The 288,358-nt window shown below is 42.9% G+C and overlaps 4 protein-coding genes and 3 pseudogenes across 4 annotated transcripts in view; 5 read left to right on the forward strand and 2 right to left on the reverse strand.

Annotated features, from left to right (window-relative positions):
- Positions 1 to 318: 318 nt before the first annotated feature.
- Positions 319 to 154,596, reverse strand: LOC123723758 (C-Jun-amino-terminal kinase-interacting protein 2). Its single transcript, XM_045700352.1, has 15 exons — positions 154,139 to 154,596; positions 70,526 to 70,631; positions 29,906 to 30,136; positions 29,704 to 29,782; positions 16,248 to 16,334; positions 15,523 to 15,688; positions 13,364 to 15,463; positions 13,047 to 13,255; positions 7,655 to 7,730; positions 3,662 to 3,834; positions 3,266 to 3,375; positions 3,014 to 3,136; positions 2,048 to 2,118; positions 1,842 to 1,940; positions 319 to 984 (listed from the first exon to the last, which is right to left on the reverse strand). The coding sequence occupies exons 1-15, from the start codon at positions 154,201 to 154,203 to the stop codon at positions 912 to 914; spliced, it is 3,768 nt and encodes a 1,255-aa protein (XP_045556308.1). The 5' UTR covers positions 154,204 to 154,596; the 3' UTR covers positions 319 to 911.
- Positions 79,888 to 86,712, forward strand: LOC123728129 (gastricsin-like; annotated as a pseudogene).
- Positions 100,639 to 106,513, forward strand: LOC123723760 (gastricsin-like; annotated as a pseudogene).
- LOC123728131 (gastricsin-like) lies at positions 119,109 to 124,813 on the forward strand. Its single transcript, XM_045698716.1, is given in 10 exon segments — positions 119,109 to 119,216; positions 119,408 to 119,549; positions 119,848 to 119,965; positions 120,232 to 120,350; positions 120,523 to 120,627; positions 120,629 to 120,723; positions 123,148 to 123,264; positions 123,448 to 123,595; positions 123,757 to 123,855; positions 124,052 to 124,813. Coding segments are annotated over 10 exon segments (1,152 nt in total). The 5' UTR covers positions 119,109 to 119,160; the 3' UTR covers positions 124,205 to 124,813.
- A 1,019-nt stretch (positions 154,597 to 155,615) lies between the features above and the next one.
- On the reverse strand, positions 155,616 to 161,392 carry LOC123728128 (zona pellucida sperm-binding protein 3). Its single transcript, XM_045698715.1, has 8 exons — positions 160,851 to 161,392; positions 160,138 to 160,256; positions 159,567 to 159,670; positions 159,170 to 159,347; positions 156,582 to 156,768; positions 156,316 to 156,398; positions 156,041 to 156,141; positions 155,616 to 155,728 (listed from the first exon to the last, which is right to left on the reverse strand). Exons 1-8 carry the CDS (start codon positions 161,331 to 161,333, stop codon positions 155,670 to 155,672), a joined length of 1,314 nt encoding a protein of 437 aa, XP_045554671.1. The 5' UTR covers positions 161,334 to 161,392; the 3' UTR covers positions 155,616 to 155,669.
- A 30,406-nt stretch (positions 161,393 to 191,798) lies between these two features.
- LOC106561263 (extensin-2-like) lies at positions 191,799 to 252,149 on the forward strand (annotated as a pseudogene).
- A 25,091-nt stretch (positions 252,150 to 277,240) lies between these two features.
- The window catches only part of LOC123728132 (choline/ethanolamine kinase), a 23,663-nt gene continuing 12,545 nt past the window's right edge, over positions 277,241 to 288,358 (forward strand). Inside the window, exons 1-5 of the mRNA XM_045698717.1 lie at positions 277,241 to 278,034; positions 278,254 to 278,362; positions 286,006 to 286,119; positions 287,681 to 287,814; positions 287,962 to 288,066. Coding sequence (XP_045554673.1) covers positions 277,685 to 278,034; positions 278,254 to 278,362; positions 286,006 to 286,119; positions 287,681 to 287,814; positions 287,962 to 288,066 — 812 coding nt within the window. The 5' untranslated portion in view covers positions 277,241 to 277,684. The remainder of the gene's footprint in view (positions 278,035 to 278,253; positions 278,363 to 286,005; positions 286,120 to 287,680; positions 287,815 to 287,961; positions 288,067 to 288,358) is intronic.

Here is a 288,358-nt window from a genome sequence, read left to right on the forward strand (position 1 = left end):
ACCTCACAAGTCCTCAACTGGCAGCTTCATTAAATAGTACCCGCAAAACACCAGTCTCAATGTCAACAGTGAAGAGGTGACTCCGGCATGATGGCCTTCTAGGCAGTTTTCAGCTGGAAACGGCTGTGCTAACATAATTGCAAAAGGGTTTTCTAATCATCAATTAGCCTTATGAAATGCTAAACTTGGATTAGCTAACACAACGTGCCATTGGAACACAGTAGTGATGGTTGCTGATAATGGGCCTCTGTACGCCTATGTAGATTCCATAAAAAATCTGCCGGTTCCAGCTACAATAGTCATTTACAACATTAACAATGTCTATACTGTATTTCTGATCAATTTGATGTTATTTTAATGGACAAAAAATGTGCTTTTCTTTCAAAAACAAGTGACCCCAAACTTTGGAACGGTAGTGTATATTTACACCAAACCATATCTGACCAAATAATATGATCCAGGTACTATGCAATGTTGAGCTGGTTTTGTGTCCTAATAGCTCTGTGTGTACATTACCCTCCTAACCATGCATTTGAACATGTGAAATAGCAGTAGTAGGAATATAATTGTTGTACTTGTTTTTTTAATCGAGGAGGATACGTCATATCTAAAATAACAGGTGCCAAGCCTCTTATTCCTATAACTGTATCTTAGGGAAAAAAAGTTAAATAAACAGGCAATCCATCTAGAAGAGGGAAAATAAACAAATTAATCAATAAATAAAACACGTAGCATACTGTAGAACTGAAATTAACATTTCAGTTTTAGAGAGAGATATAGGGGGTATTTTTGCAATGGAGAGAAGACCCACCAGCGTCCTCTGGTGATTGAGATTGATAAACATACAAGCAGCAGCAGGAAGAAGAAGAGAATACTGTTGTCATGGCAACATTTCCTGCTTCCTGCCTGCTCTACTCCAGGTAGATGTCTTCAGTGGGGCAGGCGTACTCCAGGTGCTCCTGGTAATACTCCTGGAAAGCCCGCCTAGAGAGGGAGACAGACAACAGAGGGATTAGTTTAGCAAACAGATGTCCAACTAAATCACCCAGCAATAATGTCTCAGCCAGACTAACATCATGGTTCTAGTCCAAGATGAGCCTCAGCTTAGTAAACATTTCTCCATACCATCATTCCCCATTTTAGGCTCCTGAGTGGCACAGCGGTCTTAGGCACTGCACCTCAGTGCTAGAGGTGTCACTACAGACCCTGGTTCGATTCACATCCGGCTGTAATTGGGAGTCCCATAGGGAGGCACACAATTGGCCCAGCGTCGTCCGGGTTTGGCCGGGGTAGGCCGTCAATGTAAATAAGAATTTGTTCTTAACTGACTTGCCTAGTTAAATAAAAGTACACTGACTCACTCACCAGCCCATCCCTGCTCTGCCCTCTGCTCGGCTGTGTCGACCTTGAACAATGGCCATCTTTAATAATTCAAACCTGATATGCCTGATTCATACAAGATTAACAGGACAGGAACTGCGGTCATTATAAACCCCAGCTCATTCTCTCTCTACTTTTTAATGTACTTTCTTCTCCTCTCCATTGTGCCAACTGAACTAAATGGCTTAATAGGTAGGCTATGGTTTCCACCATTATTATTCCTACCACAGTATGCCACTTTTTTCACATCAGCAGTAATGACAGAGATTGGGAGATGTGTGAAAGCATTGTTAGACTACTGGAGAACAGCCAATGCTACAACTTCAATAAAACAAATAATGCTGTGGAGAGGCAGAGTACCAGAGAGTGCTTTCCTTATCACTCATCCCTAGGTTTACAAGCAGAGCTTAAAAAGGAATGAGAATCATGAGGGAGACACTGAGGTACTGTGTGTGACTCACCCAACACTCTCGGCCACACGCCGCATTGACTCCTGGGAGACAAAGACGTGGCAGGCAAACCTGTTCAGCATGGGGTGCTTAGTGATGAAGCCAAAGTAGCTGAGGAGAGAGCGAGAGGGGGAATTAGGTGAAGTGTAAATAAAGCAGGTTGATATTCTTGTTGTTTATCGTCTAATGAAATGTATTCTCAACATGTATTTTCATACCAATTGTTTTTTGGATGGCATCCACAGAAAGAGATGTTCTTCATCTGGAAGAAGTGACTACATCTGTCAAACTGGAGAGAGAGGACAGCAACACAATTAGACCCAACCAAATCATGAGAAAATAAAAAAACAGAGCAAACTAGAATGCTATTTGCACCTAAACAGAGAGTACACAGTGGCAGAATACCTGAACACTGTGACTGACCAAAAATTAAAGAAATCTTTGGCTATGTACAGACTCCTTGAGCATAGCCTTGCTATTGAGAAAGGCCGCCAAAGGCAAACCTGGCTCTCAAGAGAAGCCAGGCTATGTGCACACCGCCCACAAAATGAGGTGGAAACTGAGCTGCACTTCCTAACCTCCTGCCAAATGTATGAACATATTAGAGACACATATTTCCCTCAGATTATACAGACCCACAAAGAATTTGAAAACAAATCCAATTTTGATAAACTCCCTATACCACAGCATGCCATCACAGCAGCAAGATGTGTGACCTGTTGCCACAAGATAAAGGCAACCAGTGAAGAACAAACACCATTGTAAATACAACCCATATTTATGTTTACTTATTTCCCCTTTGTGCTTTATCTATTTGCACATCATTACAACACTGTATATAGACATAATATGACATTTGAAATGTCTTTATTATTTTGGAACTTTTGTGAGTGTAATGTTTACTAATCGTTTTTTACTGTTTATTTCACTTTTGTTTATCTATTTCACTTGCTTTGGCAATGTAAACATATGTTTCTGATGCCAATAAAGTCCCTTAAATTGAAATTGAGAGAGAGATATGCTCATACTACGTGGTCGTTTCAGCCTCCTTTTGAATGCACTACAGTCGCTCAAGAGTGTCTGCCATTTTTATAACATTTGTTGCACTCATCCCTTAACCTCCCGCCCTTCCCCTGCACCCCTTACTTGCACTCCTCCCCATCTCTCATCCCTTCATCTCTCACCTCATCCATAGTGTCGTATTCATCCTCCAGGCTCATCACCAGTTTAACCCCTTGTAGACTGATCTCCAGCTCACACAGAGAGGGGGGCCGCAAATGGACCGTCCGCTTCCTCGCTATCGCAATCTGACAGAGAAGTAAGAGAGAGTTCAATACAGATCAACTTTTATTATTTAAAGACTGTCTCATTCAGACTATTGAGGACCCTATGACCTGTAGGTTCACCCAACCCAGAGTGATGCATTTCCTGTTTACCTTTTGCATGGCAGCACAGAGGATGCCATTGCCTTGGTGATAGGGCACCTCCACAGAACCCAGGAACTGAACACTGAAACTGTCCATCCAGGCTGGGTTCCTCTTCATTCCTACAGGAAGTGCACACGCAGGAAGTGACATCAGATGGGAAGCATGTTATCTTATTGACATTCAGGTTATGTGTCTCCAGTGATGAAACACTGTCAACACTTGACATACTCCGTATAGAAAGGGAATTTTCCAGTAGAACTGTTCTTCTACCAGACATGAATAGAAAATATTGTAACATACACGGGATAGGTGAAGTGAAATGTGTTGTTTTGCAGGGTCAGCCTTCCAGTTACTAGCCCAATGCTCTAACTGCTAGGCTACCTGCCCCCCTAATATTTTACTCACCCATTATCTCCTTGGACTGCCCTATGACCTCATGGGCGTAGAAGGCTGGGAATATCCCCCTCTCTCCCGTCCGCATGTTGTAGCCTCTGTACCAGTAGTCATCCTCCTCTTCCTCGACATATAGAGGGTCGTCCACATCCAGCTCCAACTCATCCACATGTCTGGGGATAAACCTGTAGGGGGCAGGAGACAGAGGGTAGAGACACACACACACACACACACACACACACACACATGATTGGGTTTTAGTGAGGAGGAAGCATCTGTCTGTGTATCAGGTGTCTCCCTGAGGAGAGGCTGTTAGCTGAAGAAACAGCAGAGACACACTTAGGGAGAGAGAGAAGGGGGAGGAGAAGTGCTGGATGATGGGAGATAAAAATGATTCAGTTACTGAGGAGTGGAACAGGGGGCACAAACACACACAGAGTGATACCCAGGTGGTGACAGGCTGGTGTGAGTATAAATCAAATCAAAGTTTATTGGTTGCGTACACCAAGAAACAAGTGGCGAGTGGAGCAGCGGTCTAAGCCACTTCATCTCAGTGCAAGAGCTGTCACTACAGTCCCTGGTTCGAATCCAGGCTCTATCACATCCGGCCGTAATTGGGAGTCCCATAGGGAGGCACACAATTGGCCCAGCGTCGTCCGGGTTTGGCCGGGGTAGGCCGTCATTGTAAATAAGAGTTTGTTCTTAACTGACTTGCCTAGTTAAATAAAGGTTCAATCAAAATAAAACACAGATTTGTGGGTGCAGTGAAATGCTTATGTTTCTAGCTCAAACAGTGAAGTAATATCTAACAATAACAATACACAAAATTAAAAAACATCAAAAAAATTTAATCAAGAAATATCAGAGTGAGCAATAACAGAACGAGCATGTCAGAGTTTGGAATATAAATATGTATTCATATAAATGGTGTGTATAGACAGATATGAATAGGTGTTTACAGGTGTAGTTATATAGGATGAGCCATAACTAGAATACAGTATATAAACATAATGTGGGTAAAACAGTATGTAAACATTATTAAAGTGACCAGTGTTCAATGGCTCTATGTATATAGGGCAGCAGTCTCTAAGGTTCAGGTGCAGGGTAGAGTACTGGATGTTAGCTAGCTAGTGACAGTGCCTAAGGTTCAGGGCAGGGTACCGGGCGGAAGCTGTCTAGTGATGATTGTTTAACAGTCAGACGGCCTGGAGATGTTTATCGGTTTCTCGGTCCCAGCTTTGATGCACCTGTACTGTCACCGCCTCCTACATGGTAGCGGGGTGAACAGGCTGTGGCTTGGGTGGCTGATGTCCTTAAAAATCTTTTGGCCTTCCCGTCAAAACCGTGTGCTGTAGATGTCCTGGGGGGCAGGCAGTGTGCCACCGATTATGTGTTTGGCTGACTTCACCCCCCTCTGGAAAGCCCTGCTGTGGTGCAGTTGCCGTACCAGGTGGTGATACAGCCTGACAGAATACTCTCGATGGTGCATCTGTAGAAGTTAGTGAGGGTTTTAGGGGCCAATCCGAATTTCTTCATCCTCCTGAGGTTGAAGCTTCACCACACTGTCGGTGTCGAGGCACCATTTCAGATCCTCAGGAAGGTGCACGCGAAGCTTTTGACCATCTCCACTGCTGCCCCGTCGATGTGGATGGGGCTTGCTTTCTCTGTTATCCCCTGTAGTCCACGATCAGCTTCTTAATTTTGTTGACATTGAAGAAGAGGTTATTTTCCTGGTACCACTCCGCCAGGGCTCTCAACTCCTCCCTGTAGGCTGTCTCATCGTTGTTGGTAATCAGGCCTACCATTGTTGTGTTGTCAGCAAACTTGATGATTGAGTTGGATACGTGTGTAGCTATTCAGTCATGGTTGAACAGAGAGTACAGGAGGGGGCTCAGCACGCACCCCTGTGGGGCTCTCATGTTAAAGATCAGCATGGCGAAGGTGTTGTTGCCAACCTTCACCATCGGGGTCGGCCCATCAGTTGCACAGGGTGGGGGTCCCGTGTGGCTCAGTTGGTAGAGCATGGTGTTTGCAACGCCAGGGTTGTGGGTTCGATTCCCACGGGGGACCAGTACGGGGAAAAAATGTATGAAATGTATGCATTCACTACTGTAAGTCGCTCTGGATAAGAGCATCTGCTAAATGACTAAAATGTAAATGTAAAATGTTCAGACCCAGGGCACTGAGCTTAGTGATGAGCTTGTATGGCACTATGGTGTTGAAGGCTGAGCTAAAGTAGATGAACAGCATTCTCACATAGGCATTCCTCTTATCCAGGTCGGATAGGGCAGTGTGCAGTGCAATGACACTTGTTTTGTACCTGCCACATACGTCTCATGTCTGAGCCATTGAATTGCAACTCCACTTTCTCCCTGTACTGTCATTTTACCTCTGTTAATTGCCTTACAGAGGTTATAGTTGGTCTGTTTGTACACGTCCATGTTCACAGTCACCTTGCCATGGTTAAATGCGGTGGTTCAGGCTTTCAGTTTTGTGCGAATGCTGCCATCAATCCATGGGGATGGGTTTGGATAAGTTCTAATCGTCACAGTAGGAACAATATCCTCTATACACTTCCTGATGAACACAGTCACGAGTCAATGTATACGTTGATACTATTCCCAGAGGAAACCCGGAACATTTCCCAATCTGCATGATCAAAACAGTCTTCAAGCATAGATTCCGATTGGCCAGACCAACGTTGAACAGTCCTTACCAAGGAGGCTTTCTATTTAACTTTCTGCCTATAGGCAAGGAGGAGCAGGATGGAGGAATGATCTGATTTAGCGAAGGGAGGACGGGGGAGGACCTTATAACTATCCCGGAAGGGAGAGTAATAATAGTAAAGAGTGTTCTCTCCATGTGTAGCACATGAGATGTGTTGATAGCATTTCAGGAGCGTTTTACTCAGATTTCCCTTATTAATGTCCCCAGCTACAAAAAAAATGCAGCCTCAGAATAGGCGGTTTCCAGTTTGCACAAAGTCCAGTGTAGTTTCTTGAGCACTGTCACAGTGTCGGCTTGGGGGGAATATACACGGCAGTGCCAAAAAGCGAAGAGATTTATCTCAGGAGGTATTGCAGTCTGCATTTGATGGTGAGTTATTCCAGATCGGGAGAAAGAAAGGATTTGAGTTCCTGTACGTTACCACAATCATGAGACAAACCCCTCCGCCTTTGTTTTTCCCTGAGAGTTCTTTCTTCCTGTGTGCACGATGAATGGAGAACCCCCGCTGACTGGACAGAGCTATGATTCCGTAAAACAGAGTATGTTACAGTCCCTTATGTCTCACTGAAAGAAGATCCTCACCCTGAGCTCATTTACTTTATTGACCAGGGACTGAACGTTAGCGAATAATATACTTGGAAGCAGTGGATGGTTTGCTCGCTGTCTGAGTCTGACTAGCAGCCCACCCCCTCCTTTGGCGTCAACGTTTTGGTGTAGTGCAGGGACTGCCTCGGGAAGGCAAAAGTTATTTTGGGCAGTAGGAAATAATACTAGAAACGTTCTGAGCAAATTATTAAAGAAATAACACAAAAACGAACTGCTGAGTTGGCTAGGAGCTAGAAACAGGGCGACCGTGTCTGTCGGCGCCATCTTTTCTATATAGCTATATAGCTGTTACTCCTGCGGTGTCACTAGGGCCACAGCTGTAACCATGACAACTTCCCTCCTCTCACTCCCCATTCCTCTCTTCCTCCCTCCATGTCTTCTTCCCAACCTCCCTCCCTCCAGACCACTGGTGATTCACCAGATTCACATTCTCCTACTGCACACACCCATCCTTTGTCCCATATCACCTACGGTCCATATTACGTGTGGGACTAAGAACAAAGAGTCAAACAGATAAGAGATTATAATACTGTATGTTCTCTTACAATGATAACATTACAATAACCACAGGTTTTTGTCTGATCAGGATTTCAGATTGCTTGTTGTGTTGCTCTCTGTTTATATAACACAGTACGTATGTCTGTAAATGATGTTCTGAATGCTATGACTCACCTGTAGACAGCCCTGTGTGTCTGGTCCCTCTCTTCTCCATTGATGGTACAGGAGAACAGCCCAAACGACTCTGTACCTGCACAGGTAAACACACACCCTAGTGAGAACACCGATACACTTGTTGGGCGGTACATTAATGTAACCTATAGGACCTCTCTGAATAAAATCTAAATAAATGATAACTGCATCTGTCAAAATAACTTATGTTGATGAAATTCTTGTTCTTCCCATTTGTAATAGACCTTTAATTATGTATATGATCATTCATTAATGAAGTGAATGGAGAGGTTAATGATGGTTCAGTGATCTTTTATCACGCTACAGCTTGGGAGAGCTAACATGGACACTCATTTATCATATGATTTATCAAATGAGAGTCAAAATGGTATGAAACCTCAAATATAAGCTGCATTCACCACTTTTTTCATCACAACAATAATATGTTTGACTACAGCCCCTATCCTCCTTGCTAGTACCTAAAATTGTTTAGGTGCTCATGGTTAGTTTGTAGTTAGTTAGTTGGTCTGTAGCCTACTTACTGGAGGATTGTGAGATGCAGGACATTAGCTAGTTAATTAATTAGTTTGTTAGTTTGTGTGTAGCCTACTTACTGGAGGATTGTGAGAACCAGAAAGTTAGTTAGTTACTGGAGGATTGTGAGAGCCAGAAAGTTAGTTAGTTACTGGAGGATTGTGAGATGCAGTAAGATAGTTAGTTAGTTAGTTAGTTAGTTAGTTAGTTAGTTAGTTAGTTAGTTAGTTAGTTAGTTAGTTAGTTAGTTAGTTAGTTAGTTAGTTAGTTACTGGAGGATTGTGAGATGCAGTAAGTTAGTTACTGGAGGATTGTGAGATGCAGTAAGTTAAACTGAACAAAAATATAAAAACAACATGCAACAATTTCAACGATTTTACTGAGTTACAGTTCATATAAAGAAATCAGTCAATTGAAATAATATCATTTGGCCCTAATCTATGGATTTTACATAACTGGGCAGGAGTGCAACCATGGGTGGGCCTGGGACTGGGGAGTCAGGCCCAGCAAATCAGAATTAGTTTTTCCCCACAAAAGGGCTTTTTTAAAGACAGAAATAATCCTCAGTTTCATCAGCTGTCCGGGTGGCTGGTGTATGGATTTCCCACAGGTGTAGAAGCCGGATGTGGAGGTCTTGGGCTGGCGTAGTTACACGTGGTTTGTGGTCGTGAGTCCGGTTGGACGTATAGCCAAATTCTCTAAAATGACGTTAGAGGCAGCTCATGGTAGAGAAATGAACAATAAATTCTCTGGCAACAGCTCTGGCAGACATTCCTGCAGTCAGCATGCCAATTGCACGCTCCCTTAAAATTTGAGACATCTGTGGCATTGTGTTGTGTGACAAAACTGCACATTTAGAGTTTCCTTTTATTGTCCCCAGCAGAAGGTGCACCTGTGTAATGATCATGCTGTTTAATCACCTTCTTGATATGCCGCACCTGTCAGGTGGATGGATTATCTTGGCAAATGAGAAATGTTCACTAACAGGAATGTAAACAAATTTGTGCACAACGTTTTAAAGAACTAAGCTTTTTGTGCGCATGGAAAAATTATGGGATCATGATGGGACCAACACTTTACATGTTGCGTTCATATTTTTGTTCAGTATTAGTTACTGGAGGATTGTGAGATACAGTGAGTTAGCTAGTTAAGGAATTAGTTAGCTAGTTAGTTTGTAGCCTGCTTACAGAAGATTGGGAGGTGCAGTAACATTGTTAGTTACAGTACCTTCAGAAAGTATTCACACCCCTTGACCTTCTCCACATTTTGTTGTGTTAAAGCCTCAATTTAAAATGGATAAAATTTAGATTTTGTGTCATTGGCCTACACACAATACCCCATAATGTCAAAGTGGAATTATGTTTAAGGAGTCAATAAGTATTCAACCCCTTTATTATGGCAAGCCTAAATAAGTTCAGGAGCAACAAGTCACATACCAAGTTGCATGGACTCACTCTGTGTGCAATAATAGCATTTACATTTTTTTTATGACCACCTCATCTCTGTACTCGACACATACAACTATCTGTAAGGTCCCTCAGTCGAGCAGTGAAATTCAAACAAAGATTCAACCAAAATGACCATGGAGGTTTTCCAACGCCTCACAAAGGGCACCTATTGGTAGATGGATAAAAATACAAAAAGTAGAAATTGAATATCCCTTTGAGCATGGCGAAGTTATTAATTACACTTTTGATGGTGTATCAATATACCCAGTCACTACAAAGATACAGGCATCCTTCCTAACTCAGTTGCCGGAGAGGAAGGAAACTGCTTTGGAATTTTACAATGAGGCAATGTCACGCTCGTCGTATCGAACTGGAAGCATACTCGGACCAACGTGATCTGGGTTCCACATATTTTATTTAAGTGAAACGCACAAAACAACAAAGAATAGACGATACGTGAAGCTCAATCAGTGCTCATAGGCAACTACACAGAAACAAGATCCCACAAAACACAGTGGGGAAATGGCTGCCTAAATATAATCCCCAATCAGAGACAACTATACACAGCTGCCTCTGATTGGGAACCATACCAGGCCAACATAAAAACAGAACAACCTAGATACCCACCGTAGTCACAACCCGACCTAACCAACATAGAGAAAAAACAGGCTCTCTATGGTCAGGACGTGACAGTACCCCCCCCAAAGGTGCGGACTCTGGCCGCAAAACCTGACTCTATAGGGGAGGGTCCGGGTTGGCATCTAGCGTCGGTGGTGGCTCCGGTGTGGGGCAAAGTACCCACTCCGCTCGTGGATCTGCCAGCATCGGTGGCGGCTCTGGTGCGGGACTTTGCCCCCACCCAGACCACGGGTCCGGCCATGGAGCCAAGTAGAACGCCGTGCCCGGACTGGGCCTCGGCACAGAGGAAGGCTCCGGCCATGGAGCTGAGTTGGCCGCCATGCCTGGACTGGGCACCGGTGCAGAGGAAGGCTCCGGCCTTGGAGCTGGACTGGACGCCGTGCCTGGACCGGACATCGGCGCAGAAGAAGACTCTGGCCTTGGAGCTGGACTGGACGCCGTGCTTGGACTGGGAATCGGCGCAGGGGAAGGCTCCGGCCATGGAGCTGAGTTGGCCGCCGTGCCTGGACTGGGCACCGGCGCAGAGGAGGGCTCCGGCCTGTGGACCGTCGTAGGAGGTTCCGGACTGTGGACCGTCGTAGGAGGTTCCAGACTGTGGACCGTCGTAGGAGGTTCCAGACTGTGGACCGTCGTAGGAGGTTCCAGACTGTGGACCGTTGTAGGAGGTTCCGGACTGTGAACCGTCGCCAGAAGCTCTGGACTGTGAACCGTCGCCGGAAGCTCTGGACTGTGAACTGTCGCCGGAGGCTCTGGACTGGGGACCGTCGCCGGAGGCTCTGGACGGTGAACCGTCGCCGAACTGGGGAGCCGCACTGGAGGCCTGATGCGTGGGGCCAGCACAGGTTGCACCGGACTGGTGACACGCACTTCAGGGCGAGTGCAAGGAGCAGGCACAGGACGTACCGGACTGTGGAGGCGTACTGGAGGTCTGGTGCATAGAGCCGGCACAAATTGTCCCGGACAGATGACACACTTCGCACGGCAAGTGCGGGGAGCTGGCGCAGGACGTACTGGGCTGTGGAGGCGCACTGGAGACCTGGTGCATAGAACCGGCACAAATTGTACCGGAACGGTGACACACACCTCAGGGCAAGTGCGTGGAGGAGACACAGGACGTACCGGACTGGGGAGGCGCACTGGAGGCCCAGATGCGTGAAACCGGTGCAGATGACACCGGACTGGTGTCACGCTCCTCAGCACGCCCACGCTGCAGCACTCTCATCGCCACCACCTCTCTCCGGAATCTTTCATCGAGTTCCTCCTTCGACTTCCTGACGGTCTCGGGCTCATTCCTCGACTCCGCTGACAACCCCGTGTGCCCCCCCAAAAAATATTTTTGGGCTGTCTTTTGGGCTGTCCTTGTGGCCGCGAACACTGGCGTCGTCTCTGTCCTCCCTTCTCTCCCTGCGTCTGCTTCCACGGAAGGCTTTTGTGTCCTGACATGATCTCCTCCTTAAATAAAATATGTGGAACCCAGATCACGCTGCACGTTGTTCCAAGTATGCTTCCAGTTCGTATGACGAGCGTGACAGAAGATCCCACCACAACAGGACCAAGCAGCGTGCCCAGGAGGAGATGGCATCCTGGACTTACGAGGAGATCGAGGAGAAAATATCCTGGACTTGGGAGGAGATCATGTCAGGACACGAAAGCCTTCCGTGGAAGCAGACGCAGGGAGAGAAGGGAGGACAGAGACGACGCCTTGGAGCGGGACTGGACGCCATGCTTGGACTGGACATCGGCCAACATAGAAACAGAACAACCTAGATACCCACCCTAGTCACACCCCGACCTAACCAACATATAGAAAAAACAGGCTCTCTATGGTCAGGACATGACATGCAAACGGTTTAATGGCTGTGATAGGTGAAAACTGAGGATGGATCAACAACATTGTAATTACTCTACAATACTAACCTAAATGACAGAGTGAAAAGGAGGAAGCCTGTACATAAAAAATATTCCAAAACATGCATCCTGTTTGCAATAAGGCATAAAGTATAACTGCAAACAATGTGCGAAAGAACTGAAAGCATTATTTTTGTGGTAAATCCAACAAAACACATCACTGAGTACCACTCTTCATATTTTTTAGCATGGTGGTGGCTGCATCATGTTATGGGATACTTGTGATTGGTAAGGACTAGGGAGTTTTTTTACGATGAAAAAAGAAACGGAATAGAGCTAAGTACAGGCAAAATCCTAGAGGAAAATCTGCTTCAAATTCACCTTTCAGCAGAATTCCCCTTTCAGCACAATAAACTAAAACACAAGGTCAAATATACAATGGAGTTGCTCACCAAGATGTCATTGAATGTCCCTGAGTTGCCTAGTTAAAGTTTTGACTTAAATAGGCTTGGAAATCTATGGCAAGACTTGAAATGTCTGTCTAGCAATGATCAACAACCAACTGGACAGAGCTTGAAGAATTTAAAAAATAATATGGTGCAAATATTGTACAATCCAGTCGCGCAAAATACTTAGAGACTTACCCATAAAGACTCACAACTGAAATCGCTGCCAAAGGTGATTCTAACACGTATTGACTTATGAGTGTGAATACTTATGTAAGTGAGATATTTCTGTATTTCATTTTCAATACATTTGCAAAAAATTCTAAAAACATGTTATTGTGTGTAGATGGGTGAGAATGAAACACCTATTTAATCCATTTTGAATTCAGGCTGCAACACAAAAACATGTGGAATGAAGTGGTATGAATACTTTCTAAAGGCACTGTAGTTAATTAGTCTGTTAGTGTGCTTCCTACTTACTGGAGGATCGTGAGGTGCTGTTGACAAACACGTTGAGGAACTTCTTGGAGAAATGCATGTCAGCCTCGGGGGAGGAGTCTTCTGACGAGCTGAGGAGTTCAGTCTGCACCCCTCCGTTCCCCAGGCCGTTCTCCACCTCCCCTGTCCCAAGAGGGTCATCATCACACAGTGTAGACAGCTCACTGTCATCACTCAGCACTGAGGTACATCTGGGAGGGACACGGTTCACACAGGTTAGTAATTAAACAACTACATGTACTTTAAATGAAGTCCACATAAACCCTTAATGAAGGTGGGCCCTTTCCGTAGGTACGTACCGCCTGAGGCTGACCAGCTCCAGTGTAGTGTTCTCATCCACCACCAGAGTGTACTTCATGGAGTCGTACGCCAGACCATCATCATCTGGCCTGGACCGCAGGGCCTGCAGGGGGAGGTCCCTCACACACAGGGGGGGGTCCTGCTTTGACAGGGGGAGGTCCCGGACGCTCTCATCGATAGGCGGGGAGCTGTCCAGGTATTGATTGCTGCCACGATAGGATGACTGCTTCCTCAGGCAGCTCAGGAACGGGGAGCAGTCTCCTTCCTCTTCCTCCTCCTCTTCCTCATCGTTGTCGGTGGAGTAGGTGAGGCTGAAGCATCGGTTGGTCTGGGCCGTGGGGATGTCCAGGGTCATGCTGTGTTTGACTGTGGTGATGCGTTCCAGGGAGGCCGTAGAGCGTCCGTTGGGCTTGGCCTCTATCTCGCGGCCCTCGTCCTTGTCACTCGCTACGCTCTCACTCAGACTGGGAGAGTCCAGCTCCTTCCTCCCCTCCAGCATCATCAGATCATTATCAGGTTCCACAATATCATCCCTTTCTTCATCCTTCCTCTTGGTGTTTTTGCCTGATTTAGGGCTGGTGAAGTCTTTCTCAGAGTCCTGAGTGTGGTTGTTGTCTGTGGATACCCTGTTGCCATAGCGCTCCACGATCACCGGTCTGATGGTGTCAGCTGTAGGATTGTTCATGTACAGACAGGAGCCAAATCTTTCGTTTGCTTTCCCTGCATTCCCTTTGGGTGGCTCTGCACTCTTCTCCCTCTTATCTCTCTCCTTCCCTTCCTTCCTCAGGCCCCTCCCTTCTTTATCCTCCTCCTCCGATCTCTTCGTCCCAGATTTCTGCATTTGTTCATCCGTGGCTTCGGTGAACGCGTCTGGCTCGATATCCGAGGAGGGTGAGATGGTGTCCGAGATGGACACTGACCTCTTGAAACAGTCCTCAGGACAGCTGATTGGATAAGACCCCTCCGAGATCATCTTGTTCACCAGGTTGCTTAGCAACCAGGGTGAGTCTGAATTCTCGCTCAGCTCATCCTCGCTCTCCGACTCGGACCCTCCCTCACTGTTCCCATCGTAGTCATCAGCATGGGTGGGTATGAGTCTTGGTCCTACTGGCAGGTAGAAGGAGCGTTTGAAGCTCTCCAGGCTGTGGTCTGGTTCTATCTGGAGGACCATCTGTCTGGACATGCTGTCCTCACTGCGCTGGGCTGGGGGCAGGGTCTCATCTGGGTCGGCCTGGTGCTCATAGGGCAAGTCATTATCATCATCATCATCTACACTTTGTAGGCCCATCAGAGCCTGGCCGTCATCATAGGGCTCTGGGGGTAGGACGAGGGAGTCAGCAGGGGAGGGGGTGGCCAGGGTGGAGGAGAAAAGTTGTGGTGAGGGTAAGGGTGAGTCCTCTTTGATGGGGTCTGGCTGGCCAAGGAGGAGTGATACCTTCATTCCCACAATTCCACTGTCCTGTTCTAACTCGGTGTCCGGGTCCAGTTCCTGGTCGGAGGTGGGTGAACTGGCCTCCTCAATGGAGTTGGTGAGGTGGGAGGAGCGTCCACTACTACTGTCATCACTGGTCAGGTCCAGCTCTGTCTCTGAGATGGAGGAGATCATGTTGGAGACCAGGGGTCCTCCGCAGGCGAATGCTGCCTCAAGCTCCCCTTCGATGTCTGAGTCTGACCCGGGAGAGCTCAGTTCCTGGTCTTGGTCTGAGGTGGTGTAGCACCGCTTGGCGTTCATGTCAGCAATGCCCGGGTCTGAGGATGGAGAGTTGGAGTCATTGCCCACCTCATTGGCTGCACCTGGACGCTGGCTCTGATCAGTGCTTCGGGATTGGTCGAGAACATCAGAGCGGCTTGATGACATGTAGCTGGAGAAGGAAGCCAGCTCAGAGGGCTCGATGGAGGGGAACTCAACGTAGACTGAGCTCTGGTTCTCCTTACACACCATGTCATAGGTCTCCTTACACATAAACTCTACGTCAAAATCTTTCTCCAGCTCCTCATCTGACAGAGGGGTGTCAGCTCCATCGTTCCCCCGATGGGAGCAGTGGAGGACAGGCATCGGCTGGTCCCGTCTGGGTCGTTCTCCAGTTCCGGGTCTAGGCCTGACTCAGTGGTGACCGTGTAGGTGTCGGTGGCACGTCGCTGGGTGGACGTGCAGGACCGTGAAAATTTGTGGTTGTGGTCAGCGCTGTTGAGGTCATGGTCAACCTCAGTGTCAGAGCATTGGGATTGGTCATCCAGGGATGGAACTCTGAAGATCAGAGGGTCAGCTGAGGAATTAATGACCTCATCAGAGCCCGGGTGAGACTTGTGTTGACCGAAGGAGCCTGTTGGGGAGAGGGGAGAGAAGGGAAGAGAAAGAGTGAAGATAAATAAAGAGAGATGGTAGAGGGTGAGGGAGATGAGAAGGAAAGAGAAATGAGAATTGATCATGTAAGCATTATACAATAGCAGATTTGAACCAGAAGTCACCAAAGTGGGGATGGCAGTGAGGGGAGCAGGAGATAAACCGACCTATGCAAACTATCCTTGTGTTGCGTCCAAACACTCAATAACAAATGAATTCTCACAAATTGGACTAGGAACTTTTGGTGTCAAAATGGAGCCCATTCTTTAGAGAATCCCAAACGGAGTTTGCCAAAGTCTTTATCTATAGCTCTGGCCAGTGAGGACAGGAGGACAGGACGACTACACTTTCACATCACGTCACTTCATGTTTATGGGGGATGATGACCTCTGAACTCTGACAGGCAGCCATTTTGTTTGTTACCGTATTCAGGCCTCTCCCGTCTGTTGCCTTCCATGTCGCAAAGGAGGGGCCTGCGAGGGGACTGGGGGTAGGTGCCCTCCCCTGCCTGTTTGGGGGGAGTACCTTTGCTCTGGGACCCTGGGGCCTGGGGGCTGGTTGGGAGGGGCACTGGCCCGTCACGTGACTCCCATCCTCCAGACAAGAGTGGGTTGGAGACAGACGGCCTGCAAGCAGAGGACAACAGCTTTCTGTAACATTTAAAGACACAGCATCTAAAGACAATACTAAGAGGTAGATAAATGATCATACAAACATTTGTAGAAAAACGTTTCCTTAGAAAGCTAGGGCATTCCTTCATAAGCAATCTTTTCTATGAACTGTTCTGGCAGGAAAGGTGGGTCCCATGCCGCTGATTAACATTGCGCACCACATGGGTCAACTCCGCAACAGCTCGCTGTATGATTGCACCGATCCACAGCTTTGAAGTAAGCAGCAATTTGTTGACCTTGCAGCGGAATCCAGGGATCTGACCCAATGCAGGGAAGAGGATCAGCATCTACCCAGACCTGAGTAACCGAACTGCTAAAACAGGTGAGATCCCAGCTACGCAAGCTAAATTAACTGAATTCCAACTTGTTATTGGGACAGACATGAACACCATTCTGGACATGCGGGACAAATCTAAAAGACCAACTACAATCCAAACGCAATCAAGGTTCTCCAACATATACTCTCTGATTATCACGTAAGAATATTACGAAGATAAATACACAACGCAGAGGACAAGAGGTCAAAAGCACTAAAAGTCAATAGAGTACTAACGGTCAATAGGGAATTATCAATGGAAATAGTTGGTTTTCAGTTCAACATCTGTTAGGAATGTCAGTCCTGAACGTGTGGCACGTTCTCATTGGTCCAACCTGAAATAGGATATTTGTTATTTGGCCATTGGCCCAGTTTTATTGCAAGGAATTCTAATTGGTCAACCCCAGGCTAGGGCTGAGTTATAAAACTACATCCTGTCCCTTTGTTCTGTGGAGAGAACCACAGGAGAGAATCACAGGAGAGAATCACTGGAGAGAATCACTGGAGAGAATCACTGAGGACAGGAGAGCATGAACATCTACCATCTACCTCCCCGCATGATTCATCCTCTTTGAATAAGAATAAAACAGGCAGAAAACATCTCGAATCGATTTCATACTATTATCGAGTTTTCTATTTTCTTGATATGTTGGAGAGCCTTGGTTGCTTGTGGAATGGTGTCAAAGCTTGAGCGGTCTTCTCCCAAAAATGGTCTTCTCACAAAAATCGTTCTTCTCCCAAAAACATCTATAGCGTCCAAACGTTTTGGCCTACACAAGAATAGCAACCCTCTGTGGACAGCTGAGACTCTCACAAACATGATGATGTTCTCCAGGATGCCCACAAGCCTCACGAGACTCGTCTGAAGATCCACGGTACCAGTTTAAAAAAATGATGTAAGTACAGTACAGTAGTTTAGTGCCTAAAATAAGGGAATAAATACATGAAAAGAAAGTTTCCTGATCTTTCAAATATCTCTCAGATTTTTTTTTTTACTATCTGTTGTTCCAAGTAGTGAATCTGTTATTCAATGCGTTTCTATTGGTTAATAGCAGTAATGCAAAATTCAATGTTTCATCCAATAATTGTTTTACATCATTTTTTGATACCTTTAGGCACTGGTTCCCAAACCTTTTATAGTCCCGTACCCCTTTAAACATTCAACCTCCAGCTGCTTACCCCCTCTAGCACCAGGGTCAGCACACTCTCAAATGTTGTTTTTGCCATCATTGTAAGCCTGCCACACACACACTACACGATACATTTATTAAACATAAGAATGAGTGTGTGTTTTTGTCACAACCCGACTCATGGGATGTGTCAAAGACCTCTTGTAGGACTAAGGCACAAATAATAATATAATAATAATCAATAATTTTGCTCTTTATTAGCCATCATACATAAAAAAACGTATTTGTTCATCAAAAATGTTAAATAACTCACCACAGGTTAATGAGAAGGGTGTGCTTGAAAGGATGCACATAACTCTGCAATGCTGGATTGTATTGGAGAGAGTCTCAGTCTTAAATCATTTTCCACACACAGTCTGTGCCTGTACTTAGCTTCATTCTAGTGAGGGTCGAGAATCCACTCTCACATACAGTTGAAGTCGGAAGTTTACATACACTTAGGTTGGAGTCATTAAAACTCGTTTTTCAACCACTCCACAAATGTCTTGTTAACAAACTATAGTTTTGGCAAGTCGGTTATGACATCTACTTTGTGCATGACACAAGTAATTTTTCCAACAATTGTTTACAGACAGATTATTTCACTTATAAATCACTGTATCACAATTCCAGTGGGTCAGAAGTTTACATACAATAACTTGACTGTGCCTTTGAACAGCTTGAAAAATTCCAGAAAATTATGTCATGGCTTTAGAAGCTTCTGATATTGACATCATTTGAGTCAATTGGAGGTGTAACTGTGGATGTAATTCAAGGCCTACCTTCAAATGCAGTGCCTCTTTGCTTGACATCATGGGAAAATCAAAAGAAATCAGCCAAGACCTCAGAAAAAAGATTGTAGACCTCCACAAGTCTGGTTCATCCTTGGGAGCAATTTCCAAATGCATGAAGGTACCACGTTCATCTGTACAAACAATAGTACACAAGTATAAACACCATGGGACCACGCAGCCGTCATACCGCTCAGGAAGGAGACGTGTTGTCTCCTAGAGATGAATGTATTTTGTTGCGAAAAGTGCAAATCAATCCCATAACAACAGCAAAGGACCTTGTGACGATGCTAGAGGAAACAGGTACAAAAGTATCTATATCCACAGTAAAACGAGTCCTATATCGACATAACCTGAAAGGCCGCTCAGCAAGGAAGAAGCCACTGCTCCAAAACCGCTATAGAAAAGCCAGACTGCGGTTTGCAACTGCACATGCACATGGACATGCACATGGGGACAAAGATTGTACTTTTTGGAGAAATGTCCTCTGGTGTGATGAAAAAAAAATAGAACTGTTCGCCATAATGACCATCGTTATGTTTGGAGGAAAAAGGCGGAGGCTTGTAAGCCGAAGAACACCATCCCAATCGTGAAGCACGGTGGTGGCAGCATCATGTTGTGGGAGTGCTTTGCTGCAGGAGGGACTGGTGCACTTCACAAAATAGATGGCATCATGAGGATGGAAAATTAGGTGGATATATTGAAGCAAAATCTCAAGACATCAGTCAGGAAGTTAAAGCTTGGTCGCAAATGGGTCTTCCAAATGGACAATGACCCCAAGCATACTTCCAAAGTTGTGGCAAAATGACTGAAGAGCAACAAAGTCAAGGTATTGGAATGGCCATCACAAAGCCCTGACCTCAATCTTATAGAACATTTGTGGGCAGAACTGAAAAAGTGTGTGCGAGCAAGGAGGCCTACAAACCTGACTCAGTTACACCAGCTCTGTCAGGAGGAATGGGCCAAAATTCACCCAACTTATTGTGGGAAGCTTGTGGAAGGCTACCCGAAACGTTTGACCCAAGTTAAACAATTTAAAGGCAATGCTACCAAATACTATGTGTATGTAAACTTCTGACCCACTGGGAATATGATGAAAGAAATAAAAGCTGAAATAAATCATTCTCTCTACTATTATTCTGACATTTCATATTCTTAAAATAAAGTGGTGATCCTAACTGACCTAAGAGAGGGAATTTTTACTAGGATTAAATGTCAGGAATTGTGAAAAACGGAGTTTATATGTATTTGGCAAAGGTGTATGTAAACTTCCGACTTCAACTGTACTGTAACGCCCTGGCCATAGAGAGGGGTTTTTTGTTCTTTATTTTGGTTAGGCCAGGGTGTTACATTGGGTGGGTGTTCTATGTTCCTTTTTTCTATGTTTTGGTATTTCTTTGTTTTGGGCCGTGTGTGGCTCCCAATCAGGCACAGCTGAAGATCGTTGCTGCTGATTGGGAGTCACACATAAGGAGCATGTTTTTCCTTTGGGTTTTGTGGGTAATTGTTTCTGTTTAGTTTTGTACCTAGCAGAACTGTAGGCTGTCGTTCATTTTCGTGTTTTGTTTAAAGTGTTTCTATTAATTAAATATTGAATATGAACACTCACTCCGCTGCGTATTGGTCCACCTTTTCGGACGATGACTTATCTGTTTCATCTGACGACGAAGACAGCCGTTACAGAATTACCCACCAACAACGGACCAAGCAGCAGAGGAAGGAGCAGCACAAGGAGAGGCACCAGGAGAAAAGCTATCTGGAGTCATGGACTTGGGAGGAAATCCTGGACGGGAAAGGACCATGGACTCAAGCTGGGGATTATCGCCGCCTGCAGTGGGAGATCGAGGCGGCGAGAGCTGAGAGGCGCTGGTATGAGGAGAGGGAGCGCAACGGACACGGGAGGCAGCCCCACAATTTTTTGGGGGGGGGCACACGGGGAGATTGGCGGAGTCAGGTGGTAGACCTAAGCCAACTCCCCGTGCTTACCGGAAGCAGCGTGGTACTGGTAAGACACCATGTTATGCTGTGGAGCGCACGGTGTCCCCAGTGCGCGTTCAAAGCCCGGTGCGCTACATACCAGCCCCCCGCAAGTGCCATGCGAGTGCAGGCATCGAGCCAGGGCGGATGGTGCCAGCTCAGCGCATCTGGTCTCCAGTGCGCCTCCTCGGTCCAGGTTATCCTGCGCTGGCGTTGCGCACTGTGTCTCCAGAGCGCTGGGAGGGTCCAGTTCGCCCAATGCCTGCTCTCCGCCCGTGCCAGGCCAAAGTGGGCATTCAGCCTGGAGTGTGGGTAAAGAGTGTCCGTACCAGAACTCCAGTGCTCCCCCACAGCCCGGTTTATCCTGTGCCTCCTCCTCGGACCAGGCCTCCAGTGGGTCTCCCCATCCTGGTCCATCCTGTGCCACCTCCCAGGACCAGGCCTCCAGTGGGTCTCCCCATCCTGGTCCATCCTGTGCCACCTCCCAGGACCAGGCCTCCAGTGGGTCTCCCCATCCTGGTCCATCCTGTGCCACCTCCCAGGACTAGGCCTCCAGTGGGTCTCACCAGTCAACAGTCGCCAGAGCTGCCCGCCAGTCAACAGTCGTCAGAGCTGCCCGCCAGTCAACAGTCGTCAGAGCTGCCCGCCAGTCAACAGTCGTCAGAGCTGCCCGCCAGTCAACAGTCGTCAGAGCTGCCCGCCAGTCAACAGTCGTCAGAGCTGCCCACCAGTCAACAGTCGCCAGAGAGGCCAGACTGCGCTGAACTGCCGGAGTGGCCAGACTGCGCTGAACTGCCGGAGTGGCCAGACTGTGCTGAACTGCCGGAGTGGCCAGGCTGCGCTGAACTGCCAGAGTGGCCAGACTGCCCTGAACTGCCAGAGTGGCCAGGGACGCCCGCCAGCCCGGTGAGGCCTGTGCCCAGGGCCAGGCATCCCTCATGTCTCCCCAGCCTGGTGAATCCTGGGTCAGTGCCGTCGGAGCCGCCAGGGACGCCCGCCAGCCGGGCGCTGCCAGGACGCCCGCCAGCCGGGCGCAGCCAGGGGTCGCCCGCCAGCCGGGCGCAACCATCGCCGCCCGCCAGCCGGGCGCAGCCAGGGACGCCCGCCAGCCGGGCGCAGCCAGGGGACGCCCGCTAGCCGGGCGCAGCCAGGGTCGCCCGCCAGCCGGGCGCAACCATCGCCGGTCGCCAGCCGGGCGCAACCAGGGTCGCCCGCCAGCCGGGCGCAACCATCGCCCGGTCGCCAGCCGGGTGCAGTCAGCGTCGCCCACCAGACCTTCGGCGCGGCCAGGTGCGCCACCTAAGAGGGCGACGTCAAGGGTGGAGCAGACTCCACGTCCCGCACCTGAGCCGCCGCCGTAAGAAGGCCCACCCGGACCCTCCCCTTCAGAGTCAGGTTTTGCGGCCGGAGTCCGCACCTTTGGGGGGGGGGGTACTGTAACGCCCTGGCCATAGAGAGGGGTTTTTGTTCTTTATTTTGGTTAGGCCAGGGTGTTACATTGGGTGGGTGTTCTATGTTCCTTTTTCTATGTTTTGGTATTTCTTTGTTTTGGGCCGTGTGTGGCTCCCAATCAGGCACAGCTGAAGCTCGTTGCTGCTGATTGGGAGTCACACATAAGGAGCATGTTTTTCCTTTGGGTTTTGTGGGTAATTGTTTCTATTTAGTTTTGTACCTAGCATTACTGTAGGCTGTCGTTCATTTTCGTGTTTTGTTTAAAGTGTTTCTATTAATTAAATATTGAATATGAACACTCACTCCGCTGCGTATTGGTCCACCTTTTCGGACGATGACTTATCTGTTTCATCTGACGACGAAGACAGCCGTTACATGTAGGTACGTGGTTGCAAAGGGCATCAGTGTCTTAACAGCACAATTTGCCACGGCAAGAAAATCTGAGCACAGCCCTATCCAGAAATCTGGCAGTGGCTTCTGATTAAATTACATTTTCACAGAACCGCTTGTTGCAATTTCGATGAGGCTCTCTTGTTCAGATATCGGTAAGTGGACAGGAGGCAGAGCATGAAAGGGATAACGAATCCGGTTGTTTGTGTCTTCCGTTTCGGGAAAGTACCTGCGTAATTGCGCACCCAGCTCACTCAGGTGCTTCGCTATATCACATTTGACATTGTCCGTACGCTTGAGTTCATTTGCACACAAAAAAATCATACAATGATGGAAAGACCTGTGTGGTGTCCTTGTTAACGCAGACTGAAAAAGAGCTCTAACTTCTTATTCATAGCCTCAATTTTGTCCCGCACATTAAACATAGTTGCGGAGAGTCCCTGTAATCCTAGATTCAGATCATTCAGATGAGAAAAAACATCACCCAGATAGGCCAGTTGTGTGAGAAACTCATCATCATGCAAGCGGTCAGACAAGTGAAAATTACGGTCATTAAAGTAAACTTTAAGCTCGTCTCTCAATTTAAAAAAACATGTCGATACCTTGCCCCTTGATAACCAGCGCACTTCTGTATGTTGTAAAAGCATCACATGGTCACTGCCCATAATGCAGAAAATACACAAGAGTTCAGGGGCCTTGCTTTAACAAAGTTAAACATTTTCACTGTAGTGTCCAAATCGTCTTTCAAGCTGTCAGGCATTCCCTTGGCAGCAAGAGCCTCTCGGTGGATTCTGAAGTGAACCCAAGTGGCGTCGGGAACAACTGCTTGCACGTGCGTTACCACTCCACTATGTCTCCCTGTCATGACTTTTGCGCCATCAGTACAGATACCAACACATCTTGACCACCAAAGTCCGTTTGATGTCACAAAGCTGTCCGGTACTTAAAAAATATCCTCTAATTTTGTCCTGGTTTCCAGTGCTTGGCAGAAGAGGAGGTCTTCCTTAATTGACCCCCATAAACGTAACGGACATATACCAGGAGCTGTGCCAGGCCCGCCATGTCAGTTGATTCATCCAGCTGTAACGCATAGAATTCACTGGCTTGTATGCGAAGCAGTAATTGTTTCAAAACATCTCCTGCCATGTCACTGATGCGTCATGAAACAATGTAGAAAATAGTAAAAATAAAGAAAAACGTTGAATGAGTAGGTGTGTCCAAACATTTGACTGGTACTGTATATATGTAGCTATTTTAGGCCCATGGGGTACCGGTGGGGTTAGGGTGACCACATTTAAAATACCCAAATGCGGGACAACAAGTGGGACAGTGTCAACCTTCTTTTCAAAGTGGTTGATAGTCGTCTGCAGAGAGGGAGGAGGAAGGATGGAGGATTAAGAAGGGAGGAAAAGTTGGAAAAAACTTTCCTAGAGTCAGAGCCTGAAGCTTTAAATGTAGTGATATTTTCTTTTTTTTATTTCACCTTTATTTAACCAGGTAGGCAAGTTCTCAATTATAACTGTGACCTGGCCAAGATAAAGCAAAGCAGTTCGACACATACAACAACACAGAGTTACACATGGAATAAACAAACATACAGTCAATAATACAGTAGAAAAAGTCTATATACAGCATGTCCAAATGAAGTAGGATAAGGGAGGTAAGGCAATAAATAGGCCATGGTGGCGAAGTAATTACAATATAGCAATTAAACACTGGAATGGTAGATGTGCAGAAGTTGAATGTGCAAGTAGAGATACTGGGGTGCAAAGGAGCAAGATAAATAAATAAATACAGTATGGGGATGAGGTAGTTGGATGGGCTATTTACAGATGGGCTATGTACATGTGCAGTGATCTGTGAGCTGCTCTGACAGCTGGTGCTTAAAGCTAGTGAGGGAGATATGAGTCACCTGCTTCAGTGATTTTTGAAGTTCGTTCCAGTCATTGGCAGCAGAGAACTGGAAGGAAATGCGGCCAAAGGAAGAATTGGCTTTGGGGTTGACTAGTGAGATATACCTGCTGGAGCGCATGCTACGGGTGGGTGCTGCTATGGTGACCAGTGACCTAGGTATTTGTAGTTGTCCACATAGTCTAAGTCAGAACCGTCCAGAGTAGTGATGCTGGACGGGCGGACAGGTGCGGGCAGCGATCGAAGAGCATGCATTTAGATTTACTTGCATTTAAGAGCAGTTGGAGGCCACAGAAGGGGAGTTGTATGGCATTGAAGCTCGTCTGGAGGTTAGTTAACCTGTTATGGCTAGGGGGCAGTATTTTCACGGCCGGATAAAAAACGTACCCGATTTAATCTGATTATTACTCCTGCCCAGAAACTAGAATATGCATATAATTATTGCCTTTGGATAGAAAACACCCTAACATTTCTAAAACTGTTTGAATGGTGTCTGTGAGTATAACAGAACTCATATGGCAGGCAAAAACCTGAGAAGATTCCATACAGGAAGTGACCTGTCTGACAAGTTCTTGTTCATCTTGGCTCTTTTTATTGAAGACTGAGGATCTTTGCTGTAACGTGACACTTCCTACGGCTCCCATAGGCTCTCAGAACCCGGGAAAAAGCTGAATGATATCGAGGCAGCCTCTGGCTGAAACACATTATCGCCTTTGGTAAGTGGCCGATCAGAGGACAATGGGCTTAGGCGCGTGCACGAGTCGACCCCATGCTTTATTTTCTTTCGTCTTTTTACCTAAACGCAGATTCCCGGTCGGAATATTATCGCTTTTTTACGAGAAAATGGCATAAAAATTGATTTTAAACAGCGGTTGACATGCTTCGAAGTACGGTAATGGAATATTTAGACATTTTTGGTCACGAAATGCGTCATGCTCGTCACCCTTCTTTACCATTCGGATAGTGTCTTGAACGCACGAACAAAACGCCGCTATTTGGATATAACAATGGATTATTTGGGACCAAACCAACATTTGTTATTGAAGTAGAAGTCCTGGGAGTGCATTCTGACGAAGAACACCAAAGGTAATAAAAATGTTCTTATAGTAAATCTGACTTTGGTGAGTGCTAAACTTGCTGGGATTCTAAATAGCTAGCCCTGTGATGCCGGGCTATCTACTGAGAATATTGCAAAATGTGCTTTCACCGAAAAGCTATTTTAAAATCGGACATAGCGAGTGCATAGAGGAGTTCTGTATCTATAATTCTTAAAATAATTGTTGTGTTTTTTGTGAACGTTTATCGTGAGTAATTTAGTAAATTCACCGGAAGTATGCTAGTTCTGAACGTCACATGCTAATGTAAAAAGCTGTTTTTTGATATAAATATGAACTTGATTGAACAAAACATGCATGTATTGTATAACATAATGTCCTAGGGGTGTCATCTGATGAAGATCATCAAAGGTTAGTGCTGCATTTAGCTGTGGTTTGGATTTATGTGACATTATATGCTAGCTTGAAAAATGGGTGTCTGATTATTTCTGGCTGGGTAATCTAATGTTTTGCTTTCGTTGTAAAGCCTTTTTGAAATCGGACAATGTGGTTAGATAAAGGAGAGTCTTGTCTTTAAAATGGTGTAAAATAGTCATATGTTTGAAAAATTGAAGTTTTTGTATTTTTGAGGAATTTGTAATTCGCGCCACGCCCATCATTGGCTATTGGAGCAGGTGTTCCGCTAGCGGAACGTCTAGATGTAAGAGGCTAACCCCTTCCAGGTCTCTGATCACTACTTTGTTTACTTTTCTGTCTCCCTCTCCTCCAACCCTAGCCACTCAGCCCCTACCCAGATGGTCATGCGCCGTCGCAATCATCTCCTCTCTCTTTCTCCTCTTATATCCTATCATTCTCTCCCCCTACTTGCTCCTCTTCTAACCTTTCCTCTCTTCCTTCTGCTAAATCTTTCTCCCTCCTGTCTCCTGATTCAACCTCTTCGACCTTACTCTCCTCCCTTTCCCCATACTATGACTCGCCCTGTACTCTTTTCTCCTGGCCGGCTCGGCCCTTCCCTCTCTGCTCCGTGGCTGAGTGACTCATTGCGAGCTTAAAGAACAGGGCTGCGGGCAGCTGAGCAAAATAAACCTTCCTCTTCTTTACCTTCTCTTCTGTATCCACTGCTAAAGCCACTTTTTATCCCACCGTACCTTCTCCGCTATGCAATCTGGTTTCAGAGCTGGTCATGGGTGCACCTCAGCCACGGTCAAGGTCCAAAACGATATCATAACCGCCATCGATAAGAGACATTACTGTGCAGCCGTATTCATCGACCTGGCCAAGGCTTTCGACTCTGTCAATCACCACATTCTTATCGGCAGACTCAACAGCCTTGGTTTCTCAAATGATTGCCTCGCCTGGTTCACCAACTACTTCTCTGATAGAGTTCAGTGTGTCAAATCAGAGGGCCTGTTCTCTGGACCTCTGGCAGTCTCTATGGGGGTGCCACAGGGTTCAATTCTCGGGCCGACTCTCTTCTCTGTATACAACAATGATGTCGCTCTTGCTGCTGGTGATTCTCTGATCCACCTCTACGCAGACGACACCATTCTGTATAACTCTGGTCCTTCTTTGGACACTGTGTTAGTAGGCAAACAGCCTCTAGTAAAGATGAGGTCAAGCGTACTGCCTGACTTGTGAGTTGGATTGGGAAAGGGTGAGAAAGGAGGGGAAAGAAATTGTTGGAAAGTAATTAATCAAAGGCAGATGTCGGGAGGTTGAAGTCGTTCAGTACGAAGAGTGGTGAGCCATCGTCAGGAAATGAGCTTATCAAGGTGTCAAGCTCATTGAGGAACTATCTAAGGGCACCTGGTGGGCGATAGATGACAACAATGTTAAGTTTGAGTGGACAAGTGACAGTGACAGCATGGCATTCAAATTAGGTGATGGACAGGTGAGTGAGGGAGAAAATAGAAAATCTCTAGTTAGGAGAAATGAGTAGCCCTGTGCCACCACCGCAACGACGAGATGCCCTCGAACTATGATAGAAGAGCAAGTAGAGTAGCAGTGTTGTCTGGGTTGATCCATCTCCGTCAGGGCCAAAAAGTCAAGGGAGTGAAGGGCAGGATAGACTGAGATGAACTCTGCGTTGCCAAACGCTGCCAGAGACTAGGAATTCCACATATATATCATAATAAACTGGGAAGTTTGACCCCTGAATGCTGATTGGCTGACAGTCGTGGTATACCTTGGGTATGACAAAATATAAATTTTTACTGCTCTAATTACGTTTGGTAACCAGTTTATAATAGCAATAAGGCACCTCAGGAGTTTGTGGTATATGGACAATATACCATGGCTAAGGGATGTGTCCAGGCACTCTGCGATGCGTCGTGCGTAAGAACAGCCCTAAGCCGTGGTATATTGGCCATATACCACACCCCTCGTGCCTTCTTGTTTAATTATAGAATATGCATACAGTGCACCCACACAATGTCTGTGACGTCCTGACCAGTACAGAGGATTATTTGTATTATTTGGTCAGGGTGTGGCAGAGGTATGTTTGTTTTGTATGGTGGGGGGGGGGTTGTGTATAGCTTAGAGGGGTGTGTTATTTATGTGTTCCGGGGTTTTGTGGTGTATGTTTTAGTATGAGTAGGTTCTAGATTACGTTTTCTATGTGCAGGTTTGGTTGCTGGACTCTCAATTGGAGGCAGGTGTTTCTAGTTGCCTCTGATTGGGAGTCCTATAAGTAGGTGTGTGTTTTGTTTGTCACTTGTGGGTAGTTGTATGTTAGCACTGCTTTTGTTTAGCCTGCTACACTGTTCCTGTCGTGAGTTTTGTTTATTGTTTTTTCCCTGGTGTTCTCATTTAAAATAAAAGATGATGAGCACGCAATCCGCTGCATATTGGTCCACTTTGTCCAACAGCGATTTCAACATATCTTCTGACGAAGAGGAATGTGACAATGTCTCAATTTTTTAAAATCTTTTTAATACCCTTAAACACCAAGTATAACTCATTTCATAATAGGCCATCATCACTGTCAATTGTGAATTGTAATTCTTCACGTTTTACCGGTGATACGTCCAAACTGCATCTGCATGCCAATAATTTGATCTCAATCAGTTTCATAGGAATATGCATTTAAATCTTCTTCAATTACTTTTTCGTAAGCAAATTAGAGCAGATGGTGTTAACAAACTATATAGCCTTCCTGTATTTTGTTTCAATCTAAGTAAATTCTGCCTAGTAGAGAACGCTGCTGAGTTTTGCTTGCATGATAAAAAACCTTGGACCATTCAGCTAACCATCCTAAAATGTCATAAGAAATGACTAAGGTGGAGTTTTTGGTGTAACAGTAACATTATACTAAGCTATTATATTTGGTTCTGTTATGTAGAATACTAATGAATAATTATGTGATCTTCCAAGACATTGATTCAGCTTTGATCTAATTTTACTAAAGGAGCACCATTATGAGAAGTGTCAGAGCAATGCACCCGCTGCACCGAACAAGCTCATTGAAGCACACTTAGCCTACTCTTTTGCCTCGCACAAAATTTGGTGATGCATAAACGAGAGACCACATGTTTTATGAAAATCTGGGAATATTTGGCCAAGGAACATTTCTGGTTGGTCTCAGGAAATTTAAAACAGTTAGGAAGGGAGGCTTTTAAAATGGGTTTGAGTAAAGTAGAAGCAAATATAGCCATGTATAGCCTCACAAGTTTGACGAAATGACCTTGTCAGAAACACACTTTTTTAAAAGTAGTTAAGGCTAACTGTCCTCTCTAAGTTTAGCTGGAATGTAGCCCGAAAGGATTTGAGAAATGTGATTGATTGACGATAGGCTTATGACATTGGCCTAAGTCTCATCTTGCGCTGCGCAGAATATCAGATCTCAACAACAATTGGAGTGTTTAACATCACCAGTACCACATCCTTATGATATATATATTTCATAAGCGCAACGTGACTGTAAGAGACAGGTCGGAATGTCTGACTGAAAAATACAACAAATCAAACTTTTTTATTTTTTATTACTGGTGTTTAAATATATTGATAAAATGCGGGCATGATTGTTTGGTTGCAGGACGCGGGACAAAGGGCCCAAAAAAAACAATTAAATTATATGAATTTGTGTATTGTGCATGTAGCCTCCAAAACAAGAAAATTAAAAAAAAGTATACATTTATTTTTTTAAATACTTGGACATTTGGAGGACATTTAGAGGAAATAAGCTGCTAGGTGTTGGCAGTGGATTAGTATTGGATAAGTAATGAGTAGGGGGTAGTGGTAACAGTATGACAACATAGTACTCACCCTGTGAGGTAGGGTTGCGTAGAGAGTCCTGCCAGCTGCCCTTCTTTGGAGAAAGACTGCTGTTGTTGTTCAGTGAGTCCTGAGAGAGAGAGAGAAAAGAGAGAGAGGTCAGCATAATTTCCCAAATCAGAGGAGAGCAGAAAGCAAAGTCTGGTTTTAAATGTGATAAGGTTGGAGGTTGAGTGTGTGCATGCATGTGTACCTGTGAGACAGTGGTGGTGAGGTTGAGGGTGGTGGGCCGGCTCTTCAGCGTGCCAAGGGTGGGGGAAGAAGGAGGGGAAGCGGTGGGGGAGGGAGGAGCATCAGGGTCCACCTCGTCTTCATCTTCCTCATCCTCCTCATCCTCGTCATCGATCATCTCAAACTCCTGGAAGTCGTCCTGGAAGGAGCAGACCGGGTGGTGCATATCGCTCTTCTCCAGAATCAGACAGTCCTGAAAGAGAGGTAGACAGATAGAGAGAGAGCGAGAGAGAGAGAGAAAGAGAGAGAGAGAGAGAGAGGGAGAGAATAAAAAGGGGAGGGGGAGAGACATTGAATGACTAAGGAAGAGATTGCTTTAATAATATTTTTACACTGTCAGCCGCTGAAATGTGATTCTATCAGCAATTTTCAAATGCTAGTATGAACAAAAGCAACAACCCCAGAGTCACCTTGCAATCATTTTCAGAGAAAGGTGTGGGACAGTTAAACCCATAGCAGCCTACAAGAAGAATATAACAAAACATTCTGTAATCATGCACTGCAGTATACGTATCAGCGTTCAAACACACATCAAAACAATGCAATCAACAGTGAAGAGGCGACTCCGGGATGCTGGTCTTCTAGGCAGAGTTGCAAATAAAAAGCCATATCTCAGACTGGCCAATAAAAAGAAAAGATTAAGATGGGCAAAAGAACACAGATACTGGACAGAGATATGGCTTTTTCTTTGCAACTCGCCTCTTCACTGTTGACGTTGAGACTGGTGTTTTGCGCGTACTATTTATTAAAGCCGCACATTTGTAAATCTCAAACTCTAAAAGTAATTGGAAAGGTAGATACAAATCATGTGTGATATTGTGGTTACAATAAAGATTGTAGCCCATCATGCAAATGTTTCCTATTAGCAGGACAATATACTTTTTATAGCCCAGCTACTGTTGTGAAAAATCCCTCAACTTGCAATGTATTCGATGCTTAAGTACTCTAAAGTGTTACATTTATAACTCAAAACAGCATTTCTGCATCAACATCTTTATGTTTTCGTTTATCTTCTTGAACTTCTTCCTTTTTTTCTATAGCAATTTTGATGAAATTGCTCAAGGGCCACGGTTGATTTGTCTGTGAAAATGACGTTATTGAATGTCTTGCCAGCTTTGATCCATGCCTGGGGGACGCAAAGTTTGATCCATGCCTGCAGGACGCAAAGTTCTTTGTTTGTCAGACGAATCATTGGAATCATTGACTCACTCACGCGATGAAAAGGGCGAGGATTGAGATGGAGTCACAATCCATGCCAGGCACACCTGTAAGCTCTGGAACTTCAACTCCGACATACAGAGTCAACATATGTGGCGGGTTCGTCAGGTCTTATGTTCACCCTGACATTTCCGTTCCTCTTTTGACAACAGAAGAGTGTGAAGAGGTATTAGGCAGGGGTGTTCTTTGTCAGGAATGTTATAAGCCATCGCTATAGAGCCACTACTAAATAGCATTAGAAATCGCAATGAAGGGGTGTACCTTTCAGAGGATATTCCTCTTATTCGTCTCTCAGCCTATGCTGTTATTTTAGTGAAAAATCAAGCAGAGGTGGATAGTTTGAGTCTCATTGGGAAAAAAAGTTATGATTTACAGATTGGAAAATGGTCCGGAGGGATCATGGCTTTGCCAGGGGGGGCTGGAATGGTGTAGGGGGGGGGTGTTAAGTATCTTGGAGTGTACCTATGGGATGAGGGGAGAATGGAAAAAAATTGGAATGTGGTGCTTGAAATGGTGTAAGGGAGGATGAGGAGATGGCGTTGGTTGTTATCTCGTATGTCATACAGGGGGCATACCATTATTGTTAACAATATGGTTGACTCTGCACTGTGGCATCGGTTGTCATGTTTAGAGCCACCATCTGGCCTTCTGGCTAAGATACAGGCGATTATTATAGATTTATTTTTGGAGAAATATCATTGGGATCCACAAAGTGTTTTGTATTTGTCAAAAGAGGAGGGGGAACAAGGTCTTGTACATCTTGCTAGAAGGGCTGCTGCTTTCCGGTTTCAGTTTATTCAAAGGTTGCTTCATGGACCGGAAAATGTGGTTTGGAGAGGGGTGGCAGGTCTGGTATTACAGCAGGTCAGGGGATTAAGTATAAAGAAGGCTTTAATCTTGGTTGATAGTAGACAGATTTCTAGGGAAGGAGTACCTCCGTTTTACTGTGTCCTTCTTAGGGTGTGGAGCATAATGGAGGTGTCCAGACACACTCCAACGGAGTCATTGTATTGGCTGCTGGAGGAACCTCTGGTGTATGGGGCAAGACTGGATTGTACAACTGCAGCTGTTCCACATTTTTCCAAGATTCTGGTGAAGGGCAAAATCATCACCCTAAAACAGTGAATGGCCATGACTGGGCCCACCTTAATGGATGGAGGACGAGTGGCTGAACATTTGGGGGTGAGGTCATAAAGGATTGTCGGAGTTTATGCTTAATAGAAGAAGGTACCAGATGAAAAAGTCCCATTTCCAAGACTAGGGATTACATCCAATATCCCAGAGTCAGAAAGAAAGGCGTTATTAATGGATTTGAGAGGGTTAGAAGAGATGGGGTTGGATGAGGTGAATGGGAAAGACTTATATAGGGGGGGTGTCAAGGTTTTGAATAAAGATACATTGAAGACTAGAAAATACACTCCTTGGAGGGTAAAACTGGGCATTGGTGACAAGGTAAAGCCAGCATGGAGAGCACTGTACAAGCCACCGTTACAAAAGGCCACTGCTGACATGCAATGGAGGGTTTTGCATGGCATCATTGCAGTTAATGCTTTTGTATCTGTTATTAACTCAGATGTTGGAGATGGATGTCCTTTTTGTAACATAAGATAAACAATTTTTCACTGTTTTATGGAGTGTGAGAGGATAAAGCCTATCTTTGAAATACTGGAGTCTTTGTTTACAGCTGTATGGGAGATTTTCAATAACATTGTTTTTACTTTGGGGTTTCAACATAGTAAGAACAGAAAATAAAATGTAAACTGTTAAATGTTATTTTGGGACAAGCTTCTGTAAGATGTAACATATTTCTGAGTAGGAAACAAAATAGACACAGGATATGGGCAGGATGTAAGACGTGTTTTTAAAGGATTAGTCAAAGCGAGAATAAAAGTGTATTTTGAGTTCTTCTCCTCTGTAAAAGATAATTTTATTGATTGTAATTTTTATTTAGGAATGACATATTTGTTGTTTAATTTCTTAACCTCTTGACGGTCGCCTAGGATAGGGGGCGCCACAGCGCATTTTGAAAAGAATTTGTGCCCATTTTAAACGGCCTACTACTCAAACTCAGAAGCTAGGATATGCATATAATTAATACTTGTGGATAGAAAACACCCTAAAGTTTCTAAAACTGTTTGAATGGTGTCTGTGAGTATAACAGAACTCATATGGCAGTCAAAACCCCGAGACAGATCGAAACAGGAAGTGGAATTCTGAATTGCGAACTCAACTTCATCACGTTGCCTATTAATCACACCGTGAGCTATGGTTAATTGAGCACTTCCTATTGCTTCCACTAGATGTCCCCAGTCTTTACAAAGTAATTTGAGTCTCCTACTGTGAAAACTGACAGAATGACACGCTGTGGAACGTGGTCACACGGAGAGGGCCATCACCATTATGACGCCGGCGCCCCTGGTTACCCTCCCCTTTCGAAAGGTTTTGAAACACAATGCAATCGTCCTCCTCGAATCTTATTGGAGCTCTGGTTGAAAAAGGCCATAAATATTTATGTTATACAACGTTTGACATGTTTGAACGAACCTAAATAAGAAAAAAATGCATTTTGTTGAAAGAGTAGCCCCGCGCACGTTGGTACTTTTGGTGCAGCCTTCAGAACGCGCTAACAACAACAAGCTAATGGAACATAAAGGATGAACTTTTTCGAACGAAAATACATTTGTTGTGGACCTGGGATTCCTGGAAGTGCCTAAGGATGAAGATAATCAAAGGTAAGGGATTATTGACAATAGTATACAAGACTAGATTTGATATGCGAATGTTCCAAGATGGCTAGCCTATTGCTATTGCTAGCCTATTGTTCTGAGTATTGCATCCCCTTTTATCGCAAAGTGTGATTACCCAGTAAAGTTATTTTTAAATCTGGCATTACAGGTGCTTTCAAGAGATATTCATCTATAAATCTTAGAATGACAATATTACATTTAAAAAAATGTTTTCGAATAGTAATTTAGTAAATTGTAGCGCTGTTTCATCGGATGCATTTGAGGGAAAATAGTTAGTCAACGTTACGCACCGATGTAAAATGCTGTTTTTATATATAAATATGAACTTTATCGAACAAAAGAATGCATGTATTGTGTAACATGATGTCCTAGGTGTGTCATCTGATGAAGATTGTCAAAGGTTAGTGCTGCATTTAGCTGTTTTTTGGTTATTTGTGATGCATGTGGTTGGTCGGAAAATGGCTATGTGGCTACTTTTACGATATACTCCTCTAACATAATCTAATGTTTTGCTTTTGCTGTAAAGCCTTTTTGAAATCGGACAACGTGGTTCGATTCAGGAGAGGTGTATCTATAAAACGATATAATTTGAAAAAAGAATTGAAAAAATTAAATTATTACATTTTGTTATGCTAATGGAGATTTTTCGCTGGATGTCCGTCCCGTATCCGCACAGGGGTTAAACGGCCCTTATTTGTGTTAATAATTAAGTATAAAATAAAGGTTTTTATAAAAACTCAAAACTCTCTCTCTCTCCCTCTCCCTCTCTCTCTCTCAGAACTAGGGTTTTAATGGAATCATATAACCCAGAAGAAACAGTCAATCTATAACCCAGAGGAAATATAGCAGCTACATGTGACAGATACAGTACATTTTATGAGGAAGTCAATGACATAGCTACTGTACAATAGATATTTCACATCTTTATGGGCGATTGCTTTTTATTAGTAGAAAATAATATATGTGATCTACATTTTTATATTATCTAGTAATATTTTAGTTGTATTGATAGTGTTGTGTATTTATGATATCATAATGTACTCATAACAGTATTACTCCATTGAGGACATCTAAACATTGACATGTGACATCATTTATCTACAGTAAAACATCACCAGATCAATAAGAAGAGGTCATAATAACCCAAATAAATTGAACGACTACAATCTGATCCTTGATGACAGTGGAGAGAGTGGACATCTATAAATATGACTGTGTGTGTCTGTGTGTGTGTCTCTTTGAGGAGCGATCCCCAGTTCTCAGGTTTCCAAGGACATCCCTCCTAGTGGGTACAGACAGAGCTGACATTCCCTCCTGTTACAAGCCATGCAGGCAGCCTGGCGGAAGCAGAACCCTTCTGCTGACTGGAGAAAACCAGAGCGATGTTATGAATGAGTTTTCACCTCTCTTTCTGTCTCAAGGATAGGAGACAACATCATTACATCCAGAGAAATTAAATGAGTCTGCAGTGTCGGTCACAAGTATTCTGCTAATGGGCATGCACATAGATTGGACATTCAGTTCAGGGTTGTTTCTGCTCTGAATACTAGCTATATTGCTTACTGAAAAGTTCAGTGACCCTGAATGTAACCTGGTTTAACAGGGTTGGGTTTTCTGATAGAGAGAGAGGGAGAGTGAGAAAGAGAGAGAGAGAGAGCAGCCTTCTCTAATGAACATGGCTAAAACAGAGGCTGTTAGCCATAACACAACAGCACAGCTACAGCAAGAAGCCCATCACAGCTCATATGGGCCGAGTTAAGCTTCTGTAAATGGAACGTCATTCTCTTTTGATGCGCTTTCCTCTCTATGCGTATTCTGACCTTGAACTTCATCATGAGAATAGCATGCTATTCACCTGGTATTTGTTCAGAGTGGAGATCTAAGAAATGAAGGTGTGTCGGAGGTGTTTCCACGGATACACAGTATTCTGACCTTGTATCATTTTAAATATTAGCCACTATCGGGAGCCACCGTCAGTAATACCACATACATTTATAACTGTCACTTTAGTGTTAGTTTCTTCAATTTGTAGCTGATATTTTGCATCATTCCATTTCATTCCGATTATCTTTCTTTCCTCTCAGGTCTGTGTAGTTGTTCCTGAGGGTCGCTAGCATTAGTGGACCATATTAGGCAACAGTGTGCAATAATATGGGACATGTAGCTTATTTTAACCATTATGGATGTCACGCCCCGACCATAGAGAGCCCTTGGTTCTCTATGGTGTTGTAGGTCAGGGCGTGACTAGGGGGTGTTCTAGTCGATATATTTCTATGTTTGGGTTTGAGTGTGGTTCCCAATTAGAGGCAGCTGATTATCGTTGTCTCTGATTGGGAATCATACTTAACCTCTCTTGGGTAGGGGGCAGTATTTTGACGTCTGGATGAAAAGTGTGCCTGTAGTAAACTGCCTGCTACTCAGGCCCAGAAGGTAGGATATGCATATTATTAGTAGATTTGGATAGAAAACACTCTGAAGTTTCTAAAACTGCTTGAATGATGTCTGTGAGTATAACAGAACTCATATGGCAGGCAAAAACGTGAAAAAGAATCCAACCAGGAAGTGTGGAAATCTGAGTTTTGTAGTTTTTCAAGTGATTCCCTATCAAATATACAGTGTCTGTGGGGTCATTTTGCACTTCCTAAGGCTTCCACTAGATGTCAACAGTCTTTAGAATGTAGTTTCATGCTTCTACTGTGAATGGGGAGAGAATAAGAGGTCTTGGAATCAGATGACTGAGAAAATGACATGAGCTCAGTGGCGCGCGCTCCCATGAGAGTTAGCTGTGTTCCTTTTCCTTTTTGAAGACAAAGGAATCGTCCGTTTGGAATATTATGGAAGATTTATGATAAAAACATCCTAAAGATTGATTCTATACATCGTTTGACATGTTTCTACGAACTGTAATATAAACCTTTTTGACTTTTCGTCTGAACTCTCTGCGTGAGCACAGTGCATTTTGGTTACTCGACTGAACGCGTGAACAAAAAGGAGGTATTTGGACATAAATATGGACTTTATCGAAACAAATGAACATTTATTGTGGAACTGGGATTCCTGGGAGTGCATTCTGATGAAGATCATCAAAGGTAAGTGAATATTTATAATGCTATTTCTGAGTTTTGTTGACTCCACAAAATGGCGGGTTTGGTTTTGTGACTGAGCGCTGTACTCAGATTATTGCAAAGTGTGCTTTCGCTGTAAAGCTTTTTTGAAATCTGACACAGCGGTTGCATTAAGGAGTAGTGTATATATAATTCTATTAATAACAGTTGTATATTTTATCAACGTTTATGATGAGTATTTCTGTGCTCATTCACCGGAGGTTTGGGAGGCAAAACATTTCTGAACATTACACGCCAATGTAAAATGGGGTTTTTGGATATAAATATGAACTTTATCGAGCAAAACATACATGTATTGTGTAACATGAAGTCCTATGAGCGCCATCTGATGAAGATCATCAAAAGTTAGTGATTCATTTTAGCTGTGTTTCTGTTTTTGTGACGCCTCTCCTTGCTTGGAAAATGGCTGTGTGGTTTTTCTTGTCTAGGTGCTGTCCTAACATAATCTAATGCTATGCTTTCACCGTAAGGCCTTTTGAAATCGGACAGTGTGGTTGGATTAACGAGAAGATTATCTTTAAAATGGTGTATAATACTTGTATGTGTGAGAAATTTGAATTATGAGATTTTTGTTGTTTTGAATTTGGCGCTCTGCTATTTCACTGGCTGTTGGAGACGTGGGACGCTACCATCCCACATACCCTAGAGAAGTTAAGGTGTCCCTATTCCCACCTGCATTTGTGGGATATTGTTTTGTGTGAGTGCATTGTTTTGTGTGAGTGCATACACCACGTAGTTCACGTTCGTTGTATGTTTATTGTTTTTTGTTTAAGTTTTCACTGCAAATAAAGATGTGGAACTCAACACAGGCTGCGCCTTGGTCCGTCCATTATCACGACCGTGACAGAATATCCCACCAATGCAGGACCAAGCAGTGTGTTATGGAGGTTAAGAAGTTTTGGACATGGGAGGAAATCATGGGAGGTTGTGAGACCCTTCCTTGGAAGGAGACACCAAGGAAGGTGGAAGGACAGCGATGACGCCGGGGTCGGCGGCCACAGAAAGCCCAAGATTTTTTGGGGGGGGGGGGGGGACACATGGAGCTGTCGACTGAGCAGCGGAGAGTGCCAGAGCCCGTTTGGGAGTCGGTGGAGGAATTCAAGGAAAGATACCGGAAAGAGGTGGTAGCGAGGAGTATGCTGCAGCGCAGGCGTGCTGAAGAGCGTGACACCAGTCTGGTGCCATCGGCGCCGGCTCCACGCACCAGGCCTCCAGTGAGCCTTCTCAGCCCGGTACGTGCTGTGCTGGTTCCTCGCACTCGCCCTGAAGAGCCAAAGACCGTCAGGGAGGTGATGGAGAAGTTGGGAGAGAGAGGAGAGAGATGTTGTGCAGGTGTGTTCTGCACAACATTCGACATGAAGAGCCTGTCAGCAGTCTGGTGAGTCCTGTGCCAGCTCCCCGCACTCGCCCTGAAGTGCGTGTCACCAGTCCGGTGCCACCTGTCCCAGCTCCACGCACCAGGCCTCCAGTGCGCCTCCCCAGTCTGGTACGTCCTGTGCCAGATCCTCGCACTCGCCCTGAAGTGCGTGTCACCAGTCCGGTGCCACCTGTGCCGGCTCCACGCACAGGCTTCCAGTGCCTCCCCAGCTTCCCCGGTCACGTCCTGTGCCAGCTCCCCGCACTCGCCCTGAAGTGCGTGTCAACAGTCCGGTGCCACCTGTACCGGCTCCACTCACCAGACCTCCAGTGCGCCTCTCCAGTCCGGTACGTCCGTTGCCAGCTCCCTGAACCCTCCCTGAAGTGCGTGTCAACAGTCCGGTGCCACCTGTGCCGGCTCCACGCACCAGGCCGCCAGTGCGCCTCCCCAGTCCGGTACGTCCTGTGCCAGCTCCCCGCACTCGCCCTGAAGTGCGTGTCAACAGTCCGGTGCCACCTGTACCGGCTCCACTCACTAGGCCTCCAGTGCGCCTCTCCAGCCCGGAGCGTCCTGTGCTGGCTCCATGCACTCGACCTGAGGAGCGTGTCATCAGTCCGGTGCAACCTGCGCCGATGCCCAGTCCAGGCACGGTGACCAGTCCCGCTCCAAGGCAGGAGCCTTCCTCTGCACCAATGCCCAGTCCAGGCAGATTCCCTGCTGATTTTGTACGTTTGCCCACTGACAAAGAAATGATCAGTCTATCATTTTAATGGTAGGTTTATTTGAACAGTGGGAGACAGAATAACAACAAAAAAATCCTGAAAAACGCGTGTAAAAATGTTATAAATTTATTTGCATTTTAATGAGGGAAATAAGTATTTGACCCCCTCTCAATCAGAAAGATTTCTGGCTCCCAGGTGTCTTTTATGCATACAGGTAACGAGCTGAGATTAGGAGCACACTCTTAAAGTGCTCCTAATCTCAGCTTGTTACCTGTATAAAAGACACCTGTCCACAGAAGCAATCAATCAATCAGATTCCAAACTCTCCACAATGGCCAAGACCAAAGAGCTCTCCAAGGATGTCAGGGACAAGATTGTAGACCTACACAAGGCTGGAATGGGCTACAAAACCATCGCCAAGCAGCTTGGTGAGAAGGTGACAACAGTTGGTGTGATTATTCGCAAATGGAAGAAACACAAAAGAACTGTCAATCTCCCTCGGCCTGGGGCTCCATGCAAGATCTCACCTCGTGGAGTTGCAATGATCATGAGAACAATGATGAATCAGCCCAGAACTACACGGGAGGATCATGTCAATGATCTCAAGGCAGCTGGGACCATAGTCACCAAGAAAACAATTGGTAACACACTAAGCCGTGAAGGACTGAAATCCTGCAGCGCCCGCAAGGTCCCCCCTGCTCAAGAAAGCACATATACATGCCCGTCTGAAGTTTGCCAATGAACATCTGAATGATTCAGAGGACAACTGGCTGAAAATGTTGTGGTCAGATGAGACCAAAATGGAGCTCTTTGGCATCAACTCAACTCGCCGTGTTTGGAGGAGGAGGAATGCTGCCTATGACCCCAAGAACACCATCCCCACCGTCAAACATGGAGGTGGAAACATTATGCTTTGGGGGTGTTTTTCTGCTAAGGAGACAGGACAACTTCACCGCATCAAAGGGACGATGGACGGGGCAATGTACCGTCAAATGTTGGGTGAGAACCTCCTTCCCTCTACCAGGGCATTGAAAATGGGTCGTGGATGGGTATTCCAGCATGACAATGACCCAAAACACACAGCCAAGGCAACAAAGGAGTGGCTCAAGAAGAAGCACATTAAGGTCCTGGAGTGGCCTAGCCAGTCTCCAGACCTTAATCCCATAGAAAATCTGTGGAGGGAGCTGAAGGTTCGAGTTGCAAAACATCAGCCTCGAAACCTTAATGACTTGGAGAAGATCTGCAAAGAGGAGTGGGACAAAATCCCTCCTGAGATGTGTGCAAACCTGGTGGCCAACTACAAGAAATGTCTAACCTCTGTGATTGCCAACAAGGGTTTTGCCACCAAGTATTAACCTCTATGGGCTAGGTGGGACGCAAGCGTCCCACCTGTGGTGCACTCCATCAACAGCAGGTGCATTTCAAGAGCGGCAAATTTGAATCCAAATAAATGTCAAAATTCACATTTTTCAAACATACAACTATTTTACACCCTTTGAAAGATAAACATCTCCTTAATCTAACCACGTTTTACGATTTCAAAAAGGTTTTACGGCGAAAGCATAAATTTAGAGTATGTTAGGACAGTACATTTACAAGAGTTGTGTGTAATGTTTTGTCAATTCAAAGACAGGGTCACCAAAACCATAAAACCAGCTAAAATGATGCACTAACCTTTTACAATCTCCATCAGATGACACTCCTAGGACATTATGTTAGACAATGCATGCATTTTTAGTTCTATCAAGTTCATATTTATATCCAAAAACAGCGTTTTACTATGGCATTGATGTTGAGGAAATCGTTTCCCTCCAATAACCGGCAGTCAAGTCAGCACCACAAATTAAATAATTAAAATTAGAAAACATTGGTAAAATATTATATTGTCATTTAAAGAATTATAGATTTACATCTCTTGAACGCAATCAACTTGCCAGATTTAAAAATAACCTTACTGGGAAATCACACTTTGCAATAATCTGAGCACTGTGCCCAGAAAAATACGCGTTGCGATACAGACTAGCCGTCATGTTGGGGAGATCTAAAATCGAAAATACTATGTAAATAATCCATTACCTTTGATTCTCTTCATCAGATGTCACTTCCAGGTATCACAGGTCCATAACGAATGTAGTTTTGTTCAAAAAAGCTCATCATTTATGTCCAAAAATCTCCGTCTTGTTAGCACATGATCTAAGCCCGCCGGACTTCACTTCATGAACGAGGGGAAAAAATATATTTACGTTCGTTCAAACATGTCAAACGTTGTATAGCATAAATCATTAGGGCCTTTTTTAACCAGAACATGAATAATATTCAAGGTGGACGAATGCATTCTCTTTTATAACGTATTGGAACGAGGGTACCCAACATGAACTCGCGCGCCAGGTGTCTAATGGGCCATCATCGTTCCATGGCTCTTGTTCGGTCAGATCTCCCTCCAGAAGACTCAAAACACTTTGTAAAGGCCGGTGACATCTAGTGGAAGCAATAGGAAGTGCCAAAATATTCCTCAGCCCCTGTGTTTTTCAATGGCATAGGTTTAAAGGTAATACAACACATCAGGTATCCACTTCCTGTCAGAAAATGTCTCAGGGTTTTGCCTGCCAAATGAGTTCTGTTATACTCACAGACACCATTCAAACAGTTTTATAAACTTTAGGGTGTTTTCTATCCATATATAATAAGTATATGCATATTCTAGTTACTGGGTAGGATTAGTAACCAGATTAAATCGGGTACATTTTTTTATCCAGCCGTGCAAATACTGCCCCCTAGCCCTAACAGGCTAAGTCATGTTTTGCAGAGGGGTCAAATACTTATTTCCCTCATTAAAATGCAAATCATTTTATAACATTTTTTTACATGCATTTTTCTGGATTTTTTTGTTGTTATTCTACCTCTCACTGTTCAAATAAACCTACCATTAAAATTATAGGCTGATCATTTCTTTGTCAGTGGGCAAACGTACAAAATCAGCAGGGGATCAAATACTTTTTTCCCCTCACTGTATGTACATACTGTACTCTATACCATCTACTCCATCTTGCCTATGCCGTTCGGCCATCGCTCATTCATATATTTTTATGTACATATTCTTATTCATTCCTTTACACTTGCGTGTATAAGGTAGTTGTTGAGAAATTGTTAGGTTAGATTACTTGTTAGATATTACTGCATGGTTGGAACTAGAAGCACAAGCATTTCGCTACACTCGCATTAACATCTGCTAACCATGTGTATGTGACAAATAACATTTGATTTGATTTCATTTGTGCGTTCCTGGTGTAACTCGGGCAGTTGTTGTTGCCATCCTGTACCTGTCCCGCAGGTGTGATGTTCGGATGTACCGATCCTGTGCAGGTGTTGTTACACGTGGTCTGCCACTGCGAGGACAATCAGCTGCCCATCCTGTCTACCTGTAGCACTGTCTTAGGTGTCTCACAGTATGGACATTGTAAGTTATTGCCCTGGCCACATCTGCAGTCCTCATGCCTCCTTGCAGCATGCCTAAGGCACGTTCATGCAGTTGAGCAGGGACCTTGGGCATCTCTCTTTTGGTGTTTTTTAGAGTCAGTAGAAAGGCCTCTTTAGTGTCATAACTGTGACCTTAATTGCCTACTATCTGTAAGCTGTTAGTGTCTTAACGACCGCTCCACAGGTGCATATTCGTTAATTGTTTATGGTTCATTGAACAAGCATGGGACACAGTGTTTAAACCCTTACAATGAAGATCTGTGAAGTTATTTGGATTTTACAAATTATCTTTGAAAGACAGGGTCCTGAAAAAGGGATGTTTCTTTTAGATGGCTTTCTGACATGTATCCCTATAATCTGAACCCGTGTTCGTTGATAACCCTATTGAATAAAACTCCACAGAAATATCTGTTGGCCAGCAAGTGGAAATATTTTCAGCGGGTGAATTAAATGTATTCAGCAGATGCAAGGGAACCACGCCTGTAAAGCCTGCTACGCACCTGCATAAGGTAAGTCTGAATACCAACTACTGAGAAGACCGTATCAAAGGCGTACATTTCCTGAGTCAGAATCAGCCCATTGAGCACAGCTAATAGGGAGAATACCTCTATTGAACCTCAACAGGAACAACAGCTACAATGGAATACTTTAGCAAGCTCCCATTTACAGTTATAAAAATATGACTACAAATCACAATATAGAGTATGTTGCATTGGGTTACGACTGAGAGCAGTCTGCTGGCATGCACCTGGCTAGCTGGTAGTGTGTTTCGCTGCTGTGTTTTTGGGAGTGTGTTCTTGTTTCAGAATTAACCCTGTATCCACAGGCTAAGAGGAGCATGATTAGACTTCCAGACTCTCAGCTCTCATTTAGGGGAGGGCAGGCATGATTTGAAATGTTGGAGCTAACTGAAGCAGCTCTCTATATTTATATTGTAGGAAGGAGAAAATTGCTGTAATATTTGTTAATGTGTTAGTTTGCTTTGTGTCACATTATCGGTTCATCACATTCTACGAGTATATATCCAATAACAGGAAATCAAACTCACATATTTATATTAAATCTATGTTAATCCTAAAACAGATGGATTAATATTGATTACCTCCTGATTTATCAATATCATCTAGACACTGGTGATTGATTAATAACCCTAATGGCTTTTCTCATCGCCCTAATTATATTTCTAACACCAGCAATGATGTCATTCCTTCTCTGTAAATCAGTGCACATAGAGGAGAGATCTACCAGAGTACAGTATCTGAGAGACACAGACCCACAGACCCTATTTGTCTTCTACCGTTTTGCTAGGTCATTCTATGAATAATGCATATGAACAGGGGCATTAATCACTGTTAGAGAGAGAGATAGAGAGAGACGAAAGAACAGGGAAGAAAAGGAAAAATATAAAGTACATTCATAAAGTATTCATACTTTTTGTTGTTGTGATACAGCCTGAATTGTAAATTGATTAAACCCATCTACACACAATACCCCATGTATTGAAAACATGTATTGAAAATGATTTACAGAAATATATAATTTGCATAAGTCACAACTTTGTGGATGCTCCTTTGGCAGCAATTACAGCTGTGAGTCTTGCTGGGTAAGTCTTTATGAGCTTTCCACACCTGAATTGTTCAACATTTATCCAAAATTCTTCAAGCTCTGTCAAATTGGTTGTTGATCATTGTTTTAACATTTTTGGTATTAATTATTATACTTTTTTTATATACCCGAAACGTACAACATACAATATACTTGCAGTGAACCCACTCAACAACTACACCATACCAGTCATCCAACAGACTCCTATTCAGAGCGATACACAGAAGCATCCAGGGTCAATGCCCTGCTCAAGGGAACATTGACAGATCTCCCACCAGGCCAAAAAAATGTGAACCCGAACCCTCCAAGATCCCCCCACAGTTCCCCAATAGCTGTCCCTCAACCATCCGAGACCCCTCGCACAGTCCCCCCCAAGAATAAAAATTAAAAATACAAATAATTCCATTCCCCACCCCAAGAACCCCCCAATGCACCAACAACCAAGAGAATGAACTAAAGAGAAAAAAGACAGAAGAAAACAGCAAACAACAATGCAAAATATATATATATTTTTTTTTTAAAGCAAAGGACATCAAGGACAACTAAAATCATAACAGCAATGCCAACTGTATATGTTTGTGTGCATGTCTGGCACTATTACATGTATGTGTGTGTTCTTGTATGCATTTATTTGAATGAGAGCGTGTGCATATGCATGTGTACAAACACCTGCATGGCATCAGCCTCAGGCAAACCGGCATTAGCTGTAAAAACGCTGTTTTATTTGACTTTATTTTTTACTTTTATCTTCGACTATCATTCTATCTCCAGCACAGTAACTCCACTCACACTTGTCTCCAATTCCACATCCCAACCCTCAGCTTCCCTCAGCCCATCCCACCTATCTTTGCTGGCCACACTCTTTGGATTTTTAAGCAACATATATCTTTCAACTATGCTGTGATGTTTAATGTACAATTTCAATCTATCTAATCGAATAGAAACCAAATATTGCGAGTTGAAGATAAATACTTTTACTAAGAGTGTTAGTATATAAGTAATTGATTGACCCGGTCTCTCCAGTTCTCCGAACAGTACTATTTCTAGGGTCAATTTTAGATCAATGCTATGCATTTTCAGCCATTCCTGAACCTGAGACCAGAAACAGGCTACCTAAGGGCAATACCAAAATAAATGGTTTAGAATAATTTTAGCTGAAAAGCACGAAGTCTTGAATCTTGCGTTGTTTTATATATCAACTCATACACCCTGTACCATGGAATCGGTACATCAAAAATCTCTTCCCAACTATTTTGCAATCTGTATGGCACAGTTGTCAACATCCTGGTCCTCAAATTAAACTGGTATACTTTCCTATTTCTGCTATTTTATTCCCTCTGTGACGTTTGTCGTATGATGAAGGAGACCAAGGCGCAGCATGTGTATCGTTCCACATTTTATTTAAACTGTGAAACTATGCAAGACATACAAATAAACTAATAAACAAAACAACAAACCATGACGAAGAGGTGCAACATACACTTACTCAAAATAATCTCCCACAAAACCTAGTGGGAAAAACAACAACTTAAATATGATCCCCAATTAGAGACAACGATGACCAGCTGTCTCTAATTGGAGATCATCCCCCCAAAAACAACGTAGAAACACAGAAACTAGAACCCCACATAGAAATACATAAACTAGACAAAAAAAACAACATAGAAAAAAGAAACTAGAACCCACAAAGAAATACATAAACTAGACAAAACCCCCAACATAGAAAAAAGAAACTAGAACCAACATAGAAATAAATAAACTAGACAAAACCCCCTGTCACGCCCTGACCTACTCTACCATAGAAAATAAAAGCTTTCTATGGTAAGGACGTGACACCTCTGTCAGTTTTGATCCTTTATATTGGGCAGACAGACCAGTTCTCTACCTCCTCTCGCTGCCACCTGCCTCCTCCATTTTTGGGGTAATGCTGTAATCAAATGGTTGTACTCTTGGATTGAGCAGACATTCCCATACAATTCTGATAACTCCATGAAGGACATAATGTCACGTCCTGGCCAGTATAAGGGTTAATTGTTATGGTAGTTTGGTCAGGACGTGGCAGAGGGTATTTGTTTTATGTGGTCCGGGGTGGTGCTTTGGTAAAAGGGTGTTTGATTTAGTATTTCCGGGTTTTTGGTTTATGGTTTATGTTTATGTATTTCTATGTGTAGTCTAGTAAGTGTGTTTCTATGTGGAGTTAATTGGGGTGGACTTCCAATTGAAGGCAGCTGTGTGGTGTTGCCTTTGATTGGAAGTCCTATATTAGTTGGGTGTGTTTGTCTGTGTGTTTGTGGGAAATTGTTCTGTGTTTAGCCTTGTGCCTTGCCAGACTGTCAGTGGATCGTTCGTTCTCTTGTTTGTTGTTTTTGTGTTTCGTTTTGATTTAATAAATGTTCAAAATTAACAATCACAGTCCTGCTGCATTTTGGTCCTCCTTCACCGACGATACCCGTGACAGAATTTCCCACCAAACCAGGACCAAGCAGCAGAGGAAGGAGCAGTGGGATTTTGAGTTGGACTATGGTGAGAGATGGACTTGGGAGGAGATCTTGAAGGGAGAAGGCTCCTACACTTGGGAGGAGATCCAAGCCGGAAAAGATCGCCTTCCATGGAAGAGAGAGAGAGGAAAGGCGAAAGGCTGGTATGGACCGGGAACGTTTCCGAGGAACACGCCTGGCGTTGAAGCACGAGAGGCACCCCCAATAATTTTTTTGGGGGAGCACACGGGTAGTTTGGCTAGGCATAGGAAGAGCCGGAAGCCAGCTACCCGTAGTTATATGGAGGAGCGTATGAGGTGGAGAGCGCCATGTTTCGCTGAGGAGCGCACTATCTCACCCATACGCACGCACAGTCCGGTGCGCGTTATTCCAGCCCCTCGCAGGTGCCGTGCTAGAGCGGGCCTCCAGCCTGGTAGGAGGATGCCTGCGCAGCGTATCTGGTCGCCGCTACGCCTCCGAGGAACAGGCTATCCAACTCCCGCTCTACGCACGGCTACCATCAGGCCCCTGCACAGCCCAGTCTGCCCTGTACAAGCACCCCGCTCGTACAGGGCTACTAGTTCCATCCAGCCAAGACGGGTTGTGCAGGAGGTAAAATCAAGACCGACTGTGCGCCTCCATAGCCCTGGGTTTCCAGCTCCTGTCTCTCGTGCGGACCCGGAAGTGCGTCAAGCCAGTCCGACTCGTCCTGTTCCCGCTCCCCGCACTAGCCTGGAGGTGCGTGTTCCCAATCTGGTACGCCCAGTACCAGCACCACGCACCAGGCTTCAAGTGCGTAAACCCAGCCTCGCCAGTCAACAGTCACCAGAGCTGCCCGCCAGTCAACAGTCACCAGAGCAGCCCGCCAGTCAACAGTCGCCAGAGCTGCCCGCCAGTCAACAGTCGCCAGAGCTGCCCGCCAGTCAACAGTCGCCAGAGCTGCCCGCCAGTCAACAGTCGCCAGAGCTGCCCGCCAGTCAACAGTCGTCAGAGCTGCCCGCCAGTCAACAGTCGTCAGAGCTGCCCGCCAGTCAACAGTCGTCAGAGCTGCCCGCCAGTCAACAGTCGTCAGAGCTGCCCGCCAGTCAACAGTCGTCAGAGCTGCCCGCCAGTCAACAGTCGTCAGAGCTGCCCGCCAGTCAACAGTCGTCAGAGCTGCCCGCCAGTCAAAAGTCGCCAGAGTGGCCAGACCGCCAGTCAAAAGTCGCCAGAGTGGCCAGACCGCCAGTCAACAGTCGCCAGAGTGGCCAGACCGCCAGTCAACAGTCGCCAGAGTGGCCAGACCGCCCTGAACTGCCGGAGTGGCCAGACCGCCCTGAACTGCCGGAGTGGCCAGACCGCCCCGAACCGCCGGAGTGGCCAGACAGCCCCGAGCCGCCGGACTGCCCAGACCGTCCCGAGCCGCCGGACTGCCCAGACCGCCCCGAGCCGCCGGACTGCCCCGAGCTGCCAGAGTGGCCCGACTGCCTGGAACGGCCAGAACCGGAGCCACCTCCAGATATAGGTGGGTTGGGGAGGGGGGGTGTAGCACAGTGCCGTTGTTGACGGCAGCCACCCTCCCTTCCCTCCCTTTAGTAGGGGGGAATTGTAGTTTTGTTGTTTGGGGTTGTTTTTTTTTCTTTTTTGTTTGTTTTTTTAAGGTTCTTCCGGGGTTAGCACCTTTAAGGGGGGGGTACTGTCACGTCCTGGCCAGTATAAGGGTTAATTGTTATGGTAGTTTTGTCAGGACGTGGCAGAGGGTATTTGTTTTATGTGGTCCGGGGTGGTGCTTTGGTAAAAGGGTGTTTGATTTAGTATTTCCGGGTTTTTGGTTTATGGTCTATGTTTATGTATTTCTATGTGTAGTCTAGTAAGTGTGTTTCTATGTGGAGTTAATTGAGGTGGACTTCCAATTGAAGGCAGCTGTGTGGTGTTGCCTTTGATTGGAAGTCCTATATTAGTTGGGTGTGTTTGTCTGTGTGTTTGTGGGAAATTGTTCTGTGTTTAGCCTTGTGCGTTGCCAGACTGTCAGTGGATCGTTCGTTCTCTTGTTTGTTGTTTTTGTGTTTCGTTTTGATTTAATAAATGTTCAAAATGAACAATCACAGTCCTGCTGCATTTTGGTCCTCCTTCACCGACGATACCCGTGACACATAACTCCACCATTCCAATTTATAATATAATTTAAGAACAAAATACCCTTTTCAAACATCTTTCCCATAAATACTGGTATTTTATCAAATAGCACATTTGAGTTCAGCCATAATATTTGTTGTAACATTTGCTCGATCTTTTCAGGGGGATGAAATTGAAATTGTAGCCAGCTCTGCAATGCTTGTTTGAAAAAGAGAGATACTTTGAAAAAAGTATCATTTTTAATTCATCAAAAATGAGACATGGCAATCTGCACAAAGGCAAAAAGGCAATTTTTCAACAATGGATGAACTTTTCTTAGTAATCTACTTGAGAATCATTTAGGGTTCAAGTAAAACTTTTGAATAAGTGACGCTTTTAGAGAGAGGTATAGTGTTTTTATATTTAATAATCTCAACCCACCCAATTCCTACTCATTATATAGATAGGCACACTTTATTTTGTCTGGTTTAGCGTCCCAGATAAAGCGAAATCTTTTTTGCTCATATGATTTTAAAAACGAATCATCAGGAGTAGGCAGCACCATAAGTAAGTGAGTAAAATGAGATATGACTAAGGAGTTAATCAGGGCAATTTTTCCATAAATAGAAAGGCACAGTGCCTTGGAAAAGTATTCATCCCCCTTGGTGTTTTTCCTATTTTGTTGCATTACAACCTGTAATTTAAATTGATTTTTATTTGGATTTCATGTAACAAACATACACAAAATAGTCCAAACTGGTGAAGTGAAATGAAAAAAATAAGTTGTTTCAAAAAATTCTTAAAAATAGAAAACGTAAAAGCATATGTATTCACCCCGTTTGCTATGAAGCCCCTAAATAAGATCTGGTGCAACCAATTACCTTCAGAAGTCACATAATTAGTTAAATAAAGTCCACCTGTGTTCAATCTAAGTGTCACATGATCTGTCACATGATCTCAGTATATATACACCTGTTCTGAAAGGCCCCAGAGTCTGCAACACCACTAAGCAAGGGGCACAACCATGCAAGTGACACCATGAAGACCAAGGAGCCCTCCAAACAGGTCAGGGACAAAATTGTTAAGAAGTACAGATCAGGGTTGGGTTATAAAAAAATATCCGAAACTTTGAACATCCCACAGAGCACCATTGAATACATAATTAAAAATGGAAAGAATATGGCACCACAACAAACCTGCCAAGAGAGGGCCGGCCACCAAAACTCACAGACCAGTCAAGGAGGGCATTAATCAGAGGCAACAAAGAGACCAAAGATAACCCTGAAGGAGCTGCAAAGATCCACAGCGGAGATTGGAGTATCTATCCATAGGACCACTAAGCTGTACACTCCACAGAGCTGGGTTTTACAGAAGAGTGGCCAGAAAAAAGCCATTGCTTAAAGAAAAGAATAAGCCAAAAGGCATGTGGGAGACTCCCCAAACATATGGAAGAAGGTACTCTGGTCAGATGAGACAAAAATGTAGCTTTTTGGCCATCAAGGAAAACGCTATGTCTGGCGCAAACCCAACACCTCTCATCACTCCGAGAACACCATCCGTGTGAGGCATGGTTGTGGCAGCATCATGCTGTGGGGATGTTTTTCATCGGCAGGGCCTGGGAAACTGGTCAGAACTGAAGGAATGATGGATGCCTCTAAATACAGGGAAATTCTTGAGGGAAACCTGTTTCAGTCTTCCAGAGATCTGAGACAGAGGTTCACCTTCCAGCAGGACAATGACCCTAAGCAGGACAATGACCCTAAGCTCTGTCTCAGACCCTAAGCTAAAGCAACAATCGAGTGGTTTAAGCGGAAACATTTAAATGTCTTGGAATGGCCTAGTCAAAGCCCAGACCTTAATCCAATTGAGAATCTGTGGTATGACTTAAAGATTGCTGTACACCAGCGGAACCCATCCAACTTGAAGGAGCTGGAGCAGTTTTGCCTTGAAGAATGGGCAAAAATCCCAGTGACTAGTCGTTCCAAGCTCATAAAGACATGCCCCAAGAGACTTGCAGCTGTAATTGCTGCAAAAGATGTCTCTACAAAGTATTGGCTTTGGGGGGTGAATAGTTATGCACGCGCAAGTTTTCAGCTTTTTTGTCTTATTTCTTGTTTGTTTCACAATAAAAAATATTTTGCATCTTCAAAGAGGTTGGCATGTTGTGTAAATCAATTGATACAAACCCCCCCAAAAATCAATTTTAATCCCAGGTTGTAAGGCAACAAAATAGGAAAAATGCCAAGGGGGTGAACAATTTCGCAAGCCACTGTATTTACCTCTCCATGGTTGCAGGATCTTGTCTATTTTTACAAGTTTTCTATTGAAATTTATTGTGGAGAGCTTATTTACATATTTTGTGATATGAATACCAAGTATGTCTACTTCGCCATCAGCCCATTTCATAGGTAAACTGCAGGGTAATGTAAAAGTTGTATTTTTTAAAGATCCAATACATAATATTGTACACTTATCATAATTAGGTTTTAGTCCAGAGAGTACAGAAAAGTTATCTTCAATGAGACATTGCAGGGATCTAGCTTGCGGACTTAATATAAAACTTGAGTCATCGATATACATGGACACCTTTGTTTTTAAGCCTTGGATTTCTAATCCTCTAATGTTGTTATTGGGTCTGATTTTAATAGCTAGCATTTCGATGGCCATAATGAATAGATATGGTGACAGCGGACACCCTTGTTTAACTCCTCTTGACAATTCAAAACTCTCTGAGATGTAGCTGTTATTTACTATTTTACACCTGACGTTGCTATACATTATTTTTACCCATTTTATAAGAGAATCACCGAAATTGAAAAAATCCAGGCACTTATAAATAAAATCCAGTCTTACTTTATCTAATGCCTTTTCAAAATCTGCTATAAATACCAGGCCTGGCTTATTAGATGTTTCATGATGTTCTATTATTTCTAGTAGTTGTGGTATATTATCTCTAATGTATTGTCCATGTAAAAAACCTGTCTGATCAGGATGAACAATACCTGGTGAAAATTCTTTTAATTCTGAGTGCTATGCATTTCGCTAGTATTTTTGCATCACAACATTGAAGTGTAAGGGGCCTCCAGTTTTTTTTAGATAGACTGAGTCTTTATAGTTGCCATCTGGGTCTTGTTTTAATAATAGAGAAATCAGACCGTCCTGCTGAGTACCTGACAAACTACAATTTCTATAGGAGTAGTTAAAACAATCTAACAATGGAGTTTTTAGTATATCAAAAAAGGCTTGATTATATCTCTTCCAGTATGCCATCAAGCCCTGGGGTTTTTCCAGGCTGAAAGGATTTAATAGCCTCAAAAAGTTATTCCTCTTTAATCTTCATTCTTGAATAAGTTCCTCAAGTTCTTTTTGTTTTTCCTCTAACTTATTTTGCATCTCTGTAGTATCGTTTTTATTGCTATCTACCTGTACTATCAGTTCATGGATTTCCCTTGTTTGTCTTGTCTCTTTAGCCAGAAACTGCTTTTTAATTACTGATGAATATTGAATTAAATGACCTCTGAAGGTACATTTAAAGGTATCCCAAAATATAAGGGGTTTTGCTGAACCAATATTATACTTCAAAAATTAAGTTATAAATGATTTTGTCTTTTTTAGCTTTTAGTAAATTTCTAATATCCCCATCCACGTGGTAAATCTATAAAAGTTATGTGAATGCCAATTAGATAATGATCCGATCGCATTCTGTCTCCTAATAAAACTTTTTTAACCTTTGATGCAAGAGCGAAAGAGACAAGAAAGTAGTCAAGACGACTAGCTTGATTAAGTCTCCTCCATGTATATCTTACTAGGTCAGGGTTTTTTATTCTCCAAATATCCATTATTTCTAATGTGTCCATAATATTAGAGATTTCCTTAAGGGCACGGTGGATCATCCTGATTTGGACTATATAGATTAATGACCCAAATCTCTTTTTTGTCCACTTTCATATTCAACAAGATCCACCTTCCTTGCGAATCATTCCTGACTATTTGCACATTCAGATATACATTTTTGTTAATTAATATCATCACACCTTCTGAGTTCCTTTGTCCATGACAGAAAATTATTTCACCACCCCATTCCTTTTTCACGCAACTTCATTTAAGGGTGTAAAGTGAGTTTCCTGTAAACAGTATATGTTATATTGCTTTTCTTTTAGCCACGTAAAGACTGATCTTCTTTTTTATAATCTGCTAAACCGTTACAATTATAACTGGCTATACTTATTTCCCCCTTTACCATAACTAGATACTATTCTCAGTCTAAATTGACCATAATTAGTGCTTGTACTGCCATCAGAGGTATTATGACGGTCAAAATTAGAGCTTTCAACTGTCTGATATTTAGAATTCAAGAAATAGGTTCTAGCAATATTTGGTTTTATTTCCTTGCCTGTGAGCCAATGCCAGAGATGTTAGAACATTGAGACAAGATATTATGTGTGTAGAAAATCTGAGTAGGTTGATGTTGTTGGATTTGACATTTTGAACATTGAGATATTAAATAAATGATAGAGAAGAAGCATAGAATATTAGGAGTGAAAGAGACGACTGGGTTTTATGTCAGAAGTTAATGGTTTTCTGTAGAAAGCCAGATGGCGTTGGAATGTGTTGGGGGATGGGAGGAGAGCACCATGTTGATACAGGAAAGACAGGTGGACATATGTGGATTAGGTAAGGTCAGGAGGTGAGGTCAGATTCCCTTAAGGGAGTAATAAGGGTTTTGTATCCTGTTACCCTTTTCCTGTTGAACCATAAAATGCAAGGATTGGAAAGAAGGAGGAGTGTCTTAAGTGGGTTGTATATAACTGTGATGGAGAGAAATGTTTTGCTGTCTGAATACAGCTGTACAGAACCCTTGGGAAGAATTAAACTTGGTTAAAGCTTATCTGATGTCCGTGAGTTATTTACTCTGAAAAATAAGAACCTAACAGATGGCGTTGTCAGCAGGATTCACCACGATTTGTAGTCAAACCAAAAAGTCCAGATCAGTGGAGCAGAGCTGGCAACAAACAAGGTAGGCTACTTCCTATATCTGTTTCCACTCATTTTGACATCTTGGGGAGATGAGAATTGTTGGCTGAACTAATTATGGGATACGGACCTGGAGAGCCTAAGTTTAACTCTATAGGCCCATTGTGTGATGACCGGTCGTAGCTTTGTGGTATATGAAAGTACCATATAAGTATATAGTAAGTCCCGAGCAGGATGGATCCTGTGGAGGGTAAGTCATAGTGAGTAAGTCCCGAGCAGAATAGATCTGTGGAGGGTAAATCTCATGAGTCCCGAGCAGGATAGTTCCTGTGGAGGGTAAAATTTCAAGAGTAAGTCCCGAGCAGAAGAGATCTGTGGAGGGTAAGTCTCATAAGTCCCAAGCAGGATAGTTCCTGTGGAGGGTAGAATCTCATAGATAAAGTCCCGAGCATAAAGCCTGTGGAGGGTAAAATCTAATAGAGAGAGGGGAAGTCCTGAACAGGGTAACCCTGTGGAGGGTAAAACAATAGTGTAACAGTATATAGACCCGTAAGAAGGGCAAAAGGCCCAGTAACAGTGACCGTCAGAGCACAGGGTGTGAGTGTGTGTGAAAGAGGTTGGTTTATGCCCTATGGGGAGAGAGCACGATGAGAGATGATGTGGGTTATCAATAATAGGGATATTTGAGGAAGTACTGGAATAGGACATAAAGTCCTGTCCGTATTCTCCAGTAATAGATTCACATACGTTTATGGTATTGGTTATAATACAAGGTATTAAGTGCCATGACCAATTAATTATTATCTGGGGAAGTGTGTAGTGCTATCTTAGAAAACAGTTAATAGAAGGTGTGTATTATAGACAGGAGTGAAGAAATCTGAAATACCCTGAACACTGTCGGGAGAGTGTTTAGGGAATAATAACTATTGATATGGCAACAAACGGACCCGTTTCTCCCTGTAAAATAGAGCTACAAGAGTTTAATAAAGCCATGGAAGTGCTAAAAGAAGCACACGAGCATTCTACCAATTCGGCTGGAATATGGGAAAAATTTAGCAAATTAGATAAAAGTGGACAACATTTTCCTGCTGACGGTGAATTCAAATCAAATAAAGAATTCAGGGAGGCAATTATGACTTGGCACAAGGACATAAAACCAGAATCAAAAGCTCAATATACCAGCGTTTTGATGTCAGCATTCTATCAACAGAAAATGCATCACGATAAACCCGGAATGAATACGGGGTTGGTAGATTTAATTAAAGACGATGTTTTGAGAGTGGAATATAACTCCGCTCAACTCGCAGACGTGCGAGGGGTTAATAGGGCCGTAGAGAAAATCACTAACTATAGTTTCAATGGCCAGGATAAAACTAAGAAACGTAGTGAAAAAACATCAAAGCGTAAGGAGATGGTCCCACATCTAAAACAGGGAGCTATCGGGCATTGGAAGAATGAGTGTAAGGTGATACTGGAACCTAGTGCATTAGCAGGAAATGCAGCTATACAAGAGTTTGCATCTTTTTCAAAAGAGCAACAACTAATCGTTTTGAGATTAGCAAGAATGGAACTTTCACCTAGCGGTGTATAGTCTCTGTTCGATCAATAAGTGGTTCATAGAGATTACAGTTTCTATGTGATGAAAGACGTATGAGATCATGTTTTACCTAACTTTTAGTGTGTTCATTTTTGTTAGACATTTTATTTCGTCATTCTCTGAAATTGCTGAGACACTTACAGAGTTGACGAAATGGGGGAAGGGTCCCCATGAGAGGATAGAGTGAAATCAAGAGTGTGAGGAAGCGTTTGTCGAGTTAAAGAAGCATTTTGTCAAGTGCCAGCATTGGGATTGCCAAATCTAAAATTATCTGTTTTAAAATGTTGGTTCATGAACAGGAGGGACATGGTGACGCAATGGTTGGCCAGAGTTGTGGGGGTAGAGAGAGACCAGTAATGTACTGGAGTAAATCACTAGACTCAGTGGCAAAAGGAATGCCACCGTGCCTTAGTGCGGTACAGGCGACTGAAATGGTGTTGCATAAAACGGCTTCCATTACAATGGGTCAAAAAGTAGTTTTGTATGTTCCACACGCAGTAGCAACCATAGTGAACAGCACAAAAGCACAACATGTTACTAGTGCAAGATGGACAAAATAGGAGTTAACGTTACATGGGGAAAATCTACAATTTCATAAGATTGGTGCTTTGAAACCTGCGTCGTTAATGCTGTTGCATGGGGAGGGTGAATCGCATACATGTCACCTAGATCAGATTACTCCAAAACCTAGGCCTGATTTGCAAGAGACAGCATTGGAATTGGGAAAAGTATTGTATACAGATGGCTCTAGTCACATGAACACAGAAGAGAAGAGAGTAACGTAACGGGTTATGCTGTGTGTGGTATGCATTTGGAGTAGCTCATGATTTTGGTACATTGTGGTCACATCGGGGCATGTTAACAGTGACAGGAAAACCAATAAAAATGATCTGGAGGTAGAGGCATTATCAGAAGCATGTCAGTTACCCAGTAAATTAACAGTGGTGAAATATGAAGCTCATACTAGTCGTACAGATAAAATCGCCATAGGTAATCGTAAAGCAGACAGAATGGCTAAGGCGTCTGCCTTGGTGAAAGAAAGTGTTAGAGAACCACATGTATATATTGTGAATACCTTACGATGAGAAATTGACTAAATTTGCCACAGGAAAACATATTTTGAGTTGAATATTCTAGGCGAAATGCCAGGAGAATTGATTCTAAAAGTGACACATTTAAATTATATGGCCAAACACTCCTTGCGAACTCAGAACTCTCATAATCACTAAATGCCTAGGTTTACCTCCTCTGTACTCACATCCCACCATACCTTTGTCTGTACATTATACCATGAAGCTATTTTATCGCCCCCAGAAACCTGCTCCTTTTTCTCTCTATTCTGGACGTCACAGACGACCAATTCTTATAGCTTTTAGCCGTACCCTCATACTTATTCTTCTCTGCTCCTCTGGGGATGTAGAGGTGAATCCAGGCCCTGCAGTGCCTGGCTCCACTCCTACTCCCCAGGCGCTCTCTTTGATGACTTCTGTAACCGTAATAACCTTGGTTTCATGCATGTTAACATTAGAAGCCTCCTCTCTAAGTTTGTTTTATTCACTGCTTTAGCACACTCTGCCAACCCGGATGTCCTAGCTGTGTCTGAATCTTGGCTTAGGAAGTCCACCAAAAACTCTGAAATCTTCATCCCTAACTACAACGTTTTCAGACAAGATAGAACGACCAAAGGGGGCGGTGTTGCAATCTACTGCAGAGATAGCCTGCAGAGTTCTGTCCTGCTATCCAGGTCTGTACCCAAACAATTTGAACTTCTACTTTTAAAAATCCACCTCTCCAAAAACAAGTCTCTCACCGTTGCCGCCTGCTATAGACCCCCTCGGCCCCTAGTTGTGCTCTGGACACCATATGTGAACTGATTGCCCCCCATCTATCTTCAGAGCTCGTGCTACTAGGTGACCTAAACTGGGACATGCTTAACACCCCAGCCATCCTACAATCCAAGCTTGATGCCCTCAATCTCACACAAATTATTAATGAACCCACCAGGTACAACCCCAAAGCCGCAAACACTGGCACCCTCATAGATATCATCCTAACCAACGTGCCCTCTAAATACACCTCTGCTGTTTTCAACCAAGATCTCAGCGATCACTGCCTCATTGCATGCACCCGTAATGGGTCAGCGGTCAAACGACCTCCACTCATCACTGTCAAACGCTCCCTGAAACATTTCAACGAGCAAGCCTTTCTATTCGACCTGGCCCTGGTATCCTGGAAGGATATTGACCTCATCCCGTCAGTAGAGGATGCCTGGTTATTTTTTTAAATGCCTTCCTCTCCATCTTAAATAAGCATGCCCCTTTCAAGAAATTTAGAACCAGGAACAGATATAGCCCTTGGTTCTCCCCAGACCTGACTGCCCTTAACCAACACAAAAATATCCTGTGGCGTTCTGCATTAGCATCGAACTGCCCCCGTGATATGCAACTTTTTAGGGAAGTTAGAAACCAATACACACAGGCAGTTAGAAACGCCAAGGCTAGCTTTTTCAAACAGAAATTCGCTTCGTGCAACTCCAACTCTAAAAAGTTCTGGGACATTGTAAAGTCCATGGAGAATAAGAACACCTCCTCCCAACTGCCCACTGCACTGAGGATAGGAAACTCTGTCACCACCGATAAGCCCACTATAATTGAGAATTTCAATAAGCATTTTTCTACGGCTGGCCATGCTTTCCACCTAACTACCCCTACTGCATTCAACAGCACTGCACCCCCCACAGCTACTCGCCCAAGCCTCCCCATTTCTCCTTCTCCCAAATCCATTCAGCTGATGTTCTGAAAGAGCTGCAAAATCTGGACCCCTACAAATCAGCTGGGCTTGACAATCTGGACCCTTTCTTTCTAAAATTATCTGCCGAAATTATTGCAACCCCTATTACTAGCCTGTTCAACCTCTCTTTCGTGTCGTCTGAGATTCCCATAGATTGGAAAGCAGCTGCTGTCATCCCCCTCTTCAAAGGAGGTGACACTCTTGACCCAAATTGCTACAGACCTATATCCATCCTACCCTGCCTTTCTAAGGTCTTCGAAAGCCAAGTCAACAAACAGATTACCGACCATTTCGAATCCCACCGCACCCTCTCCGCTATGCAATCTGGTTTCAGAGCTGGTCATTGGTGCACCTCAGCCACGCTCAAGGTCCTAAATGACATCGTAACCGCCATCGATAAGAAACAATACTGTGCTGCCGTATTCATTGACCTGGCCAAAGCTTTTGACTCTGTTAATCACCACATCCTCATCGGCAGACTCAGTAGCCTTGGTTTCTCAAACGATTGCGTCGCCTGGTTCACCAACTACTTCTCTGACAGAGTTCAGTGTGTCAAATCGGAGGGCCTACTGTCTGGACCTCTGGCAGTCTCTATGGGGGTACCACAGGGTTCAATTCTTGGGCCAACTCTTTTCTCTGTATACATAAATGATGTCGCTCTTGCTGCTGGTGAATCTCTGATCCACCTCTACGCAGACGACACCATTCTGTACACTTCTGGCCCTTCTTTGGACACTGTGTTAACAACCCTCCAGACGAGCTTCAATGCCATTCAACTCTCCTTCCGTGGTCTCCAACTGCTCCTAAACACAAGTAAAACTAAATGCATGCTCTTCAACCGATCGCTGCCTGCACCTGCCCGCCTGTCCAGCATCACTTCTCTGGACGGTTCTAACTTAGAATTTGTGGACAACTACAAATACCTAGGTGTCTGGTTAGACTGTAAACTCTCCTTCCAGACTCACATCAATCATCTCCAATCCAAAGTGAAATCTCGAATTGGCTTCCTATTTCGCAACAAAGCATCCTTCACTCATGCTGCCAAACATACCCTCGTAAAACTGACCATCCTACCAATCCTCGACTTCGGCGATGTCATTTACAAAATAGCTTCCAATACCCTACTCAACAAGCTGGATGCAGTCTATCACAGTGCCATCCGTTTTGTCACCAAAGCCCCATATACTACCCACCACTGCGACCTGTACGCTCTCGTTGGCTGGCCTTCGCTTCATAATCGTCGCCAAACACATTGGCTCCAGGTCATCTACAAGACCCTGCTAGGTAAAGTCCCCCCTTATCTCCGCTCACTGGTCACCATAGCAGCACCCACCTGTAGCACGCGCTCCAGCAGGTATATCTCTCTGGTCACCCCTAAAGCCAACTCCTCCTTTGGTCGTCTCTCCTTCCAGTTCTCTGCTGCCAATGACTGGAACGAACTACAAAAATCTCTGAAACTGGAAACACTTATCTCCCTCACTAGCTTTAAGCACCAGCTGTCAGAGCAGCTCACAGATCACTGCACCTGTACATAGCCCATCTATAATTTAGCCCAAAATACTACCTCTTCCCCTACTGTATTTATTTATTTTATTTATTTTGCTCCTTTGCATCATATTATTTATATTTTATCTCTGAACTTTCTTCAAACTACAAATCTACCATTCCAGTGTTTTTCTTGCTATACTTTATTTAATTTGCCACCATGGCATTTTTTTTGCCTTTACCTCCCTTATCTCACATCATTTGCTCACATTGTATATAGTCTTATTTTGTTTTTCTACTGCATCATTGATTGTATGTTGTTTTACTCCATGTGTAACTCTGTGTTTTTGTATGTTGTCGAACTGCTTTGCTTTATCTTGGCCAGGTCGCAATTGTAAATGAGAACTTGTTCTCAACTTGCCTACCTGGTTAAATAAAGGTGAAATAAATAAATAAAAATAAATAAAAAGAAGGCTTTGGGGTTGTTTTTTAAACCATGAGAGATTTTATGTGGTTTTATTTTTAAATAAATTTACGTTTGATGTCATCTTATTCTGGAATAGGATTCTAGAATGAACGAAAGGGTGGAGGGGTCACGAGGAATTAGTATAGGGGTTACCAAACCTAAAATGACATTTTTTATGTGGTGTGGTGATTATGGAGAATCATGGGGAAAAGGAGACCAGTGAATCGCTAGACTCGGTGGAGAGACTCTGTCGCCATGTTGTGGGATTTATTGGATGGGGTCTTTTCAATTCAGTTAAATTGGGTATGCAGGAGGATGGAAATGTTTTGAAGAGGTATTTAAATGGTTTCCGAAGGACAGGGAAAGGAAGGGAGAGGAAACATTTTAATGGTGTAGAAAGCCCTGTATACAAAAAAATCCTAATGCGAAATGATCACCCTCATTAGAAATTGATGGAACAGGGGGATTTCATTATAAAATTCATGAGAAACACCATTCTCTATCCAAATTTTACCATTACTTTAGGAGATTATTATTATTTCCATAGGGAGTTATAAAACATTGTAATTCTAAGTCGATAAGTTATTCAAATGTGTTTCTTTTTTATATAACATGTTTTTGTTTTTGTTTAATCACGTGTGTGAAAGGGGAAAATGACCGGTTCCCTGAGGTCATGGCTTTTGAGTACTTATACAGTGGTACTGTGTTCAGGCTGCACATAGAAAGGAAAATATATGTTAATAAGGGATTACAGTTACTTCAAATGGATTGTGATATGTGTATTGCTGATTTCATGTTGTGTTTTTGTTTTGATACAAATGTCACCAGATTGGGATCATGGAGTGGCAATTCTGCGAGGGGTTAGGGTGCTAACTTCAGGATCTGGTAACTCTTCCTAGAGGTCGCCAGTAGAATAAGAGAGTATGGGCTAATATAGAAAAAGTTTTAGCAGTAACATTATGTTATGCTTTTTGACATTTGTCTTAGAGATGGTATTAAGAAAAGGTTAATGTCTTAATTCATCATATAGTCAATGTTTGTGTGCTTTCCTGAAACAGAAATGTAATGAACTTAACTGTTGTTATGATCTGTGGTTTTTTGAGGTTATCATGGAAGGTGACGTCAGATGGTGTCTTAATGCATGGTAGAAATAATTTGACCATAGACAGTGTGTGTGAACCCCAAAACCCTCCCTAACCGGCTGAAGAAAGAGTGACAAAGACGTGCAATGAGAGACAGTGACTTTTACCACTCCTATCTGAGTCCGAGCCATAAACCTGAACCGGGGTGCTGAGAGCGCGTGTGGAGTGAGCGTGGAGAGAGAGAACAAGCTCAGGTGAGAGAATCGTGTACATAGGAGAAACGGAAATATCTACTTGGATATTAAAATGGGGACATTATCAAGGGCCATGAAATGTGACAGGCAAAAGTTACAAGTACCGTTAGGAAAATGAACTGTAAACGATATCTGAAGAAGACACGATAGAATGCTTAGTGCCGGGTGAAGGAATGGGGGGTGGTGGTAACGCCCTGCTAACTATTTAGACTAAGAATGCATTGAGATACTGATCTTTCTTTACCAGGCCACTCAGGACAGGAAAACAGGGACAAAAGGGGGCTGTAATGAGAAGAGGTATGACCGGCAATAAAAGGTTGTTTATAAATGTATGTTCTAACAGGGATGAGTGCCAAGTTGATAAACTGGAATTTGAGCCCTAGACTCAAAGTAAGCACTGAGGTCAGTCATTCTAAATTGACGGTGGATAATTTATAAAATGTTTTAGTTGTGATTGGGATACAGCGAGAGAGAATTGCTAAAGCATGATGAGGAGAGGAGGGCGCTGCTAACATTTATGTGGCTGAGAGAGTCTCCAGAAACTTATCTCTAAGTGTCATCCTGAGGGGAGGTGGTTTGTTTGGGGGAATCACTGGATCATAGCTTGGGAGAACCATGAAAGTTTTTAGTTTTTTTTGTCTTACCCTGTATTCCAAATGTTTATGTTGCATTGCATCAATGAGAGGTGCTAAGTTATTAAACATGTACTTCGTTTCGTTTTTCTTTTCAAGTCAATATGTTTTTAGGTTTCGTGGAACATGAGGGTGTTCATTGTTCCAGAGGAGGGAATGATGTATATTGACTAACTGATTTGAGAAGGTGGTAGTATTTTTATAACTGTAGAAAATGCATTAGGAGTATAGTGTGCTATGGGTTAGATGTAATGCTAGAGGAGTATCATCCCCAGAGACTGTATATTGTTACAGGAGATAGCTCATAGAAGAGGGAGGATAGCTAACTGTACACAATATGGGGATTTAGTTGAACATTACACATACCTAGATCATGGTGAGAGTAGAAGAGATACCACTGGCATTTAAGACACTATGGTAAACTTATAGGACACCTGTGATTCAGTTTTGTTAGGTTGGATATTATTCCCAACTCATACATTTTCCCCCAACTTCTAACAGCCGTTGAACATTTGACAGATTACATGCAGGAGGTATTCTCACGGCAGGCGCTGTAGGGACAGTTACTGAAGGGCAGTACTAGTAGCGAAGGATGCTATATTGATAGCATGGAATTGGACTACTGCACAAATGAGGGGTATTGTGAGACTATAGTCATGGGCCATGTTGGAAGTAGCAATGGTTACTTTAGTAGCATTGTTGGTATATCAGTAATGACGACTCATGTCACATAGACTGGTTAGTGGTAACTGGGGGACCAATGGAAGGACAGGGGATGCTGTTATTCAAATATCACAAATGATGTTATCAGGAAATGACCCATGTGTTGCAGTGTGCATATCCTCAGGTGGAACCAAGATATAACCAAGGGCACGGGCTGAATTCTGGAGATTGAGTACATCAAGAGACACCAGGCGGGGGTATTGGGACAGCGTTGGTTGGGGACACACACTACTCTGTACAGTACCTGCAGCACTAAAGATCATCATGTCTCTCCTTGGGGTTTGCATAGTTCTCACGTGAAGTGAGGTCCAGCTGCATAATGGGTGAGTGAAGACACCATGACAGAGAGAGAGAGAGAGAGAGAGAGAGAGGGGTCATTGTACTCTGAACAAAATGTTGAAGGAATTGATGTAAAAGCAGATACAGTGCTGAGTTACCTCAAGAGGATGGAACGTGGATTAGGGATACGCACTTGCATATCAGGTGACGTGCCTATCAGGTGAAATGGAGCAGATGGGGAACAAAGTGAAAATGACATGACTTGGGAACACCTCTCGGAACCTGGGGCTGAAAGGGGAAGACTGGGTGAAAGCATGAGGAAGCTTTTTAGAGCTTTTATTTTTGTGGAACCCAGCAGGAAAGTATCCTGGAGGCATAGAGTCAGGTGAAGAGAGAGTGGGAATTGTCTGAGTCTCAGACTTTGGTTATCATGCATATATAATTATGCATAGCTTATCACCTTGTTAATACTGTTATGTTTTGTGTGTCTTTTCGTTGCTTTCCAAGTCTTGTGCTATCACTCTCTTAGGAACCAGAAGGGGGAAGTGGAGAAACTAAAAGCTGCTCCATCTGACATGTAACAAGACTGCAGATTCAGCTGGAATGGCATTTTGTTATGTGATGATAGATGGGAATAAAATTGTGTGATCATAGTACAGAGGCCATAAGTCTCTGCATTTGTACACCTCGCGGTGACTGTTTGTTCATTGTTTGTTTAGTTGTTTGTTTGTTTGTTTGTTTAATTCATGTTTTATAATCATGTTAGTTTTTTATTCATGTTTTATTATCATTGTTTATGCATTTATTAGTCATTTCCAAGTTTATATGAATTGAACATTAGGATGCTATTGTTCAAGAGGGACTGTTGGATTCGACATTTTGAACATTGAGATATTAAATAAATGATATAGAAGAAGCATAGAATATTAGGAGTGAAAGAGACGACTGGGTTTTATGTCAGAAGTTAATGGTTTTCTGTAGAAAGCCAGATGGCGTTGGAATGTGTTGGGGGATGGGAGGAGAGCACCATGTTGATACAGGAAAGACAGGTGGACATATGTGGATTAGGTAAGGTCAGGAGGTGAGGGTTGAGGTCGGGAGGTAAGGTCAGATCCCCTTAAGGGAGTAATAAGGGTTTTGTATCCTGTTACCCTTTTCCTGTTGAACCATAAGATGCAAGGATTGGAAAGAAGGAGGAGTGTCTTAAGTGGGTTGTATATAACTGTGATGGAGAGAAATGTTTTGCTGTCTGAATACAGTTGTACAGAACCCTTGGGAAGAATTAAACTTGGTTAAAGCTTATCTAGTGTCCGTGAGTTATTTACTCTGAAAAATAAGAACCTAACAATGTGTATGATATTGGATGTGATTTAGTAAGAGTGTGTACGATGTATGTATAAGAGTAAGACTATAATGTGTGCTGTCCAAATAAATAATAACTCCGCCAATTTTCATGGTTGAGTGTCTATGTGTGTAACATGTAGTGCGTATAGCCTTAATATTCATGATGATAATTGTAATCCTTATCATATCACCGTCATAGTTGCATCATAATTACCTTTAACATCATTGAAAAACACATCCCAGCATTTCCATAGCAATTGACGTTTCACATGATCATGAAAGAGACCTTGCATTACTCTAGAGACGGCTTCACTACAGTACAAATGTGTTCCGTACAATTTGTTATTATTCCCCAATGCCCCAATTCTGATATCTTCCCCTTGCTTGTTGCAAACATTTATAAACTTGTAGACAAATACATAAAAAACATAGACAAACAAGAAACATATTAAATTATAAAACAGTTCTCGACAATAGAGAGAGAGGTAGAGAAGAGAAGAGAAAAGAGAGAAAGAGAGAGTGAGAGAAGAGAGCGAGATCAGGTGTGTGTATGTATAAGTCCGTATGTGTAAGCGAGCATGTAATTGAGTACATGTGTGTTTATATCCACTTTATAGTGTTGAGATATTTTTACAGTTCCCATAATTTCTTTTTTTCGTAACCTGAAGTCCCTGTAGAATGTAGTACAGCCATGGTGTTATGGAGCTGTCTCAGAATAGCTGTCTATCTATAAAGAGTTTGTCCACAATGAGAAAGGCACGCTTACCCTTCTCCCTCTGTTGCTTCTGTACCGGATACAGTCTCTTACGACGTTCGTTTATCTCCCCTGGAAATTGGTCATTGAGACCGAATTTGGTCCGTTCAAGCTCCTTTCCCATGCTTTTGATCAGCTCCTTTTGTTGGCAGTGTTCAAATTTTGCGATGATCCTCATTTTCAGATCATGCCATAGATTTTCAAGTCGATTTATGGCAAAACTGTAACCCGGCCACTCAGGAACATTCACTGTCTTCTTGGTAATCAACTCCAGTGTAGATTTGGCCTTGTGTTTTAGGTTATTGTCCTGCTGAAAGATGAATTCATCTCCCAGTGTCTGGTGGAAAGCAGATTGAACCAGGTTTTCCTCTAGGATTTTGGCTGTGCTTAGCTCCATTCGGTTACTTTTTATCCTGAAAAACGCCCCAGTCCTTAATGATTGCAAGCATACCAATAACATGGTGCAGCCACCACTATGTGTGAAAATATGGAGAGCGGTATTATGTCGTATTGGATTTGTCCCAAACATGACACTTTGTTTCAGGACAAAAAGTGAATTGCTTTGACAATTTTTTTGCAGCATTACTTTAGTGCCTTGTTGCAAACAGGATGCATGTTTTGGAATATTTATATTCTATACAGGCTTCTTCTTTTCACTCTGTCAATTAGGTTAGTATTGAGGAGTAACTACAATGTTGTTGATCCATCCTCAGTTTTCTCCTACATTATCACAGCCATTAAACTCTGAAGCTGTTGGTGAAATCCCTGAGCGGTTTCCTTCCTCTCCGGCAGCTGAATTAGGAAGGACGCCTGTATCTTTGTCGTGACTGGGTGTATTGATACACCATCCAAGTGTAATTAATAACATCACCATGCTTAAATTAATATTCAATGTCTGCTTTTTTTTACCCATCTACCAATAGGTGCCCTTCTTTGCAAGGCATTGAGAAAACTTCCCTGGTCTTTGAATATGTGTTTGAACTGTACTGCTCAACTGAGGGACCTTACATTTAATTACATGTGTGGGGGTACAGAGATTAGGTAGTCATTCAAAAATCATGGTAAACACTGTTATTGCACACCGAGTGAGTCCATGCAACTTATTATGTGACTTGTTAAGGACATTTTTAATCCTGAACTTTAGTCTTGCCATAACGAAGGGCAATACATGACCTTTCAGCTGTTCAGTTTGTTTTCATTTGTACACATTTCTAAAAACATAATTCCACTTTGACATTATGGTGTATTGTGTGTAGGCCAGTGATAAAACATCTCTATTTAAACAATTTTAAATTCAGGTTGTGTGAATACTTTCAGAAGGTGCTGTGCGAGACAGAGACATAAGAAAGAAAGAAAGAAAGAAAGAAAGAAAGAAAGAAAGAAAGAAAGAAAGAAAGAAAGAAAGAAAGAAAGAAAGAAAGAAAGAAAGAAAGAAAGAAAGAAAGAAAGAAAGAAAGAAAGAAAGAAAGAAAGGAAGGAGTAGGGAGGTAAAGGGAGACACTCCTTTCATCTGATAGCTCAGTGATTCATGCCTGGGTCTGACTCAAAGGACTTGTAGTCTTCTGTCTGCTCCCAACAGACTGACTCCCCTCCCTCTTTCTCTCGCTCTCTTGCATTCATTCATTCTGTTTTTCTCTCTACTAATTTCTCTATTCTACTCCCAAAGATTGATAGATGCCAATGTAAGGGCTAACAGGAAAATGAGCCATCTGCTTCCACCTGACCAGGCGTTCACTGAGATTCATTATAAGGGGTAAACAGAGGAGGGAAAACAACTTGACTCATGCTCATTTCTAGCTCATCTCTTGAGCTCGTCTGTAGCTTATTTCTAACTCCCAGACACAGACAGACACAGTCAAGTCATGAGACTGCAGGGAAACATGCAGAAACTGTCAGGAGAAATCAGACTCAAACCTCCCTCTCCTCTCCACTGAAGCATTATGGGAAATATAGGCCAGTGTTCTCTACTCTCCCTTCCTCTCCTCTTTACTCAATCTGCATAAGAATCACAGTGAGAACATGTTTACCTGTGAAAGTACCAAAGTTAGTAAAAAATAATACTACTACAACATAATCATTCATGTTATTCAGAATGTCAATATTAGGGATTACAAACCACTGGATTTGCTTCTCTGTGTGTGATGGGGAAATGATCTATTATTAGGTTGATTATTTCTGTATGTATGTGCAGTATGTGTATGTGCTGGCATGTAAGTATCGCAGCTTACTACAATTCAACCAAGTGGAAAAACATCATTACACACATGAAAATATCTATGTTTTCTTCATTCTCAAAGCATTCTGTGTCATCTTCAAAAATACATTAGTAACTGCAACAGTTTCCACCAATAGGATAGAGGGAGGCATGGGCTTATGTTGTCAAAACATTACATTTTAAAGTTTTCAAATCTTCTCTCCAACTAAATGCCCTTTCTGGTATTTTAAGATATTAGATGATTGAGACTCATATCTCTGTTACTGACATAATCAGTTTAAGCCAGTTTATGATGGTGTGTGTGTGTATGTGTGTGTTTGTTTACTGTATTTGATTGGGTGATTGTCATCTACCAGTCTCAAGCCATTGTCAGTCGTTAAGCCTCTCTCACACAGTCAGTGGTTTCTGTTAGTATACACACGTGCCATCATTTATGTGTTTGTGTATGTGTATATGTATAGTGCATTCGGAAAGTATTCAGACCCCCTCCTTTTTCTACATTTTGTTACGTTACAGCCTTATTCTTAAATTGATTAAATATTTCCCCCCCCTCATCAATCTACACACAATACCCCATAATGACAAAAAAAACGTTTTTTAGATTTTTTTGCAAATGTATAAAAAATAAAAACAGAAATACCTTATTTACATAAGTATTCTGACCCTATGCTATGAGACTCGAAATTGAGCTCAGGTGCATCCTGTTTCCATTGATCATCATTGAGATGTTTCTACAACTTGACTGAGTCCACCTGTGGTAAATGTGGAAAAGCACACCCCTGTATATATAAGATCCCACAGTTTATGGTAGAGTGGCCAGACGGAAGCCACTCCTCAGTAAAAGGCACATGACAGCCCACTTGGAGTTTGCCAAAAGGCACCTAAAGGACTCTCAGACCATGAGAAACAAGATTCTCTGGTCTGATGAAACCAAAATTGAACTCTTTGGCCTAAATGCCAAGCGTCACATCTGAAAGAGACCTGGCACCATCACTACGGTGAATAATGGTGCAGGCTAAAATAATGGTGTGGGGATGTTTTTTAGCGGCAGGGACTGGGAGACTAGTCAGGATCGAGGGAAGGATGAACGGAGCAAAGTACAGAGAGATCCTTAATGAAAACCTGCTCCACAGCACTCAGGATCTCAGACTGGGGCCAAGGTTCACCTTCGAACAGGACAACAACTTGAAACGCACACACAAAACACACTTACGCACACTTACACACACACACACACACACACACACACACACACACACACACACACACACACACACACACACACACACACACACACACACACACACACACACACACACACACACACACACTGAACTCTGAAGCTCTGTGTTTAATCCAGAGTGTTGGTCTGATGTCAGCAGGATTAGTTTCTGTGGGGATGAGCAACGTGGTGGGGGTGGGGTTGATTATGTAACATAACACAGAGTAACACCATCTCTGGCATACACCCACACATTTTTGAACTGAGCAGACTGGGACTGTGTGCACCGTTGGGTTATCTGCATTTGAAATATGACATCTTAGATTGCAAGGATACAAGCGTTTCCCTCGACTTGCTTTCTGAGGTTGTATTTTTTTAGGGTCTTCTCTACACATTGACAAATTGCTTTGTAGAAAGGACTTTGCATGTCACTGAAAAAATCTAACTAGATTCCTCTGGCTTTTTGTTGCTGGATTAATGAGGCAGAAGCAAAAACATCCCATTTAGATTTGTGCCATAAGATTAACAGTAGAAACCATCTCTCTCTCTCTCTCTCTCTCTCTCTCTCTCTCTCTCTCTCTCTCTCTCTCTCTCTCTCTCTCTCTCTCTCTCTCTCTCTCTCTCTCTCTCTCTCTCTCTCTCTCTCTCTCTCTCTCTCTCTCTCTCTCTCTCTCTCTCTCTCTAATCCCTGTATCCCTACACATACAGTGGGGATTCGAGGGAGGAAAAAGGAGGGAGGGGAATAAGATAGAGAGGAGGGGGTTTCGAGGTAGGAGGAAGGGAGGTTTTCTCTGAGCGGATCTCTGCATAGCACGGAGGAAGGAATGGGCAGACAAGGGAGAGAGGGGAGGAGAGGTAGAAGGGAATGATGAGGGAGGAAGAAGGTTGTCTCTGCATAGCAGCAAACTGCACTGGATCATTCACCCTGTGCTGCAGCCATGGCTCAGAGCCACACAAATAAAACATTCACATCCCTCGGGAGAGAGAGGGGGAGACAAAGACGGAGAGAACGGGGGAGAGAGAGGGGGAAGGAAGAGAGAGAGAGGGGGAGACAAAGATGGAGAGAACGGGGCAGAGAGAGGGGGAGATATGAAAGAGAGGAAACAGACCCAGTGCTTCTCCAGTACTACAGGACTGGATTATTCCTACCAGATCTCGGTCTCTAAGAGGGGATCTGAGTTGTACATTACAGCACAGTTCCATTCATATTCTGCTCTGATGTTGGAGCTGATGTTGATAGGATGGAAATGAAAGAGCAGGGCTGTGCTTAGTGCATCTATAAGGTCACTAATGTAATGACGGCAGCACTGGTCACACAGGTATTAACAGCTAGTTACACTGTCACTTATATAAGAGATAAGCAGAGCAACACAGAAATTGGCAGTCTATCACTCTCTCTCTCTCTCTCTCTCACTCTCTCTCTCTCTCTCTCATTTTCGATCTTTCTCTAGCTCACCCTCTCTCTCTACTTGTTATTAACTACCTAAGGGGAACGGCAGACACCATTAGCAACTTTTAATAAAAGCCATGAGCACCACGTGTTGACACAGCCGCACAAAGAAACCCAAACAGTTTGACATACAAGTTGCTTAGCTTCAAATGTGTAGGAAGACATCAATCAATCAAATGTATTTATAAAGCCCTTTTTACATCAGCCGTTGTCACAAAGTGCTGTACGGAAACCCAGCCTAAAACCCCAAACAGCAAGCCATGCAGATGTATTTTTGTTTTATTCTATATGAGGATATTTTAGTAGTTTGCAGCAGTAGTTTGTAGCCATCTGCAAGTTAATCTATTTAATGATGAGTGCAGAATAGCCACCAGAAAAGTTATTTTAATTACAGACCTGCTGTTTCACTACATTACATTGGTGTGCGTGTGCCTGTGCGTTTGTCTGTGTGCATTCTTGCATGTGTATGTATGCGTGTGTGTTTGTGTCATACCTTTTCATAGGGATCAGAGTCATAGTTGAGTCCTATTCCACAGTCGTCTGTGATTTCAGACAGATCCTCATCATCAAACTCCTCAAGACTAATGTCATGGGAAGGCCTGGAAGAAAAGGAGGGAGAACGTTAAAAGTACACACAGATAGTAGACACACCACACCCACCATCATAAACTGGCTTAAACTGATTATCAGGAGCAGAGATAGCAGAGACACACACACATTTGTGACACACACACCAGTTTGGGATTTCACCCCCAGTCCTCATGTACCTGACCGCTCCTCCCTTCAAAGGGGAGCATCTCTCTGACTCATGTCCACACAGATTGCTCCGACCCTGGGGAAGCCTGCTCTGAGATATGGCCTGTCACTGTCTGTCTGTCACTGTCTGTCTGGGTCTGTGCCTCATTCACCACACAAGACACAAGAACTCACACACCCTCCATCTTTTGCTTTGCTCTCTAAGCAGACAGAGGAGTTCAGCACTATTCTCTATTTTTTCAGGTCCCCAGTTTACAGACATAACAGTGCTTAAATGACTTCATCATCCTGTTTTCTTAGTTTCTATAAAACATCTGTATATCTGTGGTCCATTAGTTCCAACAGAGGCTCAGCTCTCTACTCAGCCCTCTACTCCATTAGTAAGAGACTGTGAGGCTCAGAGGGAAATGCTGCATTGCAGGTTTTCTAGTGAGGACAGGACAGTCCAGACAGGGCCTAGTACAGATGTATACAGAGCCACTGCGAAGCAGGGTAGGTCAGAAAATACATCGGGGGTAGAAATGTGAAGCTAGATAACTGTCTAAATCAGGGCAGAACTGCATACCTTATCAAAGCTCAATCAGTAATAAAATCAGTGCTAAATCAACAATCATGACTAGTTCACACACACACACACACACACACACACACACACACACACACACACACACACACACACACACACACACACACACACACACACACACACACACACACACACACACACACACACACACACACACACACACACACAGCTCCTGACCAGCAGGACAGAATTTGGTATGTCATCAAATATGAAGTGCTGTGTGAAAATAAACTATTCAGGCCTTTGTGAGCGCTCTTTACAGGACTGTTGTTTCTGTATCAGTGTGTGTAGAAACTATCTCCAATTATGTTAATATTAAAATAGACAACTTGGTAAATATCTGGAGAAGTATTTTCCAGCACATTGTTATTCATGACCTTGGAGAGGTGTTCATATCTCAGTGTATTGTGCTTTATATCTGTATTACTGATTAACACTGTTGGAAACGGTTAAACGTTGAACATTGAGATATTAACTAAATGATAAGGAGTGGAAGAGAATGGGTTTTATGTCAGAAGTTAAGGGTTCTCTGTAGAAAGCTAGAAGGCTTTAGAATGTGATTGATGGAGGAGAGGAGAGTGACGTGTTGATTTATGGAAGACAGATGGATATCTGTGGATTAGTTGAAGGAGGGATTGAGGTCAGGAGGTGAGGGTTGAGGTCAGGAGGTGTGGACAGAGTCCCTTAAGGGAGTAATAAGGGTTTGGTATCCTGTTAACCTCTTTCTGTTGAACAATAAGATGTAAGGATTGGAGAGATGGCCTGTCTTAATTAGGATGTATATAACTGTGATGGAGAGAAATGTTTTGCTGTCTGAATACAGCTGTACAGAACCTTTGGGAAGGATTAAACTTGGTTAAAGCTTCTCTAGTGTCTGTGAGTTATTTAGATCTGTAAAATAAGAACCTAACAACACTAAGTGCTTATTATGCAGTAGCTAGGGGATTTCCAATGACACAGCCAAAACAAGGGACATCTCCACTCTTTAGGAATGTAGTGAAGTAAAAGTAAAAGTAATCAAAACTATAAAGAGTCAAGTAAAGTACAGATACCTCAAAAAACTACTTAAGTAGTACCTTAAAGTATTTTTACTTACCGTAATTTCCGGACTATTAAGGGCACCTGAATATAAGCCGCACCCACTGAATTTAAAAAAATATATTATTTTGAACATAAATAAGCCGCAGGTGCCTACCGGTACATTGAAACAAATTAACTTTACACAGGCTTTAACGAAACACGGCTTGTAACAAAAATAAATAGGCTTTAACGAAACATGGCTTGTAACAAAAAATTTAAAATTTGCAGTAAACTTTAGTTGTCTTTTTGCACTGAGTCAATTCCTCACGCTGCTGTTTCCAACGTCTTATCATCGACTCATTAAGACCAAGCTCCCGTGCAGCAGCTCTATTTCCTTATCCAACAGCCAGATCAATCGCCTTCAACTTGAAAGCTGCATCATATGCATTTCTCTGTGTCTTTGCCATGATGAGGGTGACAAAATGACTACCGTAATCAGAATGATGGGAAGTTTGAGAGTGCTCAATTTAATCTAAACAGTAAACAAAAAGTTGTTTGACCTTAACCCGTTCGGCAATTTCATTGGTCTAATGAAAGCTTCATGCCGCCAAAAAACTGAGCACGTCACAATGTGTTTTTATGGAAAAAAAATTGAAAGCAGGAAAAATCCATATATTAGCCGCGTCATTGTTTAAGCCGCGAGGTTCAAAGCCTGGGAAAAAAAGCTGCGGCTTATAGTCCGGAATTTACGGTAAGTACTTTACACCACTGCAAATACATTTACTTTTAATTGAAAGAGACAGGTATAAACTCTTTATCTCCTCTATCTTTCATCTCTCTCTTACTTCATAATTTCTCTCTCTCTACCTCTCATCTTTCACACACCAAAATGTTGCTACATCTTTTGAAATGTTTATTTAGTTGATGGCTCCTGAATTGTAGTACAATTGTGGTGTGATGTCTGCCTGAAAGTCACCTATAAAGTGTAATAAAAACCTAACAGTATACAGTATTTCACGCATGTTGACTAAACATCAGATCACATCGTATTTCTACATACCATTAGTAATAACACTGTGGACTCTATTTTTGGCAGGTGTTAAGGTGGCGCTAGTGTCAAACACACGCTCTTAGGCAATTTCGACTTGTAAAAGCCAGCGCTCTGCTGTTTTGTAACCCTGGCGCCAGTAATTTACCTGTCTTATATCAACTCGCTTGTGCTGCGTTGGGAGGGGTGGAAATATTGTAGGTGTGTCTTTAAAAATGTGTGCCAAAGTGCCCATTTCCAGCAGTGATACTGGTGATATTTAATACTCACTGGTTGCTGGTCTTGGGAATAACGCAGTTGGTTATGGCATCGATTTTGCTAGAGGAGGCGCACAGTAGCCTAATCAGTAGCCTAATCAGTAGCCTAATCAGTAGCCTATAACCAATGTCTTATTCAAATATAATGAGCAACATGTTTTTTCTTTATATTGGACATCATTTTTCTGATCGCTGCCCTTGGTAGCCTCGGCTATTGACCGGTTTGTTTACCTTTCAAATGGCAAGGTCACTAACAGGCCATATACATGGTGATGGTAGGCTAATATTACTATAATAGAGTTTAACGTTTGGGCATTGTCCAATTGTTCTTGGCTCGAATATGCAGTGCATTTAAGAAATGTGAATGCAATGTTTGTAGACAAATATTTCCATGTTAAAGTCAATAACAAAAACTAGATTGGCTACATGTTTGTTATAACTAGGCCTATTGTAGGGTTACTGTATACTATATAATAAACTGTGTTCAATGGATAGGAAAAACATCCATGCCTCAGGTCGAAGGGCCCTTAGTCCTACATGTGTACACATTGCCTTATGCTCATAGAACAAGACATTCGATTCATGATATCGTGTTTTTGACCAAATGCTATGAAGAAACATTGCTGTTTTAAAAACAGATTGATTGTTATATTATTTAATTTGATTAAAAACCAAACTTATTAGAAAGATTCACTGTCCATGAGTTTATGTTGAGAACGGACATGGCTCGAATGCAATGGAATATCTTCTGCTATTTCTGAAGAAGTGCAAATATGATGTAAACAAAATATCTGATCATTTACACATCAAAGAAAAGTGTCTCAGCTCAACAAAACCATCTTTCCTGGTTTACCACGGCAAATCTCCTGTGGCAATTTCCCGACCCTTTGTATGAATGGAAACTAATGTTTGTCATGTCCTGGCCAGTATAAGGGTTAATTGTTATTGTAGTTTGGTCAGGACGTGGCAGAGGGTATTTATTTTATGTGGTCCGGGGTGGTGTTTTGGAAAAAGGGTGTTTGATTTAATATTTCCGGGTTTTTGGTTTATGGTCTATGTTTATGTATTTCTATGTGTTGTCTAGTAAGTGTGTTTCTATGTGGAGTTAATTGGGGTGGACTTCCAATTGAAGGCAGCTGTGTGGTGTTGCCTTTGATTGGAAGTCCTATATTAGTTGGGTGTGTTTGTCTGTGTGTTTGTTGGAAATTGTTCTGTGTTTAGCCTTGTGCCTTGCCAGACTGTCAGTGGATCGTTCGTTTTGTTGTTTTTGTGTTCGTTTTTGATTTAATAAATGTTCAAAATGAACAAACACAGTCCTGCTGCATTTTGGTCCTCCTTCACCGACGATAACCGTGACAATGTTGGTGTAGCCTACTGTTATTATTTTATTTGTTTCCTATTTATAGTATCCAAAAGTGTCTCGTGTGGTCATTTATTATCAACATCAGGGGTACAATATCCTAGACTGTCCATATTTGAAATGTGTAACTAAACCAACTCAATCGTGGGGATTGAGTTACTTGTGCCAGAAGGGCGTGGGCTAGAATCAAACCAACGCCACCACAATAGACATATACAGTACCAGTCAAAAGTGTGGACACACCAACTAATTTCTTTATTTTTACTATTTTCTACAACTTAGAATAATAGTGAAGACATCAAAACTATGAAATAACACATACAGAATCATGTAGTAACCAAAAAAGTTTTCAACCAAAATATATTTTAGATTTTAAATTCTTCAAAGTAGCCCCCCTTTGCATTGATGACAGCTATGCACACTCTTGGCATTCTCTCAACCAGCTTCATGAGGAATGTTTTCCAACAGTCTTGAAGGAGTTCCCACATATACTGAGCACTTGTTGGCTGCTTTTTCTTCACATTGCGGTCCAACTCATCCCAAACCATCTCAATTGGGTTGAGGTTGGGTGATTGTGGAGGCCAGGTCATCTGATGCAGCACTCCATCACTCTCCTTGGTCAAATAGCACTTACACAGCCTGGAGGTGTAAAACCCTATGCCGGGGATGAGAAGCAGGTGCGGGGAGCTAAACATTTATTCAGGAACAGACATGAAACAAGACAGGAATAACGTCAGCACACGGGTATACAAGGACATAAGACAATCAATACAGAAGCAGTGAACAGAGCGGGGAACCAGACAGATATAGGGAAGTTAAGGACAGAGGTGATTGAGTCCAGGTGAGTCCAATAATCACTAATGCGCGTGACGGGGGGACGGCAGGTGTGCGTAATGATGATGGCAGAAGTGCGCAATGCTGGGGAGCCTGGCGCCCTCGAGTGCCAGGGGGAAGAGAGGGAGCAGGCGTGTCAGGAGGTGTGTTTTGGGTCATTGTCCTGTAGAAAAACATATGATAGTCCCACTAAGTGCAAAGCAGATGGGATGGCGTATCGCTGCAAAATACTGTGGAAGCCATGCTGTTTAAGTGTGCCTTGAATTGTAAATAAATCACTGACAGTGTCACCAGCAAAGCACCCCCATACATCACACCTCCTCCTCCATGCTTCACGGTGGGTACCACACATACAGAGATCAACCGTTCACCTACTCTGCATCTCACACAGACACGGTGGTTGGAACCAAAAATTTCAACAGACCAAAGGACACATTTCCACCTGTCTAATGTCCATTGCTCGTGTTTCTTGGCCCAAGCAAGTCTATTCCTCTTATCGGTGTCCTTTAGTAGTGGCTTCTTTGCAGCAATTCGACCATGAAGGCCTGATTCATGCAGTCTCCTCCGAACAGTTGATGTTGAGATGTTTCTGTTACTTGAACTCTGTGAAGCAATTTTTGGGGCCGCAATCTGGAGGTGCAGTTAACTCTAATGACCTTATCCTCTGCAGCAGAGGTAACTCTGGGTCTTCCTTTCCTGTGGCGGTCCTCATGAGAACCAGTTTCATCATAGCACTTTTTTGCAACTACACTTCAAGAAAATGTGAAAGTTCTTAAAATTTTGGGGATTGACTGACCTTCATGTCTTAAAGTAATGATTGACTGTCATTTCTCTTTGCTTATTTGAGCTGTTTGAGGCTGCTCCAAAACACCACCGGTGGAGAAAAAGTATTCAGAGTGGACTTCTAGTCCTACTCAGGAGGCGTGCACACCATCCAGGAATAAAGAACTCTCCGGAAAGAAGAAATGCGGGGGTGTATGTTTCATGATTAACTACTCATGGTGTTATCGTCGCCAAACACATTGGCTCCAGGTCATCTACAAGACCCTGCTAGGTAAAGCCCCCCTTATCTCCGCTCACTGGTCACCATAGCAGCACCCACCTGTAGCACGCGCTCCAGCAGGTATATCTCTCTGGTCACCCCTAAAGCCAACTCCTCCTTTGGTCGTCTCTCCTTCCAGTTCTCTGCTGCCAATGACTGGAACGAACTACAAAAATCTCTGAAACTGGAAACACTTATCTCCCTCACTAGCTTTAAGCACCAGCTATCAGAGCAGCTCCCAGATCACTGCAGCTGTACATAGCCCATCTATAATTTAGCCCAAACTACTACCTCTTCCCCTACTGTATTTATTTATTTTATTTATTATTTTGCTCCTTTGCAATATTTGAACTTTGAACTTTCTTCAAATTACAAATCTACAATTCCAGTGTTTTACTTGCTATACTTTATTTACTTTGCCACCATGGCCTTTTTTGCCTTTACCTCCCTTATCTCACATCCTTTGCTCACATTGTATATAGTCTTATTTTTGTCTACTATATCATTGATTGTATGTTGTTTTACTCCATGTGTAAAGTGTTGTCGAACTGCTTTGCTTTATCTTGGCCAGGTCGCAATTGTAAATGAGAACTTATTCTCAACTTGCCTACCTGGTTAAATAAAGGTGAAATAAAATTTAAAAAAAATAAAATTGTGATAACATACATACATACATACTCAAGTCCTTTCGTTCACCCAACCTATAATACCTCACAATCAAATGCCGATGTCACAACGTCCACAGAAGGTGGCGCCTCTCCCCGTTCGGGCGGCGGGCGCCGGCCTACTAGTTGCCACCGATCCCCTTTTCTGTTTCGTTTGGTGATGTCTGTTTAGGTTAGCACCTGTTTTGGGTTAGGTCATTAGTGGGGTTATTCAGTCTGTCTGTTTTTGGTTTGGGGTTATGCGGGATTAATTTTGTTTCGTCCTACGTAGGTTGGGGATTTGATTATGCTCCACTGTGCTGTATTTTAGGCATGAGGGTCTGCTGGGCTGCGTCCCAGCTCATTTTGGATTTTATTCCTATTTTTTTTAGTTTGGTACCCTGCCTTGGATTTTTGGACTAATTTCATTAAACGTGTGTTTCACGTAGTTCTGTCTCCTGCGCCTGACTTCACCCCTCCTACACGTTAAAGATGGTTTCTGACAGCCGACCGTATTACCTCCTAAGAGAATTCTCTTCGGTTATAGTGACAGCCATGTATATTCACCCTCAAGCCGATACCACGACGGCCCTCAAAGAACTACACTGGACCATATGCAAACTGGAAACCACATACCTGAGGCCACATTTATTGTAGCTTGGGATTTTAACAAAGTAAATCTGAGGAAAACGCTACTGAAGTTCTATCAACACATTGACTGTAGTACTCCCGCTGGGAAAACATTGGATCACTGCTACTCAACTTTTCAAAATGCCTACAAGAACCTTCCCCGCCTAACGTCAGTACAGAGACAAAGTGGAGTCCCAATTCAACGGCTCAGACATGAGAAGTATGTGGCAGGGTCAACAGACAATCAAGGACTACAAAGGGAAAACCAGCCACGTCACAGACACCGACATCTTGCATCCGGACCAGCTAAACACCTTCTTTGCCCACTTCGAGGATAACACAGTGCCACCAACGCGGCCTGCTACCAAGGACTGTGGGCTCTCCTTCCCAGTGACCAACGTTAGTAGACACTTAAGCGTTTTAACCCTCACAAGGCTGCTGGCCCAGATGGCATCCCTAGCAGTGTCCTCAGATCATGCGCAGACCAGCTGGATGGAGTGTATATGGACATATATAATCTCTCCCTATCCCAGTCCGCTGTCCACACTTGTTTCAAGATGTCCACCATTGCTCCTGTTCCCAAGAAAGCAAAGGTAACTGAATTAAATTACTATCGCCCTGTAAAACTCACTTGTCATCATGAAGTGCTTTGAGAGACCAGTTAAGGATCATATCATCTCCATCTTACCTGACACCATAGACCCACTTCAATTTGCTTACCGCCCCAATAGATCTACAGATGATGCAATCGCCATCACACTGCACACTACCCTATCCCATCTGGACAAGAGGAACCTATGTAAGAATGCTTTTCATTAACTATAGCTCAGCCTTCAACACCATAGTACCCTCCAAGCTCATCATTAAGCTCAGGGCCCTGGGTTTGAACCCCGCCCTGTGCAACTAGGTCCTGGACTTCCTGATGGGCCGCCCACAGGTGGTGAAGTTAGGAAACAACACCTCCACTTCGCTGATCCTCAACACAGGGACCCCACAAGGGTGCATTCTCAGCCCCCTCTTGTAATCCCTGTTCACCTATGACTGCGTGGCCACGCTTGCCTCCAACTCAATCATCAAGTTTGCAGATAACACAAAAGTAGTAGGCTTGATTACCAACAATGATGAGACAGCCTGCAGGGAGGAGGTGAGGGCCCTGGGAGAATGGTGCCAGGAAAATAATATATTTTTGTACATTTGAATGTTGCAGTAATAGGACCTAGGCATAGCGTTTGAGGGAGCGAAAGAGAACATAATTTTTATTGCAAGCCTTGACCCCAATGACTAAACTACCCCCTTTTGAAAGAAAGAGAACTGCTGATTTTCAGGGACTCATGAGGCTCATTTGAATATCTTGAAGCACAGCAAAAATTATTTGTGAAAAAAATCATTTTGACACCGCTGAACCCATAACGCTACCGTAAGCAAAAAGATTTACCATCACGTTTGGTTTGTTAAATTAGAGCCCTGTACCTTATCTAATCTGGTCATCTCCCTTATAAAGGTTCAGTAAACTAATAGTACTGTTTTGGTTAGCGCTGCTATCGGTACAGGGGAGTAGGGGCTTGCCTGCACACTGAATAGAGAATGTGGAGTCAGGGGAAAAAGGAGCTGATAGTCACCTACTTAAGTCTGATAAGGGATGTGTACACACACACTCACGCGTACCCATATCACACCCGCTTGCATTCATGTGTGCACATATGTATGTTTGGTACAGTATATAAGATCAGTCCTGACCCAAGCTAAGGTGTATCCACCACTGGTTGTGATTTCAGGAGTGACCATGAAGTGTCTCGTTATTGTGCTGGTATGTGCTGTGCTCGCTGAGGGAATCCACAGGTTAGTACTCACTTTATTTCTTTGTCACATTTTCACTCCAGCTGCTCTTTTTCATTAAATTCTCCCTAAAACACAATTTTCTTTTCTCATCTCTCATAGTCAATGATAACTCCTTGTCGCTCTCTCTACCCCTATTTGCATTTGCAGAGTTCGACTTCATATCTGAGTGCATCTGTGTTCTTGTTACCCTAGGATCCCTCTGGTGAAGCATAAGTCAATCCGTGAGAGAATGATGGAGAAGGGAGAACGCCTGCCCTACCAAGACCCCGCTCTCAAATACTTTCCTGACGAGTTCGCTGGCTCCACCACCATGTACATCAACAACTACGCTGACGTACGTACATGCTCTTAAACCCAAGCTTATGGTCTATCTAGAATGTTACTCAATGTCCTGTCTATATCTGTCTATGTCCACAGTAGTCTATTTTCATATTTCAGAATGAAATTCTGATGTAGGCTAATGTATAAAATGTGAATTATAGGTCTAACTAGATAACAACCATGTCACAATAACGTCTAACTCCATGAAGTAGAGTCTAAACCAAGCCAACCACTCTAGATCTGATGCGTTGTTTTCTGAATGTATTAGCAGCACCTCTATCTTTTGTCAACTGTATTATCCCTGTTGTGTTTTCCAGACCACTTACTATGGAGCCATCACCATCGGTACTCCCCCAGTCCTTCCAGGTGTTGTTTGACACTGGCTCTGCCAACCTGTGGGTTGACTCTGTACTCTGCAACACTCAGGCCTGCAGTGAGTACAGCTGGATAGCTTCATGACAATGAAAGCCACTGCTAGCTAATATTACAACAACCTACTACATGTGTCAACGAACTGCTACTTCCTCAACAATAAATTTTACTAACTGTACTACTACTATTACTACTACTACTGTACTACTACTACTACAGCACATCTACTACTACTACTACTACTACTACTACTACTACTACTACTACTACTACTACTACTACTACTACTACTATCAGAGATATTTTAGTCCATTGTCACTTCTACACACTTCCCAGATAAATCAATTGTATACAGTATATTTCCTCTTTAAGTTGTTTGTGTCCCTTCCTCCTGCAGACGCCCACACAAAGTTCAACCCCCAGCAGTCGTCCACCTACTCAGCTAATGGGCAAACTTTCTACTTGCCCTACGGAACTGGCAGTCTCAGTGGAGTCTTCGGATACGACACCGTCAACGTGAGTTCCACCATAACAACCTTACAAATACTTAACTACTTCTACCACAGTTATTCTTCACTACATGCAATAAAAAGCCACAACAGATACAGCCACAACAGTACATGTACTTCCATTCTAATAAAACCAACGTGTTTCCATGATGCTGAGTGTGTGTGTTGTTTGTCACCTCTTTAGGTCGGTGGTATTATCCTCAACAACCAGGAGATTGGTCTGAGCACTGACGAGCCAGGTCAGACCTTTGCTGTGGCCCAGTTTGATGGTATCCTTGGCCTTTCCTACCCTTCCATCTCAGCTGGACAAGAAACTCCCGTCATGGACAACATCATGTCACAGAACCTTCTGCAGGCTAACATATTTGCATTCTACCTGACCAGGTCAGTACTCCTACCATCACTTATACCACATACATACCACCACTTACCACAAATATACCACTACCACTACTTACCACACATATACCACTACCAATACTTACCACAAATATACCACTACCAGTACATACCACACATATACCACTACCACTACTTACCACACAAATACCACTACCACTACTTACCACACATATACCACTACCACTACTTACCACACATATACCACTACCACTACTTACCACACATATACCACTACCACTACTTACCACACAAATACCACTACCACTACTTACCACACATATACCACTACCACTACTTACCACACATATACCACTACCACTACTTACCACACATATACCACTAGCACTACTTACCACACATATACCACTACCACTACTTATCACACATATACCACTACCACTACTTACCACACATATACCACTACCACTACTTACCACACATATACCACTACCACTACCTACCACACATATACCACTACCACTACTTACCACACATATACCACTACTTACCACATATATACCACTACTTATCACAAATATACCACTACCACTAATTACCACATATATGCCATTATCACTACTTACCACACATATATCACTACGTACCACATATATGCCACTATCACTACTTACCACACATATATCACTACCACTATTTACCACACATATACCACTACTTACCACATGCATACCACAACTTACCACATATATGCCACTATCACTAATTACCACACTTATACCACTACCACTACTTACCACACATATACCACTACTGACCACACTTATACAACAACCACTACTTACCACAAATATATCACTTTCATTACTTACCACACATATACCAATACCACTACTGACCACACTTATACCACTACCACTACTGACCACACTTATACTACTACCACTAATTACCACAAATATACCAGTTCCACTACTTACCACACATATACCACTACCACTACTTACCACACATATACCACTACCACTACTTACCCACACATATACCACTACCACTACTTACCACACATATACCACTACCACTACTTACCACACATATACCACTACCACTACTTACCACATATATACCACTACTTACCACACATATGCCACTTCCGCTACTTACCACATATATACTACTACTTACCACACATATACCCCTACCACTACTTACCACACGCATACCACTACAGATGTCAGATCTTAATTAGACCCCTTTCACCGCAAGAGGAAAATAATCCTGCAGAAGGAGGATTTGAATATCTGAAGAATTATTTAGAATTGTACGAGTGGGCAGCTGGAAGCATATTCGTAGGGGGTAGATATATTTACGTTAGGGATAATCAGTTGTTTTAGATAAATAGTTTTAATATCAGTTGAAGATCAAGCAATATGCAGGTTTAATTATTGTTTCTTCAATTCCTGTGTGGTCCAGCGCATACAGGCACTGACCCCGGCACATATATGTCAGAGTCGGCATGGGTTCAAATTCGGCCCACTGCCCTTTGACTCATGGATCAATGTCTATTTTTGACGCATTCATTTTGTGTGGTTACATGATTAAACCAGAAACAACTCAAAGGTTAACAGTTTAGGAATTCATTCTGAGTGGTTAAGTTTAGGGCTATGGTTTGGGGAAGGCTTAAAACAAAATAATACAAAATGACACGCCTATGTATCATCAGTATACATAATATTCTTAATGCTCGCTAGAGCATTGTGATCTGCCATAGTGCAGTGGTCTAAGCAGCTCATACCGAACCTCATGAGTTTGCGCCCTGTGCTGAGCGATCTAGTGACCAGCCTGAGACTACATTAGACCCTCAAGTTAATTGCATTTATTTAAATGTTTTCAAGAAGTAAAATTAATCAACTAAATCGTCTTTGGATAGGCTCAAATGTATAAACATCTTGACAGCTTTAAGAAATGAAATATTAAAGGCACACAATACAAGCTTCCAATTCACACCAAAGACCAGAACTATATTCACAAATTATACATACCCTAACTATAAAACGCGGACAAGCATCCACACTGGAGGAAGGTTTATTGTTCCACAGCAGGCCTACATCTGTCAATCAGATGATGGCCCAAATCAGCTCATAAACTCAGCCAGGGAAACAAACAGTAGCGGTTTTCACACCTTTTCACACATACTTCAGTACCGCTCCCTAAAAGACGATATCGGCGTTACCTTAGTCCTGCTTGCAACCAAAGTGTTTCAAGATATGTTCACCCTCTGGTTGGTATTGTAATAAGAACAACAGAGTACTTTTTGAGCAGACTAAGGGTGATGTATCTATTTGACAAGCATTCCATACAATAGAAATAAAGTATCCACTGTGGGAATTGACATGACACTAATGTTGGTGTAGCCTATAGTTACAATTTTATTGGTTTCCTATTTATGTTATCCAAACGGGTCTGATATGGTCATTTCTTATCAAGATCAGGGGTAAAATATCCCTGGACTGTCCATATTTAAAATGTGTAAATAAATCTAGTAAATTGGGGGTGATTGAGTTATTTGTGCCAGAAAGGTATGGGCTGGAATGGTAGGTCTATATGTGCTCGCAGAAGGCAGAAGCCCTAACCCACTACACCCCACGACTGAACTCAATTTTGAACTTAGGATACACCTGAAACTTCTCATAGCCTAGTGGAGACCAATATCTATCTTCTGTTATTAAGCTATATCAAACGACGGTTGTTTATGTGTATGACTGCATTTCAGATACATGTTTGTACATTTGAATGTTGCAGTAATTTGACCCAGACCTAATGTTTCAGTGAGAGGATTTTGATATTTAAATAGCAAGCACTGATCGACTGCCCCAGCATGGACAGAAAGACAACTGCTCTTTTTTCAGGGACCTACAAGGCTCATTTGGATTTCCTGATACAGCAGGAAAATGAGCAGTGACAAAAAAGTGATCAAGTTAAGATCTGACATCTGTACCCCTACCACTACTTACTTACCACACATATAATGTACTACTACCGGACCTCAATATAAAATACACACAGATATCACAGAACCTTCTGCAGACCAATGTGTTTGTTTTCTAGATGACCAGGTAATATATTTTAATGATGTACTTACATATTTATGTACATAATCAATGTTATATTCATTACTCCTGCTCCAGAAACTAAATCACTGAAATAAGAATTCAGATTTTTGAGAAGAAAAGTGTCTTCTGTGAAGAGTGAACCATCTTCTTGCCAACCTCCTATCTATGTAAAACTGTTTGATGGCTTAAAACTTTTTCTGTGCAGGGACAGTCAGCAGGGCAGTGAGCTGTCGTTTGGAGAAGTGGACACCACCAAGTACCAGGGTCAGATCTACTGGACCCCCGTCACCTCCCAGACATACTGGCAGATCGGCATCCAAGGGTAAGGATCAACCACACCAACCAAACATACCTAACCATACACTGACATCAGAACCACCAGGAGCCTTCAAAAGCTGGGATGAAAAATGTCTAAGGCCGCTGTCAATGCTAGTCTGTCTGTCTGTCTGTCTGTCTGTCTGTCTGTCTGTCTGTCTGTCTGTCTGTCTGTCTGTCTGTCTGTCTGTCTGTCTGTCTGTCTGTCTGTCTGTCTGTCTGTCTGTCTGTCTGTCTGTCTGTCTGTCTGTCTGTCTGTTTGTTTGTTTGTCTGTCTGACACTAACCCTTGTAAATCTCCAGGTTCCAGATCAACGGTCAGGAGACAGGGTGGTGTGGGCAAGGCTGCCAGGCCATCGTGGATACAGGCACCTCCATGCTGACTGCACCCAGACAGATCTTGGGAACCCTGATGCAGTCCATTGGAGCCCAGCAGGACCAGTATGGACAGGTAGCAGGAAGCCATTATAAACCATTACAGACCAGTACTAACTGACACCATAAACCAGTGTAATCCAGAAAGTAGAGGATGGGGAAACCAGTGCAGACCAGAGTTAACCAGTACAGGGATGTTTTGTGTCACTCATGTCTGTGAATTGTTTGTTGATGTAGTACACAGTGAACTGTAACCAGATCAACAGCCTGCCTACTCTCACATTCACCATCAATGGAGTCAACTTCCCCCTGCCGCCATCTGCATACATCCAGCAGGTGAGTTAGTGTGTGTCTGTCCGTGTGTTACCCTCTATGACTGATGTTAGGATAATGAAGGCCATTTTAGATGGCTCAAGCTGGTCCATAAGCCATGTGCATGCCTAAGCCATGTGGCAGTAGTGCATGTGTGTTTATCTGTGTGTGTGTGTGTATTGCACTCAACATGCGTGTTCTCCTCTCTATCCAGAACAACCAGGGTGGGTACCAGTACTGCTTCGTGGGGATCATCCCCACCTACCTGCCGTCCCAGAACGGACAGCCCCTGTGGATTTTGGGAGATGTATTCCTCAGGGAGTACTACTCCGTCTACGACCGCACAGACAACCAAGTGGGCTTTGCCACCGCAGCCTAAACCTGACCAACATGACCATGACCGCAAGCCAACACAGACACCAACAGTTCTTAGAAGTCTACCACCCCAAACCTCACACAGAATCTATTCCACCTCTGGCCATTCTAGAACAACAATCACCAAAGGCATCAATTCTGAATCACCCATAGCAACCTCTCTTATTTTAGAACACATATTACCCATAACAACCACTCTGGTCATTATAATACGCATATTACCCCTGGCAACCACTGTGGGTCAGTTTGGCTTTGGTCCAGTGGGGTTAAAGCAAGCATCGACATCATTGGGTTAAAGCTGTGGTCTTTGTTAGATGCTAATATATTCAGTTCAGCTGTAAGGTTGTTTCCTTTCTACTCTGGCATTGCAATGACAACCTCCTAATTCCCAGACAACATCGGATGTGAACACAGGTTCAGCCATGTTGCTGATTGCATCATGATGCTGAGTTGCAATTCTGAGTTGAGTGAAAAAGAAAATGACATACAGAAACACAGTGAAATATGAAAATATGATTTTTGACACTTAAATGCATTTCATCTCAAGACTGGATGTATTTGGTGTTTCTTTAGCTTCCATTTAGACTCAATAAACTGTTGAAGTGCACAATAATCCTATTTGTTTTGAATCCCTGTATCTGACACATCAAGCTCATGATGCCTGTAAGACTGAAATCTCACCTCACATTCACCACTGACTGTTGCCAGAAACTGCAACAAAAAACAACAAGAGCATCTTACCCAATTGGAGCCTGTAAATATATCCAACCATCTACACATCATACATATAGAAATAACTAAATATCACAGAGTCAAATATGCCATCTGTTAAATGACATTAAGTCCGAAGTCTCCTCCCTGTGAAAGCGACTTCATTGAAAGCTTCAACATTTCACTTCTGCTAACGAGCTCTCATTATCTGTCAGGGATTTCTTCGTCGGAGGACGATATAGTGAAATTATCGTCGGAAAAAGATTACCAAAATGCAGCAGGGTTGTGATAGTTCATTTTTTGAACATTTAATAAACTCAAAAAACGAACATACAAAAATAACAAAGACGAACTCACGATTTACAGACAGTCCTGTTAGGCTTACACACGCTAAACACGAAACAATCTCCCACAAATACACAGACAAACACACCCAACTAATATAGGACTTCCAATCAAAGGCAACACCACACAGCTGCCTTCAATTGGAAGTCCACCCCAATTAACTCAACATAGAAACAGATCAACCAGACTACACATAGAAATACATCAACATAGACCATAACTCAAAACCCAGAAATAATAAATCAAACGCCCTCCTAACTAACACACCACCCTGAACCACATAAAACAAATACCCTCTGCCACGTCCTGACCAAACTAAAATGACAATTAACCCTTATACTGGCCAGGACGTGACAGTACCCCCCCCTTAAAGGTGCTAACCCCGGAAGCACCTTAAGAAAAACAACCCCAAACAACAACAACAACAAAAAATCCCCCCTACTAAAGGGAGGGAAGGGAGGGTGGCTGCCGTCAATGACGGCACTGTGCTACACCCCCCCTCCCCAACCCACCTATATCTGGAGGTGGCTCCGGTTCTGGCCGTTCCAGGCAGTCGGGCCACTCTGGCATCGCCGGGGGGCAGTCGGGGCAGTCTGGCAGTTCGGGGCAGTCTGGCAGCTCGGGGCAGTCTGGCAGCTCGGGGCAGTCTGGCAGCTCGGGGCAGTCTGGCCACTTTGGCAGCTCGGGGCAGTCTGGCCACTCTGGCAGCTCCGGGCAGTCTGGCCACTCTGACATCTCCGGGCAGTCTGGCCACTCTGACATCTCCGGGCAGTCTGGCCACTCTGACATCTCTGGGCAGTCTGGCCACTCTGACATCTCCGGGCAGTCTGGCCACTCTGACATCTCCGGGCAGTCTGGCCACTCTGACATCTCCGGGCAGTTTGGCCACTCTGGCAGCTCCTGACTAGTGGGTGGCTCTGGCGACTCTTCACTGACGGGCGGCTCTGGCGATTCCTCACTGACGGGCGGCTCTGGCGACTCTTGACTGACGGGCAGTTCTGGCGACTCTTGACTGACGGGCAGTTCTGGCGACTCTTGACTGGCAGGCAGCTCTGGTGACTGTTGACTGGCGGACAGCTCTGGCGACTTTAGACTGGCGAGGCTGGGTTTACGCACTAGATGCCTTGTGCGTGGTGCTGGTACTGGGCATACCAGACTGGGAACACGCACCTCCAGGCTAGTGCGGGGAGCGGGAACAGGACGAGTCGGACTGGGCTGACGTACTTCCGGGTCCGCACGAGAGACAGGAGCTGGAAACCTAGGGCTATGGAGGCGCACAGTCGGTCTTGATCTTACCTCCTGCACAACCCGTCCTGGCTGGATGGAACTAGTAGCCCTGTACGAGCGGGGTGCTTGTACAGGGCGGACTGGGCTGTGCAGGGGCCTGATGGTAGCCGTGCGTAGAGCGGGAGTTGGGTAGCCTGGTCCTCGGAGGCGTACCGGCGACCAGATGCGCTGCGCAGGCATCCTCCTACCAGGCTGGATGCCCGCTCTAGCACGGTACCTGCGAGGGGCTGGAATAACGCGCACCGGACTGTGCATGCGTATGGGTGAGATAGTGCGCTCCTCAGCGAAACATGGCGCTCTCCACCTCATACGCTCCTCCATATAACCACGGGTAGCTGGCTTCCGGCTCTTCCTAGGCCTAGCCAAACTACCCGTGTGCCCCCCCCAAAAAATGTATTGTGGGTGCCTCTCGTGCTTCACCGCCAGTCGTGATCCTCGGAAACGTTCCCGGTCCTTACCAGCCATTCTCCATGGGCCCTCTCCGGCCATAACTTGCTCCCATGTCCATCTCTCCCGATTGTCCAAATCAAAATTCCTCTGCTCCTTCCTCTGCTGCTTGGTCCTGGTTTGGTGGGAGATTCTGTCAGGGATTTCTTCGTCGGAGGACGATATAGCGAAATCATCGTCGGAAAAAGATTACCAAAATGCAGCAGGGTTGTGATAGTTCATTTTTTGAACATTTAATAAACTCAAAAAACAAACATACAAAAATAACAAAGACGAACTCACGATTTACAGACAGTCCTGTTAGGCTTACACACGCTAAACATGAAACAATCTCCCACAAATACACAGACAAACACACCCAACTAATATAGGACTTCCAATCAAAGGCAACACCACACAGCTGCCTTCAATTGGAAGTCCACCCCAATTAACTCAACATAGAAACAGATCAACCAGACTACACATAGAAATACATCAACATAGACCATAACTCAAAACCCGGAAATAATAAATCAAACGCCCTCCTAACTAACACACCACCCTGAACCACATAAAACAAATACCCTCTGCCACGTCCTGACCAAACTAAAATGACAATTAACCCTTATACTGGCCAGGACGTGACAGTACTCCTTAAAGGTGCTAACCCGGAAGCACCTTAAGAAAAACAACCCCAAACAACAACAAAACAAATACCCACTGTCACGTCCTGGCCAGTATGAGGGTAATTTTTATTTTAGTTTGGTCAGGACGTGGTAGAGGGTATTTGTTTTGTTGTTGTTTGGGGTTGTTTTTCTTAAGGTGCTTCCGGGGTTAGCACCTTTAAGGGGGGGGTACTGTCACGTCCTGCACTCTTTTAACACACCACACACACATCATAAACTGGCTTAAAATGTCAGGAGCAGAGATAGCAGACACACACACATACACACACATTTGTGAAACACACACACGAGTTTGGGATTTCACCCCAGTCCTAATGTACCTGACCCCTCCACCCTTCAAAGGGGAGCATCTCTTTGACTCATGTCCACACAGATTGCTCCGACCCTGGGGAAGCCTGCTCTGAGATATGGCCTGTCACTGTCTGTCTGTCACTGTCTGTCTGGGTCTGTGCCTCATTCACCAGACGCACAAGACACAAGAACTCACACAAGAACCGCTTTGCTCTCTAAACAGACAGAGGAGTTCAGCACTATTCTCTATTTTTTCAGGTCCCCAGTTTACAGACATAACAGTGCTTAAATGACTTCATCATCCTGTTTTCTTAGTTTCTATAAAACATCTGTATATCTGTGGTCCATTAGTTCCAACAGAGGCTCAGCTCTCTACTCAGCCCTCTACTCCATTAGTAAGAGACTGTGTGAGGCTCAGAGGGAAATGCTGCATTGCAGGTTTTCTAGTGAGGACAGGACAGTCCAGACAGGGCCTAGTACAGATGTATACAGAGCCACTGTGAAGCAGGGTAGGTCAGAAAATACATCGGGGGTAGAAATGTGAAGCTAGATAACTGTCTAAATCAGGGCAGAACTGCATACCTTATCAAAGCTCAATCAGTAATAAAATCAGTGCTAAATCAACAATCATGACTAGTTCACACACACACACACACACACACACACACACACACACACACACACACACACACGCACCACACACACACACCACACACACACCACACACAGCTCCTGACCAGCAGCAGCCTACAGGGTGAAACAGAGACAGAATTTGGTATGTCATCAAATATGAAGTGCTGTCTGAAATAAACTATTCAGGCCTTTGTGAGCGCTCTTTACTGTAATAAAAAAGCACTTACAGGACTGTTGTTTCTGTATCAGTGTGTGTATAAAAGATACCCAATTATGTTAATATTAAAAAAGACAACTTGGTAAATATCTGGAGAAGTATTTCCCTGCACATTGTTATTCATGACCTTGGAGAGGTGTTCATATCTCAGTGTATTGTGCTTTACATCTGTATTACTGATTAACACTAAGTGCTTATTATGCAGTAGCTAGGGGATTTCCAATGACACAGCCAAAACAATGGACATCTCCATGTTTTGAAACAAATACACAGTTGTGGAAAAAGTACTGAATTGTCATACTTGAGTAAAAGTAAAGATACCTTCATAGAAAATGGCACAGGTAAAACTGAAAGTCAACCAGTAAAATATTACTTGAGTAAAAATCTAAAAGATTTGGTTTTAAAAATACCTAAGTATCAAAAGTAAATGTAATTGCTAAAATATACTTAAATATCAAAAACAAAAGTAAAAGTATGAACAACTTAAAAATCCTTATATTAAGAAAATTAGACGGCACTATTTTCGTGTTTTTTAAATTACGGATAGCCAGTGGCTCACTCCAACACTCAGGCATCATTTACAAACGAAGCATTTAGTGAGTCCGCCAGATCAGAGGCAGTAGGGATGGCCACGGATGTTCTCTTGATAAGTGTGTAAATTGGACCATTTTCCTGTCCTGCTAAGTATTCAAAATGTACTTCTGGGTGTCAGGGTGTAGAAAGTAAATTTTCTTTAGGAATGTAGTGAAGTCAAAGCAAACGTTGTCAACAATATAGTCAAGTAAAGTACAGATACTGTACCTCAAAAAACTACTTAAGTAGTAATTTAAAGTATTTTTACTGCAAATACTGTACATTTACTTTTAATTAAAAGAGACTGTGGAAACTATTTATCTCCTCTCTCTCTTTCTTTATCATCTCTCTCTCTACCTCTCATCTTTCACACACCAAAATGTTGCTACATCTTTTCAAATGTTTCTGTAGTTGATGGCTCCAGAATTGTAGTACAATTGTGGTGTGATGTCTGCCTGAAAGTCACCTATAAAGTGTAATTAAAACCTAACAGTATACAGTATTTCACACATGTTGACTAAACATCAGATCACATCGTATTTCTACATACCATTAATAATAACACTGTGGACTATTTTTGGCAGGTGTTAAGGCGGCGCTAGTGTCAAAAACACATTCTTGGGCAATTTTGACTTTTAAAAGCCAGAGCTCTGCTGCCAGTAATTTACCTGTCTTATATCAGCTTGCTTGTGCTGAGGTGGGAGGGGTGGACATATTGTAGGTGTGTCTTTAAAAACGTGTCCCAAAGTGCCCATTTCAAGCAGAGCTACTGGTGATATTTAACACTCACTGGTCGCTGGTCTTTGCGGTAAGACAATTGGTTATGGCATCGATTTTCCCAGTGGGGGCGCACAGTAGCCTTGTAGACAGTGATCTGGCAGAGTTACTCCACCTCAAAAATTCCATTTGGCTAAAGGCTCGGCACACACATACTCAGGCTGACTGGCTCTTTTCAGGCAAATGAGAAATAAGTGCACTCAGGCTATCCGGAAGGCCAAAGGTAGTTACTTTAAAGAGCAGTTCTCTCTCTGTTGATCTAATCACAAGAATAAAACCTCCTCCTCACAGCTGCCCATGTCCCTTTATGTTGATGATGTGGTTGTTACTGACAAGGAGCGCATGGTTGAGCTCTTTAATCACCACTTCATTAAGTCAGCATTCCTATTTGACTCAGCCATGCCTCATTGCCTGTCCAACATTTCCTCATCTCCCACCCCTTCTAATGCGACTAGCCCCTATGCTCCTCCCTTTTTTCCCCTGCCCCGCTACAAAGTTTCTCCCTGCAGGCAGTCAGTGAGTCCGAGGTGCTAAAGGAGCTCCTTAACTTGACCCCAAAAAACCATTTGGGTCAGATGGTTTAGATCCATTATTCTTTAAAGTTGCAGCCCTTATCATCTCCAAGCTTATCTCTGAACTTTTTAACCTATCTCTCCTCTCTGGGGAGGTTCCAATTGCTTGGAAGGCATCCACGGTACATCCTTTATTTAAAGGGGGAGATCAAGCTGATCCTAACTGTTATAGGACAATTTCTATTTTGCCATGTTTATCTAAAGTGTTGGAAAAACTTACTGGCTTTCTTGCTGTCAATAGTATTCTCTCTGGTATTAAGTCTGGTTTCTGCTCAGGTTATGGTCGTGTTACTGCAACCTTAAAGGTCCTAAATGATGTCACCATTGCCCTTAATTCTAAGCAATGGTGTGCTGCTATTTTTATTGACTTGGCCAAAACTTTGATAAGGTAGACCATTCCATTCTTGTGGGCCGGCTAAGGAGTATTAGTGTCTCTGAGGGGTCTTTGGCCTGGTTTGCTAACTACCTCTCCCAAAGAGTGCAGTGTATAAAGTCAATATCTGCTGTCTCAGCCACTGCCTGTCAACAAGGGAGTACCCCAAGGCTCGATCCTAGGCCCCACGCTCTTCTCAATTTACATTAACAACATAGCTCAAGCAGTAAGAAGCTCTATCATCAATTTATATGCAGATGATACAGTGTTATACTCAGCTGGCCCCTCCCCGGATTTTGTGTTAAACACTCTACAACAAAGCTTTCTTAGTGTCCAACAAGCTTTCTCTGCCCTTATCCTTGTTCTGAACACCTCCAAAACAAAGGTCATGTGGTTTGGTAAGAAGAATGCCCCTCTCCCCACTGGTATGATTACTACCTCTGAGGGTTTAGAGCTTGAGGTAGTCACCTCATACAAGTACTTGGGAGTATGGCTAGACGGTACATGGTCCTTTTCTCAGCACATATCAAAGTTGCAGACTAAGGTTAAATCTAGACTTGGTTTCCTCAATCGTAATCGCTTCTCTTCCACCCCAGCTGCCAGAATAACCCTGATTCAGATGACCATCCTACCATGCTAGAATACAGAGATGTAATGTATAGATCGGCAGGTAAGAGTGCTCTCGAGCGGCTAGATGTTCTTAACCATTCGACCATCAGATTTGCCACCAATGCTCCTTATAGGACACATCACTGCACTCTCTACTCTTCTGTAAACTAGTCATCTCTGTATACCTGTTGCAAGAGCCACTGGTTGATGCTTATTTATTAAACCCTCTTAGGCCTCACTCCCACCATCTGAGATACCTACTACAGCCCTCATCCTCCACATACAACACCCGTTCTGTCCCCAAAGCTGTCACATTCGTCATATGGAGTAGACCAAAACGCAGCGGGAATGTGTATGCTCATCTTCTTATTTATTAAAGAAATGAAACAAAACACTTGAACAAAACAACAACGAAAAACAGCCCGGTAAGGACAAATCACTATACGGAGAAACAACTACCCACAAATCCCACAGAAAAACACCCCTATTAAATAGGACCTTCAATTAGAGGCAATGAGGAACAGCTGCCTCCAATTGAAGGTCAACCCAATAAACTAAGCATAGAAATAGAATAACTAGACACAGACATAGAAATAGACTAACATAGAATATTTCCCAACAAACCCCGAAACACACTAAACAAACACCCCCTGCCACGCCCTGAGCAAACTACAATAACAAACAACCCCTTTCACTGGTCAGGACGTGACAAAAGCACACACAACCTGGGTCTCTCCTCTTTTCAGTTCGCTGCAGCTAGCGACTGGAATGAGCTGTAAAAGACTCTCAAACTGGACAGTTTTATCTCTTCATTCAAAGACTCAATCATGGACACTCTTACTGACAGTTGTGGCTGCATTGCGTATTGTTGTCTCTACATTCTTGTCTTTGTGCTGTTGTCTGTGCCCAATAACGTTTGTACCATGTTTTGTGCTGCTACCATGTTGTGCTGCTGCCATGTTGTATTGCTACCATGTTGTTGTCATGTTGTGTTTCTACCATGCTGTGTTTTCCTGTGTTGCTGCCATGCTATGTTGTTGTCTTAGGTATCTCTTTATGTAGTGTTCTGGTGTCTCTCTTGTTGTGATGTGTGTTCTGTCCTATATTTATTATCCCAGCCCCCGTCCCCGCAGGGGAGGCCTTTTTCATTTTGGTAGGCCGTCATTGTAAATAAGAATTTGTACTTATTAACTGACTTGCCTAGTTAAATAAAGGTTGAATAAAATCGGTAGCCTATAACCAATGTTTCATTAAAATATAATGAGCAGCAAAACAGTCAACAGACATTCCTGTTTTTTCTTCATATACATGGTGATAGTAGGCTAATATTATTATAATAGAGTTTAACGTTTGGGCATTGTCCAATTGTTCTTGGCTCGAATATGCAGTGCATTTAAGAAATGCAAATGCAATGTGTGTAGACAAATATTTCCATGTTAAAGTCAATAACAAAAACTAGATTAGCTACATGTTTGTTATAACTAGGCCTATTGTAGGGTTACTGTATACTATATAATAAACTGTGTTCAATGGATAGGAAAAACATCCATGCCTCAGGTCGAAGGGCCCTTAGTCCTACATGTGTACACATTGCCTTATGCTCATAGAACAAGACATTCGATTCATGATATCGTGTTTTTGACCAAATGCTATGAAGAAACATTGCTGTTTTAAAAACAGATTGATTGTTTTTCATTTAATTTGATTAAAAACCAAACTTATTAGAAAGATTCACTGTCCATGAGTTTATGTTGAGAACGGACATGGCTCGAATGCAATGGAATATCTTCTGCTATTTCTGGAGAAGTGCAAATATGATGTAAAACAAATTCTCTGACAATTTACACATCAAAGAAAAGTGTCTCAGCTCAACGGAAAATCTACGGTGGCAATTTACTTGACACTTTGTATGAATGGAAACTAATGATGATGTAGCCTGTTGTTATTTTATTTGTTTGCTATTTAGGTTATCCAAAAGTCTCTGGCATGGTCATTTATTATCAAGATCAGGGGTACAATATCCTAGACTTTCCATATTTGAAATATGTACTGTAACGAAACCAACTCAATCGTGGAGATTGAGTTACTTGTGCCAGAAGGGTGTGTGCTGAAATCCAACCCACGCCAACACGGTAGACATATACAGAACCAATCAAAAGTTTGGACACACCAACTAATTTCTTTTTTTCTTCTATTTTCTACAACTTGTGTGAAGAAATCAAAACTATGAAATAACACATATGGAATCATGTAGTAACCAAAAAAGTGTTAAACAAAAATATATTTTATATTTTACGTTCCTCAAAGTGCCACCCTTTGCCTTGATGAAAGCTGTACACACTCTTGGCATTCTCTCAACCAGCTTCACCTGGAATACTTTTCCAACAGTCTTGAAGGAGTTCCCATATGCTGAACTTGTTGGCTGCTTTTCCTTCACTCTGCGGTCGAACTCATCCCAAACCATCTCAATTGGGTTGAGGTTGAGTGATTGTGGAGGCCAGGTCATTTGACGCAGCACTCCATCACTCTCCTTGGTCAAATAGCCCTTACACAGCCTGGAGGTGTGTTTTGGGTCATTGTTCTGTTGAAAAACAAATGATAGTCCCACTAAGCGCAAACCAGATGGGATGGCGTATCGTCGCAGAATCCTGTGGTAGCCATGCTGGTGAAGTGTGCCTTGAATTATAAATAAATCACTGACAATGTCACCAGCAAAGCACCCCCACACCATCACACCCCCTCCTCCATACTTCACGGTGGGAAGCACACATGCAGAGATCATTTGTTCACTTATCAAAAATCTCAAATTTGGACTCATCACACCCATGGACAAATTTCCACCAGTCTAATGTCCATTGCTTGTGTTTCTTGGCCCAAGCAAGTTTCTTCCTCTTATTGGTGTCCTTCAGTAGTGTTTTTTTTGCAGAAATTTGACCATGAATGCCTGATTCATGCAGTCTCCTCTGAACAGTTGATGTTGAGATGTGTCTGTTACTTGAAGTCTGTGCAGCATTTATTTGGGCTGCAATCTGAGGTGCAGTTGACTCTAATGAACTTAACATCTGCAGCAGAGGTAACTCTGGGTCTTCGTTTCCTGTGGTGGTCCTCATAAGAAGCAGTTTCATCATAGCTCTTGATGGTTTTTGTGACTACACCTGAGGAAACATTCAAAGTTCTTGAATTTCCTTGAAAGTTCTTGACCTTCATGTCTTAAAGTAATGATGGACTATCATTTCTCTTTGCTTATTTGAGCTGTTTGAGGCTGCTCCATGTCACGTTCTGACCTTAGTATGAGGTCATTTTTCCATAGTAGATTGGTCAGGGCGTGACAGGAGGGTGTTTCTGTCTATGTATTTTGGGTTTTCTGTTTTCTATGTGGGTTGTCTAAAATGTCGTTCTATGTTGTATTTTCTAGGTTGGTGCGGGTATGGTTTCCAATCAGAGGCAGGTGTTTTTCGTTGACTCTGATTGGAAGCTATACTTAGGCAGCCTATTTTCATTAGGTTTTGTGGGTGGTTGTTTTCCGTTTCGTTGTTTGTACCTGACGGGACTGTTATTGGTCATTTAGTTATTTTTGCAAAGTGTTTTCATTAAAAGTAAATATGAGCACTTCACACGCCGCATTTTGGTCTCCATTAGACGACTCTTATTACACTCCAAAACATCACAGGGGTAAAAGAGGTATTCGGAGTGGACTTCAAGTCCAACTCAGGAGGCCTGCACACCATCCACCGTTTCCGAGTATATTACTCGCTAATGTTCAGTTTCTGGATAATAAAGTAGACGAGCTCAGGGCGAGGATCTTCCTGAGAGATATTAAGGATTGTAACATACTCTGTTTCACGGAAACATGGCTCTCTCGGTATATCATCTCCCTGTCCATACAGCCAGCTGGGTTCTCAGTATATCGCTCAGACAGGAATAAAGAACTATCCGGGAAGAAGAAAGGCAGGGGTGTATGTTTCATGATTAACTACTCATGATATGATTGTGATAACATACAGAAACTCAAGTCCTTTTGTTCACCCGACCTAAAATACCTCACAATCAAATGTCAATTGTATTATGGGGCTGAAGTTAGCCTAGTGGGTAGAGCGTTGGACTTGTAACCGAAAGGTTGCACAATCAAATCCCTGAGCTGACAAGGTCAAATCTGTCATTCTGACCGTAAACAAGGCACTGTTCCTAGGCTGTCATTGAAAATAAGAGTTTGTTCTTAACTGACTTCCCTAGTTAAATAAAGGTAAAATAAAAAAATTACCTTCCAAGAGATTTATTTTTGGTTATCGACACAGCCGTGTATATTCCCCCTCAAGCCGATACCACAACGGCCCTCAAAGATCCACACTGGACTTTACGCAAACTGGAAACCACATATCCTGAGGCTGCATTTATTGTAAATCTGAGGAAAGTAAATCTGAGGAAAATGCTACTGAACTTCTATCAACACATTGACTGTAGTACTCCCACTGGGAAAACATTGGATCATTGCTACTCAACTTTTCAAAATGCCTACAAGGCCCTCCCCCACCCTATGTTAGTACAGAGACAAAGTGGAGTCCCAATTATGTGGCAGGATCTACAGGCAATCACGGATTACAAAGGGAAAACCAGCCACGTCGCAGACACCGACATCTTGCCTCCGGACAAGCTAAACACCTTCTTCGCCCACTTTGAGGATAACACAGTGCGACCGACGCGGCCCACGACCAAGGACTGTGGGCTCAGCTTCCCCGTGGCTGACGTGAGTAAGACGTTTAAGCGTTTTAACCCTCGCAAGGCTGCTGGCCCAGATGGCATCCCTAGCCGTGTCCCTCAGAGCATGTGCAGACCAGCTGGCTGGAGTGTTTACGGACATATATAATCTCTCCCTATCCCAGTCTGCTGTCCCAATTGCTTCAAAATGTCCATAATTGTTGCTGTACCCAAGAAAGCAAGGGTAACTGAATTAAATGACTATCGCCCTAAAGCACTCACTTCTGTCATCATGAAGTGCTTTGAGAGACAAGTTAAGGATCATATCACCTCTATCTTACCTGACACCATAGACCCACTTCAATTTGCTTACCGCCCCAATAGATCCAGAGACGTTGCAATCGCCATCACAATGCACACCACCCTATCCCATCTGGACAAGAGGAATACCTATGTAAGAATGCTGTTCATTGACTATTGCTCAGGCTTCAACACCATAGCACCCTTCAAGCTCATCATTAAGCTCAGGGCCTTGGGTCTGAACCCCGTCCTGTTCAACTAGGTCCTGGACTTCCTGATGGGCCGCCCCCAGGTGGTGAAGTTAGAAAACAACACCTCCACTTCGCTGATCCTCAACACAGGGACCCCACAAGGGTGCGTGCTCAGCACCCTCTTGCACTCCCTGTTCACCAATGACTGCATGGCCACACTCGCCTCCAACTCAATCATCAAGTTTGCAGACTAAACAAAAGTAGTAGGCTTGATTACCAACAATGATGAGACAGCCTACAGGGAGGAGGTGAGGGCCCTGGGAGAGTGGTGCCAGGAAAGTGGTGCCAGGTCCTCGGCATACACATCAAATTTGTCTTGGCCCCTAAAACCCTCACAAACTTTTATAGATGCACAATCGAGAGCATCCTGTCAGGCTGTATCACTCCCTGGTATGACAAATACACCCCCCGGAACCGCAGGGCTCTCCAGAGGGTGGTGTGGTCTGCCCAAAGCATCACCAGGGGCAAAATACCTGCCCTCCAGGACACCTACAGCAGCCGATGTCACAGGAAAGCCAAAAAGATAATCAAGGACAACAATCACCCAAGCCACAGCCTGTTCACCCCTCTATCATCCAGAAGGTGTGGTCAGTACAGGTGAATCAAAGCTGGGACCGAGAGACTGAAAACCAGCTTCAACTCAAGGCCATCCGACTGTTAAATAGTCATGACTAGCCGGCTTCGACACGGTTACATAACCCTGCACCTTAGAGGGGTGGCAGGTAGCCTAGTGGTTAGAGTGTTGGGCCAGTAACCGAAAGGTTGCTAGATCGAATTGCAGAACTGACAAGGAAAATTCTGTTGTTCTGCCCCTGAAAAAGGCAGTTAACCCACTGTTCCTAGGCCGCCATTGAAAATATGAATTTCTTCTTAACTGACTTGCCTAGTTAAATACAAAAATAGAAGAGGCTGCTGCCCTATATACTTGGAATCAAGGGCCAAATTAATAATTGAACACTAATTGTTTAAATACTGCTTTAATCATCTCATATGTATATACTGTATTCAATTCTATTGGATTTTATAGTTAATAGACTTTTTTCTATTGTATTATTGACTGTATGTTTGTTTATTCCATGTGTAACTCTGTGTTGTTGTTTGTGTCGCACTGCTTTGCTTTATCTTGGCCAGGTCGCAGTTGTAAATGAGAACTTGCCAACTTAGTTAAATAAAGGTGAAAAAAATATATATAATAATAATTTTAGTCAATGCCACTCCGACATTGTTCAATCTAATATTTATATATTTCTTAATTCCATTTTTTGTATACTTTTAGATTAGTTTGTCATGTGATCTGTTAGATACTTCTGCACTGTTGGAGCTAGGAACACAAGCATTTCGCTACACCCACTAAAACATCTGCTAAATATGTATACGTGACCAATGAAATTAATTGATTTTCATGTCAAGTCACTGAGCTCTTCGGTAAAGGCCATTCTACTGCCAATGTTTGTGTCTAGAGATTTCTCATAACTGTGGTTGTGAAAATAGTAAAAACACTTCTGACAGTGCTGAACCTATAGCGCTACCGTAAGCGAAAAGATTTACCATTGCCTTCGGTTTGTTAAAATAGAGCCCTGTATCTTATCTAATCTGGTCATCTCCCTTATAAAGGTTCAGTAAACTAATAGTAGTGTTTTGGTTAGCGCTGCTATCGGTACAGGGGAGTAGGGGCTTGCCTGCACACTGAATAGAGAATGTGGAGTCAGGGGAAAAAGGAGCTGATAGTCACCTACTTAAGTCTGATAAGGGATGTGTACACACACACTCACGCGTACCCATATCACACCCGCTTGCATTCATGTGTGCACATATGTATGTTTGGTACAGTATATAAGATCAGTCCTGACCCAAGCTAAGGTGTATCCACCACTGGTTGTGATTTCAGGAGTGACCATGAAGTGTCTCGTTATTGTGCTGGTATGTGCTGTGCTCGCTGAGGGAATCCACAGGTTAGTACTCACTTTATTTCTTTGTCACATTTTCACTCCAGTTGCTCTTTTTCATTAAATTCTCCCTAAAACACAATTTTCTTTTCTCATCTCTCATAGTCAATGATAACTCCTTGTCGCTCTCTCTACCCCTATTTGCATTTGCAGAGTTCGACTTCATATCTGAGTGCATCTGTGTTCTTGTTACCCTAGGATCCCTCTGGTGAAGCATAAGTCAATCCGTGAGAGAATGATGGAGAAGGGAGAACGCCTGCCCTACCAAGACCCCGCTCTCAAATACTTTCCTGACGAGTTCGCTGGCTCCACCACCATGTACATCAACAACTATGCTGACGTACGTACATGCTCTAAAACCCAAGCTTATGGTCTATCTAGAATGTTACTCAATGTCCTGCCTATATCTGTCCACAGTAGTCTATTTTCATATTCCAGAATGAAATTCTGATGTAGGCTAATGTATAAAATGTGAATTCTAGGTCTAACTAGATAACAACCATGTCACGATAACGTCTAACTCCATGAAGTAGAGTCTAAACCAAGCCAACCACTCTAGATCTGATGCGTTGTTTTCTGAATGTATTAGCAGCACCTCTATCTTTTGTCAACTGTATTATCCCTGTTGTGTTTTCCAGACCACTTACTATGGAGCCATCACCATCGGTACTCCCCCCAGTCCTTCCAGGTGTTGTTTGACACTGGCTCTGCCAACCTGTGGGTTGACTCTGTACTCTGCAACACTCAGGCCTGCAGTGAGTACAGCTGGACAGCTTCATGACAATATTACAACTACCTACTATGTGTATCAATTAACTGCTACTTCCTCAACAATAAATGTTACTAACTGTCCTACTACCACTACTACTACCTTTACTACTACTACTACTACAGTACTTCTAACTAGTACTACTACCATCAGAGATATTTAGGTCCATTATCACTGCTACACACTTCCCAGATAAATCAATTGTACACAGTATATTTCCTCTTTAAGTTGTTTGTGTCCCTTCCTCCTGCAGACACCCACACAAAGTTCAACCCCCAGCAGTCGTCCACCTACTCAGCTAATGGGCAAACTTTCTACCTGCCCTACGGAGCTGGCAGTCTCAGTGGAGTCTTCGGATACGACACCGTCAACGTGAGTTCCACCATAACAACCTTACAAATACTTAACTACTACCACAGTTATTCTTCACTACATGCAATAAAAAGCCACAACAGATACAGCCACAACAGTACATGTACTTCCATTCTAATAAAACCAACGTGTTTCCATGATGCTGAGTGTGTGTGTTGTTTGACACCTCTTTAGGTCGGTGGTATTGTCATCAACAACCAGGAGATTGGTCTGAGCACTGACGAGCCAGGTCAGAATTTTGTTGTGGCCCAGTTTGATGGTATCCTTGGCCTTTCCTATCCTTCCATCTCAGCCGGACAAGAAACTCCCGTCATGGACAACATGATGTCTCAGAACCTTCTGCAGGCTAACATATTTGCATTCTACATGACCAGGTCAGTACTCCTGCCATCACTTATACCACAAACATACCACTACTTATCACAAATATACCACTACTTACCACATATATACCACTACTTATCGCTAATATACCACTACCACTACTTACCACACATATACCACTACCAATACTTACCACATATGTACCACTATCAATACTTACCACACATAAACCACTACCAATACTTACCACAAATATACCACTACTTACCACATATACACCACAACCACTACTTACCACATATATACTACTACTTACCACACATATGCCCCTACCACTACTTACCACACATATACCACTACAGATGTCAGATCTTAATTGGACCCCTTTCGCCGCAAGAGGAAAATAATCCTGCAGAAGGAGGATTTGAATATCTGAATAATTATTTAGAATTGTACCAGTGGGCAGCTGGAAGCGTGTTTGTATACAAAGCAGTACTATACCTACATTCTACCTTATGTAGGCTACGTGAAGGCTACGGCGTGTCTCGTGTGAATCCTTATGTGGATTATAATAAACGGGCATATTCGTAGGGGGTAGATGTATTTTCGTTAGGGAAAAATCTGTTGTTTTACATTAACTGTTTTATTATATGTTGAATGCAAGCAATAGGCAGAATTAATTATTGTTTTCTTCAAATCCTGTGTGGTCCAGCGGTTACAGCCACTGACCCCGGCACATATATGTCAGAGTCGGCATGGGTTCAAATTCGGCCCACTGCCCTTTGACTCATGGATCAATGTCTATTTTTGACGCATTCATTTTGTGTGGTTACATGATTAAACCAGAAACAACTCAAAGGTTAACAGTTTAGGAATTCATTCTGAGTGGTTAAGTTTAGGGCTATGGTTTGGGGAAGGCTTAAAACAAAATAATACAAAATGACACGCCTATGTATCATCAGTATTCATAATATTCTTAATGCTCGCTAGAGCATTGTGATCTGCCATAGTGCAGTGGTCTAAGCAGCTCATACCGAACCTCATGAGTTTGCGCCCTGTGCTGAGCGATCTAGTTACCAGCCTGAGACTACATTAGACCCTCAAGTTAATTGCATTTATTTAAATGTTTTCAAGAAGTAAAATGAATCAACTAAATCGTCTTTGGATAGGCTCAAATGCATAAACATATTGACAGCTTTAAGAAACGAAATATTAAAGGCACACAATACAAGCTTCCAATTCACACCAAAGACCAGAACTATATTCACAAATTATACATAGCCTAACTATAAAACTCGGACAAGCATCCACACTGGAGGAAGGTTTATTGTTCCACAGCAGGCCTACATCTGTCAATCAGATGATGGCCCAAATCAGCTCATAAACTCAGCCAGGGAAACAAACAGTAGCGGTTTTCACACCTTTTCACACTTACTTCATTACCGCTCCCTAAAAGACGATGTCGGCGTTACCTTAGTCCTGCTTGCAACCAAAGTGTTTCAAGATATGTTCACCCTCTGGTTGGTATTGTAATAAGAACAACAGAGTACTTTTTGAGCAGACTAAGGGTGATGTATCTATTTGACAAGCATTCCATACAATAGAAATAAAGTATCCACTGTGGGAATTGACATGACACTAATGTTGGTGTAGCCTATAGTTACAATTTTATTGGTTTCCTATTTATGTTATCCAAAAGTGTCTGATATGGTCATTTCTTATCAAGATCGGGGGTAAAATATCCCTGGACTGTCCATATTTAAAATGTGTAAATAAATCTAGTAAATTGGGGGTGATTGAGTTATTTGTGCCAGAAAGGTATGGACTGGAATGGTAGGTCTATATGTGCTCGCAGAAGGCAGAAGCCCTAACCCACTACACCCCACGACTGAACTCAATTTTGAACTTAGGATACACCTGAAACTTCTCATAGCCTAGTGGAGACCAATATCTATCTTCTGTTATTAAGCTATATCAAACGACGGTTGTTTATGTGTAAGACTGCATTTCAGATACATGTTTGTACATTTGAATGTTGCAGTAATTTGACCCAGACCTAATGTTTCAGCGAGAGGATTTTGATATTTAAATAGCAAGCACTGATCGACTGCCCCAGCATGGACAGAAAGACAACTGCTCTTTTTCAGGGACCTACAAGGCTCATTTGGATTTCCTGATACAGCAGGAAAATGAGCAGTGACAAAAAAGTGATCAAGTTAAGATCTGACATCTGTACCCCTACCACTACTTACTTACCACACATATAATGTACTACTACCGGACCTCAATATAAAATACACACAGATATCACAGAACCTTCTGCAGACCAATGTGTTTGTTTTCTAGATGACCAGGTAATATATTTTAATGATGTACTTACATATTTATGTACATAATCAATGTTATATTCATTACTCCTGCTCCAGAAACTAAATCACTGATATAAGACTTAAGATTTTTGAGAAGAAAAGTGTCTTCTGTGAAGAGTGAACCATCTTCTTGCCAACCTCCTATCTATGTAAAACTGTTTGATGGCTTAAAACTTTTTCTGTGCAGGGACAGTCAGCAGGGCAGTGAGCTGTCGTTTGGAGAAGTGGACACCACCAAGTACCAGGGTCAGATCTACTGGACCCCCGTCACCTCCCAGACATACTGGCAGATCGGCATCCAAGGGTCAGGATCAACCACACCAACCAAACATACCTAACCATACACTGACATCAGAACCACCAGGAGCCTTCAAAAGCTGGGATGAAAAATGTCTAAGGCCGCTGTCAATGCTAGTCTGTCTGTCTGTCTGTCTGTCTGTCTGTCTGTCTGTCTGTCTGTCTGTCTGTCTGTCTGTCTGTTTGTCTGTTTGTCTGTCTGACACTAACCCTTGTAAATCTCCAGGTTCCAGATCAATGGTCAGGAGACAGGGTGGTGTGGGCAAGGCTGCCAGGCCATCGTGGATACAGGCACCTCCATGCTGACTGCACCCAGACAGATCTTGGGAACCCTGATGCAGTCCATTGGAGCCCAGCAGGACCAGTATGGACAGGTAGCAGGAAGCCATTATAAACCATTACAGACCAGTACTAACTGACACCATAAACCAGTGTAATCCAGAAAGTAGAGGATGGGGAAACCAGTGCAGACTAGAGTTAACCAGTTATGGGATGTTTTGTGTCACTCATGTCTGTGAATTGTTTGTTGATGTAGTACACAGTGAACTGTAACCAGATCAACAGCCTGCCTACTCTCACCTTCACCATCAATGGAGTCAACTTCCCCCTGCCGCCATCTGCATACATCCAGCAGGTGAGTTAGTGTGTGTCTGTCCGTGTGTTACCCTCTATGACTGATGTTAGGATAATGAAGGCCATTTTAGATGGCTCAAGCTGGTCCATAAGCCATGTGCATGCCTAAGCCATGTGTCAGTAGTGCATGTGTGTTTATCTGCCTGTGTGTGTGTGTGTGTATTGCACTCAACATGCGTGTTCTCCTCTCTATCCAGAACAACCAGGTCTGCTCTGTGGGGATCACCCCCACCTACCTGCCGTCCCAGAACGGACAGCCCCTGTGGATTTTGGGAGATGTATTCCTCATGCAGTACTACTCCGTCTACGACCGCACAGGCAACCAAGTGGGCTTTGCCACCGCAGCCTAAACCTGACCAACATGACCATGACCGCAAGCCATCACAGACACCAACAGTTCTTAGAAGTCTACCACCCCAAACCTCACACAGAATCTATTCCACCTCTGGCCATTCTAGAACAACAATCACCAAAGGCATCAATTCTGAATCACCCATAGCAACCTCTCTTATTTTAGAACACATATTACCCATAACAACCACTCTGGTCATTATAATACGCATATTACCCCTGGCAACCACTGTGGGTCAGTTTGGCTTTGGTCCAGTGGGGTTAAAGCAAGCATCGACGTCATTGGGTTAAAGCTGTGGTCTTTGTTAGATGCTAATATATTCAGTTCAGCTGTAAGGTTGTTTCCTTTCTACTCTGGCATTGCAATGACAACCTCCTAATTCCCAGACAACATCGGATGTGAACACAGGTTCAGCCATGTTGCTGATTGCATCATGATGCTGAGTTGCAATTCTGAGTTGAGTGAAAAGAAAATGACATACAGAAACACAGTGAAATATGAAAATATGATTTTTGACACTTAAATGCATTTCATCTCAAGACTGGATGTATTTGGTGTTTCTTTAGCTTCCATTTAGACTCAATAAACTGTTGAAGTGCACAATAATCCTATTTGTTTTGAATCCCTGTATCTGACACATCAAGCTCATGATGCCTGTAAGACTGAAATCTCACCTCACATTCACCACTGACTGTTGCCAGAAACTGCAACAAAAAACAAGAGCAGCTTTACCCAATTGGAGCCTGTAAATATTTCCAACCATCTACACATCTTACCTATTGAAATATTTATTACATAATGGCAGTAATAACTAAATATCACAGAGTCAAATATGCCATCTGTAATGAACACAAGGGGAGACAGAGAGCTGGTTTCAAGCGCAGGGCGCAGCAGGTGTTTATTGTAAAGGACCACAGGAGGAGGCAGGTAGCTGGGTCCAGGGGCAGGCAGAAGATCATACACAGGAGGAGGCAGGTAGCTGGGTTCAGGGGCAGGCAGAAGGTCATACACAGGAGGAGGCAGGTAGCTGGGTCCAGGGGCAGGCAGAATATCATACACAGGAGGAGGCAGGTAGCTGGGTTCAGGGGCAGGCAGAAGGTCATACACAGGAGGAGGCAGGTAGCTGGGTCCAGGGGCAGGCAGAAGGTCATACACAGGAGGAGGCAGGTAGCTGGGTCCAGGTGATTAGAATTCAGGTGATTGGGATTTGGAGAGTGAGCTGCATTCAGGGGATCTACGTGTTTGAGGGTGTGAGTTGGAAGCAATCGTTACACCATCTGTTAAGTCCTAAGTATCCTTTAATGAAAGCTTCAACATTTCATTTCAGGGGCTGGTGTGTGTGCATGTTTTTGTTTGTTTCCACACACACACACACACACACACACACACACACACACACACACACACACACACACACACACACACACACACACACACACACACACACACACACACACACAGTCACACACAGTCACACACACACACCATCATACACTGGCTTAAACTGATTATCAGGAGCAGAGATAGCAGAGACACACACACATTTGTGACACACACACACCAGTTTGTGATTTCACCCCAGTCCTCATGTACCTGACCCCTCCTCCCTTCAAAGGGGAGCATCTCTCTGACTCATGTCCACACAGATTGCTCCGACCCTGGGGAAGCCTGCTCTGAGATATGGCCTGTCACTGTCTGTCTGGGTCTGTGCCTCATTCACCACACAAGACACAAGAACTCACACACCCTCCATATTTTGCTTTGCTCTCTAAGCAGACAGAGGAGTTCAGCACTATTCTCTATTTTATCAGGTCCCCAGTTTACAGACATAACAGTGCTTAAATGACTTCATCATCCTGTTTTTTTAGTTTCTATAAAACATCTGTATATCTGTGGTCCATTAGTTCCAACAGAGGCTCAGCTCTCTACTCAGCCCTCTACTCCATTAGTAAGAGACTGTGTGAGGCTCAGAGGGGAAATGCTGCATTGCAGGTTTTCTAGTGAGGACAGGACAGTCCAGACAGGGCCTAGTACAGATGTATACAGAGCCACTGTGAAGTAGGGTAGGTCAGAAAATACATCGGGGGTAGAAATGTGAAGCTAGATAACTGTCTAAATCAGGGCAGAACTGCATACCTTATCAAAGCTCAATCAGTAATAAAATCAGTGCTAAATCAACAATCATGACTAGTTCACACACACACACACACACACACACACACACACACACACACACACACACACACACACACACACACACACACACACACACACACACACACACACACACACACACACACACACACACACACACACACACACACACACCAAATCACACGCACCACACACACACACACACACAGCTCCTGACCAGCAGGACAGAATTTGGTATGTCATCAAATATGAAGTGCTGTGTGAAAATAAACTATTCAGGCCTTTGTGAGCGCTCTTTACAGGACTGTTGTTTCTGTATCAGTGTGTGTAGAAACTATCTCCAATTATGTTAATATTAAAATAGACAACTTGGTAAATATCTGGAGAAGTATTTTCCAGCACATTGTTATTCATGACCTTTGAGAGGTGTTCATATCTCAGTGTATTGTGCTTTATATCTGTATTACTGATTAACACTAAGTGCTTATTATGCAGTAGCTAGGGGATTTCCAATGACACAGCCAAAACAATGGACAATACCTGCTGTTAACTTTAAAATGATTGGAATGAATTATCCAAAGAGAGTGTAAAGAAGATTTTTTGAGCCATTTTGAAACAAATACACAGTTGAAGAAGTACTCAAAAGTCATACTTGAGTAAAAGTAGAAAATGGGAAATGACTCAAGTAAATCTAAGTTACCCAGTAAAATACTGCTTGAGTTAAAGTCTAAAAGGATTTGGTTTTAATAAATTTAAGTATCAAAAGTAAATGTACTTTCTAGAATATGCTTAAGTATCAAAAGATTAGATTTGATTACAGTCATTTAGCAGCAATTTACAGTAATGAGTGCATACATTTTCATACTTTATTTCATAGAGCTCCTTCATGGGAATAGAACCCACAACCTTCACGTTGCAAGTGCCATGCGCTACCAACTGAGCTACAGCAAAAGTAAAAGACTAAATAATTTCAAATTCCTTAAATTAGGAAAATCAGACGGAACTATTTTTGTGTCTTTCGTATTTACGGATAACCAGCGGCACACTCCAACACTCAGCCATCATTTACAAACTAAGCATTTAAAGAGTCCGTCAGATCAGAGGCAGTAGGGATGACCACAGATGTTCTCTTGATAAGTGTGTAAATTGGACCATTTTCATGTCCTGCTAAGTATTAAAAATGTAATGAGTACTTTTGGATGTCAGGGAAAATGTATAGAGTAAAAAGTACATTTTCTTTAGGAATGTAGTGAAGTAAAAGTTGACAGAAATATAAATAGTGAGTCAAGTACAGATACCTCAAAAAGACTACTTAAGTAGCACTTTAAAGTACTTTTACTTAAGTACTTTACACCACTGCGAATACATTTACTTTTAATTAAGAGACAGGCGAAACTGTGCAAACGCTTTATCTCCTCTCTCTTTCATCTCTCTCTTTCATCTCTCTCTTTCTTTATCATCTCTCTCTACCTCTCATCTTTCACACACCAAAATGTTGCTACATCTTTTCAAATGTTTATTTAGTTGATGGCTCCTGAATTATAGTATAATTCTGGTGTGATGTCTGTTAAAACATACAGTATGTATACAGTATTTCACCCATGTTGACTAAACTTCAGCTCACATCGTATTTCTACATACCATTAGTAATAACACTGTGGACTCTATTTTCGGCTGGTATTAAAGTGGCTCTTGTGTCAAACACACGCTCTTAGGCAATTTCGACTTGTAAAAGCCAGCGCTCTGCTATTTTGTAACACTGGCGCCAGTAATTTACCTGTCTTATGTTAACTCGCTTGTGCTGAGGTGGGAGGGGTGGAAATATTGTAGGTGTGTCTTTAAAAACGTGTGCCAAAGTGCCAATTTCCAGCAGCGATACTGGTGATATTTAATACTCACTGGTCGCTGGTCTTGGCAATACCGCAGTTGGTTATGGCATCGATTATGCTAGAGGAGGCGCACAGTAGCCTAATCAGTAGCCTATAACCAATGTCTTATTCAAATATAATGAGCAACATGTTTTTCTTTATATTGGACATCATTTTTCTGATCGCTGTCCTTGGTAGCCTCGGCTATTGACCGGTTTGTTTACCTTTCAAATGGCAAGGTCACTAACAGGCCATATACATGGTGATAGTAGGCTAATATTACTATAATAGAGTTTAACGTTTGGGCATTGTCCAATTGTTCTTGCCTCGAATATGCAGTGCATTTAAAAATGTGAATGCAATATGTGTAGACAAATATTTCCATGTTAAAGTCAATAACAAAAACTAGATTGGCTACATGTTTGTTATAACTAGGCCTATTGTAGGGTTACTGTATACTATATAATAAACTGTGTTCAATGGATAGGAAAAACATCCATGCCTCAGGTCGAAGGGCCCTTAGTCCTACTTTATTTTAAGATTCTGAAATGTCAGAATAATAGTAGAGAGAATGATTTATTTCAGCTTTTATTTCTTTCATCACATTCCCATTGGGTCAGAAGTTTACATACACTCAATTAGTCTTTGATTGGCATTGCCTTTAAAATGTTTACCTTGGGTCAAACGTTTCAGGTAGCCTTCCACAAGCTTCCCACAATAAGTTGGGTGGATTTTGGCCCAAGACAATAGCTATTTGGCGAGTAGGTCAGTGGACAATGACTCCACCTTAGCCAGCACAGTCTGTTCAGATTTAATGATAGCCGCCATTACCATGGCTAGGTCGGGGGATCAGAGTCCGTGTCAGGTGAGCCCGAGGCTTCAGCAGAGGCCTGCTCTTTTGTGGCCAGCGGCCGTTGTTGTCTCAACATTTTATGATTAACAGGCCAACATTTTCTGGAAAAAAAGCCAGGTTATTAAATTGGGTTCGATTCCAAATGAAATGTTACAAAATCAACACGGTGGGGAGGTGTTGGTCAAGTATTAATAGTAAATTGTTCACCCTGGATAATAGGAGCACCGAGAAAAGGCGTCTTCACATGTTGCTGCGCACCAGCGCCCTCCATATGCACATATTCTTATTCCATCCCTTTAGATTTGTGTGTATTAGGTAGCTGTTGTGGAATTGTTAGATTACTTGTTAGATATTACTGCACTGTCGGAACAAGAATCACAAGCATTTCGCTACACTCAAATTAACATCTGCTAACCATGTCTATGTGACCAATAGAATTTGATTTGATGAAACTGGTTCTCATGAGGACCGCCACAGGAAAGGAAGACCCAGAGTTACCTCTGCTGCAGAGGATAAGTTCATTAGAGTTAACTGCACCTCAGATTTCAGCCCAAATACTGTTGAAGTCGGAAGTTTACATACACTTAGGTTGAAGTCATTAAAACTCCTTTTTCAACCACTCCACAAATTTGTTGTTAACAAACTATTGTTTTGGCAAGTCGGTCAGGACATCTACTTTGTGCATGACACAAGTAATTTTTTCCAACAATTGCTTACAGACAGATTATTTCACTTATAATTCACTGTATCACAATTCCAGTGGGTCAGACGTTTACATACACTAAGTTGAATGTGACTTTAAACAGCTTGGAAAATTCCAGAAAATGATGTCATGGCTTTAGAAGCTTCTGATGGGCTAATTGACATCATTTGAGTCAATTGGATGTGTACCTGTGGATGTATTTCAAGGCCTACCTTCAAACTCAGTGCTTCTTTGCTTGACATCATGGGAAAATCAAAAGAAATCAGCCAAGACCTCAGAAAAATTATTGTAGACCTCCACAAGCCTGGTTCGTCCTTGGGAGCAATTTCCAAATGCCTAAAGGTACAACGTTCATCTGTACAAACAATAGTATGCAAGTATAAACAACATGGGACCACGCAGCCGTCATACCACTCAGGAAGGAGACACGTTCTGTCTCCTAGAGATGAACGTACTTTGGTGCGAAAAGTGCAAATCAATCCCAGAACAACAGCAAAGGACCCTGTGAAGATGCTGGAGGAAACAGGTACAAAAGTATCTATATCCACAGTAAGCCACTGCTCCAAAACCGCCATAAAAAAGCCAGACTACGGTTTGCAACTGCACATGGGGACAAAGATCGTACTTTTTGGAGAAATGTCCTCTGGTCTGATAAAACAAAAATAGAAATGTTTGGCCATAATGACCATCGTTATATTTGGTGGAAAAAGGGGGAGGCTTGCAAGCCGAAGAACACCATCCCAACCGTGAAGCACGGGGGTGGCAGCATCATGTTGTGGGGGGTGCTTTGCTGCCGGAGCGACTGGTGCACTTCACAAAATAGATGGCATCAGGAGGCAGGAAAATTATGTGGATATTTTGAAGCAACATCTCAAGACATCAGTCAGGAAGTTAAAGCTTGGTCGCAAATGGGTCTTCCAAATGGACAATGACCCCAAGCATACTTCCAAAGTTGTGGCAAAATGACTTAAGGACAACAAAGTCAACGTATTGGAGTGGCCATCACAAAGCCCTGACCTCAATCCTATGGAAAGTTTGTGGACAGAACTGAAAAATCCTGTGCAAACAAGGAGGCCTACAAACCTGACTCAGTTACACCAGCTCTGTCAGGAGGAATGGGCCAAAATTCACCCAACTTATTGTGGGAAGCTTGTGGAAGGCTACCTGACCCAAGTTAAACAATTTAAAGGCAATGCTACCAAATACTAATTGAGTGTATATAAACTTCTGACCCAATGGGAATGTGATGAAAGAAATAAAAGCTGAAATAAATCATTCTCTCTACTATTATTCTGACATTTCACAATCTTAAAATAAAGTGGTGATCCTAACTGACCTAGGACAGGGAATTTTTACTAGGATTAAATGTCAGGAATGGTGAAACACTGAGTTTAAATGTATTTGGCTAAGGTGTATGTAAACTTCCGACTTCAACTGTACTTCCCTCTCCACACTAGGGCCAGGCAGGGTTTCTGTTTATCCCCTTTCCTATTTGATATGGCTATTGAGCCTCTTGCTATCGCCCTGCGCATGGAGGAGAGGATTAAGAGAATATTAACTCACAAGGTGTCCTTATATGCAGACAATCTTCTTTTATACATCTCTAACCCTGTCGAGTCCATACCCTATCTCTTTGACATGCTACAAGATTTTGGGACATTCTCTTGTTATAAGTTAAACCTAACAAAAAGCGTGTTCCTCCCCATTAATCAGTTAGCAGAAGGAATTGGGTATGCCAATTTCCCATTTAAGGTAGAGCATCAGGTCTTTACTTATTTGGGATTAAAGGTCACACGCTCATTTAAGGCTCTGTTTAAACATAACTTCAAAACACTCCTGGAGCGCACTAAGCAGGATTTCATAAGGTGGCCGTCTCTTCCCATTTCACTAACAGGTCGCAATAATTCTGTTAAGACTATACTACCTAGGTTTTTCTACTTTTCCAAATGATTCCCATTTTTCTGCCAAAGTCAATGTTCAAACAACTGGACAGCTACATTTCCAACTTCATTTGTAATAAGTCAAATACACGAATGAGAAAGGTATATCTAGATAGACCTAAACCCACAGGCCTTCCTAATTTTTTACACTGCTACCGGTCAGCAAATATATCTAAATGTGTTGGGTTATTGGGTTTCTACATTTGAAAACCAGGATGGACCAACTTGGGCCATCATGGAGTTACGGTCAAGCCTTCCAACTTCTCCTGTCTCGCTCCTGTGCTCCCCACTGCCCATGAACCTTGGCACCCATGTTCTGAAACCCATTGTTAAGAACTCCTTTCAAATCTGGTCCCAATTCCGAAGTCACTTTAGCCTTAAACAAGCAAGCGGCTTCTCTCCATTAACATCTAATCATCTCTTCCCAGCGTCACAGATTGACACGGCATTCCAGTTCTGGCCTAGGAACGGTCTGGTGTTTTTGTGACCTATTTATTGATAACACATTCGTCTCATTTGATACTCTGAGGGTTGACAATAATATTCCCAATACCCACTTTTTAGATACCTGCAAACTCGCAGCTTAGCCAAAAAACATTTCACTTCATTTCCACTCGAGCCCGCTAAGTGTCCAGTCGAGAGGTGCTTAGATCTTAACCCTTATCTGAAGGGCACAATCTCCAGATTATACAGTATAATACAGGACATTAATCCGCCTTCCTTTGCAAATACAAAATCTGCATAGGAGCAAGACATAGGTGGCGAGCTACCCGATGATATATGGCAACATTGAGCGTATCCACACAAGTATTGAGCGTATAAACACATCATCATTTTGCATAAGGCATGGGTTCATTCAGTTTAAGGTTTTGCACCGTCTCCATTACTCAAATGACAGATTGGCGAAAATATACCCAAATGTTGACCACAAGTGTTTGAGATGTCCAGCGACTGTGGGACAGATGTTTTGGTCATGCCAATTTTTGAGTGGCCCCTGGGACCCCATTTTTTAGGTATTCTCAAAATATGTGTAATACAACTGTTAGCCCCAACCCGGTCACTGACATTTTTGGGGTACTTCCCTTTGACCAGAATGCATCAGGCGTGGTAGACTGGAAGTCTGCAAAGCCGCCCTCCTTTATGCAGTGGGCAAAGGAGGTGATGTCATCTCTGCCTGTGGAGAAGGTTAGGTACACTGTGCATGGGTCCCGACAAAAGTTTGATTTAACCTGGTCCCCATTAATACAATATGTGGAGAGCCTGTCTTTTACTTAGTGGAACTTGTATAGTTTGGTAAGCAGTAATGTCTGTTCTAGTGGCCATTTGTGCTGATAAGAATTTTTGTTGAACTTTTTTATCCATTGTTTTTTTCTATTACTGTTTGTTTCTGTTTTTCTTTCTTATTTAACTTACTTTTATAGATGCATCGGTGGGTGGGTGGTTTAGAGGGAGGGAGTGGAGGGTGGGAGAAAGTGAGGAGTGGAAGATAGGAGGGAGGGAGTGTAGGGGATGGATGGATGAGAGAATGAGGGGTTGGGTTTGCACTGTGTTAGTTGTTATATCTGAAAATCTATAAATGAAGTAAAAAAAATATATATATATATATAAATAAATAATATGTACATATAAATATATGGATGAGCGATGACAGAGCGGCATAGGCAAGATGCAGTAGATGGTATAGAGTACAGTATATACATATGAAATGAGAAATGTAAGCTATGTAAACATTACAACTACCTTATACACCCAAGTGTAAAGGAATGAATAAGAATATGTACATAAAAATATATGAATGAGCGATGGCGAACGGCATAGGCAAGATGCAGTAGATGGTATTGAGTACAGTATATACATATGAAATGAGAAATGTAAGATATGTAAACATCACTAAAGTGGCATTATTTAAAGTGACCAGTGATCCATTTATTAAAGTAGCCAATGATTCGAGTCTGTATGTAGGTAGCAGCATCTCTGTGTTATTGATGGCTGTTTAACAGCGCTAGGCGCTTGATGGTTTTTACAACTACACTTGAAGAAACTTGAAATGTTGAAATGTTTTGGATTGACTGACGATCTTGTCCTAAAGTATTGATGGACTGTCGTTTCTTTTTGCTTATTTGAGCTGTTTGAGGCTGCTCCAACACACCACCGGCGGAGAAGAGGTATTCGGAGCGGACTTCAAGATCTGACTCAGGAGGCGTGCACAACCATCCACCGCTTCCGAGTTTATTACTTGCTAATATTCAGTCTCTGGATAATGAAGTAGATGAGCTCATGGCAAGGATCTCCTTACAGAGAGACATCAGGGATTGTAACATACTCTGTTTCACGGAAACATGGCTCTCTCGGGATATACTCCCCATCCATACAGCCAGCTGGCTTCTCAGTACATTGCGCAGACAGGAATAAAGAACTCTCCGGGAAGAAGAAAGGCGGGGGTGTATGTTTCATGATTAACGATTCATGGTGTGATTGTGATAACATACATATACTGAAGTCCTTTTGTTCACCCGACCTAAAATACCTCACAATCAAACGCCGACCATATTACCTCCCAAGAGAATTCTCTTCGGTTATAGTCACAGCCATGTATATTCCCCCTCAAGCCGATACCACGACGGCCCGCCAAGAACTACACTGGACTTTATGCAAACTGGAAACCACATATCCTGAGACCGCATTTATTGTAGCTGGGGATTTTAACAAAGCAAATCAACGGCAATTCAACGGCTCAGACACGAGACGTATGTGGCAGGGTCTACAGACAATCACAGATTACAAAGGGAAAACCAGCCATATTGCGGACACCGACGTCTTTCCTCCGGAAAAGCTAAACACCTTCTTCGCCCGCTTTGAGGATAACACTGTGCCACCGACGCGGCCCACTACCGAGGACTGTGGGCTCTGCTTCCCCGTGGCTGACGTGAGTAAGACATTTAAGCGTTTTAACTCTCGCAAGGCTGCCGGCCCAGAAAGGAATCCCTAGCCATGTCCTCAGAGCATACATAGATCAGCTGGCTGGAGTGTTTACGGATATATTCAATCTCTCCCTATCCCAGTCTGATGTCCCCACTTGCTTCAAGATGTCCACCACTGTTCCTGTACCCAAGAAAGCAAAGGCAACTGAATTAAATGACTATCGCCTTTTAGCACTCACTTCTGTCATCATGAAGTGCTTTGAGAGACTAGTTAAGGATCATATCACCTCTACCTTACCTGACACCATTGACCCATGTCAAATTGCTTACCACCCCAATAGATCCACAGATGATGCAATCACCATCACAATGCACACTGCCCTATCCCATCTGGACAAGAGGAATATCTATGTAAGAATGCTGTTCATTGACTATAGTTCTGCCTTCAACACCATAGTACGATCCAAGCTTATCATTAAGCTCGGGGCCCTGGGTCTGAACCCCGCACTGTGCAACTAGGTCCTGGACTTCAGGATGGGCCGGCCCCAGGTGGTGAAGGTAGGAAACAACACCTCCACTTCGCTGATCCTCAACACAGGGACCCAACACGGGTGCATGCTCAGCCCCCTCCTGTACTCCCTGTTTACCAATGACTGTGTGGCCACGCTCGCCTCCAACTCAATCATCAAGTTTGCAGACGACACAAAAGTAGTAGGCCTGATTATCAACAATGACGAGACAGCCTACAGGGGAGGAGGTGAGGGCCCTGGCAGAGTGGTGCCAGGAAAATAACCTCATACTCAACGTCAACAATACAAAGGAGCTGATCGTGGACTTCAGGAAACAGCAGAGGGAGCACGCCCCTATCCACATCGATGGGACAGCAGTGGAGAAGGAGGAAAGCTTCATGTTCCTCGGCGTACACATCAATGACGTTCTGAAATGGTCCACCCACAGAGACAGTGTGGTGAAGAAGGCTCAGCAGCGCCTCTTCAACCTCTGGAGGCTGAATAAATATGGCTTGACCCCTAAAACCCTCACAAACCTTTACAGATGCACATTGAGAGCATCCTGTTAGGCTGTATCACAGCCTGCTATTGCAACTGCACCGCCCGGAACCGCAGGGCTCTCCAGAGGGTAGTAAGGTCTGCGCAACACATCACCGGGGGCAAACTACCTGCCCTCCAGGACACCTACAGCAGGAGATGTTACGGGAAGGCCAAAAGATCTGTCACAGGCGTCGTAGTGAATAGACCAAGGCACAGCGTGTTGAGTGCTCATCTTTATTTTGAATGAAAGCACTTCACAAAGAAAAACAAACGACAGCCAAACAGTTCTGTCAGGTATCCTAACATACTAAACAGAAAACAACCACCCACAAAACCCAAAGGAAAACAGGCTGCCTAAGTATGGCTTCCAATCAGAGACAACGAAAGACACCTGCCTCTGATTGGAAACCATACTCGGCCGAACATGGAAAACGAAACATAGAAATAGAAAACTAGAACAAATTCCCCTAGAAACACAAAACCCCAAAACACACAAAACAACTCCCCTGCCACACCCTTACCATTCTACTATGGCAAATGACCCTTTTCACTGGTCAGGACGTGACAAGATCATCAAGGACAACAACCACCGGAGCCATGGCCTGTTCACCCTGCTATCATCCAGAAGGTGTGGTCAGTACAGGTGAATCAAATCTGGGACCGAGAGACTGAAAAACAGCTACTATCTCAAGGCCATCAGACTGTTAAACAGCCATCACTAACATTGAGCGGCTGCTGCCAACATACTGACTCAAATCTCTAGCCACTTTAATAATTAAAATTAAACAATGCCATTATATATAATGTTTACATACCCTACATTACTCATCTCATATGTATATACTGTACTCTATACCATCAACTGCATCTTGCCAATGCCGTTCGGCCATCGCTCATCCATATATTATTATGTACATATTCTTATTTATTCCTTTGTTGTTGTGAAATTGTTAGATTACTTGTTAGATATTACTGCATGGTCAGAACTAGAAGCACAGGCATTTCGCTACACTCGCATTAACATCTGCTAACCATGTGTATGTGACCAATTGTTTTTGATTTGTTTTGATTTACTCATCTCATATGTATATACTGTATTCAATTCTATTGTATTTTAGTCAATGCCACTCCGACATTGATCAATCTAATATTTATATATTTCTTAATTCCATTTTCTTATACTTTTAGATTAGTTTGTAATGTTGTGATCTGTTAGATACTTCTGCACTGTTGGAGCTAGGAACACAAGCATTTCGCTACACCCACAAAAACATTTTCATGTCAAGTCACTGAGCTCTTCAGTAAAGGCCATTCTACTGCCAATGTTTGTGTCTGGAGATTTCTCATAACTGTGGTTTTGAAAATAGCAAAAACACTTCTGACAGTGCTGAACCTATAGCGCTACCGTAAGCGAAAAGATTTACCATTGCCTTCGGTTTGTTAAAATAGAGCCCTGGATCTTATCTAATCTGGTCATCTCCCTTATAAAGGTTCAGTAAACTAATAGTAGTGTTTTGGTTAGCGCTGCTATCGGTACAGGGGAGTAGGGGCTTGCCTGCACACTGAATAGAGAATGTGGAGTCAGGGGAAAAAGGAGCTGATAGTCACCTACTTAAGTCTGATAAGGGATGTGTACACACACACTCACGCGTACCCATATCACACCCGCTTGCATTCATGTGTGCACATATGTATGTTTGGTACAGTATATAAGATCAGTCCTGACCCAAGCTAAGGTGTATTGGTTGTGATTTCAGGAGTGACCATGAAGTGTCTCGTTATTGTGCTGGTATGTGCTGTGCTCGCTGAGGGAATCCACAGGTTAGTACTCACTTTATTTCTTTTTCACATTTTCACTCCAGCTGCTCTTTTCTTTAAATTCTCCCTAAAACACAATTTTCTTTTCTCATCTCTCATAGTCAATGATAACTCCTTATCGCTCTCTCTACCCCTATTTGCATTTGCAAAGTTCGACTTCATATCTGAGTGCATCTGTGTTCTTGTTACCCTAGGATCCCTCTGGTGAAGCATAAGTCAATCCGTGAGAGAATGATGGAGAAGGGAGAACGCCTGCCCTACCAAGACCCCGCTCTCAAATACTTTCCTGACGAGTTCGCTGGCTCCACCACCATGTACATCAACAACTACGCTGACGTACGTACATGCTCTAAAACCCAAGCTTATGGTCTATCTAGAATGTTACTCAATGTCCTGTCTATATCTGTCCACAGTAATCTATTTTCATATTCCAGAATGAAATTCTGATGTAGGCTAATGTATAAAATGTGAATTCTAGGTCTAACTAGATAACAACAATGTCACGATAACGTCTAACTCCATGAAGTAGAGTCTAAACCAAGCCAACCACTCTAGATCTGATGCGTTGTTGTCTGAATGTATTAGCAGCACCTCTATCTTTTGTCAACTGTATTATCCCTGTTGTGTTTTCCAGACCACTTACTATGGAGCCATCACCATCGGTACTCCCCCCCAGTCCTTCCAGGTGTTGTTTGACACTGGCTCTGCCAACCTGTGGGTTGACTCTGTACTCTGCAACACTCAGGCCTGCAGTGAGTACAGCTGGATAGCTTCATGACAATATTACAACTACCTACTATGTGTATCAATTAACTGCTACTTCCTCAACAATAAATGTTACTAACTGTACTACTACCACTACTACTACCTTTACTACTACTACTACTACAGTACTTCTACTAGTACTACTACTATTAGAGATATTTAGGTCCATTATCACTTCTACACACTTCCCAGATAAATAAATTGTAGACAGTATATTTCCTCTTTAAGTTGTTTGTGTCCCTTCCTCCTGCAGACACCCACACAAAGTTCAACCCCCAGCAGTCGTCCACCTACTCAGCGAATGGGCAAACTTTCTACCTGCCCTACGGAGCTGGCAGTCTCAGTGGAGTCTTCGGATACGACACCGTCAACGTGAGTTCCACCATAACAGCCTTACAAATACTACTTCTACCACAGTTATTCTTCACTACATGCAATAAAAAGCCACAACAGATACAGCCACAACAGTACATGTACTTCCATTCTAATAAAACCAACGTGTTTCCATGATGCTGAGTGTGTGTGTTGTTTGACACCTCTTTAGGTCGGTGGTATTGTCATCAACAACCAGGAGATTGGTCTGAGCACTGACGAGCCAGGTCAGAATTTTGTTGTGGCCCAGTTTGATGGTATCCTTGGCCTGTCCTACCCCTTCCATCTCAGCTGGACAAGAAACTCCCGTCATGGACAACATGATGTCTCAGAACCTTCTGCAGGCTAACATATTTGCATTCTACATGACCAGGTCAGTACTCCTGCCATCACTTATACCACAAATATACCACTACTTATCACAAATATACCACTACCACTACTTACCACATATATATCACTACTTATCACAAATATACCACTACCAATACTTACCACAAATATACCACTACTTACCACAAATATACCACTACCAATACATATACCACACACACACTACTTACCACACATATACCACTACAGATGTCGGCTCTTAATTGGACTGCTTTCATCACAGGAGGAAAATAATATTGCGGCAGGAGGATTTGAATATCTGAATAATTATTTAGAATTGTACCAGTGGGCAGCTGGAAGCGTGTTTGTATACAAAGCAGTACTATACCTACATTCTACCTTATGTAGGCTACGTGAAGGCTACGGCGTGTCTCGTGTGAATCCTTATGTGGATTATAATAAACGGGCATATTCGTAGGGGTAGATGTATTTTCGTTAGGGATAATCAGTTTTACATTAACTGTTTTATTATATGTTGAAGGAAAGCAATAGGCATAATTAATCATTGTTTTCCTCAATTCCTGTGTGGTCCAGCGGTTACAGCCACTGACCCCGGCACATATATGTCAGAGTCGGCATGGGTTCAAATTCGGCCCACTGCCCTTTGACTCATGGGTCAATGTCTATTTTTGACGCATTCATTTTGTGTGGTTACATGATTAAACCAGAAACAACTCAAAGGTTAACAGTTTAGGAATTCATTCTGAGTGGTTAAGTTTAGGGCTATGGTTTGGGGAAGGCTTAAAACAAAATAATACAAAATGACACGCCTATGTATCATCAGTATTCATAATATTCTTAATGCTCGCTAGAGCATTGTGATCTGCCATAGTGCAGTGGTCTAAGCAGCTCATACCGAACCTCATGAGTTTGCGCCCTGTGCTGAGCAATCTAGTGACCAGCCTGAGACTACATTAGACCCTCAAGTTAATTGCATTTATTTAAATGTTTTCAAGAAGTAAAATTAATCAACTAAATAGTCTTTGGATAGGCTCAAATGCATAAACATATTGACAGCTTTAAGAAACGAAATATTAAAGGCACACAATACAAGCTTCCAATTCACACCAAAGACCAGAACTATATTCACAAATTATACATAGCCTAACTATAAAACTCGGACAAGCATCCACACGGAGGAAGGTTTATTGTTCCACAGCAGGCCTACATCTGTCAATCAGATGATGGCTCAAATCAGCTCATAAACTCAGCCAGGGAAACAAACAGTAGCGGTTTTCACACCTTTTCACACTTACTTCATTACCGCTCCCTAAAAGGCGATGTCGGCGTTACCTTAGTCCTGCTTGCAACCAAAGTGTTTCAAGATATGTTCACCCTCTGGTTGGTATTGTAATAAGAACAACAGAGTACTTTTTGAGCAGACTAAGGGTGATGTATCTATTTGACAAGCATTCCATACAATAGAAATAAAGTATCCACTGTGGGAATTGACATGACACTAATGTTGGTGTAGCCTATAGTTACAATTTTATTGGTTTCCTATTTATGTTATCCAAAAGGGTCTGATATGGTCATTTCTTATCAAGATCGGGGGTAAAATATCCCTGGACTGTCCATATTTAAAATGTGTAAATAAATCTAGTATATCGGGGGATTGACTTATTAGTGCCAGAAAGTTGTGGGCCGGAATTAAACCAAAGCCAACATGGTAGGCTTATATGTGCGAGCTGGCGGCAGCAACCCTAAACCACCCCACGCTACCACAACCCACGATTGAACTACATTTTGAACTTAAGATACACTTGAAGCTTGTATGTCATAGCCTAGATGAGACCAATATCTATCTTGGGTTGTTATGCTATATAAAAGGACAGTTGTTGATGTGTATGACTGCATTTCAGATACATGTTTGTACATTTGAATGTTGCAGTAATTTGACCCAGACCTAATGTTTCAGCGAGAGGATTTTGATATTTAAATAGCAAGCCCTGATCGACTGCCCCAGCATGGACAGAAAGACAACTGCTCTTTTTTCAGGGACCCACAAGGCTCATTTGTATTTCCTGATACAGCAGGAAAATGATCAGTGACAAAAAAGTGATCAAGTTAAGATCTGACATCTGTACCCCTACCACTACTTACTTACCACACATATAATGTACTACTACCGGACCTCAATATAAAATACACACAGATATCACAGAACCTTCTGCAGGCCAATGAGTTTGTTTTGTAGATGACCGTGTAATATACTTTAATTATGTACTTACTTAATTATGTACATAATCAATGTTATATTCATTACTCCTGCTCCAGAAACTATATCACTGATATAAGGAACAATATTTTTGAGGAGAAAAGTGTCTTCTGTGAGTGAACCATCTTCTTGCCAACCTCCTATCTATGTAAAACTGTTTGATGGCTTAAAACTTTTTCTGTGCAGCGGCGGTCAGCAGGGCAGTGAGCTGTCGTTTGGAGAAGTGGACACCACCAAGTACCAGGGTCAGATCTACTGGACCCCCGTCACCTCCCAGACATACTGGCAGATCGGCATCCAAGGGTCAGGATCAACCACACCAACCAAACATACCTAACCATACACTGACATCAGAACCACCAGGAGCCTTCAAAAGCTGGGATGAAAAATGTCTAAGGCCGCTGTCAATGCTAGTCTGTCTGTCTGTCTGTCTGTCTGTCTGACTGACTGACTGACTGACTGACACTAACCCTTGTAAATCTCCAGGTTCCAGATCAACGGTCAGGAGACAGGGTGGTGTGGGCAAGGCTGCCAGGCCATCGTGGATACAGGCACCTCCATGCTGACTGCACCCGGACAGATCATGGGAACCCTGATGCAGTCCATTGGAGCCCAGCAGGACCAGTATGGACAGGTAGCAGGAAGCCATTATAAACCATTACAGACCAGTACTAACTGACACCATAAACCAGTGTAATCCAGAAAGTAGAGGATGGGGAAACCAGTGCAGACTAGAGTTAACCAGTTATGGGATGTTTTGTGTCACTCATGTCTGTGAATTGTTTGTTGATGTAGTACACAGTGAACTGTAACCAGATCAACAGCCTGCCTACTCTCACCTTCACCATCAATGGAGTCAACTTCCCCCTGCCGCCATCTGCATACATCCAGCAGGTGAGTTAGTGTGTGTCTGTCCGTGTGTTACCCTCTATGACTGATGTTAGGATAATGAAGGCCATTTTAGATGGCTCAAGCTGGTCCATAAGCCATGTGCATGCCTAAGCCATGTGGCAGTAGTGCATGTGTGTTTATCTGCCTGTGTGTGTGTGTGTGTATTGCACTCAACATGCGTGTTCTCCTCTCTATCCAGAACAACCAGGTCTGCTCTGTGGGGATCACCCCCACCTACCTGCCGTCCCAGAACGGACAGCCCCTGTGGATTTTGGGAGATGTATTCCTCATGCAGTACTACTCCGTCTACGACCGCACAGGCAACCAAGTGGGCTTTGCCACCGCAGCCTAAACCTGACCAACATGACCATGACCGCAAGCCAACACAGACACCGACAGTTCTTAGAAGTCTACCACCCCAAACCTCACACAGAATCTATTCCACCTCTGGCCATTCTAGAACAACAATCACCAAAGGCATCAATTCTGAATCACCCATAGCAACCTCTCTTATTTTAGAACACATATTACCCATAACAACCACTCTGGTCATTATAATACGCATATTACCCCTGGCAACCACTGTGGGTCAGTTTGGCTTTGGTCCAGTGGGGTTAAAGCAAGCATCGACGTCATTGGGTTAAAGCTGTGGTCTTTGTTAGATGCTAATATATTCAGTTCAGCTGTAAGGTTGTTTCCTTTCTACTCTGGCATTGCAATGACAACCTCCTAATTCCCAGACAACATCGGATATGAACACAGGTTCAGCCATGTTGCTGATTGCATCATGATGCTGAGTTGCAATTCTGAGTTGAGTGAAAAAGAAAATGACATACAGAAACACAGTGAAATATGAAAATATGATTTTTGACACTTAAATGCATTTCATCTCAAGACTGGATGTATTTGGTGTTTCTTTAGCTTCCATTTAGACTCAATAAACTGTTGAAGTGCACAATAATCCCTATTTGTTTTGAATCCCTGTATCTGACACATCAAGCTCATGATGCCTGTAAGACTGAAATCTCACCTCACATTCACCACTGACTGTTGCCAGAAACTGCAACAAAAAACAACAAGAGCATCTTACCCAATTGGAGCCTGTAAATATATCCAACCATCTACACATCATACATATAGAAATAACTAAATATCACAGAGTCAAATATGCCATCTGTTAAATGGCATTGTCCTTAGTATCCTCAGGAGAGCAGCAGCAGTGTATACTGTCAAATGGACAGTAAAAGCTTCAACATTTCACTTCTCCTAACAAGCTCTCATTATCTCTGTAACATGGTCAGGGGCTGGGCTGTGTGTGTGTGTGTGTGTGTGTGTGTGTGTGTGTGTGTGTGTGTGTGTGTGTGTGTGTGTGTGTGTGTGTGTGTGTGTGTGTGTGTGTGTGTGTGTGTGTGTGTGTGCGTACATGTGTGTATTTTTGTTTGTTTCTAATTTTGACTGACATTAGGATAACGGAGGCCATTTTCGATGGCTCAATCTGGTCTATAAGCCTTGTGTGTGAGCCTAAGGCAAGCCACATGTCAGTAGTGAATGTGAATGCATATGTGTGTGTATGTGTAGTGTGTGTGTGTGTGTGTGTGTGTGTGTGTGTGTGTGTGTGTGTGTGTGTGTGTGTGTGTGTGTGTGTGTGTGTGTGTGTGTGTGTGTGTGTGTTAGTGTGTGTGTTAGTGTGTGTGTGTGTGTGTGTGCCCGCGTGTATGTGTGTCTGATTAGGATGAAAGCTCATTAGTGTAATATTCAGGACTCTACAGTGACACATTTTCACCAAAACATGAAACACACACACAGGCATGCATGCACTCACACATGTACGCACACACGTGTGCACACACACTCAACAGCATGAACAGGAAGGCCAAAAAGATCGTCGAGGACATCAACCACCCGAGCCACTGCCTGTTCACACCGCTACCTTCCAGAAGGCGAGGTCAGTACAGGTGCATCAAAGCTGGGACCGAGAGACTGAAAAAAAGCTTCTATCTCAAGGCCATCAGACTACTAAACAAATCAAATCAAATCTTATTTGTCACATACACATGCTTAGCAGATGTTAATGCGAGTGTAGCGAAATGCTTGTGCTTCTAGTTCCAACCATGCAGTAATATCTAACAAGTAATCTAACCTAACAATTTCACAACAACTACCTTATACACACAAGTGTAAAGGAATGAATAAGAATATGTACATAAAAATATATGAATGAGCGATGGCCGAACGGCATAGGCAAGATGCAGTAGATGGTATAGAGTACAGTATATACATATGAGATGAGTAATGTAGGGTATGTAAACATTATATAAAGTGGCATTGTTTAAAGTGGCTAGTGATACATTTACGACATACATTTTTGGATTATTAAAGTGGCTAGAGATGAGTCAGTATGTTGGCAGCAGCCACTCAATGTTAGTGATGGCTGTTTAACAGTCTGATGGCCTTGAGATAGAAGCTGTTTTTCAGTCTCTCGGTCTCCGCTTTGATGCACCTGTACTGACCTCGCCTTCTGGATGATAGCGGGGTGAACAGGCAGTGGCTCTGGTGGTTGTTGTCCTTGATGATCTTTTTGGCCTTCCTGTGACATCGGGTGCTGTAGGTATCCTGGAGGGCAGGTAGTTTGCCCCGGTGATGCGTTGTGCAGACCTCACTACCCTCTGGAGAGCCTTACGGTTGTGGGCGGAGCAGTTGCCGTACCAGGCTGTGATACAGCCCAACAGGATGCTCTCGATTGTACATCTGTAAAAGTTTGTGAGTGTTTTTGGTGACAAGCCGAATTTCTTCAGCCTCCTGAGGTTGAAGAGGCACTGCTGAGCCTTCTTCACCACGCTGTCTGTGTGGGTGGACCATTTCAGTTTGTCCGTGATGTGTACACCAAGGAACTTAAAACTTTCCACCTTCTCCACTACTGTCCCATCGATGTGGATAGGGGACTGCTTCCTCTGCTGTTTCCTGACGTCCACAATCATCTCCTTTGTTTTGTTGACATTGAGTGTGAGGTTATTTTCCTGACACCACACTCCGAGGGGCCCTCACCTCCTCCCTGTAGGCCATCTCGTCGTTGTTGGTAATCAAGCCTACCACTGTAGTGTCGTCTGCAAACTTGATGATTGAGTTGGAGGCGTGCATGATCACGCAGTCATGGGTGAACAGGGACTACAGCAGAGGGCTGAGAACGCACCCTTGTGGGGCCCCAGTGTTGAGGATCACTCTTACATAGGTATTCCTCTTGTCCAGATGGGTTAGGGCAGTGTGCAGTATGATTGCGATTGCGTCGTCTGTGAACCTATTGGGGCGGTAAGAAAATTGGAGTGGGTCTAGGGTGTCAGGTAGGGTGGAGGTGATATGGTCCTTGACTAGTCTCTCAAAGCACTTCATGACAACGGAAGTGAGTGCTACGGGGCGATAGTCATTTAGCTCAGTTACCTTCGCTTTCTTGGGAACAGGAACAATGGTCGCCCTCTTGAAGCATGTGGGAACAGCAGACTGGGATAAGGGTGATTGAATATGTCTGTAAATACACGAGGCAGCTGGTCTGCGCATGCTCTGAGGACGCGGCTGGGGATGCCGTCTGGGCCGGCAGCTTTGCGAGGGTTAACACGTTTAAATGTTTTACTCACGTTGGCTGCAGTGAAGGACAGCCCGCAGGTTTTGGTAGCGGGCCATGTAGGTGGCAATGTATTGTCCCCAAAGCGGGCAAAAAGTTGTTTCATTTGTCTGGGAGCAAGACATCCTGGTCCGCGACGGGGCTGGTTTTCCTTTTGTAGTCCGGTGATTGACTGTAGACTCTGCCACATACCTCTCGTGTCTGAGCCATTGAATTGCGACTCTACTTTGTCTCTATACTGACGCTTAGCTTGTTTGATTGCCTTGCGGAGGGAGTAGCTACACTGTTTGTATTCGGTCATGTTTCCGGTCACCTTGCCCTGATTAAAAGCAGTGGTTCGTGCTTTCAGTTTTGCGCGAATTCTGCCATTAATCCGCGGTTTCTGGTTGGGGAATGTTTTACTAGACGCTGTGGGTACAACATCACCGACGCACTTGCTAATAAACTCGCTCACCGAATCAGCGTATTCATCAATGTTATTGTCCGACGCTATGCGGAACATATCCCAGTCCACGTGATCGAAGCAATCTTGAAGCGTGGAATCCGATTGGTCGGACCAGCGTTGAACAGACCTGAGCACGGGCGCTTCCTGTTTTAGTTTATGTCTATAGGCTGGGAGCAACAAAATGGAGTCGTGGTCAGATTTTCCAAAAGGAGTGCAGGGGAGGGCATTGTATGTTAGAATAACAATGATCCAGGGTTTTGCCAGCCCGGGTTGCGCATTCGATATGCTGATAAAACTTAGGGAGCCTTGATTTCAGATTAGCCTTGTTAAAACCTGTTGGTCGATAGGGGGCAGTATTTGCACGGCCGGATAAAAAACGTACCCGATTTAATCTGGTTACTACTCCTGCCCAGTAACTAGAATATGCATATAATTGTTTGATTTGGATAGAAAACACGCTAAAGTTTCTAAAACTGTTTGAATGGTGTCTGTGAGTATGACAGAACTCATTTGGCAGGCCAAAACCTGAGAAGATTCCAAACAGGAAGCGCTCTCTCTGACCATTTCATGGCCTTCTTGATCATCTCTAACCAAAACAGGGGATCTCTGGCATGACGTGACATTTTCTAACGCTCCCATAGGCTCTCAGAAGGCGCCAGAAAGATGAATGGTGGCTTAGCAGGCCCTGGCTGAAAAACATTAGCGCATTTTGTAAGTGGTCGATCTGAGGACAATGAGACTGGAGGCGTGTGCACGAGCCGACACCATGTTTACTTTCTCTCTCTTTGAACGAAAACAACGACTCCCGGTCGGAATATTATCGCTTTACGGAAAATAGCATAAAAATTTATTTTAAACAGCGGTTGACATGCTTCGAAGTACGGTAATGGAATATTTTGACATTTTTTGTCACGAAACGCGTCGGGCGCGTCACCCTTCTTTACCCATCGGATAGTGTCTTGAACGCACGAACAAAACGCCGCTATTTGGATATAACTATGGATTATTTTGAACCAAACCAACATTTGTTATTGAAGTAGAAGTCCTAGGAGTGCATTCTGATGAAGACAGCAAAGGTAATCAAACTTTTCTAATAGTAAATCGGAGTTTGGTGAGTACCACACTTGGTGGGTGTCAAAATAGCTAGCCTGTGATGGCTGGGCTATCTACCCAGAATATTGCAAAATGTGCTTTCACCAAAAGCTATTTTAAAATCGGACATAGCGAGTGCATAAAGGAGTTCTGTATCTATAATTCTTAAAATAATTGTTATTTTTTTGTGAATGTTTATCGTGAGTAATTTAGTAAATTCACCGGAAGTGTTCAGTGGGAATGCTAGTCACATGCTAGTCACATGCTAATGTAAAAAGCTGGTTTTTGATATAAATATGAACTTGATTGAACAAAACATGCATGTATTGTATAACATAATGTCCTAGGATTGTCATCTGATGAAGATCATCAAAGGTTAGTGCTGCATTTAGCTGTGGTTTGGGTTTATGTGACATTATATGCTAGCTTGAAAAATGGGTGTCTGATTATTTCTGGCTGGGTACTCTGCTGACATAATCTACTGTTTTGCTTTAGTTGTAAAGCCTTTTTGAAATCGGACAGTGTGGTTAGATTAACGAGAGTCTTGTCTTTAAAATGGTGTAAAATAGTCATATGTTTGAGAAATTGAAGTAATAGCATTTCTAAGGTATTTGAATATCGCGCCACGGGATTACACTGGCTGTTGAGTAAGTCCCACCTAGCACATAGAGGTTAAAATCCCCAGCTACAATAAATGCAGCCTCAGGATATGTGGTTTCCAGTTTACATAGAGTCAAATGAAGATCTTTCAGGGCTGTCGATGTGTCTGCTTGGGGGGGGACATACACGACTGTGATTATGATCGAAGAGAATTCTCTTGGTAGATTATGCGGTCGGCATTTGATTGTAAGGAATTCTAGGTCAGGTGAACAAAAGGACTCAAGTTCCTGTATGTTGTTGTGATCACACCACGTCTCGTTAATCATAAGGCATACACCCCCGCCCTTCTTCTTACCAGAGAGATGTTTGTTTCTGTCGGCGTGATGCGTGAAGAAGCCAGGTGGCTGTACCGACTCTGATGACGTATCCCGAGTGAGCCATGTTTCCGTGAAACAAAGAACGTTACAATCGCTGATGTCTCTCTGGAAGGCAACCCTTGCTCGGATTTCGTCTACCTTGTTGGCGAGTAGTAGGCTCGGGAGCGGTGCGCGATGTGCCCGTCTATGGAGCCTGACCAGAAGTCTACGGCCCCTCTGCGGCGCCGTAGTTTTGGGTAACAGAGGATCCGCCTCGGGAAAGTCGTATTCCGGGTTGTAATGTTGGTGAGTTGACGTTGCTCTTATATCCAATAGTTCCTCCTGACTGTATGTAATAAAACCTAAGATTTCCTGGGGTAACAATGTAAGAAATAACACATAAAAAAACGAAATACTGCATAGTTTCCAAGGAACGCGAAGCGAGGCGGCCATCTCTGTTGGCGCCGGAAGTAGATGCAATCACTAACTCAAAGAGGCTGCTGCCTACATTGAGACCCAATCACTGGACACTTTAATAAATTGATCACTAGTCACTTTATACAATGCACTCTAAATAATGCCACTTTAATAATGTTTACATATCTTACATTACTCATATCATTCAGTGAGGGAAAAAAGTATTTGATCCCCTGCTGATTTTGTACGTTTGCCCACTGACAAAGAAATGATCAGTCTATCATTTTAATGGTAGGTTTATTTGAACAGTGAGATACAGAATAACAACAAAAAAATCCTGAGACACGCATGTCAAAAATGTTATAAATTGATTTGCATTTTAATGAGGGAAATAAGTATTTGACCCCTCTGCAAAACATGACTTAGTACTTGGTGGCAAAAGCCTTGTTGGCAATCACAGAGGTCAGACGTTTCTTGTAGTTGGCCACCAGGTTTGCACACATCTCAGGAGGGATTTTGTCCCACTCCTCTTTGCAGATCTTCTCCAAGTCATTAAGGTTTCGAGGCTGACGTTTGGCAACTCGAACCTTCAGCTCCCTCCACATATTTTCTATGGGATTAAGGTCTGGAGACTGGCTAGGCCACTCCAGGACCTTAATGTGCTTCTTCTTGAGACACTCCTTGGCTGTGTGTTTTGGGTCATTGTCATGCTGGAATACCCATCCACGACCCATTTTCAATGCCCTGGCTGAGGGAAGGAGGTTCTCACCCAAGATTTTACGGTACATGGCCCCGTCCATTGTCCCTTTGATGCGGTGAAGTTATCCTGTCCCCTTAGCAGAAAAACACCCCCAAAGCATAATGTTTCCACCTCCATGTTTGACGGTGGGGATGGTATTCTTGGGGTCATAGGCAGCATTCCTCCTCCTCCAAACACGGCGAGTTGAGTTGATGCCAAAGAGCTCCATTTTGGTCTCATCTGACCACAACACTTTCACCCAGTTGTCCTCTGAATCATTCAGATGTTCATTGGCAAACTTCAGACGGGCATGTATAGGTTTTTTTCAATCTGGCTCCTCCGTCGCGACGTCCCTGAATTCCCATCTACTAGCCTGCTACCCACGGCCCGCTAGCTGTCTAAAGCATATCGGACTGTTAGCTTAAGAGGCCCATCGGACAAATTCTTTGGCCACTATACCTATTTTGCCAATTGGCCTGGACCCTTTTACCACACGGAGCCCTGCTGATCCATGACGACTGGACTGATGACGTAACAGCATGAGGGGGCTACAACAGACTTCTTCCTTCGCGACATCCCTCTAAGGCCCTTCTGCTAGCTTGCTGAATCGGCGTGTCTCCGGTCCGCTGAGCCACTCACTGGACCCCTATGATCACTCGGCTACGCATGCCTCTCCCTAATGTCAATATGCCTTGTCCATCGCTGTTTTGGTTAGTCATTATTGCCTTATTTCACTGTAGAGCCTCTAGTCCAGCTAATTACGCCTTAGTTAACCCTTTAGTTCCACCTCCCACACATGCGGTAACCACACCTGCTTTAAATTATGTTTCTAGAGACAATATCTCTCTCATCGTCACTCAATGCATATGCTTACCTCCACTGTATTCACAACCTACCATACCTTTGTCTGTACATTATGCCTTGAATCTATTCTACCGTGCCCAGGAACCTGCTCCTTTTACTCTCTGTTCCGAATGTACTAGACAACCAGTTCTTATAGCCTTTAGCCGTACCCTTATCCTACTCCTCCTCTGTTCCTCTGGTGATGTACAGGTTAATCCAGGCCCTGCAGTGCCTAGCTTCACTTCACTCCCATTCCCCAGGCACTCTCATTTGTTGACTTCTGTAACAGTAAAAGCCTTGGTTTCATGCATGTTAACATTAGAAGCCTCCTCCCAAAGTTCGTTTTATTCACTGCCTTAGCACACTCTGCCAATCCGGATGTCCTAGCCATGTCTGAATCCTGGTTTAGGAACACCACCAAAAACCCTGAAATTTCCATCCCTAACTATAACATTTTCCGACAAGATAGAACTGCCAATGGGGCGGAGTTGCAATCTACTGCAGAGATAGCCTGTAGAGTTCTGTCTTACTATCCAGGTCTGTGCCCAAACAATTTGAGCTTCTACTTATAAAAATCCACCTTTCCAGAAAGGAGTCTCACCGTTGCCGCTTGCTATAGACCACCTTCTGTCCCCAGCTGTGCCCTGGACACCATATGTGAATTGATTGCCCCCCATCTATCTTCAGAGCTCGTGCTGTTAGGTGACCTAAACTAGGACATGCTTAACACCCTGGCCATCCTACAATCTAAGCTTGATGCCCTCAATCTCACACAAAATATCAATGAACGTACCAGGTACAAACCCAAATCCATAAACATGGGCACCCTCATAGATATCATCCTAACCAACTTGCCGTGGTCATCCCCTCTTCAAAGGGGGGAGACACTCTTGACCCAAACTGTTACAGACCTATATCTATCCTACCCTGCCTTTCTAAGGTCTTCGAAAGCCAAGTTAACAAATAGATCACCAACCATTTCGAATCCCACCGTATCTTCTCCACTATGCAATCTGGTTTCCGAGCTGGTCATGGGTGCACCTCAGCCATGCTCAAAGTCCTAAATGATATCATAAACGCCATCAATAAGAGACAGTACTGTACAGCTGTATTCATCGACCTGGCCAAGGCTTTCGACTCTGTCAATCACCACATTCTTATCGGCAGACTCAACAGCCTTGGTTTCTCAAATGACTGCCTCGCCTGGTTCACCAACTACTTCTCAGACAGAGTTCAGTGTGTCAAATCGGAGGGCCTGTTGTCCGGACCTCTGGCAGTCTCCATGGGGGTGCCACAGGGTTCAGTTCTCGGGCCGACTCCTATCTCTGTATACATCAATGATGTCGCTCTTGCAGCTGGTGATTCTCTGATCCACCTCTACGAGACGACACCATTCTGTATAACTCTGGCCTTTCTTTGGACACTGTGTTAACTAACCTCCAGACAAGCTTCAATGCCATACAACTCCCCTTCCGTGGCCTCCAACTGCTCTTAAATGCAAGTAAAACTAAATGCATGCTCTTCAACCGATCGCTGCCCACACCTGCCCGCCTGTCCAGCATCACTACTCTGGACGGTTCTGACTTAGAATATGTGGACAACTACAAATACCTAGGTGTCTGGTTAGACTATAAACTCTCCTTCTAGACTTACATTAAGCATCTCCAATCCAAAATTCAATCTAGAATCGGCTTCCTATTTCGCAACAAAGCATCCTTCACTCATGCTGCCAAACATACCCTCGTTAAACTGACTATCCTACTGATCCTTGACTTTGGCGATGTCATTTACAAAATAGCCTCCAACACTCTACTCAGCAAATTGGATGCAGTCTATCACAGTGCCATCCGTTCTGTCACCAAAGCCTCATACACTACCCTCCACTGCAACCAGTATGCTCGCGTTGGCTGGCCCTCGCTTCATATTCGTCGCCAAACTCACTGGCTCCAGGTAATCTATAAGTCTTTGCTAGGTAAAGCCGCGCCTTATCTCAGCTCACTGGTCGCCATAGCAGCACCCACCCGTAGCACGCGCTCCAGCAGGTATATTTCACTGGTCACCCCCAAACCCAATTCCTCTTTGGCCGCCTTTCCTTCCAGTTCTCTGCTGCCAATGATTGGAACGAACTGAAAAGAATCACTGAAGCTGGAGACTCATATCTCCCTCACTAGCTTCCCTCACTAGCTGCTCTGACAGCACCAGCTGTCAGAGCAGCTCACAGATCACTGCACCTGTACATAGTCCATCTGTAAATAGCTCATCCAACTACCTCATCCCCATACTGTTATTTATTTTATTTATTTTGCTCCTTTGCACCCCAGTATCTCTACTTGCACACTCATCTTCTGCACATCTATCACTCCAGTGTTTAATTGCTATATTGTAATTATTTTGCCACTATGGCCTATTTATTGCCTTACCTCCTTTATCCTACCTCATTTGCACACACTGTACATATACTTTTTCTATTGTATTATTGACTGTATGTTTGTTGATTCCATGTGTAACTATGTTGTTGTTGTTTGTGTCGCACTGCTTTGCTTTATCTTGGCCAGGTCGCAGTTGTAAATGAGAACTTGTTCTCAACTAGCCTACCTGGTTAAATAAAGGTGAAATAAAAATAAATAAAACTGCAATTGATTTTTACCACACTGCTCGATGCAGCTTACCTCCGTTTCATCCACAAAACAAAACAATAACAAAGGTGCTGTTTACCCTAATGCGGATTCCATCTCTAATTTGCAATTTTTCAATCATTCTTTTGGATACAGATTTCAAAAAGTTATGCATAAATCCTTCCCCCAAAGGACCTTCAATTTAGGAAGATCCAAAACATCATAAATATCTTTGGGCCATCCTGGCATGGTTTGGGCCATCCTGGCCCTTTACACAACAAGTCCAAGTCTAGAAATATAGAGAAACCTGGGAAGGTTATGGAAAGAAAAACCTTTGGTGGATGATCGTACATTAGAACAGGTAAAGGCATAAAGATAAGGAGAGGAAGCAACATTGGACTATTGAAATCATGATTGATGATTCAAAATAAGTTAATACCTCAGAGGAGGAGGGAGATGTCACACATCAGTTCCTCCACCTTTCTTCCTTCACCCTCTCCCCTCTTTCCTCCTCCTCTACCCTCCTCCCCTACTCCCCCCTCTTCTCTCTCCTTCTCCTCCTCCAATGAATTTCCAGGAGACCTGTTTTTCTCCAACAGAGCAATACCAATTATACCAGATCAACAGAAGCAGGATGTGCGTGTGTGTGTCTTTGTGTCTGTGTCTGAGCGTCATGATGGAAAATCACTACAGCTGGCTCTCCATACGTGTCGCCATGGCAGCTGTCAACACGCCAGGGGGAATGAAGACACATTATTGGCTGATTGGAAATGGAGAAAGGGAGGGGAAGAGAAATGAGTAAGGAGGGAGAGCCAGATGGGAAAAGGAGGATGAGGCTAAACGAATCTTTCAGGTTTCTGGGGGGACGAGACCCATCATCAGCTGTGGTATGGGAGAGGGGCAGATGGGGAAGTGTGTGTGTATGTGTGTGTGTGTGTGTGTGTGTGTGTGTGTGTGTGTGTGTGTGTGTGTGTGTGTGTGTGTGTGTGTGTGTGTGTGTTGTGCGCATGTGTGTGTGGGTGTGGGGGAGTGACTCACATACACCTCCAGCTGCAGTAACTCCAGGGAGTGGCCCTGACTACGGTGGGCGGGTCCTGTGATGCACAGAACTGAGCCAATTACAGCACGGTAAAGAGAAGAAGAATGTGAATGAATGAATTGAATATTTCAGAATAGAAATAGGGATTCACCTCAGCTCTATACATTACATTTCTATCTGCAACGTTCAGAACCCAAAAGAATACACCCAGGTCCTTGAGGGCACTTGATCAGTTAATCAATGAATACTATTACACATGTGACAGCACATCCAGACAGAAAACTGAGGAAGAGAACCATAAATAGCAGCAATGTTTACACATAGCTCACAACCCCTACGGTAATATGAGTGACAATTTTAGCATGTAAATCTTGGTGGGGCAAACCCCAAAAAATGTGGGATGCATGCCAGCCAAGCCACTACACAATACAACACTAAACAATACATTAATTTTACTATAACGGTGACAAACGGTGCCCACAAACTGTTAGGGCCTACATAAAGCTGTCCCAACAGCAGAGTCCCAACAGCAGTCCCAACACCTTACCACTGCTACACCTGGCTATCAGCAGAGCCTTGTCTGGCAGCTAAACAATTCATTCAGCCTCATTTACTGCATTTAAAAAAACATAGCTGATATGGCTGACTTGCTTAAACAAATGTGGTTTCTACTGACAATTGAGATGTACAAACTATGGCATAAGGGGACAACAAGTGGATAAGAGGCAATCCGTAATTTCGATTAAGACATTAATGAGCGAGCTAGGATGGATGTAGTCAATAGAACTATTTGTTCAGCACTTTTGAAATGTACAGTGACAGAATTCAGAACATGTGCCGTTCTTACAGTGTTCTCCCTGTTCAACAAGTCAGAACCGTAAGTTAAATAAAGGGGGCATATAAAAAGACAATGAAAGTTCTTACAATATTTGATGATTACATTTCTCTAAAACAGGTTATAGGCTACATGTGCACCACCAAGTTAGAACAGTAGGCGAAATTAAGAGGTGAAAAATAGACCAAATTATTAGAGTGAGGCCCATTAAACGCCGTTTGGGTCTTTGCGTGTCAAGAAAGATACACGTCATATAACACTATTTGACGTGTTAAATAAGCTTTTAATTTGACACGTCAAATAACACAGCTCTATTATAGAATGTTGTGTGTTCTGAATTTGTACGTGCAAACCAAGCGCCACCACTACTATCAGTAGCACTGTCAAAGCTGTACAAAAAAAAATTCTGCAAACACCGACCTCGAACGATGTGTTTACAATACAGCGTTGGTGAAAATAGACCAAATTATTAGGGTGAGGCACAAGGGCTACTAACAGTTTACTACAAAACATACACTTAGTATTACTTTCTTAGCTACAGTATACATATCTCCCTTGCATATTACATAATTTATGCAGCAGCATACAAGACATTTTTAGACTCACCTTGTGAGGTGGCACGGCGATCCTTTGTGGGCAAATTTTGTCATCAAACTTTGTCATCAAAGTCTGGCATTCTCTGGATTTATGGTGGGTACTCAGCCACTCCGTTGAATAGCAGGCTAACATTAGTGGTTGCTTTGCAATGCTTGCAGTTAGCCACTGATTCCTTCCAAACGACTCATTGTTGAATTTCCAACTTGTTGTGTAATCTTTACCGGTATATATCCAATGGCCGAAGAGCACCGATACGTTTTATTTAAATGTCTCTTCATTATTTCTCTTCATATGACAAGGATTAAAAAGGATTTGCCAGTAGATTGTCGACTTGATTCATGATGATGACTGCTAGCTAAGACTTTTTTATTTTTTATATATATTTTTTACCTTTATTTATCCAGGTTTTTCTCATTGAGATAACATCTCTTTTCCACGAGAGACGTGGTCCAATAGCAGCAGGGGGAACAACGTTTCAGACAAAACAACTTACATACACTAACACAACATTAAACACAACTATAAACACACAGACAGTACAACAATTACATACACTAACACAACATTAAACACAACTATAAACACACATACAGTACAACAAAAACATTTTACGTTACAAACACAAAATTCTTCACTAAAAACAGTTGTCCTAAAGACAATTACACTCTTCTATGATATATACATCGATCAAGTGTTTAAACTCCACCAACGAAACTAGATCATAACATTTTTAAATGTTCAGGAGAGAATTCCAAGACCACGGAGCTAAGTAACTAAAACTATTTCTACCATGACCTGTTCTAAATTTTGGTACTGTTAGAAGCAAATGAAAATGGGACCGTAATTGATATATATTTACCGACCTGACTAAAAAAGAACAGAGATAAAATGGCATTTTACCCAATATGGCCTTATAAATCAGTGTATACCAGTGTTTAAGCCTATGCAAGGTCAATGACGACCAGCCGACAGCGCTGTAGAGATCATAATGTGTTAGACGTTTTTGATTGGTAATGAACCTGAGGGCTGCATGATACACTGAATCAAGTGCTCTCAGGGTAGTGGTTAAGGCCTGCATATATATACATTTGAAAGTTAGATACTGACATGATCAGTCCAATCAAAGCTACTGTACATATAATGTAATTTGATGTAATTTTATCTGTGGCCAATGACCTTGAGCCTTCTTGGAAGGGCACTTGTAATATAACTCTATGGCAGGACCCAAAGGGCTGAAATTGTGGATGCCTACCCGTACTAAGAACTTAAACTTGGCGATGACGTACTGTCCCCATGAGTGACAGAACACTGAGGCAATCAAGGTGCAATGTTCCTATTTTCTGCTGGCTCGCCCAACAACCACAGAAAGCCCTGAGCTAGGCCGAAACACCTGTATTTTGGAGCTGCCTTACTCAAGAAAACAAAAATGAGACCTATCTATGCAGCTTTATTAACTGAATTATTTTTTACATTGTTTGTAAACTGATACGTGACACATATTAATGCAAAAATAACATGCAAAACAGGCAACCCCCCCACCCAAAAATGATATATACAGTATACTGAATATATAATTTATTTTTACTTTTTTTTGCTTAAAATGTGGGGCTCAAAACAGGTGGGGCAGAGCCTGAATGACGGTTCGCCACTGGCTAATATCCATATTTAAACCAGCCATTTTGACTGCCTCACTATATGATTATTTTGGTATTGTGCTTTGTCAGGTTCAGGAGTTTAGTGTACTGCTGTGTCTGTCTACAGACTCCATTTAATCTGTCTGTCTGTCTGTCTGTCTGTCTGTCTGTCTGTCTGTCTGTCTGTCTGTCTGTCTGTCTGTCTGTCTGTCTGTCTGTCTGTCTGTCTGTCTGTCTGTCTGTCTGTCTCATCTGCTAAGTGCTGTGTCTCTCCTGCAGCCCTGCAATGTGTGTCACAGTTAAATGTGTCTCCATTTCCTGCCACCTGCAAGCACTGAGGAATGTGTGTCACACCAAAAGCTGCATAGTTACTGGGGGTAATATGCAAGCACAAGACCAATAGCCTTCTCTCGCTCAATTGCTTTTACTTCTGTCTTTCTCATTCACTTTCTAGTTCTCTCCCTCAACCTCAAACTCACCCTGACCATGTCACAAGGAAATGAGGGGAGGAAGTCTGTTTAGAATATTGAGAAGAGCCCAGTGGCATTGACTGGACAAAATGTATCACTACATAATACAGCATGCCCCCTCGCTGCTTAAGCAGTGTTGCAATGTGTATGACGCCATAATGTGTCCCCCTCCTCTCCTTAGCCAGTGTAGCAGTGACTGGTCCCTTCCTCTGCACGTGATCCTGCATAAATCATGAGGTTAGAGAGGAAGCGGTGGCCTTATTAGGGCATGGAGACAAGAGACCAAAACCATGTCACAACCCAGTCTTTTACAACCCGGATCTGACACTGAGGAGAAAGGGGAACCCATGAATATGTGTCTTCCATATTAAACCACACTGCCATTCTATCCTACGTCTCTTCTGTTGTGTATGTGTATTGTATCAGATGTGATTTGGCTTGTAGTCTAGTTAAAGTAGACAGGTCCCTGTCTCTGTCTCTGCCCTGTTGCTGGTCTATAGCCAGTGCTGTACTATGATATCAGTATCGATACTCTCCTTCTCTCTCTCCCATCCTCTCACTCTCTCCTCCTCTCTCTTCCTCCCTCTCACTTTCTCTCTGTCCCTCTCTCAGACTGATGACCAGTCCTTGAACCACAGACTTGTTCTTCCATTCTCCTTCTGTCATTTGTGATCATATCAGAGCAGAGCAAAGCAGACCAGGGCCTGGTTTCCCGATAGCGATGGAACTTAGGCTTACGAGTGTTTTAACAATGCATCTTTCCTACAACGGCTGAAGATGTAACATGCGTTTCCCAAAACACCGCTTAGGGAGAACAGTTGCTAAGTGCGTTGTTGTGGCATAGTGTCAATACTGAAAGAAAGGGAGCGCTGTTCTCAGATCAGCTTTCTCCATTCAAATCTGACCTTAATATTATAATTATTTCTCAATACTGACGACGGATCAGCTCCTAGAGAGATATTACTACCTACGGCCGCAAATATTGAGGCAGCTTATTATAATGCTTACCCAATAAAAATGCACTAAATCACCAATTTGGAACATCATCACACACATGTTTAGATACACATCATGAAATATGTTGAGACAAATTACAGACAGTTGCCTACAAATAGCAAAATAGAACTCAATTGATTGAACATGAAATGGACTTCAATATGATTGAAATAGGCCTATAACCTACTGTTCATATTTTAACGCAGTCATCTCGGTTTTCATTTGAAGCATATTTTTATACGTCACTTGTTTGTATCAATTGCAAAGACATTGGAAGTATTTGTTGTCAACTTCGTTCTGAAGTTATCGGCAGTCACATAGAGACAGATAAACCATGTGATTCTATGTTTCAAGTGCAACGTTAATAACGATGGTTTTGGGAAACAGAGCTGAGATTTAACGATGCTCCTACGAAGGTTCTAATTATGAACTTCGCCTTAAGGTGCTTTTGGGAAACCAGGCCCAGAGCCGTTCCTTCGCCTCCATGTTCTCATCTGTGGTTTGTCTCCATTCTGTGTTCACTGCTCAACTCAATGCCAATGTTCAACTGTCAGGGTTGCTGTCTGGTGGAATCTAAAGAGTATGTTTTATGTGGGGTATGTGACCATGTGACTGAGATACCAAGCAATCTGCCCATGTGTGCTTTATCTCCATCTCTCTCAATCAGGCACACAGAGAGACATGTCCATGCACCCGCACAAACACAGTTTCTGGTCTGGAGGACATCTACTACCTCAGGAAACATAGAAAAATGAAAACACATGATTTCATTAATGTGAGTGGGGACCATCTTTGTGCTTATGGCATGTCGATATCCATGGCTGAGTCTGATAATAACATTGGACTTCATATTAAAATGAATTCATTTGTAGGAGAACTTTTCAATAAGAACCCATTCTGATATAATTCCGAGGCTTACGCAAAAGCGCAGAGAAATAAACCATAAAAAAAAAGGATTACTATCTTACTGATGCAACCGAATCATGAAGGATTACGCAAAAATGACCCATTTGGAAATGGGAAAGTAAAAAAAAAAAAGAACACAAAAAAAAAAACATGTCATTTCATTTACCATCATTGTTATGGTCATTCTTTAATGCAATATGGGGTGAGAGTGAGAGAGAAAGAAAGAAAAATTAAGAGATGGGGAGGGGGCAGAGAGAGAGACTCTGTTGTTTTTATTTATTGTTTTTATTTAAGCCTCTTATACTCTGTGGCAGTATCCTGCTCTGGAGAATGCCTCCCCACCTACCCTCCCTCTGCTCCACTCTTCCCCCCATCCCTGTATCCAGCTGGCTTCAAAGGGGCAGAATGTAAAAAAGAGATCATATTGAAATAGCCACCCAAAGAGGAAAGGGGTTAGCAATCCTCAATCACACTCCGATCATAGAGAATAGAAACCACAAAAGGAGAGAACCAGAGTCTCGGCATATAAAGATCATACTGTACACACATCCAAACAGAGATACAAATTAGATAGAGAAAGGGAGGGAGGGAGGGAGGGAGGGAGGGAGGGAGGGAGGGAGGGAGGGAGGGAGGGAGGGAGGGAGGGAGGGAGGGAGGGAGGGAGGGAGGGAGGGAGGGAGGGAGACTGTGTAACGATCGTTGTTGGAAGGATTGGACCAAGGTGCAGCGTGGTAGGCGTACATCTTACTTTGTTAAATGAACACCGAAAAAAAATAATACAAACGAAACGTAATGTTTAGTAGGGCTAAACAGCACAGTACCAAAACAAGATCCCACAAACTACAGGTGGGAAAAAGCTGCCTAAATATGATCCCCAATCAGAGACAACGATAGACAGCTGCCTCTGACTGGGAACCATACCCGGCCAACAAAGAAATAGAAAACATAGATTGCCCAGCCTAGTCACACCCTGACCTAACCAAATAGAATAGAGAATAAAAGAGAATAAAAAGGATCTCTAAGGTCAGGGCGTGACAGACTGCAACATTTGAAGGTGTTCATATGTATTTAGGTACACTATTCAGTACTCACATTTGTGGAAACATTTCCTCTGGTGGTTTATGGTTTATATCACAGGATACGGCACCTCTCAGATTTGACTTTGTTTGTTCCGGCACCTATTGGCCCCGATCCGGTACCTCTCGCGGCATGATTTATTCATTATTTCACTGTTCGCACTGTAGACATTGTAATAAAAGCGATCAGCATTAAATCAATTTGCCTCCTTGTTATTTCTCCTGATCCCCAGAAAGACCATCATGTAAAAGCGCGTTGATCCTTCTATGTTATCATCCTATCCTGCCACTCTGATTCCAGACCTACTCTCTTATTTGTACATAAAGATTATGGGAGGGCCAGTGGGGTAAGTAACTGATCTTGACACAGGTCTTGGTAGTGGTGGTCAGCTAGTGAAGATGTCCCTACGTAATCACGTCACGTAGCCTAGTCTAGTCGTCTCCCTACTGAATTTGAATCGTGGAAAAGCCAAATAAGAAAATTGATGAGAAAAGGCAATCGAGCTTGACTCCAAAAATCCAGAGAAAGATGGTGAATCTAACTCAGAATGAGTCAGAGAACTGTCAGTGCCGGAGGAGAGGAGTGAGGGGCAAACTGTTCCTGATGGCGATGCTAATCCCGCCTGTTCAGCATCACCACGAGCTCCCGAGTAGCGCAGCGATCGAAGGCACTGCATCTCAGTGCTAGAGGCGTCACTACAGACCCTGGTTCGATCCTGGGCTGTATCACAACCGGCCGTGATCGGGAGTCCCATAGGGCGGCGCACAATTGGCGGGTTAGGGGAGGGTTTGGCCGGTGTAGGCTGTAATTGTAAAATAAGAATTTGTTCTTAACTGACTTGCCTAGTTTAAATAAAGGTTAAATAAAAGGTATAAAACTATTAGATGGCACTTCCACTAGCTAGTAGTCCTACTAGCAAGTCAGACTCAGTGGGAGACTCAGTGGGAGAGGGAGGGGAGAGGGAGGGGAGAGGGAGGGGAGAGGGAGACGGTGAGCTGGGGGGAGGAGGGCAGTGCATCCACTGATGAAGTGCTCGGAGCAGGTGCAATTTGCAGTTCAAGAACAAGCAAATGTATAACCCCCTGGCTTGTAATGCCCCCGCGATATGCAACTTTTTACGGAAGTTAGAAACCAATACACACAGGCAGTTAGAAACGCCAAGGCTAGCTTTTTCAAACAGAAATTCGCCGTGCAACTCCAACTCTAAAAAGTTCTGCGGACACTGTAAAGTCCATGGAGAATAAGAACACCTCCTCCCAACTGCCCACTGCACTGAGGATAGGAAACTCTGTCACCACCGATAAGCCCACTATAATTGAGAATTTCAATAAGCATTTTTCTACGGCTGGCCATGCTTTCCACCTAACTACCCCTACTGCATTCAACAGCACTGCACCCCCCACAGCTACTCGCCCAAGCCTCCCCCATTTCTCCTTCTCCCAAATCCATTCAGCTGATGTTCTGAAAGAGCTGCAAAATCTGGACCCCTACAAATCAGCTGGGCTTGACAATCTGGACCCTTTCTTTCTAAAATTATCTGCCGAAATTATTGCAACCCCTATTACTAGCCTGTTCAACCTCTCTTTCGTGTCGTCTGAGATTCCCATAGATTGGAAAGCAGCTCTTCAAAGGAGGTGACACTCGTGACCCAAATTGCTACAGACCTATATCCATCCTACTCTGCCTTTCTAAGGTCTTCGAAAGCCAAGTCAACAAACAGATTACCGACCATTTCGAATCCCACTGCACCCTCTCCGCTATGCAATCTGGTTTCAGAGCTGGTCATGGGTGCACCTCAGCCACGCTCAAGGTCCTAAACGACATCGTAACCGCCATCGATAAGAAACAATACTGTGCGTATTCATTGACCTGGCCAAAGCTTTTGAATCTGTTAATCACCACATCCTCATCGGCAGACTCAGTAGCCTTGGTTTCTCAAACGATTGCGTCGCCTGGTTCACCAACTACTTCTCTGACAGAGTTCAGTGTGTCAAATCGGAGGGCCTACTGTCTGGACCTCTGGCAGTCTCTATGGGGGTACCACAGGGTTCAATTCTTGGGCCAACTCTTTTCTCTGTATACATAAATGATGTCGCTCTTGCTGCTGGTGAATCTCTGATCCACCTCTACGCAGACGACACCATTCTGTACACTTCTGGCCCTTCTTTGGACACTGTGTTAACAACCCTCCAGACGAGCTTCAATGCCATTCAACTCTCCTTCCGTGGTCTCCAACTGCTCCTAAACACAAGTAAAACTAAATGCATGCTCTTCAACCGATCGCTGCCTGCACCTGCCCGCCTGTCCAGCATCACTTCTCTGGACGGTTCTAACTTAGAATTTGTGGACAACTACAAATACCTAGGTGTCTGGTTAGACTGTAAACTCTCCTTCCAGACTCACATCAATCATCTCCAATCCAAAGTGAAATCTCGAATTGGCTTCCTATTTCGTAACAAAGCATCCTTCACTCATGCTGCCAAACATACCCTCGTAAAACTGACCATCCTACCAATCCTCGACTTCGGCGATGTCATTTACAAAATAGCTTCCAATACCCTACTCAACAAGCTGGATGCAGTCTATCACAGTGCCATCCGTTTTGTCACCAAAGCCCCATTTACTACCCACCACTGCGACCTGTACGCTCTCGTTGGCTGGCCTTCGCTTCATAATCGTCGCCAAAGACATTGGCTCCAGGTCATCTACAAGACCCTGCTAGGTAAAGTCCCCCCTTATCTCCGCTCACTGGTCACCATAGCAGCACCCACCTGTAGCACGCGCTCCAGCAGGTATATCTCTCTGGTCACCCCTAAAGCCAACTCCTCCTTTGGTCGTCTCTCCTTCCAGTTCTCTGCTGCCAATGACTGGAACGAACTACAGAAATCTCTGAAACACTTATCTCCCTCACTAGCTTTAAGCACCAGCTATCAGAGCAGCTCACAGATCACTGCACCTGTACATAGCCCATCTATAATTTAGCCCAAACTACTACCTCTTCCCCTACTGTATTTATTTATTTTATTTATTTTGCTCCTTTGCACCATATTATTTATATTTTATCTCTGAACTTTCTTCAAACTACAAATCTACCATTCCAGTGTTTTTCTTGCTATACTTTATTTACTTTGCCACCATGGCATTTTTTTGCCTTTACCTCCCTTATCTCACATCATTTGCTCACATTGTATATAGTCTTATTTTTGTCTACTGTATGATTGACTGTATGTTTGTTTTTACTCCATGTGTAACTCTGTGTTTTTGTATGTTGTCGAACTGCTTTGCTTTATCTTGGCCAGGTCGCAATTGTAAATGAGAACTTGTTCTCAACTTGCCTACCTGGTTAAATAAAGGTGAAATAAATAAATAAATAAAGTAATGCAGAATTCAAAGTTGGGCTGCACAACATGCAAAAAGGTAGGGAGCTTTGGTCTAGAAACGACTGGAGGGATTAAACTAGCAAAAGAGTAGGTAGAATGTACAGTAAATCAACATCCTATGTATCAGATGTAAAACAACAACAGCAAAGAGCCCTCAGAAAAAAGGTTTTGAACATGCCTGAACCAAGGAGCATCTTGTGGCAGCAAGTGTTGCAGACATGGCTATAGAGGACACCCAGGTTAACAGGCAAAATGAAAAAATAAATTGACCCTACAGCCAGAGTCTTCAGAACAGCCTGAGGAGGCATTACAGCCACACGCTCACTCATGGCTTTGAGCAAGAAGTTGACTCTCAGGAGTTAAATGGACTTGACATGGAGAGTCATTGTGGGAGGCTTTGAAAACCTTCACGTCACAGAACAAGTTTGTAATCTGAATATGTGCTTCATATTATCACATATGCAGGAGGAATATATATTCTCATATTTGTTTGTTCTGCTGTAACCTACATTGATTTATTTTATTTGAAGTTATATTCCAATATTGTGATATTTATTCTACTGCTTCATTGATGTCATGAAAATGATATGAAATTCGGGTCTTGTAACCCCCCAGCTGAGTATGTGTGGATACAGTATGGTGGGTGTTCTCCAGTGTCATCTAAAAATGTTGCTGTACCTTGATGTCTCGAAAACTAGGCTATAAGAAATTCGGACTTGCACGAGCCCTGCAGCTATACTCAAGTATGTGCATACGTCTAAAATACTTTGAATGAATCAGCACCTTGGACAGTGCTGTCCTTTTCACCACCATAGATAGTAGGCTACTTGGCTGCTACGTTGTGTTTGACACAATTTTTCTCAATGTGTCCCGGTACCTAAGAGCCGCCCGGATAACCACCCCCCTCGCATACACCATGTGTTCCGGGACCTCCCGATTTACAAATTAAGCACTGCCTAGGGTATGTAGTCCCATGTTCTCTCTACACAAAATCAGGCTAAAAGCAGCCTGTCATTGGCCTATATTCCATATGGAAATGAAATTGTCAGTAAATCAAGATAACTCCTCGCACGCTGTGCTGTCACTATTTTGATGCATCATCAGTCTATGAAGGGAAATATAGACAAGATATAATGAGATATATTTCTCACATGTATGTGTGAAGTAGAGCTCCCACAGGGCTTATGGTGCCCATGGAAAACAATTTGGAGGTTATGTAAGATAGATTACTGACCGTAGGCTACTGCACAAATACACCACTGGCTAGGGTTGCAAAATTCCGGTAACATTCCCTAAATTCCCCGGTTTTCCAGAAATCCTAGTGGGAGGATTCCCAAATATCCTGCTTATTCCCTCCTAATTCCAGGACCTTCCAATCAGGATTACTGGAAAACCAGATAGCTCATACACACACATGCAATACACTTACACAAACACACATGTATACAAATGCAAACATGTGCATATCAGATCTAAAGTATATGGCATATACTCACAGCAAAAACACTAGCACACACATACACTCTCTCTCGCTCACATACATTCACGTAAACACGCATGCACACACACACACAAACACACACTCAAGACTGCTGTCTCATAAGATCCCTCGGTTTATCGTAGTGATTTAGTTAGCACATTGTGTGTGCTTAACCATATCCTCATATACTGGAGAACAGGCCTCTCCTGCAGTATGCTAATCAACAGTACTCAGTCAGGGCTCATAAACACACACACACACACACACACACACACACACACACACACACACACACACACACACACACACACACACACACACACACACACACACACACACACACACACACACACACACACACACACACACACAGCCTCTTCCGAAGTACGGTAATCCACAATAGTCAGGTTATGGGGAATAGCAGTCAATAACACTGTTTGTATCTGATTTTGGTTCAGATCAAACAGTTCTTATTGGTTAGCCCTACAGTGTTGTTATTGACCAGTGGATGAACTGCAACACTAAAACACAAAAATTTCATTTTTACCATGCAAAGAAAGAAAAGAAGAGAAACACTCTAAATGACCTCACCGAGCAGTGATAGCAAAATAATTGCAACCAAGCTGCCACCATCTGGAGTGAAAGTATTATTTCCTGTTTTGAAATGAACAAGGGATAGAGAATCCTGTGGCCATCATTTAGTCCCGAAACAGCACTGCCATCTCTCTCTCTTTCTCTCTGTCACTCTCTCTTTGCAGCTCTTTCTTTCACACACACACCTGCCACATCCTATTTACTGAGGCCTCTACTGTTTCCCGTTCCCCTTTCTCAGTCAGTTGTGGTTGTCATTTGTGCTTATGGTGTTGATATTTTTATTTTCCACCCTCCTCTCATGACGTGGGACCCTGTCCGGTATCTCTGATTGGTCTGTATCTTCTTGTCTGGACCTCAAGGTCGTTCCCAATGTTATTTACATAAGCCAGTGGTTGGTTAGCATTAGTCCCAATGAGCAGTAGAGCCTGGGAGGTTAAGGAAGGAAGGGCTAGGAGCTAGGATCAATCTCTCTGGTAATGAGATTGAATTCTAGCTGAGATTGAATCCCCCTGAGAGGGGATTCTTGAGCTATCAATTCTCTGAGAGGAGCGCAACTCCACTCAGGTTTCCAGAACTCCATTTAGGAGGAGCTGCCATAGAATGAACCATAGAATAGTCCTGTGTATGCTTCTAAATTCTAATCATCATAGAATGCACACCTTTCAAAGGGGGACCATGTCTATTTTCCAAGGCCTTATATTCCCTCAAACTATGTTCCCTCAATTCTATGTTTCCTCAGCCCTTTTATTATTATGATTTATTTCACCTTTATTTAACCAGGTAGGCCAGTTGAGATCAAGTTCTCTTTTACACCTGCGACCTGGCCAAGATAAAGCAAAGCAGTGCGACAAAAACAACAACACAGAGTTACGCATAAACAAACGTACAGTCAATAACACAATAGAAAAATCTATGTACAGTGTGTGCAAATGTAGAAGATTAGGGAGGTAAGGCAATAAATAGGCCATAGAGGCTAAATAATGACAATTTAGCATTAACACTGGAGTGATAGATGTGCAGATGATGATGTGCAAGTAGAGATACGTGGGTGCAAAAGAGCAAAAAGATAAATAACAATATCGGGATGAGGTAGTTGGGTGTGCTATTTACAGATTGGCTATGTACAGGTACAGTGATCGGTAAGCTGCTATGACAGCTGATGCTTAAAGCCCTATGTTTCCCCCAGTTCTATCTTCTTACCCAGGGGTCGAGGGGGCGGAGGGTGGGTAATGAAATGCACACGTTGAACAAATGTTGATTGGTGAGTTGATCCACTGTTGCATGGAACAGAGATGGGCAGTATTTCAGTTACATGTTTTTGAAATAATTATTTCAATTACTTTTAAGTACATTATCATTTGTATTTCACTGGCCTGAACTACAATGTAATGTATTTTGTAATAAGTTACACTATTTTAAAATACAAAATACCTTTCTATACCATTTTTATAGCAGCTCACAATTTCGGGCCCCTATATCACTCCAAATATACTGCATTGGTGTCCGATGTGTGATGGCATTATGGGGTGATAAACGTGTCTGCTAAATGACCAAAATGTTATGCGAAAATGAACACTTGCAAAGCACACTAGGTATTAGTCTAATGATCTCCGTCCCCAAACAAGGCAAAATTTGATTACAATACAAATTATTTGCCCAGTTTTTATTGAAATTGGTTCAGTGGGTACTGAGGGAACATAGGGCTGAGGGAACATAAAGCTGAGGGAATAAAGGTTGAGGGAACATAGGGCTGAGGGATCAATGGCTGAGGGAATAAAGGTTGAGGGAACATAGGGCTGAGTGACTTGGGCTGTGGGAACATAGGGCTGAGGGATCAATGGCTGAGGGAATAAAGGTTGAGGGAACATAGGGCTGAGTGACTTGGGCTGTGGGAACATAAAGCTGAAGGATCAATGGCTGAGGGAACATAGGAACTCTCCCTCTCACCCCACTCTCACTCTCGCTCATTTCTTATTTAAGAATGAAAAATCCCAGTTCAGTTCAGGTTGGAACACATGATCTACAATAATACATGTGCTACAGTAATACAGCATGTGCTACAGTAATACAGCATGTGCTACAGTAATACAGCATGTGCTACAGTATGGCTTTCTGGATGTTATAGAGCAGTGGTTCCCAAACTGTTTATAGTCCCTTCAAACATTCAACCTCCAGCTGCGTATCCCCTCTAGCACCAGGATCAGCTCACTCTCAAATGTTGTTTTTTGCCACCATTGTAAGCCTGCCAAACAGACACCATACGATACATTTATTAAACATAACAATGAGTGTGAGTTTTTGTCACAACCCAGCTCATGGGAAGTGACAAAGAGTTCTTATAGGACCAGGGCACAAATAATAATATAATAATAATCGATAATTTTTCTCTTTACTTTGCCATCTTACTGATGGGTTCTGAGAATATGAAATTTACATATTCATGTCACTGAGAGAAAGAGGGTAATGTATAACGTTTACATTATGTCAGGATATGTTATTGACAGCCATCAGGGATCCAATGGGAGGGATCCTCTGGGAGTAGAAGAGACACAGTCTGGTACCAGGCACCATGACAGCCGTGTGTTGAGTGCAGGGAAGCGATCACATGTGGCAGGCATTGATAAGCGGAGAGAGCCATGGATTAGTGATGGAGGGAGGTCGAGATCGGGGGTCGAGATCAGGTCAGGTCACCTTAAGGGAGAAATAAAGGTTTATGGCCTGTATCACTAAGTGTCCTGCCTAGCAGTAAAGAACGATGTTTGTACAGATGTGTAGGAGGAGACTCAGCCTATGAGGAATGTTTAAATATCAGTGCGTGTGTGAAAATGTCTTCGTCTGATGCAGCTGTATTGATCCTCTGGGAAGAATTAAACTTGATTTAGCTTTCATAGTGTCCGTAGAGTTTTTTACTCTGAGAATTAGAACCTAACAGTATAAAACCTTATTTGATCATCAAAAATTGTGAATAACTCACCACAGGTTAATGAGAAGGGTGTGCTTGAAAGGATGCACATAACTCTGCAATGTTGGGTTGTATTGGAGAGTCTCAGTCTTAAATCATTTTCCACACACAGTCTGTGCCTGTATTTAGTTTTCATGCTAGTGAGGGCCAAGAATTCACTCTCACATAGGTACGTGGTTGCAAAGGGCATCAGTGTCTTAACAGCATGATTTCCCAAGGCAGGATACTCTGAGCGAAGCCCTATTCAGAAATCTGGCAGTGGCTTCTGATTAAATTACATTTTCACAGAACTGCTTGTTGCAATTTTGATGAGGCTCTCTTGTTCAGATATCGGTAAGTGGGCTGGAGGCAGGGCATGAAAGCGTTAATGAATCCAGTTGTTTGTGTCTTCCATTTAGGGAAAGTACCTGCGTAATTGCGCATCCAGCTCACTCAGGTGCTTCGCTATATCACATTTGACATTGTCCGTAAGCTTGAGGTCATTTGCATACAAAAAATCATACAATACACCTGTGTGTTGTCCTTGTTAATGCAGACAGAGAAGAGCTCCAACTTCTTAATCATAGCCTCAATTTTGCCTGGCACATTGAATATAGTTGCGGAGAGTCCCTGTAATCCTAGATTCAGATCATTCAGGCGAGAAAAAACAACGTGAGAAACTCATCATCATGCAAGCGGTCAGACAAGTGAAAATTATGGTCAGTAAAGAAAACTTTAAGCTCGTCTCTCAATTTAAAAAAACGTGTCAATACTTTTCCCCTTGATAACCAGTGCACTTCTGTATGTTGTAAAAGCATCACATGGTCGCTGCCCATATCATTGCATAGTGCAGAAAATATACAATAGTTCAGGGGCCTTGCTTTAACAAAGTTAACCATTTTCACTGTGGTGTCCAAAACGTCTTTCAAGCTGTAAGGCATTTTCTTGGCAGCAAGAGCCTCTTGGTGGATTCTGCAGTGTACCCAAGTGGCGTCGGGACCAACTGCTTGCATGCGTGTTACCACTCCAATGTGTCTCCCTGTCATGGCTTTTGCGCCATCAGTAAAAACACCAACACATCTTGACCACCAAAGTCCATTTGATGTCACAAAGCTGTCCAGTACTTAAAAAATATCCTCTCATGTTGTCCTGGTTTCCAGTGGTTTGCAGAAGAGGATGTCTTCCTTAATTGACCCCGCATGAACGTAACGGACATATACCAGGAGCTGTGCCAGGCCTGCCACATCTGTTGACTTATCCAGCTGTAACGCATAGAATTCACTGGCTTGTATGCGAAGCAGTAATTGTTTCAAAACATCTCCTGCCATGTCACTGATGCGTCATGAAACAATGTTGTTTGATGAAGGCATTGTCTGTGTAGTTTTTTGGGCCTTTTCCCCCAGCATTGTCCCAGCCATATCCGTGGCAGCAGGAAGAATTATGTCCTCCACAATAGTATGGGGCTTGCCTGTCCTAGCCACTCGGTAGCTCACCACATAAGACTCTTCTAGCCCCTTCTTATTAATGGTATCTGCTGCTTTCATACATGTCTTACTACTCGAAAGTCGTCTTAATTCTCACTCAAAAAACTGCTGTGGCTTATTTTTCAAATTGGCATGTTTTGTTTCTAAATGTCTGCGCAAGAGTGAAGGTTTCATCGAGTTGTGAGTTTTGCACATATAACACACTGTGGCTGAGGAAAGGCACTACTCCCAATATAAGTGAACCCCAAATCAATGTAGTTCTCATCCTATTTGCGCCTCTTCGATGGTCCAACGTCCCTGTCTGTTGTTCAGTGCCTTCCCGGGTAAGGGGGCAGTAGCTCTTCGGCTGCATCAGATTCACAACTGTCAATGTCCATGCTAGCTGGGCTGACAACAAATGTAGAATTACTGATGCAAGCATTGGATGTGCTTGTGGAAGCAGAACAACTTGTGTCGTCGACAGGTGCAGGTGTAGTACTGCTGGTACTACCAGTAGAGCTGGTGTGTCTCTATGGATGCGAGCCTAACTTTTTTTTAACCATTTATCCATTTTCAAGCAAACAGAATGTGCAACAGCTATGTTTGGCTATATATGAACCATTGGTGGAATTCCCGCGAGAGAGTAACGGTTAATGTGATTGGATGTTAATTATTTGACTAGGCTACCTGTATTTGACATTGTGTTGTTATTTCGCTGAACACTAGATGGTTGAATTTTATTTTGGGCAGTGAAACGAGGCTACTCAGGTGAGAGAAAAACTCACCCAAATGTATAGCCCCATTGGAAAATATAAATGGACTGCTTGAAAATGTGAAGATTTTTTATTAACAAACACATTTCTTTTTTTAATGCGAATCACATTTTTATTTGGTGTAACCCCCACAGCATTGCTTATCCCTGGGGGCATGCATACCCCTGTTTGGGAATACAGTGCCTGTTATAGAGGCACCATATGATTCTGCAAATTTAATCCATTAAAATAATATCTAATATTAGAGTCATATCCATAACTAAATCTGATCATTCAAAGACAAGGAATATTATCATAATCTGTGACATTTATCTCCCCATTATCGTCCACAGCCATTATTGTATTTTGTTATATTATGTTCAATTAGAGAGAAAAAAATGTTATTTACTTGATCAATAAGCTGTTTTTTACCTTATAGCATTGGCAACAGCCTAGCAATTTCAACGTTTCAAGTTTTATTATCACATGCACAGGATACAGCAGGTCATGATAGTGGTGACGGCTGCTGCCTCAAGCTATCATCTCTAAGAATGAGTCAAATCTAGCGATGCCTGACAGCCAGACAATCCACATAGTGTACTACACACAGTTACGCTTATATTTACACCAAACCATGAGCACAGACGTGAAGTGTCAACCTACCCAATCCAATTAACAATAGGGGGATATGCATTTTGTGGCTACTGATATTAAACATAACGTGTCAGCAACAGCTCAGCACCCATTTCGAGCTATGCTTGTCTCAACAGGGCGTGGGCCTCACTCCCTCTACCGCTGAGGTAATTGAATCAGAGAGAGAGAATGCGGCCTGCCAGCAAGGCAAATGACGTGACAGCCACAAATCAATGACTTGTCCTTTGTGACCATTCCTCCTCTCTCTCCTTTGCTCTGAAACGCAGTTATGTGTTGTGTGTAGCTGAAGGGTATTTTTAATACGACTCACACCATGCGAGAGACAAAGACAACGCCGAAATCAACACAGCATCAGCTATACGCACTGCGCGCAGTCCTAGACCTATATAGACATAGAGCAGCATCATCAGCTTCCGATACTCATGCTTTCCGTTTCTGGGTGATAACATAATGCTGCAATATCAACAGAACTGATAACTGTTACACATACTGTAGCGACCCTGTGTTTATAAGTGTGAATATCGACTCTGTCACTTGAGCATGCTTTTGTGGCACAGTCGATGGCGCGCAGGGCTATGGGCCAGAAGGTTGAAGGTTCCAGTCGCACTCCCTTAATGTTTCATTACAATACTAACGTTCTACCACCATCCTCTCCGCCCTCCATCACTCAGTATTGAGCGATCGAGAAGATACCCACTCTGCATGGTCGCCATTCATTGCTCCGTCGGCGGGTTTGTTGTCTTACCTGCAGCCTGGAGGAGTGAGGGAGTGGAAGGTGGAGAGGGAAAACATCTCAGCCCTGTCCGCCATCTTCCTCCAAAAACGGCTCAAAGTGACTGCAGAGAATCACAGAGGGAGCACAGTCCATTCACAACCACGGAGCGCGCGACAGACGGACAGTCACGGACAGCCCAGTTTCTTTCGCTCTCCCTCCCTCTATCCTACCGCCACGCTGTTACAGATCCCCCTGGCCTCGATCTAGTCAAATCAGATACGCGTACTCAGCATCACCATCACATTTGCCTTGAGCTGCTATTCACTCTACAGCCCGGAAATGGCAGAGAAAAAGAACAACACTGCGGTAATCACACCAAAAAAGCCCTATCTTTTCCCGATGCAGCCAGACCAGCCACACACCCGCAGTCCGCTGCCTGCCTTGCCAAATGTCTGCCGCTGTGATGATGCCTGTGACACGAAGCGGAGGTGGGCCAGCGGTGCAGAGAGGGAGGGGCAGGCAGGGGGAGGGGGTGTTGGTACAGACAGCAGAAAACATGCTTTTCCATTCAAGGTCAAACACAGATTATAGCAACAAAACATATTAAATGGTCCTGTCAGGTGATTGGAGGTATCGTTCATTCTCGACTGGAGAGGGTGGGTGGTAGCCTATGCATGTGATAAGATATTTAACCTCCTGCTAAGGGTTCCATAGAGCACCATGACTCCATTACATAAAAGGACAGGCAGGATCACTATTTAATAATACTAAAATGTGGATTGTCTTAACTGCCAACAATACTTGTTTGTGAAAGCTTTGCCATGAATTGTTGCTGAAAACTATAGTTTGTCAAAGCTGTGATTGCAGGGAATAGACCTAAATGTTAGCTCAATGATACCGCCATTGACAATGGGGATTGGGTTGTTTGTCTCATCGACACTATAAATGCCATGAGGAGCTGTTCAGTTGCTTGGGTGCTGAAATATAATTATAGTATTCCGCCCCATGTGGTCAAACTAAGCATCTACCGATTAGGGAAAGGACCAAAATGACCCAGCACTTCAAGGAGATCCACCACGTGTGGGTGCCCTAACACCTCAACAGATTATTCCTCTGGTCTTGTTAAAAAAACGTTTAAAATAGCACCCTGTTTTCCTTTATACACTTCATTCCTTCCTACATACATACATTTACAAATAATTAGGCTCATATAAATTGTCTAAGGTCATCCCTTTATACTGATCTGAGAGCATATGTTTGTAACATTGGATAATAGGCTACAAGGAGACTTAATCAAGCAGACAAATGCAACATCAGTATTATTATGGTCTAATATGGTATATGTTATGAGCATAATAATAAGTGACTTTTGGAAACAGAGTTATGGATTTGATTAATAGGCCTAGGTCTTTTTTCTCTGTTCAGCACCTAAACTAGTGCATAGCTTTAGTTTTTAATGAATTAGTGCATAACATCAACAGCAGGAATGAAGACACAGACGATGATGAACCATCAACTATGTTTATTTCAATGGGCATGCCAATGGCAGGGTCTGAATTTATTACGCGTCCTTTTCCGAGATGAAGATGGGACCAAGCTGAACATCTCCCTCCCATATATCTGAGTAGAGAGCAGACACAAAGACAGGAGAGTCATTACACAAATCCAAAAGTAGCCTTCAGCAGCTGGACAATACAAAGACAGCTAGGTTAAGAACATCAATATCCACTCACTGTTTATCTGCTCTCAAAAGTTACCTTTATTAATAATTATTTTAGTGGTGAATAAAACACTTTCAAAAATGGATTTTAGGAGCAGCAAACAGTGAGCAGATATTGACCTTTCAGAAATTCAAACATTCTCTGCAAGTATTTTTGAGGTTTCCACATTGTTGTAATCTTAAAAAGCAGACCTTTGTTGCCTCATACGTACTTGCTGGTTTTTGATGCTGAGTGGTATCGCGTCCCTTCCTGTTGCTACAGGTGGAGTCACAGCAGCCACACACTCCATCATTCCCACCAGCCTCCCTCCACCTGTTAACAAACTGCAGCTTTAGGGCTACATTTCATCAAACCAGCATTGCAGTATTGACGTAACATAAATATACCTTTCATGTATTGCATAGCATACGCAGTGTCATCAAGTATGAACATTTATTTCATTAATGTAACATGTATTTGACCCAGGTGTAGAACGTACACACTTACGTATTAATGAAGGAGCAGGCCTTGTACTCAAAATCAATGGGGAAGGCGATTGTGGTTGCCTTCAGGTGACAGGTAATGAAGATCTGTTGGGATTTACCAAGAACATGGCCATTGTAACAATTAAAGCATAGGATAAATACACAATAAAAAAAAAAGATATCTCGTGATATGTTTCTGTGTTATTTGTTAGTATTCTTTCTGCTTGTCTTCATACCTGCCCTGTGAGGGATAAATAAAGTAGTATTGAACTGAATTAATTAACTCACCATGTCAAGTGTAGCGGGAAAATCTGAAGCAGTCTTAATAGGTAGCTTTGTTTTCTGCGGCTGAATTGGGTCACTCCCCCTCTGGCCCTGGAACCTGAAAGCCTCCACCTGGAAATACAGCTTGTAGTCTGCGGAACGAGGCATGAACTGGGAGTGGGAACCTGTCACTTTGGCATCGATCAGACACCTATGGGGGCACAGACGGTGCAAGGGCAGGGGCAGGGCGAGGCAGGGGGAAGCTTTAGCTGGGCTCACATTTAACAACATGACAGTCAGGCACTCATTAAACAGCCCTGGTTGCCCACACAACTCAAGCATAGGCATTAGATGTTGCCTCAGTCATGGTTACTCATCACATTCGCACAGTTAGGGCCGGATTCCTGGACAGATCTTAAATTACATCACAAATAGGATTCTTACATTAATCCAGAATAAATACCCAATTATTGGCAAAAGAGCTGATCTGATTGGTCAAAGGACCAATTAGTGGAAAAAAGATCAGAGTGCGCTGCATGTGTAAACGCAGCATAATTAACTATGTGAAGGTGGTTATGATCTGAGGTTGCTTCAGAAACCTCGTATGGACCACAAATATTCAAGCATTGTATGTATGAGCACAGACTGGAGTAAACAATCAAAATAAAACAATGCAGAAGATAAAAGCAAACAATCAAAATAATTGCAGTTAATAAAATATTATCCCATAACAATATTATTTTGCAACAGAAAGCCAAGTTTGGACAACCATTTTATGCAAGTGAAATTAGTTACCTAATTCTAGAATAACTAATTTGGACTCTGTCAGGGAAAGCAGGAAACCTAAACTCAGCAAAAAAAGAAACGTCCTCTCACTGTCAACTGCGTTTATTTTCTGCAAACTTAACATGTGTAAATATTTGTATGAACACAATAAGATTCAACAACTGAGACATAAACTGAACAAGTTCCACAGACATGTGACTAACAGAAATGGAATAATGTGTCCCTGAACAAAGGGGGGGTCAAAATCAAACGTAACAGTCGGTATCTGGTGTGGCAACCAGTTGCATTAAGTACTGCAGTGCATCTCCTCCTCATGGACTGCACCAGATTTGCCAGTTCTTGCTGTGAGATGTTACCCCACTTCCACCAAGGCACCTGCAAGTTCCTGGACATTTCAGCGGGGAATGGCCCTAGCCCTTATCCTCCGATCCAACAGGTCCCAGACGTGCTCAATGGGATTGGGATCCAGGCTCTTCTCTGGCTATAGCAGAACACTGACATTCCTGTCTTGCAGGAAATCATGCACAGAACGAGCAGTATGACTGGTGGCATTGTCATGCTGGAGGGTCATGTCAGGATGAGCCTGCAGGAAGGGTACCACATGAGGGAGGAGGATGTCTTCCCTGTAACGCACAGCGTTGAGATTGCCTGCAATGACAACAAGCTCAGTCCGATGATGCTGTGACTCACCGCCCCAGACCATGACGGACCCTCCACCTCCAAATCGATCCCGCTCCAGAGTACAGGCCTCGGTGTAACGCTCATTCCTTCGACGATAAACGTGAATCCAACCATCACCCCTGCTGAGACAAAACCGCGACTAGTCAGTGAAGAGCACTTTTCGCCAGTCCTGTCTGGTCCAGCAATGGTGGGTTTGTGCCCATAGGCGACGATGTTGCCAGTGATGTCTGGTGAGGACCTGCCTTACAACAGGCCTACAAGCCCTCAGTCCAGCCTCTCTCAGCCTATTGCGGACAGTCTGAGCACTGATGGAGGGATTGTGTGTTCCTGGTGTAGTGTTCCTCGGGCAGTTGTTGTTGCCATCCTGTACCTGTCCCGCAGGTGTGATGTTCGGATGTACCGATCCTGTGCAGGTGTTGTTACACGTGGTCTGCCAATGCGAGGATGGTCAGCTGTCCGTCCTGTCTCCCTGTAGCGCTGTCTTAGGCTTCTGACAGTACGGACATTGCAATTTATTGCCCTGGCCACATCTGCAGTCCTCATGCCTCCTTGCAGCATGCCTAAGGCACGTTCATGCAGATGAGCAGGGACCCTGGGCATCTTTCTTTTGGTGTTTTTCAGAGTCAGTAGAAAGGCCTCTTCAGTGCCCTAGGTTTTCATCACTGTGACCTTAATTGCCTACTGTCTGTAAGCTGTTAGTGTCTTAACGACCGTTCCACAGGTGCATGTTCATTAATTGTTTTTGGTTCATTGAGCAAGCAGTGTTTAAACCCTTTAAAATGAAGATCTGTGAAGTTATTTGGATTTTTACAAATTATCTTTGAAAGACAGGGTCCTGAAAAGGGGACGTTTCTTTTTTTGCTGAGTTTATGTTGCCATTGACACAGTGCATTATTCTGAAGTTAAACCTGTCTCCTTCTTGGTTTAGTTTATACCCTCACTTAGACCTGGACTAGCTCAAATTTTCTTTCTAGAAATCAGACTGGTAATTCCAGATTAGTTAAAGTCTAGGACTATTCTAAACCATGTTTGGGAAATAACATGTTCTTTAGTCCAGTTTAAAAGTGCATTTAAATCCAAGATTAGGCTTAATCTATGTCCACGAAATCACCCCTAGTGTTGACTGAACCCCCTCCCTTACTTACCCATGATTCTCAATGAAGGAGTATCTGGGATTGGCGTTTATGTTGGGTTCCAGGGTGGCCACACAGCTGTCCACAAAGATACGCAGGGGGACGTGGAAGTACTGCATGACAGAGGCCTCGATGTTCACCATATCACCCAACACGTACATGTTACCGGCCCTCTCATACTGCCAGTCAGCTGCCAAGAGAACATTACATTTGCTATTGATACTAACATTACTGAAATGAACAGGTTAAGCGTACTCCTGGTCTAAAAAGTACATTCAATTAAGAGTTTCAATAGAACTTGATGGTGAATCTCCACTGAAAGTTCTTTTTAGTTCAGGAAAAGTCCAAATCTGGGTCCGGGAAATTGGCTTTTTAGTGTGGACCCTCTCTACACTGCATCTTTACCCACCAGTCATGAGCCTCATGGAGAAGTACAGGAGTTCCTCTGCATACTTAGCAGCGGAGAATGGGGTCCAGGTTGGGATCAGGGCCAGGCTGCTCACATTGTGTTTCCTGGAGGAGAGAAACATTGTTTTACAAATGTTTTTTATAGATGTGTTGTACGTCTGTATAGGAATCACCATACCTGTTTTTAATATTTTTAATGTTTTAATGTTTTTAATAGTTTTAAACTAAGAAGCCAAATAAATGTCCACTGTGGGTGTGGTGAAAGTATGATAACTTTAATGGTAGTGAAACAGTGTAGTGGGGGTACTGTATTCACCTGGAACTAGAGACTCAATTCAATAAAAAAATATACATATATTAGAATGCAGGTTTGATTTAATTGAGTTTACCCACTATTGCTAGTGGGTTGGGGCTAACCTGGGTTGAGGTTATTTCCTGAAATACTTCAAGTCTGCTTGATTTATCTTATACTACATGCTGGGTGGGCAGGATTGGTACTTTTGGAACTGTTTCATTAGTTCCATTGTGGCAGGCAAGCTAAATCAGTCTAGACCTAGGTCTGCTCCTCCCACCTTGGATAGTGGCACTCAATATTGATCATCGCGTCATTTGTCCTGATGAGGGGGGTGTTTGCCAGAGGTTTGGGTTTGTAATATAGAGTGAAGATGTAGATGAGGGAGTCGGTAGTCATCTGAGAAACAATCACAACAATGTTAATACATTCAGAAATTTAATTCAAATAGACCAATTTACTATGGACAGGACATGTGAGATTGTGAGGAATGTGAGATTTTTTTATCCAAACATTTGTTCAGGTAAATTGACAACTAATTTCCGTGTACAATAATGACCTACATATAATATAAATACCTGGGGTGGTAATTTTGTTTTTGCCACTTAGCACTCATTTGGGGTTATACTTTTTTCCTTTTGCTTTTCAAATAATATAAATACAGTTCATTACTATCATTATCATCATTATAATACCATTCTACCATTCGAGTGTTTTAATTGCTATATTGTATTTACTTCGCCACCATGGTCTATTTATTGCCTTAACCTCCCTTATCTCACCTCATTTGCACACATTGTATATCGACTTAATTTTTTTACTGTGTTATTGACTGTATGTTTGTTTTACTCCATGTGTAACTCTGTGTTGTTATATGTGTCGAACTGCTTTGCTTTATCTTGGCCAGGTGGCAGTTGTAAATGAGAACTTGTTCTCAACTTGCCTACCTGGTTAAATAAAGGTGAAATAGAAAAAAATTATAATAATACATACCCTTAGCTGGCTACCACATGACTGCAGCGGAGACTCAAAGATGAGCACCTGGTTGACATTGTCGAATCCAGACATAGGGCAGTCTCCCAAAGTGAGGTCTTCTAGCTGGATCAGCTGGCCGATCCCCAGCAGGTCGTGCTTTGCTTCCACGTGGACCATGTTCTCCCTGCACTCAGCCCTCACTGAATTGGCAGCCACAGGGGTTCTCGCCTCTGAGCCCCCAATAATCTTGGGCTCTGGCTTTGGGTCCAGAGGATAGGTCCAATCCAATGGTGTCTCAAACTTCTGCTTAGCCTGGGTTTGGTCTTTTGATGGGTTCCTGGGTTTCTGATACGATGGTTGCTGAGGCTGCTGAGGCGGCTGACGATTGGGTCTGAAGGGTTGCTGCGCTGGTTTACTGAAGGGTGGCCAATTCTGAGCAACACACAGACAGCCAAGCATGGCCACTGCCACGAGACAAAATACACTCCACTTCATTGCCATGGCTTCACAACAAGAATTGATCAGCAATGTTCACTGGATGCTGTGAAGAGGATGAAGGAGATGTGGCCACTTTTATAACGGATTGAGTGTTGTTTACTTATTGGAAACCCGCCCCTCCTCATTTGAATATTCCCTATCAGCTCTGAGGAGTCAAGGTTTTAGCCAACCAAAGCTGTGGCTGATGGTCCTTTAATAGCAGACTATTCAAAGCAACTTCTTAATACCAAAAATGTTATGTTATATTATCAAAGTTTCAAGAATTTCGTTGTTAAAAAACGCTTCTTCATCAGAAATAAATGCTTTTGGGTACCTTTATATGTGTGTTTGCTATGTTTGCTTTATATATAGATGCCACAATTTTTTTCTATAGTAATATATTAAAATGTTACTTATGTGTCACATTTGATTGACTTTCGACATCCTTTTCTGTAAGAGTTCTCTTATATGTGAGTTATATTTTGTAAGGTGGATACAGTATATAGTGTTTTGCAAAAATAACACATACTGTAATTATGATATATTATATATGAACATATACAAGTCTATATCATGATTAGATTAAAGAAACACACTAGCCTTTCATTCATTCTTAAAGAGAAACTTCTGGTTGCAATAATTTCAGATGATGTATTTATTGAATGTAAAAATAGATTTTTCCACACCTGAAGTCATGTTACTTTCACATGGGGGTAGATTAAGTGAACGCGAAGCAGACTGCCTGGGTGAATGACCTCTCACACTGTGTATACTTGCAAAATTGACATTTATTGACATGCTGCGTGTCGGTCAGTAAGACCTCTGTCAAGGCCACAGTCGAACACACACAAGATCAACACAGGAGACTGCCCACTGGGCACAAACTGGTTGAATCAATGTTATTTCAATGTAATTTGTCAACATATTGAGACATGGAGTCTATGTGGAAAATACATTGGATTTGCAAAAAGTCATCAACTTAAACTGTTGTTTTGAGGGTTAAATTTAAACAACAGGATTATGCCTCGTTAAAATAAAGGTTAAATAAAACATGTATTTAAAAATGTAATCATCAGAACCAATTTTCATTTATTTTTTTCAGCCTACGTTTCGTTTCAGGGTTGGGTTTTATTTGAATGTTACCAACCACCAGAATGGCATTGTTTATTGATCAGAAACAGATGCAAATGTATTCCTCTTCGTGAGTGAGATAAGCCAAACAGCCTTGTGTCCATTTGACCACCTGAGCCATGGAGCAAATACAAATAGAGGGTGTAAACTTAGTTTTTTTGTACCCAAGCTTTCTTAACCAGAAAATTATCATAATCCATTGGATAATTTGTAAATTTTCACTTATGTTTTGCTAGTCTGTATAAAGAAAATATACACTGAGTGTACAAAACAATAAGAACACCTGCTCTTTCCATGACAAAGACTGACCAGGTGAATCCAGGTGAAATCTTTAAACCCTTACTGATGTCACTTATTAAATTGACTTCAATCCGTGTAGATAAAGAGGAGGATACAGGTTAAAGAAGGATTGGTAAACCTTGAGTCAATTGAGGCATGGATTGTGTATCTGTGCCATTCAGAGGGTGAATGGGCAAGACAAAATATTTAAGTGCCTTTGACATCCAGCCAACTTGGGCCAGCATCCCTGTGGAACGCTTCGACACCTTGAAGAGTCCATGCCCCAACGAATTGAGGCTGTTCTGAGGGCAAAACTCAATATTAGGAAGGTGTTTTGCAAATCCGCTCCTCCCGGCGCCCCAAGATGGTTTTGACCACTTGAGTTTTGCTTCACTACATGCTCCAATACTTTGATTGGTGTAATGTTAGCTAGAAACCACAAGTGTCTATCCAGATAATGAAAAGGCACCCGCAAAAGAAAATTCAAGGAACTTAGTTGTCATTTGTGTTGTGCATGATCATGAGAAAAGTCATTGTATTCTATCATTTCACTTCCCCTGTGAGAACCATGCACACAGGCTAACATGGCTTTGCTGTACCGTAGCCAAAGCATGCCTACCTACTAATGGTGCACAATGTCCATTACAATGTAGAAAAACACATATCAGCTACTGTATCTTTCAATAGTTATCCATATTACCGGAGCTTCATCTCATTCTTTCTAACTTTTTCTGTGACGGACTTGCGGACACAATTTATGAAAGATGTCAAAACCTTGGAGTTAACAATAGATGGCAAAGTCAAAGATAGGCCAGTGGTTTCTATCTGTGGCAAAGTTTTAAATCAATGCATATGACAAATCCAGCTCCAGAACCAGCCATAGAGCCAACTGGCTAATCTTTTGAATACGGTGTAGTAAAAAAACTATATACAGTAACACTGGATAACATTAGCTAGCTAGATAAGGTTAGCATGCTATCTAGCTACACTGACAGCTGTCAGTACCCTATTTGTGGATGTTTATCAACTCCATGTGGAAATTCCCACATGCAATTCACAAATATGTATAATCAGCCTTCATCATTCTTCGGGGGGAAACCTAAAAGTGCATTTCCTCTCAATGACAGGAAATTACATTGAAATAGTGGCGGCATCTTCCTTTAATTTCAGTTTGTCTACAAATGAATAATTGTTATGTTGGATTCATATCTCCATCTCCATCTAAACCAAAAATCTAAAATGTATAAAACTAAATCAAAGTTTAAATGCACTAGAAATAAAGTTTGATTTGGTTTAGTCCTATTCTTTAAATGTTGATATTTGGTTGCGATGTCATCCAAACACAATTCATTATTACTTTTGTAATACAGTTAATAGCCTAAAGTTAAGGCTATCTTGCAAACTAATGTAACAGTACTTATTCAACCTTAAAATGAGTAACACATCCATGGCTCCATTTTGAGGTTACTGTTACTTCATAAAGTATTTCCTACACCTTGAGTTATTCCACATGTTGTTGTGTTACAGCCTGAATTCAAAATGGATTAAATATTATACTTGTTTAACCATCTACACACAATACCACATAATGACAAAGGTAAAACATGTTAAAAAAAAATTCAAATTTATTTCTAAATTAAATACAGAAATATCTGATTTACATAGATATTTACAACCCTGAGTCAATACTTTGTAGAAACACCTTTGACCGATTGAAAGCCTTCTACACCTGGATTGTGCAACATATGCCCATTATTCTTTTCAGTATTCTTCAAGCTGTCAAATTGGCTGTTGATCATTGCTAGACAACCATTTTTCAGGTCTTGCCACAGATTTTCATGTTAATTTAAGTCAAAACTGTAACTCAGCCACTCAGGAATATTCACTGTCTTCTTGGTAAGCAATGCCTTGTGTTTTAGGTTATTGTCCTGCTGAAAGGTGAATTCATCTCCCAGTGTCTGGTGGAAAGCAGACTGAACCAGGTATTCCTCTAGGATTTTGCCTGTGATAAGCTCCATTCCATTAATTGTGTATCCTGAAAAACTCCCCAGTCCTATGCTTGAAAATATGCAGAGTGTTACTCAGTAATGTGTTGTATTGGATTTGCCACAAACATAATACTTTGTATTCAGGACAAAAAGCTACTTGCTTTGCCAATTTCTTTTGGAGTATTACTTTATTGACTTGCTGTAAACAGGATGCATGTTTTGGAATATTTGTATTCTTTATAGGCCTCCTTCTTTTCACTCTGTCAATTAGGTTAGTATTGTGTTGTAACTACAATGTTGTTGATCCATCCTCAGTTTTCTCTTATCACAACTATTACACTCTGTAACTGTTTTAAAGTCAGCATTGGCCTCATGGTGATATCACTAAGATGTATCCTTCCTCTCCGGCAGCTGAGTTAGGAAGGACGCCTGTATGTTTGTAGTGAGTGGGTGTATTGATACACCATCCAAAGTGTAAATCATAATTTCACCATGCTAAAAGGGATATTCAATGTCTGCTTTTTTTTCACTGCTCGACTGAGGAACCTAATAATTGTGTGGGGTAGAGTTGAGGTAGTCATTCAAAATCATGTTAAACCCTGTTGTTGCCATAACAAAGAGGTTGAATACTTATTGACTAATGAAATTTCTGCTTTTAATTTTTTATTAATTTCTTTGACATTATGGGATATAGTGTGTAGGTGTCACGATTCCTACCGACGGTGGCGCCCCCTCCTGCTCGGGTGGCGCTCGCGGTCGTCGTCACCGGCCTATTAGCTACCACCGATTCCCTTTTTGTTTTTTCCCTTTTTTATGTTTTCTCACCTGCCCTGAGTTAGGTAATTAAGAGGGCTATTTAGTTCAGCTGGCCCGCACCCTATTGTGCGGGATTGTTTTTCTGTATGTCAACTGCGTTTGTTGACTGTGCTTGTCCATTGTATTTTTCCCTGTTGTTGGGAGACCTCTTATTTTGTACGGGTGGTTCTTAATTAAAATTACCACACAGTGTTCGCTGCTTCCTGCGCTTCTTTCCGCCACACCACAGACAAGACGTTACAGAATCCCGCACCACCAGAAGGAGCATGGAATCAGCGGGAGCAGCGGGCACTCCACTACCCTCCATGGAGGAACGTGTCCAGCACAATACATCGGTCCTGCATCGCATCGGATCCGCCATGGACCAGATGATGGAGAGGATGGAACGATGGGAGAGGAGTGGTATCCTCTCTCCACCTACACCCCCCCGATACAACCATCTCCTCCTCCTACGACGTCTGGCTCTGGCGCGCTTCGCCTGGCACTCCCGAGGGAGTACGATGGGACGGCGGCTGGGTGCAAGGGGTTTCTTCTCCAGCTAGAGTTGTACCTGGCCACCGTCAGACCTGCTCCTACAGGAGAGGAGAGCGTAAGTGCCTCGTTTCCTGCCTGACGGGCCGAGCTCTGGAGTGGGCTAATGCGGTCTGGAACGCTCCAGACTCGGCGAGGGACCACTACCCAGAGTTCACCCGCCGCTTTCGGGCTGTTTTCGACCACCCCCGAAGGTAAAGCGGCGGGTGAACGGCTGTTCCACCTCAGGCAGGAGACGAGGAGCGCTCAAGACTTCGCGCTGGAGTTTAGGACCTTGGCTGCTGGAGCGGGGTGGAATGACAGGGCCCTCATAGACCACTACCGGTGTAGTCTCCGGGCGGACGTCCGCAGGGAGCTGGCCTGTAGGGACACCAATCTATCCCTGGACGAACTCATTGACATGTCCATACGGTTGGACAATTTGCTGGCTGCCCGCGGGCGTTCGGAGAGGGTCCTGCCCGTTCCACCCCCGTGCACCCCCGCCCCTACCCCTATGGAGGTAGGGGGGCCGTGCCAAGGGGCACCGGAGGAGGTGGCTCCTCCTGCACCAGCTGTGGTCGGAGAGGACACACGGCCGACCGGTGCTGGAGGAGCCAGTCTGGGAGTCGAGAAGGCAGGCAGAACACTTCTCGGTCACCTCAGGTGAGTCAGCACCAGATTCGCCCAGAACCCCTGTTGGTCATGTGTTTTTGCCTGTTTCATTTTCTAAATTTTTTCCCTCTTCCCAGCATAGGGCGCTAGTCGATTCAGGCGCAGCTGGGAACTTTATGGACCGTGGACTTGCCATTAAGCTGGGCATTCCACGGGTGCCGATAGATTCCCCCTTCCCCGTGCACTCCTTAGATAGCCGACCATTAGGTCAGGGCTAGTCAGGGAGTCTACGGTGCCGCTGGACATGGTAACGCTGGGGAATCATAGGGAAAGCATTAACTTTTTCCTTATTGATTCACCTGCGTTTCCAGTGGTGCTGGGGGTCCCCTGGCTGGCTGGTCACAATCCCCTCATTTCATGGAAACAGGGGGTTCTCCAGGGGTGGTCGGAGGAGTGTTCAGGGAAATGCCTAGGAGTTTCCATAGGTGCCACGTCGGTGGAGAGTCCAGACCAGGTGTCCACCGTGCGCATTCCCCCTGAATACGCCGATTTGGCGATCGCTTTTGTAAAAAGAGAGCGACTAAATTACCACCTCATCGACAAGGGGATTGTGCGATAGATCTCCAGGTTAACGCTGCGCTTCCCAGGAGTCACGTGTACCCCTTGTCACAAGAGGAGACGGCGGCTATGGAGACATACGTCACGGAATCCTTGGGACAGGGGTACATTCGGCCCTCCATCTCACCCGCTTCCTCGAGTTTCTTTTTGTGAAGAAAAAGGAGGGAGGTCTGCGTCCGTGCATTGATTATAGAGGTCTAAACGCGATCACGGTGGGGTTTAGTTACCCACTACCTCTTATCGCTACGGCGGTGGAATCATTTCACGGAGCACAGTTCTTCACAAAATTGGATCTCAGGAGCGCGTATAACCTGGTGCGTATCAAGAAGGGAGACGAGTGGAAAACCGCCTTTAGTACCACATCAGGCCATTATGAGTACCTCGTCATGCCGTATGGGTTGAAAAAATGCTCCAGCCGTCTTTCAATCCTTTGTTGACGAGATTCTCAGGGACCTGCACGGGCAGGGCGTGATTGTCTATATCGATGACATTCTGATATATTCCGCCACCCGCTCCGCGCATGTGTCCCTGGTGCGCAGGGTGCTTGGTAGACTGCTGGAGCATGACCTATACGTTAAGGCTGAGAAGTGTGAGTTTTTCAAACGAGCCGTCTCCTTTCTGGGTTATCGCATTTCCACCACGGGGTGGTGATGGAGTGTGACCGCGTTAAGGCCGTGCGTAATTGGCCGACTCCAACCACGGTGAAGGAAGTGCAGCGGTTCTTGGGCTTTGCCAACTACTACCGGAGGTTTATCCGGGGGTTTGGCCAGGTAGCGGCTCCCATTACCTCACTGCTGAAGGGGGGGCTGGCGCGTTTGAGATGGTCGACGGAGGCGGACGGAGCCTTCAAGAAGTTGAAGACCCTGTTCACCGACGCGCCCGTGTTGGCGCACCCGGACCCATCTTTAGCGTTCGTAGTAGAGGTGGATGCATCCGAGGCTGGGGTGGGTGCCGTGCTATCACAGCGCTCGGGTGCGCCACCGAAACTCCGCCCCTGCGCTTTCTTCTCAGGGAAGCTCAGTTCGGCGGAGCGTAACTACAATGTGGGGGACAGGGAGTTGCTAGCGGTAGTCAAAGCCTTGAGGGTGTGGCGACACTGGCTTGAGGGGGCTAAGCACCCCTTTCTCATCTGGACCGACCACCGAAACCTGGAGTACATCCGGGCAGCGAGGAGACTGAATCCACGTCAGGCAAGGTGGGCCATGTTCTTCGCCCGGTTTAGGTTTACCATCTCATATAGACCGGGTTCCCTTAATACTAAAGCCGACGCGCTGTCCCGTCTGTATGACACGGATGACCGCCCCATCGATCCAACTCCCATCATTCCAGCGTCTAGGCTGGTGGCACCAGTGGTGTGGGAGGTGGACGCGGACATCGAGCGGGCACTGGTGTTGGATCCTGCGCCTGCGCAGGTGCCCGTGGGGCGCATGTATGTGCCGCTCGATGTTCGCGATCGGTTGATTCGGTGGGCGCACACGCTACCTGCGGCGGGTCATCCTGGTGTAGAGAGGACAGGGCGGAGTCTAAGGGGGAAGTATTGGTGGCCCACCTTGGCTAAGGACGTGAGGTCATATGTCTCTTCCTGTTCGGTCTGTGCCCAGAGTAAGGCTCCTAGGCATTTACCGAGAGGGAAGTTACAGCCCCTCCCCGTTCCGCAACGGCCATGGTCGCACCTGTCTATCGACTTCCTGACAGATCTTCCCCCCTCTCAGGGGAACACTGCGATTCTGGTGGTTGTGGATCGGTTTTCTAAGTCCTGCCGTCTCCTCCCCTTGCCCGGTCTCCCTACGGCCCTGCAGACTGCGGAGGCCCTATTTACCCACGTCTTCCGGCACTACGGGTGCCGGAGGATATTGTCTCTGATCGGGGTTCCCAGTTCACATCCAGGGTCTGGAAGGCGTTTATGGAGCGGCTGGGGGTCTCGGTCAGTTTAACCTCCGGTTATCACCCCGAGAGCAATGGGCAGGCGGAGAGGGTGAACCAGGAGGTGGGCAGGTTCCTGAGGTCGTATTGCCGGGACCGGCCAGGGGAGTGGGCGAGGTATATTCCTTGGGCAGAGTTAGCCCAGAACTCACTTCGCCACTCCTCTACTAACATGTCACCCTTCCAGTGTGTGCTAGGGTACCAGCCGGTCCTGGCCCCATGGCACCAGAGCCAGACCGAGGCTCCTGCGGTGGAGGACTGGGTTCAGCACTCCAAGGAGACCTGGAAAGCAGTACAGGACTCACTGAAGGAGGCCAGTGCTAGGCAGAAAAGGAGTGCTGACCGCCACCGCAGTGAGGCGCCGGTGTTCGCACCGGGTGACAGGGTCTGGCTCTCGACCCGGAACCTGTCTCTCCGCGTGCCCTGCCGGAAGCTGGGGCCGCAGTGTGTGGGGCCCTTCAAAGTCCTGAGGAGGATAAACGAGGTGTGTTATCGGTTGCAACTCCCTTCCTATTACCGTATTAACCCCTCGTTTCATGTGTCTCTCCTCAGGCCGGTGGTGGCTGGTCCCCTACAAGAAGATGAGGTGCCGGAGGTCCCTCCACCCCCCCTGGACATCGGGGGTCCCCGGCGTACAGCGTAAGGGCCATTCTGGACTCGAGACGCCGGGCGGGGGGCCTGCAGTACCTTGTGGACTGGGAGGGGTACGGTCCGGGAGGAGAGGTGCTGGGTGCCGGCGGAGGACGTCTTGGACCCATCCATGTTGAAGGAGTTCCACCGCCTCCGTCCGGATCGCCCTGCGCCTCGTCCTCCGGGTCGGCCTCGAGGCCGGTGTCGGCGCGCTGCAGGGGCCGCGTCAGGAGGGGGTACTGTCACGATTCCTACCGACGGTGGCGCCCCCTCCTGCTCGGGTGGCGCTCGGCGGTCGTCGTCACCGGCCTATTAGCTACCACCGATTCCCTTTTTGTTTTTTCCCTTTTTTATGTTTTCTCACCTGCCCTGAGTTAGGTAATTAAGAGGGCTATTTAGTTCAGCTGGCCCGCACCCTATTGTGCGGGATTGTTTTTCTGTATGTCAACTGCGTTTGTTGACTGTGCTTGTCCATTGTATTTTTCCCTGTTGTTGGGAGACCTCTTATTTTGTACGGGTGGTTCTTAATTAAAATTACCACACAGTGTTCGCTGCTTCCTGCGCTTCTTTCCGCCACACCACAGACAAGACGTTACAGTAGGCCAGTGAAAAAAATGTTCAAGATAGCATGCAGAGGTCACAGGTCTGTTGAGATCTTCACAATTGCTATAGTAGCCTAAAACGCAAAGATTCGCAAACAGCTTTAATCAATTACACGATGTACTTTTAATGTAATCTCAGCTGCAATTCAGGTGATTTTGGTTGTGCTATTATATAAAGTACAGTGATAACACATTACGTTGTTGTATACTGTAAATACAAAATATCTGACAATGTAGCCTATTCCCATTTGAACCTTGGGCTAGATTCTATAAGATACGCGCTAGCCGACACCCACATAGTGGTTGTTTTGGTGAATTTGGTGTTTAGTACCAAATCCCAAAAACAACAAGTGTAATGGGTCCGCGCTAAAAAAAATGTCACATAAACTTACTTCATTATCCTCCCCCCCCCCCCAAAAAAAAATTGTCACTGCAACAAGTACAGAGTAGAAGCGCATTGAATAACGCATTCATAAATGGTTAAAAAAAAAGACAGTCAAAAAAATGATCATAAGGAATAAAGTTTTGAAGTCTCTGTCCCATATCTAGGAGATATAAGAAAGCTCAGGAAAATAATTATATATATATTATATATATATATAGATACAGTACCAGTCTAAAGTTTGGACACACCTACTCATTCAAGGGTTTTTCTTAATTTTTTCTATTTTCTACATTGTAGAATAAAAGTGAAGACATCAACACTATGAAGTACCACATTTGGAATCATGTAGTAACCAAAATAAGTGTTAAAGAAATCAAAATATATTTTATATTTGAGATTCTTCAAAGTAGCCACCCTTTCGCCTTGATAACAGCTTTGGACAATCTTGGCATTCTCTCAACCATCTTCATGAGGTAGTCACCTGGAATGCTTTTCCAACAGTCTTGAAAGAGTTCCCACATATGCTGAGCACTTGTTGGCTGCTTTTCCTTCACTCTGCGGTCCAACTCATCCCAAACCATCTCAATTGGGTTGAGGCCGGGTGATTGCGGATGCCAGGTCATCTGATGCAGCACTCCATCACTCTCCTTCTTGGTCAAATAGCCCTTACACAGCCTGGAGGTGTGTTTTGGGTCATTGTCCTGTTGAAAAACAAACGATAGTCCCAATAAGCGCAAACCAGATGGGATGGCGTATCGCTGCAGAATGCTCTGGTAGCCATGCTTGTTAAGTGTGTGTTGAATTCTAAATAAATCACTGATAGTGTCACCAGCAAAGCACCCCCACACCAATCACACCTCCTCCTCCATGCTTCGCGGTGGGAACCACACATGCGGAGATCATTCGATCACCTACTCTGTGTCTCACAAAGACACGGCGGTTGGAACCAAAAAGGACAGATTTCCACCGGTCTAATGTCCATTGATTATGTTTCTTGGCACAAGCAAGTCTCTTCTTCTTATTGGTGTCCTTTAGTATTGGTTTCTTGCAGCAATAAAACAATGAAGGCCTGATTCATACAGTCTCCTCTGAAAGTTGATGGTGAGATGTGTCTGTTACTTGAACTCTGTGAAGCTGGTAACGTTAATGAACTTATCCTCTGCAGCAGAGGTAACTCTGGGTCTTCCTTTCCTGTGGCGGTCCTCATGAGAGCTAGTTCCATCATAGCTCTTGATTGTTTTTGCGACTGCACTTGAAGAAACTTTCAAAGTTCTTGAAATGTTCCGGATTGACTGACCTTCATGTGTTAAATTAATGATGGACATCAAAGCTATGAAGTACCACATTTGGAATCATGTATTAACCAAAAAAGTGTTAAAGAAATGAAAATATATTGTATATTTGAGATTCTTCAAAGTAGCCACCTTTGTCATTTCTCTTTGCTTATTTGAGCTGTTCTTGCCATAATATGGACTTTGTCTTTTACCAAATAGGGCTCTCTCTTCAATATACCACCCCTACCTTATCACAACACAACTGATTGGCTCAAACTCATGAAGGAAAGAAATTCCACAAATGAACTTTTAACAAGGCACACCTGCTAATTGAAATGCATTCTAGGTGACTACCTCATGAAGCTGATTGAGAAAATGCCAAGAGTGTGCAAAGCGGTTATCAAGGCAAAGGGTGGCTACTTTGAAGAATCTCAAATATAAAATATATTTTGATTTATTTTTACACTTTTTCTTTACTACATGTTCCAATATGTGTTATTTCATCGTTTTGATGTCTTCACTATTATTCTACAATGTAGAAAATAGTAAAAATAAAGAAAAACCCTTGAATGAGTAGGTGTGTCCAAACTTTTGACTGGTACTGTATATACACACTACCATTCAAAAGTTTGAGGTCATTTAGAAATGTCCTTGTTTTTGAAAGAAAAGCTATTTTTTTTGTCCATCAAAATAACAGTTTCTTGGCAATTTCTCGCATGGAATAGTCTTCATTTCTCAGAACAAGAAGAGACTGATGAATTTCAAAGGAAAGGTATTTGTTTCTGGCCATTTTGAGCCTGTAATCGAACCCACAAATGCTGATGCTCAAGATACTCAACTAGTCTAAAGAAGGCCATTTTTTTTGCTTCTTTAATCAGGACAACAGTTTTCAGCTGTGCTAACATAATTGCAAAAAGGGTTTTCTAATGATAAACTTTGATTATGTCACAGATATCGTAGGAAGGAGCGGACCAAAGTGCAGCGTGTGTGTCGTTCCACATTTTATTTTCACTGTGAAACTATGCAATACATACACATAAACTAAAGAACGAAAACAACAAACCATGACGCAGAGTCGAAACATACACAAACTCAAAAACAATCTCCCACAAACCCAGGTGGAAAAAACGCTACTTAAGTATGATCTCCAATTAGAGACAACGAGGACCAGCTGCCTCTAATTGGAGATCATCCCAAACAAAACCCAACATAGAAATACAAAACTAGAACCTGATAACACAGAAAAACTAAACTAGAAAACCCCCGTCACGCCCTGACCTACTCCACCATAGAAAATAACAGCTTTCTAAGGTCAGGACGTGACAGATTAGCTAACACAATGTGCCATTGGAACACAGGAGTGATGGTTGCTGATAATGGGCCTCTGTACGCCTATGTAGATATTCTATTAAAAATCAACCGTTTCCCGCTACAATAGTCATTTATAAAATTAACAGTGTCTACACTGTGTTTCTGAGGAATTTGATGTTATTTTAATGGACCAAAAAAAATTGCTTTTCTTTCAAAAACAAGTACATTTCTAAGTGACCCCAAACTTTTGAATGGTAGTGTATATCATTTAATTTTCTTACACATATTTAACCCCTTGTTTTGGGTATGCATAAAATTACCTTCATACTTCCAATACTTTTTAAAAACTGGTACCAGTTACTGTCACGGTTGTCGTAAGGACAGGACCAAGGCACAGCATGTGTAGAGTTCCACATCTTTATTCCAAAGTGAAACTTCAAGCAAAAACAAATAAATCAAATAAACGAACAACTAAACGTGACTACGTGGTGCAGGCACAAACACAAAACAGTATCCCAGAAACACATGTAGGAAAAATAGGTACTTAAATATGATCCCCAATTACAGACAACGATTACCAGCTGCCTCTAATTGGGAATCATACAAAACACCAATATAGAAAATATAAACTAGAATAAAACATAGAAATATTAAACTAGACTACTACACCATAGAGAAACAAGGGCTCTCTATGATCAGGGCGTGACAGTTACCTTTAGACGAATCCCATGACACTGGCGGGAAAACGTCATAGTGCAAAACGGAGACCACCATCGTGTTCATGAGAGTCTCATCTTTCCATAGTTTGTTGGTCAAACCGCTCAGGTGCTACAGACATTTTCGGGAGTTTTCGTTTTCGGGATGATGTCTCATGGTCTGACAAACACCACTCTAGCTCTGCCAACTTTCACTGCAGATGCGGAAGTACGACACTGGTGGATGTGGTGGATTGAGACACATCCAACTGATATCTCTATTGTAACCTGACAAATTTTGATGGGGATTTATTTATTATGTTACTTAGATTGACACCGGTTCATCAATCGACTAGGAGGTTAAATTAAATAATGAGGGTTTCTATCAGCCTAATCGAGGTGTAGATTACATCTCACATTCCAGTGTTCTAACTTGTAAACAAGGCTACATGGGATTTCTCATAATATGACTCCGTCATACAGCCAATAGCAAGTCCGCTTTAGGTATAATGCTAGGAGCCGCTTGTGGATTTGACAGCTTTTATGATTTTCAATTTGAATGTCATTATTTCTATATAGACTACAATTTCTTGTTATGAACTTCTAACACAAGTTGGGTGTGGCTTCGTGACAATGACCACGTGAGCAGCCGCTCTGATTTGAAGCTCTAATGCAGTTACACCCCAGACACCGCCAAAGCACCAGCTATTCGAGTGGTGGCTGTCGCTAGTTAACACCCGATCTGATCTAGGCCTTAGCTGTGGGGTTCACACTGCTTTACTAAAATTGCATTGGCCAATACAGTACTGTAATACCGTAAGATATTCCTTTTAAATAGCAGACGCTTTTATCCAACAGTGAGTCCACACATTTTCATTTGTGACCCCAGTGGGAATTGAACCCACAACTCTGGTGTTGCTAATGCCATGCTCTTACTAACTGAGTCGCATACAGAAACACTACAGTACATAAGTACAATACAATATACAATGAATACAATACAAGAAGATGTTTGATTGCCATCCACATGAGCGTACCACCCTCCTACAGGCCGTGGATGAGGCATGCAATGGCATCAATCCAGAAATATGTCAGGCTTGGATTCACCTTGCCAAAAGTTTTGCCCAGGTGCATGAATAATTAGGACATTTACTGTAATGTCATGATAACCCATGGTCAAATGCTCAAGACAGGCTTGATACAAACTGGTGACGGCTAAACATTGTTTTTTTCAAGTATTGCATTTGTTTAATTTGATTACAGTACACCTATGTTGTAATTGTATCTGAACAATTCATTTATTTTTGCATCAGTGATTGTGAAAGATGTCTTCAACGCTCACACCTTTGATCACACATGGGATAGAAATTATGGATATGTGATGTTCAGTCAATTTTAATTGGTAGTGCATGTGTAATGCCTAATGTGAAAAGAGTGTAATGTACTGTGATTTACAGTACTTGAGCATATTACGTTCAAAGGGAAAATTTGAAACATGTATCTTGCATTTTTTGCTATTGGATTTACTGGTTGTTAAAATAACAAAATTGAGAAGATATAATTCTGCTGTGTTTTGATGATTAAATCAATCTTCTCATGATATGTCACAGTAAACTGATATTGTGTATCAATGGTTATGTGGTGAAAGTTGTCTTCAAACTAAATGAATGCACAATAAAAGTTTTGAATATGAGACTTGCCACATTACAAGTGCAATCAGTTTGGAGTTTTGTTTCAAGTTTTTGTCAGGCCCTGATCGGTTTCACCTGTCCTTGTGCTTGTCTCCACCCCTCCAGGTGTCGCTCATCATCCCTGGTGTATTTATCCCTGTGTTTTCTGTCTCTCTGTGCCAGTTCGTCTTGTTTGCCATGTCAACCAGCGCTTATCTCCTAGGTCCTATTTTTCCCAGTCTCTGTTTTTCCTAGTCCTCCTGGTTTTGACCCTTGCCTTTCTGGACACCGAACCCACCTGCCTGACCATTCATCCTGCCCTGACCTCGAGCTTGCCTAACGGCCTGTACTGTTTGAACTCTGACCTGGTTTATGAACTCTCGTCTGTACCCGACCTGCCTTTTGCCTACCCCTTGTGTTATAATGAATATCAGAGCTCAACCATCTGCCTTCTGTGTCTGCATATGTGTCTCGCCTTGTGCCCTTATAGTTTTAATGTCACAAGTATAGTGAAATGCCTTTCTTGCTAGCTCCAAACCTAACAATGCAGTATCAATATTAATGTAGCACAAAAAAACACACGAGAAATAAAAATAAGAGATGTGAAAATAGCACCAAAGAGATAGAAAAAAAATATCATCACCTTTTTACATGTGAGGAGAATAACTTATTTTCACCTGTCACGCCCTGCCCATAGAGAGCCCTTGGTTCTCTATGGTGTAGTAGGTCAGGGTGTGACTAGGGGGTGATCAAGTATGTCTATTTCTATGTTGGTGCTAATATGGTTCCCAATTAGAAGCCGCTGTTTATCGATGCCTCTGATTGGGGATCATATTTAGGTAGCTATTTCCCCACCTGTGTTTGTGGGATATTGATTGATTGTTAGTGTGTTTGGGCACTACGTCCTCACGGTCTTTGTAAGTTTTGTTATTTTGTTTTGTTAGTTTCACTTAAATAAATATGTGGAACTATACTCACGCTGCGCCTTGATCCGATCATTTTCAAGAACGTGACATCACCTCACGTGAATTATAGATTAATGTGTGAAATTTAGTCTAAATTGTAGTTTCGCACGTGAAATTGCAAGATCACATGTGGGGTTAAATAATGTTATTCTCCTCACATGTAATGGTGGTGTAGATGTTGCTGTTGCAAATTATGTAATACTGTAAAAAGGTAAGAAAATTATAATAACATTTCCCGTGTTATTATTTTACATGTAATATTTTTGAGGGTAGGTATTCTGATTGCAGGGGAAAAAATATATATATATAAAAAGTCTAAAGGGACAATGCAGGATTCGATCCTTGCGCTAATGCTTTTGAATTGAATCTGACTATCATGTTTAGGTGAATGAACTGCCACACACTAAGATACTGACAGAACTGGCAAAACCGCCAATGACATGACGTGTCGGTCACAAAGACCTTTCTCATGGCCATGGCCAAAATGTTGGATGTTAGCAAATGTTATTCTTGCAAGTACACCTTGTGTACAGGTACAGGGCCTTCAGAAAGTATTCACACCCCTTCACTTTTTCCAAAATGTGTTGTGTTACAGCCGGAATATCAAATTAATTAAATTGAGATGTTTTGTTCTTGCCCCAAACACAACACCCTATGGTGTCAAAGAGGAATTATGTTTTTTTGACATTTTTACAAATGACTTACAAATGAAAAGCTGAAATGTCTTGAGTATTTAACCCCCTTTGTTATAGCGAGCCTAAATAAGTTCAGGAGTACACATTTACTTAACAAGTGACATAATAAGTTGCATGGACTGTGTGCAATAATAGTGTTGAACATTATTTTTGAATGACTACCTCATCTCTGTACCCCACACATACTTATCTGTAAGGTCCCTCAGTCGAGCTGTGAAGTTCAAACACACATTCAATCACAAAGACCAGGGAGGTTTTCCAATGCCTTGGTAGATAAAAACAAAAAAAAGCAGACATTGAATATCCCTTTTAGCATGGTGAAATTATGAATTACACTTTGGATGGTGTATCAATACACCCACTTATTACAAACATACAGGCGACCTTCCTAACTCAGCTGCCGGAGAGGAAGGAAACAGCTTAGGGATTTCACCATGAGGCCAATGCTGACTTTAAAACAGTTACAGAGTTTAATGGTTGTGATAAAAGAAAACTGAGGATGGATCAACAACGTTATAGTTACACCACAATACTAACCTCCCTGTAAAGAATACAAATATTCCAAAACATGTGTCCTGTTTGCAACAAGGCACTAAAGTAATACTGCAAAAATTGTGGCAAAGCATATTAACTTCATGTCCTGAATACAAAGTGTTATGTTTGGGGAAAACCCAATAAAACACATTGCTGAGTACCACTCTCCATATTTTCAAGCATAGTGGTGGGTGTGCGTGTAATCATTAAGGACTGGGGAGTTTTTCAGTATAAAAAAGAAACTGAATGAAGCTGAGTTCAGGCAAAATCCAGACACTGAGAGATTAATTCACGTTTCAGCAAGACAATAACCTAACACACAAGGCTCATCTACACTGGAGTTGCTTACCAAGAAGACAGTGAATGTTCCTGAGTGGCTTAGTTACAGTTTTGACTTAAATCTACTTGAAAACCAATGGCAAGACCTGAAAATGGTTGTCTAGGAATGATCAACAACTAATTTGACAGAGCTTGAAGAATTTTCAAAATAATAATGGGCAAATGTTGCACAATCCAGGTGTGGAAAGCTCGTAGAGACTTACTCAGAAAGACTCGCTGCCAAAGGTGCTTCTGCAAAGTATTGATTCAGAGGTGTGAATGTTCTGTATTGTGTCATGTTTCATGTTTTGTGTGGACCCCAGGAAGAGTAGATGCTGCTTTTACAACAGCTAATGGGGATCCTAATAAAATACCAAATACTTATGTAAATGTTATATTTCTGTATTTAATTGTCAATATATTTGTAAAAAAATTCTAAAAGCATGTTTTATCAGGTATGAAAGTAAGACCCAGATGCAGACAACGTCGAAGTAACAATGGTTTAATAATCCAACAGGGGCAGGCAATAGACAGGTCAAGGCAGGCAGGGGTCAATAAACCAGAGGTGGGGCAACGGTACTGGACGGCAGGCAGGCTCATGGTCAGGGTAGGCAGAGGTCAAGAATCCAGAGCTGGGGCAAAGGTACAGGTTGGCAGGCAGGCAGGCTCAGGGGCAGGCAGAGTGGTCAGGCAGGTGGGCTCAGCAAGGACAGGCAAGGGTCAAAACCAGGAGGACAAGAAAAAGAGAGACTGGGAAAAGCAGGAGCTGAGAAAAAAGTGCTGGCAACAGACGAACACAGGTATAAATACACAGGGGATAATGGGGAAGATGGGTGACACCTGGAGGGGGTTGAGGAAATCACGAGCGATGCAGACAATGTTGAATTAACAATTGTTTAATAATCCAACAGGTGCAGGCAATAGACCGGTCAAGGCAGGGAAGGGTCAGTAAACCAGAGGTGGGGCAACGGTACCGGACTGGAGGCAGGCTCTGGGTCAGGGTAGTCAGAGGTCAATAATCCAGAGATGGGGCAAAGGTACAGGTCGACAGGCAGGCTCAGGGGCAGGGGCAGGCAGGGTGGTCAGGCAGGCGGGCTCAGAGTTAGGACATGCAAGGGTCAAAACCAGGAGGGCGAGAAAAAGAGATACTGGGAAAAGCAGGAGCTGAGAAAAAATGCTGGTTGACTTGACAAACAAGAGAACACAGGTATAAGTACACAGGGGATAATGGGGAAGATGGGTGATACCTGGAAGGGGTGGAGACAATCACAAAGACAGGTAAAACAGATCAGGGAGTGACATGTTTCACTTCATCATTATGGGTATGGTGTGTAGATGGGTGAGAAAGAAAATAATTGTAATCAATTTTAAATTCAGGCTGTAACACAACAAAATGTGGAATAAGTCAAGGGGTATGAATACCCAGTCTGATTAATGTTCACTTACAGTTTTTCACATACAAGCCGTTTTTCTGTGTTGAAACGTTACTATAGCAGAACAGAAATGATAAATTAGCAAATGCTTAAATACATTTTCTGAACTTGTGATACCTAACTGGCATATCTTATGCACAGGTTCCGTTTTAGGACCATTATTGTTTTCTCTGTATACAGTACCAGTCAAAAGTTTGGACACACCGACTCATTCAAGGGTTTTTCTTTATTTCTACATTGTATAATAATAGTGAAAACATCAACACCATGAAATAACACATATGGAATCATGTAGTAACCAAAAAACTGTTAAATAAATCAAAATATATTTTAGATTCTTCAAAGTAGCCATCCTTTTCCTTGATGACAACTTCGCACACTCTTGTCATTCTCACAACCAGCTTCATGATGTAGTCACCTGGAATGTATTTAAATTAACAGGTGTGCCTTGTAAAAAGTTAATTTGTGTAATTTCTTTCCTTCTTAACCCTTGTGTAGTCTTAACTATCTGTATACTCCCCTTGTCCTAATGGTAAAACATTACCGACCTTCACCAAACACCTAAAATAAAGCAGCTTAATTGAATTTTAAAACCCTAACCTATTTTGCATGAAGAAACATAACAAACTTTGTCGTGTTTTCCCTCTTCACAATGCAGAAAGACATTTAATCAGTGGACACCACTCTTTTTTATTACAACACACCTGTCATAATTGTTTTCTTTACTAAAGTAGAGGTTTATTATTATTCTTGCTAAAGGTACTGCATAGGTGTAAACAGATTTTTTTTGCACGAAATAGCACTTATATAGCCTAAGAAAGTAGCATAAAAGTGCAGAAAGTAGTTTATAATGCATTTTATTGAAGGGAAACAATAACAGTCTGAACTTTTTTGGCAACATGGTGATATATTCTTATATACTGTACTGTACAATGAGGAATTAAACTACAAAATACTAGTCTTCTCCCATTTTTTTAACCATTGCCCCCACCCACAAGGTCTATAAACAACAACAATAAATAAGAATAAAATAAGATAATAGATACAAAACAAAAACATGAAGAACATAAATCAATCAACTCCAATTAGCACATGTAGGACAGTATGCAAGTGTGTGTGCATGGACTTTGCAGATGTATTTCTCACATGTGCAGCACATAGCATTTGTTTTACAGTCCTTCTTTGGGGGCAGAATTGGCATCTCCTCCACTTGCTTGCCCCAGCTGCAGCGTCAGGTGGATCAGGACAAGATTCAGCCTTCTGAACAGCTTTCACAAGTGCTGCAGAGGCTGCTGTACGGGGGAGGGGCTCCTTCTTTGAATGTGTGGCGTTACAAGTGCCTTTCCCAGCTGCTCCAGGAACACCCTTCTCTTGTTCTTCTTGTGCTTATCAGGCATCCAGGTAGGATTGATCTTGTTCCATATCACGAAGGTATTTTATGAGGACACATCAATGATGTTAAAACTTCTTGCCGCGCAGATCCCGTAACCGGGATCAACATCCAGCGAAAAAATCAGAGCGCCATATTCAAAACCAAATCTAATAATTTCTGTTTCTCAAACATAGGACTATTTTACACCATTTTATAGATACACTTCTCCTGAATCGAACCACTTTGTCCGATTTCAAAAAGGCTTTACAGCGAAAGCAAAACATTACATTATGTTAGGAGAGTACATCGACACAATAGCCACACCGCCATTTTCTGACCAACCACATGCATCACAAATAACCAAAACACAGCTAAATGAAGCACTAACCTTTGACAATCTTCATCAGATGACAGTCCTAGGACATCATGTTACACAATACATGCATTCTTTTGTTCGATAAAGTTCATATTTATATATAAAAAACAGCATTTTACATTGGCGCATGATGTTCAGAAAATATTTTCCCTCAAATGCTTCCAGTGAATCAGCGCTACAATTTACAAAATTACTATTCGAAAACATTGGTAAAATATAATATTGTTATTCAAAGAATTATAGATTAACATCTCGTGAATGCAACCGCATTGCCAGATTTAAAAATAACTTTACTGGGAAATCCCACTTTGCAATAAACGAGGTGCTATGCTCAGAAAAATAGGCTAGGCGATACAGGTTAGCGCCATCTTGGACTCATCTAAAATCAAATATACTATTGTAAATATTCACTTACCTTTGATTATCTTCATCAGAAGGCACTTCCAGGAATCCCAGGTCCACAACAAATGTAGTTTTGTTCGAAAAAGTTAATAATTTATGTCCCAATAGCTCCTTCTTGTTAGCGCGTTCCGAAGGCTACTCAAAATGTACGAAGCGCGCGGGACTTGTCGTCACGAATGTGCAAAAAAAACAATATTTACGTTCGTTCAAACATCAAACGTTGTATAACATAAATCTTTAGGGCTTTTTTCAATCAGAACTTCAATAATATTCAAGGCGGACGATTGCATTGTCTTACAAAACGTTTCGAACGAGAGAGTACCCACGGGCACGCGCATCATAGTAGTAATGGCCCTCCCCTATGACAAACTTTCCAGGCCTCTCGTTCGGTCAGTTTTTACCGGAGAAGACTCAAACCACTTTGTAAAGACTGTTGACATCTAGTGGAAGCCATAGGAAGTGCTACATGTATCCTAACTCACTGTGTGTTTCATAGGCAAAAAGTGATTCCACACATCAGATTTCCACTTCCTGTTAGGATTTGTCTCAGGGTTTGGACTGCCATATGAGTTCTGTTATACTCACAGATACCATTCAAACAGTTTTAGAAACTTTAGAGTGTTTTCTATCCAAATCTAATAATAATATGCATATCCTAGCTTCTGAGTTTGTGTAGGAGGCAGTTTAATATGGGCACGTATTTTTTTCAAAATTCGCAATAGCGCCCCCTGGCCTTAAGGTGCGTCAAGAGGTTAAGGAAGATGACCAGGGGCCAGCAGGCAGTCATCCTCCTGCAGCTGTAAGTTCCAATCACCTTGTCTAGGTTGTCCACGCATCCTTTGTTGTGGTTGTAGTCCAAGATGATGGCTGGCTTCCTGTCCTCATGATCACTGATCTCAGCCGTTTTGTGCAGTGTGCTCAGGAGGACCACATTCTTGTTCCTCTTTGGGAGGTAAGAAACTAGAGTGGTGGGGGGGGTGAAGGAAAACTTTTATGAGAAGGCCTCTCTTCCCCTTGTTACGAGGAGTGCAGGGGGAGATCAGGCCCATGGAGAAATAACAATATTTCTAACTGTGCCAACCATGGGCATCTTCCTCTTCAGGAGCTGCTGGCTGAGTTCAATCAGTCTTTGTGGTTTTTGTGGTGTGTATATGATGTTATTTCAAAAAGGACCCTAAGACAATCTTTGTACCCTGGTGATGTAGTGCTTTCATGGAAATATGAACAAAGGCGATGTTTCACTTTTTCTGATGTTGGGGTCACTAGGAAAAGTCATCAAATTTCAAGTTGAAAAAATATCATTTAGAGGGTTTTCTCTGCTGTTAAACACAGTGGCTGGTAATTTTTTACCCTTAAGACAACACAAGGGTTAATGTATTTGAGCCAATCATTTGTGTTGTGACAAGGTAGGGGTGGTATATATAAGATAGCCCTATTTGTTAAAAGACCAAGTCCATATTATGGCAAGAACAGCTCAAATAAGCAAAGGGAAATGTCATTCAATCCAGAAAATTTCAAGAACTTTGAAAGTTTCTTCAAGTGCAGTCGCATAAACCATCAAGTGAAACTGGCTCTCATCAGGACCGCCACAGGAAAGGAAGACACAGATTTACCTCTGCTGCAGAGGATAGGTTCCTTATAGTTACCAGCCTCAGAAGTTGCAGCCCAAATAAATGTTTCTGTCACATCCTGACCATAGAAAGCTGTTATTTTCTATGGTAGAGTAGGTCAGGGCCTGACAGGGGGGTTTCAGTCCGGAACCTCCTGAGACGGCCCACAGTCCGGAACCTCCTGAGACGGCCCACAGCCCAGAACCTCCTGAGACGGCCCACAGCCCGGAACCTCCTGAGACGGCCCACAGCCCGGAACCTCCTGAGACGGCCCACAGCCCAGAACCTCCTGAGACGGCCCACAGCCCGGAACCTCCTGAGACGGCCCACAGCCCGGAACCTCCTGCGACGGCCCACAGTCCAGAGTCTTTAGCGACGGTCCGCAGTCCAGAGTCTTTAGCGACGGTCCTCAGTCCAGAGTCTTCAGCGACGGTCCGCAGTCCAGAGTCTTCAGTGGTGGTCCGTAGTCCAGAGTCTTCAGCGGCGGTCCGCAGTCCAGAGCCTCCGGCGATGATCTACGGTCCGGTGGCACAAAAGCAGAGGGATCAGCGGGTGGAGCGGGGTCACGCCCGAACCGAGCCGCCTCCTCTGCTGGAGGATCCGCGGGATAAGAAGGCTCTGCTTACTGCACCAGAGCCGCCATAGACATTTGTCACCCTCCCTAACCCTCCCTTTTTCTTTTTTTTTCTTTAGGTGCGGACTCCGAACGGGAGTGGGGGGGGGGGGGTACTGTCACGTCCTGACCATAGAAAGCTGTTATTTTCTATGGTAGAGTAGGTCAGGGCGTGACAGGGGGGTTTTCTTGTTTCGTTTTTCTATGTTATGTTCTAGTTTTGTATTTCTATGTTGGGTTTTGTTTGGGATGATCTCCAATTAGAGGCAGCTGGTCATCGTTGTCTCTAATTGGAGATCATACTTAAGTATTTGTTTTTTTCCACCTGGGTTTATGAGAGATTGTTTTTGAGTTAGTGTATGTTTCTCTGCGTCACGGTTTGTTGTTTTTGTTCTTTCGTTTATGTGTATGTATTGCATACTTACTCGTGAAAATAAAATGTGGAACGGCACACAGGCTGCACTTTGGTCCCATCCTTCCTACGACTGCCGTGACAGTTTCACAGAGTTCAAGTAACAGACATCTCAACATCAACTGTTCGGACGAGACTGATTTAATCAGGGCTTCATGGTCAGTGCTGCAAAGAAACCACTACTAAAGGACACCGATAATAAGAAGAGACATGTTTGGGCCAAGAAACACGAGCAATGGACATTAGACCGGTGGAAATCTGTCCTTTGGTCTGATGAGTCCAAATTTGCGATTTTTGGTCCCAATCGCCATGTCTTTGTGAGACGCAGAGTAGGTGAACGGGTGATCTCCACATGTGTGGTTCCCACCGTGAAGCATGGACGAGGAGGTGCGATATTGTGGTGGTGCTTTGCTAGTGACACCGTCTGTGATTTATTTAGAATTCAAGGCACACTTAACCAGCATGGCTACCACAGCATTCTGCAGCGATATGCCATCCCATCTGGTTTGCGCTTAGTGGGACATCCCATCTGGTTCGCGCTTAGTGGGACTTACACACCTCCAGGCTGTGTAAGGGCTATTCTACCAAGAAGGAGAGTGATGGAGTGCTGCATCAGATGACCTGGCCTCCACAATCCCTCGACCTGAACCAAATTGAGATGGTTTGGGATGAGTCGGACCGCAGAGACAAAGGAACAGCAGCCAACAAATGCTCAGCATATGTGGGAACTCCTTCAAGACTCTTAGAAAAGTATTCCAGGTGAAGCTGGTTGAAAGAATGCCAAGAGTGTGCAAAACTGTCATCAAGGCAAAGGGTGGCTATTTGAAGAATCTCAAATATAAAATATATTTTGATATGTTTAACACTTTTATGGTTACCAAAATATTCCATATGTGTTATTTCCTAGTGCACGGCGCACAGCCCGCCACAGGAGTCGCTAGTGCACGATGGGACAAGGACATCCCCCTGCCGGCCAAACCCTCCCCTAACCCGGACAACACTGCGCCAATTGTGCGCTGCCCCATGGGTCTCCCGGTCACGGCCAACTGCGACAGAGCCTGGACTCGAACCCAGAATCTCTAGTGGCACAGCTAGCAATGCGACGCAGTGCTTTAGACCACTGCGGCACTTGAGAGGCCAAACAGATATTTCAAATAAAATCAAATCAAATGTATTTATATAGCCCTTCTTACATCAGCTGATATCACAAAGTGCTGTACAGAAACCCAGCCTAAAACCCCAAACAGCAAGGAATGCAGGTGTAGAAGTACAGTGGCTAGGAAAAACTCCCTAGAAAGGCCAAAACCTAGGAAGAAACCTAGAGAGGAACCAGGCTATGAGGGGTGGCCAGTCCTCTTCTGGCTGTGCCGGGTGGAGATTATAACAGCTAGATGTTCAAATGTTCATAAATGACCAGCATTGTCAAATAATAATAATCATAGTAGTTGTCGAGGGTGCAACAAGTCAGTAACACAAGAGTAAGTGTCAGTTGGCTTTTTCATAGCCGATCTTTGAGAGTATCTCTACCGCTCCTGCTGTCTCTAGAGAGTTGAAAACAGCAGGTCTGGGACAGGTAGCACGTCCGGTGAATAGGTCAGGGTTCCAGCAGGTCTGGGACAACTGGTCTGGGACAGGTAGCACGTCCGGTGAACAGGTCAGGGTTCCATAGCTGCAGGCAGAACAGTTGGAACTGGAGCGGCAGCACGGCCAGCTGAACTGGGGACAGCAAGGAGTCATCAAGCCAGGTAGTCCTGAGGCATGGTCCTAGGGCTCAGGTCCTCCGAGAGAGAGAAAGAAAGAAAGAAAAAGAGAGAATTAGAGAGAGCATATTTAAATTCACACAGGACACCGGAAAAGACAAGAGAAATACTCCAGATGTGATAGACTGACCCTAGCCCCCGACACATAAACTACTGCAGCATAAATACTGGGGCTGAGACAGGAGGGGTCAGGAGACACTGTGGCCCCATCCGATGATACCCCCGGACAGGGCCAAACAGGCAGGATATAACCCCACCCACTTTGCCAAAGCACAGCCCCCACACCACTAGAGGGATATCTCCAACCACCAACATACCATCCCGGGACAAGGCCGAGTATAGCCCACAAAGATCTCCGCCACGGCACAGCCCAAGGGGGTGGCGCCAACCCAGACAGGAAGACCATGTCAGTGACTCTACCCACTCAAGTGACGCACCCCTCCCAGGGACGGCATGGAAGAACACCAGTAAGCCAGTGACTCAGCCCCCGTAATAGGGGTAGAGGCAGAGAATTCCAGTGGAAAGAGGGGAAACCGGCCAGGCAGAGACAGCAAGGGCGGTTCGTTGCTCCAGCCTTTCCGTTCACCTTCACACCCCTGGGCCAGACTACACTTAATCATAGGACCTACTGAAGAGATATGTCTTCAGTAAAGACTTAAAGGTTGAGACTGAGTCTGCGTCTCTCACATGGGTAGGCAGACTATTCCATAAAAATGGAGCTCTATAGGAGAAGGCCCTGACCGTAGCGTACGTGTAGGTATGTACGGCAGGACCAAATCGGAAAGATAGGTAGGAGCAAGCCCATGTAATGCTTTGTAGGTTAGCAGTAAAACCTTGAAATCAGCCCTTGCCTTAACAGGAAGCCAGTGTAGGGAGGCTAGCACTGGAGTAATATGATCAAATTTTTTGGTTCTAGTCAGGATTCTAGCAGCCGTATTTAGCACTAACTGAAGTTTATTTAGTGCTTTATCTGGGTAGCCGGAAAGTAGAGCATTGCAGTAGTCCAACCCAGAAGTAACAAAGGCATGGATTAATTTTTCTGCGTCAGTTTTGGACAGAAAGTTTCTGATTTTTGCAATGTTACGTAGATGGAAAAAAGCTGTCCTTGAAACAGTCTTGATATGTTCTTCAAAAGAGAGATCAGGGTCCAGAGTAACGCCGAGGTCCTTCACAGTTTTATTTGAGACGACTGTACAACCATCCAGATTATTTGTCAGATTCAACAGAAGATCTCTTTGTTTCTTGGGACCTAGAACAAGCATCTCTGTTTTGTCCGAGTTTAAGAGTAGAAAGTTTGCAGCCATCCACTTCCTTATGTCTGAGACACAGGCTTCTAGCGAGGGCAATTTTGGGGCTTCACCATGTTTCATTGAAATGTACAGCTGTGTGTCATCCGCATAGCAGTGAAATTTAACATTATGTTTTCGAATGACATCCCCAAGAGGTAAAATATATAGTGAAAACAATAGTGGTCCTAAAACGGAACCTTGAGGAACACCGACATTTACAGTTGATTTGTCAGAGGACAAACCATTCACAGAGACAAACTGATATCTTTCCGACAGATAAGACCTAAACCAGGCCAGAACTTGTCCATGTAGACCAATTTGGGTTTCCAATCTCTCCAAAAGAATGTGGTGATCGATGGTATCAAAAGCAGCACTAAGATCTAGGAGCACGAGGACAGACGCAGAACCTCGGTCTGACGTCATTAAAAGGTCATTTATATCCAATACAGTGCCTTCAGAAGGTATTCATGCCCCTTCACTTTTTCCACATTTTGTTGAGTTACAGCCTTAATTTAAAATGAATTAAATTGAGATTTTTTTGTCATTGGCCTACACACAATAACCCTTTCCTTCCAATGTCTCCAGAGGATATGGCTGCCGTTTTATTGTCTCCCTAACCAATTGTGCTATTGTGTGTGTTTTTTTGCATTATTTGTAACTTATTTTGTACATAATGTTTCTGCCACAGTCTCGTATGACCGAAAATAGCTTTTTAGAAATCAGGACAGCGATTACTCACCTCGTACTGGAAGAATATTTTTCTTTAACGAGTCAGACGTGAAGGATTGACTTCAAACACCCGACAAGGCCCACATCCCCATCATTGGCAGGAGAAAGAAACAGAGATATCGGGGACGTAGGTCCGGGTGCCTTGTAAGGATTCGATGACAAGTGGGTAATCTGCCTCTACCATTAGTCCTATTAGCCAACGTACAATCACTGGATAACAAAATAGACAAGCTACTATCACGAAAATCCTACCAACGGGACAATACAAAATGTAAAATCTTATGTTTCACCGAGTCGTGGCTAAACGATGACATGAATAACATACAGCTGGCGGGGTTTATGCGGCATCAGCCGCGTAAGACAAGGGGGTGGCGGTCTGTGTATGTTTGTAAACAACAGCGGGTGCACGAAATCTGCTCGCCTGTATCTCATGATAAGCTGTAGACCACACTATTTACAAAGAGAGTTTTCATCCATATTTTTTGTAGCTGTCTACTTACCACCACAAACCGATGCTGGCAATAAAACCTCACTCAATGAGCTGTATAAGGCCATAAGCAAACAGGAAAACGCTCATCCTTCCTAGTGGCCCAGGGACTTTAATGCAGGGAAACAAATCCGTTTTACCTCATTTCTACCAGCATGTTAAATGGGCAACCATAGCAAAAAACTCTAGACCACCTTTACTCCACACACAGAGACGGTACAAAGCTCTCCCTTGCCCTCCATTTGGCAAATCTGACCATAATTGTATTGTCCTGATTTCTGCTTACAAGCAAAAACTAAAGCAGGAAGCACCAGTGACTCGGTCAATAAAGAAGTGGTCAGATAAAGCAGATGCTAAGCTACAGGACTGTTTTGCTAGCACAGACTGGAATATGTTTCGGGCTTCTTCCGATGGAATTGAGGAGTACACCACATCAGTCACTGGCTTCAATATTTATGCTGCAATAGTTTGTGTCGGGGTCTAGGGTCAGTCTGTTATATCTGGAGTATTTCTCCTGTCTTATCTGGTGTCCTGTGTGAATTCAAGTATGCTCTCTCTAATTCTCTCTCTTTTTCCTCTCTTTTTTTCTTTCTTTCTCTCTCTAGGAGGACCTGAGCCCTAGGACCATGCCTCAGGACTACCTGGCCTGATGACTCCTTGCTTTCCCCAGTCCACCTGGCCGTGCTGCTGCTCCAGTTTCAACTGTTTTGCCTGCGGCTATGGAACCATGACCTGTTCCCTGGACGTGCTACCTATCCCAGACCTGCTGTTTTCAACTCTCTAGAGACAGCAGGAGCGGTAGAGATACTCTGAATGACCGGCTATGAAAAGCCAACTGACATTTATTCCTGAGGTCCTGACCTGTTGCACCCTCTACAACCACTGTGATTATTATTATTTGCCCCTGCTGGTGATGGATGAACATTTGAACGTCTTGGCCATGTTCTGTTATAATCTCCACCCGGCACAGCCAGAAGAGGACTGGCCACCCCTCATAGCCTGGTTCCTCTCTAGGTTTCTTCCTAGGTTCCGGCCTTTCTAGTGAGTTTTTCCTAGCCACCGTGCTTCTACACCTGCATTGCTTGCTGTTTGGGGTTTTAGGCTGGGTTTCTGTACAGCACTTTGTGGCATTAGCTGATGTAAGAAGGGCTTTATAAATACATTTGATTGATTGATCAATAAGTGCACTGATGACGTCGTCCCCACAGTGACTGTACGTACATACCCCAACCAGAAGCCATGGATTACAGGCAACATCTGCACTGAGCTAAAGGATAGAGCTGCCACTTTCAAGGAGTGGGAGTCTAACCCGGGAGCTTAAAAGAAATCCCTCTATGCCCTCCGACATACCATCAAACAGGAAAAGCGTCAATACAGGACTAAGATTGAATTGTACTACACCAGCTCCGATGCTTGTCGGATGTGGCAGGGCTTGCAAACTATTACAGACTATAAGGGAAGCACAGCTGCAAGCTGCCCAGTGACACGAACCTACCAGACGAGCTAAATTACTTCTATGCTCGATTCAATCAGCTGGTTGAGAGAATGCCAAGAGTGTGCAAAGCTGTCATCAAGGCAAAGCGTGTCTACTTTGAAGAATCTAAAATATATTTTGATTTGTTTGACAATTTATTGGCTACTACATGATTCCATATGTGTTATTTCATAGTTTTGATGTCTTCACTATTATTCTACAGTGTAGAAAATAGTAAAAATAAAGAAAAACCCTTGAATGAGTAGGTGTGTCCAAACGTTTGACTGGTACTTTATGTAAATAAGGTATTTCTGTAAGTAATTTGTGAACATTTCTAAAATCCTGTTTTTGCTTGGTCATTATTGGGTATTGCGTGTAGATTGCAGATTTTTTTTTAATGTAATCTAGTTTAGAATAAAGCTGTAACATCAAAATTTGGAAAAAGTCAAGAACTCTGACTACTTTCTGAAGGCACTGTATCTGTAAGGTCCCTCACTCGAGCATTGAATATCAAACACAGATTCAACCATATAGACAAAGAGGGGCACCTATTGGTAGATATATATATATTTTTTAAAGCAGACATTGGATATCCCCTTGAGCATTGTGAAGTTATTAATTACACTTTGTTATTAATTACACTTTGGACACCTACTCACTACAAATATACAGGTGTCCTTCCTAACTCAGTTGCCAGAGAAGAAGGAAACCGCTCAGGGATTTCACCATCAGGCCAATGGTGACGTTAAAACAGTTACAGACTTTAATGGCTGTGATAGGAAAAAACTGAGGATAAATCAACATTGTAGATACATCAAAATGCTAACCTAATTGAGAGATTGAAAAGAAGGAAGCCTGTAAAGAATCGAAATATTCCAAAACGTGTCCTGTTTGCAACAAGGCACTAAAGTACACTGAACAAAAATATAAAACATTACATGCATCAATTTCAAAGATTTTACTGAGTTACAGTTCATATAAGAAAATCTGTCAACTGAAATAAATTCATTCGGCCCTAATCTATGGATTTCACATGACTGGGAATACAGATATGCATCTGTTAGTCACAGACCTTAAAAAAATGTAGTGGTGTGGATCAGAAAACTAGTCGGTATCTGGTGTGACCACCACTTACATCATGAAGCACGACACACCTCCTTCGCATAGAGTTGATCAGGCTGTTGATTCTGGCCTGGGAATGTTTTCCCACTCCTCTTTAATGGTTGTGCAAAGTTGCTGGATATTGGCGGGAACTGGAACATGCTGTCGTACACCTTGATCCAGGGCATTACTATACATCTCAAAGGGTGACAAGTCTAGTGAGTATGCAGAACATAGAAGATTTTTTCATTTTCAGATTCCAGGAATTGTGTACAGTTCCTTGCGACATGGGGCTGGGAATTATCATGCTGAAATATGAGTTGATGGCGGCGGAGGAATGGCACGACAATGGGCCTCAGGGTCTTGTCACAGTATCTCTGTGCATTCAAATTGCCATCAATAAAATGCAATTGTGTTCGTTGTCCGTAGATTATGCCTGTTCATAACATAACCCAGCAAACCACTCACCCACACAATGCCATACCCGGTACACAATGCCTGCCCGGTACAGTTGAAACTGGGATTTATCTGTAAAGAGAACACTTCTCAAGCGTGCCAGTGGCCATCTAAGGTGAGCATTTGCCAACTGCAGTCATGTTAAGACCCTGGTGAGGACGACAAGCATGCTGATGCACGTGTGTAATGATCATGCCGTTTAATCAGCTTCTTGATATGCCACACCTCTGGATGGATTAGCTTGGCAAAGGAGAAATGCTCACTAACAGAAATAATATTTTTTGTGTGTATGGAACATTTCTGAGATATTTAATTTCAGCCCATGAAGCATGGGACCAACACTTTACATGTTGCGTTCATATTTTGTTCATTGTAACACTGCAAAAACATTTGGCAAAGCATTTCACTTTTTGTGCTGAATAGAAAGTATCATGTTTGGGGAAAATCCAATATAACACATTACTGAGTACCACTCTCCATATTTTCAAGCATGGTGGTGGCTCCATCATATTATGGGTTTGCTTGTAATCGTGAAGAACTGGTGAGGTTTTCAGGATAAAAAGAAATGGAATGGAGCTAAGCACAGGCAAAATCCAAGAAGATAACCTGGTACAGACTACTTTCCACCAGACACTGGGAGATAAATTCACCTTTCAGCAAGACAATTACCATAAAACACAAGGCCAAATCTACACTGGCCTTGTTTACCAAGAAGACAGTGAATGTTCCTGAGTGGCCGAGTTACAGTTTTGACTTACAGTAAATCTGCTTGAAAATCTCTGGCAAGACCTGAAAATGGTTGTCTAGCAATGATCAAATACAGAGCTTGAAAAATGTTGAAAATAATAATGGGAAAATAATCCATGTCTGTAAAGCTCATAGACACTTACCCAGAAAGACTTACATCTGTAGTCGCTGCCAAAGGTTATTCTAGCATGTATTGACTCAGGGGTGTGAATACTTAAGTAAATGTAATATTTCTGTATTTCATTTTCAATAAATTTGCAAACATTTCTAAAAACATGTTTTCACTGTCATTATGGGGTAGTATGTGTAGAGGAGTGAGAAAAACATACATAGAGGGGTATGAATACTTTCTGAAGGTACTGCATTTAAACAGGAACCGTCACTTTTTGGATTACATGAAATGGTCATTACCAAAACATAAAGCAGTTACACAACTATTTTGAATAAGTTGCTACTAAAGGGCCATTAGCTACAGTTCTAGAGTAAAAAATGGGCCATGCAGGATTCTATCCTTGCACCTTACACTTTTGAATTGTATCTGACCATTATTTTTGTTGTTGGATGAACTACCACACACTAAGATACTGACAGAACGGCAAAACCTCCAATGACATGACATTTGTCGGTCATAAAGACCTTTCTCAAGGCCATGACCAAAATGTTGGATGTTAGCAAATGTTACACAACTGTTTTGAATACTGTGCTACTAAAGGACCATTAGCCAGGGAATTCGATTGGCTAAAACATTGACTCCTCATAAAAGGAACAGTCAAATAAGGAGGGGCAGGTTTCCAATAAGTAAATAACGCTCCATCCATTATAAAAGCGGCCTCAACTCCTTCATCCTCAGAGCATCCAGAGAATATTGAGGATCACTTCTTGTCGTGAAGCCATTGCGATGAAGTGGAGTGCAGCTTGCTTCATGGCAGTGGCCATGCTTATTGATCTGTGTGACGCTCAATCCGTGAAAGGACAGAAACCACTACCGACGTGGCCTTCCCAACCGCTTCCTCAGGAGCCTGCTCAACCCCTTCCTCAGACGCCTGCCCAACCCCTTCATCAGAAGCCTGCCCAACCCATTCCTCAGCAGACTATTCAACCCCTTCTTCAGTGGCCTGTCCAACCCCTTCCTCAGAGGCCTACCCAAACTCTTCCTCAGTGGCCTACCCAACCCCTTCCTCTGTGGCCTGCCCAACCCATTCCTCCGTGGCCTGCCCAACCCCTTCCTCAGAGGCCTGCCCAACCCCTTCCTCCGTGGCCTGCCCAACCCCTTACTCAGCGGATTACCCAACCCCTTCCTCAGTGGACTACCCAACCCCTTCCTCAGTGGCCTGCCCAACACCTTCCTCAGAGTCCTGCCCAACCCCTTCCGCAGAGGCCTACCCAACCCCTTCCTCAGAGGCCTACCCAACCCCTTCCTCAGAGGCCTACCCAACCCCTTCCTCTGTGGCCTGCCCAACCCATTCCTCCGTGGCCTGCCCAACCCCTTCCTCAGCGGACTACCCAACCCCTTCCTCAGCAGACTACCCAACCCCTTCCTCAGTGGACTACCCAACCCCTTCCTCAGTGGCATGCCCAACACCTTCCTCAGAGTCCTGCCCAACCCCTTCCTCAGACGCCTACCCAACCCCTTCCTCAGAGGCCTACCCAACCCCTTCCGCAGAGGCCTACCCAACCCCTTCCTCAGAGGCCTACCCAACCCCTTCCTCTGTGGCCTGCCCAACCCCCTTCCTCAGAGGCCAGCCCAACCCCTTCCTCAGCAGACTACCCAACCCCTTCCTCAGCGGACTACCCAACCCCTTCCTCAGCGGACTACCCAACCCCTTCCTCAGCGGACTACCCAACCCCTTCCTCAGAGTCCTGCCCAACCCCTTCCTCAGAAGCCTACCCAACCCCTTCCTCAGAGGCCTACCCAACCCCTTCCTCTGTGGCCTGCCCAACCCATTCCTCCATGGCCTGCCCAACCCCTTCCTCAGAGGCCAGCCCAACCCCTTCCTCCGTGGCCTGCCCAACCCCTTCCTCAGCAGATTACCCAACCCCTTCCTCAGCGGACTACCCAACCCCTTCCTCAGCGGACTACCCAACCCCTTCCTCAGCGGACTACCCAACCCCTTCCTCAGTGGCCTGCCCAACCCATTCCTCATTGGCCTACCCAACCCCTTTCTCAGTGGCCTACCCAACCCCTTCCTCAGTTGCCTGTCCAAACCCTTCCTCAGTTGCCTGTCCAACCCCTTACTCAGTGGCATGCCCAAACCCTTCCCCAGAGGCCTGCCCAACCCCTTACTCAGAAGCCTGACCAACCCATTCCTCAGAAGCCTGACCAACCCCTTCCTCAGAGGCCTGCCCAACCCCTTCATCAGTGGCCCGACCAACCCCTTCCTCAGATGCCTGCCCAACCCCTTCCTCAGTGGCCCGCCCAACCCCTTCCTCAGTGGCCAGACCATCCCCTTCCTCAGAGGCCCGCCCAACCCCTTCCTCAGTGGCCCACCCAACCCCTTCCTCAGTGGCCCGCCCAGCCTCTTCCTCAGAGGCCCGCCCAGCCTCTTCCTCAGAGGCTCGCCCAGCCCCCTTCCTCAGTGGCCCGCCCAGCCCTTTCCTCAGTGGCCCACCCAGCCTCTTCCTCAGAGGCCCGCCCAACCCCTTCCTCAGTGGCCCGCCCAACCCCGTCCTCAGACTCACGCCCAACCCCGTCCTCAGACGCCTGCCCAATTCCTTCCTCAGAAGCCTGCCCAATTCCTTCCTCAGAAGCCTGCCCAAGCACCTCAGGCGCCTAAACACCAAGGCCCAAAGCAGACCTGTGATGTTGAGGGCAACGACAAGGTGCAATGTGGACTTCCTGACATCACTGGTGCCAAATGTGAGGCCATAAACTGCTGTTTCGATGGGCGTATGTGCTTCTATGGGAAAGCAGGTAGGTGTTGAACCATGCTCATTTTAAATCTAGAACTCTATGTTGTAGCAGTGTGATTTTATAGTTTATAGCCAGCTGGGCACATTCCAGTTGGATGCAGATGGCAAATTATGTAAAAGGAATAATAAGGCCATCTGCTAGCCGGTTGGGCTATACTGGTAGCAAAGTGCAGACAGCAGCCATTTGGAAAGGGAGAGCGGAGGGATGTTGAGAGGCAGACCCTCAGTCTGCTTCTCTTTCCCTTCGCTTAGACTGACCATCAGATGCAGGCACCATCAGCCCAGTAAAATAAAAAGCTAATTATTTAAATGTATGCTCACTCCACTGTGCCTCACAAGTAATACCACAATGGATCTATTACCGATGTGATCATTTAGCCTACCTCAAACGTTTTAAATGACTGAACAACAATGCATTGGCAAGGGAATTTAAGCAAAGCCAATATGAGGTGATAATGTATTGGACCTATAGCTTACTGCACAAACCTCATTGCTGCAGTACTGTTTTTAATTGGTGAATGTTGCATAGGCTTACTTAACTCATGTAAAAAAAAAAATATGAGCGGTAAATCTCAGCTTTCGTTTTGATTCAGAAAGTGATCTTGACTTAAAAAGGTTGGTGACCACTGTCCTAGAGTTTTCCTTGTTAACACTATCAACGTTTCCCTTTACTGTGGCAATTATGATCAAATCAACGCAATATTAGTCACTTTCGAGGCAACATACCGAAACAAAACAAACTATGTGAAAGATTTTGTAGGCAGAAACTCAGCCTGTACTCTACACAGACCAGTGCGGCATAAACAATCAGAGCTACAGTAGTCCTATATGCAGATAGACCATTGCCATATATGGATCTGTGCCATTTACTTTGAACTGGACTGTGTTTAGAGCATGAGCGGTCGTGAGTAGATGCTTGTTTTGAGATCGAAGTGAAAGCTGCATGTAGCCATGTGTGCACATTGTGTTCATACCCTTTGCTAGTCAGTGAATTACTAGCCAAGTTATAGATTGTTTGAAGTCAGCAATAGGGAAGTGATTGCTTCCTACAAAAGCACAGAACGTGTATATTTATAGACATGTTTGAAAAGAGAGTCAGGTAAAGAGCTTTTCTTGTCTAAAAGGGGCAGTGTTGTATTTTGGGACAGGATTGAATAAGTTAAATAGCCAATAGGCAGAGGGTAGCGTAATTTGTCTAATTCTCTGTAATAATAGAATGGGAATAATAATACATTTTATTTTGTAAAGTGGTTTCTTCCATCAAACACAACATTTTCAGTCACCTTGTCTAAAGGACAAGTGGATAAACAGATTAATGTCAAGACCTGCATGTTTTTTTCAAAAGTAGGTCTATATTGAACACCACACATTGGCTGCTACTGTAGGCTGAATGATAGAACAGCTATTTCCATGTAAAATATTGTGGGATGCATTTTCTCCATTGTTTTTAATGGTAGGCCACTCTGGTAGGCTTACATTATGATCAAATAGCCACAGGAACCTACTTGGCCACTGTTAAAACTGTAACTTAAAGTGGGTACAGCCTCAGTGTTCACAGTAAACGCATGCTGGAAGTGGCACAGAATTTTCACAATGTTCAAGTTTGTGCTCAGCAGGCCTGAAATTTGCTCAGTGCCAAAAAACATTAGAGGGAACATTGGTTGCCACCATTTTGCACAACCTGTAAGATTAAGTTGTAACGCCCAAGCAAGAGAGAATCTTGCTAGCTACTACTTTGTGTCTGATGGAATGTTTACTAGTGCAACAACGGGGAAACAGCAGTGATGCAGGAAAGCCGGGACTCCCAACTCCTTTTCCTATGCCAAACTGGTGTTGTATTAAGTACAGACGCTGTTAAGCCAGAGAAATTAAAAAGTGTGGGAGTCAACACAGAGGTCTAGAGTGACTAGTGGTAGCCTAAAATAAGATTTTAGGGTGTGGCTTGTTGGAGGCATGGCTTTGAGGTAGCTATTTTTGGCCACCCATGTTAGAGAACGTCATGCCAGTTCATCCATTATGCTATACTCTGTTAGAGTTTACTTCAATCACTTTGGCACATTTTTCATATGTAAGTGATATATTTTCAAAACTAAGTACAAAACTCTAAACTGATAACACTTCTAATGCCCTGTCACGCCAAATAATGTCCCCCGGCCAAATAGTATCCCCCTCTACGTCACAATGGGATTTGATAAACTATTAGTGTCCGTTGCTGTATCAACAGTGTGATGACCTAATGATTAGAATTTTGGAGATCATTACATTACAGCCTAAATGACGTTATTTTCATCATTGCTATGCAAACAAGGCTGATTTCTGTGACAATTTTGCTGTTTTAACAAGGTTATGTTTAGCTAATAAAATTTAAACATTAATTCAAACTACTTTTGGGTACCTTGTTAACATTCAACATGAAGTCCATGTCTTAAACATTGCTACGTTTAAGAAATGTCAAAGAAAACGTGTAATCTGCTTGACACATTGTTACTTACCATACAGAACAAGAAGTCAGCTAATTTCCACTCCATTCATATGCAAATCCGCTTGATTCATACACTGGCTTGCCTGGTTGTCATGTTTTTATTTTAACCTGCCCTTATCTTTCACTCATGCTGCCAAACATACCCTCGTAAAACTGACCATCCTACCGATCCTCGACTTCGGCGATGTCATTTACAAAATAGCCTCCAATACCCTACTCAATAAGCTGGATCTAGTCTATCACAGTGCCATCCGTTTTGTCACCAAAGCCCCATATACTACCCACCACTGCGACCTGTACGCTCTCGTTGGCTGGCCTTCGCTTCATACTCGTCACCAAACCCACTGACTCCAGGTCATCTACAAGACCCTGCTAGGTAAAGTTCCCCCTTATCTCAGCTCGCTGGTCACCATAGCAGCACCCACCTGTAGCACCCGCTCCAGCAGGTATATCTCTCTGGTCACCCCCAAAGCCAATTCCTCCTTTGGCCGCCTCTCCTTCCAGTTCTCTGCTGCCAATGACTGGAACGAACTACAAAAATCTCTGAAACTGGAAACACTTATCTCCCTCACTAGCTTTAAGCACCAGCTGTCAGAGCAGCTCACAGATTACTGCACCTGTACATAGCCCATCTATAATTTAGTCCAAACAACTACCTCTTCCCCTACTGTATTTATTTATTTATTTATTTATTTAGCTCCTTTGCACCCCATTATTTCTATTTCTACTTTGCACTTTCGTCCACTACAAATCTACCATTCCAGTGTTTTACTTGCTATATTGTATTTACCTCGCCACCATGGCCTTTTTTGCCCTTACCTCCCTTATCTCACCTCATTTGCTCACTTTGTATATAGACTTATTTTTCTACTATATTATTGACTGTATGTTTGTTTTACTCCATGTGTAACTCTGTGTTGTTGTATGTGTCAAACTGCTTTGCTTTATCTTGGCCAGGTCGCAATTGTAAATGAGAACTTGTTCTCAACTTGTCTACCTGGTTAAATAAAGGTGAAATAAAAAATAAATAAAAATCTACACTGAAATAATATGATTTCCTTATTATTTTATTTTTTCCTATCTCACATAGCTCATATATGTATCGGTTAGGTCCTAGGATACAACAATGAATAATGTGGAACAAATAAATACCATCAAAGGATACCTTACAATTTACAACAATGAACACCTTGTGAAACAGCTGTGAAAACCAACCTGGCAATATTTAAGATTTTAATACATCAACTTTGATAGTTTTTGATACAGTTGTGTCATTAATTTATTTTCACAGATTTGTTGTGCACTCACATGGCAATCAGACTAAAATACTGAATTCTGGTGTGTGGAATTCTGCCTGTCACTTGTTCTCAATAGGCAGCCAGTCTCAGAAGGGGGACTTGAAGAGGGAGACTGCAAGTATGATGTCTACCAGTATGATGCCCAGTGCAGTGGCTACCTGAGTAAGTAGGCTCCTCATAGCCTCTCTGGCCGCTGGGGGCAATGAAGCCCCGCTGCCGGTTTCTGACAACCTGTCAGCCCCGCTCACGGTGGTGAACAGTGCCAGCATCATCCCCCAAGAACAGCCCATCACTGGCCAACAGAGAACAGCTGTCGTCGCCATCGAAGCTATCAACCTCCTGACGCAGGGCATGCGCCCTCCGTTCAAGGACTGGCAGCAGATGGGCTCTGCCTGCGGTGGCTCCGGCCACACTTCCAGTGTGGGGTACTGGGCCCAGTAGAGGACCTAACAGCTCGCTGGTGCACCACTCCTGAGGGAGGGAGCTCATCCCCAGCCTGGCCAACCCACTCGCGCATGGCCTCCAATCACGCCAGGCGCAGGCGTTCTGAGTACACCACACAAAACAGGCATCCAGTATGGTGCTCCACCGCCCTCTCCGCATGGCTCAAACCCAGGCGGTGCATACACGAGGTATGCAGATCCCCAGGGGATGCCACCATCACACCTGTCACAAAGGGAAGCCATAAGCTCAGACCAGCCAACAAGACCACGGAGCAGGGGTCCGACGCCCTGGGAGTGCTAATGTCGTGACCCGCTTGGAGGAATAGCAACCCTGTGAGGGATAAATGACCCAGTAGCCCTGCAAAAAAACAGGGAAGACCCGTGTGGGAAAAGCAGGCAGACAAAAAAACAGCAACCAGGTAATGGATTTGATTTGTTTTACGCCAACTGCAATATTACCTAGCCAGTTTAATATCCAAGCAGTAAAACCAGCACCATATGATGGAGTAACTCCATTAAGGAACTACAAAGTTAGTCTCAACGTAGTGGAATGCCCACCACGATACTCTTACACACTGCAGGGGAAAGAACAAGAAATAAAACCTGCAGGGTAATTAGCAAAGAACAGCATGTTAATGCAATTCACAACACACACATAGAAAAAGCCAGTCGGCAAGTTGTGTAAGGTAAATTACAGTTTGTGGGCAGCAAGAACCACCACACAAATGGATGCACACGGAGTCGTAGTGTAACGCTAACGAAACACAAGTACGACAAACCACCAGCGGAAGATACAGATCAACGAGTAGATCACTCAAGAGGAGGGGCTGGCCATGTGGTCAGTGAGCCAGTGACTATACTTCCATGCAAGATATTACACTTACCAGTGACTTACCAAGCGAACTTCAGAAAGTTTGTACCTCAAACCATACGGATGTCAGCAGACAAAATGAAACGTGTGTCGTGGGCATGGGGTCTATATATAGGGGTGGACCCCAGCCGTGACACTAGTGTACACGGGAGTAAATCTGTACATCCTCACCTCGGATGTATCCCTACGCCATGGAGTGATATCAACATATTGGAGTGATCCAATATAGTGTACCATAACTCTATTCCACATCAAGTAACTGATGCGAGCAGTAAAATTAGATTTAATAAGATTTTTAAAAAACACCTTATGGAACAGCGGGCCTATAAAGCAATACAAAGATAGGTAGGTTGGGCAAATTACATTTTGAAAAGATTTTTTCTGATAAAAAACAAGTTAATTGCATCCGTCGTGGAGCATAGTTTCATAATATTACCATATGTCCCAGCTGCTTGCCATAGTTATGAAGTAATCACGAAAAAAACAGGCTTTATATTAGGGCATTTTCCACCCTGCCAGCTCCTATTAATTCTATTGAGCACCATGGCACCAACTCGCCTTCCGAACGTTCTATTCCAAGTTTATTGTTCTATGTCACAATGCCTGCTTTGCTATTGTTGGCAATGAGACCTGCCCACGTTGCTGGTAGTTAAAATATAAACAGCAACAAAAAATGCCTCATGGAACTCTGAGGTTGTCCCATTGTTTACTAAAGGGAAATATACGTGTCTGTCTATTTTGCCAAATGTCTCACAATGTGTAATTTTTATTTTTCAAATTGGACACCATTAAACATGAGAATCTCCTCTTTCTAATTACGTACGGCTGGGCAGTGTACTCCGTTGTCATCAAACACTAGCCCAGAAATACCTTTGCCCTTGGAAAGCTGAGCTCCCCCATTGTTTTTCTATGGAGAAGCATGCTGGTATATTTCGGCAAAAATCTCACAATGTGTATATTTAGATTTTTTCAAGTCGGACACCATTTTAATCAGGATAATATCCTCTTTTTAATGACATAAGGTTGGGCAGGGTACTCTGCTGTCATCGATCGCTAGACCAGAAATAGTCAGAAGTTGGCATTTTTTTCCTACTTCCTCGTTATGCAGACATAAGCAAACTTGGCACCATCGAGGTGTGGATGTTTACTTTCTACACAAGTTGTTATTTTTCAGTTTCGTCCTAAAAACAGATTGTAGTGGTAAAAGAAAAGGGATAGCATTTTTGGTGCCATTTAGGCAAAAAGGAATTCTAAGTGTCCCTCCAATCAAAACAGGCTCTGCGAACATTCGATACCATTCATTTGCTATGGGCTCACGCTAGTGTTCCAGCTTAACCAACGTTCTTTCGCCATTTTTCAACCAGAATGCTGCAATAACAGTTAGTCAGTTGTAACACGGGTTGTTTAAAGGGGACCAAGACGCAGCGTGTAGAGTGCTCATATTCACTTTATTAATGAAACACTTAACAAAAACAACAACACGACCACCACCACCAGTTCCGTCAGGTAACACATACAAAACGGAAAACAACTACCCACAAAAACCCAGGAAGAAAAACCCCTACTTAAATATCAGAGGCAACGAGGACTAGCTGCCTCCAACTGGAGATCAACCCCAAACAACCCCAACATAGAAATAGAAACACTAGAACTAAACATAGAAATAGAAAACATAGAAAAACACAAAACACCCTGTCACACCCTGACCTACTCTACTATAGAAAATGACATCTTACTAGGGTCAGGACGTGACATCAGTAGCTTGTTTGCTAGCTAAATACAACTGTCCGGCTAGCTAACTAGGCAGGCTGAGGTACAGTTGAAGTCGGATGTTTACATACACTTAGAAAGGAGTCATTAATACTAGTTTTTCAATGACTCCACAGATTTCTTGTTAACAAACTATAATTTTTCCAAGCCGGTTAGGACATCTACTTTGTGCATGACACAAGTAATTTTTCCAACAATTGTTTACAGACAGATTATTTCACTTATAATTCACTGTATCACAATTCCATTGTGTCAGAAGTTTACATACACTAAGCTGACTGTGCCTTTAAACAGCCTGGAAAATTCCCTAAAATGATGTCATTGCTTTAGAAGCTTCTGATGGGCTAATTGACATCATTTGAGTCAATTGGAGGTGTACCTGTGGATGTATTTCAAGGCCTACATTCAAACTCAGCGCCTCTTTGCTTGACATCATGGGAAAAAAAGAAATAGAAATATGCCAAAGAATTGTAGACCTCCACAAGTCTGGTTCATCCTTGGGAGCAATTTCCAAACGCCTGAAGGTACCACGTTCATCTGTACAAACAATAGTACGGAAGTATAAACACCATGGGACCACGCAGCCACCATACCGCTCAGGATGGAGACACGTTCTGTCTCCTAGAGATGAACGTACGTTGGTGCGAAAGTTGCAAATCAATCCCAGAACAACAGCAAAGGACCTTGTGAAGATGCTAGAGGAAACAGGTACAAACATATCTATATCCACAGTAAAACGAGTCCTATATCAACATAACCTGAAAGGCCGCTCAGCAAGGAACAAGCTACTGCTCCAAAACCGCCATAAAAAAGCCAGACTACGGTTTGCAACTGCACATGGGGACAAAGATTGTACTTTTTGGAGAAATGTCCTCTGGTCTGATGAAACAAAAATAGAACTGTTTGGCCATAATGACCATCGTTATGTTTGGAGGGAAATGGGTTAGGCTTGCAAGCCGAAGTACCCCATCCCAACCGTGAAGCACTGGGGTGGCAGCATCATGTTGTGGGGGTGCTTTGCTGCAGGAGGGACTGGTGCACTTCACAAAATAGATGGCATCATTGGAAAGGAAAGGTATGTGGATATATTGAAGCAACATCACAAAACATCAGTCAGGAAGTTAAAGCTTGGTCGCAAATGGGTCTTCCAAATGGACAATGACCCCAAACATACTTCCAAAGTTGTGGCAAAAGGGCTTAAGGACTACAAAGTCAAGGTATTGGAGTGGCCATCACAAAGCCCTGACCTCAATCCTATAGAACATTTGTGGGCAGAACTGAAAAAGCATGTGCGAGCAAGGAGGCCTACAAACCTGACTCAGTTACACCAGCTCTGTCAGGAAGAATGGGCCAAGGTTGTGGAAGGCTACCCGAAACGTTTGACCCAAGTTAAGCAATTTAAAGGCAATGCTTCCTAATACTAATTGAGTGTATGTAAACTTCTGACCCAATGGGAATGTGATGAAAGAAATAAAAGCTGAAATAAATCATTTTCGCTACTATTATTCTGACATTTCACATTCTTAAAATAAAGTGGTTATCCTAAAACAGCAAATTTTTACTAGGATTAAATGTCAGGAATTGGGAAAAACTGAGTTTAAATGTATTTGGCTAAGGTGTATGTAAACTTCCGACTTCAACTGTATAAGTACAGTAGCTAGCAACTTCAATCTGTAAAAACAACATAAATTCTTTATTCCTATTTAACAATATGTATTAAGACTAAAACTCAGCAAAAAAAGAAAAGGTCCCTCTTTCAGGCCCCTGTCTTTCAAAGATAATTCGTAAAAATCCAAATAACTTCACAGATCTTCATTTTAAAGGGTTTAAAAACTGCTTCCCATGCTTGTTCAACGAACCATAAACAATTAATGAACATGCACCTGTGGAACGGTCGTTAAGACACTAACAGTTTACAGACGGTAGACAATTAAGGTCACAATTATGAAAACTTAGGCCTCTTTAGTGTCCTTTCTACTGACTCTGAAAAACACCAAAAGAAAGATGCCCAGGGTCCTTGCTCATCTGTGTGAACGTGCCTTAGGCATGCTGCAAGGAGGCATGAGGACTGCAGATGTGGCCAGGGCAATAAATTGCAATGTCCGTACCCTGAGACGCCTAAGACAGTGCTACAGGGAGACAGGACGGACAGCTGATCATCCTCGCAGTGGCAGACCACGTTTAACAACATCTGCACAGGATCAGTACATCCGAACATCACACCTGCAGGACAGGTACAGGATGGCAACAACAACTGGCCAAGTTACACCAGGAACTCACAATCCCTCCATCAGTGCTCAGACTGTCCGCATTAGGCTGAGAGAGAATGGACAGAGGGCTTGTAGGCCTGTTGTAAGGCAGGTCCTCACCAGACATCACCGGCAATCACCCACCGTTGCTGGACCAGACAGAACTGGCAAAAAGTGCTCTTCACTAACGAGTCGCTGTTTTGTCTCACCAGGGATGATGGTCAGATTCACGTTTATCGTCGAAGGAATGAGCGTTACAGTACTCTGTACTCTGGAGGGGGATCGATTTGGAGGTGGAGGGTCCGTCATGGTCTGGGGCGGTGTGTCACAGCATCATCAGACTGAGCTTGCTGTCATTGCAGGCAATGTCAACACTGTGCTTTACAGGGAAGACATCCTCCTCCCTCATGTGGTACCCTTCCTGCAGGCTCATCCTGACATGACCATCCAGCATGACAATGCCACCAGCCATACTGCTCGTTCTGTGCATGATTTCCTGCAAGACAGGAATGTCAGTGTTCTGCCATGGCCAGCGAAGAGCCCGGATCCCAATCCCATTGAGCACGTCTGGGACCTGTTGGATCGGATGGTGAGGGCTAGGGCCATTCCCCGCTACAATGTCCAGGAACTTGCAGATGCCTTGGTGGAAGAGTGGGATAACATATCACAGCAAGAACTGGCAAATCTGGTGCAGTCCATGAGGAGGAGATGCACTGCAGTACTTAATGCAGCCTGTGTCCACACCAGATACTGATTGTTACTTTTGATTTTGACCCCCCCCCTTCGTTCAGAGACACATTATTCAATTTCTGTTAGTCACATGTCTGTGGAACTTGATCAGTTTAGGTCTCAGTTGTTGAATCTTGTTATGTTCATACAAATATTTACACGTTAAGTTCTCTGAAAATAAACACAGTTGACAGTGAGAGGATGTTTCTTTTTTGCTGAGTTTACATGGTAAAGAAAGTGCTCTCTTTCCACTATTTTCAGTCCTCTGAAAACACCGTCATTGGCAAGCAATTCTGAAGCAATAGTTTTGCGCGGACTGAGCGAGCATTTATGCGGTGAAACAGAACTAGAACTGCTCGCATCCTCCTACCTGATACAATTGAGCCAAGCAACCAGCATTGCAACGGACGCTTTGGTTCATTAGGTAATCTGATTAGAATGTTGCAAGTTCTACCAACAGCCCTAGCAACAGAAGCTAGAACTAATCGAATCCCATTGTGACGTAGAGGGAGACACTATTTGGCGTGACACCTCCCCCCATCTTACATTTAGAACCTTATTGGGGTTTCACACATCTTTCACCTGAGTCATCCATGCAAATGAGTTTTTCATGAAATACCATGAGCACATTTTGTTTAGTCACCAATACATCACATATTGATAGTTAAAATGACTAAATTACGAGCCTAACATTTAATCCAATAGCAAAACATAGAACAAACATTTCTGAATAGAAAGAATAGCAGATGGTAAATATAATTTTCCAAACATTTGTCTAACATGACATGCAAAACCTTTATTTGTTTTATCCAATGGCATGTTGTGAGCAGGTTGAGAAATATGTCAGTCTTAGTTTTATTATCCTTATACAGTACATGTCTTTCTATTAACTAAGTTACCAGTGAGCATTTTTTGTTGGAGCTGTTACAAAGTCATTAATAGTAATTTGCCATTTTTTTCATGTGAATACATTAACATATAAAAGGGGGAACATAGATACATTCGATATAATTTATGAGATTAATCAAAATCTACAGTGGCATGTGGAAGTATTCACTCCCCCTCACATTTTTCCTATTTTGTTGCCTTACAACCTGAAATTAATATGGATTTTTGGGAAGTTTGCCTTGTCTGTGAGTTTTGGTGGGCAGCCCTCTCTTGGCAGGTTTGTTGCGGTGCCATATTCTTTAAATTTTTTGAATAATGGATTAAATGGTGCTCCGTGGGATGTTCAAAGTTTTTGATATTTTTTTAATCACCCAACCCGGATCTGTACTTCTTCACAACTTTGTCCCTGACCTGTTTGGAGCGCTCCTTGGTCTTCATGGTGCTGCTTGCTTGGTGGTGCCCCTTGCTTAGTGGTGTTCCAGACTCTGGGTTCTTACAGAACAGGTGTATATATACTGAGATCATGTGACAGATCATGTGACACTTAAATAAAGTCCACCTGTGTGCAATCTAACTAATTATGTGACTTCTGAAAGTAATTGGTTGCACCAAATCTTATTTAGTGGCTTCATAGCAAAGGGGGTGAATACATATACTATTCACGCACCACTTTTATGTTTTTCTTTTTTCTTTTTTAAACAGGCTATTATTTTTTCACTTCACCAATTTGGACTATTTTGTGTATGTCCATTACATGAAATCCAAATAAAATCCATTTAAATTACAGGTTGTAATGCAACAAAAAGGAAAAACGTCAAGGGGGATGAAAACTTTTGAAAGGCCCTGTATTTTTAAACACTTTCTCATCCTTGGAGTCCTCCCAGATTTGGCCAAAATTGTGTTACAAAACATTACCTTTCTTTCCTTACATTTATGACACTGTTTTTTGTTGTTATACCACATACTAAGCATTTAATAATTGACTTACACATTGACCTTGATCCTGTGAAATCCTGGATATTGCTGTCAGATTCTTCTGTATGGAGATCTCAGAAGTGTACTGTAACCTCATAACATTTAGTATCTCCCTATGTTACATGTGGGCACACATATCTAAAATAATGTATGTGATTGACAAATCCAAAGTTTCAAACAGAACTTTAATATGATTAATAAAACAAAAATTGATACCTTCATTAACAGGGTTCTCCAATAGTTATGCGTAACAATTTGATGTCTAGCTGTTTAGTTAAGTTTGGACATGATCATGCAACATCAGCTGATGGCGTAGCAGTTCAGACGTCCTTTACCCTCCTCTTGTCGTGTCCCGTGTATATATATATTTACATATTTTTGTTCGCATATCTTTTTACATTTTTCCTTCTAAAAACTCAACCTCAAAGCACTCTACTGCAACCCGCCTCACCAATTTCAAAAAGAAAGTATTATTTACCTCAAATCTGAAATCCACAACAGAAGCTAGCCAGAAGCTAGCCAGAGGTTAGCCATTTTCACTGGCTAACGTTGGAGTTCAGCTAGCCACGGTTAGCTGTCCTCAACTATCCATTAGCTTGAAAAGCTATTGCCAGTTTTTTTTTGTACAGCGCGACTCAGACCAGAGCATACCGGACCTATTCTCTCTCCTTTCCCCGGATTTCTACCGCAGGCTCTGGACATTTACACCTGGATCTTGCAGCTAACTAGCTGCTACCTGAGTGACTATTGGCAACGTCGGTCCCGGAATTAACACACATTATTCCGGAGCTAGCCAGATGAAGAGTTCCGGCAGCCACTCGTGGGCTTTTCCTGAGCTAGCCAGCTGAAGTGTCTCCTGGGCTACAATCACCTATCCTGACCCGTTTTACTGCCGATGCGGAGCCCCATCGGGCCTTCACGACTGGACCACCGACGTTATCTGCCCGAGGGAGTTATCCAACTGGCCCCTCCGTCGCGACGTAACCTGATCGCCCATCTGCGGCCCGCTAATCGTTAGCTGTCTTATCGGCTGCGATCTGAATAGGTCTATCGGACACTTTTCTTGGGCCACTATAACTAACTATTTTGCCAACTTGGACTGGTCCCCCCTTCCACACGGAACCCCACTAACCCACAGACGGAAACACACGAGGTGGCTAAAAACAGACCTCCCTCCATCTTCCACCAGCTTGCTACCTATGGCCCGGCTAGCTGTCTGAATCTCACTGGACCCTTTGATCACTCGGCTAAGCATGCCTCTCCTTAATATCAATATGCCATGTCCATTGCTGTTCTGGTTAGTGTTTATTGGCTTATTTCACTGTAGAGCCTCTAGCCCTGCTCATTATACCTTATCCAACCTCTCAGTTCCTCCACCCACACATGCTATGACATCTTCTGGTTTCAATTATGTTTCTAGAGACAATATCTCTCTCATCATCACTAAATGCCTAGGTTTAACTCCTCTGTATTCACATCCCACCATACCTTTGTCTGTACATTATACCTTGAAGCTATTTTATCGCCCCCAGAAACCTGCTCCTTTTACTCTCTATTCTGGACGTCAGACGACCAATTCTTATAGCTTTTAGCCGTACCCTCATACTCATTCTTCTCTGCTCCTCTGGGGATATAGAGGTGAATCCAGGCCCTGCAGTGCCTGGCTCCACTCCTACTCCCCAGGCGCTCTCTTTTGATGACTTCTGTAACCGTAATAGCCTTGGTTTCATGCATGTTAACATTAGAAGCCTCCTCCCTAAGTTTGTTTTATTCACTGCTTTAGCACACTCTGCCAACCCGGATGTCCTAGCTGTGTCTGAATCTTGGCTTAGGAAGTCCACCAAAAACTCTGAAATCGTCATCCCTAACTACAACGTTTTCAGACAAGATAGAACGACCAAAGGGGGCGGTGTTGCAATCTACTGCAGAGATAGCCTGCAGAGTTCTGTCCTGCTATCCAGGTCTGTACCCAAACAATTTGAACTTCTACTTTTAAAAATCCACCTCTCCAAAAACAAGTCTCTCACCGTTGCCGCCTGCTATAGACCCCCCTCCGCCCCTAGCTGTGCTCTGGACACCATATGTGAACTGATTGCCCCCATCTATCTTCGGAGCTCGTGCTACTAGGTGACCTAAACTGGGACATGCTTAACACCCCAGCCATCCTACAATCCAAGCTTGATGCCCTCAATCTCACATAAATTATTAATGAACCCACCAGGTACAACCCCAGGGCCGCGAGCACTGGTACCCTCATAGATATCATCCTAACCAACGTGCCCTCTAGGTACACCTCTGCTGTTTTCAACCAAGATCTCAGCGATCGCTGCCTCATTGCCTGCACCCGTAATGGGTCAGCGGTCGGGCGACCTCCACTCATAACTGTCAAACGCTCCCTGAAACATTTCAACGACCAAGCCTTTCTAATCGACCTGGCCCTGGTATCCTGGAAGGATATTGACCTCATCCCGTCAGTAGAGGATGCCTGGTTATTTTTTTTAAATGCCTTCCTCACCATCTTAAATAAGCATGCCCCTTTCAAGAAATTTAGAACCAGGAACAGATATAGCCCTTGGTTCTCCCCAGACCTGACTGCCCTTAACCAACACAAAAATATCCTGTGGCGTTCTGCATTAGCATCGAACTGCCCCCGCGATATGCACATTTTCAGGGAAGTTAGAAACCAATACACACAGGCAGTTAGAAACACCAAGGCTAGCTTTTTCAAACAGAAATTTGCTTCCTGCAACTCAAACTCTAAAAAGTTCTGGGACATTGTAAAGTCCATGGAGAATAAGAACGCCTCCTCCCAACTGCCCACTGCACTGAGGATAGGAAACGCTGTCACCACCGATAAGCCCACTATAATAGAGAATTTCAATAAGCATTTTTCTATGGCTGGCCATGCTTTCCACCTAACTACCCCTACTGCATTCAACAGCACTGCACCCCCACAGCTACTCGCCCAAGCCTCCCCCATTTCTCCTTCTCCCAAATCCATTCAGCTGATGTTCTAAAAGAGCTGCAAAATCTGGACCCCTACAAATCAGCTGGGCTTGACAATCTGGACCCTTTCTTTCTAAAATTATCTGCCGAAATTATTGCAACCCCTATTACTAGCCTGTTCAACCACTCTTTCGTGTCGTCTGAGATTCACATAGATTGGAAAGCAGCTGCTGTCATCCCCCCTCTTCAAAGGAGGTGACACTCTTGACCCAAATTGCTACAGACCTATGTCCATCCTACCCTGCCTTTCTAAGGTCTTCGAAAGCCAAGTCAACAAACAGATTACCGACCATTTCGAATCCCACCGCACCCTCTCCGCTATGCAATCTGGTTTCAGAGCTGGTCATGGGTGCACCTCAGCCACGCTCAAGGTCCTAAACGACATCGTAACCGCCATCGATAAGAAACAATACTGTGCTGCCGTATTCATTGACCTGGTCAAAGCTTTTGACTCTGTTAATCACCACATCCTCATCGGCAGACTCAGTATCCTTGGTTTCTCAAACGATTGCGTCGCCTGGTTCACCAACTACTTCTCTGATAGAGTTCAGTGTGTCAAATCGGAGGGCCTGCTGTCCGGACCTCTGGCAGTCTCTATGGGGTACCACAGGGTTCAATTCTTGGGCCAACTCTTTTCTCTGTATACATCAATGATGTCGCTCTTGCTGCTGGTGAATCTCTGATCCACCTCTACGCAGACGACACCATTCTGTATACTTCTGGCCCTTCATTGGACACTGTGTTAACAACCCTCCAGACGAGCTTCAATGCCATACAACTCTCCTTCCGTGGTCTCCAACTGCTCCTAAATACAAGTAAAACTAAATGCATGCTCTTCAACCGATCGCTGCCTGCACCTGCCCGCCTGTCCAGCATCACTTCTCTGGACGGTTCTAACTTAGAATTTGTGGACAACTACAAATACCTAGGTGTCTGGTTAGACTGTAAACTCTCCTTCCAGACTCACATCAATCATCTCCAATCCAAAGTTAAATCTAGAATTGGCTTCCTATTTCACAACAAAGCATCCTTCACTCATGCTGCCAAACATACCCTCGTAAAACTGACCATCCTACCAATCCTCGACTTCGGCGATGTCATTTACAAAATAGCCTCCAATACCCTACTCAACAAGCTGGATGCAGTCTATCACAGTGCCATCTGTTTTGTCACCAAAGCCCCATATACTACCCACCACTGCGACCTGTACGCTTTCGTTGGCTGGCCTTCGCTTCATAATCGTCGCCAAACACATTGGCTCCAGGTCATCTACAAGACCCTGCTAGGTAAAGTCCCCCCTTATCTCCGCTCACTGGTCACCATAGCAGCACCCACCTGTAGCACGCGCTCCAGCAGGTATATCTCTCTGGTCACCCCTAAAGCCAACTCCTCCTTTGGTCGTCTCTCCTTCCAGTTCTCTGCTGCCAATGACTGGAACGAACTACAAAAATCTCTAAAACTGGAAACACTTATCTCCCTCACTAGCTTTAAGCACCAGCTATCAGAGCAGCTCCCAGATCACTGCACCTGTCCATAGCCCATCTATAATTTAGCCCAAACAACTACCCCTTCCCCTACTGTATTTATTTATTTTATTTATTTTGCTCCTTTGCACCATATTATTTATATTTTAACTTTGAACTTTCTTCAAATAACAAATCTACCATTCCAGTGTTTTACTTGCTATACTTTATTTACTTTGCAACCATGGCCTTTTTGCCTTTACCTCCCTTATCTCACATAATTTGCTCACATTGTATATAGTCTTATTTTTTTCTACTGTATCATTGATTGTATGTTGTTTTACTCCATGTGTAACTCTGTGTTTTTGTATGTTGTCGAACTGCTTTGCTTTATCTTGGCCAGGTCGCAATTGTAAATGAGAACTTGTTCTCAACTTGCCTATCTGGTTAAATAAAGGTGAAATTAATAATAAAAAAAAATTCAAAACATTAAAAGCTTGTGTGATACTGCACGCAATTTAACAACAACCGAAGTGCGTGAATTAATGTTGATCTCGAGGGTTGACTTCTATGTTGTTATGGCAGTCAAGATAATTAGTCTACTTTGTGGACAACATTAAATCAACATTTCTGAGGTAAGATTACGGTTGGTGTACGTTTTGATCTTTTGTTTTCCAAGTTAAATGGAGCAATCGGGGAATGTGAAAACGGCTGTTTATTCGTTTTAAAATAGAAATCCCCCCCTCCCCAAAAAATTGCTTGTTTTATCATTTTTGCATATAAAACCAAAAAATAACTTGATATTTCGATGATCAAATGTGGGTGGGTTTAAATGTGGAATGCCTGTTCAAGTGCACAGACAACACCCACACCCATTGTGGACAGGTGGATAAAAATCGAGCACACAGCCATGCAATCTCCTCAGTCAAACAGTAAAATAGCCTGTACTGAAAAGCTCAGTGACTTTCAACGTGACCACATCATAGGAAGCCACCTTTCCAAAAAGTCAGTTCATCAAGCCCCGCCCTCAGTCTCCGTGCGCCAAGCTGTTTGTTGCTACTTGGCAAACTTTTCGATTTTTACTTTCAATACATTTACCAACGTCTTAGTTTTTTTCATTCAACCTTTTCACCCCGGATGCATTATATGGACATGGTTCTACAGGACCTACACCATCCGAAAAAGCTAAGTAGTAACGTTAACACTGCCATCTAATTGTAGTTGATGTACTCATAATATACAGGAGAACTATCGTCTTATGGTGAGGTACCCGTGTTGCAAGCACAGCTTCAGATGCAATCATTAGGCAAGTGCAATTTAAGTGTAGGAAAGGATGAAACAGCATCTGTGCCAACAGTAAGTTCGGATAGTAGTATAAATCCCCTCTACAGTCCCCGCAGCCGGACAACTTTCTCAAGACTTCTGGAATGAAATGCTATCGGCATGCTCATTCAGCCGACAAACTTTCAACCGTTTCTCCGCATTAAGCAATGAGTTGGAGTCAGAGGCGGAGCCTTCTCAGGTTAGGCTGGACTATAGAATGAGTCAAAATCCACCCAAAGCTGACAAACAGCAAAAGGAGGTTGGCTAAACTGGAACACTAGCGCGAGCCCATAGTAAATTAATGGAATCGATGTTTGCAGAGCCTGTTTTGACTGGAGCGATGCTTAGAATTTCACCTAAATTGCACAGTATCCCTTTTTATTGTATCACTACAATCTGTTCGTCGGACGAAACTGGAAAAAAAACAACTAGTGTAGAAAGTAAACACCCGCACCTCGATGGTGTCAACTGTGCTTATGTCTGTGTAATGAGAAAGTTGGGGAAAATGAAAACTTCTGACTATTTCTGGTCTAGTGATCGATTACAAACGAGCTCGCTGCCCAGACTTACATAATTAGAAAGAGGAGATTCGCATGAAAAAAAATCTATATACACATTGTGAGATATTAGGCGAAATAGACAGACATGCCTATATTTCCCTTATAGGAATCAATGGGAAGACCTCAGAGTTCCATGAGTCATTTTGTTTACATGTTAACTATAAACAAGGTGAGCAGGACTCATTGCAAGCAATAGCAAAGCAGGCATTGTGACGTAAAACAATAAACTGGGAATATAACTTTCGGAAGGCGAGTTGGTGCCACGGAGCTCAATAGAATTAATAGGAGCTGGCAGGATGAAAAATGCCATAAAATAAGGCCTGTTTTTTTGTGAATACTTAAACGACGACAAGCAACTGAGAAATATAGTCATTGTGAAACTGGGCTCCACACGGCGGATGGAATGAACTGGTTATCAGAAAAAAAACATAAAATTCCATGTGTCCAGCCTACACAGGTCTTGCCTCCACCGGTTACGGGGTCTGAGCCGCCGAAGCCTCCTCCCATTAGCTCTGACAAATTGAAAACCCTAGTCATTGGTGACTCCATTACCCACAGTATTAGATTTCAAAATAATCATCCAGCGATCGTACACTGTTTACCAAGGGGCAGGTCTACCGACGTTAAAGCTAATCTGAAGATGGTGCTGGCTAAGGCTAAAACTGGCGAGTATAGAGATATTGTTATCCACGTCGGGACTAACGATGTTAGGATGAAACCGCCAGGTCACCAAGCGCAACATAGATTCAGCGTGTGAATCAGCTAGAAATTCTTCATTGCTGCAACTTGCTTACTAGTTGAGATTTCTGATCACGTTTGGCTGCGTTTCATTTGATTTTTTATGTCGGTTTGATCGCTGGGAGGCATTAGTAATGTCTGCCGTTGTCGGTTTGGCTATTTGTAACAAGTGTATTAGTCTAAATAAATCTCTTTGCCAAAATTCGTCATCTCTCCCATGTCTTATTCAACTAGTAGTTGTTCTGAAATGTTTATTGCTTGCCTACATTTTACTCCCTCCTCTATGTTTAATATAACACACATACATTGATTATTAATTTCAGTTGCCTATCCTGATGTGAAGTTTGTTCTATAGAAAGTATTTGACTCCACAAAATTAAGGAAATTATAAGTGGGGGGGTGGGGGGTTCTGCCAAGGCTATTTTCTTGCCTGAAACGATTTATACTTTTACTTTTGGTAAAGTATATTTTTGCAATTCAATTTACTTTTTATACTTATGTATATTTCTTTTAGACTTTTACTCAAGTAGTATTTTACTGGGTGACTTTCACTTTTACTTGAGTCATTTTCTATTTAGGTATCTACTTTTACTCAAGTATGACAGTTGGGTACTTTTTCCACCACTGGTGCAGGCAAGGCAGCAGGCTGTTAGACAGCCTGCCAGCTTAGCGGACTGCCACTAGCACAGTTAGTGTAGTCAGCTCAGCCCATTCATTTTTTATATGTAACCTTTATTTAGCTAGGCAAGTCAGTTAAGAACAAATTCGTACTTACAATGATGACCTACCGGGGAGCTGTGGGTAAACTGCCTTGATCAGGGGCAGAACAACATTTTTTTTACCTTGTGAGCTCAGGATTAGATCCAGCAACCTTTCGGTTACTGGCCCAACGCTCTAACCACTTGGCTACCTGACGCTCCTGACTCTGTGACCTTGTCTGTGCCTTGATCTAGGTTGAGCAAAACAAAACATGGCAGTGTTCGCCTTAGCAATCGCACTGGAATAAAGACCTCCATCCACCTCCATTGATGTGATTGGCCTAACTGAAACATGGCTCAAGCCTGATGAATTTACTGTGTTAGATGGAGTGCTCTCCTCCTGGTTACACTAGTGACCATATCCCCTGCGCATCCCGCAAAGGCGGAGGTGTTGATGACAGCAAATTTCAATTTACAAAGAAATTATTGCGTTTGTCTTTTCAGCTTCTAGTCATGAAATCTATGCAGCCTACTCAATAACTTTTTCTAACTACTGTTTTCAGGCCTCCTGGGCCGTATACAGCGTTTCTCACTGAGTTCCTTGAATTCCGATCGGACCTTGTAGTCATGGCAGATAGTCACATTTTTGGTGGCTTTAATATTCACATGAAAAAGTCTAGACCCACTCTAAGTCTTTCGGAGCCATCATCGACTCAATGGGTTTTGTCCAACATGTCTCTGGACATATCCATTGCCACAGTCATACTCTGGATCTAGTTCTGTCACGTGGAATAAATATTGTGGATCTAAATGTTTTTCCTCATCCTGGACTATCGGACAATCACAACATAATCTGCTCAGACCCCATGTAACGCTCGTCGTTGTTAGAAGTAGAAGTGGACCAAAGCACAGCGTGGTAAGTGCTCATAATTTATTAGAAATAACGAAACACTTAAACAAAGAAACAAAACGAAAGCCAACAGTTCTGTCAGGTAACAAATAACAAAACAGAAAACAACTACCCACAAACACAGGTGGGAAAAGGCTGCCTTGGTATGATTCCCAGTCAGAGACAACGATAGACAGCTGCCTCTGATTGGAAACCATACTCGGCCAAAACAAAGAAATAGAATGAATAGAATGCCCACCCCACATCACACCCTGACCAAACCAAACAGAGAAAAACGGCTCTCTCAGGTCAGGGCGTGACACCCCAACCAAGGATAATCAAAACCTGTGCTACTGTATACATTTTCAGACAACCCAAAGATTCCTAGATGGCCTTCCAGACTCCCACCACCTACCCAAGGACGTCGGAGTACAAAAATCGGTTGACCACCTAACTGAGGATCTTAATTTAACCTTGCGTAATACCCTAGATGCAGTCGCACCCCTAAAAACAAAAAACATTTGTCACAACAAATTTGCTCCTTGTTATACGGAAAATACCTGAACCCTGAAGCAAGCTTGGAATGGAAATGACGCTCCACCAAACTGGAAGTCTTCAGACTAGCTTGGAAAGACAGTACCATGCAATATCAAAGAGCCCTCACTGCTGCTCAATCTCCTCAATTAAGTTGGAAAATAGGATGAAGAACAATCAAATGTATTTTTGATAATGTCGCAAAGCTGTTTAAAAAGCAGCTTTCAACGAGAGGATATCTTTCACTTCAGCAGTGATAAATTCATGAACTTCGATAAAAAATATTATGATAATTTGGAACCAAATTACGGACTCCACTTTAAATCTGCGTATTTCTCCAAAGCTCAGTTGTCCTGAGTCTGCACAGAACTAGGATCAATGGAGATACTCAAGTTTTTTAATCCTGTATCTCGACACATTCATGAAAATCGTCATGGCCTCTAAACCGTCAAGCTGCATACTGGACCCTATTCCAACTAAACTACTGAAAGAGCTACTTCCTGTGCTTGGTCCTCATATGTTGAACATAAGAAATGGCTCCCTATCCAACGGATATCTACCAAACTCACTAAAAGTGACAGTAATAAAGCCAAACCATGACTCCTCGGCCTATATCGACTCTCCCATTCCTCTCATTTTGAAAAGGCTGTTACGCAGCAACTCACTACCTTCCTGAATACAAAATGTATTGGAAATGCTTTAGTATGGTTTTAAACCCCATCATAGCACTGAGACTGCGCTCGCGAAGATGGAAAATGACATTTTAAATGGCTCTGCATCTGTACTTGTGCTCCTAAACCTTAGTGCTGCTTTTGATACCATCGATCACCACATTCTTTTGGAGAGATTGGAAACCCAAATTTGTCTACACGGACAGGTTCTGGCCTGGTTTATATCTTATCTGTCGGAAAGATATCAGTTTGTCTCTGTGAATGGTTTGTCTTCTGACAAATCAACTGTAAATGTCGGTGTTTCTCAAGGTTCCGTTTTAGGACCACTATTGTTTTCACTATATATTTTACCTCTTGGGGATGTCATTCAGAAACATAATGTTAACTTTCACTGCTATGCGGACAATACACAGCTGTACATTTCATTAAAACATGGTGAAGCCCCAAAATTGCCCTCCCAGGAAGCCTGTGTTTCAGACATAAGGAAGTGGATGGCTGCACATTTATTTATTTCTTGAACCAACGGATGCTGGTTCAAGAAACAAAGATCTGCTGTTGGATCTTAAAATGAATCTTGGTTGTACAGTCGTTTCAAATAAAACTCTGAAGGAGTCTCTTTTGATGAGCAAAGAATATTTCAAGGACAGCTTTTTTCCATCTTCCTAACATTGCAAAAATCACTAACTTTTTGTCCCAAAATTATGCAGAAATGCTTTTCACTTCTAGATTAGACTACTGCAATGCTCCACTCTCCGGTTACCTGGATAAAGCACTAAAACTTCAGTTAGTACTAAACACTCCTGCTAGAATCTGGACTACAACCAAAACATTTGATCATATTAATCCAGTGCTAGCCTTTGGCTTCCAGTTAAAGCTAGGGCTGATTTCAAAGTTTTACTGCTAACCTACAAAGCATGGGCTTGCTCCTACCCATCTCTCCGATTTGGTCCTGCCTTACATAACTACATGTACGCTACAGTCACAAGACGCAGGCCTCCTTATTGTCCCTAGAATTTCTAAGCAAACAGCTGGAGGCAGGCTTTCTCCTATAGAGCTCCATTTTTATGGAATGGTCTGCCTATCCATGTGAGAGATACAGACTCGGTCTCAACCTTTACGTCTTTATTAAATACTCATCTCTTCAGTAGGTCCTATGATTGAGTGTAGTCTGGCCCAGGGGTGCGAAGGTGAACGTCAAGGCACTGGAGCAACGAACTGCCATTTGCTGTCTCTGCCTGGCCGGCTCCCCATCCACTGGGATTCTCTGCCTCTGACCCTATTATGGGGGCTGAGTCACTGGCTTACTGGTGCTCTACCATGCCGTTTCTAGAAGGGGTGCGTCAACTTGAATGGGTTGAGTCAGACGTGATCTTTCTGTCCGGTTTTGCACCCCCTCGGGCTCGTGCGTTGGAGGAGATCTTCTTTGGCTATACTCAAGCTTGTCTCAGGATAGTAAGTTGATGGTCTGTTGCTATCCCTCTAGTGGTGTGGGGGCTGTGCTTTGGCAAAGTGAGTGGGGTTATATCCTGCCTGGTTGGCCCTGTCCAGGGGCCAGTGTCCCCAACCCTGTCTCCCACAATGTCCCCCAACCCACCCCTGGTGGTGTCCTGGTGTCCTGTGTGAATTTAAGTATGCTCCCTCTAATTCTCTCTCTCTCTCCCTCTCCTCCTGGAGGACTTGAGCCCTAGGATGATGCCTCAGGACTATCTGGCATGACGACTCCTGACTGTCCCCAGTCCACCTGGTCGTGCTGCTGCTCCAGTTTCAACTGTTCTGCCTGCGGCTAGGGAACCCTGACCTGTTCCCCAGATGTGCTACCTTGCCCCCTACCTGCTGTTTTCGACTCACTCTCTACCGCACCTGCTGTCTCGACCGCTGAATGCTCGGCTATGAAAAGCCAACTAACATTTACTCCTGAGGTACTGACCATGCTTACCCTTTACAACCACTGTGATCATCTTGAAGAATAATCTGGCCATAAATGGCCATGTACTCTTATAATCTCCACCCGGCACAGCCAGAAGAGGACTGGCCACCCCTCAGAGCCTGGTTTCTTCCTAGGTTCTGGCCTTTCTAGGGAGTTTTCCCTATCCACCATGCTTTTACATCTGCATTGCTTGCTGTGTTTGGTTTTAGGCTGGGTTTCTGTATAGCACTGACATCTGCTGATGTAAAAGGGCTTTATAAATACATTTGATTAAAAATTGTAAGTGCTGTGATTTTAAAGTGGAAACGTCTAGGAGCAACAACGGCTCAGCCGTAAAGTGGTAGGCCACATAAGCTCACAGAATGGGACCGCCAAGAGCAGATTCATGTAAAAATCATCTGTCCTCAGTTGCAATACTCACTACAGAGTTCCAAACTGCCTCTGGAAGGAAAATCAGCACAATCACTGTTTGTCGGGAGCTAAATAAAATGGGTTTCTATGGCCGAGCAGCCACTCACAAGCCTAAGATCACCATGCACAATGCCAAGCATCGGCTGGAGTGGTGTAAAGCTCGTCGCCATTCGACTCTGGAGCAGGTGAAACACATTCTCTGGAGTGATTAATTACACTTCATCATCTTTCAGTCTGATGGACAAATCTGGGTTTGGCGGATGCCAGGAGAACACTACCTGCCACAATACAGTGCCAACTGTAAAGTTTGGTGGAGGAGGAATAATGTCTGGGGCTGTTTTTCATAGTTCGGGCTAGGACCCTTAGTTCCAGTGATGAGAAATCGTAACACTACAGCACACAATGACATTCTAGACGATTCTGTGCTTCCAACTTTGTGGCAACAGTTTGGGGAAGGCCCTTCCCTGTTTCAGCATGACAATGTGCACAAAGCGAGGTCCATACAGAAATGGCTTGCGAGATTGCTGTAAGAACTTGATTGGCCTGCGCAGAGCCCTGCCCTCAAACCGGTTGAACACCTTTGGGATGAATTGGAATGGCTACTGCGAGCCAGGCCTAATCGCCCAACATCAGTGCCCAACCTCACTAATGCTCGTGCCTGAATGGAAGCAAGTCCTCTCAGCAATGTTCCAACATCTAGTGGAAAGCCTTTCCAGAAGAGTGGAGGCTGTAATAGGACCAACTCCATATTAATAACGCCAATGATTTTGCAATGAGATGTTCAATGATCAGGTGCCCACATCCTTTTGGTCATGTAGTGTATATCCTAGCTAACCATTGGTAATCTTATTAAATGATGCTATACATCCAAAACAACAGCATTTATTGCTGGACTAGAGATATGACTTAGCTATAGATAATCAGGGGTTGCACATCTAACTAGCTGGAATGAAGCATGGGTATGAAGACATGTAAATATATCATGTCACTGTTTACAGCAGGTTTCCAGCTACCCAGACCTGTCTGATCAGCTTGATAGGGTGCCGTGGTTGTGTCCAGCTTACACCTGTGCAAATCTGTGTATAGCAATGGAATTAAATATCCAACCAATACTTCAAGCGTCATGCAGTAGGTCCACCACACACCCAAAGGGTTGTGGGGTCGTGTCCAGAAATAACCCCTAGCCCTACCTCTAGACGCTTGTGAAGATCTTAGAGAATTGGACAGCGTAAGCAATAGTGCCAAAATTCCACCAAGCATATCAGGGGGTAAGGTGGAGCTCTCATGTCATGACCCATCAATCCCTTTTAGATCTCCACAAGTGTCTAGACTCTGGCCAGTAGGGGTTGTTTCTGGACAGGCCATGGGTATCATGGTAGCTCAGTCAGGCACTGTCAAAATGTTAATAGCTGTCAAATACTTGCGTCCTCTGTCTTTGGGAGAATCTCAATTTCATTCCTTGATTCATTGCATCCTTTCATCTCCTCAAAACGTACATTCCCCAGCAAGAAAACCAAAAACAGGACTAACAGAGTCACTGACCAACAACCAAAACAAAGCCGATGGGGTTTTAGTAGGGATTCTGAAAGACACTCATGGGGGTGTCCAGTGAAAGTTGACTAGCAACAGCAACTGGAAACTAAAAGATACCCATCATGAGCTCCCACTAAACAAAGAAAACCCACACCAATCTTAAAGACAGGGAGCAAAACTAAATGAGGGAAATCAGACAAAGGGATGTTTTCCTAGAACTCAAAATAAGGAGCGCCAAATAAATGTGTTAACCCTCCACATCAATCAAGGCAACAGGAGCACTGGGCCAGCCACTCTTAACCTCTATGGGCTAGGTGGGACGCAAGCGTCCCACCCGTGGTGCACTCCATCAACAGCAGGTGCATTTCAAGAGCGGCAAATTTGAATCCAAATAAATGTCAAAATTCAAATTTTTCAAACATACAACTATTTTACACCATTTGAAAGATAAACATCTCCTTAATCTAACCACGTTTTACGATTTCAAAAAGGTTTTACGGCGAAAGCATAAATTTAGAGTATGTTAGGACAGTACATTTACAAGAGTTGTGTTTAATGTTTTGTCAATTCAAAGACAGGGTCACCAAAACCATAAAACCAGCTAAAATGATGCACTAACCTTTTACAATCTCCATCAGATGACACTCCTAGGACATTATGTTAGACAATGCATGCATTTTTAGTTCTATCAAGTTCATATTTATATCCAAAAACAGCATTTTACTATGGCATTGATGTTGAGGAAATCGTTTCCCTCCAATAACCGGCAGTCAAGTCAGCACCACAAATTAAATAATTAAAATTAGAAAACATTGGTAAAATATTATATTGTCATTTAAAGAATTATAGATTTACATCTCTTGAACGCAATCAACTTGCCAGATTTAAAAATAACCTTACTGGGAAATCACACTTTGCAATAATCTGAGCACTGCGCCCAGAAAAATATGCGTTGCGATACAGACTAGACGTCATGTTGGGGAGATCTAAAATCGAAAATACTATGTAAATAATCCATTACCTTTGATTCTCTTCATCAGATGTCACTTCCAGGTATCACAGGTCCATAACGAATGTAGTTTTGTTCAAAAAAGCTAATCATTTATGTCCAAAAATCTCCGTCTTGTTAGCACATGATCTAAGCCAGCCGGACTTCTCGTCATGAACGAGGGGAAAAAATATATTTACGTTCGTTCAAACATGTCAAACGTTGTATAGCATAAATCATTAGGGCCTTTTTTAACCAGAACATGAATAATATTCAAGGTGGACGAATGCATTCTCTTTTATAACGTATTGGAACGAGGGTACCCAACATGAACTCGCGGCGCCAGGTGTCTAATGGGCCATCATCGTTCCATGGCTCTTGTTCGGTCAGATCTCCCTCCAGAAGACTCAAAACACTTTGTAAAGGCTGGTGACATATAGTGGAAGCAATAGGAAGTGCCAAAATATTCCTCAGCCCCTGTGTTTTTCAATGGCATAGGTTTAAAGGTAATACAACACATCAGGTATCCACTTCCTGTCAGAAAATGTCTCAGGGTTTTGCCTGCCAAATGAGTTCTGTTATACTCACAGACACCATTCAAACAGTTTTAGAAACTTTAGAGTGTTTTCTATCCATATATAATAAGTATATGCATATTCTAGTTACTGGGTAGGATTAGTAACCAGATTAAATCGGGTACATTTTTTTTATCCAGCCGTTGCAAATACTGCCCCCCTAGCCCTAACAGGTTTTAAATAGCACCTGGGCCAGCACAGCTGAAATACCTTCCCAATAACGAGACAGCAACCAGCACAGGTGTAACACATACTGTTGTCAGGGGTTCACCTAGGGGTCATGATAGGGGCTGTACCAAATGTTTGATGTATTATAATAATTGATTATGTTGTATTAATAGAAGGGGAGGGGTTATAAGACCCCGCCCTCCTTACATGTATAGGGTCCTAGACTACAGATTAACTATATATTCATTATAGAGGTTTAATATTGTTCTACAGTTGTTTTCTAGTCTCTCTGCCTCTTATGAAGAAACGGTCTGAGAAATGTGTGACTGAGACAGAACTCTGCAGGGGAGTGTAGGAGATAAGACTAGTCAGACATTCCACAATAAATCAACTTGGGGAGTGGACATTTATTGCCTAGGCCTTAGAAAACACTGGAACTATTTTATCTCTCTTACAAGTTTATATAGCTGTGTATGCATGGGCTTGATCTGATGAGTAGAAGGTAATGACGTTTGCAGTGACCTCACAAGGGCTGGACTTCGGGTTTAATAAAATAACTTGGGACCTTTTTATATTTTGCCGAATTTACTCGGAAACATGCGTTATGTTCCTGTTGTCAACTTCTGTCTGCAATTTCATTAATAAAGGTTTTTGAATAATTTAATTAAATATATTGTCATAATGCTAATTTCACCAATGAGACAATGATTGACAAGGAACAAGGAAACAAACCCCAAAATTGTCTAATGAGGTGATGCCAACCAGTGTGCCCTACGTGCTATCGAGCTATATGTGCTGAAGTCCAACCTCAAAACATAAATGGAAAAACCAAAGCCTGTAACACCTTGCCCCTTAAGACAACAAATATATCCCATATATCCTATCCTAAGTTTGCTCACCACCAACAGAAAACAACTTCCATCTCACAACATAATCAACTTAAATGTGTCGCCTTCTCCAATGTAAACATGGCGTCTACTGGCTGTCAACCACTAAATACAAAACTCCCTTTTTTTATGTAAATATTTTTTTCTACAATCTTTTTATTATTATTTTTTCCCTTTTTTTATTCTTTTTATAGTTGCCTAAAACTCACAAGTTTTTGAAAAACTCATATGCTTCTATAACTCTCATCCCCTTGGATCGAGTCCAACCAAACCAAAACCCATCTCCAAAACATACAGTCAAAATAAATTGTGAGCAGGGCAACACACTGGCTAAATACAAAACTTACTGACTGCACCCCCCCCCCCCCCCCCCTGAGCCAATCAGCAACCAAGTTGTCCTTACCACAGACGTGTCTGATATCCAGGTGAAACTCTTGCAATATCCATAGTTACTTTCTTTTTGTGATTTGCCTTAGTAGAATTGGTTAGATTGGGGGAGAGTCCTCAATGTCATTGCCTTTTTCCTCTGGAGACAAGTGTGCCAAAAAGACAAAGGTTTTACAGAATCTCTGAGTTACTCAACCGTCCAACCGGCACAGTATGTATTGGGCTTTCCTCGTACCCTTGGAAGACTATAGTCAACAGTGACAGCAGTGACCACAGGCAGAATATCACTAACGGTTTCCACTGACTTCGCCGCCCAATTGTAGTGGGTGAAGTATGGTTTCACCATGTTGACATGACACAGCCTGTTTATTTCCCTGCGCTCCAGTGTGGCAATGATGTAATCCAGATCACCATTGTTTTTCACTATGGGGTAAGGGCCTGAAAAGGAAGCCTGCAGCAGTGACACCAGAACGGGCAACAAAACCAGGACTTGGTCACCCACATCGAAAGTGCGGTTTTGGGCCTTTCATTTTTGTTTGCGCCCTCTCAAGATTCTCACTGGCAAACTCACAGGCACGGTGCAATCTGTATCGAAAAGCGCTAACGTGCGCCAACAGATTATTTTTGTTTTTAAAGTGTCGCCCTGCAACAACCTCTCTCTCAGCAAACTCAAGGGACCTTCGACATGATGTCCAAACATGAGTTAATTTGGACTAAAACCAAGAGATTCCTGAACAACCTCCCACGCTGCAAACAGCACAAGAGGGACCACTTCATCCCAGTCTTTTCCAAACTCAATTAAATTACTAAATTACTCACGATAAACATTCACAAAAAGCATAACAATTATTTTAAGAATTATAGATACAGAACTCCTCTATGCACTCGATATGTCCGATTTTAAAATAGCTTTTGGTGAAAGCACATTTTGCAATATTCTAAGTACATAGCCCAGCCATCACAGGCTAGCTATTTAGACACCCGGCAAGTTTAGCACTCACCAATATCAGATTTACTATTATAAAAGTTTGATTACCTTTTGTTGTCTTCGTCAGAATGCACTCCCAGGACTGCTACTTCAATAACAAATGTTGGTTTGGTCCAAAATAATCCATCGTTATATCCGAATAGCGGCGTTTTGTTCGTGCGTCCCAGACCCTATCTGAAATGGTAAATCAGGGTCGCACGCATGGCGCAATTCGTGACAAAAAAAATCCAAATATTCCATTACCGTACTTCGAAGCATGTCAACCGCTGTTTAAAATCCATTTTTATGCCATTTTTCTCGTAAAAAGCGATAATATTCCGACCGGGAATGTCCATTTAGCTAAACAGAGGAAAGTAAACAAAGCTTTCGGTCGACGCGGGCACGAGCCTGAGTCTCACAGTACTGTAACCAGCCACTACCCAAACGCACTACTTTGTTTCAGCCAGAGCCTGCAAAGCCACGATTCAGCGTTTTGCCGCCTTCTGAGAACCTATGGCAGCCGTAGGAAGTGTCACGGGACAGCTAAGATCCTCACTCTTCAATAAACAGAGACAAGAAGAACGACACCTTGTCAGACAGGCCACTTCCTGCATGAAATCTTCTCAGGTTTTTGCCTGCCATATGAGTTCTGTTATACTCACAGACACCATTCAAACAGTTTTAGAAACTTTAGGGTGTTTTCTATCCAAAGCCAATAATTCTATGCATATTCTAGTTACTGGGCAGGAGTAGTAACCAGATTAAATCGGGTACGTTTTTTTATCCAGCCGTGTCAATACTGCCCCCTAGCCCTAACAGGTTAATGGGCTGGAGTGCTCCCACAAGAAGAAATGTCATTTTTCTGTTTCAACTTGGGACACAGACACAAACTGGCAGATATGAAAAGATCTGCAGAAAACTAGATCTATCATTGGAAACTGTAGAAAAATACTCTAACCTCACAGTAGGAGGTGACTTCTCTGGATTGCTTTTTGCCTCTTGAGAACCACACCACTGATCAAAAATACATGCTTGTTCCCTTGCGAATTCAACATGGCTTTGTGATTCTGTCTTTTGTAATTTACGGAACTGTTGTCTGTGTGCCTCTGGGACCAACTCGTAAGCCTGAAGGATAGCAGCTTTAACAGTGTCCATAATCTGAACTCTGGTCAAGAGATAAAGCGGAGTACACTTTGAGCCTTTCCCACAAGAAAACTTTGGAGGAGCAGTGACCAAATATCTCCCAGCCATTTTAGGTGTGGCAATCCGCTCAAACCGAGTAAAATATACATCCACCTCTTTTTCGTTGAAAGGCGGTACAAGCCGGCTGTTCGAACCAAGATCAAACTCTGAGGGTGTAGGATGGCCTGACTGGATTTGGAGTACTTCCAGATCTCCCTTTGTCGCGCTTCCAGCTCCATCTCTTTCAATCGAATGGCATGCGCACGTTCTTCTTGTTCTAGTGTGGTGGTATGTTCACGTTCTTGTCTTTCCCTGTGCTCTAACTCTAATTTCTGTTGTTCCCATTTTGCCTTTAGTTCTAACTCTCGCAGTTGCACGTATATGGGGTGTACTCTACCTGCCGTAGGACCCTTTTCATCATCCTCACTCTCTGGAAGGAGTTCCTCCTCCACCAAAACAGTACCGATCAACTCTTTGACTTCTGTTTTGGATCGCCAGATGCCACCTTGACGTTATAATGCTTTGAAATTACATGCAGATTCGCCTTTGTACATTTATCTAGCATTTCCCATGTAGGGTTTTCCACAAATGCTTCCAACTTAGTCCATGTATTTTTTTATGTTATTAGCCTGTGTTTATGCAAATTTCAAAATGATTCCACCAATCTAATAACCCCTCAAGGTGGATGTCAGTGACAATCTCTATCACAAAATTGTATTTTGAACACTCCAATATCTGGGCACAGCAGAGCTTCAGAGTAGGGGACGAGAGCGACTTCCATATTTATGGGAAACAATATCCTGGACGAACCCCCATTTTATGTTAACCAGCAAGAAAACCAAATAGTGTCACTCAAACAGGACGGGGAACTAACAAAGAGTCATTGACCAACAACCAGAACTAAACTGGTGGGGTTTTAGGAGGGGTTCTGAAAGACACTCATGGGGGTGTCCACTGAAACTTGACTGGCAACAACAACTGGAACCTAAAAGACACCCACCATGAGCGCTCACTAAATTTACCTAAGAAGAGGCAAACAAAATAAAAACTTACACCAAACTTAAAGACAGGATGCAAACCAAAAAAGTGGAGCAAAATGAAATCAGACAAAGGAATGTTTTTTTTCTAGAAATCAACTAAAGGGGTTTACCCTCCGCATCTATCAAGACAACTGGAGCGCTGGGCCAACCACTCTTCAAAAGCACCTGCGCCAGCATTAACGAAATGGCAACCAGCACAGGTGTAACACATACTAACTAAAGAGGTCACACCAATTGGTGTGCCCTGCATGCTCATGATCTATTCGCGCTAAAATCCAACCTCAAACCATAAATGGAAAAACCAATGCCTGTAACAAAACCCATTGGATGAGAAGGTCCCTCCCCTCTCACCTTATCCAATGGGTTTTGAGGAGGTGAGGACGTGAGGAATGAAGGAAATGGAATTGAGATTCTCCCCTTGTTTCCTCCATTCCTCACCTCCCTCTCTTTTCACATTGGGGGAGAGGAGGGAATGTTCCTCCCCTCAGGCTCCAATGCACTTTCAAGGAGAGGCAAGGAGTGGAGGAAACAAGGACAGAGGAAGCAAGAATGTGATGTCTGGTGTTCAGGCAGGCAGACAGACATTGCTTGAAGAGATTACTGATTATAATTATTTAATTATTGGTTATTAATATTGTCAATGATTTTTTTGACAGAACCTATTGTATTATGTTTTTGTATTAAATTAGATAAACTATTAAAAAAATATATAGAAATGCAGTTTTTTAGGTTTAGCATGGCTATAAATGATAGAGAAGTTGACTAACGCAGAAACAGCCCTCGCTACTAGCCATTACAAAGAAACATGGTGTCCATGTTTCATGTGACATTTTGAATGACATGTAGATATTTTATTGTTGCTAGGAGTTATGGTCTCAGTGTGACAATCTAGACTCTTATTCCTGCAACTATAAATGTGAAGCTGCAAGAAAATCATATTTGAATGTACACTGCTCAAAAAAAATGGGAACACTTAAACAACACATCCTAGATCTGAACAAAAGAAATAATCTTATTAAATACTTTTTTCTTTACATAGTTGAATGTGCTGACAAGAAAATCACACAAAAATAATCAATGGAAATCCAATTTATCAACCCATGGAGGTCTGGATTTGGAGTCACACTCAAAATTAAAGTGGAAAACCACACTACAGGCTGATCCAACTTTGATGTAATGTCCTTAAAACAAGTCAAAATGAGGCTCAGTAGTGTGTGTGGCCTCCACGTGCCTGTATGACCTCCCTACAACGCCTGGGCATGCTCCTGATGAGGTGGCGGATGGTCTCCTGAGGGATCTCCTCCCAGACCTGGACCAAAGCATCCGCCAACTCCTGGACAGTCTGTGGTGCAACGTGGCATTGGTGGATGGAGCGAGACATGATGTCCCAGATGTGCTCAATTGGATTCAGGTCTGGGGAACGGGCGGGCCAGTCCATAGCATCAATGCCTTCCTCTTGCAGGAACTGCTGACACACTCCAGCCACATGAGGTCTAGCATTGTCTTGCATTAGGAGGAACCCAGGGCCAACCGCACCAGCATATGGTCTCACAAGGGGTCTGAGGATCTCATCTCGGTACCTAATGGCAGTCAGGCTACCTCTGGCGAGCACATGGAGGGCTGTGCGGCCCCCCAAAGAAATGCCACCCCACACCATGACTGAGCCACTGCCAAACCGGTCATGCTGGAGGATGTTGCAGGCAGCAGAATGTTCTCCACGGCGTCTCCAGACTCTGTCACGTCTGTCACATGTGCTCAGTGTGAACCTACTTTCATCTGTGAAGAGCACAGGGCGCCAGTGGCGAATTTGCCAATCTTGGTGTTCTCTGGCAAATGCCAAACGTCCTGCATGGTGTTGGGCTGTAAGCACAACCCCACCTGTGGACGTCGGGCCCTCATACCACCCTCATGGAGTCTGTTTCTGACCGTTTGAGCAGACACATCAAATCAAATCAAATGTATTTATATAGCCCTTCGTACATCAGCTGATATCTCAAAGTGCTGTACAGAAACCCAGCCTAAAACCCCAAACAGCAAGCAATGCATGTGAAAGAAGCACGGTGGCTAGGAAAAACTCCCTAGGAAAAACTCCCTAGAAAGGCCAAAAACCTAGGAAGAAACCTAGAGAGGAACCAGGCTATGAGGGGTGGCCAGTCCTCTTCTGGCTGTGCCGGGTGGATATTATAACAGAACATGGTCAAGATGTTAAAATGTTCATAAATGACCAGCATGGTCAAATAATAATAATCATAGTAGTTGTCGAGGGTGCAACAAGCACGTCCGGTGAACAGGTCAGGGTTCCATAGCCGCAGGCAGAACAGTTGAAACTGGAGCAGCAGCACGGCCAGGTGGACTGGGGACAGCAGGGAGTCATCATGCCAGGTAGTCCTGAGGCATGGTCCTAGGGCTCAGGTCCTCCGAGAGAAAGAAAGAAAGAGAGAAAGAGAGAATTAGAGAGAGCATATTTAAATTCACACAGGACACCAGATAAGACAAGAGAAATACTCCAGATGTAACAGACTGACCCTAGCCCCCTGACACATGAACTACTGCAGCATAAATACTGGAGGCTGAGACAGGAGGGATCAGAAGACACTGTGGCCCCATCCGATGATACCCCGGACAGGGCCAAACAGGCAGGATATAACCCCACCCACTTTGCCAAAGCACAGCCCCCACACCACTAGAGGGATGTCTCCAACCACCAACTTACCGTCCTAAGACAAGGCCGAGTATAGCCCACAAAGATCTCCGCCACGGCACAACCCAAGGGGGCGCCAACCCAGACAGGAAGACCACGTCAGTGACTCAACCCACTCAAGTGACGCACCCCTCCCATGGACGGCATGGAAGAACACCAGTAAGCCAGTGACTCAGCCCCTGTAATAGGGTTAGAGGCAGAGAATCCCAGTGGAGAGAGGGGAACCGGCAAGGCAGAGACAGCAAGGGCAGTTCGTTGCTCCAGCCTTTCCGTTCACCTTCACACTCCTGGGCCAGACTATACTTAATCATAGGACCTACTGAAGAGATAAGTCTTCAGTAAAGACTTAAAGGTTGAGACTGAGTCTGCGTCTCTCACATGGGTAGGCAGACCATTCCATAAAAATGGAGCTCTATAGGAGAAAGCCCTACCTCCAGCCGTTTGCTTAGAAATTCTAGGGACAATTAGGAGGCCTGCGTCTTGTGACAGTAGCGTACGTGTAGGTATGTACAGCAGGACCAAATCGGAAAGATAGGTAGGAGCAAGCCCATGTAATGCTTTGTAGGTTAGCAGTAAAACCTTGAAATCAGCCCTTGCCTTAACAGGAAGCCAGTGTAGGGAGGCTAGCACTGGAGTAATATGATCAAATTTTTTGGTTCTAGTCAGGATTCTAGCAGCCGTATTTAGCACTAACTGAAGTTTGTTTAGTGCTTTATCCGGGTAGCCGGGAAAGTAGAGCATTGCAGTAGTCCTGCCTAGAAGTAACAAAAGCATGGATTAATTTTTCTGCATCATTTTTGGACAGAAAGTTTCAGATTTTTGCAATGTTACGTAGATGGAAAAAAGCTGTCCTTGAAACAGTCTTGATATGTTCTTCAAAAGAGAGATCAGGGTCCAGAGTAACGCCGAGGTCCTTCACAGTTTTATTTGAGACGACTGTACAACCATCCAGATTAATTGTCAGATTCAACAGAAGATCTCTTTGTTTCTTGGGACCTAGAACAAGCATCTCTGTTTTGTCCGAGTTTAAAAGTAGAAAGTTTGCAGCCATCCACTTCTTTATGTCTGAAACACAGGCTTCTAGCGAGGGCAGTTTTGGGGCTTCACCATGTTTCATTGAAATGTACAGCTGTGTGTCGTCCGCATAGCAGTGAAATTTAACATTATGTTTTCGAATGACATCCCCAAGAGGTAAAATATATAGTGAAAACAATAGTGGTCCTAAAACGAAACCTTGAGGAACACCGAAATGTACAATTGATTTGTCAGAGGACAAACCATTCACAGAGACAAACTGATATCTTTCCGACAGATAAGATCTAAACCAGGCCAGAACTTGTCCATGTAGACCAATTTGGGTTTCCAATCTCTCCAAAAGAATGTGGTGATCGATGGTATCAAAAGCAGCACTAAGATCTAGGAGCACGAGGACAGATGCAGAGCCTTGGTCTGACGTCATTAAAAGGTCATTTACCACCTTCACAAGTGCAGTCTCAGTGCTATGATGGGGTCTAAAACCAGACTGAAGCGTTTCGTATACATTGTTTGTCTTCAGGAAGGCAGTGAGTTGCTGCGCAACAGCTTTTTCAAAAATCTTTGAGAGGAATGGAAGATTCGATATAGCCCGATTGTTTTTTATAATTTCTGGGTCAAGATTCGGCTTTTTCAAGAGAGGCTTTATTACTGCCACTTTTAGTGAGCTTGGTACACATCCGGTGGATAGAGAGCCGTTTATTATGTTCAACATAGGAGGGCCAAGCACAGGAAGCAGCTCTTTCAGTAGTTTAGTTGGAATAGGGTCCAGTATGCAGCTTGAGGGTTTAGAGGCCATGATTATTTTCATCATTGTGTCAAGAGATATAGTACTAAAACACTTTAGTATCTCCCTTGATCCTAGGTCCTGGCAGAGTTGTGCAGACTCAGGACAATGGAGCTTTGGAGGAATATGCAGATTTAAAGAGGAGTCCGTAATTTGCTTTCTAATGATCATGATCTTTTCCTCAAAGAAGTTCATAAATTTATTACTGCTGAAGTGAAAGCAATCCTCCATTTGCGAATGCTGCTTTTAGTTAGCTTTGCGACAGTGTCAAAAAGAAATTTCGAATTGTTCTTATTTTCCTCAATTAAGTTGGAAAAATAGGATGATAGCGCAGCAGTGAGGGCTCTTCGATTCTGCACGGTACTGTCTTTCCAAGCTAGTCGGAAGACTTCCAGTTTGGTGTGGCGCCATTTCCGTTCCAATTTTCTGGAAGCTTGCTTCAGAGCTCGTGTATTTTCTGTATACCAGGGAGCTAGTTTCTTATGACAGATGTTTTTAGTTTTTAGGGGTGCAACTGCATCTAGGGTATTGCGCAAGGTTAAATTGAGTTCCTCGGTTAGGTGGTTAACTGATTTTTGTCCTCTGACGTCCTTGGGTAGGCAGAGGGAGTCTGGAAGGGCATCAAGGAATCTTTGGGTTGTCTGAGAATTTATAGCACGACTTTTAATGCTCCTTGGTTGGGGTCTGAGCAGATTATTTGTTGCAAACGCAATAAAATGGTGGTCCGATAATCCAGGATTATAATCCACAACATTTATTCCATGGGACAAAACTAGGTCCAGAGTATGACTGTGGCAGTGAGTAGGTCCAGAGACATGTTGGACAAAACCCACTGAGTCGATGATGGCTCCGAAAGCCTTTTGGAGTGGGTCTGTGGACTTTTCCATGTGAATGTTAAAGTCACTAAAAATTTGAATATTATCTGCTATGACTACAAGATCCGATAGGAACTCAGTGAGGAACACTGCATATGGCCCAGGAGGCCATATGAAGTGATTGAATAGGCTGCATAGATTTCATGACTAGAAGCTCAAAAGACGAAAACGTCATTGTTTTGTTTTTTTGTAAATTGAAATTTGCTATCATAAATGTTAGCAACACCTCCGCCTTTGCCGGATGCACGGGGGGTATGGTCACTAGTGTAACCATGGGGTGAGGCCTCATTTAACACAGCAAATTCATCAGGCTTAAGCCATGTTACAGTCAGGCCAATCACATCAAGATTATGATCAGTGATTAGTTCATTGACTATAACTGCCTTGGAAGTGAGGGATCTAACATTAAGTAACCCAATTTTGAGATGTGAGGTATCACAATCTCTTTCAATAATGGCAGGAATGGAGGAGGTCTTTATACTAGTGAGATTGCTAAGCGAACACCGCCATCTTTAATTTTTGCCCAACCTAGATCGAGGCACAGACACGGTCTCAATGGGGAAAGCTGAGCTGACTACACTAACTGTGCTAGTGGCAGACTCCACTAAACTAGCAGGCTGGCTAACAGCCTGCTGCCTGGCCTGCACCCTATTTCATTGTGGAGCTAGAGGAGTTAGAGCCCTGTCTATGTTCGTAGATAAGATGAGAGCACCCCTCCAGCTAGGATGGAGTCCGTCACTCCTCAACAGACCAGGCTTGGTCCTGTTTGTGGGTGAGTCTCAGAAAGAGTGCCAATTATCTACAAATTCTATCTTTTGGGAGGGGCAGAACACAGTTTTCAACCAGTGATTGAGTTGTGAGACTCTGCTGTAGAGCTCATCACTCCCCCTAACTGGGAGGGGGCCAGAGACAATTAATCGATGCCGACACATCTTTCTAGCTGATTTACACGCTGAAGCTATGTTGCGCTTGGTGACCTCTGACTGTTTCATCCTAACATCGTTGGTGCCGACGTGGATAACAATATCTCTATACTCTCTACACTCGCCAGTTTTAGCTTTAGCCAGCACCGTCTTTAGATTAGCCTTAACGTCGGTAGCCCTGCCCCCTGGTAAACAGTGTATGATCGCTGGATGATTCGTTTTAAGTCTAATACTGCGGGTAATGGAGTCGCCAATGACTAGGGTTTTCAATTTGTCAGAGCTAATGGTGGGAGCCTTCGGCGTCTCAGACCCCACAACGGGAGGAGTAGAGACCAGAGAAGTTTCGGCCTCCGACTCCGACTCGCTTAATGGGGAGAACCAGTTGAAAGTTTCTGTCGGCTGAATAAGCGACACCGGTTGAGCATTCCTACAGCATTTCCCTCCAGAAGCCATGAGAAAGTTGTCCGGCTGCGGGGACCGTGCCAGGGGATTTATACTAACATTACTATCTGTACTTACTGGTGGCACAGACGCTGTTTCATCCTTTCCTACACTGAAATTACCCTTGCCTAACGATTGCGTCTGAAGCTGGGCTTGCAGCACAGCTATCCTTGCCGTAAGGCCGTAAGGCGATCGTTCTCCTGTATATTATAAGTACAACGACTGCAATTAGAAGGCATCATGTTAATGTTACTTAGCTTCGGCTGTTTGAAGTCCTGACGAACCATGTCCAGATAAAACCTCCGGGGTGAAAAAGTTGAATGAAAAAGTTGAGTGAGGGAAAAACTAAAAATATACGGTAATGAAAAAGTAAAAACCGTGAGGTAGTCAGGTAGCAAAGTAAGATCGGCAACAAACGCACAGCAGCAGGTCATTTTGCAGGGCTCTGGCAGTGCTTCTCCTGCTCCTCCTTGCACAAAGGCAGAGGCAGCGGTCCTGCTGCTGGGTTGTTGCCCTCCTACGGCCTCCTCCACGTCTCCTGATGTACTGGCCTGTCTCCTGGTAGTGCCTCCATGCTCTGGACACTACGCTGACAGACACAGCAAACCTTCTTGCCACAGCTCGCATTGATGTGCCATCCTGGATGAGCTGCACTATCTGAGCCACTTATGTGGGTTGTAGACTCCGTCTCATGCTACCACTAGAGTGAAAGCACCGCCAGCATTCAAAAGTGACCAAAACATCAGCCAGGAAGCATAGGAACTGAGAAGTGGTCTGTGGTCTCCACCTGCAGAACCACTCCTTTATTGGGGGTGTCTTGCTTATTGCCTATAATTTCCACCTGTTGTATATTCCATTTGCACAACAGCATGTGAAATTTATCATTCAGTGTTGCTTCCTAAGTGGACAGTTTGATTTCACAGAAGTGTGATTGACTTGGAGTTACATTGTGTTGTTTAAGTGTTCCCTTTATTTTTTGAGCAGTATATTTCAAACAATTCTGAAATGTTGACCCTTGTGTCACACATTGGCCCCTTTATTTATAGAAAGACCAACATACACAGGATAAATCATAAGAAATAGGGGTATTGTAAAGAGTTGGCTATTGTAAAAACATAGCAAGGTGTTGTATGCCATTTCTGCCCCATGCAACATTGTACTAGATCACCTTTTCTACATGACTTGTCAACTGATACCGTACTGCAATTCATCAGCTTAGTGTATCAATGAAATTCAGATAATGAGTGCAATGTATTGTTATACCCGACACTATAATTCCAAATGGTAGCACATAGTGACTCTTTCCACTTTGTCCTATTGAAGCACACTGGCTGATGGAGAATGATGATAATATTTACAGCCACTTCCATACAGAATCTTAATTTGAACATTCTGTTGTTGCAGGTATTTTCCTTCATTGCAGGAAATGCAAACTAGTAGTGTATTCAAGATTTAAAAAGGCTACTAAAGTTTGTAATTTCCTCTTTAAAATGTCAGACGTGATTAGCCCTGAAGAGAAATGCATCAACCCCTACAAGAAATGTCCATTAATAAAAATCCACATAATAGGCACTACATAATTTTGGTGGAGTAGTTATCAGGTTTGAGCAGTTTGATTAAGTGATAGTTAACTGTATTGTTAACAAATGATAAGAAAACCATATCAAAAGTAAAGTAGATATTGCATTTTTAAAAGCAGATATGTATCCAAATTGAAAGAGTGATTTAGTGCAGTGAACAAGTGAATTTTTTAATTTGTTTGTTGTACTCAGTCAATTGAAATGTTGTTAGAGATTTGAAAATGTACCACATACTTGTGAAAATTGCACCAAAGCTGTAATAAAGGTTAAGCTTGTACACTTCCAGTTCTGCAGTCTTGTTATATATTGACATAAGTGCATGTGATACTAAAGAGCCGTTAACATGGTTAAGTTAGTCACAATTTTGATGCATTATAATATCACATCTGAAATGTCGCAAATAGTGATGGAAATTCTTAGTCTTTTCGGTGAGCTTAATGGTTTTTTATCATTAACTTAATATTCTTCCTATGCTCTGTAACCAGTGACTGTCCAGTGTACCAGGGATGGCCAGTTTGTGGTGGTGGTTGCCAGGGATGCCACTCTGCCCAACCTGGAGCTAGATTCTATCAGCCTGCTGGGGAGGAATGGAGCCCACTGCACCCCTGTCGGCATCACTTCTGCTTTTGCCATCTACCAGTTCAAAGTCACTGAATGTGGAACTGTCATGACGGTACGTATCAGCTGTGTTTGGCTTCAGTCTAAGTACAGGGAAGTAGTTCCTCTCTCCTTCAAAGAATTGGATCACATCAACCATATTAGTTGCAACAATGATCATATCATTGATTGTTTATTCAGGTTTAAAGATGTTGCCGCATTGTGGCAAAAGCTCTTTGTCAAACCTATGATGATTTTGCCTCTTAAAGATGAGCTGTATAAGAGAGTTGTGTTTATTGCAGGAGGAACCTGGTACTATTTTCTATGAGAACAGGATGTCCTCTTCATATATAGTGGGAATGGGACCCATCGGCGCCATCACCAGGGACAGCCAATTTAAGTAGGTGATCTAAAATAATAATGATAATAATAACAACAATATCCTAGGGAAGTCTAAAATAAGCTAAACACTGTCATGTTTTTTTCTGTATATTGGGCCAGGTTGGGAATTTTGACAAGACACTGGAGTTAACACCATTTATCTTCTTAAATGTGTAATGGGATCTTTAGTCAAAATAAAATACAATTGTATTTGTCATGTACACAGATTACAGCAGGTGTGCTAGCTCCCTTAACATTGCAGTACAAAAATAAATATCAATAATAAAGAGTCAAATGGTCGGAGTGGATGGGTGGGCAGATACCAGTAACGTCAAGCAACGAAAAGGTTGTGTGTTCGAATATAATCAGTGGCCAAATTTAGCATCTTAGCTAATTAGCAACTACTTATTACTTTTTAGCTACTTTGCAACTACTTAATATGTTAGCTAACTGTTTTCCTAATCATTACCTGAACTCTTTAACCTAACCTCTAACCCTAACCTTCTTAACCCAAACCTTAACACCTAACCACTAGCCTAGCGAATGTTAGCCGCCCTAGCTAATGGTAGTTTTAGCCACCTAGATAGCAAAAACATAAAATCAAATGAAATCAAATTTTATTGGTCACATACAGATGTTATTGCGGGTGTAGCGAAATGCTCTTAGCTCCAACAGTGCAGTAGTATCTAACAATTCACAACAATACACATCTAAAAGTAAAAGAATGGAATTAAAAAACATATAAATATTAGGACAAGCAATGTCCGAGTGGCATTGACTAAAATACAGTAGAATTGAATACAGTATATACATATGAGATGAGTAACGCAGTGTGTAAACATTATTAAAATGACTAGTGTTCCATTATTAAAGTGGCCAGTGATTCCATGTCTATGTGTATAGGGCAGCTGCCTCTAAGGTGCAGGGTTAAGTAACCGGATGGTAGCCGGCTAGTGATGGCTATTTAACAGTCTGATGGCCTTGAGATAGAAGCTGTTTCAGTCTCTCAGTCCCAGCTTCTGATGCACCTGTACTGACCTCGCCTTCTGGATGATAGTGGGGTGAACAGGCTGTGGCTCGGGTGGTTGATGCCCTTGATGATAATTTTAGCGTTCCTGTGACATCGGGTGCTTTGGGGTCTTGGAGGGCAGGCAGTGTGCCCCCGGTGATGCGTTGGGCAGACCGCACCACCTTTTGGCGAGCCCTGCGGTTGCGAGCGGTGCAGTTGCCATACCAGGCGGCGATACAGCCCAACAGGATGCTCTTAATTGTGTATCTGTAAAAGTGTTAAAGTTGCGACAGTTCGTTTCTGGTATCAGAACAAAATAGTCAGCACATAGTAACTTCTGATTTATTTGTACTTTAATTAATGCAAACACGTGTATGGTAAATATGTGGTTCGTATATACGGGCTCACTGAAACACCACGCAGGGCAGACAGAGAACTGAAATGTCATCACAAGTTCTTCTTTAAATACTTCTTGACAGATGTAGTTCCCACTCCTTGCTGGGCCTGTCAGAGTAGAGACTGGGTGTGGTTTAGACTTACTCCAGCCTATCGTTGGCGTGCAGGTTGGTCCCAACCTCTTGACGCATCACATGTTGTCTGGCGTTGGATCTTATCTTCTTAGTGTATACTCAAGAGTCAGCAACCACTCAATTTCCAGTGATTTACTTATACTGTTGTTTCTCCACTCTACCTGTTCCTCACATGCTCCCCTTGTGATGGGTTTCACAACCTCCTATCACTAAGTCAGCTGCCTACACCTTGTTACACAATGCACAGTTCTCTAAAACCCCTACATTGCAACCATTATCTTGTAATTGCTGTTGTTCAGCAAAAAGCTCTTGCAAAACCCTGTTTTAAAGCATCAGCATTCTGTCCACATGACCCACCATCACATGAGCCACTTACTCTAACATATAGCAGTATTCAATTATCTATAGTTTATATGCTTAATATTGTGGCATAGCTTCTGTTATTTTATATAGGTTATGCTAACAAATAGTTGGTTAAACCCTAACAAAAGTTTGTGGGTCTTAGGGGCCAAGACGAATTTCTTCAGCCTCCTGAGGTTGAAGAGGCGGTGTTGTGCCTTCTTCACCACACTGTCTGTGGGGGTGGACCATTTCAGATTGTCAGTGATGTGTACGCCAAGGACCTTGAAGCTTTCCACCTTCTCCACTGCGGTTCTGTGGATGTGGATAGGGGTGTGCTCACTCTGCAGTTTCCTGAAGTCCACGATCTGCTCCTTTGTTTTATTGACGTTGAGGGAGAGGTTATTTTCCTTTGCACCACTATTGTTGCTAATAGAGCCTACTACTGTTGTATTGTCATCTTGAGTTGGAGGCGTGCGTGGCCATGCAGTCATGGATGAACAGGGAGTATTTTGTATTTGTATTTATTAAGGATCCCCATTAGCTGCTGACTCTTCCTGGGGTCCTGCAAAATTAAGGCAGTTTATACTATTTTAAAAACATTACAATACATTCACAGATTTCACAACATGCTGTGTGGCCTCAGGCCCCTACTCCACCACTACCACATATATACAGTACTATATTCATATGTATTTCAAAGTTGAAGTCGGAAGTTTCCATACACTCAGGTTGGAGTCATTAAAACTCGTTTTTCAACCACTCCACAAATTTCTTGTTTACAAACTATACTTTTGGCAAGTCGGCTAGGACATCTACTTTGTGCATGACACAAGTCATTTTTCCAACAATTGTTTACAGAGAGATCATTTCACCTATAATTCACTGTATCACAATTCCAGTGGGTCAGAAGTGTACATAAACTAAGTTGACTGTGCCTTTAAGCAGCTTGGAAAATTCCAGAAAATGATGTCATGGCTTTAGAAGCTTCTGATAGGCTAATTGACATCATTTGAGTCAATTGGAGGTGAACCTGTGGATGCATTTCAAGGCCTCCCTTCAAATTCAGTGCCTCTTTGCTTGACATCATGGGAAAATCAAAAGAAATCAGCCAAGACCTCGGGAAAAAAATTGTAGACCTCCACAAGTTTGGTTCATCCTTGAGAGCAATTTCCAAACGCCTGAAGGTACCACGTTCATCTGTACAACAATAGTACACAAGTATAAACACCATGGGACCACGCAGCCGTCATACCGCTCAGGAAGGAGATGCGTTCTGTCTCCTAGCATTGAACATACTTTGGTGCGAAAAGTGCAAATCAATCCCAGAACAACAGCAAAGGACCTTGTGAAGATGCTGGAGGAAACAGGTACAAAAGTATCTATATCCACAGTAAAACGAGTCCTATATCGACAACCTGAAAGGCCACTCAACAAGGAAGAAGCCACTGCTCCAAAACCGCCTTAATTAAAAAAGCCAGACTACATTTTGCAACTGCACATGGAGACACAGATAGTACTTTTTGGAGAAATGTCCTCTGGTCTGATGAAACAAAAATAGAACTGTTTGGCCATAATGACCATCGTTATGTTTGGAGGAAAAAGGGGGAGGCTTGCAAGCTGAAGAACACCATCCCAACCGTGAAGCACGGGGGTGTCAGCATCATGTTGTGGGGGTGCTTTGCTGCAGGAGGGACTGGTGCACTTCACAAAATAGATGGCATCATGAGGAAGAAAAATTATGTGGATAGATTGAAGCAACATCTCAAGACATCAGTCGGGAAGTTACAGCTTGGTCGCAAATGGGTCTTCCAAATGGACAATGACCCCAAGCATACATCCAAAGTTGTGGCAAAATGGTTTAAGGACAACAAGGTCAAGGTATTGGAGTGGCCATTACAAAGCCCTGACTTCAATCCTATCGAAAATTTGTGGGCAGAACTGAAAAAGCGTGTGCGAGCAAGGAGGCCTACAAACCTGACTCAGTTACCCCAGCTCTGTCAGGAGGAATGGGCCAAAATTCACCCAACTTATTGTGGGAAGCTTGTGGAAGGCTACCCGAAACATTTGACCTAAGTTAAACAATTTAAAAGGCAATGCTACCAAATACTAATTGAGTGTATGTAAACTTCTGACCCACTGGGAATGTGATGAAAGAAATAAAAGCTGAAATAAATTTCTCTCTTCTATTATTCTGACATTACACATTCTTAAAATAAAAAGTAGTGATCCTAACTGACCTAAGACAGGGCATTTTTACTAGGATTAAATTTCAGGAAATGTGAAGAACTGAGTTTAAATGTATGTGGCTAAGGTGTATGTAAACTACCGACTTCGACTGTATAGTGAGCATGTTATCGTGTGTGTGTATGCATGTGTCTGTGCCAATATTTGTGTTGCTTCACAGTCCCCGCTGTTCCATAAGGTGTTTTTTAAATCTAATTTTGCTACTTGCGTCAGTTACTTGATGTGGAATAGAGTTCCATGTAGTCATGGCTCTATGTAGTACCTTGTGCCTCCCATGTCTGTTCTGGACTTGGGGACTGTGAAGAGACCTCTTGTGGCATGTCTTGTGGGGTATGCATGGGTGCCCGAGCTGTGTGCCAGTAGTTTAGACATACAGCTCGGTGCATTCAACATGTCAATACCTCTCATAAATAAAAGTAGTGATGAAGTCAATCTCTTCTCCACTTTCAGTCAGGAGAGATTGACATGCAAATTATTAATATTAACTCTCTGTGTACATCCAAGGGCCAGCCGTGCTGCCCTGTTCTGAGCCAATTGCAATTTTCCTAAGTCCTTTTTAGTGTCACCTGACCACACGACTGAACATTAGTCAAGATGCAACAAACTAGGGCCTGTAGGACCTACCTTGTTGATAGTGTTGTTAAGAAGGCGGAGCATCGCTTTATTATAGACAGACTTCTCCCCATCTTAGCTACTACTGCATAAATATGTTTTGACCATGACAGTTTACAATCTAGGGTTACTCCAAGCAGTTTAGTCATCTCAACTTTCTCAATTTCCACATGATTTATTACAAGATTTAGTTGAGGTTTAGGTTTTAGTGAGTGTTTTGTTCCAAATACAATGCTTCTAGTTTTAGAAATATTTAGGGCTAACTTATTCCTTGCCACCCACTCTGAAACTAACTGCAGCTCTTTGTTGAGTGTTGCAGTCATTTCAGTCGCTGTAGTAGCTGACGTGTATAGTGTTGAGTCATCGGCATAAATAGATACTCTGGCTTTACTCAAAGTTAGTGCATGTCGTTAGTAAAAATTGAAAAAAGCAAGGGCCTAAACAGCTACCCTGGGGAATTCCTGATTCTAACTGGATTGTATCTGAGAGGCTTCCATTAAAGAACACCCTCTGTGTTCTGTTAGACAAGTAACTCTTTATCCACCTTATAGCAGGGGGTGTAAAGCCATAACACAAGTTTTTCCAGCAGCAAACTATGATCGCTAAAGTGAAAAGCTGTCTAACAAGACAGCCCCCACAATCATTTAATCAATTTCTCTCAGCCAATCATCAGTCATTTGTGTACGTGCTGTGCTTGTTGAGTGTCCTTCCCTATAAGCATGCTGAAATTCTGTTGTCAATTTGTTTACTGTGAAATAGCATTGTACCTGGTAAAACATCATTTTTTCCCAGAAGTTTACTAAGGGTTGGTAACAGACTGATTGGTCGGCTATTTGAGCCAGAAAGGGGGCTTTACTATTCTTGGGTAGCAGAATGACTTTAGCTTACCTCCAGGCCTGAGGGCACACGCTCTCTAGTAGGCTTAAATTGAAGATGTGGCAAATAGGAGTGGCAATATCGTCTGCTATTATCCTCAGAAATTTTCCATCCAGACTGTCAGACCCCAGTGGCTTTTTGTTGTTGATAAACAATAATTTTTTCACCTCTTCCACACTGACTTTACGGAATTAAATTCTTGTCTTTCATAATATGATCCGATATACTTGGATGTGTAGTGTCAGCGTTTGTTGCTGGCATGTCATCCTTAAGTTTGCTTATCTTGCCAATGAAAGTCATTAAAGTAATTGGCAACATCAGTGGGCTTTGTGATGAATGAGCCATCTGATTCAATCAATGAAGGAGCCGAGTTTGCTTTTTTCCACAAAAGTTAATTTAAGGTGCCCCAAAGCTTTTTGCTATCATTCTTTATATAACTGATATTTGTTTCATAGCGTAGTTTCTTTTCATTTAGTTTAGTCACATGATTTCTTAATTTGCAGTACGTTTGCCAATCAGTTGGGCTGCCACACTTAATTGCCATACCTTTTGCCTCATCCCTCTCAACCATACAATTTTTTAATTCCTCACCAAGCCAAGGGGATTTAAGTTTTTAGTCATTTTGTTAATGGTTGCATGCTTATTAGTAACTGGAATAAGTAGTTTCATAAATGTGTCAAGTTTGAAGTGGGTCTAGGGTGTCAGGTAAGGTAGAGGTGATATGATCCTTAACTAGCCTCTCAAGGCACTGCATGATGACAGAAGTGTGTGCTACAGGGTGATAGTCATTTAGTTCAGTTACCTTTGCTTTCTTTGGTACTCATATCGGCCACGGAGAACAAGAGCCCACTGTCCCTGGGAGCGGGCCGGGGCGGTGGCACTGTGTTATCCTCAAAGAGGCCGAAGAAAGTGTTTAGCTTGTCCGGGAGCAAGACGTCGGTGTCCGCGACATGGTTGGTTTTCCCTGGACGGGTAAAGTATATGCCAAGAGAGCAATGATTATGTGAAACAGAGTATGTTACAGTCCCTGATGTGTCTCTGGAAGGAGATCCTCGCCTTGAGCTTTATTGTCCAGAGACTGAACATTAGCGAGTAATATACTCGTAAGCGGTGGATGGTGTGCATGCCTCCTGAGTCGGACTAGAAGTCCACTCCGAATAGCTCTTCTCCGCTGGCGGCGTCTTGGAGCAGCCTCTGGGATAAGTTCACTTGCCTTGGGGGTACGAACAAAGGATCCAATTTGGGAAAGTCGTATTCCTGGCCGCTCTGATATCCAAAAGTTACTTCCGGCTATATGTAATAACACAAAAAAAACGTTCTCGGGCTAATAATGTAAGAAATAACACACACACAAAACAAAATACTGCAAAGTTGCTTTGGAGCTAGAAGCAGAGCTGCCATGTCTGTCGGGCGCCATCTTGGAATATGTAGCATATCATACAAATTATAATTCAGAGCATATCTTACGAAATGGATGATGGACATCACAAACTAATACCAAACGTAAAACATATACTCATTTGAGTGTCCCGGATCTTTGTTTACTATGTTACGTCTATCCCTGATTCAAGGTTGGTGAGTCTGTCTGTCTGTCTGTAATGGATGGTAGACATGGCGTATCACATTTAACAAACCAAACATTAAAATACCGTTATAGAAGGTAAAATAAAAACCCAAACTGACCCGTGCATAAATACCGGTGTATATAGTAAAATACGGTATACCGCCCAGCCCTAGGCTACCTTGTACTTCATGTTTGAGTTTTACTTGTAAGCAGGAATCCGGAGGATATAGTTATGGTCCGATTTGCTAAATGGAGTGGGGGGCAGAGCTTTGTATGCACCTCTGTGTGTGGAGTTTAGCTGATTTATCCCTCTAGTTGCACAGGTGACATGCTAGTATAAATGAGGTAAAACAAATGTAAGTTTTCCTGCATTAACCTTTTACTGCAGTGGGCTAAATCAGGGTCACACAGAGCGTTTCTTGGTAGTTTTAAACAAATCTACTTTAAAACTGAAGTATACCTCTCACACACATGGTTATGGACTTTAAAAAAAGAAGACACCTGTACCATGTCAGATATAGAGTTGAAATGTATTCAATTGAGTTTGCATCCCAATATTACACTTTCTATACATCAGAAAATACTGAAATACAACAAAAACTGTTTGACATAAACACCAGATTTTTTGCATGTTTTTTAAATGTTTATTCAATATGAAATTATGAAAAATATTTATAACATTCCACCCATGAGGCCACTAGATCATTTGACTGCAGGAAAGGACTACAATCACCGGCCACTAAGAGCACCGCCTCTCGATTAGCATTTTCTTGTTTACTTATGGTCTTATATACCTCTTTGAGTGCCGTCTTAGTGCCATCATCGGTTTGTGGTGGTAAATAGACAGCAACGAAAAGTACAGATAAACTCTTAGTAAATAGTATGTTCTCATGCTTATCATGAGGTATTCTAACTCATGTGAGCAGAACCTTGAGACTTCCTTAATGTTAGAGATCACGCACCAGCTGCTTTCAATAAAGAGACAAACATCACCCCAGCCCCCCCCCCCCAAACTTACTGGGTTCTGTCCTGCCGATGCATAGAAAGATGTATTGTATATTATCCATATCCTTCTTCACCCTTGAATCTGAGAAACATTGTATATTACTTGAACTCTTGAACGGAGCTCGTCCAGTTTTTTCTCCAGCGATTGCACAATCGCCAGTAGAACAGAGTGTAGAGGCGATTTATCCATTCGCCGCCGTAGTCTCACTAGGGTGCCCGGATGCTGTCTTCGCCTCCTTCGAGTGTCGGGGATTAAGGCCTGGTCCGGGATAATCAATATGTCTTTCACCTCCGACTCATTGAAGTAGAACTCCTCGTCCAAATCGAGGTTAGTGATAGATGTTCTGATGTCCAGAAGCTTTTTTCGGTCATTGGAAACTATGGTCAAAACATGCTATACTATAAAAGATCAGTGCAAGAAATACACAAAATAGCACAATTGGTCAGGAGCCTGTAATACGGCCGCCATTCCCTCCGGCGGCATTCCATTAAATTACATATAGGCAAGCCAAAACGCCTCCTAAACCTTAAACAGCCAGGTCACCCATGATACAAGTCAGCATTCATGTCCATCCATGTCTGAGGACATCGGGAGATGACGTGGAAACCGTCCACCAGGGGCTACAGTTAGAGCTGTTACCTTAAACTAGATTTCAGTTTTGTTAGGGTGTTATGGACGGGGATGGTGAATAGGCATAAGCATCTGCCTCTGTTTCATTTTTTAGATTTTTTTTTGTTGCCTATACCAAACCTTAAACATTTGGAGTTAATGCCTAGCCTTAAGATTTCGATGTTAATGCCTAAACTTTACATTAAACACTTCAAAATTTGACGTTTGCAACAACTTTGAAATGTGATGTTTGAGAAACATGGATGAATGTCTATTTCTGACGTGAGACTGTGAGAGCTAGTTGCCTTATATGGCCAGATTTAAAGTTGAGATGTCAAGATGTCTGACCGCACTCCCTTTCTTCTCAGTCTAATATTCCAGTGCAGATATAGGGGCATCGTGGTTGAGGCTCTTGTGATTGAAGTGAAGCGGGTGCCTCCCCCAATTCTTCCACCAGCTCCTGGACCCCTCAGAGTTGAGCTCAGACTGGCCAATGGAATATGCCTCACCAAGGGATGTAAGGAAGGCAAGTAGCACTATATTCATTGATTGGTTTGTTGGATTAATAAATGGGCAAATTAATTAATCTTTCCTCTTTTGAAACAGAGGAGACGGCCTACACCTCATACTACACTGAGGCAGACTATCCTGTCACCAAATTCCTCAGGGATCCCGTGTATGCTGAGGTTCGCATCCTGGAGAGGACAGATCCCAACATTGTGCTGACCCTGGGTCGCTGCTGGGCCACCACAACCCCCGACCCTCTCAGCCTACCCCAATGGAACCTTATCATTTCTGGGTAAATATCTGAATAAGTAGAATTTGTAAAAACGTTTTAACTGTACGTCCAATTTCTTTTATACCATTTCTTGTAAAGATGAGGAAAATGTTCAGCAGCTCTAGGAGAACTTCACTTCAACGCAGACAGACACTTGAATGACCATGGCATTGTCTGTCCGTCTACTGTATGTCTCTCTCTCGCTCTCTGTGTCTGTCTCTCTTTCTTCATTTGTATCTTTAGATGTCCGTACAAGGATGACCGTTACCTGACCATGCCCATCCCTGTGGAAGCCTCCTCTGGTCTGTCCTTCCCAACCCACTACAGGCGCTTCGTCCTCAAGATGTTCACCTTTGTGGATCCAACATCTATGTCCCCCCTGAGGGAGAGGGTACGACCATAGAAATACATATAGTACCAGTCAAAAGTTTGGACACACCTACTCATTCAAGGGCTTTTCTTAATTTTTTACTATTTTCTACATTGTAAAATAATAGTGAAGACATCAAAACTATGGAATAATACATATGGAATCATGTAGTAACCAAAAAAGTGTTTAGATTCTTCAAAGTAGCCACCCTTTGCCTTGATGACAGCTTTGCACACTCTTGGCATTCTCTTAACCAGCTTCACCTGTAATGCTTTTCCAACAGCCTTGAAGGAGTTCCCACATATGTTGAGCACCTGTTGGCTGCTTTTCCTTCACTCCGCGGTCCAACTAATCCCAAACCATCTCAATTGGGTTGAGGTTGGGTGATTGTGGAGGCCAAGTCATCTGATGCAGCACTCCATCACTCTCCTTCTTGGTCAAATTGCCCTTACACAGCCTGGAGGTGTGTTGAAAAACAAATGGTAGTCCCACTAAGCGCAAAGCAGATAGGATGGAGTATCACTGCAGAATGCTGTGGTAGCCATGCTGATTAAGTGTGCCTTGAATTATAAATAAATCACTGACAGTGTCACCAGCTAAGCACCCCACACCATCACACCTCCTCCTCGCTTCATGGTGGGATGCACACATGCGGCGATCATCCGTTCACCTACTCTGCGTCTCAAGACACGGCAGTTGAAACCAAAAATCTCAAATTTGAACTCTTCAGACCAAAGGACAGATTTCCACCAGTCTAATGTCCATTGCTCGTTTCTTGGCCCAAGCAAGTCTCTTCTTATTGGTGTCCTTTTGTAGTGATTATTTGCAGCAATTGGACCATGAAGGCCTGACTCACACAGTCTCCTCTGAACAGTTGATGTTGAGATGTTTCTGTTACTTGAACTCTGTGAAGCATTTATTTGGGCTGCAATCTGGAGGTGCAGTTAACTCTAATGAACGTATTATCCTCTGCAGCAGTGGTAACTCTAGGTCTTCCTTTCCTGTGGCGGTCCTCATGAGAGCCAGTTTCATCATAGCGGGGGATGCTGTAAATCAAAATGACTCGATGTGTTCTGAAAGATGAGACATTGAGGATTATAATAAATCCTGCTTTAATCCATCAGTAAAATTGCCACGGGGGAAAGGGGGACATGAACAGGTTGATTCATCCGCTCATTTCTATTTACATTTAGGGACGTTTGGGGCCAACTCGAAGTCGAGCCCCTCCCTCTCTACCTAATGGCAACATTTTGAAGAATACCATGCATGAGAGGAGCTAGAAAATAGCACATTCTTTCTCTGCCCCATGGCAAAATGTGTAGAATTGCAGGAAATTAGCATTAAACTACATAATTTTCTCTCAGACTCATGACAAAGTCTAGAATAGCACTATAAACTCAACATTTTCTCTCTGCCCCTGTAAGAACCTCTTACATCTAGATGTTCCGCTAGCGGAACGCCTCACCAATATCCAATGATAGAGCGTGGCGCGAATTACAAATACCTCAAAAATTCAAAAAATTCAATTTTTCAAACATATGACTATTTTACACCATTTTAAAGACAAGACTCTCCTTTATCTAACCACATTGTCCGATTTCAAAAGGCTTTACAACGAAAGCAAAACATTAGATTATGTCAGGAGAGTACCCAGCCAGAAATAATCACACACCCATTTTTCAAGCTAGCATATAATGTCACAAAAACCAAAACCACAGCTAAATGCAGCACTAACCTTTGATGATCTTCATCAGATGACACTCCTAGGACATTATGTTATACAATACATGCATGTTTTGTTCAATCAAGTTCATATTTATATCAAAAACCAGCTTTTTACATTAGCATGTTTTGTTCAGAACTAGCATACCCACCGAAAACTTCCGGTGAATTTACTAAATTACTCACGATAAACGTTCACAAAAAACAAAACAATTATTTTAAGAATTATAGATACAGAACTCCTTTATGCAATCGCGGTGTCTGATTTTAAAATAGCTTTTCGGTGAAAGCACATTTTGCAATATTCTGAGTAGATAGCCCGGCCATCATGGCTCGCTATTTTGACACCCACCAAGTTTGGCACTCACCAAACTCAGATTTACTATAAGAAAAATGTGATTACCTTTGCTGTTCTTCATCAGAATGCACTCCCAGGACTTCTACTTCAACACCCAATGTTGTTTTGGTTCCAAATAATCCATAGTTATATCCAAATAGCTGCGTTTTGTTCTTGCGTTCAAGACACTATCCGAAGGGTGACGTGCCGGCGTGTATCATGACAAAAAATGTCAAAATATTCCATTACCGTACTTCGAAGCATGTCAAACGCTGTTTAAAATCAATTTTTATGCGATTTTTCTCGTAAAATAGCGATAATATTCCGACCGGGAGACGTTGTATCCGTTCAAACACTGACAATAGAAAATGGAGTCTTCACATGCACGCGTGCGCCAGTGTCATTGTTTTCAGAATGACCATTTTCCAAAACCCCTACTGTTTTCGCCCAGGGACTGCAGAGTTATCATTCCACGTTCTGGCGCCTTCTGAGAGCCTATGGGAGCCTTAGAAAATTTCACGTTACAGCAGAGATCCTATATTTTCGATAAAGAGGCTACAGAAGGCCAAGAAATGGTCAGACAGGGCACTTCCCATATAGAATCTTCTCAGGTTTTGGCCTGCCATATGAGTTCTGTTATACTCACAGGCCCCATTCAAACAGTTTTAGAAACTGTAGGGTGTTTTCTATCCAAATCAAATAATTATATGCATATTCTAGTTTCTGGGCAGGAGTAATAACCAGATTAAATCGGGTACGTTTTTTATCCGGCCGTGAAAATACTGCCCCATATCCTAAACAGGTTAAAAAATGTGTTGAAATGCAGGAATCTAGCTGTTTTCCTAAAGAAACCATGTTGTTTGGGGGGCATTCCATTTATCCTTCCACTTAAGCCGTGTTTTCAAATGATCTCTCCCTATACCCCACAACAGAGGCATAATAATGTCAAACTGTGTAGAATTGCAGGTAATACGTTTTAAAATGTCAAAAACATTTCCTGGGGGAGGACACGCCTGGCCACCCCCCACACCACCAAATTTGCACTTTACATTTCCATATTGTAAAAATCATGTTATTTACAGTATCAATGTTTATGATCGCTATGTGTATCATACCCAGGGTTGTTCTGAACAGAATTAGCCTATTATTGTGGTATTGTCCAGAACTCATCTGCATGCACTCATGACTCCATTCTATGTGCACCAAAATGACTTTGTTTCTTTGAAATTCTCTGTGAAAGCCTAACACTGTAAAATCATATTTTATTACTTATCTAAGTAATTTTGACAACAGAATAAGCTTTTAAATGATGTCCTCCTGACCCTGATTGAGATTTATAATGGACGTTTTTTTTAATTGCGTAAACAACAAAGAGTAGTTATTTTATGGTGGGGATGCAGGACTGTGTTCCAAACAGAACTACAAGTGTGCTTGCTTCAGTTGATCAATGGCAGCGCTTGGATAGCAAAAAAAAGCTCCTAATAGTTTAAGGCTCTTTCCTTCATAAAACTGCATTGAAATGACTGGTACCACTTGAAGACACCAGTTAGACCCCTCACTAAAACGCTTCCATTTTTTTTGTCTTATGTTGCACATAAGAATTTTCGTGGAAAAATTGGGCTATGTTATTGAATGTATACAGAGTATTTCCAGATTTCTTAATCAACAAATGCTGCGAAAAGTACAGTTAATGTAAAATGCTAATGAAACAACAGTGTATTGTTTGGATTTAGGCTTGTCTTGTGTCAGGTGAACTGTTGTCCTCAACTTTGTTGGATCATTTCCCCATAATCTTCAGTGATCCACTTCAATTGCTCCCATTGTTATGCAAATGCTTCTCATATGTCTTAGGCCAATTTCCACGCGTGTAAATGGTTGATTCTGTGGGTATGACTGTGTTCTAATTCTGCTGAATAAGACAGTTGGAACAACTCCATTGATGTTCTTGATTACCATGCTAACACTGTTTATTAAATGCATTCAATTAAAATGCACAAAATAGAATAAGTAATTTATGCTTACATATTTTTCAGTACCGCTTTTTTCGCTGTCCTATTACAATTGGTATTTGTGAAATTATTGCTACTTTCTGGTAATTACTCAATGATTTAACAAAATTATTTTGGCTTGCTTCTTGGTCACAATTGGTACTTTCTAGCAGTATAGTTTGTATAAATATAAAACTATTATACATTGTTCTTGGGTAATAATTAACTAGATAAGTATTACCTCCTTAAAAAAAAAAATCATGTAATATCTCTTGCAGATGTTCATCCATTGTAATACAGATTTGTGCCAGCCATACCAGGAAAACTGGTACTGTGTACCAAGATGCTTCAGAACGAGTGAGTTACTTTTTCTGTTAGGCTCATTCCATTACAGAAAATGGTTTCCTTCCCCTCTACCCTTCCCTACAGTTTAAGTCTCGTCCCTCTCTCTGCAACTGACCACATACAATTTCCTTTCCAGGGAGACACATTGCCGATGCAGTTCAGAAGACCACCAGGAGCAAGTCTACTTTGGTTTCCAGTGGCGAACTGATCCTGACTCAAGCAAGCCCACCAACTAGAATATTGGTTGACTGAATACCAGCACTTTGCAGGCCATTGGCCAGTGGATAAATTGGTCCACTTTGGGGTTGGTTGAATGGAATTAAATTGTTCCCCAAAAGCCCCTGACCAAATTTATATTTGGTGAGGCAGTTTTTCACATCTTTAGTAAAATATATTGTATGGAAGTCTATGCAATATAATGTTTACAGGCTGATAAAGGAATGTTGAGACAAGTTGGAATGTTCACATGCTCATTGAAAATGACTGTATCAAACAACAATGGAACATTCTATTGGGTGGATTTCTTCTTAAAAAACATGGGTTTTAGTTTATGCTACAAATAACGAACTACATATTTGTTTTGCGGAAATTGGTCATACTGGGAAATAATACAAGTCCAAGAGATCCAAATCTGGTAGGATATTGATTTATTTGCTACCTGTAATAATCTGTTGTATAGCGGTGCTCACCATACTAAAATGAAAGGTGTGCTCTGTCATTTGTTGAGGAAGTTAACACAAAGTCATACAGATGAAGGATATTAATTTGAATACATTATTGTTGAAGGAAATTTTCTGGTTAGCAGTAAATGCAAACTAGTAGTGTATTCAAGGTTAAAAAGATTTGGCCTTACTAAAAATGCATCAACTCCTACAAAAATATCAATTAATTATAATCCACACAATAATTGCCATTTTCTGTTGCAGGGTTATTTTCTTGCTGTGAGAAACTGGTCAAATTAAGATCCTACATCTGTAGTTAAACACAAATGATCTCTAAAAAGGAAGATTATAATCATCAATCTATTCGATCCCTGACCATCATGATGAAAATTATGCTCTAACCTTACAAGTTATTTAATGAAATATGTTCCCTAATAATTTCATAGACATTAGTTTAGTGGCTGGTTGACACATTTTATAGAAACTATGCAATTGGTTATTAGGAAAAAATCCAGCCTTTTAGCAATTGGGCCATTGCTGATGCCCTCGACAACACTCAGCAGCCACTAACCAATACATATTTTACATTAACAGTATAACTAGACACCATCTATAAAGGCTGTGGGGTAGTGGCGTCAAGTGCTATACGTTATATTGTTGAATATAAAATATACAGTTGAAGTCGGAAGCTTACAAACACTTAGGTTGGAGTCATTACAACTCGTTTTTCAACCACTCCACAAATTTCTTGTTAACAAACTATAGTTTTGGCAAGTCGGTTAGGACATCTGCTTTGTGCATGACACAAGTAATTTTTCCAACAATTGTTCACAGACAGATTATTTCACTGTATCGCAATTCAAGTGGGTCAGAAGTTTACATATACTAAGTTGACTGTGCCTTTAAACAACTTGGAAAATTCCAGAAAATGATGTAATGGCTTTAGAAGCTTCTGATTGACTCAAATCATGTCAATTAGCCTATTGGAGGTGTACCTGTGGATGTATTTCAAGGCCTACCTTCAAACTCAGTGCCTCTTTGCTTGACATCATGGGAAATTCAAAAGAAATCAGCCAAGACCTCAGATAAAATTGTAGATCTCCACAAGTCTGTTTCATCCTTGGGAGCAATTTCCAAACGCCTGAAGGTGCCAAGTTCATCTGTACAAACAATTGTACGCAAGTATAAACACCATGGGACCACGCAGCTGTCATACCGCGCAGGAAGGAGACGCATTTGGTCTCCTAGAGATGAAGGTACTTTGGTGTGAAAATGGCAAATCAATCCCAGAACAACAGCAAAGGACCTTGTGAAGATGCTGGAGGAAACGGGTATATCCACAGTAAAACGAGTCCTATATCGACATAACCTGAAAGGCCGCTCAGCAAGGAAAACACTGCTCCTAAACCGACATAAAATAGCCAGACTACGGTTTGCAAATGCACATGGGGACAAAGATCGTACTTTTTGGAGAAATGTCCTCTGGTTTGATGAAACAAAAATAGAACTGTAAGGCCATAATGGCCATGGTTATGTTTGGAGGAAAAAGGGGGAGGCTTGCAAGCCGAAGAACACCATCCCAACCGTGAAGCACAGGGGTGTCAGCATCATGTTGTGGGGGGGCTTTGCTGCAGGCGGGACTGGTGCACTTCACAAAATAGATGGCGTCATGAGGAAGAAAAATTATGTGGATAGATTGAAGCAACATCTCAAGACATCAGTCGGGAAGTTAAAGCTTGGTCGCAAATGGGTCTTCCAAATGGACAATAACCCCAAGCAAACTTCCAAAGTTGTGGCAAAATGGCTTAAGGACAACAAAGTCAAGGTATTGGAGTGGCCATCACAAAGCCCTGACCTCAATCCTATAGAACATTTGTGGGCCGAACTGAAAAACCGTGTGGGTGCAAGGAGGCCTAAAAACCTGAGTCAGTCACACCAGCTCTGTCAGTAGGAATGGGACAAAATTCACCCAACTTATTGTGGGAAGCTTGTGGAAGGCTACCCCAAACGTTTGACCCAAGTTAAACAATTTATAGGCAATGCTACCAAATACTAATTGAGTGAATGTAAACTTCTGACCCACTGGGTCTTGGCTGGTTTCTTTTGATTTTCCAATGATGTCAAGCAATGAGGCACTGAGTTTGAAGGATGGCCTTGAAATACATGCACAGGTACACCTCCAATTGACTCAAATGATGTCAATTAGCCTATCAGAAGCTTCTAAAGCCATTACATAATTTTCTGGCATTTTTCAAGCTGTTTAAAGGCACAGTCAACTTAGTTTATGTAAACTTGATACAGAGTTATAAGTGAAATAATCTGTCTAAACAATTGTTGGAAAAATGACTTGTGTCATGCACAAAGTAGATGTCCTAACCGACTTGCCAAAACTATAGTTTGTTAACAATGAATTTGTGTAATGGTTGAAAAACGAGTATTAATGACTCAAACGTAAGTGTACATAAACTTCCGAATTCAACTGTACACTGCATTCCAACATAACATTCTAACACAGTTTTTCCCAACTCCAGTCCTTGAGTACCCCCAACAGCCCACATTATTGTTGTACTCACCTGATTCAGCTCATTTAGCGCTTGATGATTAGTTGACAAGTTGAATCAGGTGTCCAGGGCAACAAATTGTACTGCTGGGGGTACTCGAAGACTGGAGTTGGGAAACACTGTGTTAAGCCGTGTTCACACTGGCAGTTTGAAGAGTCAAATCCAATTTTTTTGCATATCTGATTTGAATCTATTCTTTTTCCTGCAGTCTGAACAACCAAAAAGCACATGGAATCGGATATTTCAAGCTACATTTTAAACCACCTTCATAGGTGGTTTGAAGTCCGCTACAAATCTGATTCCTAGCCATGTGACTTGTGTCTGAATGAATAAATCTACCCTCAAGGGATTTTTAGACTGTTACTTGGCATATCTTGTTGCTTGCTAGCTATTCTGTTGACAGTTTGACAAGAACATGTTATTTCTAATTGGCTTGTTAAACAAATTTGTCAAATAAATGAAACTAGCTAGCTAGTTGAATGCCTTGCCTAGCCAAAAAGGGATTGTTTTGAAAGTTGGATCATCTTATCCCTTGAGGCTTTAAGTGTTCTTACACTGTGATTTTGAAAATTCAAAGCAAGTAGGAAACATCCATGGCAGACAAATCAAATCTTATTAGTCACATGCGCCGAATACAACAAGTGTAGACCTTACAGTGAAATGCTTACTTACGAGCCCCTAACCAACAATGCAGTTTCCAAAAAAATACGGATAAGAATAAGAGATAAAAGTAGCAAGTAATTAAAGAGCAACATAAAAAAATAACATATACAGGGGGGTGCCGGTACAGAGTCAATGTGTGGGGGCACCAGTTAGTTGAGGTAGTATGTACATGTAGGTAGAGTTATTAATGTGACTATGCATAGATGACAGAGAGGGGCAGTGGTGTGGTGGGGGGGGGCAACGAAAATAGTCTGGGTAGTCATTTGAATAGATGTTCATGGCTTGGTGGTAGAAGCTGTTTAGAAGCCCCTTGGACCTTGACTTGGCAGAGAGAACACTATGACTACGGTGGCTGGAGTCTTTGGCAATTTTTAGGGCCTTCCTCTGACACCACCTGGTATAGGAGGTCCTGGATGGCAGGAAGCCATCCAGGATAGTGTGATGTACTGGGCCGTTCGCACTACCGTCTGTAGTGCCTTGTGGTCGGAGGCCGAGCATTTGCCATACCAGGCAGTGATGCAGCCAGTCAGGATGCTCTCGATGGTGCAGCTGTAGAACTTTGAGGATCTGAGGACACATGCCAAATCTTTTCAGTCTCCTGGGGGGGGAATAGGTTTTGTTGTGCCCGCTTCACGACTGTCTTGGTGTGCTTGGACCATGTTAGTTTGTTTGTGATGTGGCCACCAGGGACCTTGAAGCGCTCAACCTGCTCCACTGCAACCCCGTCGATGAGAATGGGGGCATGCTCGATCCTCTTTTTCCTGTAGTCAACAATCATCTCCTTTGTCTAATTCATGTTGAGGGAGAGGTTGTTGTTCTGGCACCACACGGCCAGGTCATTGTTGTCAGTGATCAGGCCTACCACTGTTGTGTCATCGGCAAATTTAATGATGATGTTGGAGTCGTGCCTGGCCATGCAGTCATGAGTGAACAGGGAGTACTGGTGGCGGCTGAGCACGTACCCCTGAGGGGCCCCTGTGTTGAGGATCAGCGTGGTGGATGGGTTGTTACCTACCATTACCACCTAGCGGCGGCCCGTCAGGAAGTCCATGATCCAGTTGCGAAGGGAGGTGTTTAGTTCCAGGGTCCTTAGCTTATTGATGAGCTTTGGGGGCACTATGGTGTTGAACACTGAGCTGTAGTCAATGAATAGCATTCTCACATAGGTGTTCCTTTAGTCCAGGTGGGAAAGGGCAGTGTGGAGTGCAATAGAGATGGCATCATCTGTGGATCTGTTAGGGCAGTATGCAAATTGGAGTGGGTCTAGGGTTTCTTGGATGATGGTGTTGATGTGAGCCATGACCAGCCTTTCAAAGCACTTCATGGCTACAGACGTGAGTGCTACGGGTCGGTAGTCATTTAGGCAGGTTACCTTAGTGTTCTTGGGCACAGGCAATATGGTGGTCTGCTTAAAACATGTTGGTATTAGACTCGGACAGGGAGAGGTTGAAAATGTCAGTGAAGACACTTGCTAGTTGGTCAGCACATGCTCGCAGTACACGTCCTGGTAATCCGTCTGGCCCTGCGGCCTTGTGAACGTTGACTTGTCTAAAGGTCTTACTCACATCGGCTGCGGAGAGCGTGATCACAATCTACCGGTACAGCTGGTGCTCTCATGCATGTTTCAGTGTTATTTACCTCGAAGCGAGCATAGAAGTAGTTTAGCTCGTCTGGTGGGCTTGTGTCACTGGGCAGCTCTCGGCTGTGCTTCCCTTTGTAGTCTGTAATGGTTTGCAAGCACTGCCACATCCAACGAGCATCAGCGCCAGTGTAGTACGACTCAATCTTCGTATTGATGCTTTGCCGTCCGACAAACCATCAAACAGGCATAGCAAGATTTCTTCGAAGCTTCCGGGTTAGAGTCCCGCCCCTTAAAAGCGGCAGCTCTAGCCTTTAGCTCAGTGCGGATGCTGCCTGTAATCCATGGCTTCTGGTTGGGGTATGTACGTACGGTGACTATGGGGATGATGTCATCGATGCACTTATTGATGAGGCCATTGACTGATGTTGTGTACTCCTCAATGCCATCGGAGGAATCCCGGAACATATTCCAGTCTGTGCTAGCAAAAACAGTCCTGTAGCTTAGCATCTGCTTCCTCTGACCACTTTTTTATTGATCTAGTCACTGGTGCTACCCGCTTTAATTTTTGCTTGTAAGCAGGAATCAGGAGGATAGAATTATGGTCAGATTTGCCAAATGGCTGGCGAGGGAGAGCTTTGTATGCATCTCTGTGTGTTGAGTATAGGTGGTCCAGAGTTCTTTTTCCTCTGGTTGCACATTTAACATCCTGATGGAAATTTGGTAAAACATTAAGTTTCCCTGCATTAAAGTCCCCGGCTACAAGGAGCACTGCCTCTGGGTGAGCGTTTTCTTGTTTGCTTATGGCAGAATATAGCACATTCAATGCTATCTTACTGCCAACCTCTGACTGAGGTGGTATGTGAACAGCTATGAAGAATACAGATGAGAACTCTCGGTAGGTATTGTGGTCTACAGCTTATCATGATATACTCTACCTCAGGCAAGCAATAGCTCGAGACTTCCTTAGATATAGTGCACCAGCTGTTTTTTACCAAAATACATAGTCCGCCACTCCTTGTCTTACCAGACACAGCTTTTCTATCCTGCCGGTACATCATATAACCAGCCGGCTGTATGTTGATATTGTCGTCGTTCAGCCACAACTCCGTGAAGCATAAGATGTTACAGTTTTTAAGGTCCCATTGGTAGTTTCATCTTCCATGTAACTCGGTGATTTTATTGTCCAAAGATTGCACGTTTGCTAGCAGAAGTGGGGGTTTATTCGATCGCCTTCGAATTCTCAGAAGGCAGCCCGGTCTCCGGCCCCTGTTTCTCTGCCTCTTCTTCACGCAGATCACGGGGGCCGGGGCCTGTTCCCGAGGGAGACGTATATCCTTCGCCTCAGGCTCGTCAAAGTTGTGAAAGAAGAAAAAGGACTCTGCTAGTCTGGTGAGTAATCGCAGTCCTGATGTCAAGAAGTTATTTTCGGTCATAAGTGACAGCGACAGCAACAATATGTACAAAATAACTTAAACGCAGAAAAACGAACAAAAAACACATCGGTTCGGCGCACATAGAACGTCTGCCATCTTGTTGTCACCTTAGCTTGCTACATAACTTCTGTGTGATAGGAAGCACGAGCACCATCAATCAGCCTACACCACTGTGCACACACCTGTCGTTACTATGAAAACTAGCCATGTCAGCAAATGACTGCTGTCTGAACACAAACAAATCCAATTTGGTCACTTGTAACTTGCTGTTTGGACAGTCAATATTCCAAAACGGATTTGAAAAACAAAACTGAGCATTAAGGTCTGCAGTGTGAACTAGGCTTTTGAGTGTGATGTTGGAATGTAGTGTATATGACAGGATTCAAGACTAACATTCTAACTGGGTCATTCGAGCTCTGAATGCTGATTGGCTGAAAGCCGTAGTATATGAGAACATATACCACGGGTATGACAACATTTATTTGTAATATTCTAATTACATTTGGAAACAGTTTATAATAGCAATGAGGCACTTCGGGCGTTTGTCGTATATGGCCAATATACCACAACTAAGGGCTGTATCCAGGCATTCCGCGTTGCACCGTGCGTAAGAACAGCCCTTAGCCATGGTATTTTGGCCCTATACCACACCTCCTCGGGGCTTATTGCTTAAATATGGCATTTTATTTTACATCATTATAATCAGTACAAACCACAAAAGATCCCTTTAGGAATATTATACATCCATTTTTAATTGTTTGAAAATCAAAAACAGTTATGAAGTGTTTTTGTGACATTTATAAAACAAGTTTGCAAATATTTGACAAATTCCTGACTAAATTGGTTGTGTTATCTGCATAACTATCATCAATTTAAGATTTTCATTAGGCATATTCTACCTTTTATTGAAAGAGTGGTCTGACATTTCCACAAATCGAATTAAAACCAATGGAAGTGTTTGGCGACCATATTGGAAAATGTACCCAAAGAGGTACAGGGTTACCTGTACTTCTTTGCTCACATTTGTTAGATGTGATAGCACAATTTATAAAATCATATTGCATATCATTTTAATTAACAGGCATCGGTTAATGTCATATTTGAATGTGCTACAAAACTATTTCAGCATACTTAACACTATTCTGGTAATATTTAGCTTAATACATATAACTAACATAATTTGGCCATAATCTTAGGTTGTCCCCATTTGTAACACACATTTTAAGTCTTATTGCACCAATTATTTATTAAGTTATGGCCATGCAAATTCAATGCTGTTCCTCCCCATTGAAATTAATAGCGGCCATCTTGAAAATAGGCTGCTGGCTGGGAATGATTATAGCAAAGATTAGCTATTATATTGACAAGATAGTCAGGTCACCGCTCAAACAATGGAAATGCATGTCCTCAAAGATGGAAGGCAGACGGGAGGTGGGACCATTCTATCCAATGAGGGCAGATACGGATGTAATCAACAGGCCCCAGTTATAAAGTTTTTGTTTTTTTCCACTGTTGGAAGGACTGACCATCCATGATACCAAAAGTTTGAATCATGCTTTCGGGCTATATAGTGTTTGTTTACATTTATTTGATAAAACATTGGAGTTAAACAAGCTTATATTTGGGGTTCTGACGGGGTACGACAGTTCAACTAAGCTCATTAGTTATTTGAGGCATTTATATTTATTATATTCTTCAAGAATCAATGGGTACATTCCATTAATTTATAAATCCAAAAATCGTTGTGGCAATTGCAGATTGCCCCTTTACGAAGATTGTTCCCTTAATAACATTTTTTAAATACATACCCTCAATAACATATAATGCAGTGATAACCACTTTTAGCTACCTCTGATACGTGGTTATATCAAACTATAACCACAGACATGGACCTTTATGGGAATCATTATTAGACTTTGCTACCCCAAAGTGGATAAACGTTAAATTTGACCTGCTGGCCCATGGACTATTGTCACCGTGGCGTTGTCGGTTGTCAGAATTACTTCACAGTAAGTTTTTTTTTCCAAAGCCTGACATTGTAACCGTGATTTACTAGAGGAATATGTGTGTGGGTATGTGTGTTAGTGTGATATTGTTCCATTCATTACAGTGAGCCTTCCTCCACTGGTGTGTGTGTCTGTTAGAGATCATTAACAAATTAATTATAATACCCTGTTAAAACCATGTTTTATTACAGCCCTTGCTTTAGAGCTTATGTTGTTGTTTGGCATTACATCAAACACTTCATGCGCAAACTTCAAAGAAACATGTTAATCATTTAAGAATCACTGCTGGTTGAATTCTTTAATGTAAATTCCAATCAGTTATTCAGAACATTACAGTGAGGGAAAAAAGTATTTGATCCCCTGCTGATTTTGTACGTTTGCCAACTGACAAAGAAATGATCAGTCTATAATTTTAATGGTAGGTTTATTTGAACAATGAGAGACAGAATAACAACAAAAAAATCCGGAAAAACGCATGTCAAAAATTTTATAAAATGATTTGCATTTTAATGAGGGAAATAAGTATTTGACCCCTCTGCAAAACATGACTTAGTACTTGGTGGCAAAACCCTTGTTGGCAATCAGAGGTCAGACATTTCTTGTAGTTGGCCACCAGGTTTGCACACATCTCAGGAGGGATTTTGTCCAACTCCTCTTTGCAGATCTTCTCCAAGTCATTAAGGTTTTGAGTCTGATGTTTGGCAACTCGAACCTTCAGCTCCCTCCACAGATTTTCTATGGGATTAAGGTCTGGAGACTGGCTAGGCCACTCCAGGACCTTTAATGTCCTTCTTCTTGAGCCACTCCTTTGTTGCCTTGGCCGTGTGTTTTGGGTCATTGTCATGCTGGAATACCCATCCACGACCCATTTTCAATGCCCTGGCTGAGGGAAGGAGGTTCTCACCCAAGATTTGACGGTACATGGCCCCGTCCATCGTCCCTTTGATGCGGTGAAGTTGTCCTGTCCCCTTAGCAAAAAAACACCCCCAAAGCATAATGTTTCCACCTCCATGTTTGACGGTGGGGATGGTGTTCTTAGGGTCATAGGCAGCATTCCTCCTCCTCCAAACACGGCAAGTTTAGTTGATGCCAAAGAAATCAATTTTGGTCTCATCTGACCACAACACTTTCACCCAGTTGTCCTCTGAATCATTCAGATGTTCATTGGCAAACTTTAGACGGGCATGTATATGTGCTTTCTTGAGCAGGGGGACCTTGCGGGCGCTGCAGGATTTCAGTCCTTCACGGCGTAGTGTGTAACCAGTTGTTTTCTTAGTGACTCTGGTCCCAGCTGCCTTGAGATCATTGACAAGATCCTCTCGTGTAGTTCTGGGCTGATTCCTCACCGTTCTCATGATCATTGCAACTCCACGAGGTGAGATCTTGCATGGAGCCCCAGGCCGAGGGAGAGTGACAGTTCTTTTGTGTTTCTTCCATTTGCGAATAATCGCACCAACTGTTGTCACCTTCTCACCAAGCTGCTTGGCAATTGTCTTGTAGCCCATTCCAGCCTTGTGTAGGTGTACAATCTTGTCCCTGACATCCTTGGAGAGCTATTTGGTCGTGGCCATGGTGGAGAGTTTGGAATCTTATTGATTGCTTCTGTGGACAGGTGTCTTTTATACAGGTAACAAGCTGCGGTTAGGAGCACACCCTTTAAGAGTGTGCTCCTAATCTCAGCTCGTTACCTGTATAAAAGACACCTGGGAGCCAGAAATCTTTCTGATTGAGAGGGGGTCAAATACTTATTTCCCTCATTAAAATGCAAATCAATTTATAACATTTTTGACATGCGTTTTTCTGGATTTTTTGTTATTCTATCTCTCGCTGTTCAAATAAACCTACCATTAAAATTATAGACTGATCATTTCTTTGTCAGTGGGCAAACGTACAAAATCAGCAGGGGATCAAATACTTTTTCCCCCTCACTGTAGGTGATTGTGTACTGAAGTAATTTGGGTCGGTTTAGACAATTATAAACCTTATGTTTTGGGGCCAATTGCGTAAACTCTGGGTTTGCAAGGAACTTTTCAGGTCACTTGGACTTGCGGTTCTGCTTGAGCTGTGGGAAGAGAGACAGACACTTGTTGTTCAGCATATTGAACATTTACATCTGTGAAGATACAAATTGTAATTAGCCAAAAGACTTGCTTAATCATACTTACATTACTAAAAAAAATCAAGTTAAATATCTATTGAACTTACCTGAATTTGCCTGCTGTGTGGAAGATTAAGGCCATCGTCTCTTCAAGAGTTAGCTTAGTCAGATCAAGAGCTGGAGAGGACAGCCTTTTCCGAGATGGGCAGAGGACTTTCATGACGCTGGACATCTCTTCTATTGCATGCAGGGCATTTTACTGCATCATAATGTATTTTTGTAACCACATCCTTGCATTTCACTCGATCCTGCATGATGGTATGTCGTTTATGACAGGCTTGTTCTTTTTATTCTATAACACCTGTAGTGGCTTCAAATAATGTCCCAACATTCAGGCACTTCCTTTCAGACATGTTTACTAAGACGGTTCCAATGCGTTTCAAGAAAAGGCTTGAGATAATGTTTGTCACAACAACAAACAAAAATCACATTTATTACTCACAAAAATGTCCAGAGTTGTCACACAGTTCCATTTGACAATGAATGGTAAACCAAACATGATTGCCAGCTACGTATTCTGGTAGACAGATTGTAATTGATATTGATGGCAAAAACAAAACCCTGTCATGCCCTGACCTTAGAGATCCTTTTATGTCTCCATTTTGGTTGGTCAGGGCGTGAGTTGGGGTGGGCATTCTATGTCCTTTTTCTATGTTTCGTATTTCTTTGTTTCGGCGGGGTATGGCTCTCAATCAGGGACAGCTGTATATCGTTGTTGCTGATTGGGAGCCATACTTAGGCAGACTGTTTTCCTTTGGGTTTTGTGGGTGGTTATTTTCTGTTTAGTCATTTGTTACTTGGCAGAACTGTTTGGCTGTTGTCGTTTGAGTATTTTGTAAAGTGGTCTCTTTTTCCATTCAATTACAAAGATGAGCACTAACCACACTGCGCCTTGGTCTACTCTCTTCAACGACGGCCGTTACGAACCCCCCAAAAATGTAAGGTAAAGTAGATGAATAGCTTGAAATCAAAAGGGTAAATCCAAAAGTATAAATGCTCAAATGAAACAATATTAAACAATAGAATACGGTTAAACTATCATAAGGCAACTTTCTAGCAGCAGGCTCCTTTCACCTATTCTAGTCACTGTTCATCTTTATTTAACCCTTTAAAAGCTGAAAATGTTCAAAGCTAAAAAATGTAGTCAATAAGTATTCAACCCCTTTGTTATGGCAAGCCTAAATAAGTTCTGGATGTGATAGGTAAAAACTGAGGATAGATCAACATTGTAGTTAGTCTACAATACTAACCTAACAGAGACTGAAAAGAAGGAAACCTGTACATAATAAAAAATATTCCAAAACATGTTTGCAACAAGGCACTAAAGTAATAATGCAAAAAATGTGACAAAGCAATTAACTTTTTTTCCTGAATACAAAGTGATATGTTTGGGGCAAATCCAATACATTACTGAGTACCAATCTCCATATTTTAAAGCATAGTGGTGCCTGCATCATGGTATGGGTATGCTTGTAATCCTTAACTAGGCTAATGCGATTAGCATGAGGTTGTAAGTAACAAGAACATTTCCCTATCGGAAATTGGCAGAAAGCTTAAATTCTTGTTAATCTAACTGCACTGTCCAATTTACAGTAGCTATTACATTGAAATAATGGCATTCTATTGTTTGAAGAGTGCACAGTTTTGAACATGAAGTTATTAATAAACAAATTAGGCACATTTGGGCAGTCTTGATACAACATTTAACAGAAATGCAATGGTTCATCGGATCAGTCAAATTTTGCACATACACTGCTGCCATCTATTGGCCAAAATCTAAATTGCAACTGGGCTGGAATAATACATCATGGCCTTTCTCTTGCATTTCAAAGATGGTACAAATTACAAAAAAAGGGTTAGTTTTCTTTGTATTATCTTTTACCAGATCTAATGTGTTATTCTCCTACATTCCTTTCACATTTTCACAAACTTCAGTGTTTCCTTTCAAATGATACCAATAATATGCATATCCTTGCTACAGGCAGTTAGACTTGGGCATGTCACTTTAGGGACAAATTGATAAAAGGGGCCGATCCTTAAGAGGTTTTAAGGACTGGGGCGTTTCAGGATAAAAAAGAAAACGGCGCTAAGCACAGGCAAAATCCTAGATGAGAACCTGGTTCAGTCTGCATTCCATAAGACACTGGGAGAGTAATTCACCTTTCAGCAGGACAATAACCTAAAACCCAAGGCCAAATCTATACTGGAGTTGCTTACCAATAATACAGTGAATGTTCCTGAGTGGCCAAGTTGTTATAGTTTTGATGTAAATCTACTTGAAAATCTATGGCAAGACCTGAAAATGGTTGTCTAGCAATGATCAACAACCAATTTGACAGAACTTGAAGAATTAAAAAAAAAGAATAAAATGGGGAAATGTTGCACAATTCAGGTATGGGAAGCACTTAGACTGACCCATAAAGACTCACAGCTGTAATCACTGCCAAAGGTGCTTCTACAAAGTATTGACTCAGGGGTGTGAATACTTATGTAAATGAGATCTGTATTTAACTTTGAATACATTTTATAAAACCTGTTTTCACTTTGTCATCATGGGGTATTGTGTGTAGATGGGTGAGAAAAAAAAAAGATTTTAATATTTGGAATTCAGGCTGTAACAACATTTGGAATAGGTCAAGGGGTATGAATACTTTGAAGGCACAGTGATTAAACAGTATATAAACAGAATGAGGTGACCAGCGTTCAATAACTATATACATGGGACATTAGTCTCAAGGTGCAGGGCTGATGGCCAGGCGATAGAAGCTGTTTCTCAGTCTCTCGGTCCCGGCTCTGATGCTTCATTCTATAGCTAGAGGAATCCAGGAGTGAGAAGTACAGTATAATTTCTGTCTATATCTGTTGTCTAGTACTGTCTTTTTGCTAGATAGATGGCCCTAAGTGCTCCCTGTCTTCCCAGTAGCCTACTTGGCGTGTGAACTGCTGACTGCTCATAATTTGCAGATGATTGTTGACACATCAACCAGGATTAAGGGGCAGGGCAATTTGTGACTTGTTTTGGTAATTGTATTGGAGGGGGAGATGTTTCTCCTCTCCTAGGCAATCAGCAATTAGTGTTAGTACTTCAGTCTCCCCTGGTTTCTCAGCAGCAGCTGTAAGCGGCAGTTGTGTCAGTGGTGGTCTCGTTACCGAAACAAAGACGGTTCTGCCGAGTTCTTCTGCCGAGTTCTTAGATGAAGGAAAGAGGAAGGCTCCAAACCACTTTCTCACTTGCCTTGTTATTTTCTGATGATCTCATTTTGCCTCTTTGTAGCTTTGGCAACTATGTGTGTTTTCTATACCCGTTCACTCCTCTCCTTGAAGGCTTTACAGGCACTCTCCACTTCTTGGCTACAACCCTTCCAATTTAGTGTACCCTGCGTGTACAACCCATGTGGAATGCCGGGTCTCTGGCAGTGTTTGGAACTGCCGATCCTCGGTCAAGAACGTCAAGTTCATCTCAGCCTATGCTGCCCTTGACTTTTTAGCCCTGATGGATACATTGATCACCCCAGAGAACTTCTACTCAAGCTTCTCTCTTCACCTGACTACGTTTTCTCTCATAGTCCAAGAGCATCTGGTCGTCGCGTTTGTGACACAGGGCTACTCATTTCTCCTAACTGGAGATTCTTTCTTTTCTACCTCTCTCACATGTCCATCTCCTAATTTGAATTCCATTCTGTCAGATGTCCACTCAAGCTTAACATTGTCATCATCTATTGCCCACCATGCGCTCTTGGAGAGTTCCTCAATGAGCTTGACACCTTGATAAGCTAATTTCCTGAGCGGTGAGCCATCGTCTTCATACTTGGCAACTTCAACCTCCTGACGTCTGCCTTCGAATAATTACTTTCCAACTCTCTTTCCCCTCCTTGGCTCTTTTGACCTCACCTTTTCCCAATCCCCTCCAACTCACAAGGAAGGCAATACATTGACCTCATCTTTACTAGAGGCTGTTCGCCTACTATTCTAATAGCAACCCCCTCCAGGTCTCTGATCACTACTTTGTTTCCTTTTCTGTCTCCCTTTCCTTCAACCCTAACCACTCATGCCCTACCCAGATAGTCATGCGCCATTGCAATCTTAGCCCTCTCTCTCTGCCACTACTCTCTTCTATCCCATCATCTTTCCCTTCTGCTAAATCCTTCTCCCCCTTGTCTCCTGATTCTGCTTATTTGACCCTACTCTCCTCATCCTATGACTCACATGGTCCCCTTTCGTCCCGGTCGGCCCTCCCCTCCTGCTCCATGGCTGAGGGACTCATTGCAAATTTACACAACAGGGCTGCGGGCAGCTGAGCGAAAATATAAACTTCCAGGGGACCTATTATCCTTTCACTACCTCCTCTCCACATCTGCTGCTTAAGCCACTTTCTATCACTACATTTCAAGCTTCTGCCTCTCACCCTAGGAAACTCTTTTCCACCTTCAATCCTCCACCCACTCCCACCCTGCCGACAACTTTGTCAACCACTTTGAAAAGAAAGTTGACGACATTCGCTTCTCATTCACTCAGCCTATTGAGTCCACTGGTCCCACTCATACAGAACTACCTTACTCCTTGACCTCTTTCTCACCTCTCTCTCCAGACAGAATCCTGTGACTAGTGATGTCTGGTCACCCGGCAATCTGCCCACTCGACCCCATCCCCTCCTACCATCTCCCATTCCTCAACTCATCCCTGACCACTGGCTGTGTCCCCTCTGACTTCAAAATGGCCTGAGTTGCTCCTGTTATGTCTGTACAGTAGGATAGTCACTCAAGAGGTCATTGTTACAGTTGTTGACCCTGGGGTTATGTTACACCCCACATTCTGTATTGTTCAGTTGACATTATGGTGGCCTCTATCCTTTAAACTTAACATTTGGCGACTAGGATGACAGAATTTTCCCTACCACCACCCTCTCCCTTCCTCGCTCTGCCTGGTAAGCCCCCGGTTCCATGGATTGGATGGATTAAATATTTTGAAATGTACATTGCTGCCCTGGGCTTACAATACGTGAGTGAAGCTAGGCTAAATGCATTGCTGCTACACTGCCTAAGGACAGCACATGTTCGGGACACTTATGCTGAAAAATATGGCAATACTATGGCTTTCTACACCCCCCAAAGTGCCCTCTGTCGGTTTCTGTTCTGACGGAGCCACCAGCTGCCTTGTGAGTCTACACACCAGTATGTGACAAATCTATGGAGCTTAGCTAGCGCATGCAAATTTGGGGCAATGCAGGATGAAATGGTGTGTGACCAACTTAGAGCATACAAACGAGAAAGTGCGTGAAAGACCGTTACTCAAACCTGATTATTTGTCATTGGCAAAGGCACTCCAGCTGGCTTTTCAAGTGGAGTCAGCAGTAGAATGCCCTCTCTCCAGCCACTTGCTTTCACTGACTGCTCAGCTCAGACACTAATACACACAGGCGCTTCACCCCAACGAGAGAAAGTGCTTCAAAAGCTAGGAGAGCGTGTTACTCGCTTCAAAACCACGTCATCCCTGTGGAAATTGCAGCTCCTCTGCCCACAATTCCAGAGATCAAAACTGTCCCACATGCGGCCAATCATGCAGGAATTGTGGCAAACTCAACCACTTTGCTAAAGTCTGCAAGTCTGCCCCAGCTGACACTCAACGGTATGTTCCAATTACCATCATTCACAATGTCAGCTCTGGACGAGAGGCATTTAAAACATGCACTCTGATGATTGATGAGGTCATCCTGTCCCTCAGGACATAAAGTAAACTCAGTAAAAAAAAAAAAGAAACGTCCTCTCACTGTCAACTGTTTATTTTCAGCAAACTTAATATGTGTAAATATTTGTATGAACATAAGATTCAACAGAGACACTAAACAAGTTCCACGGACATGTGACTAGCAGAAATGGAATAATATGTCCCTGAACAAAGGGGGAGGGGGTTCAAAATCAAAAGTAACAGTCAGTATCTGGTGTGGCCACCAGCTGCATTAAGTACTCCTCATGGACTGCACCATATTTGCCAAGGCACCTGCAAGTTCCCAGACATTTCTGGGGGGAATGGCCCTAGCCCTCACCATCCGATCCAACAGGTCCCAGACGTGCTCAATGGGATTGAGATCCGGGCTCGTCGCTGGCCATGGCAGAACACTGACATTCCTGTCTTGCAGGAAATCACACACAGAACAAGTAGTGTGGCATTGTCATGCTGGAGGGTCTTGTCAGGATGAGCCTGCAGGAAGGGTACCACATGAGGGAAGAGGATGTCTTCCCTGTAAAGCGCAGCTTTGAGATTGCCTGCAATGACAACAAGCTCAGTCCGATGATGCTGTGACACACCGCCGCAGACCATGATGGACCCTCCACCTCCAAATCGATCCTGCTCCAGAGTACAGGCCTCGGTGTAACGCTCATTCCTTCGACGATAAACGTGAATCCGACCATCCCCCCTGGTGAGACAAAAGCGAGACTCGTCAGTGAAGAGCACGTTTTGCCAGTCCTGTCTGGTCCAGCGACAGTGGGTTTGTGCCCATAGGCGACATTGTTGCCGGTGATGTCTGGTGAGGACCTGCAAGCCCTCAGTCCAGCCTCTCAGCCTATTGCGGACAGTCGGAGCACTGATGGAGGGATTGTGTGTTCCTGGTGTAACTCGGGCAGTTGTTGCCATCCTGTACCTGTCCCGCAGGTGTGATGTTTGGATGTACCGATCCTGTGCAGGTGTTGTTACACATGGCCTGCCACTGCAAGGACGATCAGCTGTCCGTCCTGTCTCCCTGTAGTGCTGTCTTTGGCGTCTCACAGTACGGACATTAGGTCTTGGCGATATGGAAAATCAATTATCACTATATATTTATTTCCATTCGATAACGATAATTAGCACGATATTAATCATAATATTTAAAAAGGTGCATATCTGCTTCAGACTCAAGAATGCCTAATGCCTGAACAAACCACTAGGCAGGTAGCCTAGTGGTTAGAGCTTTGGGCCAGTAACCGAAAGGTTGCTGGATTGAATCCCCGAGCTGACAATGTAAAAATCTGTCGTTCTAACCCTGAACAAGGCAGTTAGCCCACTGTTCCCCCGATAGGCCGCCATTGTAAATAAGAAGTTGTTCTTAACTGACTTGCCTAGTTAAATAAAAGGTTACATTTTATTATTATTATTGTGAGCTACACATAAAATTATACTTTAAGGAAAATTGCTCCCTGGCCGCAAACATGGAACACGTACCTGGGTCAATTAAATTGATGAGCCTCTTGAAACCTTCATTTTCGACTGTGCTAATTGGTAGCATGTCCTTAGCAATGCAATGCATAATAGCATTTGTGATGTCTGTCTTTGATGTTTGCTTGTAGGGCATAAACGCTGTCAGTGTTGACTGCTTCGGGCAAACATCCCTAGATTGGCTGGTGCTTGAGGGGCATTTATCAATACCGTGGCGCAAACTCAAACTTCCTGCATGTTCCAAAGAGTGATTTTGCTTCAGATGTTGATAAAGGTTTGTCGTATTACCAGTCTTCGTAGCCACCCGTCTATGGCACAATTTGCACCGAACATTGCTCTGCTCTTTGTCGGGACTTGAAAAAGCCAAACCACTGAAACAGTTTAACCCTTTTTATCAATAATTTCTCCGTTGGAAGCTTCTCCATGGCTATCACTGCCACTGTTTTCGCCTACATCACTCATTTTTCGTGGTTAAATAGTGGCTACTCCATCACTCGAGGTGGTAAGTGGTTTTTAGTGGGCGTATACCTCTCCACGTGCATATTGTCACTTCTCCGCACGTTCCTGCTCCGTCAGAGGGGAAATGGACTGCTGTACCTAATTCTATATCAACATTATCAAAAACCATTTTTATATCGTTATAGGGAAATAATTACCTCTAATTATTGATTTATCGACCAGCCCTAACGGACATTACAATTTTTTGCCCTGGCCACATCTGCAGTCCTCATGCCTCCTTGCAACATGCCTAAGGCACGTTCACGCAGATGAGCAGGGACCCTGGTCATCTTTCTTTTGGTGTTTTTTGGAGTCAGTAGAGAGGCCTCTTTAGTGTCCTAAGTTTATCACTGTGACCTTAATTGAGTGCCGTCTGTAAGCGTCTTAATGACCGTTCCACAGGTGCATGTTCATTAATTGTTTATGGTTCATTAAACAAGCATGGGAGACAGTGCTAACCTTTTTACAGCTAGGGGTTCCGCTAGCGGAACATTTCGACAACATCCGGTGAAATGGCAGAGCGCCAAATATTTTTGGGGGAAATATTTAACTTTCATACATTCACAAGTGCAATACACCAAATTAAAGCTTTACTTGTTGTTAATCCAGCCACCATGTCAGATTTCAAAAGGCTTTACGGCAAAAGCAAACCATGCTATTATCTGAGGACAGCACCCCATCAAACAAACATATGAAAATCATATTTCAACCCGCCAGGCACGACACAACTCAGAAATAACAATATAATTCATGCCTTACCTTTGAAGATCTTCTGTTGGCACGCCAATATGTCCCATAAACATCATAAATGGTCCTTTTGTTCGATAAATTCCGTCGTTATATCTCCAAAATGTCAATTTATTTGGCGCGTTTGATTCAGGAAAACACCGGTTCCAACTCGCGCAACATGACTACAAAATATCTAATAAGTCACCTGTAATCTTGATCCAAACAACTTTCCTAATACGTAAATAATCGATCAAATTTAACACGGATAAACTGTGTTCAATACCGGACGAAAACAAAGTGGAGCGAGCTTTCAGGTCGGGCGCCCCAACCACAACAGTACACTAGACCCTCGTTCTGAACAGCCATACTTCTTCATTACTCAAAAGAAAAACAACCAATTTCTAAAGACTGTTGACATCCAGTGGAAGCGATAGGAACTGCAAGCAAGTGCCTTAAACTCTGTCACCTCAACAAACAAAAAAATTCCTGGATGGTTTGTCCTCGGGGTTTCGCCTGCCAAATAAGTTCTGTTATACTCAGACATAATTTTACAGTTTTAGAAACCTCAGTGTTTTTTCTATCCAAAGCTATCAATTATATGCATATCCTAGCTTCTGGGCCTGAGTAGCAGGCAGTTTACTCTGGGCACACTTTTCATCCAAAATTCCAAATACTGCCCCCATTTGTCTTCCCTGTGGCTCAGTTGGTAGAGCATGGTGTTTGCAATGCCAGGGTTGTGGGTTCGATTCCCACGGGGGGCCAGTACAAAAAAAAATGCATGAAATGTATGCATTCACTACTGTAAGTCGCTCTGGATAAGAGCATCTGCTAAATGACTAAAAATGTTTAAAAAAGTTAAACCCTTTACAATGAAGATAATTGGATTTTTACAAATCATCTTTGAAAGACAGGGTCCTGAAAAAGGGACATTTCTTTTTTTGCTGAGTTTACATTAGTGCCTTATTGCAAACAGGATGTATGTTTTGGAATGCATTTCATTCTGTGCAGGCTTCTTTTCATTTAGAATAGTATTGTGGAGTAACTACAATGTTGGTGATTGGTCAGTTTCTTGAAGTGCAGTTGCAAAAAACCATCAAGCGCTGTGATGAAACTGGCTCTCATGAGGATTGCCACAGGAAAGGAAGACCCAGAGTTACCTCTGCAGCAGAGGATACGTTTTGTATTTATTATGGAGCCAAGGCAGCAACTACTCTTCCTGGGGTCCAGCAAAATTAAGGCAGTTATACAATTTTAAAAACATTACAATACATTCATTACAGAATTCACAATACACTAAGTGTGCGCCCTCAGGCCCATACTCCACTACCACATATCGACAACACAAAATCCATGTGTACGTGTTTGTATAGTGTATATGTTATGTGTGTATGCATGTTCTGTGGCTGTTTGTGTTACTTCAGTCCCCGCTGTTCAATCAGGTGTATTTTTACCTGCTTTTTAAATCTGATTCTACTGCTTGCATCAGTTACCTGATGTGGAATAGAGTTCCATGTAGTCATGACTATGTACTACTGTGCACCTCCCATAGTCTGTTCTGGACTTGGACTGTGAAGAGACTCCCCATGTCTTGTAGGGTATGCATGGGTGTACCTTCAGCTTGTCAACAACTCAGTTCATTAAAAGTTACCAGCCTCAGAAATTGCAGCCCAAATAAATGCTTCAGAGTTCAAGTAACAGACACATCAACTGTTCAGAGGAGACTATGCAAAATGTTTTAGCTTTAATTTACAATCTGTAAAAACGGCAGTACCAGTCAAAAGTTGGGACACCTACTCATTCAAGGGTTTTTCATATTTTCTACATTGTAGAATAGTGACATCAAAACTACGAAATAACACATGGCATCATGTAATAACAAACAGTGTTAAACAAATCTAAATATATTTCAAATTCTTCAAAGTAGCCACCCTTTACCTTGACAGCTGTACACACTCTTGGCATTCATTCAACCAGCTTCATGAGGAATGCTTTTCAAAACAGTCTTGAAGGAGTTCCCACATATGCTGAGAACTTGTTGGCTGCTTTTCCTTCACTCTGCGGTCCAACTAATCCCAAACCATCTCAATTGGGTTGAGGTCAGGTCATCTGATGCAGCACACCATCACACTCCTTGGTCAAATAGCCCTTACACAGCCTGGAGGTGTGTTTTGGGTCATTGTCATGTTGGGAGAAAAAAAATGATAGTTCCACTAAGTGCAAACCAGTTGGGATGGCATATCACTGCAGAATGCTGTGGTAGCCATGCTGGTTAAGTGGGCCTTGAATTCTAAATTTATCACCAGAAAAGCACCCCCACACCATAACACCTCCATGCTTCACACTGGAAACCACACATGTGGAGATCATCCGTTCACATACTCTGCGTCTCACAAAGACACGGTGATTGGAACCAAAAATCTCAAATTTGGACTCATCAGACCAAAGGACAGATTTCCACCAGTCTAATGTCCAGTGCTTGTTTCTTGGCCCAGGCAAGTCTCTTCTTATTGGTGTCCTTTAGTAGTGGATTATTTGCAGCAATTCGACCATGATGGCCTGATTCACACAGTCTCCTCTGAACAGCTGATGTTGAGATGTGTGTTACTTGAAGTCTGAAGCATTTATTTGGGCTGCAATTTCTGAGGTGCAGTTAACTAATGAATTTGTCCTCTGCAGCTGAGGTAACTCTGGGTCTTCCTTTCCTGTGGCGGTCCTCATCATAGCGCTTGATGGTTTTTGCGACTGCACTTGAAGAAACTTTCAAAGTTCCCTTATAGACTGACCTTCAGGTCTTAAGGTAATGATGGACCGTTGTTTCTCTTTGCTTATTCGAGCTGTTCTTGCCATAATATGGACTTTATATTTGACCAAATAGGGCTATCTTCTGTATACCACTCCTACCTTGTAACACAACTGAAACGCATTAAGGAAATAAACTTTTAACAAGGCACACCTGTTAAATGAAATGCATTCCAGATAACTACCTCTTGATGCTGGTTGAGAGAAGGCCAAGAGTGTACAAAGCTGTCAAGGCAAAGAGTGACTACTTTGAAGAATGTAAAATATATATTGTTTTTAGCACTTTGGTTACTACATGATTCCATATGTGTTATTTCATAGTTTTGATATCTTCACTATTATTCTAAAATTTAGAAAATTGTTTAAAAAAAGAAAAACCCTTGAATGAGTAGGTGTGTCCAAACTTGACTGGTACTGTATGTTATGTAGGAAAAAGTCAGTTATAAATTATTCTGTCTTGGTTAAAAACAAGTTGTCATAGGCATTTGATTATATTTTCAATATACTTGCCCTCTCGTAAATTCTGTAAGAGTAATGTGAATACCAATTATTTATAGTGCCAAAAATAAAGGGTTAAATGCATAAAAAAAATTGTTTCCTGATCTTTCTTATATCGCTCATACATAGGACATACACTTCAGAAAAACTTTATTTAGATTTTTCTGTTCCGTGTAGTGAAGCTGTTATTCAATGTGATTGTATGGGCTAATACTACTATGTCCAATACAATGTTCATCAAATACTTATTAAATATTGTTGGGGGATACTTCAAGCTGTCTTAGAATTAAAACAGCAAAATGATCCTTGGTATGACCTTAAAACAATTCCATATAGCTTAGGCATGATTACAAACTACTAGACAGCCTACAGGGAGGAGGTGAGTGTGGTGTCAGGTAAATAGCCTCTCACTCAATGTCAGCAAATCAAAAGAGATGATCGTGGACTTCAGGAAACAGCATTGGCCACTTTAATCTGTTGGGGCTAGGGGGCAGTATTTGCACGGCCGGATAAAAAACGTACCCGATTTAATCTGGTTACTACTCCTGCCCAGTAACTAGAATATGCATATAATTATTGGCTTTAGATAGAAAACACCCTAAAGTTTCTAAAACTGTTTGAATGGTGTCTGTGTATAACAGAACTCATTTGGCAGGCCAAAACCTGAAGATTCCTTACAGGAAGTGGCCTGTCTGACCATTTCTTGCCCTCCTTGATCATCTCTAACAAATACAGGGGATCTCTGGCATGACGTGACACTTCCTACGGCTCCCATGGGCTCTCAGAAGGCGGGAAAAAGCTGAACGATGTAATTCCATCCCCAGGCTGAAACACATTAGCGCGTTTGGCAAGTGCTCTATCAGAGGGCCATTAGACTGAGGCTCGTGCATGACGGGATAGCATGCTTTTACTTTCACTCTCTTTGTAATAAAAAACGATTTCCCGGTCGGAATATTATCGCTTTTTTACGAGAAAAATGGCATAAAAATTGATTTTAAACAGCGGTTGACATGCTTCGAAGTACGGTAATGGAATATTTAGAATTTTTTTTGTCACGAAATGCGCCATGCTCGTCACCCTTATTTACACTTCGGATAGTGTCTTGAACGCACGAACAAAACACCGCTATTTGGATATAACAATGGATTATTTGGGACCAAACCAACATTTGTTATTGAAGTAGCAGTCCTGGGAGTGCATTCTGACGAAGAACAGCAAAGGTAATAACATTTTTCTTATAGTAAATCTGACTTTGGTGAGTGCTAAACTTGCTGGGTGTCTAAATAGCTAGCCCTGTGATGCCGGGCTATCTACTTAGAATATTGCAAAATGTGCTTTCACCGAAAAGCTATTTTAAAATCGGACATATCGAGTGCATAGAGGAGTTCTGTATCTATAATTCTTAAAATAATTTATGTTTTTGTGAACGTTTATCGTGAGTAATTTAGTAAATTCACCGGCAGTGTTCGGTCGGAATGCTAGTCACATGCTAGTCACATGCTAATGTAAAAAGCTGGTTTTTGATATAAATATGAACTTGATTGAACAAAACATGCATGTATTGTATAACATAATGTCCTAGGATTGTCATCTGATGAAGATCATCAAAGGTTAGTGCTACATTTAGCTGTGGTTTGGGTTTATGTGACATTTTATGGTAGCTTGAGAAATGGGTGTCTGATTATTTCTGGCTGGTACTCTGCTGACATAATCTAATGTTTTGCTTTCGTTGTAAAGCCTTTTTGAAATCGGACAGTGTGGTTAGATTAACGAGAGTCTTGTCTTTTAAAATGGTGTAAAATAGTCATATGTTTGAGAAATTGAAGTTTTTGCATTTTTGAGGTATTTGAATATCGCGCCACGGGATTACACTGGCTGTTGAGTAGGTGGGACGCAAGCGTCCCACCTAGCCCATAGAGGTTAACACCCCGGCCATCCTAAAATCTAAGCTTGATGCACTCAATCTCACACAAATTCACACAAATTATCAATGAACCTACCAGGTACAACCCCAAATCCGTAAACACGGGCACACTCATAGATGTCATTCTAACCAACCTGCCCTCCAAATACACCTCTACTGTCTTCAACCAGGATCTCAGCGATCACTGCCTAATTGCCTTCGTCCGTAATGGGTCTGCGGTCAAACGACCACCCCTCATCACTGTCAAACGCTCCCTAAAACACTTCAGCGAACAGGCCTTTCTAATTGACCTGGCTCGGGTATCCTGGAAGGATATTGACCTATTTCCGACAGTAGAGGATGCCTGGTTATTCTTTAAAAGTACTTTCCTCACCATCTTAATAAATGGAACACTAGTCACTTTAATAATGTTTACATATCTTGCATTACTCATCTATATACTGTATCCTATCTATTCTTTACTGTATCTATTGCATCTTAGCCGCTGTCACTGCTCATCCATATATTTTCTACTTATATATTCTTATTCCTTTACTAGAATGTGTATTAGGTTTTGTTGTGGAATTTGTTAGATATTACTGTTGGATATAGAGGCATAAGCATTTCGCTACACTCGCAATAACATCTGCTAACCATGTATGTGACCAATAAAATGTTGTTTGATAACTCCACCGCTTCTATTCATAATACCATTTAAAAATGTTTTCCATAAAATGTTTTAATTCATCAGTATATTTGATGTTAAGTGGCATGATGGATGCATGTACTTGTGCTTTTTCCATAGTGAAACAGCGGGAACCGGGATTCATCAGACCAGGCAATGTTTTTCCAAATGTCCAGTGTTTTCGTTCATTAGCCCACTGCAACCGCAGTTTCTTGTTTTTGCTGAATGAAGTGGAACTCTAAGGTAGTCGGCTGCCATGCCACATCAATGTATGGCGAGTTGTGCGTTCTTTTATGGGCACAAATGTTGTACTGGACTGTCAGTTGACTAATTGTAGCCCGTCTGTTGCTCTGCACAATTTGCCTCCTTTGTCGTCTCATCAATCACCCGTGTTCAACCACCGGCCTGCCGGTTGGCTAGATGTCCTTTGGGTGGTGGACTATTCTTGATACACACCGGAAACTGTTGAGCGTGAAAAACCCATTAGCGTTGCAATCTAGTGCGCAGGTCACCTACTACCATACCCCGTTCAAAGGCACTTCAATTTATAGTCTTGCTCATTCACCCTCTGAATGGCACACATACACAACCCATGTCGCAAGGCTTAGAAATCCTCCTTTAACCTGTCTTCGCCCCTTCATCTACACTGATTGAAGTGAATTTAACAGGTAACATCAATAAGGGATCATAGCTTTCACATGGAGTCACCTGGTCAGTATATGTCATAGAAAGAGGGGTAGAAAGTGCTCCATGAAATAACATGTATAGATTCTACAGACCCTAGTGAATAATCCCAACCACACTTTTACTTGGCACCTTAACAAGTTCTCTCTCTAAAAACCAATATATAATATAAAGTGTATTGCATTGGGGGCATTTATTTGACCTTGGAACATGTTTTAAACCCCAAATGTTTTGAAAACATCACTCAACAATATTTCATATCTCTTAATTTTTAACATTTAGACAATTTTTCATATCATGAATAAATGCAGATTAATAATGGAACTCTTCTACTATTACATGAGAGACTTTTATTATGAACGTTTCCGAAATTCCGTGACCCGGAAGTACTTTTTGAGTGTTGCTGACGAATCGCAGACGCTGGTCAAATCACACACAAAACGAGGGAAGCGAAGATATAAAGTACTGTATCTCTGGAGAAAGTATCTAACGGGTGGCATACATTAATCTACCGAGGCGACATCACCACAGATATAAGAAAGAGCTAGCAACTAACAAGGTTAGTTACAAATATCTTTGACATTACTCTCCAGCCTTCAAGGTGGATATCTCACCACTGGTAACGTAATACAGTATCCTTTCATCTCCGTTTTATTTATGTTAGCTAGCTACTGTAATGTTAGTTATTTTTGTTGAAGTTAGCTAACCTAACTACCTAGTTCGTTTTCTATCTGTTACTGCCCAATTTACAGTTTTTATGCGATGCTATTGGTAGCAAGTTAGTTAACTGGCTAGCTATGTCTGATCATTAAAGTTAATTTAGCCAGCTAAGTGAATCTGACAGCGAGTTGGGACTCAATTCATTCTGAACTACAACCAGCCAAATTACACTGCAATGCAGTCGGGCCAAAATGTGATGGAGTGTCACAGCGAAGGGGCGCTTGGCAAATCTGACAAGACGGCGACTTTGAGATACATTCCCACTCTGAAAACGGGGGACATTGGTCCAACCGTGGATAATAAAAAGGTTGGGGACACCCTGGTCATCAATGAGAGCAACCTCAGGGCGCCGAGTCCCCGTGGAGCAAATGGTGATGACGACTCTGAAGCGGAGTCGTACCGGGATGGTCGGACAGAGGTGGTGGACATGGATATGAAAGGCAGAGCGTTCGCCTGGTGCCGAGACTTCCTTTCCGGGTCTTGGAAAAGCATTCCCGAGGCAGATTTTCAGATCAGCATTGTCAGGTAATCTGGGTTGAGGATTGAAAGATCTGGGACTTTTTCTCACACAGGCAAATCATAATCTCTCTCTGAAACACACACTTAAAATAATGCCACGCTATGTGACATAACTTTATGAGTATCCTATATGGTATTGTACTGTGCTCCACACCGTCCACGTTAGCACACATGAAAGTGACAATCCAATGTCCAACTTCTCTTTCTCTCTCGGTTTGTCTACAGTGGTGGACTCAGCAACCAGCTGTTCATGTGCAGTCTGCCAGACCATGCCCACACTATTGGAGATGAACCTCGCAGGGTCTTGTTGCGAGTCTATGGGGCCATCCTACAGGTCAGCCACCTTAAATCAAGCCGATAATTGTCCCAGATGGCTAATGTAGTTTGTCTAGCTATAGCCTAGATTTAGTTTAACTCTGCCTGTTCACATTGAAGTGACTGGGAATTTATAGTCAGAATCGCCTTTCTTTGCCAAGTAAATAAATAATACTGATACTGGCTTTCTGGAACACAGTCTGAATTAAAGCTTTGCAAAAACTTGGCAAGTTTCTGTACAAGCCAGAATGTTGAATACAATTACAGTTGACGTCAGAGGTTTACATGCACCTTAGCCAAATACATTGAAACTCAGTTTTTCACAATTCCTGACATATAATCCCAGTAAAAATTCCCTGTCTTAGGTCAGTTAGGATCACCACTTTATTTTAAGAATGTGAAATGTCAGAATAATAGTCGAAAAAATTATTTAATTGAAGATTTTATTTCTTTCATCACTTTCCCAGTGGGTCAGAAGTTTCAGGTAGCCTTCCACAATACACTCAATTAGTATTTGGTAGCATTGGCTTTAAATTTAACTTGGGTCAAACATTTCAGGTAGCCTTCCACAAGCTTCCCACAATAATTTGGGTGAATTTTGTCCCATTCCTCCTGACAGAGCTGGTGTAACTGAGTCAGGTTTGTAGGCCTCTTTGCTCGCAAAAGCTTTTTTCAGTTCTGCCCACACATTTCTTGAGGTCAGGGCTTTGTGATGGCCACTCCAATACCTTGACTTTTTGTCCTTAAGCCATTTTACCACATCTTTGGAAGTATGCTTGGGGTCATTGTCCATTTGGAAGACCCATTTGTGACCAAGCTTTAACTTCCTGACTGATGTCTTGAGATGTTGCTTCAATCTATCCACATAATTTTCCTTCCTCATGATGCCATCTATTTTGTGAAGTGCACCAGTCCCTCCTGCAGCAAATAACCCCACAACATGATGCTGCAACCCCGTGCTTCACGGTTGGGATGGTGTTCTTCGGCTTGCAAACCTAACCCATTTCCCTCCAAACATAACGATGGTCATTATGGCCAAACAGTTATATTTTTGTTTCATCAGACTAGAGGACATTTCTCCAAAAAGTACCATCTTTGTCCCCATGTGCAGTTGCAAACCGTAGTCTGGCTTTTTTATGTCGGTTTTGGAGCAGTAGCTTCTTCCTTGCTGAGCGGCCTTTCAGGTTATGTTGATATAGGACTCGTTTTACTGTGGATATAGATACTTTTGTACCTGTTTCCTCCAGCATCTTCACAAGGTCCTTTGCTGTTGTTCTGGGATTGATTTGCACTTTTCGCACCAATGTACATTCATCTCCAGGAGACAACGCGTCTCCTTCCTGAGCGGTATGATGGCTGCGTGGTCCCATGGTGTTTATACTTGTGTACTATTGTTTGTACAGATGAACATGGTACCTTCAGGCGTTTGGAAATTGCTCCCAAGGATGAACCAGACTTGTGGAGGTCTTGGCTGATTTCTTTTGATTTTCCCATGATGTCAAGCGAAGTGGCACTGAGTTTGAAGGTAGGCCTTGAAATACATCCACAAGTACACCTCCAATTGACTCAAATGATGTCAATTAGCCCATCAGAAGCTTCTAAAGCCATGATATAATTTTCTGGAATTTTCCAAGCTGTTTAAAGGCACAGTCAACTTAGTGTTTGTAAACTTCTGACCCACTGGAATTGTGATACAGTGAATTATAAGTTAAATAATCAGTCTGTAAACAATTGGTGGAAAAATGACTTGTGTCATGCACAAAGTAGATGTCCTAACTGACTTGCCAAAACTATAGTTTGTCCCACATAGTCAACAGCCAGTGGAATCGAGTGGCGCGATATTCAAATACCTTAGAAATGCTATTACTTCAATTTCTCAAACATATGACTATTTTACACCATTTTAAACACAAGACTCTCTTTAATCTAACCACATTGTCCGATTTCAAAAGGCTTTACAACGAAAGCAAAACATTAGATTATGTCAGGAGAGTACCCAGCCAGAAATAATCACACACCCATTTTTCAAGCTAGCATATAATGTCACCAAAACCACAGCTAAATGCAGCACTAACCTTTGATCTTCATCAGATGACACTCCTAGGACATTATGTTATACAATACATGCACGTTTTGTTCAATCAAGTTCATATTTATATCAAAAAACAGCTTTTTACATTAGCATGTGACGTTCAGAACTAGCAAACATACCGAAAACTTCCGGTGAATTTACTAAATTACTCACGATAAACGTTCACAAAAAACATAACAATTATTTTAAGAATTATAGATACAGAACTCCTTTATGCAATCGCGGTGTCCGATTTTTAAAATAGCTTTTCGGTGAAAGCACATTTTGCAATATTCTGAGTAGATAGCCCGGCCATCACAGGCTAGCTATTTTGACACCCACCAAGTGTGGTACTCACCAAACTCAGATTTACTATAAGAAAAATTGGATTACCTTTGCTGTTCTTCGTCAGAATGCACTCCCAGGACTTCTACTTCATCCACAAATGTTTTGGTTCAAAATAATCCATAGTTATGTTCAAATATCCTCTGTTTTGTTCTTGTGTTCAAGACACTATCCGAACGGTGACGCGCGGATGCGTATCGTGACAAAAAAAAATGTCTCGTAAAATAGCGATAATATTCCGACCGGGAGACGTCTTTTTCGTTCAAAGACTGAAAATCTAAAATGGACTCTTCACGTGCATGCGCACTCCCGTCTCATTGTTCTCAGATCGACCACTATCCAATTGCGCTACTGTTTTTCAGCCAGGGACAGCAAAGTCATCATTCAACGTTCTGGCGCCTTCTGAGAGCCTATGGGAGCCTTAAAGTGTCACGTTACAGCAGAGATCCTCTGTTTTCAATAAAGAGGGTATAGAAGGCCAAGAAATGGTCAGAGAGGGCACTTCCTGTACAGAATCATCTCAGGTTTTGGCCTGCGATATGAGTTCTGTTATACTCACAGACACCATTCAAACAGTTTGAGAAACTTTAGGGTGTTTTCTATCCAAATCAAACAATTATATGCATATTCTAGTTTCTGGGCAGTAGTAATAACCAGATTAAATCGGGTACGTTTTTTTTATCCGGATGTGAAAATACTGCCTCTCGCCTAGAGAGGTTAACAAGAAATTTGTGTAGTGGTTGAAAAAACGAGTTTTAATGACTCCAACCTAAGTGTACATACACACTGAGTATACAAAACATTACGACATAGCCTTCACATGTTCAGTCTATGATCCTTTATTGATGTCACCTGTTAAATCCACTTCAGTCAGTGTAAAGGAGATGGGTTAAGGCCGTTCATAGGGTGAATGAGCAAGACAAAATGTTTAAGTGCCTTTGAATGGGCAAAAATGCTAACCTCCTGTACTATTGTAATGTTGAGCAGTTAGCGTGTCCTTGGGATATATTTGTGCTAGAGGTCGACCGATTAATCGGAATGGCTGATTTAATTAGGGCCGATTTCAAGTTCTCATAACAATCGGTAATCTGTATTTTTGGCCACCGATTTGCCGTTTTTATTATTATTATTTATTTTATTATTATTTAAAAAAAATGTACACCTTTATTTAACTAGGCAAGTCAGATTAAGAACACATTCTTATTTTCAATGACGGCCTGGGAACGGGGGTTAACTGCCTTGTTCAGGGGGGATTCGGGGATTCGTTTTTGCAACCTTCTGGTTACTAGTCCAACGCTCTAACCACCTGCCTTACATTGCACTCCACGAGGAGCCTGCATGGCAGGCTGACTACCTGTTACGCGAGGGCAGCAAGAAGCCAACGTAAGTTGCTAGCTAGCATTAAACTTATCTTATAAAAAACTATCAATCTTAACATAATCACTAGTTAACTACACATGGTTGATGATATTACTAGTTTATCTAACGTGTCCTGCGTTGCATATAATCGATGCGGTGCCTGTTAATTTCTCATCGAATCACAGCCTACTTTGACAAACGGGTGTTGATTTAACAAGCGCATTTGCGAAAAAAGCACTGTCGTTGCACCAATGTACCTAACCATAAACATCAATGCCTTTCTGCTGTTTGGGGTTTTAGGCTGGGTTTCTGTACAGCACTTTGAGATATCAGCTGATGTACGAAGGGCTATATAAATTTGATTTGATTTAAAATCAATACACAAGTATATATTTTTGAACCTGCATATTTAGTTACTATTGCCTGCAAACATGAATCACTGCTCTTGCATTCATTTCCTGGCTCGTTGCGAACTAATTTGCCAGAATTGTACGTAATTATGACATAATTGTGGCACCCTGTAGCTCAGTTGGTAGAGCATGGTGTTTGCAACACCAGGGTTGTGGGTTCGATTCCCACGGGGGGCCAGCACAGAAAAAAAGAAATGTATTAAATTAAATGTATGCATTCACTACTGTAAGTCGCTCTGGATAAGAGCGTCTGCTAAATGACTAAGATGTAATGTAAATGTAAATACCATTGAAGGTTGTGCAATGTAACAGGAATATTTAGACTTAGGGATGCCACCCGTTAGATAAAATACGGACCGGTTCCGAGATCATAGTTTCCGGATTTGACCATATTAATCACCTAAGGCTCGTATTTCTGTGTGTTTATTATATTATAATTACGTCTGATTTGATAGAGCAGTCTGACTCAGCGGTGGTAGGCACCAGCAGGCTCATAAGCATTCATTCAAACAGCACTTTACTGCGTTTTGCCAGCAGCTTTCGCAATGGATTGCGCTGTTTATGACTTCAAGCCTGTCAACTCCCAAGATTAGGCTGGTGTAACCAATGTGAAATGGCTAGCTAGTTAGCGGGTGCGCGCTAATAGCGTTTCAAACGTCACTCGCTCTGAGACTTGGGAGTGGTTGTTCCCCTTGCTCTGCATGGGTAACGCTGCTTCGAGGGTGGCTGTTGTCAATGTGTTCCTGGTTTGAGCCCAGGTAGGAGCGAGGAGAGGGACGGAAGCTATACTGTTACACTGGCAATACTAAAGTGCCTATAAGAACATCCAATAGTCAAAGGTATATGAAATACAAATTGTATAGAGCGAAATAGTCCTATAATTCCTATAATAACTACAAACTTCTTACCTGGGAATATTGAAGACTCATGTTAAAAGGAACCACCAGCTTTCATATGTTCCCATGTTCTGAGCAAGGCACTTAAACGTTAGCTTTCTTACATGGCACATATTGCACTTTCACTTTCTTCTCCAACACTTTGTTTTTGCATTATTTAAACCAAATTGAACATGTTTCATTATTTATTTGAGGCTAAATTGATTTTATTGATGTATTATATTAAGTTAAAATAAGTTTTCATTCAGTATTGTTGTAATTGTCATTATTACAAATAAACAATTGGTCGATTAATCGGTATCGGCTTTTTTTTGGGTCCTCCAATAATCGGTATCGGGCGTTGAAAAATCATAATCGGTCGACCTCTAATTTGGGCATCAAACTTTCTCACTCATTGTTATTCACAATACATTATTAATTACAATAAAAATGACGCAATACATTATTTACCATTCATTTCTATTGGGCACAAAATAATCTGATAACCAACCAAAACGAACAGCAAATGCATCCAATAAAATTGTAACGTCACAAGCTTGATGTAGTCATTGCGTGCTATGAATATGGGACCAAATACTGAACTTTGTGCTACTTTAATACACAAGTAAATTTGTACCAATTATTTTGGTCCCCTAAAATGGGGGGGGACTGACTATGTACAGAAAGTTCTGCCATTTTTTTAAATGATTAACCTGATATGTGTAAAAATGCCCTCAAAGCAAAGCTGACAGTCTGCACTTACAGAGCCAAAACAACAATGTGTCACTGTCCCAATACTTTTGGAGCTCACTGTATTGGAAAATCAAATTTCAATAAAATTGCAGTATTGCAATACAATAGTATCGTGAGGTCCCTGGCAATTACCCTAGAATATATAGATGAAGAATATATGATGTGCAAGTGACGTTATGTCATACTTCTGGGGTCATGTCCTGGCTCTTTTGAATGTGCTTCAAGTTTATATCATCAAATTCATGAAAATGTGGTCATTTAAGGTGTCTGTGTATATATTGCCGTGAAAAAGTATTTTCCCCCGTTGCTGATTTTTGATGCTGAATTTTATCAGATCTTCAACCAACACCTAATATTAGATCAAGGGGACCTGAGTTAAATAAAGTTATGCAATACCCAATTCCCCTGTGTGATAAAGTAATTGCCCCCTTACACTCATTACCGGTTGTGCCACTTTTAGCTGCAATGACTGCAACCAAATGCTTCCTGTAGTTGTTGATCAGTCTCACATCGCTGTGGAGGAATTTTGGCCCACTCTTGCGTGCAGAACTGCTTTAACTCAGCGACATTTGTAGGTTTTCAAGTATGAACTACTCGTTTCAAGTGCTGCCACAATATCTCAATTGGGATTAGATCTGGACTTTTGACTAGGCCATTCCAAAACTTAAAATGTTTTGCTTTAAGCATTTTCATCTTGACTTGATTATGTGTTTTGGATCATTGTCTTGCTGCATAACTCAGCTGCGCTTCAGCTCACAGACGAATGGCCTGACATTCTCATGTAGAATTCTCACAGCACTGTGTATATATATAAACAATGATATTTGTATTGATTTAGCCATACCTGATTCCTTTCATCAAAATATTTGACGCTCAAGAAGTAAGACATATTGCCGGAAGTTAGAAAAGTCTAATTTGGTGCTTTGATAGCATGTCAGATTCCTGCTCAAGTTGAGGATTTAGAGGATGGTAAGAACCCATTAGTTACAGGCCATTTGTGTTGTCTATTAGATTCCGCATTTTTAATTTTAATTTTATTTATATAAACAACTTTGCCAGCCAATACTTTTTTCAAATATTTAATTGTAGACCTGTAAGCTGTCAAAAGATTTGTACTTCATGTCTTTAGATCTAATGAAACGGATTCAACTTTTTGGCGTGGTGCTACTTCTTGTCTGTAAAATATGGCAAGTTAATTCACTTGGAAACACGTTTAAACAGTTTAAAAATATATATATCTTAATTGGTCGCATTTTTCATGACTTTGACTATGCAAATTTGAAGCTCATTCTTAACTTACAAAATAAGTAATACAGAAATAAAATTGACGTGTCACTTGCACATTGTATTATAATAAAACAATGCCATTGTGTTTATTCAAAGCAACTTAGTCATGATGTGTGCTTACATTTTACATATGAGTAATCCCTGGAATCAAACCGACTATTCTGGCGTTGCAAGTGCAATGCTCTACCAATTGAGCTACAGAGAACCACATGGGCTAAGCATTGCCACACCACATGAGCTAAGCATTGCCACATTCCACATACAATATGTACATTGTAGATCTACACAGGATGAGAATTCCTGTGCTGAGATTAGTCATGTAGAACTGACAGATGGATAGATAAGCCTATTGTCTGTTTTTCTCAAAAAACGCACGGCGATAGGGAAGGATTCATGACAGAAAGACATGGCATAGGCTAGACCTTACATCAAACATACAGATTACTGTTATGTACTCAATATTGCACAGTCCCTGAACATAACATCTTCAGTCCTCATCAGCAACCTATGAAATGAAATGCTTCAATGGTCTGACTCATCTCGTGTGTGTGTGTGTGAACAGGGAGTGGATTCTCTGGTCTTGGAGAGTGTGATGTTTGCTATCCTGGCGGAGAGAGCCCTGGGGCCACGACTCTATGGAATCTTCCCTGAGGGACGCCTGGAACAGTACCTGCCGGTACACACACACACACACACACACACACGAGAATAATAAACTCTATAGAAATATTGTAATAGCCAGACGTTGCAACTTTTGCTGTGTGTTAGGTAGTCACACATTCATAACTGACTGAAACTTTGAAAAAACGTTTAATAAAGTACAACTGGAATTTATATAAATGCCTAGAATATTTCAATTCTGGAGAATCTCATACAATGGTTTAAAGTTATGTATTTATTATGGATCCCCATTAGCTGCTGCCAGGGCAGCAACATTTATTTGAAAACATTACAATACATTCAGATTTCAAACACTGTGCCCTCAGGGCCCTACTCCACCACTACCACATATCTACAATACCAAATCTACGTGTACGTGTGTATAGTGCATACGTTGCTGTGTGTAAGCATGTGTCTGTGTTTGTTGCTTCACAGTCCCTGCTGTTCCATAAGGTGTATTTTTATTTAATCAATTTTAGAATAATGCTGTAACAAAATTTGGAAAAAGGAAAGGGATCTGAATACTTTCTGTAAGCACTGTATATATTTTGTGTGTATTTTTGGAAAAAATATGGGGGATTGGAAATGATGCATACATTGGAAGCTACAATCTATCTGCAATATTAAGCTGATCTCCCACCATAATAATATTTATTTATATATAATTACTTGAATATAACTTATGAATGCCTTATGAGCTTAGTTCAACTGTAGTACCCTATCAGAATCCCAAATAAAAGCTTTTTTTATACCATTGTTTATAAACAATGTAATTGTGAACAATGTAATTGTAAACAAACGTATACCCTCAACATGGTTAACTATAATCTCATGAATGGTCAGTCCTTGCGTCTGTACGTCTGTCTATGAATTTTCAGCCCCATCTCTTTGCTGTTTACCAAATTAGTGATGGGAATATCCCTTTGTTATTGTTTGAACTGCAGACTGCCCCTTTAAAAACAGTATTACTTTAACAATCTGTAATACCTATGCATCGCTATATTGATCAATCAGTTTGAAATGGAATCCATTCGCAAGTGCTTCCAGAATGCATGATGTTGACGGGTCTTCTCTCTGACCATCACATTACTTGTCATGTGTTATTTACACTTTCTAACAACGCCTCAAATAGCTTTGACATTCGCAAACTGTCCGTTTCAACCATGAGTTTGAAAGTATCTCTCTGCCTTTGTGTTTTTCACTGTGAGCTAAATATAAACATACTGTATACAGACTCACTATCACATTCTATGTGTGTTGATATGTCCGCATATCCTTTTTTGTGCTTATTTTACCATGCGTGCTTACAGACATATGCACTTGTCATGTGTGTTCATAAAAATGTCTCTCGAACTCAACATACAGGTTGACAATAACAGACATATCTCAATTGATAGTTTTAAGTTAGCATCTCTGTACTGATTTGAGGGGGGACAACCGGCGCTGGGATTTATGACTGGCGAGTGCACCTTCTTTTCCTTAAAGGTCCAAACTTTTGGGCAGATGTTGCAGAAAAGTCCCATACATTTTAACAGTGAATGTGAGTAAAGTCCTGTATCTTTGTGCTTATCTCCCAGAGCAACCGTCTGCGTACAGAGCAGCTCTTTGTTCCAGAACTGTCCGCTGAGATCGCCTCAAAGATGGCCCGCTTCCATAGGATGGTCATGCCCTTTAACAAGGAACCCAAGTGGCTGTTCGGGACCATTGGCAGGTGAGGATAGGATGGGACTGCTCTCTCCAAGTCAAAGCCTACACCAAGTATTGACTGAGGAGTACTGTAAAAATATGTATTGATTTGAATTTGAGGTAACTCTGTTTTCCACAATACTCAATAATGCTCTGTCTGGTGTTGTCTCAGGTACATGGATCAGGTGATGAACTTAAAGTTTGCCCGGGAGGCTCACGTCAAGAAATACAACAAGCTGATTAAGTACGACCTCCCGGCAGAGCTGGAGAGTCTCCGGTGAGTCAGGAGATGCTGGGGAAGGGAATGGCTGGAAAGGACAATGATCTGGCAAGGGAGATGTTGGAGATGTCTGGGAATGGCAAGGCTATGGGAGGAGAGGGGGTGGGAGTGGCCGGGGAAAATAATGCTATGGCAGGGAAGCTAAAAGGGGGAAAAAACAGCAATGTTTAGGGAAGGCGGGAGCGTTGGTAGATCCATGTCACAATAGACCTCACTCAACCGCACACAAAGACACACATGAGCAATCTCTTTCACATCCACGAACATGTTACTCTCTAATAAATATGTA

Source organism: Salmo salar, chromosome ssa17 (assembly GCF_905237065.1).
Source record: "Salmo salar chromosome ssa17, Ssal_v3.1, whole genome shotgun sequence".
NCBI classification, from domain to species: Eukaryota; Metazoa; Chordata; class Actinopteri; order Salmoniformes; family Salmonidae; genus Salmo; species Salmo salar.

Coding starts and splice junctions, on each gene's coding strand:
- LOC123723758 (XM_045700352.1), bottom strand. CDS start 154,203: ATGGCGGACAGGGCTGAGATGTTTTCCCTCTCCACCTTCCACTCCCTC. Junction 29,783..29,905: donor TCACCACCACTGTCTCACAG/GTACACATGCAT, acceptor TCTCTCTCTCAG/GACTCACTGAACAACAACAG. Junction 15,689..16,247: donor ACCAGCCCCCAGGCCCCAGG/GTCCCAGAGCAA, acceptor TCTCCCCAACAG/GCTCCTTCGGTCAACACAAG.
- LOC123728128 (XM_045698715.1), bottom strand. CDS start 161,333: ATGGCAATGAAGTGGAGTGTATTTTGTCTCGTGGCAGTGGCCATGCTT. Junction 159,671..160,137: donor ATTGAGTGCCACTATCCAAG/GTGGGAGGAGCA, acceptor TCTCTCCTCCAG/GAAACACAATGTGAGCAGCC. Junction 156,142..156,315: donor GCCTGCTCCTTCATTAATAC/GTAAGTGTGTAC, acceptor GTTTGTTAACAG/GTGGAGGGAGGCTGGTGGGA.